Raw genomic sequence first — 263,861 nt, forward strand, 5'->3', positions numbered from 1 at the left:
AGACAGGGAAGGCGATCTGCTCTTCAAGGTCCTCATTAGCCCCTCTGGGACCGTGGAAGGGCTCCTGGTGCCCTCCCCTCCCCGGCTGCATTTGTTAATTGACCCCTCTTCACACACTTAGTGGCAAGAGAGGTCGTTTCAGAGATGTGTTTTGCTTAATGGGAGCAGGGAAAGGTGTGGTGCTTAAAGAAAATCCCTCTCTTGGCCAGATAAACCCCGCATTTGTCAGCAAGACAATTCTCTTTTGTCTGGTTGCTATTGATGCCTGGGTTTGAGGCGGTGGGGAGGGGGGGCTCGTGGGGGGGCTCGGGGGTGCGAGTGTGTGTCTGTGTGGACCACTGTGCGAGCTCAGGTTTAGCCATTGGCGTACAGACAATAGCAGCATTATAATTTTTAATTGCAATTTCATTTGATATTCTCTCCCTTTCCCCCACCCCTCTCTCTGTATAATCTGGATCATTGCTCTCTGTAGCTGATTCCGTGGGAGACCAAGCAGAGTGCGTGGGTGCAGAATATAGAAAGCCAGAGCCATAGAATCTGTTATTTGCGTCATTCTAGGAGACGGGGCTGTTTGCCTGACAAATATACAGAATTAATCCTGGTTTTATCAATACCTGTCTTTTGCTACAGTAGCCAAATACAAGTGTAAAGTGGTAGGGGGACTTGCTGCTGATGTTGTTGTTGGTATGGGGAGGGGGGGCACGCGGGGGGGGTGACAGGGAGAGAGAGAAAGTAAGGATGCTAAAATATATTCAGCAACCCCCATGCTGTTTGCCTTAGAAATATTCAGAAAACAGGCTTATGTTTCCAAATTGCTTTTCGTTAAAACTGGTAACCACGAGAAGGGGGCTGAAGGGGCGGGGGGGGGGGGCGCGGGGGGGCTAATGTTCTTGCAAGGTCTGGCTATGCAGATTGCTCTCCCTGCCTGTGCTTCTGCATGGGATATGTGTGTGGTTTTTAAGAAATATCTCCCTGTCCCCAGCCCATATTCCCCCCTCTCCCCCCACCCCCCCCAGCCACCCCCCCCCCAGCCCCCTCAGGATTTTTGTGCAACTGTACAGGGAACCGCACTACACAAAATATGGGGCTTGCTAATTAACTCTTTTCCTCGAATTGAAGTGCCTTACTGCAAGCACAAAGCTCCAAGCACAGACATCTTTTATGATGAACTAGAGCCTCTGAAGAGGAGAATCTGAACGTGACGTCAATAGCTGATAACTGACGCAGCCTTGCAAAGGAGTCTCAGGCTGGCTCCTTGCAGCCTGCAAGCCCTAATGATTCTATTTTTTTCCCCAGTCCCCCCTCGTAGTGAATTACTAGAACGCAAACACACACACCCCTTTTTTTTCATATATATATATTTATAGATCCTTTATTCTCCAAACAAAGGATTTTTAAAGGGGGAAAAGGCAGTGGGTGGGGAGGGGAGGATTTTTTTTAAAAAAACAACCCTTCTTGGTGCTGTGTGCAGTTCAGTACATGAAACCGTCTCTGTGTCTCGGTAAAGCAAGCATCCCTGCCTGAAATCCACATTTGTGCATGATGACAAACTGGTGCATGGTGGTTGTGTTTTTTCCAAAGCCCACTTTGTAAAGACTCCGGAGGAAGACAGACACAATAATGCTTGCAAGGCAACAGGCAGAGAGGCACAGAGACAGACTCAATACAACTGTGGATTAGGGGTTTGTGCAATAGGACAGCATGGAAAGCGGTCAGTTTGGGTCGTTTGGTGTGGGTTTTGTTTGTTTGTTTTTGTTGTGGTTGGTTGTTGGGTTGTTGTGTTGGTTTGTTTTTTTTTTTTCCCTCTTCTCTGCAATGATGTACCTAAAGCAAATTTAGATGGTGTTGCAGAAAGAAGCTGGGGTATGGGGGTGCGTGGTTGGGGTCTGTTGTGTTGTAGGGGGGCAGACTAAATGCACATTTAATGTTTTGGACGTAGCGTTCCAGCAAAATGCCTTTGTGTGTGGATTTTTTTCCCCAGTACCTGCTAAAAATAGCATCAGGGTTTTGATCGCGTTCCAGAAATAGACAGAGGGTTGCACTTGTATAAAAAGCGAGCGCGGGTGGAAGAAAACCTGGACATCACCGCAGTATTTTTTTTTCCAACTCCTGTCTGGAAATTAATTGTTGGATTCTCCCCCCTCCCCCCCCCCCCCCCCCCCCCCCCATCTTTCCCCCTCCTCCCCCTCCTTCCCCTAACCGAGGAGTTCCCGTTTGGGTAAGTAGTGATCTTTCCTGTGCATGATGCAGAGAGTGGCTGTGAGTCTTGTCTTTATTTTATGCATGCCTGGATTATTTTCTCCTTCCTTTCTACTTCTTCTCTAAAGCGAGAGGGGTATACTCGTCTACATAATGAATTTGGTGCATGCCCGGAGCTCAGACACGGGGAATTCTTGCAGAAAGGGGAATCACCCTGTCGGTAAATCTCTGAATCAATAGCGAGCTGCAACTCTCTCTCTCTCTCTGTCGGCGCTGTTGAGCCCCTCTCCCTGCCCGCCCCCCCCTCTATTTTCGCCCTCCGCGGGGGGAGAGGCAGAGCCGGCGGCGGGGCCGGGGGCGCGGGCCGGGCGCTCCCCGCAGGGCGGCCGCCGGGAGCTGTCCGCGCCCCGGTGCTGAACCCGCCGCCGCTCCGCCGCCGCCGCCGCGGGCGGGGATCGGTCCCTGCCCCGGTGCCCGCCGGGCGGGGGCCGCGCTGCGCCGCCCGCAGCGCCGCTCCCGCGGAGGCTTCCCCGCCGCCGCTCCTCCGCCCGGCGCCGCCTGCCCTTCCCGCCCGTGCGTTTGAAAGAGCCTGTACCTGATGATGGTGCTCCGCAAAATAAGAGGCTATAGGTTGCTTTATTTGGACTCACCCCTTCTCCTCCCACCTCATTTTTCCCCTCTAAGTGCTCACACTTTCTGCAGATCGTGTGTGTGCGAGCGTCTGTTTTTATTATTGCCCGTCCTTCGCGTCCTTAGTCATACCCTCACCAGAGGAGTTGGTGGAATGACTGAATTAGAGGCGAAGTAGCGGGGGATTGTTGTGGTGTGTACGGAGTGGCGATGTAGGGTTACCTCGGTGCTGCAACCACCCGTCACCCCCTCACCGCTTCTGAGAGCCGGGGAAGTTCTCGCTAGGCTACGGGCATGCAGGTTCGCAGGCATTCCGGCTAGCAAAGGCATGTCATCAGATTGCATTAAAAGAGACAAGGAAACACCGTCTGGCACTCACATGCACCACCGCGTTATCCCGGACAATGGTATCCCCTCCGAAACCGCCGTGGAAGGGGGCTTAGCCGCAGACTCAGACCTGCAAAGGATGAAAAACGCACGAGGCAGACAATAGCCAAGAAAGAAGCCCCCGGAGCACATTTAGCCATAGCCTTGCAGTAAAAGCAAGCTTAGAAAATGGTGCACCTACCACACAAAGCCCAGCAACAATTGCGGATCCTGCAGACAATGGCATGATGCAGCCATGAACATCAGTATAGCACAGTACACTGGGCTAGGGTGAGAGCACCTCCTGGCCAAGACCGCATGCAATGGCTCTAATCTGTGCATACAAAAGACATAATTTCTTGCAATTAATCAAACACCAGCGCCTGAATTCACAGCACGGTACTCCACCCACGGCTCCTCTTAATGTCTAAACCGTCCCTTCCCCGAGCTTGCGTGGTCGTATTTACAAGCGGACCAGCTATCTATTTTTTTTTTGGTTGCTTTTTTAAAGCAAGAAAAAAATCCCCTTACAACACGTGTAGCCAATCGTTGCAACTCTTAATATATCTCTGCAAAACAGGCATTAAAAACAAGAAATGCCCTCCTTCCTCGCCCCCTCCCTCGCCTTCCCAGCCCTCCCCTCCTAGATCGTTGCCTCACTTGACACAATGCATAAGATTACCCTTAACTGGATCCTATTAAATAATTCAATGGTGGCGGTGTAATTTTGGTTGGAAACTGCACGGATTTCCAAGTCGTGACTGTAAAAGTGAGTAATGTGCTCTGGCTGCGTCATGGCTCCAGTCACAGATGGTTCCAAACTGAGGAGAAATCGTGACTTCGACTTGAGACGTCCCCTCTCCATGAAAAGACCATCCAATCACAACGGCGTCGGGGGGCAGCCGGACTCCGCGGAGCTCGCTTTCTCCTTGCTCTCCCGTCCGTGTGTGTGTGTGTGTGTGTGTGTGCGTGTGTGTGCCCGTGTGCCCGTGCCTGCGCGCGTGTGTGTATAAAATCCTCAACAAGTTGCAGAAGGGGTAGGGAGAGGAGGGGTTAATCCTGGGGAATCTTCTGCACCTAGTGAGATCGTGACCCTCCCACACAGTACAGTAACTTATATACACACCTGAAGGAAGGGACGCTTTGCTTTTTGGGCTTTCCAAAAAAAAAACCAAAAAAACACCAAACCACCAAAACCCACCAAAAAACACCAAAACTCTGTTGGTGATGGTTGCACTCCGCGCGGGACTGCCCGGAGCGGCCAGGGACGCGCCCCCCAGGTAAGTGCTGGAGGTTTTCAAACTTCTGCTGCCTGCGCTGCCCCGGCCGCCCTGCCCGCCCTGCCTGCGCTCCGCTCCGCTCCGCTCCGTCGCGCTGCTGCCGCTGATGTCGCTGGGGGCTCGGGAGGCGCGGGGCGCCGTGCCGCCCGGCGGGCAGGAGCGTCGGGAGGGAGCCGCGGCCGTGCGGGGTGGGACGCGCGCGGGGGCGTCACGCGTGGGTTTCCCGTGCTGCTCGCGCGGGACCCTTTGCCGCCGCGGGGCAGTGGTGGAACTGCAAGTTCTGGAGTTCGAGTCGGGATGCGAATCCCCTCGGTCCCCCGCGGGTCTCTGCCCCAGCTCATTGGGGATCCCGGTGGGCGGGCGGACCGCGAGGCGGAGGTGTGTTTGCCTTGCTCCCGTTGCCGCCGGGCACTAGCGGGGCCTCTGGTTGCCCGCAGGCTTTCAGGAGAAGACCTCTGGAGTTCGGTGACACGTCCTGGAAACTTTTAGCAAGCGGGTGTCCTCGCTGGTGGCAGTGGCGAGCGGCTCAGCGCCCAGGACGGCGCTTGGCAGCGGAGGGGAGGGGACGTCCCGCGTCCCCCGCCGACCCGGAAGGGTCGCCCCTCGGGTCTGGGTGTCTCCCCGCGCTGAGGAGCGGGGAACAGGGGAGAAGGCAGCGGCGGGTCCCCGTGTCCCCGGCTGCCCGCCGCGAGGTGGCGGGCGGCCTGGGGCGCCCCCGCCGGGGGGACCAGCGGCTCTGCGCCCGGGGTAGCCGCGGCGGGGCTGGTCCTTAGCTTAACGGCGCCCCTTTGTCGGAGGATTCCCGGAGAGGGGCTCGGGGAGCGGCAGAAGTGAGAAGGGATCTGGGCTGGCCCAGCCTCAGTCTTGGACGTGCTCTTGTCGCGGATTTGGTGACTAATTGAACATGGAGAAGGCGTTTTTATCCTCTTTTTTTTTTCTTCCCCCTTCATTCTATCCATCCATCCCTCCCGCTCTTCTCTCCTCTTCTCTCCCCCTTTCGGGAAAAAAGAGGAAAAAAAAAAAAAAAAAAAAAAAAGGAGGAGGAAAAAAAAAAAAAAAAAAAAAAAAGCCGAGCGAGGCAGTGTGAGGCGCCCGCTGATTGGTGGGTGACGATTTTAGCCCGCACCAATGAGAGGCCCGCCTGCTCTCTATTTATTTAGCGCTCAGGGGGGAGAGTTTTCTCTTTACGCAGCGCCCGTGCCCAGCGTCGGAGCCTCCGCGCGGAGCGGGGCCGCGGACACGCCGCGCTCCTCCACGCTCCCGCGGCCCCGCGCCGCCGGCCCCGCCGCCGGGGGGAGGGGGGGTGGCGGGACACCCCCCTTCCCTTCCAGCGCCGCCTCGCCCCGGCGGGGTCCTGGGTTTCGGAACGGGACTTGGCGGGGATGGGGGGTGGGGACCCGGCGTGGCGGGGGACGGCGGAGCCGATTGCCCGTGGGTCCTGTGGATGTTATGGTGGCAGCCGGATGGATGGATGTAGGAAGCCTCGGGAGACTTTGTCCTTCGCGAATCTTTTTGCGGTCTGGGCTTGCTGTACATAACTACCTACCCGGGAAGCCCTTACCCCAAAAAGCATTCGCGGAGGGCGCATTCGCCGAAGGAGCAGCAGCTGCGATCGCCGAGCCTTGGACTTATCTAGACTCTGTGGGCTTCTATTATTAATTCCTGGCTCCTTTCCCTTTCCCCCGTCCAACCCCCCCCCCCCCAACCCCCCTCCCGCTGTGAGTGTATATATGTGTCTCTAGATATATATGTAGTGAGAGAAATAAACACCCTTTCCCCCCTTTCCTACTCCTCTTGGTCCCCTAGACGTCCAAATATTCCCCGTCGCCTAGTAGCCTAACTTTTTAATCGACTTTTGCCTAAAGGAGCAAATCACACGTTTATTCGGATAACTGTATGGTGTTTTTTATTTCATTAATGGAAAAATAAAAATAGAATAAAACTTCCTAAAAGTTCTCCTATCCTCACCTTTCCCCTCGCCCCCCCGACCCCCCCTCTTCCAGGGCATAGCCGTGTTTGAAAATATGGGTGTCCTAGTTGATCGAGATTAATTCATAAAAAAAAAAAAAAATTCGAACCGATTCATTAAATGCTCTGTAATCGTGAGCCTCGGTTTATTTCGAGGTGGGGAGGGTGGGATTTACTGGGATCACCCCATAAATAATAGGGAGGGAGGAGGAGGGGGAGGTGCACGGAGCTGCCGCGGTTTGGGGGAGACCCCAGTTAACAGGAGATGCACCATGGAAGCGCTTGCCAAAGGCGCCTCCCTCCCCCCTGCCCACTTCCAACCTGATTTTAAGCAACTTGCAGTCCGGTGATATCTCCAATCACTCTTTCCGCAAAAAGTAGTGCCCCTAAAAAGGGTAAAAAAGGCAGAATCCGAGGGAGAACCCAGCCGAGGCGATGCTTTTGGACGAGGTGATTGCAAGCGAGCAAAGCAGCATCAGCACCAGCTCTGTGGTTCTGAAACTGCCTTGTGCATGCACACAGCACTGAGAGCATCTCAGGCAGGAGTTAGGGAAGCTGCATTTTCCTTCTCTTTGCAGTAATTACCAGCCCGGATTCCGTGGGCAAGAAATAAATAGCAAAGAGAAATCCTCCCTTCCTGCCGTCCCCCAAAAGAAGGAGCGATTAAGCGCAGATCTGTCCGTGCAGATCAGCCTCGTGAAAGAGACAAGATCTAAGCAGCAAGTTGGTAGCAGAGTGGCCGCTTGACGCAACACAGGGGCCTATGGTTCTCCCGGCTGTAAAATAAAAAGGAGGTGGGGGTGCGATCTAATGTCTCAGCTGTTAGAAAACACAAGGGCTCTCCCATGTGCCCCCTCCCCCCCACCCCCGACAGCGGCACGGAGGGCGATCCGGCTGAGAAAGGGCTGATCATGCATTTCAGGGAAGCCTGCAATGGAGAGATCGGGTGAGGACCACAGTCTATGAGTTACTATTTCTCGAGAGATAAAAGATATTTTGAAGACTTTCTCGCACTTTAGAAAAGAGTAAAAGGCCGGCTAAGGGACAAGCGAGGAAAGAAAGCAAAGCAAAAGCACCTTAGTTCTTCCTTCTCTCCTTTCCTTCTTGCCCAGGACACGTAGCTTGAGCACTAGCTGTCTTGATGAAAACAAAGGTGGAAGGGTCACAATATCTTTTAAGTAGTCTTGCATTTTCATAATTATTTATCCACCTCTATTTAGAGAGAATAAAGAAAAAAATAAAGAGAAAAAAAAGAAGACGTTTGTACTTTCCAGTCGCCAGCAAACATCTTTACGGGGGTTTTATTCATGTGAGCATATTCTAAAGGGAGAGACAAGGTAGAGGGAACTTGGAAAAAAAAAGAAGAAAGATGTGATAAGAGGGATCAGCCAAGCTAAGGCTGAAAAAACATCTTCTCTGTTCCCTGCCTACTGTGGTCCCTCAAGAGGATGGAAACCAGGAGTGATATGGGGGGGGCAGCCCAGGCGCGAGGGGAAATCCGAGCCACGGTGGTGCAGCTCCCCGTCTCTTTACCTCGCCAGCCAACTGTTGCTGCCATGCTCAGGGCTGCGGCTGCTGCGGGCGGAGCGGGAGCCGCTCCCTTCTGCTTGGGGGCTGCCCCCGGCCGGGCTCCGCGGCCGCCGCAGCTGCACAGGGCGCCTCTCGCCGGCCGCCCTGCCCCGCTCCCTGCCCTGCCCCTCCGCCCGCCCTGGCTCCCCGCGGGTTCCTCTCCGCTGCAGGACACTTGGACACGTCGGGCGGCCCGGGCCGCGGCCGCGCCTGCCGCACCCCACCGGGCACCCGCCCCCGGCAGCCGCTCCGGGCTGCCCCGGCGGAGCCCCGGCCCTCTGCTCTGGCCGTCGGGCTCTTGCCCGGCCGTGCCAAGGCGCGTCCCAGGCTGGCCTCGCCTCCCCCGACGTGCTGTGCCGGCTCCGGGCCTGAGGCGGCTGGAGGGGCTCCGCTGTCTCTGGTACTCTGTGTGTGTGTATCCCCACGGGTCATAGGGACGTCTGGGTGGGGCCGTGAGCCAGTCTCCGCTCTCCTCGACGCTTCTGGGCGAACCGCAGCCAGGTGAGTCGAGGAGCAGCGGAGACCCCTGTGAGAGCCACTCCGGCGCCATTAACCCTCCTCTCCCTCTGCTTTCCCCGCAGGTGCGGCCGCGCCGTCGAGGCCGGAGGCTCCACGGGAGCAGCGAGGGCCGCAAGCAGGTGAGAGAAGCGACGGGCTTTCCCCACGGCCCCCGGGATTCCTCAGACGGGCCCTCCCGAAAGCCGAGGAGCCGTCCGGGCTCCCGGCTGCTGCCGTCCCCTCAGAGCCCGGCGCTGGTTCCAGCCAGGCCTGGCCTAACACAGCGCTAGGCCACAGCTGCCCCCGGACCCCCAGCACCGACGGGGCCCCGGGCAGCGCCCGCTGCCCCCAGGCACGGGCAGCAACCTCATCCCACGTGGGAGAAAGCCCAGCATGGTGGGAGGGAGGTCAGGGCATTGAAACAGGGGGGGGGGAACCCACATAAAGTTGATAAAAATTATATATGAACAGGCCATCACATTGATTTCTAGTGAAACCTGTCGTCTTGAGAAGGTGGGGAAGGAAAAAAGTTAGTGAGCATTGCCTAGAATCTCCTTACTTCCCTCATCTTTCCTTCTTCATTCGCTAGTTAACGCCCTTCCACTTCATGGTTAAATGCATTGTCCGACATTTGCAGTTCTCGTAGTTTTTGTCTAGTAGATTTCTTTCTTTTTTCTGCCTTTTTTTTTTTTTTTATCCACCATCCTTGAGACGGCTTGTACAAATTACTGTCTACCGCTATAGTCGTGAGGTATAAAACTGAGAGGCAAATTAATTGATAGCACGTGTTTTAAAAGCAAAAAGACCCTCTCCCAGTGAAACAACCAAACATATCCTTTTTTCAGTCAGGTTTAGCCATTGTCCCCTGCTCTGTTTCCAGATGTGGCAATTTTAGAGAGAGACAAAGTATGTTCCAGTTACAAAATGAAAACTTTACAGATAAGTAACTTCAGGAAAGTCTTTTTATATTTTGAATTTTGAATTATTTTTTCATATTTTAAATTTTAAATTCAATTTAGGAGTAAATTAAATTCATAGGAAGGATTTTAGCAAGAAGTCCGTTTTTGTCTTTTTGTTTTGGGCATCTAATTTCTTGATGGACGTTATCTGCCCACAAATTGCAGTGGATGATTTGCTGTAAAACAGCAAAAAATGTCTTCCTTCAGAAAGCTGCCATTATGGGCAGATGTCTTCACAGGTTAGGAGCTCCTAACCTGCCACCTGACTTACATCAAACACTCCGTTAGCACCCATAAAGCTTAGCAGTGCTTTACTGGTATCAGCCTGTTTGCAACCAAAGTAGACAAACTCTCCTTACTTAAAGATATGAAAGAAAAGCAGCTTCTCGTAGCCAAAGATGGATAAGGCCTGCTAGAGCCTCGAATACATGCAACTCCTAGACCAGCATTTGATCTCTCCCAAAAGCGGACGTATCAAACACTAAACTGGTGCTGCTCTTGAGGTTTCTTAAAAGGTCAAGGCATACATTGCTAGGAGCAGGGGGTCAGTGCATGTTAATTTATGTCTGTTACTGCACCTAATACAATTATATAAAGGCTAAGGGCCTATGAATAGAATTGCTGCTTAAGGCCTCTGAGTATTCCTGTCAGTTAAGGGCTGAGAAATACCTCCAACCATCTGTAAAAAAATGCCTTGTGAGTATAAGCCTCATGAAATAATGATTTAACACTCTTACCCCACCCTCCTTCTCCCCTCCTTCTCCCCCAGTTTTTATTAGTTATTTGAGTCTTTCACAGATCATCTGCACATCAGTTCTCATTCTTTCTCTTTTAGATGTGTTACCACAAATATATTTAGCTATAATATTTGCATTAGCTGTAGTATGCTGCCATCTCATTTCTGGATATAGAGATTGCTCTTATAAAGGACTCATGTAAATTACCTTTTGTTTGTGTTATTGTATTTTCAGACAAGTTGTGTAGTGGTTGTTTTTCCTGTAACTTGCAGTAACTATCAGGCCTTGCTGAAACACTAGATGTTTTTAAATACATGTCTAAAGAGGCTTTCCCTATAAATTAAAATAAATATCTTTCAGCTTTTCTACTACAGAGCAGGTTAATTTGGTTGGTGTCATGTTGTTGCCCCCCCCAACCCCCTTCTCCCTCCAAAAAAAGGACAAAAAAGTTATTATATCTCTTTCTCTTTCTGGAATATTTTATGGGAACTAATTATGGAATACTAAATAGGGTTTGTTGACTCACTGGCAGTGTCCACATCAGCGTGTTTTGTCACAGTGCTCCCCGTGTTGTCATCACCGGTTTAGGCTGACCAGTGGAAGTGCCCTGATAACCACTTCTGCAGGTAGTCGTGCTTGCAGCATGCTTAGCTGACATTGTGTATATCTAACACAGGGAGTGGGAGAGTGAAACCCCAATGAAGCCTAATTAGCAGTAGAAATGGTAGGAAAGGTTGGCAGATTTATGGTACTGCAGACATGATATATAGTCTGGGGGAAAATACAGGATGTAGACTTACCAGAGTTCAGAGAGGAGCACTGCAGCAGCCAAACTTAGTCTGAAATGACACAATCCTGTTTCTGTTTGTAAATATAATCCATTCCCATTTGTAAATGTAGCCAGAAAAAAGCAACATTGTCCATGGACTTCATTTGGAGCAGGGAGAAGCTGCACCTTATTTAAATACATTCAATTTTCCATGTAAGTGACCAAGTACTGTTCAGAACAACACACAACAGCACAGGCTGGCATGCACAGAAAATGCATATGCATGTGAATATTGAATGGGGTTTTTTTAGCACTTTGTTTTAATTTTGGATAGTCAAGCTTCTTAATTTGTAGAAGAAAGTTTGAAAAATAGTCCCTGTAACATTCAAAGTTTCCACGTAAACTAAGAAGCGCTACCTATGTTTTATAGCATATCTGATGCTGTTGTTCAGATGGGTTTGGAAGGATGATAGAAGATGCTTTATGAATCTTTCTGTGTGCACATGGAGAAATGCATCATGATAGCAGCATGACATGAGTCTCGTTTCCAGTACGTCTTTAGTCTCTGCAGAAGCTCTTTAGGGTTAGTAGACACCATCTACTTCACATGGCCACAGTCCAAACTCCAGCACAGCTCAAGTGCTTCCCGTGACCCACGTTCCTGCCCGTGTGCAGGTAGTCACGGGCTGATCTGCAAGTGGAGTGACGAGGACACACATTTGGGCACTGATGGTACCTGTGCTGGTCACCAGGATGCAGCATTAACTTCTGCAGGAGAAAAGAGATGATTTGTTCGAGTCGAGCCAAAGAAGAAATGTGACCCCTTGTGTTTGTCAATGAACTGTGGTGGTTTTAGTGCTAATGTCTAGGCACCACGTTGTTCTCTTCCAGGCAGGCATCCATGGGAGACGTGAGAGGAAAAGGGAGGTGAATTTAATTTTCTGTTTATTTTATTAGAGGATTCCCTCATCCCCAAAGCTCATTCTCTGATTTTGACAAATCTGTGCTCTCCCATTGCAGCAGCTCTGTCTCCCGGGAGGTGGCCAGGCTGTCTTCTGAAGTGACCCCCTTTGCTCACCAGTGGAGGTACTGAAGGGGTTATTGCTACCTTCTCCCCATAGCTGGGAGTGGGCAAGTAGTTTTTTAAAAAGGACTCAGAGAATTGTGAGTTTCTAGGCCAAGAACACAATAAACAATTTACTAAGAATAAATTCAGGGTGTGCCCTGGAAAAGGTGTTTCATCATCCCTTATTTTCAGCAAGCTATAAGTAAACAGCATGAAATAATGCTATGCTAAATAACATGAGATATCATGGGTTTCTGCCCGAGTGGACAAGGTTTGTCTGCCTGGGAAACCTGAGAATTCTCAATTTGTGTGTAAACTCTGAAAAGGGGAGTTGCAAAAAAATTTTCTTCCAAGAATTTGATTGTTTTAAATGATGCCTTTTCAGAATGACTGCATGGTTGAAGGAAAAAAAAATGGAAAGCAGTGGGACACTGCCATGGAGAAATTACATCCTTTTAACAGAACGTGATTCTTCCATTTTTATTCTCTTCAAATTATCTGCCCTCATGTGAATGTATTTACCAGAAAGGTGTGGGAGGCAGAAAACACTGCCAAAACAAGGCCCACCACACCCTTGAGTTTATAGGTTTATTGAAGGAAATAAGGTTATTTTCCATCAGAGGAATTGGGACAAGCACTGGGAAAACGTGCTGTTGTTCAGCTGGTCACAGCACAGTCCCAGCTGTACAGGTGTAAGTCAGCCCATGCAGGTGCCCACCCTCACTGCATACAGGAGGGAAAGGAGGAAGTGGCCTAGAAGAGAGGGCATTTGATCTTGCACTAAGTGGATGGCACATAGTATCCACTCTGGAAAAAAATATCAGCATTTCCTGGGGGAGGAGTAAAGACAAAAAAGGCCAGTTAATTAGGAGAAAGGCCTGGGAGAAGTGGCCAGCAGCCATGACACAATCAGTTGTTTAACCTCAGTATGTAGAATACATAGTCAGGAGAGTTAATTTAACAGAAGTACCGTGAGCTGCAAACACCCAAAGAAATACACAAAAGCCAACACAGAAACTTCTCAATGCCTTTGTCTTTCTCTTTCTGGAAAGTCTGGCTGGGTTACTCAATAAAATTCTGCATGTCTGATGTAGCTGCCCTTGTCCTTAGTGACAAGCTGATGCCAGGTATCTATCACTTTCTGGTTTCCATTTCTTCTCAAAGAGGAAGAAAGAGAGGGACAGATGACATGACTTTTGGGGGGTGCTATTTTCTGACAATCTATTTGGTAACTCTCTTTTCCTTCTATATCAGGACTTACGGAGCCAAAAAAGAAACAAATTAGCAGAATGACAGGTAGGCTTTTAAGAAAGATCTGTCCACTGTTGGTTCCCAGACTCACCCTTGTCAAAGCAACGCTTCTCAGTCACTTTCCTTACCCTCACAAGAACATCTGCTGGGAAAGCATGATATGGCACAGGTAGAAAAATAACTAAATGTAGCTCATGATGGGAACATGGCAAGACAGTTCCCATTTTTCTTTTTTCAATCCTCCCTAGTTATTTTTTTTTTCTTTTTCTTTTTCTAAATTTCCAGTTTTTCCCTTATTTTTATTTCTTTGTTCCTTCTTCTTTGTCCCAGCTCAGGCTCATGCACACTGTCTCTCTGTTTTCCTTCCATTGTGTCTCCCAGATTTTCACCCACGTCCATGAACACTCCTTCCTGGAAAGGGCCCTCAGCTGATTCCCCTGCTACACTGCTCCTCCCACCTTGTTTCCTACAATGAGCCCAAGATGAGGGCTCCTGGTAAACCCAGGAGATGAAAATTGGGAGTCAGGGCAGAAGGCAGAGGAGTGAGCCTGAGTAGCCAGTTTAACAGGCATGATCAGTAGCTGGCTTGGCCTCTGTTTTTGGGCACTTGGACATTTACAATGCTCATCGTGGATGCAGAGTGGGCAGATGTCAAAGCCTGTCAATGTAAGTGTGAGAAACCTTCCCTTCACCTACTGAGTTTGGTGTTATGGCTCCTCACCTTAATTCTCTATAGGTAAATTAGAGAGGTGTGGGCTGCTGTGGACTTTGCAGGCAGTTTAGAAAGGGATTATCCATCTGCAGTGTGTTGCAGATGATGATGGCTGTTACAAGGTATACAGGGGAGCACATGCTCCCTGCTTTGTATCAAGTTGAGACCAGAAGGAATGAGAAGGAAGGCTCCATTACACAAAAATAGGATTTATTGGCACGTATTACACATTTTTATAGAGTTGCGTAATTAAATGTTTGTGTATATGTTCATGTGCATATGTTTTTATCTTGCAGTTGTAGCAAAAGGCCAACCTAAGTGAACCAAATTAAGAAAAACAAGAGCAATAGAATAACCCCAGCTTTACAATCCTGATTTCTCCTCTGAACTGTTCGAGTCCATACACTGGCAGGCCTCCCACACCTTCATCTCTGGGCTTTGTGAAGAGGTTGAAGGACTCGTGTACAGCGTGACTTAAAAAAACCGGGTGCCAAGTCACGCAGCTGAAATATTTGGGAGCTCTGCTCATCAGGCTTGCAGTATAAGGGACATTATGTTGAAGACTGACCCTCAAAATAATCTTGAAGGACCCATGACAATGACTTTATAAAGTCCCATGTTTTTCTTTAAAAAATAATTTAGAAGTATGTTTGTGAAAAGGAAAAGAAAAAACCTCCAGCTCTCTTTTCTGTTTAAATTAAATTAAAACACTTTATAGTTAATGTTAAAAACCAAAAGCAACTGATTTTTATTAGTACATGACAGCAAGGAGGCTACATGGCTAGGACATAAAGATAAACAATTGATCTTTTAGGATGTTGGGGTTTTTTATTGGCCAAACTGAATGAAATGCAACAATAAAGAGTATATAAAATCAGGAAATCAGGATTTCCCCTTGTTCATTTGTTTTTTTAGTTGCTCCATGTACTTTCTGGTTTTCTCTTTAAAAAAAATAGTATCAGAAACCATGACATTTTTCAACATGATAATTTTGAATTTATGCAACAGTTTTAACTTATTATAATAATTATACATGGTGCTTTTTTTACTCCTTTAGTTTTTCTTTTCCAGTGCTTACAAATATATAAGTCTTTGTATGTGCATAAATAGATGTCTATGTTCACATGTGGACATATCCTCAAATACAGGTACATGCAAATCCATAGCAGAAGTAATAAAGACAAAATGTGATCCCTTTCTTGACAGGTATAAGTTTTGCAAAAATTGAATATGGTTTACTGATCCAGAGGTTTTAATGTACACTAAGAAAATGATAGTTCATTTCATAAATATTTACTAACTTTTTAAAGGTCTATTCAGTATTAATTATGCTGAAGTACAGGGCAGACTATTTTATTATATCACAGTTTATGGAGTCAAGGACATTTAAAAAAATAATGATTATTGACCAGTGACTGCTTGTATTTCTGCAACTTCCGTTCAGATGTTTTTTAAGCGCCAATTTTAACTATTTAGTAAAAAAAAATATTTTCTGGCTGTTGGCATTTACCAGCAGTCTGTTGCACTTCAAAGCTTGGTACGTAGTTTGCAAACCCAGCAGCTGTTTCTTGAGAGAAGCAACTACATCCTGATCCAGCAAGGGCTTTCCTCCTCCAAGCAGACTTCTAACAGGACTTAGCCTGACCACAACAGGGCTCCTCACAGCAGTAAATGCTGCAAAGAGATGCAGATGCTTGCAGGGAAAGGCCTTTTGTTTTGCACTACTGCATCTGAGATTTTTTTTTTTCTTTTCCTTTTCAAAATGGGTAAAAATATCTGGCTTGTGTTGAAAATCAAGGTCTTGTTGAATTGTGCTTTACTTTTAATTGTCCAGTTACAGAAGTGGGGTAAAGACTTTACAGCCCCTGCAAAGGAGCCTGGTCTCTGTGAATGTCTATTTTTTGTCAGTTTGACCAATTTCCATAGGATGCAGTTCTGGCATTGTGTGATTTGCTATCTGTTCCCATGCTTTGTAAACCTATTAGCAATAGATATTCTGGCTTTATTAATTCACTGCTCCATGCTACATCTGCTTCAGGGCAGAGGGACTATTCAAAGCCTGAGAGGAATATTTAGGTTTCTAGGTCCTTTGTGATTAGGTTGTCAAAATAAAAGAGTAAGGGTATTTTCTTTTATTCTTTATTTTTTAATTTTAAATTTTTAATTTTTTTTAATACCACTAACAATTATTGCCTGGCAACTGAAGAGAGACCTTCCAAACTTGTATCACACAAACTATTTCTACCTTGCTTGTTTCCTTCTCTGATTATTCATAGTCATACTAAGCCTTTCTCAATGTAATGGGCTTTAAAAATATATGTATAATGCAGCTCCCAAATTGAGAGTGGAGATCCTGCAGTTTAGCATTCAGTAAACAAAATGTTACCACGTACTGTCATGCCAATAGGTTTAAAGATTCCCAAATGAACATGAGTGCAGAAACCCTTGTAACCTGCTATACTATATCTTTTTGCATAATACCTTCATTTACTTTCCCATATGGTTTGTGAGATTATGGAGTCAGTTTTGCTCCTACAGTGAGGCCATTAGTAAAACTCCTTTAGACTTGTATACAAAAAGTATTTGTTCAAGAGTGATAATTTCTTATTCTGAAGTTATTTGACTTCTTTTTTTGAGACATATTCATCCCTTTCATTTATTTTTTCAGTTGATATATATTTCTATCCAGTAGAAACTCATGGTTTAGATATTTTAAATCTGCTCAAATTTAATCAGATATTACATGCAAGAAAAACAATCTTGGAAAAATCAGAAAATTCTGATGAGGTTGAAATGGAACAAAACATTGTTCTGCATAAAGTAATATTGCATTTCATCTTTATTCTTTCTTTTCAGATCAATTTGGGTGTTCTGATGTATGAAAGTCCACAGTCTGTCTGCTCCCTGCCCCCACATTGTCTAACACTCATGTAAGCCACTGGTACTACATAAGCATGTCCCCCTGTACTCCCCATACTCCATAGGTAAAATTTTAGCTAACATTTTCTCAGTTAAATAATGGTCATTCACTCTTACTAATTAAATCAGTCTCTTGGTTCATTCATTTTAGAGGAATTTCTTGTATTGATTTGAACTGGTAGAGTAGAACTCTGTATGTGGAGGACTAGGTATATGTGCATATACGTAGGCATATGTGCATTAAAAATACAGGAAAAATATAGCATATAGTAACTTGAAATAACAAATTGAATCAAATTAATCTGTCCTTAAGTAATTTGTTTTTAAAGCATTTGGTTAGAATCATAGAATCTTAATTTGTTCATGAAACTGCAGTATAATTCTCCTATATAGGGAAACAGCTACGCTGGAGGGGGATTTCACAACCAGTTGCTTTGAAAATGTGTTTGATCATACCTGTCTATAAAGTGCATACCTAGTCCTTACTGAGTTTAACCAAATCTGATCCTAATACCACTGAAATTAAGGGCTGTTTTTTAATTGAGTAGGAATTGTATCTGTCCCTTCAGTAGCCTTGTTTATTTGAGGGTAACAGCTGTCAGAATTTTTGTGTGTGTGTGTGTGCATGTGTAGCTGTGTAAATTTTGTTTGTGTATCATCATGTAGAAAAACCCCATGTTTTGTGTAGTTTTACTGTGGCTTTGTGCATGTGTTAGGTAGGCACATGTCCCTGAGGTAGCACATGGGAGAAGTTGTGTTGCAGTGGTCTCCTCTTTATGTGCAAGTTGTTTTTTTTTTTTTTTAGTTTTGTTTTTTTTTTATGTTCTTTTGGGGGATAGCCATCATCTAACCTTCAGGGAGAAAATGGCAGATTAATTTTTGCTGGTTTTTTCCATTTTAATTTGCCCTTGAAGGTCAAAATTATTTTGGTGATCACTTCATGTCACGATTTTTATTTGGAAGCAGACGGTAATGTCTCTGGCACAGGGACTGAGAAGTTAAGAACACATACCTGAAGTGTCTAACAAATCAGAAGAGATTTTGGGTTTTTTGCCCCACTCCATAGTGGTAAAGCAAATATGGGCCAATACCTGCTAACTTCCTTATCCACATTTTCTTAACTGGTTAAGTCCACTTGCTTAATTATAGAACTAAGAATAGTGTTTTCTTTCATAGCTGACTGTAGTATCTGTGTGTAATGTATTACTGTAAATAATTGTTCTTTGATTTACAATGCGTTTTTGTACTGGCTTGTCTTTCCTGCTGCCTAGTTTAGGAACCTAACCTCAGACAAGCAAGTTTGAAATTTTAGGCAATTGTTTTCTAACTGTATAGATGGTCCCCAGACTATACAACACTTATTTCTTTATCAGCTTTAAAATAGATGAGGTACTGCCTTCTGGTATCCAAAAGGTAACCACAGTTAGGTCTAACAGAGTTTGAGAAAAGGTGTCAAGAAGGAAATAAGTCAACTTGTTGTCTGTCATTTCTAGTGGCCCTGAACAGTATGGAATTTGAGTAACAGAAACTCAGTGGAGTGAATAGAAGATTTGGGATCTAAGGGCATTCTGGACAATGCAAATAGTGCTAATAGAGCACGATGAAATGTGAGCATTTGGTCATCTAAGCATCAGCCTAGAGTGAAACCCATATGTGAAGTCAGTCCCCATGCCCTTAGTCCAGCAGACATGCGAGGCTGTGGCAGCATGTCAGACTGGGTGAGTGGGCAGGAGAGGGGACATGCACCATCCTGCTGGGGCCACCTGTGGCTCTGCCACCAGACAGTGCTCTGCTGGTCTGCCCACCACCCTGCAACAACAGATACCCAGCCTGTTAGAAAATCTGGCTCAAAAGAAGAATGGAATATATTTGGGCCTGATCTTTTGTCCCGAATGGCTTTTAACTTTAGAAGGTTTTAGTCCTTTAAACAGGCAGGTGTGTAACGTGTGATGTCCCTTAGAGCTGTGGTGGCCAATACTGGTCATCTGAGCCACCAGCCAGCCTCAGTGCCTGCTGTGTCAAGGATTGAGCTAATCTGTCTAGTGAGGATGAACAAAAATGAAGCAAACTATATGCTAAAAAGAAAAGTCAAACATCAAAAAGATAGCAAAAGTATTTGGAGGCTCGTTTTGAAATTAAAAGTTCTGGATGCATGGAAATGCAGGCTTGACTTCTTATTTGAAGGAATATTTTAACAGCTTTGTTTTACATTTTCTAAAGTTAGGTAGTGTTAGATTGGAAACCTTGAAGATGTTAAGTAGCTTTAGAAGCACATTTGCCTAGTCTAAGTAAGCTGTAATGAAAGTTTTACTTTGTATTTGTTTACTCAAGGGTCCAACATGGAAGCAAGACAATGTATTGTATGGGGGTGAAAGATAAGTGTGTATGATAGGCATGATACAGTTTCCAAGCCCATGTGTGTCAAGGCTGAATGTAACTGACTTTTTATAGGTTTACCATGGTCTTGTTTCCAGTAAATGAAAGGATTTATCTGAGTGGCCAGAGCAGAAACTTGCATTAAAAATTAGCCTTGAGTATTATTCCTTTGCATTAAAAAAAAAAAAAATATCCAAATTTATAATGAAGCTGAGAACAAACAAACAAAAAATGTAAATCTTTACTCTGTTGTTCTTTCTACAGCTGGTCAGGGGGCTATTGATATATAAAGAGCATAATGACTGCTACAGCTAGTAAAACAAAAACTAATTGCATGTTTAGGTAGCAGTCAAATCCATATTGCTCCGTCCCATGAATCTGCTGCTATGACATGTAAGCAGGACCTAGCCCATTGGTCTCATATGGACAATTCAGATTTAGAAAGGAAGCAGGTTTTGGCTCAGTCATGTGTAAACAAAAGTTCCTCTGCATATTTATAACTAAAAAAGCAGGTTTAGGATGATTTTTTTTGTATGAATATGAACCCAAATAGGAAGGAAAATAATTCCATTGCAGAAGTAATGGAAACTAAATGTTAAACAGGCGTGGATCAGAAAAAAAAAATTGTCAGAGCAGCATACTGCCATTTTATCACTCTCATCTGTTAATATACATGTTATTAAATAAATATGAATATTAAAAATAAATGTTAATCTTCTTTTGGTATTTATTCCATGGTAACAGTTATATTTTTCTCTTTAATTCTGAAATTAAAACTATAAAAACATTTTGCTCTTGAGACCAAAGCTGGATTTTTATTCTCCCCTCCATTTAAACTACTGATTAACAATTTATTTACTTGTCACTTATTGCTGACCATCCCAATTACTGCTTTTTATTTGATATTTTACTTGCTGTTTTTTCTGGACAGTATATGAAATAGATTTTAATTTCTGTAGGATTCTAATCCTCTGTTTGTACATATAGTACTAATATTTTCCTTAGAAATATCTTACCTTTCAAATGAGAATTTCCCCTCTGTAACTCTACCTTCATTACCCAAAACACTAAATATTCTGTACTAAAGTGGTCTTGTTCTGAGCAGTCAGTATTTGGGTTAGTCTTTCTTGCAAGCTTGGGGGTTCAGGTCTGAGGCTATAAACACTTCTGTACGTATGAGTAAGACTAATTTTGTGAGTTGTCTAAGCCAGCAGGGCTCCTCAAATAAGCATGTGCTTGCAGGCTTGGGACCTGCAGATATTTGGATGGAGGAGATGATAGGGAAGGGCTACAGATACCAAGTTTTATTTTTAATTACACATGCTTGCCAGAATCATCCAGAAATATGACAGTATATTTCATGAGATGCACTATTTGGGACAGGTAACACAAATGAAGCTGTTTGCCTGATTTGATGCCATTAGATAAAGTTTGACAAACCTAGTTTAGTTTAGACAAACCTAAATACCTGATATCTTAATCAAATCTAACCATTGTGATTGTTGAAACTTCTGGTCCTGATTTAGTTAAATTTTGGGTAACATTCAAGCATCTAAAAATCTTCCCATCTTATGATACCTGGTTGACAAATTTGCAAAAAAAAAAAAAAAAAATGGAATCGATTTCTAAAATTTGTGGGGATCAAAAGGCTTTTTAAAGATGCTATCAAATTAACAGCCTTTTGGGTTTTGTATATAAGTTGTTACAACTGCTGGGTTTTTTCACTAAGAAATTTGTTTTAGTTAGTTAGGCCTTTTTTCCCCCTTTACCACACCCCTTCCGAACTGCAGCCACAAATAAAAACCACCTAAGAAAAAGCTACTTGCTTGGTTCTTGATACTGCTCGTACTTAATTTAATGTGATCTCAGTTTTAGATGTGAGGGGTATGGTGTAAAAGCAGAAGGACAGGGGTACATTAAAAGAGTATTTCACAACTTGGAGGATATTTATAATGTAATCATAAGCCTCTGCAATGAGAGAAAAGGGATCTGAGGATATAGTCAATGGTAAATAAGGAAGCAAGAAAATCAGTGTTTTAGAAGCCATGTTTGCAAATATGACAAATATATCTACCCAGGAAATGGTAATTAAGTTTAAAAAATCCTGGTTTTGCCGTAGTGAAATTAAGTAAAACTATGGGAGTCAAATTTTGCCCTTAGATATACTCATATATTGCCTGATGACATCGAGAGGGAAGATTTTAACATCTCACGTCTGACTTGGAACCAAACCAAAAAGACTATTTTCAGATGACTCTGGAGTGACTTCCAGATCAGAGGATCCCAAATTGATCTGCCCGTGTATAGAGAGATGATTTCATCAGGCACAGAGAGCAGTCTCTTTGGAGTTAAACACGATAGCTATTGAATAGTACATAGCAATGACAATGGCAATTTTGGCTTTTACAGAGCATGGGGAATTTACTCACATGTAGAACTTCATAGAATGGAAGACTGTCTGCTAAAATGAGTGACAGAAGTACTGGCCATCATTCCCTTTTTCAAACTGCTATGTAATGGCTTTGCTGTTCTGTCCTGTCAATATGACTAACCCAAATGAATTGCTAGGTTCTGTGATGCAAATAGAGCATTGGTAAGCAGGGTGTCCAGGTCCTCCTCCAGGGTCCACCAGCTTTCCACTATAAACCTGGACAGACATCTCTTTTTCAGATGGTGTGTGGCATTTACATGAAACATGTTTCAGCAAAATGGAGGCTTCAAACAAGCAAGCACAGTTTTGGGTACACTGATCCTAGGCAGCTGGTTACCAGTCTGTGGAGATTGGCATACAGACATTTATTCTCCTTCACTTCTTTTATGAGTGTAGCCTGGTGATACCATCTGATAGTATCTTGGTTTCTGATAGTTTCTGAAGAGTCCTGTCTGGAACACTGATTTGGTTTCTCTCCATTTTTTAAAATTCTTGGGAAGAATAAAGAAGGCAGCCTGTTGTGTCAGAAGGCTGTATACAAGGATAAGTGGAAAGGCTCTGGTGGGTCTTCTCAAGCCACACTGTTCAGACACTTAACCATTTATCTGGCAGACACTTAAAATCAACAAGAGTCAACACTTGTTTTTTTTCTCAAAAGTCTTTAGAGGACCCAACTAAGCTGTCTATGATGTTTCTTGGCCCTTTCTTTTAGAAGGCAGTCATCAAATCTTTGATTCTTACTTGTCCTGCAAAATATTTTATTTATAAGACTATTGACATTCTACAGTCTTTTAAAAAAATTCCAAATTGAAAGTTCTTGTCTCTTTGTTGTTAATCAGGATCAGGTTCCTGAAGACCAGCAATGGGCATGTCCCTGTACTTTTCATGAGGGAAAATAGAAAAAAGAATGTTGCCTGAATGTCTTATGTACAGTAGCACCAGACCTGAAAAAGTTGATTTCCTGGCATTGTTTCATGCCTTGCTTTAAATTTTGACAGATGCTTTTCCTGCAGTCGGGCCATTAATAGCTGCCCTCTCCTGTGTGGATTCTCCAGTTCCTAATAAGACATGGAGTCACAGTGCAGCCTTTTTGTCCAACCTGGAACATTTACATGTCTCTGTAAGTCTTGCTGGCCACTTGATTCCACAAAACCTGCAGGAACTCAATTACCATTGAGACCTGTATTTAAGTGCCAGGACTGACTATAAACTACTAGTGCATTCAGGAGTTATTAACTACCCTTATGGTCACTTTCTGTCTGTCTTGTCCCTGCACACATATACACACATGCACACACACAGCATGATCACAAGCCTTGTTGCCATAGGAAACCAAACTAAAAACAAGCAAGGTCAGAAGGCATGAGCTCATTGTTTTTCTTTTCCTGTTCCTTCTTAAAAACTCCTAGCACAGGCTTTTGTTATTCATTAGATTAGACGTGGGTTTGGATGCTAGGTAATGGAAATCGTACTTGCTGCTAGTTTTATACTGCATATACTGCATGATGGTGGTCCATCATGGAGTTTGTCTGGCTGCCATCTTTTTCAGGCCTTACCTCACTCCCTCGTCAATCTCTACAAGATTTGGTAGTCATACTTGCTGCTTTGGCTTGCAGTTTCCTTCCTGGTCCCCTGCTAGTTGTTGAGAATGTTTCCCATTATTACTTTGATCTCACTGAAGAGTTTTTCCCACCTTGAAAAACGTAGCGGCATCACAGAAACAAAAGATATTCCAAAAACCCAAAGCAGGTTCATCAGTGGTTAAATATTACAGAAATTGCTAGTCTGGTTAGAACTAACCCAGCCACTGTCATCTTTGCTTGAGAATAAATATTTATAGTGTGTTATGACTAAACCTTTATAATAGAGATACTTCCCTGGGCAGGAGATCTGATGTCTACCGTGTCTCTCCATAAAGGGTCATGAAAGTCATACTGTTGGTAACTGTTCATGGCTAACTCTTCTTTCTTTGTCCTTGCTGGCAGAGCAGCAAAGTGCTGCTTTTTTGACCAGCATGGTTACTTGCAGAGACTTATTTGTCTTTTCAACATGAATTGTTGCATTCTCTTCCATCTTCTTCTATCAAATACACTTGCAAAGTGCGAGCTATAAGGAACAGGAACCCATCTGGATATATATGTGTAAAACAGCTTAGTTAATAATAAAGCACAGTATGTATTTCTTTATCTCATGTAAAAATTCAAATAAGGTGCCTACAAATGGGCACAGTTATTTGGATGTGTTTTATCATGAATAAATCAGAATAAATCAAGCTTCGTATTTTCTATATAGTGTTTTAGAAATTCAGAGACTGGATACTTACTTGGTTATGGTGGCTTGTCCCCATGGCCAGGAAAGGCTTGTGCCTTGCTTGTGATTTTCTATGCTTTCACATGTACTTGTTCTTACAGAGGTTCTGCTCTTGGCTAAAGTCAGAGAAGTTTCAGCCTTGGAAAATATTTCCTCTTGTCCTGTCTGGATGTTTTTTTGCTCCAGTGGATGGAAATTATATCTGAAATATATATATTGTTTATTAATGATCCCGTTACAGTGAGGATCAGTAAATCCCAGTGGTACATACCTCACCCTGATCCTATCTTCATTTCTACATCTTCTTTCCCTGGCTTAGTCAGTGCTGCAGAAACAGAGTACCCAAAGTCACTCAGCAATGGCCTCTAGCCACCTCAGTTCTGTTAGGCCTTCTAGGGACAAAGGCCCTCCTCAGCATCAAGGGTTTATGGAAGAGAGGGAAGAAGCATGCTTGTAATAGTGGGAAACTGTAAAATTTGGAGCACTTCTGGCTGCCAACAAGGGCACAGAAAACACATTTTCTGGAAGTCTCTTTTAACACCCCATCCCCAGCTTCCCCGGAACTGTATCACTGTCTTTACTAGTTGTATACACAGGGTTTTGGCTGCTCGTGGTGCCAAGCCATGGAACATTTGCAGTTTGGGAGCTGTGCTGATGTTATCAGGTCAGCAGAGAGAGGAACTACTAGAATACAGTTATTTTCAAAAGCCATCTAGGAGATTAAAGTTGCCACAGAGCATACACCTATCGCCCTGCATTCTTTCCTAGGCATATGGCTTTAAAATCCTTAAAAAAAGGAAACTGGCAGCTCACTGAGGGACACCTCAGACCTGGCACCATGCATCTTGGAGGCTCACATCACTGGCTGTGTCCATGCTAGTAAATGATGTGCATCCTGACCATTCTCTGGCACTGAGGTCAACTGGCACAAAACATCCAGTATCCATACTACTAAGCTGTCTTGATCTCCCAAGACAGGACAGCCGTATGCTAAATGTTTCCTGAACACAATCTCTGGCTTCTGGTAGCTTTCAGTCCTCACGCAGAAGCTGCTTGGGAGAGTGCTGTTTGGTCCTGGCCTTAGCCATGCCAGGGTTCTTCGAGAAACTAGAGAAGAGGTGCCAACAGCAGCGTCCCTGGCACCATTTAATGTTTCAGAGAAGGTGTAGCCAGAAGACTTGCAGGTGAATTGTGGGTGCCTTTGCCACAGCAACAAGATGGAAGGGTTGATGGTTTTTTACAAGGGCTGCAGTTCCTTCTCTTAGTCAAACCCTTTGTCTTCTCCCTCAAACCTCAGATTTTATTCTGATGAATGCTGGAATGGCTTACTATTTTCAGCTGTTTAATAGTTTGCTGTTGTGATTGTATTTGCTCGTGTTTGAATTTGTATTTCCCAGAGGATAAGGAAAGGGATTCTATAAATATTATTTGTTTTAATTAACAAATGTCAGCTTCTTTTGTAATATAGTAGGGCAGCAAGGACGTGCACTGGGAGAGTGACCAGTAACGCCAGAAAGGCACTGCTGTTTTTATTCCTGTGTCACATTCACCATAGTCACTCTGCCACTGTTGTCAGAGATGCTAGTGCCACCACAAAGGACATTATCTATTATAAAATCCTTGCTAAAGCCCCAAGGTATTGAAGGCAGACAATTAATTGCTTAATACCTTCTCAGGTATTTTTTATGACTTGTAGTTTGCTGCCACAATCCACTGAGACTCTGCAATTCAGGTCCTACTGAAAGGATGCACTTGGTCAAAAGTTTTTGATTTTAACATTCAGATTATTTTGGTCCCTTACAGGCTCTTCAGAAGATCACTAGAATTCTTTTGTGCCAGTATAATCTTTCAAGGTACATCTTCATTCTGAAACATCTTCTGTAGCCTGATGCAAGCTCTGGTTGAATTTGGCCAGGCATGTTCATCAGGCTTCTGCTCACTGAGTCAGACCATTTGTTGGCTGTGGTCTAGGAGGCACACTGTTGGCCAAGGAGAAGAGGTTTCTTTCTGGTGATTATTTTGTTAACTGAGAAGGCTTTAAATTTCTTGTTAATAGTATTTTACAAATCTACAGGTTAAAATCTGAAATAAAAAACAATATTTTAATTAAATGATGGTATATCCTGGGCAAATCAGTGACAATACAGGGCCGTGAAGATTCATTGTAGTCCATTAAGGTTGCGTCTATGTTCTCAAATGAGTGTATCTATTCCTAGAGCTATCTTGGATAAGTAAACAAAATATCTTGGGTATTTTTGCTATTCTCAGGCTTTCAGATAGACAGATAGTTGAGTGAAATATTCTGTGGGACAAATGCTGTTTGCTTAACTCATGTGAGCTAGTCTGCTAATTTCAATGAGGTAGCCAAGTGAACTGTATTTTGTTGTTTGGAAACTATTCAGAAACCTGTGCTACATTTTTATGGAGGATCCTCCACTAGTCAGGATGTCACTATATGATTAAATCAATGGGAAACCTGTGGGTAGGTTAGAAGGTATGGCACTGAGTTTGGGATGCTTTAAGATTAATGAACACACCCTTGAAGGTGGGCATGCACAAGGCAGATGGATCCCAATTCTGATACTTTTTAAATGGTATTAAGTAATATTCATGGTTATTTCTCATGCTGTATATTTAGGGCTTCTGTGGATACACAGCACTGGAATTATTATGTTCTAAACTAAGAATTTTAGAGTAGTTTTAACAAATGTTCTATTCATCTGTAAAATCTAGAAATGTATTCTGTCAATGGAGGTTAGTACATAAAAACCGATGACTGTTGAAAAAAAAGGGAACTTTTGTGTGAATATAACTATTTGTTTTGATGGTAATTGAGGCAATTCCTTCACTTTCCACAAACATTCATTAGATGATATTCTGTAGAAAAACTGTCGTATGCAATGATGCATTTCTGTATCCATATGAATGCCTGAATTGGAAGTCTGCATGTAGCTCTTAGGGAAGCCTTTGATGGGTTATAAGTTTACCAGCCAAGGGTAAAAAAAGATGTCAGGTGATTAGAGTGACCAACAGCCCCCTAAAAATACCAATGTATGCGTGGTGAATTCCTAAAATACACAAAACAGTCATTTTAGTGAGTAGCTTGTGAGCAATCTCATGGGCAGAACTATGTTGGCAATTACTCACTCAATAATTTGTGAAAAATATATCTGCTCATTGACATTTTGAAAAAAAAGAAGATAAATCTCTTAAAAGCATTGCAGGGAAATATCTTGCCAGCTAACAACCCAAAACACACAACTCCACTTAAAAATATTTACCCACCCTCTGATTGATATTTCTGAACTTCTGATATTTCTTACTGAGAAGTCTGTCTAGATGTACAGAACCCCAAGTTCCCCAAACAGCAGAAATGCAACCCTAGAGTTGTGGCACAATTTGAATAAAACCAATGAGTGGCTATATGAATGGCTTGGTCTGGGTCTGAAATTTGCAACCTGATGGGTTTTTTTTAAACAAAATTTCAAATTTTTATACTTGGATATGTTAAAAAGATTGCAATTTGAACTTTGAACCAAAATTCACTTCTGAAGGCTTTTACGCATGAGCATTAGGGATTAGTACACATTTGGAAATGCAGTTATTGGCAGTCATTAGTTTAAAGTCCTCTGCAGACCACAGGTAGATCCAGAACAGCTTGTGATTTATGAACTGCTGCAGCTACAAGATTTATGAGAGCCCATTCCTGCATCATTCCCTTCTCATTGGCCCTGAGAATCAGTTCTCCCATGCTGCTCCTCTGTGACATGCCTTAGAGGTTCAAAGGAGGTTTGTTTCCTTTGTCTCCTTTTTCCTTTTATGTCTTTGGTGAAACTCCCAAGAAAAAAGGTCATTTTTAAGGGTATGTTTTTGTGATGTAGACATGGGACAGGATTGTCTAAATCTTCTGACAGATTAATTTCATGCAGAATACATGAATAGTGCTTGTAACTTGTGGGCCATATGTGCATGGACTGATTTCATATTGGTAGCTTAGCTGGCATAGCTACTTCAGATGTCTTACTTATGAGGTTATTTGTGCAATTTCACCCTCATTTCAGTAGTGGCTGGCCAACAGATCCCATCGTGTATAGACGGAGAGCTCTTCATGTGTTTGTTTTTCTGGCTTGGCGAGTTGTGGGTGGGGGTAATATAATTTCCTGACACAATTGTTTATTTTTTACAATTTTCTAATTAAGATTGAGTTCCTAAAGCACTATATTAATAAAATAGTTTCATACGTTACTAAAATTTCTTCTGGTTCTCAAGTATACAATGACTACCATAGCATAGTCAAAACAGTATCCTCCATTATAATTTGATGGTTTAAGATTTTCTTTAGTAATAAAACAATTGAAGTAGAGATATTTCATTGAACTTCTTCCTGAAATATACAATGTTTTTGTTTGTATTTCTGGATTTCAGCTTTCCTCTGAATGATTTGCTATCCAAAAGAAAATCAGGGCTTTTCTAATACACAGTAATTAAAAAAAGAGAACTAACAAGTACTAGAAAATTAGTTTTGTTCATTGTAGATTGGTGACCTGTACTGCAATGCAGAAAGCAGATGATGACCTGAAAGTCAGAGAGACTGAAAAGAGTGACAAAACTTACTACAAAATGATTACTGAAATTGTTAAGAAATTTGTGCTTTGAGGCAGTCATATGTCTTTAAGCCTGTCACGATTCAATTCAGCTTCTTCTTTTTTAAAGTGTTCAGTGATGAGACTGAATAAAGCATTCCCAGCAACTCTGGTAACATCGGCACTGCTGGCCTGAAATATTCCACCTTTTGTCGTAGCCCTTCTCCCCACATGGCATGTGTTAGTGTACCTTTGCCCTGTTATCCCCCTCTTCTGCCCCATTCTTCTTTCAGCCAATGAGAATAACAGTAGAGGTTTTTCTGAGAATAGGGGCTGGCCCCCTTTCTCAGATTTCTTTCCTCAAGAAACTAAATTTGCACATTGCCTGATTGGTCTGGGGGAGTTGTTTATGGTAACTACTTGAGTTCAACGGAGTTTTTGTGTTTTCTTTTATTGTTGCTAATTTGAATTTATTTTTAAATGGGGAATTAAATTACCTAGACAGGAAGATATTGATGCAAATTTCCTTACTGCTAAGTTAATAGGATTGAAATTAGAAGCATGTACATATTTTCAAGAAGCATCAAAAATATATAACTACAATTTAGGGACCTTAGAAAGACTTCAGTTTTAACAGAAATGTAATTCCTTGACTTGTTTAGCTCATTTGTTTTTTAAATGCCATGACCAAGACTGAAAAATTCTTTGCATCTTCAGTGATGCCTCAGGATTTTGTTGAACCCTTCCCGAGAACAACTTCCTGCACATCTGTCTCCCTGTTTTCTTTAGGGGATTTCAAAGACTCCCCAAAACAAGCACTATAACAATTATGCTTTACAATCCGTTCCACCATGTATCTTCTTTATAATTTACCTGGAAATTTTGTGAGGGAGTTCCAATAGCAAAACTTAAACTGTAGAAGTGTTGCAACATGTACTACCACACATATGTACATGCAATTTTTTACAGCTCAAGAAGACTAAAGTCTGTCTCTGAGATTAGCCAATCAAATGCATCAGAAATATAACCTTTCTATTATATATTTCTCCTTCTGCATACAGCTATCAGTGCACATTCTACTCAAAAGATCTTGTGGTGCTTTGCAAATGACATATGTACAGGAATTCCTTCTACACTGAAATGCCCAGGCTTAGAGGGTGGGCTGCAGCCAAGAAAATAATTAGCTTATAGCACACTGCAAAACGTGTGTGAACTGCATGTCTGTAAGGATAATTCTGGCCAAGGGCATATCAGACAGTACATCACACCAGTGCATCCTGCTGGAAAAGTCCAATGTTTGAAAGCTCAATTAGAATTCTTAAAACGATCAACAACCTTGTTTGTTGACAGTCAGTATGATCCACTACGGTTTTCTTTTTACTTACACATGTACATGTATTTTAATACCCATACATAAAATAAAATGTTGATTTATCATTTACATCCTTAAAACTTTTCTGTTTTTACAAGTATTTTCCTTTAAGCAGCAGGTTTTAATAACTGATGATAAAGGAAGTTAGAAGAAATCTGGCTCATACATCTGAGAGGACAATATACACCTGCATTGACTAAGATAGGACAGTATACATCTATATTGACTGCTGATACTGACTGACAGCTCTGAGTACCAGCCCATACACAGACTTACTAGTGTAAACTGTGAGCTAGACAGTGAATTGTGTGTGGACATTTATCTTTTACAATACTAAAGCACCTGCTGCCTGTTTCTTGTTACTTATGTAGTGCTGCTAGCTTAGAGATCCCTGAACATTTTACCAAGGTTAATTGAGGAATAATCCCATTTACAAAGGGAAAAAGAAACGGTAATAAAAAGCTCCAACAAAAGCCTAAAACTTTTCCCCCTGTTTAACAAATGAGAAACCACCAATAAGTTGTATGATGTGGCTTTGTCAATAACACATGATGAGCCCCAAGTTAATACTTACTGTCAAAACTGAGTGCTGTAACTACACCCGTCAAGCTCTTTCTCTGACTGGGTTTATCCTTCAGTTTGCTTTTGGAGTAGAGGCAGCCTGTTGTTGTGGGACTGTAAAATCCTACCACAGTGAGAATAACTGGTTTTCCAAGAACGTCCACAACAGCTGTAGTGTTGGCTAGTAATTATAAGAAGGACAGCAATGCTTATAACCTCCTCAGTGGTACCAGTCTGCTATTACAAAATCCTTTTCATAGGAGACCTTCAATAGGTGCTCCACTGTCTTGCAGAGAAAAATATGTTTATGTGGCCTCTATACCAGCATGAGGAGAAGGGGCATTGTTAGTCCCAATCTTTACCATAAGTCTTGCTTTCTAAAGACTTCTTAGCTCCTCTAACTTGTTTTCCTTGCTTTGTCCTCTTCTTTCATTCTCCTTGTCTCTGCACTGACTCCCAGGATGCCTCTAGTCTCAAAATCGTTACACCAACTCTCAGTTAATGCTGCTATTCGGGTACTGTCTTTTTCTGCAGATTCCTCAGGACAGATTTCTTCTGCAAGTCTTTTCAAAGGAGATCTACCAGTGAAACATCCACATTAACAGATTGAAAAGGATGATAAAAATAAAATGACGAGGACTATGTGGAACCAAACAGCAACTACTGGCTGTCTTCTTGTAGAAAACCTTTGCACGGCTCAAGAATCTCTACTCTATTCCTCCCTTTTCTTCATGCCCCCTAAGGTATGTTTGGGATTAGTTCCTGGGAAGCATATTAGCTTCTCAGGAACCAATGTTTTTAAATATTTTTACCTGTATTGAGATATATGCATGTATGGCACTGTCTCAGTAACAAGAGGAAAGATATTAGCACAGTTCCTTTAGGTCAAATTTATGTGTACTAACCACAGGATTCATTATTTCTGCTCTTCCATGCTTAGATTTCCAAGTCAGATATTTCATGGCAAGGCTGTAGATGGAGAGACATACTTTGAAATAAAACTTTAAGAAGTAAAGTGGGGATAAATGATCTCTATAAATGTAATCCAAGTAGTTATTATTTAATAGCTGATATTTTTGCTTCTCCCTTCCCACTTACTGCTGAACACCAGCAGCTTATAGAGAGAAAGAGCCTGACAGGGGAAAATAGCTCATTTTTTTTTTCCTGGAAAATAGGGATTTCTCTCTGGAAAGTGTGTAAATGCTGGTATGTACACACTGAAGTGTGCATGCATTTATTGGAATCAACAGCTTTGAAACATTATATGTACATGGTCTCTCTATGAAGAAAAAGAAGGAAAGAAAGACAGTTCAAGCTCAAATAAGTTTCCAGGCTGATTTGGTCAGACAAACAGCAATGTGAGGATATGTAGCCAGGATGCAAATGCCAACACGATGTATATGCTCTCTGTTTGTAACTGTGTGTGTCCTCTCCATGTGTGTCTGCATGTTGATGAGGTGTTTTGTATTTATTTTTCTGTGTGTCTGTCTGGACATGCATCCAATCCATTTCACCAGTTCATCCAAGGCAGTGTAAATCATATCAATACTCATTTAGCTGTGTTTGTCAATGCACACATTTGAATTCATTTGAGTTGTACATGTCCTAGTCAGGACCTGTGCTTGTCTATAATATGTGTATGAATGCGTTCATGAAGATGTGGTTAACCTGCTTTGGTCTGATCTGGAGAGGTGATTAACTCTCTGCAGAAGAGTGTATACAAGGCAAGTTTACTTTTACTAGTTTGCAGACATTTAGTATATTCTTAGTGTACAGAATTCTGACCATTGAGTGCTTGTGACAACATCAGGGTTAGTAATGATTGCCAACATTAAAGATATTTTTAATCGAATATTGTCCATATTCTTGGACAAAACTAGTTCTATTTTCTGTCATTCACACACACACACAAAGCAAAATTACAACACTGAGAAAGCTGGCCTTTGTTTCTTAGGGAAATGCAGAATATGGCCAAGACTGGTTTAAGAGTTTGATTTTTTTTGTTTGTTTGTTTGTTTTGTTTTGTTTTTTGTTTGCTTTTGCCTTATGCTTAGAAATACAAACCTTTAGATTTCTGATGCCAAGTTTGGAAATTGCATCCCTACTAAATGTTTTACAGGCACTTTGAGTGGTCTGGTGAGCCAAAGTGAGAGATTTTATTCATCAGTTGTTCTGTCTACTTAATTTGTTAAGTGAAATAACCTTCCTGAAGTGGGAGCATTTCACATGGTTTTCCAAAGCACCAAGATTTTTTTTTAATGGCAACAGAAATACAAATATTTCAGTCTCCAGCACCTTGAATAAAAATAAAGACTTGGCTTTTCTTATTGCTTCATTTAATTATTTAGGCCCATGAAAAGTGAGTGCAAAGGAGGTATTGATGATCTATTTTGCACTGTTTTCTTACCTGAGCCTTGAAATGTGATTCCCTAATATGATATAGAGTACCAGCATGGTGAAACAAGTGCTTATACAGAGCTGAGTATACAAGGGGCAAGATAGCAGAAAATTAGGGCATAGGGGCCTATCCCAATTCCCCCAGAGGAAATGGGAACTGGATTAAGCCTAAACCTCTAATTACATAGGGGTAATAGTCTGTCAGAACTCCCACAGCAAAAGGGAGTTGGAGCAAGCCCAAGACTCTAATTGCATTTTTTCCTTGCCATTTTTGTTCATATATTTTGTTTACTCTGGCTCATCATTACATTATTTTGTAATTATTATGATAGGATTAGTGGCCTTTAAATATCTGATTTCTGAATGGTATGGCTTGTTCCTTGTCACTGATGTCTCTGATCTGTGTCAGAAAGGTTTGTATACTCTGATTGGTATAGCAAGAAATAGATACATTTATCTAATTGATTGAAACAGATCAAGACTTATGTATTTCCTTCTAGCACTACGAAGAGCCATACTTCTTTTCTGTGTTCAGAAAACAATACAGCTCAAGGCCACACCAGTGCTTTTTTCTTCCCTTTTTTTATGCTGGGGCTCATACCAATGCCTTTGGATTTCTGTAGTAAGGCCTGGATATATCTAAGGAATTTTATAAGAAAAAAGTATTATTGGCTATGTGATAAATAACTATTACTTGGAGAAAGTTACAGTGCTATATGTCATTTTGGAGCACCCCAATATATTTGTTCAGTTTGTTCAATACCAGATTTCCTCCTGCTCTTCTAAGATTAACTCTGCAGTGGTATAAACATGTCATCTATGGTGCAGATGTTTGGAGATTTGTCCCCTCTTCTTATCCCATGCCCAAACAACCCAGCTCTAGAGTCAGAAGACAGTTCTGGTGCATACCAGGCAACAAGGAGCGTGCCCATACTTCCAGTGGTACCCTGACTGGCAGTATCAGAACTACAGGGCTGTACAGAGGCCCTGATACACAATAGGAATTCTCACTGACGACAGTAGAAATTGTGTGTGTCAGTCTAGGCAGGACTCCAGGTGGATGACGTCAGTGTGGCTTGGAAAACATCAAAGTAGGAAATACATGCTGGAGCAAGGGGCATTTCTGCAGTCATTCCTCACAACGTCATTTTACTTAGTCGCCCATTAATAATGTCCTGAGACAGAAGGGTACATCTGTATTTTGGAGATTTTATTGATTTTTCCTAATTTGTACTTTCTATTTGTGACCCTAATATGTAAGCTCAAAATTAGGGGACGGCTTTAGTAAAGACAGGTGTAGGCTTCTGGAAAAGTTTTCTCACAGGAATGATGGAAACAGACAAGCAAATTAGCTATGGATTTTGATTAATTAATGAAAGGGTTTAGATAGCAAGGTTGTCCAAAATAGGAAGGCTTTACTCATCAACACAGGAGATTCTGTCCACTCTGTCTATCTGGGGAGCTGGGAAGCAGATAATTATCAATACTCATTGGAAGAATATAGTGAATCATTGATAATAGCTCTTTGTTGCTTTCTGAGACAGAAGGACTTTGACCAATTTGGAGGCGTTTTGCTCCCAATTAATATATTTTTGGCTACAGCAGAGGTACAGAAACTTTGAACCAAATAGCAGAAGACGTGTCTGTCAATTAAACTATCCAGGAGATGTATTGGTAAGTGACCTTCGGTTACAGAGATATAAAGACTAGGTAACCTCAGTCACTTCACTGGAATCATTCAAGACTTAAACTGACAGGAAAGAGGAAGGACCGTCTTTCTCTTTGAAACCCTTTTATTGCTTTTAGAATAATGCAGCCTTAATGTATATCTCCCAACTGCAGTAGGAAATATGTTTTTCTTTCAGACAGAGCAGTATTTTGGTGTTTAGCTCACTTGACATAGTCTCTGTCAAAGAAGGCAATTTTTTCTTTTTGAACTTGAACCTGGTTTGCAGTGTTTTCAATATGTGCATTAAAATCCATAGGGCCACATCTCACTGTAGGCTTAGCATTTGTTAATATATGGAAGGGATGTTTGATTAAGAACAAACAGGGTGAAATAGATCATGATAAACAACAACAAAATGATTAAAAATAGATCCAGATGTCTTGATTAAAACAGATTAAATTTTTAAATTTGCAATGAAGATTAGTTAGAACTGTTTCCATGATTTGTAAAAAGTAGTATCAGAAGGCCATTTTAGTGACTTGGAGTTTGCTGCCCTGGGCTATGTGGAGCCTGGGAACTCAGGGAGGCAGAGGAGTAAGCTGGCCAGTCCAGCTTCAGTGTTCAACTGACCAAAGTACACCAGCACTCAGATATCTGAGGCTGTGAGATGCAAGTGAACTTGTGAAAACTGCTTCTTTGGCAGTTCCGTGTGCTAGTAGTAACAAAGGTAAGGAACCTATTTAAAACAAATACTTTAACCAAAATATTTACCTTAGCATTGCTTTTTGGGAAAAGCAATGTGAAAATACCTGTCAGATCTATTTTAAAAGATAGGTTTTGTTTTACCACAAGAGAAAACCACGTGTTTCATCAGTCAGGACTGACAGTGAGGTGAGCAGGTCTTCCTTCTCTGTGTAGCTTTAATGACAAGACATTGTCATGCTTCCCCCCCACCTCCTTAACAACCGATGCCAAGTATGGTACACCTGCAACCAGTGAAGTTGTTGGAGTTTTGGGGGAGTTTATAGGGGTTGGGTCTGGAAGAATTCTGCTAAAAAGGGGAAAAGTGCAGGTTTTGTGATATATCTTTTGTAAATAAATACCTAAATTGCATATAATTCAACAGCTAAGCATTTCCTTAAGCACTAGTATCAAGATGCTGACTAAAAAGTAAATAATACAAAAAATTTCTGCCAGTAAAATCTTTTCTTCCCTAATTAAAAAAAAAATGGAGAAAATATATTATACATGCAAAATGGTTTTTTTGCCTTTTTTGAAAGAAAGGGTATATGAAAAAAAAACCTATTTGAGATAAGTTTAAGAAAAAGATATTTGAATGCAATAATGTAAAAAAAAGTTACAAGATTTTGCATACATCCGTACTTCATTGTAACCAGGGGAAAACTGATTCTTCTGCAGGGTGCAGACAGACAACAATCCACTGGCTTGGACTGGGACTCTGTGTAGGTGGTGTTTTGGCCCTTGGCACAGAGTGACTTCACAGTGTTAGGTGATAACGTTCTAAGCAGTTATTTAAACTTTAGTTTAAATATTTTAAACCCACATTTAAGCTCCCAAAATCTGAAAATGAAGGTCCATCTTACTGCCTCTCATAGTGCTTATTGCAGATTTCTGTGCTTCAGTCCTAGGAGGTCATGATGCTTTCCCAGGCAGACTGAAATCCTACTCTGTAACTCGTACAGGTAGTTTGCCAGCATTTCGCTGACAAAAGTGCATGCAGTGGATCTGAATTCTTACTGGCACACATGAGAGAAATTGCTAAAACCATTACAGCTGCAGATGTTCGTGTCAGAAACTTTGGCTTCAGTAAAATGTGGAGGTCTTTCCTCTCAAAACTCAAAATGTCTGGAAGTTTTCTGCCATGAGTCAGTGGCATGTACCACCTAACTCCAGTTCCACAGAGTAAATTTATATGTAGGGAACTGAATGCATGTGCTAGGAGTGGGAAGTGTTTTGCAGCCGCTTCTCTGTAAGATGTGTGCCATAAACCTGCTGTAAAGAGTTAACACCACTGGAGGCTAATCACAGAACACTTGCTGACCTCAGGGGATTTCATCAGATCATGCCCCAAGCTGCTTTTGTGATCAGACCCTATGAAGACGTTGCACAAGTCATGTCTGTTGAGGGTTCAGTTGGGTTTTGAAAACTGGTTAATGGCTGTTGTCTTTAGTGAAAAAAGTGTAATAAAAATGTTATTTTCTGCTTAATGCAGAATGTTTTAACTTCTCAGAAGATAGCTTTTAGTCTTTGCTTGTCCCCTTGGGTTGGTTGGTCACTTTCGTGGCTGGGTTGTGCAGCTGAGGGTGCAAAAGCACAGCAAAGATGACGATGTACCTGAGACTGCAGTCAGTGGGAGAGCTACACAGAAGAGCCCTGCCACTGGCAACAGACCAAACTGTGACCATTAGATTCCAGTTCAGTTATGGACCTTTAAAAAAATCAAAATCTGGGATTAAGGTGTTTGGTTAACCCTTTGGAAGCGGGTACATATAAAAGGGGGGGAGGGGGCAGTTTTTCCAGGAAAGCACTAAAATATCGTGATCTATTGGGAAAGGGCTAATAAAGGGTAAAATCAGCAACTCTATGGCTCATAATGCCTGTGGAGCAGGTACTTTTTTTAAGTGGACTAACTCTTTTCATATCTTGTAATAGTTACCTTACCTGTATAAAAGAACATTTTCTAGTTTAAATAATTGTCCTTATTAATGATTAATGGGCTCTGAACTTGAACTTGCCTTATTTACAATTAAGGAAATATTCAGAATCACCTGAATAGCCCTAATTTGTAGTTATTGGCAATGCATTTTTTAAATTATTTTTGGAAGTTTAAAACAGGACAACTTACAAATTACATTTTAAATAGTTTGACGTCTCACTTAAATTAAAGTTTGTTACATATCAAGACTGAAATTTTAGATGTTCTGTTTTAATTTAGTGAGATAGTTTTTGGCTCAAAAAAAGGTAATTCTGAATGGTAGAGTTATCAAAGCTTTATTTTTGGCAACAGCTTTTCAAAACGACACGAGGTGTAGTCTGCTGTGCCTTGTGTAGTTTCAAGCCCTTGCTCTGCTTCAAGTGCTCATGATTTTGTTCCATCAGGCCCATAACTATCTTTGTCACCACAAATAGAGCCATCGGTGTCACTCCATTCCAAAAAAATATGTTAACCCTTCCCTGCCCAGCACCTTCTCAAATACTGGCTTCAACTCCAGCAATTCAAAGAACTAGCAGTGGAGAGCTTTGCTGGTTTATTTGGTAACTCTTTAACAGACCATCCTGATTTAACTCCTGGTTTTGGATAATATAAAGGAGTTTTCACCAATTCTCCCTCTCTGCTCCTGGTTCACACTTTCTGTATTTGCTGGGAAAATTTCTTGCCAGCTTGCTTCTTTGTGGGAGGAGAAGTGAAGCCTATGACTTAACAGCAAATAGACTGGAGGCATCAAGGTCACAGGTAAAATAGGTAGAAGTACTAATCTTTCCAGAAATACAGTTATAAAGCATGCACCACAAAGTCCTGATCTTGACCAGCCTGCCGTGCTTTTCCATTGCCCCCACTCTTTGACACCTGTAGGTTTGTGGATTGGAAGCCAGCTCTCATCCCAGAGAGATGTTACTGGCGCCCCGAGTCCTGAGCATGCAGGGCTGTGTGCCGGGGACCGCACCAGCCTGGGGGCTCACAAGTGTCCTGCCCTGTCTCTGCACCACACCCTGCTGGGGTTCACAGGCAGTTGTACATGAGACCAAGCTGCACTGCTAACTGAAGGAATTTATAAATCCTGGAGGCTAGATTAAAACAATTAGTTCCAAAATAGTTCTGTCCTGTAAAGTAGCTTTGATCAATATAGGACTAAACATGTTTTCTGTTCGTTACTAAAAAAAAGTAAGGAATTTCTGCTGGCTATTTAGAGGCTAAATCCTACAACCTCTAGTGATATTCATGCATCTTCATGAAAATAGTATCAAGGAACTCAATAGGAACATTTCTGTGGATCAAAATTATTCCCAGGAGTGCCAGTTAACATAATATGGCCCCAGCAAAATCTCCAATTGATAATGTTGCAATGCTTCCTCTTTTGGTACCTGGCTTTTAGAGCTAAGTTTTGAAAGCAGTAAATCAAAAGTAAAAGTTAAAACTTTTAATTGCATGTTTCCAAGTGCATTATACATCAAACAACACTAAGTATTCCAAATGAATGAAAAAAACAAGTAAAAAAAATCTTTAGCTGTAGTTTTGTTTGATTTTCTTTTCTTGGATGTTTGGGATCTGCTATAATCAGTTCTATGAAAATTAAAATATCCAAGACAAGCAGCTAGAATCTTTAACTAAATAAGCAAAATTTTGCACAGTACTAGAGTTTTTAAAGTAAAGAAATTGGTGAATTTATTTGTAACAATATTTTGCAAGTTTAACTTTGGAACCAGCTTTTTCTTCCAGAAGAGGGAGGACCAGAAGTAGCCAGGACATTCAGAGAAGGTAACTATATCAGCTTTCAAAGATGCTTTGGTTACATACTGTCTACCACAAATATAATTTTCACGGAATCATAAATCCATACTTTCATGTGAAGAGAAATTTCATACAATTTTCTTTACCTCCATAGGTAATTTAGGCAAAATATCTACTGCCTTGAAATGTATTGCCTGAAATTACTTCTTTCAGGGGAAAAAAAGTTTTGAGCTTTATACAGCTTTTATTTGAATATATTACATATTGTGAAATATTGACATGCAGAGACAGGTCCTCCTAATTGTCAAAAATTTGGACTTGAAGGAAATTAAAAATTAGAAAAGATTAAAAGTTAGAGAAAACATTTTAGAGCAGCAGGCTCCAGCCAGATAATTTCAGTGGGCAGCTTTTTAAAAAAGTGAATATTTATACTAAATGGCATACAGTTCAGAACTATTTTTCAGGGAAGATATTTTCTTATATTCTGGGAAGTTAGACTCATAATAGCCAAAGTAGAACGTAACATGCAGCTAAATATAAAACAAAATAAGCTTAGTTATCTAATATAGATATAAATACAAGTATTTGTGAAATATATTTAGAGCAGTGTTTTATACCTTAATATAGAGACAAAAAAGCTGAAGTGGGAATATTGTATACATTAGCTAAAACCCAGCTAAATTTTTTTTTTCCTTTGCTAGACTTATTTCCTAACACTAATAAAAAACATTCAAATTATAAAATATGTCCAAAGAATAAGCATACCTAATTGTTACTGAATTCATATTGTAAAAGTTAGGAGACAACTGGATTTTAAATTCTTCTGGATTGATCCTGCTCTTCTGAAATGAATGGTAAAATTCCATTTGCTTTCAAATGAAGCTGAATTTCATGTCAGCTTTTTAAATAGAATTTATTAACTCTTCAGTATTCTCCTAAATAATAAAACTTCACTGTTTGTTTAAAATCAAAGTAACAAAAATTTTAGATTAAAATCTAGGCAAACAAGGACTAGCAAATACTGGTAAAAAGAGCTTTTGGGAGATAGCTATAGGTAGCCTCTTTGCTGACAATTTAATAAAAAGTATTCAGCCTTATTTATCTACTGTTTTTAAGTGGTTTATAGGACTTAGATGTTTTAGATTCTCCATTAACATATACAGGATGCAAAAGAAATGAAGCCCTGCCCTTGCAGAATAGAGGTAGAAATATGATTTGACAATTAAAACAATTAAATCTAGCTGCTGAATCTGAAATTTAGTTACCTAAGAATTGACATTTTAATGTTAGCTTTAGAAAATAAAGTAGGGATATCTTTGCATCACAAAATAACTTCTTTTAACAAAATATACAAATTTGGTCTTTCAGGCATTAAAAAAATTATTTGTATTTGTGAGTTTAAATTTTTAGTTTAGTAAATACATTTTTCAAATTGTAATCAGAGATAACCTTTGAAGAAAAATAATTGACAGGATTAAAGCATTAAAACTTAAAGTTTGTGCAAAAAGAAAATACTTTGATAAGGGCAAACATTAAGCATAAGTCAGTTTAGGGTTCATCACTATCCCATTAATTCCTTTATATCATAGTAATTCATATATCTTTAAGACAAAATTGTTAGAATTGTTACTTATCCTTACTGAACACATTTCTGGTAAAAAGTTATGTTTTTTCCTCTTTCAAAAATTGTTATTGATTTTTCTGTAGAGAAGCAGAAAAAAAAAAGTAAATTTAATCATAATTCACAAATACTCCTTCTGTTGAAGCAGACTTTTTACTCTCAAATTACTAATAGGAAATTATTTGAACTTTTTTAAAAAAGTTCATTTATGTAAAAGCTATTTGAAAGTTACAGTATTATCTTATGACTGACTGCAGCTAGAATACAGCCTTTTTTCAAATTGAATACTGTACATAATAATTAACAAAACATGTAGATGTAGATATGGTTACAATCATTAGAAATATTAATTTACATTGAATCTTTGTGGGAGTTTGTTCTTTCTTAAGGCTCTCGAGTAGTTGGCAATAAAAACAAATTCAGGTTAAAAGAATCTGTTTCAACTCTTCCTTAAAAACCTGAAAAATGTTTCTAAACCTTTAAAAGTTATTTGATATATTTTTGCCTGTAATGTATAGGTTATTTATAAATATTTTTGGGGATAAAATATTTTTATTTATGGATCATGCATATCTATAGCTCATGATTGAGCAGACAGGGCTACATCACATTTGTTTGTAAGTTTAACTGAGACTTATTTAATAGAAAAAGGAACTAGATAAATATCCTATATGAAGTTTTATCCAAATAGTAGCATTCATAATAATTATTGTATGTTAAAACTCCCCTATTGATTGTTTATTTGGAAGCTCTCTGTTCAGTTTCTACTTAATATTCTTGGAGTTTTTTCCATTTATGGTTTTCAGAATAATAAACACAATATCCCTGTTGTTTTTGAAATTTATAATAAAAAATAAATATTGCTTTTGTTTTGACATCAAGAGAAATTACTGACAGAAGGAAATGTGCAGCAATTTTGCACAAGTAATTTTATGAAGTTTTAAAGTCTTTGCAGGGAAGGAGTTAAAAGAACAAAAGCAAACAAACAACCCCCCATCCCTCCCATATTTGAATAAAAATATTTCTAAATGTCTGCTACAATTTTTTAAGAGAGAAAACAGCTTTTTTGCTTTGGCACTGTACTAAAATTCAAATAATAACATTAAAATTCATGATGAGAGTTCTGCCACAGAACTTAGCTTTCCAAAGGTCTGGACAGCTCCTTAAATTTAATTGAAACTACATTAAAAAATTATGTTTTCATGTACTAAGTAAACCTAAATGTTTACCTTGGAAATTAATAACTGCATATATCTGATCTATGGAGAAAGGAACACCACAAAAGTGATTTTTTCAAAGGAAAAAAAAATTATTTCCATATAAAATTTAAATCAATGAGCATTTGTTTCTGGCCATATTATTGATATAATCAGTACAAAAAGGAAGATTTTACCAGCTAAATGGAAGGTAGGTACAGTATGATCTGTAGTGGGAGCGAGCTCAGAGTTGCCTCAGTGTAGGGGCAGCACAGAAATATCAGGAACAAAGTTCAACTTCTTTGACTACAGTTTCCACAGAGATACCACCTTAAATTTGGATCTGTGACTTGTATGTGCTTCAGTGAAATCATGGGCTTTTAAAACATGTATTAACAAGCTTAAACAAGATTATGTTATTAACTATTTCAATAATTAGGAAGAGTGCTCTCTAAGTAATAATGTAAGCCAAAAATGGAAAATGGAACTGATGTGTTAATAATAATGCTTTGTTCTTTATTTTAAAAAGAACAATTTTAGAGGTGAATAGTAAATTCTCCGGAATAAATTCACAAATGTATATAACTCTATTACTTTTGGAAAATGTTTTGTTCTCCTGTCATTAATTATGACATTAATTATGTAATCTTTTTGCTCTCCAGAAATCATGCCAAAGTTGCTGAAAGGGCTGAAATATTACTAGTTTAAGTCCCCCAAAAAAGTTTTCAAATATTTCTGTATTTCACATTACAATACACCATATGTGAAAGATTATTCAATGTAATTCCTTAATTAAAATTTTTCCAATGATGAAGATTCAGCTATAAATTATTATTCTAGTAAACTCTTATTTTATAATATTAGGTTTTTTTCTGTAGGATACCATAAATATAAGACAAAGTCCTACATTCAAAACTCCAGCTGATAATAGAATAAGATTAGGCAAGGCAGAATTTAGAATGCAGTTTCCTCATTTCCGACTGTAACTATAGGAATATCTATATTAGGGGTTCCAAACTGAATACTTTTCTTCTGCTACAGTTATCTAGATTCCTATTCTATTTACTAAGACTAGTATTTTTGCCACAGTTTTTATAGTTAAGGTATTTCAAATAAGAAGACCCAATTGCTTGGTCTCTGGTCTCTAAAAAACCATCCTGTCAGGATGAGAATTAATTAATGCAGCTTTAATTAACTTTAAGTTTTCTCTTTCCTTTTTTCTCCCTGGTTAATTTGGTAGAGGACAAAAATAGAATTCAGATTAGTGTAATTTTGTCTGCCATGGCAGAGGGGTTGGAACTAGTTGATCTTCAAGGTCCATTCCAATTCAAACTATTCTCTGTTTCTGTAATTTCCTAACTAATATCAAATCCTCTGTTTCTGTAAGACAATTTCTTGGGGTAATAATGACATGCTGCAACTAGCATGAATTTGTTAACCTAAAATATACCATTCATTAAATTTAATTCCCTCAAAAAATCCAGTTAATTTGCCTCAATATTTATCAGAGCTGCAAATTGGGATTTTAGTTATTAAATCTTAGTTTTAATGGTCATTATACCTATCATATAGAATGCTATTTAAACAGGCCTCATGCTTTTAAGATTTAAAGCAACCATTCAAATCATCTTCACCACTGTTCTGCTATAATAATGCAGCAAATCTGTATTTCATGACATAGGGATTTAAGACGAGATGGTACCATGTGCACAAGAGTATCTAATTGGAACGAAAAGGAAAGCAGTCAGAGTATGAGGATATCTGGATTTAAGTGAGTTAGCACCAAACTTTCTTGTTTTTGCTGAACTGAAGATAGGAAATTTCAATTCATATAGAATCATAGGTGTGAAGATGTGAAATGATACAGACTGTGTGATGTACACAAATCCAGCCAGGAGCTTGTCAGTGATCATTGGGCTCATGTGATAGCAGTGACTCGTTGTAGTGCAGCCTAACTCCATCCTGAAATGGAGTCTGGTGTTGAGATGTGGATGAGGTGGAGGTGCAGGCTGAGCTTCGCAGCCTGAGCACAACCCTGCCTGCCCTCAGAGCAGCCCAGCTCTTGGATGGGGACCATTCCAGGTCTGTGGTAGCCAAGTCCTCCAGAAATTTCGGGTCAGGCCTGTTTTGGTAAAAAATATTTGGCTGCATTATAGTGCATAGTGTGGTCAGTTTCAATTAGGTTGTATTTATCAGAATTTTTGTGTACTATGTTCTGTAGTTATGGCTTGGAGGTCCTGGTTATTTTAACTGCTTGCTTAAAAGAAAAGGAAAATTTAGGAATAGAGAGGAATTATTTCTTTACCAAAGAAAAAATATTGTATATAGGACAGACTGTGTATAGATAATGTCACTTAGCTGCTGGTGTATTTATTCCTTATGCATATGAGCTGGGAGGTAGCATGAAGCAAAAAGGTATAAATGACTGCCTTCAAATAGTAAAAATCAAGTGGATGCTGACGAATCACTTACCATTTGTGAGAGTTTCACATGTGTCTCATTTTTCAAATTTAATTAAAAATCAGAATTTTTCCTGTACACATTTTCTGAAATTTCAGTGTTCATTGGTCACACAAAGATGTGCAACAGTAATGAAGTATGGGTCATATTCTTCAACTGCATGGCATACAAGCTCTGAAGGTTCAAAAGGGGGAAAAAAATCTCATCTAGGTTGTGTCAATTAAAAGTGTTCTTTCCACACTTAGTTTATTTGAGAAGTTCGACAGAGTGTAGTTTGACTTAATCTGCCCAACCTTCTCTTTTTTTTGAGTTTGTACCCTGACAGCTCACTGGGTCCCTTTACAAAACATGGTAGGACCAGCTTCAATACCATTTGTGTGAGAGACCGAAAACCTGAGCAGAAATACCTGAACCTTAACCTATGTGAAGTGTCCACTTCCTACTGCTTTAATTCAGGAATATATTCTTGGGCCCACAGCCACTGTTTACAGATAGGTCTGTAATCTATTATCATGTGGATAACTATCAGGCCAAATTTTTCTTCTTCTCTCCCTTTTTTTGATTTCTGATTATTTTAACTATGGTTGGGTAGCCAGAGAAGAGTATTTTGCTATTAGCTATGACCAGAAGTCTTACAGTATTTAGACAAATACTGTAAAACACCATTAAATATTGAGGTGCTGCAAAATCATACAGGACAGTAAGATATGCCCATGGAAAAGACTGACAGGGCTTAATTTTTCATAAAAATCTGTAGAATCATTAATGTAATTTTTATACAGCACTTTTTTTTTTTTTTTTTTTAAGATAGGAAAAGATCAAAGTTACACCTGTGATATTTCTGAAACCAGAACACTGCATTTTCTTTTAATGGAACTCCACTGAATTTTGTTGAATCCCATTTAAATTGTTATATCATGCTTGTAACTGCAACTGTTGAAAAGTCACTTGCTTAGTGCTAATGAGTGTGTTTTGATACTTGAGAACGACTTGGTTCCCAGGAAAGGGAGGGGTGTACTGCATATCCAAGGTTAGTGGGACACAGCCTGGTTTATAACCCATGGATATGCATTCTTGAAGACTAGGCATCGTATGGTTTTGGATGGTCCTCCTGAGGGTAAAAATGGATGTTTTGTTAGTCTCCTGTTAGTAGATGGTTTCTGATCTTCATTATGCTACAACTTTCTAACCAAACTTTTGTTGTCCAGAGGGTGTTATTTTTACACTAGCGTGTTAAGAGGGTGGGAGAAGTAAGGGGTCTTTTATCTTTTGCAAGAAGTTTAAAATTAACCGAGTTGAATGCCATTTGCCTAGGTGCCCTGGAATGTCAAATAAGATGTAGAAATATAATTCTCTATAGAATATATGTATGAACATGTAGAATATGAAGTAAAAGAAATTATTTAAGATTTGCTATGGGGGAAATCACACACTATTTTCTCCCAGAAACAGTTGGGAAAGGACTTGGGAGTGTACAAAGCTGGTCTAAGAACAAGAAAACAAAAGGACTGTTTGGCAATAAGTTGTTTTTATAGCTGAAGCTCTTCAAAATGGCAGAAGGAAATAGGGCAAGCTCATCAGCTGTCTGCATACAACCCAAAAGGTACCAAGGTCATAATATATTTTGGGACAGGTGAAGTACACAGGATTTTTACACATGCTGAGCACTTCCTAAAGCTAAAATGAGTGGTGTGCAGTTCCTTCCCATTCATCCACTAATATCTGATTCAGAAGGACCAGTGCTTTCAGACAGTGAGGATCATGCCCTACTTTTTTTTTGTAGGATACTGACTATATGGCAAAAAGGTAGACACTAAATGATGTGCTGTTAATTGATCAAGTCTGATAAATCTCTTACCAGTCAGCCCATCATCAGGGAAAGTTTAATGTATTTTTTTTTCATTTCATAGGGAGGTAATCTGTGGTGCAATCCCTTTTCCTGTCGGCAGGCAGTATATGCACTTCCTTATTTTGCAATCTACTCTATGCAATGTCATTATATCCTTTAGTACAGTGTTTACTGAACTTTCTGAGTCTGCGATTTCCTTTTGATTCACCTCCCTCCCTGTCATTGTCTTGAATTCTTCCCTTTTTTGATGATAGATTTTTGTAATTGCTGCCTGAAAACTCACCTTTTCAGGGAGACTGGACTTACTAACAGTAAGCCAAGGAAGCTGGTAGATCCGTGGCTACCCTAGATACTTGCAGGAGTTTCTCGGTCACCAGCTGTCAAAACTGAAATAGTCCTGACAAACTTTGGGTTTTTTAACACTGTGAGTATCATTGTCATTTGGCAATCCATGGTTTTAGAAACAATTGCTTAGCAGAGGTGAAATTCCCATTGAGTGATGAATTCCCCAACAGCACAGTTTTAGAAAGCGACAGAAAGCAAGTTTATTTAACCTGGATCCAGAGAAGGTCTGCTGATTATGGCAGAGGACCTGCATAATTCCATAACAGCATAAAGTGTCTCTGATAACCTGAGTTCGAGCTACCTTTCTCTCATGTTTCTCCAGAAACAAAATTATTCTTGGTAAGGGATATAGGCCATAGAAGAGATTTTGATGTCCACATATTTACTTTAAATTTAAGGAAAGAATGAAAGTATCTCTTCCCTATGTTGTGTGTCTATTGTTTTAAATCTCTTGATCAGCCAATCTTTAGTTAGAAGTTGCAAAAGACTATTTGAAATCTGTGAGATTGTCTTACCTTGGTTGTTTAAAATAGGGCCAGATAGCATTTATAATCCATATGTTTTTGTAATAGTCACTGTATCTCTGAGATGACCCTGTTGTGCAAACAGGAAGGTGCTGTTCAATTACAAGCCAAAGGAGGGGTTCCTTTCCTTTCCCCCGAGCTAGCCTGGTTATTCCTGTGCTCATCTTGGTCTCTCCTATGTGAGTGCCCAATTGAGTTAGGATCAGGGAACTGCTTAAAGATCAGGAAAAGGTAAAGACAGCTGAAGTCTGGTATATTTGAGTGAACTAGCGTGAAAGAGAGGTGAAAAGTCAGTGATCCTAGGCTGTGCTCTCCTTACCTGTCACAAGCACTGTTTGACCTGCTCACATCTCTGTTCCTCCATTTAACCTACCTGTCATGACAGTTACTCTCCACTTGCCAGTATCATGAATAATGTGACTATTACATAGCACCAGGTGTTACGCCTGGTGCCTTCCAAGACAAATACGCAAACAAGTATTTGTTAATAGTTGCTCTGCTCCTTGTTTCCAGAAGGGAAAAGGAGAGAGAAGCAGACTGTCCTTGTGATAACCTCTTGTACTGCAGCAGAATCTGTCAGAAGAGGGCTGCAAACCATTAGGAACCCCAAGGAGAGACTGCAGAGCCCTTCAAAACTGCTGGCATGGCTAGGAAAGGCATCTCATGGAGAGTTCCCTTCTTTGCACTTCAGGAATTGGTAATAACATTAAGTATATTTGAAGTAACACCAACCCTCTTTCCATCATCTTTCCCGTGTAACTGTCTTTGACCTCTCTCTACCACTCTCACAGTATTTCAAAGGGTTCATTGAAATACTTGCTGTGAGGCCTTAATATCCTTATTATTGGAAGACAAAAGCAATCACATAGCTAAAATTATCTGGTTATTCTAGTTTTAGAACTAGAATATTTTGTGTTATAGAAACACAAAAACGTACAGCAAATATTTACATAAAAATTCAGGTAAAATACAGGCTAGAATGCTCCAGAAGGAAATAATTTCTATGAGTGCACCAAGAATAGCATTTAAGAAAAATGCTAGGTTATGAAGTACATCCTTTAAAGGAACCATATTGAAATGGGCCATTGTAATTCCTGTAATTATTTATCTGATTCCACCAATATTAATTGATAGATATTTACTGGTTCATGACTGTTCACTTAAGCTTCATCCTATGTTAAAGATTGATACAATTCAGGTTTTTTTGCCCTAAAAGCTAATGCAAGGCAAGCTGGCAGAAGCAAAGTCTTTCTCCCAAGCCACTATTAGTGGGGCAGATGCAGCCATGGGTGAAAGCCTGATGTAAAATCTGTGTAATAGCTAACTTCCACAAAAACATTCTATCAGCAGTGTCGTTGGACATTAGGAAATTAGGGACAAGCAAGTCATAGATGTTGATGTTAGGAAAAGTGAATTTTGGCACTTAGGAGAAATGTGGATGGATACCCTGGGATGCAAATATAGCGTGTTGTGAATATGCGAAAGTCAGTGTTGTGACCATGCTTTCCAGTAAACTAAGTTTTCTGTGACCCAGGTCACAGTGGTTTGTTTTCGTGTAGTACTGAGGCACCTTAAGGTGTGGTTTACCTAAATGAGTGAATAATCCTGCAGAACATGGGGTATATTTGTAGGCTTTAAATGTAGTGTGAATCTCATATTGAACTGGCCTTGGAAAAAACAAGGATGTCTTCTGGGGAAAGGAGAGGAGACGTTGTGGTTGAGAAGGAAGGCAAAGACAAATTATCTAAAAGAGCAGTTACTCCTCTTCTGTGTAGTAATATCCAGGAAAACAGAGAGCAGGAATGTATGCTACATTGTGCTGTGGAAGCTGCTTGTGTCTAGATGTGTAATGTGACAATATAAGTCAAATATACAGTACCACAGATTACTGGGATAGAAAAGTGTGTGAATGTGAAGAAGATGGGTACATGATCACAATGCAATTCCATGTTTTTATTCACATTTCATACAGTGAAATAAACAGTAGCGTAAATAAAACAATGACATAAGTATTCTCACAGGAGTTGCATATGTGAGCTTTTAGTATTTGACTTTTGGCATGTAAACATGACAATTTCTGTAAGCAGCTAGTGACAATTTCTATGTGTGCTTGTGAGACATGAAGTGTCTATGAAAGAAGTTGAAAAGCGATTGTTGCACAGCTCCTATAAACCCCTAAGTCTTTCCATTAAGTCTCAGTGTCTCAGAAGCCCTTATGTCTACAAAGGCAGGAAATGCAGTGCTTTGGTAGCTAAAGGAAGATTCCATTGTATGTATATGTGCTTGCCTCCACGTGTGTGAGCTCACAGCTGTGTTTTGGAGTCTGTACCACAGACAGGGAAGGTAATATAAAAGGGAATATACAGGTTTGGAAAATATAAACTCAAGACGGTTTTTGTGCTGCTGTTGATTGTTTAGTTCCTTGGGCATTGTGGTTTATCCTGAAAAAATTAGGGTTACACAAGTGTTATGTTTTGGAAACTTTAGTTAGACAAGGTCCTGGTGCAAGACAGTAAAGGTTCCATGTGGGCTGGAGTGTTTTTTATAGATTGCACTTGGCACAAGGAGGAGAAAGAGTTACCGCGGTTGGTAGCAAGGAGACACAGTGTTTCCTTCCCTATGCAAACCAAAGTGGACATATGCCCTCTAATTTCCTACGGCCTATGTCAAGAAGAGTATTTATTGCTAATTTTAAAGCGTACAGAAAGGTAAATGCGTACAGAAAGAACTGGTTTTTTTCCCTTGAGTTTGCATAGGAAAATAATTAAAGGCAAACACTGTATGTTATAAGGAATATATTGGTCTGCATATGGCATTCTTTTGTTGCAGATTACACACTCAGTGGCCTGATCCTGCTATCACTGAAGTGAATGGCACATTTCCTATTGATTTCAGGGAAAGAAAGAGCAGACTACAACCCAACATGAGACAAGTGAAAGCTGCTCCTTTAGTAGAAGCATGCTACTCATTGTATTTTGGCTCCCAAATTACTTTTTCTTAGCATCCTGGGAAGTAGATGGGCACAAATTGTTCGTATTAAAAGTGTAATGACAATTGTTTAAAGATGTAAATGTTGTCTTTAACATTGCTGAACCAAAACCATAAAAGATTCTGCCAGTGCATGAAAGTGAAACTAGCTGAGAACAAAAGTGAAACCAACAGGCAACTCTCCCTTCCTAGGCTGAATGAAATGCAGTAATCCTAAAGTGCTGATGCTTAACAGTAAATTTAAATTTTAAAATTTCCTTTACTTTTATTAGTGTGAAAAAGTGTTGCTAGTGATCTAGACAAAGATTTCCCCTAAGACAGGTGTTTTCTCATGATAGTAGTATCTCTTTAAAAACTCAGAACCAATTAAAAATGCCTTTTTTTTTCTTTATGATATTTAGGGGCATCTGTACATGTTACCCTCTTTTTCTGTCTCATGCGTTTTCCTTTTACATGTGTTGCATCACAGACTTTTAAGTCATGTACCCTTAATATTTTGACAGAAGCATGTGCTAGAGCAGGACAGAATTGATCTTGCTTCACAAAAGGATTGGTGACTGTAATCAGCAAATTTCTAGGGAAAGGGAAAAAAAAGTATCTTTAAAAAAGTATAAAAATGATGGTGGAATGTGTTTAATCAATAAAACACAAAAAATGAGAGGCAGTGTAGTAATGGGGAGAGACAGACATTCAGTTCTTCCTGCCTGCTCTAGTAGGATCAGCAGGAGACAAATGTACAGGAAAGTGGGGAAATACCAAACAAAACAGCAGAGGGTAAAAAAAAAGCACTGGATGCCATGGACAAAAAGAGAGAATGGAGGAAACAAGTGGTTCAGACAAGTTAACTTTGTGCAAAATTCTTCCTTGGTTCACATTTGTCAGAGTCTAGGAAATTGTGTGTAAAAATACACGTGCGGCAACAGTCTGCTGTAGATCTAAGCAGTATGAGGAGGGCAAATACGTGGAAGGAAAAGGGTAAGAGATGACAGATTTTTTTTTAAGGCAGTTTAGTCATGAATACTACACCCTACAGTGCTGAGGCTTTCCTCCATGATTTATATTGGTAATGCTTATTAAATGACAAACTGAAGCAACTTTTTTTTTTTCTTTTTTTTTTTTTTTTTAAATTTAGCACACTGAATTTGTACTCATTATCTTAAACATTTTTCCCTCTCACATTTGTTTGGAAAAGTTTAGAGGGAAGAGGGGTGGGGGGAAGGAATCGTGTATGGACAGTGATTTTAGCTGAGATCTAGCTCGCAGGTGGAGAGAGGAGATAGAAGTCTCAAAACTACAGGCCTATGTAAATTCTGCAGCATCAGAAGTAAGTACAAAATAATACAAATCACAGAAAAATGGGTAACACAAAGATCATATTTTTCTGGTAAGGTATTCAACTTTTAAAGCAGAGGAGGGAAAAGCTGCTGTCAGAAGAAATATCTCAGGACTTTTTCCCTCATGTAAATGGCTTAAAAATTTTTCAATGTATGTAAAATATATTTTTAAAAAATATATAAATCATACCACTTGCAGATTAAATGTTGCTAATGAGATGGAGCATGCAGTGATATAGAGGCCTCTAAGAACTGAAAACCAGGCCTGGGGAATCTGGTGCTTCAATTGACAATGTATGGGACTAATTTCTGACATGTGTACCTGACTTATCAAAACCAATTTTGAGGACTCAGTCTAGAATGTAATAAAAGTTTTTAAAATGCTTTTCAGACCAAAAGATATAAAACTTTTTGAGAGCCAGATAATTTTAATGTGCAAAAATGTGCCTGGATATACAATAATTTTAATCTGTTACCTCTTATGTTACAGAGAGCATGGGACAGCCCCTGTTCTGGGACAGAAGGATGGACGTCCGAGGGACATGGGCATCTCTTCTCAGGTAACCCGCTCTTACTGATGGTTTGGGAGAGAAAAAATAACTTTTCTGTTCAGATTAAATAATACCTGACCTTTTGGCCTTTTAGATTTTTGTGTTTATTGACATTTCAGACAAACATATGTACTTTTGTTGTATTTTGAGAGAGGTGAGGAGGCAAAGTGTTGTGAGGGAGGGAAGTTAATGCCAAGTCCTTCTGATGTCTGATCGGTTGCAGGAGAACAGCAGTGCTGACAGTGGTATACTGGATTTTCCCATTAAAAGATGCAAATGATAGGATATTATAGAAAGATCAGTGTATTTGTGAACTGTGCTGTGTGTTTCAGTTTGCTTCATATTAGAATAGCTAATAAATTGGAAGTAGATGCTACAATTTCTGGTTGGTCAAAGACAGGGCTAGAAAAAATAGTTCTTTCTAATTGTATGTGGTTTTATTGTGTTGACAAATATATTTGATGTGGTAGCAATTACAAGTAGTCTGTTTTGATTAGGTTGAAGGGCCGAGACTTGGTTTTAAAACATGCTGGTTAATTAAGCAAGAGTCAGTAAATGGCATAAAGCTTTAGATAGGATGCTTTTTGAGAAGAATGCAGTTGCTTGAGGTTAAATTAGTCAATAAGTAAAATTTTCTCATCAGGAAGGAGTCTGTATTTCTGAAGTATTTTATACTTTGTGTAAGCTTTTTATACACCAATAGACAGAGGAGCTGTGTTAAAGTGTTGGAGTTGCTATTGTGTTACGGTACGTCACTTGTTCTTTCTGGTTTGAATTGTTGATTCAACTCTGATAATTAAGACAAGAGAGAAATGTAAATTCCATTTACCAAATGGGATGTTTGTAGCATTGAAAAAAAAAGTGAGAGATTTAAAATGATTAGAAGCTTCTGAAATCTATAATATTGTTCTGTAGCCTTTGAAAAGGCAGAAATCTAAATAATTATATTTCTACAAGCAAAATAATATACATTATCTAAAATAAAGTATAAAGTGCTGTTAGAAGAGTTTTGAAATAAATAGTATGTGCAGATAGGTAGTTAGGATTTTTAAGAATTTTTCTTCCCCTATTCTCTCTCCTCAAGGAAAATAGAAGGATTTCTTTCAAATATAAAAGGAATAAATAAATACAATTGGAATAAAACGTTATGCTAGATAGTTGATGAAATATGTTTTCTTGTAAGTATTTTGGTTTTAAATGTCAGTGCTGTGAAATAGTTCAGATCTCAAAGTTTGTGGGGAGGAAATGTTTCAGCATCTTTGTTCATACCTGAGGAATCCATTTTAGAAGTCTATTTTCCCTGTTTGCAAAATACATTTTTATTAGACCTATGTATTTGGGTTAAGACTTACTTAAAATTACTTAATTAGGTTATACTGAAATTCTAAGTGATTTAAAAAGGAGGATTATGGTAATATGACAAAACATAACACTATTTTAATTGAAATTCTTAAATAAAGCCCTTTTAACATGCCAATTTAAAAATCTATAAATTTAGGCTGTTAAAATAGTACAAAATATAAAAAGGCTGAACTAATAATGGAATGTTAAATCCTGTACCAGTGAGCAGGGATTTTGTAGGTACGTCTGGAACATGGCAGGAGGTCATTTACACCTTCAGCTTGGTTTTTAGCATTTTTCTTGTGGTATTGTCCTTCTTCTTACTTTGTTATGTATATGTCAACACTTATAAAATGATTGTGGTTGATTTGTAAAGAAAAAATGTAGAGAAAGAGGTAACAGTATAGGTGCGCTAAGCTAGATGGGGACTGATTGTGTTTTCCCATGAAATTCTGAAAGATATACCAAAATAAAAATCGCTACAGTAAAGAATAAATTCTAAACAATTGTATTCATACTGTTTGAAATAGCGTGGCTGTGAATTGTCTTTAAAAACCTCCTATAAGTGTCCAAAAACAGTGCAACATAAAAAGGTTTTCCAATTGTGTTTTCTCTAGATAAATCTATGGGCTTGTAGGCTGATTTCAGGGGCAGGGTATTAAAAAATGAACTTAAGAAAAAGGAGCTATGTGTGTGCTTTTCAAATAGATAAGTTGTTGGGTTTTTTTTATAAAAAGGAAAAGGTATATGTGTTTCTTTCCTCTGTGTTGTTTATAGCTTGAAATAAATAATAAATTTGTAGTGATTTTTTAAAGACGTATTTGTATGAAAAGTCTGGCAGTCGGTTTGTTTTACTAATAATTTAACATTGGAGAAATAGCAGAATGTTTCTGGATATTTGCATTTGTTTCAGAGGTCGGAGACTAAGCCAGATTTCTGTATAGTCTGTCAGGCAGTCACACGTCTGAGCATGTTACATTCTGTAGCACTTCAAATTGGAGCTATTTGACTTTTATTTGCTGCATGAGGCTTTAATTAAAAAAAAAAAAAAAAGGCAAATAAAATAGAAGAATAGGGGATGAGCTCTGCATGTGTGTGGAGGCTGTTTCGGGGTGCGATGACGAGCTGGGGTGGGGGGGCCGGGTGAGACCCAGAGGGTTTTACTCTGAGGTCCTGCTTTTTGCCCGAACTTGTACTATCTGCCCCTGCCCCGCACTCACTTCATAAATTGATTCTGACTCTCCGGGTTATTTTTTAGTTCCCAGCAGGGTAGTTGCATGCACGTTGTTACTTATATTAAGAGAGGAGCAGAAAAAGTGCTGTACGTGTTAGTCACACAAATACTGAACGCCTGTATGAAGAGTGGATAGGAAGTAGGGCAGAACATGAGTGTGTGACTGATTTTCACATCAGTTTCATTACAGGATAGCCTAGTATTTCCTAGAACTTTGTCCCAAAGTTTTCTGGGGGTTGTAAAGCTATTTTTGAGTTAATTTGCTCATTACAATTTGCCTCCTCAAACATAAAGAAAGAATTTTTTTCAAAGCCTCACCATCTAGAATAAGGTATTTCACCTCCTTTTTACTATCTGGCGGGGAGCGTGCAGTTAATGCCGGTAACAAACTGTGGCTGGGACCAGAAAGCACACTGCGGGAGTACAGAAACCCGCCACAGTCAGCGGCCCGGGGCCCGCCGCTGGGCCGAGCCAGGCCGGGCCGCTCGGAGCGAGCTCCGCCGGCGAGCCGGGGCGGGGTGCCTCTTGCTCGGGGGCCGCGGAGGCGCCGGGCCGGGGTCCCGGGCAGGAGCCGGCGGGCAGCGGCGAGGGGGCGGCGGGCGGGCCGGCGGAGGCGCCTCGGCGCCGCACAGGGTTAACGGCGGCGGGGCCGCGGGGGCCGGCGGGAGTTGTAGGCGCCGCGGCATGACGGGAGCCGCCGCGAGCGGCCGGGATTCGCCGGCAGCGGCCGTGACGGCGGTGGCCCCTGTGCTGTGGCGGGGCCGCAGCTGTCCCGTCGGGCGGGAGCTCCGGCCCGGCCGCTCTCGGCCGCCGCCCGGGGCTGGCCCGTGCCCGGCCGGGTGTCTCGGCGAGCGCCGGCGTTACATCCGCGCCCTGAGCGGCGGCCTCGGGGCGCGGCCCGGCCGGGAGCGCGCCTCGGGCGCCGGCGGCTCAGCGGCGGCTTTGGCCCGGAGCCCGTGGTGCTGGGCTGCCCGGCCAGTCCTGGCCGGCCCCGGTATCGGCGGAGCCGGGGGCTCGCTGCCCGTGGCTCCGCGCCCTAGCTGGGCCATGGGGTATCAGCTCCAGGGCTCGCCCGGAGCCGCGTCCGCCCGAGAGGGATTTGCTTTGGTTAAAGCACACGGGCGGCTCGTCCGCTCTGGCTCTGGGGCTCCTGCCGCCCCGCCGCACCTGTGGCTGCTCGGGGCCCCGGAGAGACACCGGCTCACTGCGTGTGCGGACCTTTGCTTCCGCTTTGCGCTGAGCTCCGCAGCGAGCCCGAGGGCAGACAGGTGCCTTCCTGCGGCCTCCTCCGCTCAGCTTGCGCGGATAGCAAAGGCTGCCACGTGGGAACAGGGGATCGAATGCTTTTATCTGCAAGTTGGGGTTTTTGAAATGTGAAGTGAAAGAATGACGGTGCATGAAGATGCTGAAGTGCGTTGAAGTTATGGGACAATCCCAGGAAGCAAACAGAACTTGGTAGTTTACCTGATAGAGGGGTATTTTCTCTCCGGACAAAGGGGGAAGGGAAGAAAAAAGAGGCAATTAACAGTACGTGTTAATTTGATTATGCTAGTAGTGCGAAGTCAGTTCTTGTTAAACTTTCTGATGTTTTAAAGTAACTTGTTAATTAACTAGAGGTAACTTACTCTATGTATCAAAGGAATGACAAATAATAAATCAGGTGGAAATGAATTTAGTAAGTTTTGTTTGTGTTTTTTTGTTTTCCTCCTTACCTTGTGGAAGCAGATCTTGAAAGACAGTAGTGTCATGCACCTGCAGTCAGCTGAACTTGGGGCTGAGCATGCTTAAACTTCTCTTGAGAATGGAAGGATTATTGTTAGGTTCTTTTTCTTGCTCTTGAGATTCAGAAGAAGAGTATTTGCTAACTAATAAATAAAGTGCAAATAAAACTACACTGTTGAGCTCAAACAACATAAAAAATAAATATGCTACAGTAGGCTTGTTTTCTCTTGCTTGGGTTCTGCAACACATACGTGAGGAACTCTACAAACATTTTTGTGTCAGAAAGCAATGATATCACCTGAAATATATTTCCTAAAGTATACATAGATGGTTCTCAGAAGAAAGAAAATAAAGAAATGAAATATATAGGTTTTTTCAAGGAAAGGTATTGTTTTAGTGGAGGAAAAGGTTGTTTTGCTTATAAAAGAAATTATTGAGTAGCCACAGAAGTAGGATAAGTACCTTCAGTGCCAGTTTTACAATCTCTGGTGGTTTGGACTTGCAGAATGGAGCTGGTGGAGGTGGCTTGAGATACAAAATAAAGCAGAAAAGATAAAGGTAAGGGAAATATGATTAATCTATTGTGATGTGTTGTAAACTTGTTAGTGTATGGCCTACTGTGTTCCCATTCTAACCATGGCTTTTCCAGTTTTGCAATAGAAGGTTTTCCTGGATTCTGTTTCCTTATTTCAGTGGCAATGCATTAGCACTGCAGTTGTGTTTAGCACAATAAATAGAATATAATCCCCTTTCCAAAAATGTATAACCCACCTGTAAATACTGTATTGTATGAGCAGTGGAAGCTACATGTAAAGGGGGTCAAATACTTGAGGGTACCCAAAGGAAAGACAAGATTAGTAATAGAGATGATCTAATCTGGCAGCCATTGTACACTTAGCTGTAGGACAGTTTTTGAAGGGCAAAATAAGATCACAGAGAAATTTAAGGTGGGATGAAATGCAGCATTTTTAGCAAAAGAAGACTGTGCCAGACTTGCTTATTACGTTATGTTTCATTGTGAGGAAACTTTGATACTGTATGATGTGAGGAAATCATGTAAAAGAGAGAAAATTTGGATTAATTGCCTTGTAAGGTGACTTTGGAATGAACTGACAGGTAATAGGTGAAAGAGACTATACTGACGGAAAGAAGGATGGAAACTGGAGCTTTTGAGAACTATTGGAATTCCTTCCTTAGTGACACTAGTAAAAAAGTACAATAATGATAAAATCTAACGCCACAAAAACTGGTGGACTGTATTGATAGGGGAATTGGAATATCCATGTGCTGACAAGATGAATCAAAGCTGAGATTAATAGAATTAGATGAGATTTATGCAAATAGAAACTGAGCACAGTTTATTCTACAGGGGTTCATCACTTCAGTGACAGATCAGTAGTTGGTGTAATAGTCAGCAGCAGAATGATAGCATGTGACATGGCTGAGAAAATAATTTAAAAAAAAAAAAGGTAGTTTCCTAGAAAGTGCTAAGGGATGGATCTCCTGTATGTATAGAAAATATTACTATCAAAGTGTATGGCATTAGCAAGACTTTATGTAGAGCCCAACTATCACCCCCATTCAGATAAATGGGTTCAAACAGATGGGTGGAACAGATGCAGAAAAGGACCACGTGGATGTTAAGAGGAATAGAGAGGCTTAACAGAAAGACACAGAAGTGACAATTACCCTATTATGTAAGGAAGAAAAATAATTATATGAGCTCAAGATTAGAATAAAACAAATGTGTGTAAAAAGGATAGTGGGTAGACTTTGCTGGAAATTGCAGGAAGAGCTCTAACTATCAGACTAACAATATTCTGGAGTGGTTTCAAATGAGAAACAAGTTTAAATTTCTTTTAAAAGGAAGTTTGATATATCCAGGAAAGAGCGTCAGTGTTGGGGTCTGCATAGTAGTGAGGAATTTGAATCCTGGATATTCCCTCCCATAATACTGCATTCTTAGTGTATCAATGGATTCTGAGATGGGTATGTTAATTTACAGTGGGTCTGTTTTGAAATTGCTGCTGGCTTTTGTCATATTAATTTATTTTTATGCCTCTTAATAGCAGCGGAGTAGTTTTGTTCTGTTTGCTCTGAACTGTGTGTTTGGTTTGGACACTATGGCTGAATTCATGCAGTGCTACCTGACTTCTTGTGCCTGGATGGGCTACTTGTAGGAGTCTGAATGGAACAATTTTTAGGTAAGTTTTTAGGCATCTAGGCCAAGACAATGTTGCATTCTAAAATGTATGTATAATCAGCTTCCTTGGGATGTTACCTGAAACCTTGTGTCTTTTTTTTTTTTTTTCTCCTGCCTCTGGTATTGTATAGTTTTTACATACAGCACTTAGTGCAGTACTTTAGAATTAACAGAAGAACCTAAAGATTAAAGAAAACTGCTTTTCAGCAAGGCTGCTTGTCCTCTAGGCAGACAGTTTAGATTTTTACTTGGCATTTTGGCTTTTGGGAAATCTCCACAGGGCAATTATTGGGAGTTAAGCAATCATTGCTCAGTCATCCATTTTAATTTTATTTTTCAGTCCACAGCTGTAGCAGGTTATCCAAAGAGAAATACTATGTTTTAAGGAGGTAACTTCCTGTTCAGTGGTCAATAGAAAACTAAGTGATAAAATCAATCCAATCATCAATTTATGCATTAAGTGCTACCACTGTCACTTTCAGTAGTTGCTGAAGTAAAGGAGTGAATTGATTGAAAGGATTAAACTTCATTCATATGCCTAGAGGTGAACAAGTCATGAAAATGGAAGGCTCATTTAGTATGAGACAGTATAAAAGACTAGGAAAAAGTCTAAAAGAAAAGTGTTATTTCTAAATGGTTTCTTGTACTTTTTTTTCTATAAAGTGGGATTTGAGCTGCAGACACTTATCTTGAAGCTTACAGGGCAGAGGTGTGACCATAGAGTGATGGTGTGAATGTGGAATAAAACGTGCTTGGTTGTTACTTAACCCCAATTCCTGAAAGATATTTTCCTCTTCCATCATGAGCCTGATTCTTTAAAGGAAATAATTCCTTCATAGCAGGTTATTTCTCTTGTTCTTTTCTTAACTTTTTTGAATTAGAAGGAAGTCGTGGACTTCCCACTGAAATGGTAGGAACACTGTGTTAGGCCTTCAGCAAAGAAAAATTTTCTGACCTGATTTGCCCCTGTCATCCTACAAGGCTTTCTGCCATTAAAATAGTCACTTCCACTGGTGTCACTTGTTTCTAGTCCCCTTGTGTTGTGTATGCCTCTTGAAAAAGCACTGACTGGGGGAGCAAAGTCATGGAAGTGAGCAGCATTCATGTGATAAGGCTGATAATGACATTTGTGTGACTCAATAACAAAAGCAAAGCAGCCCATATTTTAGTATTAAACAAATACAAGGTCTTACTGCTGTCACTAAGAGCAGGCCAGATTCATTCTTTGGCTGTTTTTATGTAACCATGTCAGGGAAGGTGGGGGAATACATTTATATATGTCTGTATGTATATATACATGCATATATACACACATGTATATATAAATGTATTCCTGCTTTGCTGCAGACGCTGGCTGATGAGTACAAGTAACAGAGAATCAGAAATACTGGGAACCTACACACTGAACAAATCAGAGTATGGCAGGGCTTGGTTTGTTAGCTGTAGACTCAAAGGGAGGATTCACTGCAGCCTGTGGCAGCATTTTTTGGGTTGTTTTTTTTTTTAAATTGCTCATTGTTTGATTTTAATTATTGTTTGTAGGAATACTTTGGAGCCAGGCCATTGCTGCTGTGAATCTTGGGATTTCCACTGAAGTCTCCAGAGGGGGATAGCATTTTGCACTCCTTGAACAGATGGCCTTCTGGGTGGAAACATTATGGTGTCTTTGGTCCTACATTGTTTTTAAACAATGGTGGTTTTGAAGTGCCAATTTCAATGGTTAAAACTGCAATGGTAAAAGCCTTTAGGAAGCCAAATATTATAAAGAAATACGGATAATTTGATGAAAAATAAACAGATGCATAATTGGGATTTAAAGATAGATAGAAATCTGAGATACGTTTCTTGCTTGCAACTTCTGTCCCTGGTAGAGTGCTAGTTGAACTTTCTGCCCTCACACTTCCTCTAGGAATGGTACATTGTGTTTAACAGACTCTCAAAGTGGAATTCGTGTTTGTGAAGTAGTGGGAGTAGCCAAGACAAAGTCTCCTACAAGTATTGGGTTTTGGCAGGGGCACTCGAACTGTCTGGCATGTGGATCTTTAAGGAGACACTTGAGGGCTACAGATTTTTAAAAAAGGATGAGAAGACAGAGATTTATTACCAAATGTATTCCATCATGTGGTCTGAAAGTGAATGTATCATGCGAGATGACACTGAGTGTTGGCAGTGGTGTGAGTGCCATGCATTCCTGAACTTTGTTCATTTTATGTGGACAAGTATCTGTATCACTTATCTACAGTTACAAAACTAGGTAAAAGAGATATCAAGGATTGGACAATGAACACGCAGCATTTCATTTTTACAGATGATATTTTCAGCTCAAAATCAATATATTTCAATGGGTTGTGGGATTGAAAAAGGGTAATCTGTTGCCATGGTCATATATATGCACTTGGATTTGCAGCATGCACAACTATTAGAATTTTTTTTAGTGGTACTTGATTTCCAGTGTTGCTGGTGATTATAAAACCCAACTCCCACTTTATATACATGTCCTACTAAGCCTTTCCTTGGTTTGCATAATAAGAGAATCTGGATCTCCCCACTGCAGCCACTTCTGAGAGCTCTAAACAGGGAATGGCAACAAAAAGGGGAATTTTGAGTTTTAACAGGAGATGTACTTGTCAATCCATAGTAGGCAAAAGTGAAAAATCTCATGTATCAAGTACTAGAAGTTTGTAGTACCACTTGTATTGTTTCCTGTTTGTAAGGGAAACTGAACAGACCTTCTCATGAAGAACAGCATGGCAGGTTGAATTTGTAGACTGTAGACTCAATTAGTTAATGTGCTAGCTGCTGTTTGGCATTAGGTTCTGTTTGTCTTCCATTGCTACATTTGCCTGGAGTGTTTTGTTGTTGAGAAATTTGGTACTTTATTCCCTGAAGCAGGCCACGTTGCTGATGCCCAAGGTTTATTTGAGAAGCAAGGAGTGTATAGCTTTTACACAGTGTGGCAACCTAAAATGCCTGACTAACTCAGTTTTGATGCTAAGACTTGTGTTTTGCAACTGCCTTGTGTTTGCAAGTTTCTGGCCTTCTTATAGAAACTACACCCAAAAGTGTGCAATTGCAGGTGAGTGACACATCAATCAAAATTTGTGCTTAGTTGGTTATTTATTATGGCACTCAGTGTTACCAATTCCATCCCTTTCTCTAAACCTGCTGTTCTCTGGCTCCCTTGTTTCCTGCAAGCCCTGCAGAGCAGGGCCAATCAGCTCAAGGTGCCTTATGTTAGGACCACAGGAGTCCTGTACTGAAGGAGCTGACAGTGAGAGCCAGCTGGCAAAGCCCAAGTCTGAACCATGGATCCCCCAGCACCTGCTTCATGTGTAGCATGCCAGGAGGGAGGAGGGTTACATAAACACCTGCTTCTAGAGTTGCCCAAATGCACCACTTCAACATATGCTGGAGATGTATGCACAGCTCGGGACTGAGAATGTCTGCCCCAACCCCTCCAGTCCCACTGGATTTCCCTCCCATCATTACAGCTGAAAGAAAAAACAGTTTCTGAGAATAAATTCTTTACTGAGGGTGGTGAGGCACTGGAATAGATTGCCCAGAGAAGTTGTGGATGCTCCATCCCTGTGAATGTCCAAGATCATCTTCAGTAGGGCTCTAAGAACCCTGGCCTTGTGAAAGGCATCCTTGTCCATGGCAAGAGAGTTGAAAGCAGATGATCTTTAAGATCCTTTCCAACCCAGGCCATTCTGTGATACGATGATTCTGTGATTCTCTGTGCTGTGCAACAGCTTCAACTAAAATCACCTCACCCCACACACCTGTGCCATGCTGTTAAAGCACTTTTCTGCCCTTTTGGGCAGAGGAGAGAAACCTGAATTCCTGAGTGAGTGCTAATTCCTGAGTATAGACTTGGAGGGGTACCATGACCCCTGCAAGGAGATAGAGTAGGTGCCTAAGGAAAGGCTGAGGATCTGGAGTTCCACAGATATCCAAGGTATCTTGCCTCACCCCATCATTACGATGAACTCAGCAGTTGATAAGGTATATTGAGAGATTTGTTGGTGTGTCTGAATGGTTCTTGTAGAGATCTTAACAGAATGGACAATGAAGATTACTTTCTTAGGTATTCTAATTTTTGCCTTCAGTGTGCACTGGGGCAGGGTGTCTTAATTTGGGGCTGTGGATTTAGGCAAAGACACACTGCAGTGCTCAGCACCGCAGCAGCCAGGCCCTTTATTGAATCTGGCCTCACTGCAATAAGTGTGAGTAATGGTAAGAGAGGCAGGAGAGCAGAATGACTGTACAGGGGGGAGAGCTGCTCTTGAGTTGCTAGAGTGAAAAACATGTTTGTAAAGGGATAAAATTAGTGCTGGGTACAAGAATGCCATTTAATGAAACAAATGACTACAGTGCTCAGTGGCAGGAAAAAACGTGACACATCACAGATAACCAGCAGTCCCCCTTCCCTGTCCAGGATTGCTGCAAAGTGGAGGGCATTTCTGGCAGCACTCAGGCTGGGATGAGAAGTGGATCCCAGTGCTGAGGCTTCACCCTGAGCCACAGGTCCACTGTGGAGACAGTGAGTGACTGTCTTGGGTTCTGACCTGTGGGCTTGTAGTGAGAAGTGTTTTCCTCAGGTATCGAGAGAGCAGGGCAGGAGGGAGACATAGGAATGTAGTCTCACTGAGGTGTGTATTGCTTGTGAAGTATTTGTGGCAGCAATGCTATAGAAAAATTTCATAGTAAAAATTGAATATTTCTTCTTATTGGGCACTCTTTTATCCCCTGTTTATTGTGTTTTATTGCTCCTGTGCTATATTTTTGTTTTCTTTGTTTCCTTTTGATGTCGTCTGTGTAGTTCTACATCCTTATTTTTTGTTCCTTATTGTTGCATTTTTTAGTCATGCATCTCACTACTCCTTTAGCTTTCCTAAGGACTTCTCTCTTGTCTCTGTTGTGATCTGCTGTACAGCTTGGCCACGATCCATATGATGGAGCAATGTAGCCAAGCTGTGGGTTGACCGAGGCTTGCATCACCGCCCTGACCCAGATTGCATCTGCAGTCATCTGGAACTGACTACACGCCTGAACTGATAAAAGAGGCTGTGGAAATATGGATCTCTGGAGCCTTGGCAAGGTATCCTCTTATGTGTATGCATGTTGATGTGTGAATACACTCAAAATGCCTGTCTGCTCCATCAGCTCAGCCGACTGGCTGCTCCTTTGGGATTTGCTGCATTTTACGGCAAATGGGAACAGACCTGCAAAGCTCATGGGAATACTGGGATTAACCCTGGAAAGGGGAATAGGCCTGTTCCTCAGGAATGTGTGATGCCCATAAGCAAGAGATGTAAACCCCCTCATTTGACCTTTGTATAATTCTTTCCCTTCCAGTGAGTCCCTTTCCCTGCCTGTGACTCATCTTCTTCTAAATGTAGACTGTAAGCCTCTCAGAGGACTGCTTTTCTCTTCAAGCAGGGTAGCATAAAAAATAGCAACACTTTTGAATAACCAGTATGACTTTTTTAATACAGAAATCAGGAGGATTGCCTTGCTGTGTCTATGCTTCTCTGTGAAGGGTTTTATCAGTCCCTCTGAGAGAACAGCGGGGCAGGTTCTGTCCTGACCTGCAACAAGGAGATGTCCAGACAAGAGGTCTCAGGAGCAGCACAACTGCAGTGCAGTGGGCAGGAGATGTTATAATAAAAGATGGGTAGACTCTGACAGAGACCAACAAATCTTTCGTAGCACCCACGTACTTCCTTCCCTATTTCTGACCCCTTTGTAATTGGCAGCATCCCCTTGGTAACTGCAGTGCAGCTTACATGAACATCCAGTAGGAAGTTGCTTGCTCTCTTGAGCAGGTTGCCCAATACTCATCTCCTTTCTTCCAGCCTCTACATGCACTGTCCAGCTGCCCAGTCCACTTCTGTTCTCAACACTTGGTGACTCTAGTGACCACTGTTACCTTCCATCCTTTGCTTCAGCTCTTACATTGTCTTTGACTTGTAGTAGATCTCTTTACCACCTTTTCTTTTTCCAGATGCTTGTGCCATATCCACCTGTCGTCTGGAAGACACTAGAGTGAGGATCAGCAGCGTGTCATTTATTCTGCAAAAACTGAACGGATGAGAACTGTCTTGATAGCCAATCGAAGAAAATAGTGTGATAGGGCTACAGCAGGCACATGTTCTATCTAACAACATATGTACTGTGATCCCAAAAAGGAGTGGCGCTCAACCTCCCTCTGATGACCTCAGTTCTTTTCTTTTGCTGTAACAATATAGTTTCTTTCCAACACACAAGTGTTTATGCAGAAATACCAAGATTCTGTATGCAGATTAAAATAGTTTTACAAATTAAGGAAAGGCTGGTATGGAACAAGAGGAAAATTATCCCAGCCTTTTGCACTTTTTTGTAATCAAAGTCCTCTCTTTAGAGGGTGTTATGTCAACTACACACTTGTGTGAATATACTCAAAATATCTGCATAGGTGAGGCCTATGAGGATTTTCCTCATGTAATGACTGCAGGAGCTAGCCCTAGCATATTACACTACTCTAAAAGTGGTCTCCAGTAGGGAATAGATGGGATCTCTTGGGAAAAATGCAGGAAGAAAACTTGGAGAGAGTTGGATCATCTGCAGTGTAACCTCTCATGAGTGACTGACAAAAAGAAAAAAAAACCAACAAAAGAAAAAAAAAAAGAAAAGAAAAAAAGAAAAAGAAAAGGAAAAAATAAAAAAAAGAAAAGTGAACTAAGGTGAATTAGGAAGGATTTTTCCTGTTGTGCAATAGGACAAAATCCCATGACATGTTCCCTCCTATTGGATCTGATACCACTATTTATGATAAAGATTCATTTCTAAAAGTCAACTGTAAAGCTATAGGTCAGACAATAAGACAGTGACTTGACTAATTTTTCATTGCAAAGTGTATGATAGTTTCATGCCTTTAATTAACATCAGTGCAGACAGTGTGTTGTTGAATCTAATTAAATTTGAATTCCACTATGAATTTGTTTTCCACAAATAGATTATGAGCAGAAGCCTTTGATTTCTATTAATTATGTATTTTTGAATGAAAAGCTATTTTGTGTCTATATATATTTAATAACAGGAAATGTAGCAAACATTTATTTTTATTAAACTAATAAAAGAGATTAACCTATCACAGCAAATTTTTGTTTAATTTCTTTGGTCTTGTTCCCCTTAGCATAGATGAAAGGTCGTAAAATGCAACCTCAGGTATCTCAGGATGCAGTCCTTTGCATCAGGTGGTTGATGCCATACAAGTGCATCTTGTTTCTAAATGAGGGCTTTGAAGTGGCAGTAGTGCTTGTAACTGCATTCACATGGCACCGCAGTCAGGTTGTGGCCTCCTCAAGGTGCAACACGCAGGGTACTGCTTACCTGTTACAATTAAGGTGGCACCTTACATGAGCTCTTTCCAAACTCTGAAGCTGGCAAAGGTGAGGAAATGTGGAATGGGATGAGGAAAGAGAAACTGCAGAGCAGTTGAAAATCCATTGAGTTTACAGTGGGTGGTCTGCCAGAGTGGATCTGTGAAGGGAAGCCAGGCCTGAGGCGAGCCAGGATTTGGGATTTTGGGCTCCTGGAGGCTGCCCCTGCCATCGATACGGCGTGTGGCAAGTAACACAAAGGAGAGGATGAGGGGAAGGTGGCTGCAAGCCTGGCAGCTAGTACAGCTGGGAGATCTTCAGCAGTAGTGACTGGATTTGGGTATGCTTTTTGCCTATTTGCCAGTCCAGGAGAGAAAGGAAAGGCAGCATCAAGACTACCCCCTGTGCTGTTTGTTGTTAATTACTCAGATGTGGATCTCCAAAAAACCTGATCTAGAAAAGGTTTCTTACTGCTTGAACTAAGGTCATTGTCAAATAAGTGGTATAAAATGTTTTTGTCCTAGAAAAAAAGTGTTGGCACTGAACATGGCAAGAGGCTCCCTTTAAAAACAGCAGTCCCCTATACCTCAACTGGTCTTCTCTGACATTTTAATTGACCCACACCTTACACCAAATTGCCACTGATTTTCCATGTTCCTCAGCCTCTCCTGCCGTTTCAGCCTTTTGAGGCAATATACCTCAGGGCCTCAGCCTCCCAGAGCCCGCACCGTACGGCCTCCTCTCCGCCCCAGGCTCCCTCCTGGGAGGGAGGCAGGGAAAAACCCCTAAGTGAGGTACGGGTGGCATGGCCCTAACAAATGCCTGGAGATGGGACAGAAGGCAGTGGAGCTTCGTGCCCTTCAGCACGATGGGGCACGGACGGGGTGTGCGTGTCGTTTCAGAGGGCTCTCCTACACTCCTCCCAAGTCCAGGCATCCCTAACCCATCGTGTGCGCGGCTGTGGGGGAAAGGTTGTGTCAAACGGGCGGGTGAAGGGCGACGGGGAAGGGTAAGTCCAGGCATGGCACAACAAGTGGTCAGCTCAGGGGAAATCTCTCAGGAAGCCTCCGTGGACCCTGGATCTTGTCGGGGAAGACAGATCGAGGCCGGTCGGACGGGACAGCGCTGCCAGCCCCGCGGCGCGTAGGGTGCAGTGGCAGCTGGGCTTTCCCCGAGATGGACTTTCCCCGGTGCGGGCTCCCTGTGCCCAGGGCTCCCTGCGGGCCCGTGCCGTGCCATGCCGCGGCGATCGCGGCGCGGCTCCGGGGGCGAGCGCAGTGCGGGGCTGGGGGAGGGGAGCCGAGGGACATATTCGAGTGCGAGGCGGAGCCTGAGCATTTTATGAATGGGCTCATATGACGTCAGCGAGGGCGGGAGCAGGGGGCCCGTTTTCCACCAGTCCTGCGAGGTTCCTGGGCACTGGGACCAATCGAAGCGCGGAGGCCGGGTGACGGCCATGCTCGCTGGCCAATGGCGGCAAGAGAGCGGTGCCGACCACGTGGGGCGCAGGCCGCAAGTAGTACGGGGGCGTGTGGCCGCTCGCTGCCGGCCCCCCCCTTCCCGGCGCGGCGGGGCCGGGCGGCCCCAGGGCGGGCGGGCCCGGCCGCGTTGCCGGGTTACCCCGTGGCTGAGAGGCCCTTCCGCCAATCGCGGCCGGGCGGGGGCGGGCGCCGTGACGGCTGCGGGGCGGCGGTGGCCGGGAGGGCTCAGTCCGGCCGCGGCAGCCTCCGCAGCATGGTGGCTCCCGCCGCGCTCCCGGCCGCCGGCCTCTTCTACTGGGTGGGCGCGCTGGGCGCTCTGTACGCGGCAGCGCTGGCCTCGTACCGCCTGCTGACCGGACTCCGCGTCTGGGTGCTGGGGAGCGGCGCGGCCGCCGTGGGGCCGGCGCTGGGCGCCTGGGCAGGTGAGTGCGCGTCCCGGCCGCCCCCGCCGCGGCTCTTTCCCCGGTGCCCCCCGGGCCGGGGCAGGAATGTCGCGGGGCAGCGGCCTCGGCCCGGCGGGGAGGGGCACGCGGGCGGCGGGGTCCGGCCCTCGGGGGGGCCGGGGCACACTCTGGCGTAGTGCCCGTGGGGCGACGGCCAGGTTCTGGGGCGGGCCGGTCTGGGGCAGCGGCTGAGGGGCCGGCGGGTTCAGGTACTCTGCCGAGTGGGCCCCCGCCGAGCCGGGAGCCGCTCTCAGGCTCCGCACGAAACGCGCAGGGCGGGAGCGCGCCGGTCGGGTCGGTCCTGAGAGAAGCGCCGATCACTGGGACTTGTGGGCGGGCGCCGGGCGGGCACGGCGTGTTTAGCTGGCTGTCTCCGCGCCGCCGGGCGCGCAGCGCGGCTCCGGGGCCGCTCCGCAGTCCCCAGCGCGGCCGGTCGGTGCGCGCCGCCCCCTCCGCGCCGGCCCAGCGCCTCATCGCTGACGTCAGGCCCGCCCCGGCCCCGCCGCCCCCGGAGGAGCGCCGCTCCCGGCGCAGCGGGAGCCGGGATCGCCGCCCGGCGCCGCGAGCGGCCGCGCTGTCCGCGGGCCGGCGGCCGCAGGTGCCCCGGGGAAGAGCTGTGCCGGAGGGCGAGGGAACAGCCCTGCCGGGAGCGGCGGGCGGGCAGCGGAGCGGGTCCAAACTTGTGCCGACGCCGCCTGCTGCTGCGGGTCGGCGCCTCCTGGGTCCTGGGCCGCGCTCGGGACGGGGCTGAAGCACGAATGGCCCTCGCTGTGGAAGGGGTGACGGTAGCGGTGGCCGGGAGGGGGTGGCGGCAGCAGTTCGCTGGCGTCCCCGGAATACAGGAGCGTTGTGGAAGTACAGCAGAGGCTGTTACCAGGGCATTTTCTGTGCTACGCTGCTCTAACTTTTGTCAGTACTTCGATTCCTGGCCGTAGGAGCCACGCTGGGGAAAGACAATTTCTTCCGAGTCTGCCACTGCCGCCTTTCAGTATTGATGAGGCGATAGAAGCGGCTTCTCTGCTGGTGTAACAAGGGAATTTTCAAATCCATTCTTGGAAAAGTCATTGGAAAGGGCAAATCCTATGCTTGATTGGGAGTTTATAAGGAGGGGCACGAAAATAATTGTAGCATGTAAGAGGTGTGAGTTTAAGATGAGATGACAGTTTAAAAGGCTGCAAAAGGTACTTCCATCCCTCAAGGGGACTAGGAGGACATCGACTGCTCAGCTGCTGCAGCTGCTTCCAGGTATCTGATCTCTAAGCAGAGCAGCCCTGCAACAAGCTGGTTGATTGCTGGGCTTATGGCTGTGCTCCCCCATAACCTCTGCTGCAGCCAACACAGAACTTGTCTGTGAACGTATGGCCGGGTAGTTGAGTGGCTGTGTGAGACACCAGTAAACCACCACTGCTGCTGGCAGCATACATAATGCCAGAGCATGGCATGAGTCCTGTGTGCACAGGCTTGAAGTACAGCAGCCATGCCTTGGATAAGTTACAGCTTTACATACAAATGACAAAGGCCCAGGTCTTCCTTTCAGCTGGAGAAATGTTATACCTGTTAAAGATTTGGCTGGCACAGGACACCCAAACCTTCTCTGACTTTCTAATATTCGTTTTGAATATATTACTGCATTATCAGTTGCCTGCTGACTTGTGGTGCATCACAGAGATCTTGGTGGCCACTTGAGTTTGTTTTGCATTGTTTCAAACGTGGAAGTTTGCAGTGCTTGAGCCAGATGCCAGCTTATCAGTTGGAACCACAAACTGTAAATAGCAGATCTTCTCACAGTCACAGCCTCAAACATTCAGAGAACTGCAGTGCAAGTGTTCTCTGTCTCTGTTTTGTACAAGTGCAAGCAGCAGTGGGCCACTGTATGTGGCCAGTGGCTGCTCACAGAAATTGTTCTTTCTCTGCCAAGATTGTGATCTTCAAGGCAGGGAGGAAGAGGAGCACTGGCAGCACAACTAAATTCCATGTTTATTGCTCTGCTTTAAAGTGGCAGCACTGCTCCGGTGTCAAGGAGAATGGAGAAATAGGGTGATGATGCCTGCTGTCTCTGTGGGAAGTGGCCATCATGAGTTAGCTGCTGTGTGTCCTCTGTGTGCAACTGATGCAGGTGAGACGCTGCTTTATTGGGACAGCTGCTGTCGTCTCCACCTGAAATGAGGAAAGGTTGTCTAAGACTGAATAAGTACTGGGGTGGTTTGCCCTGAAGTATGTTGTGGCTGGTTAGGCTCTCTGTTTTCTCTCATGGAAATGAGGATGGAGGCACAGCTGCAGACATCTTGGGTCACCTTGAGAATTAGCCAATTACTAAGTCATTCTCTAGGAAGAAGTGCATTTCCTTTTTTTCCCCCTGATATTTTAAAAAACAGTGGTTTTGATGCTAATTGGCTGCTGTAGTTACTGTGTCAATGTATTCTTTCTAGTGCGCAACTGGAGAGCAGCTTTATAAAAACTCTAAAATACCAGTCATTTTGGGAGGACATCCTACTGCCCTTGAACTCTTCTGCATGTCCAAATTTGGGTTGCAAACTCTTCTGCATGTCCAAAATTGGACTGCTTCTGTCTATGCTTGATCTAATTCACTGATACTTAGAAGCAGGGGATGATAGGAGGAGGCACAACTATGTGAACTGGTAATGTACTCTGGGAAAATTAGGTTTGTACTACTTGAAATAGCATCTCTTTTGACAAAAGGCTAGTTTTTCTACGTTCACAATTTTGTGTAAAAGTCTGTATGCAGCTTTTCTGGTTTTCTCTCCATATACCTTGCATCTGGTTTAGTTTTTGGCTACTGTACAATACAGTACAGTATGGAAGTTGGGTGGATGTGTGAATGTGAGATTTCTGGGTGCAGCTAGAGAGACTATACAGTGAAAGCCCCCGAGTTGAATGTTCTATCTTTAATGTGCCTTGTAAGTTGGTAAAAGAAGATAAGAATATCAGTTCCTGTGTTTGAGAAACAAGGTAGCTAAATAAACCACAGACTCAACAGGAGCAGAGTGCCAAGGAGTCATTCCAAATTCGCCAACGATACAGCAATGATGTGACTGTTCCCCTGACTTCCTCTAAGCAGACAGATCAGTTAGTAGTGCTGATTGTTGTGATCCATAGTGGTATTTCCTTAGGTTGGATGAGAGTTCTATTCTTCTCCCATCAATGGTAGTGGCAGGCAGCCACCTTGCTTCTCTGCCATTGAAAATTGGGTGTATTCTGGAGTACAGAGTGTCTGGAGCAGGGAACTGTCTGCTGCTGTTATAGCTCCCATTTGGAGAGTTGCCGTGTCTCCTATTTTAGGAGACCGCCTCTTTTTCAGGAAAACATGAAATTGTTTTTCTGCTCCTTCTCTTCAGTAACTTGGCAAAATGAATTCAAAATCCTATGATGATTTAGACTTGGAGGGACCTCAGGAGGTTTGTAGTCCCAACCTCCTGTTTGGAGCAGGGTCAGCTGTGTGATCAGACAAATTCAGTATATGCAAATAATCAACTTTGTATATTCAAAACACCCTGTCAGTGCAAGTTGGATTGACTTGGTGCTCTAAAGCATCTGAGGTCTTGGTTGTGTCAGCACATGGTTGTGTGAATACTTAAACTTTTTTGTTTCTTTTTTCCCTGTCTTAACATTGCAAATATTTTGATGATAAATGTCGGTTTCCCCCCCAGTTTTCTGCAGTTCAGTGTGTTGACTGGAAACAAAGTTTATTTTGATTGTGTGATTGGCATATGGCACTTGAAGAAAAGTCCTGCTTTCTTTCAAGCCTCACGGTGGCTTAGAAAAGCATCTACTTTTTCCCCCAGTGCCTTTGATAGAGTGATAGTTGAATAATTGTATGTTTAGTGGGTACAAGATGTCTGATAGTGGTGATGCTTTCTCATGTGGTGAATACAGCTGTACAGTTGTGTTTGGGCCAGCAAATATTTGTGAAGATGAGCTTGTCTTAATTAAGCTTCTTAATTTTGGAGTTTATTCACTATCATGCAAAATTGACTAAATGTGGGCAATTTGCTCTAGGTTTCTTAAAAAAGAATTTGGGAGGTCGTTAATCAGGATGGTGCTCTCCACCGCCTCTGACTTTCTGCAATTTGATTTTAGACAAAATCCCCTTATTCCATCTTAAACCATTCTTTTCCTGTGTAAATATTTAACAAAAACTTACTTGAGTAGCAGCAAAGCTGGGTGACCCTCTCTGTCATCTTGTCGGCTTCTTTTACTTAACAAGGGCTATGCCTAGTCCAGCATCTAAACATAGAAACTTGTGCACCGGGGCCACTGAGGGAGGCATGAAAAATGTATGTAACTGGGTACATGAGCAGTGGAGTAGATACTTGTGTCTGTACAGCCAGATCTTTTAAAAACTAAGAACACAGGAAGAATTCCCAAAATCTAGTACATTGATATAATAACAAGCTCCATAAACCAGACCTTATCAATAATATTATTAAATGAATAAGGTGTGATGCTTTATGTCATGAGAAAGAAGTCTGAGGACTAGCTGGACTTAGTACTTATAAATGGTTTGAGTTGGACTGAAAGGTAGTGCTTTCTGTGGTCCCTAGAAATGGTGTCTTATGAAACACCCTGATTCTTATGAAGTTCTTGAGGTATCCTTAATGAAGTAAGTCAGATGGTAAAAGGTTTTGGTTAAAAGTTAATAACTCCATACAGAGGATGCTCACTTCACTGCTGATCTGTGCTAACTTGTCGATGACTTTGAGCAGCTTTCACAGTCAGTGTCGTTTTTCAAACTCCTTAGCATCTAGTGAAATAGTTGTTACCTTAAAGCTTTGTAGTTTCTGCAAGCAAGTTTCAGTCCTGACTGCACAAACAAGTGCAGTCTTGCTTTGCAGGTGTTTCACAATAAAGTAACCATGTCACAAATCACTGTTGCAATTTTAAACAGCTACCCTGGAGCAATGTGTGATGAGGGTGTAGTTAATAGGGAGATGGAGGGGAAGGGAGTTTCAACCTCTGAATGTTGCTCTCCCTCCAGAGTGTGAGAGGAGAGACTCTGCCTAGCTCCCCATCTTCCCTGGGTATGAATGCTTGGCTGGTGTGTGCAGAGCTTTTGGGGTGAGCTTTTGGTTATTTCTCATTCTTTAGCTGAATCACTTACTCAGGGATTTGTCATCTTCAGCACTTCAGATCCATGGTGAAGGTTTTCTGGCCTTGTTCTCAATGCTGGATGCTACCCTTGTATGAAATAAAGCATGGCACTTGTTAACCTGAAAAGTAATGCTAAGAATATGTGAGAATATTGTAAACTAACTTGTGATTGTGACAGCTCAAGTGAAATGTGCAGACCGAACTCAGAGCATGTTTTGTTTTCTTGTATGGCTATTGCAAACTGCTTCTGAAGGATTACCGCACTGAAGAGTGGCTCAGAGAACAGTCTGGTACAAGTGTCCTAATCCAGTCTGTATTTCCCAGGAGTACTGTGCTCCAGCATGTATGGCTTTTTTTTTTTTTTTCCTATTTGCCATGTAATGTTTCCAAGTATCCATCCTAAATGTTCTCTAGTAAAAATTCAGCTGTCTGCCTTCAGTCATCAGTCCTACTCGTAGCTTGTGATTTAGAAGACTTCTGTCAGTGTATCCCTTCAGCCTGTGCTTAGCATCACTAAGCAAATGATGCTCTTCCAGAGCAGTCCAGGAGAAGTGGGATCTCTGACCCTGTTTCTCCAGACTCGGCTGCTTGTGCTGTGTGGTGTTTGAGGGGGCTGTAACTCCTTCAGAGACCTTGCAGCTCTTGGTGAGTCAGGGAGGTGCTCTAGTATTTTTTACATAGGCTACTGCTATTAACATACCCTAAAATCAGTCCTGCTTCCTGGACAGGATAAAGTAATGAACCATACTCTGCTGTTTTCTACTATTTTTCTTTCTGGTGCTTGCTTACTGCTTTCAGGTGTTTTCATTTGCACATGTTTGCTACTCTACTTAGTAGGATTGCTCAACGCTTACTGCATTAAGTGCTTCTTTTTGCACTTTCTTGCACTCTCTGGTCAGAAGAGTAGAGGGAGAGCAACTGTTCAGAGGCCAGATGTCTGGAGTCCCAGTTCTGCTGTGTCCTTGCTGATGGACTTCAGTCCTTCCCTTCTGGCTCATGCCAGTGCACTACATGTGTATGTGTGGGCATCACCAGCCTCAGCATCAACCAAGCTCATATCTACAGCTCTGCATTTGATTCAGAATATGAACTGACTTTGCCATGTTTACCTGCAGGAGCAGAGAGGTATATATGGAGGAGGGTTAAATTGTGTAGTATGGTTTCTCCGCTTGCAAAAAAACCCCACCAAAACACCAGGTAATGGTGAGTGGAGGATAGATGTTTGCATTAAGGTGAAAAGAATACCCATCTCTGATAAACAGCCAGAGAGGGAAATGCTTGACAATTTATTAGCCTAGAGATGAATAGCTGTGTTATTTTAAGCTAGCTCATTCATTCTCCCGGTCTTCTGTGTGTTTTAAGGTAGGAATACTTGTAATGGAAACTGGTTACTTAAGACTAGACAATTTACACAAGGACGTAATCTAGAGTAATATCTTGCTCCAGTTTCTTTGGTTTGCTCTTTTGGCCAGTGTGCTTCCCTCACTTTGGGAAGATTACACGTGAGGTACGCTGGTGACAGCAAGGAAAGGCATTGCATAGAATTAGAGAGCAAATGTCTTCAGCAAGGAAGTCCCAGCTGGAATTGTGCTGGATGTTAGTGCCAGTTGGGTAAATGCACTCCTGCGTAAGGAACAAGTAAACTGGCAGGAGGCCAGGAGAGGCTGAGAGTGTCCTTTGGGAAAACTGCAGTAGTTCTCCACCTGGGAATTACTTTTTGGTAGGTGGGTGAAACACAGTGCTCTTGGTCTTGTGAATATATTAATTCCTAACCTATAGGGGGAGGACGACTATCTCTGCTATGGAAGGGATAGCAGTAAGAAAGTATCTTTCCTGATTATCCTAACAGAAATGCCAAACGTGATTCTTTAGGCCTGGATATGAACGCAAGTGTGGGATGAACACTAACTAGTAGGTAAGCACCCATGTGTTGGGCTTGCATGGTTTCATTGCTTACCTAAGTTGCTGCTTCTAGCTTCAGGTGACTTTTGGTGCTCACTTACTGATAAGTTTTAGAAAACCTGGGTTCTTAGGGAAAAGCAAAAAATTCTTTCAGATTGAGTACATTAGTATCTGAAAATGCTACAATTAGGGCAATTCAGATTCTTTACCCTGTAGTACACTTAGTTGTACAAAAGAATTCTACCTTAAATCTGCTAATTTTTGACTCCTAATTTAAGTTTAAAATAATATATTGTTTTTCAAATCTCTGCAAGTTTCCAAATTCCTGGAATTAAAGTCTAGAGCATTGCACCATCACCCACTGGGTGAGTCATTAGCAGTGCTGAAATCCTTTTCAACAAAAAAGGCATCTTCAGCTATCATGGGAAGAGAGCTACATGCAAAATTTCCTACTGAGCTTCTAATTCACTCCATTCCCCTCAGCAGCAGATGGTGACACCTAAAATCTTGGGGTTTGGTTGTAGGTTTTGAAAGAAACCTCTTGTTTAGCAGTTCTTAAAACTGGAGTTGAGATGTCCAGAAGCTGAGCCTCAGGGAAAATAGTGTCTGTCCTATTGTTTCTTCTTTTCCCATTTTTGTTACTCTTCCTGCTTCTTTCTTTCCTGAGGGTTGTCCTGTGTTTCTCTCATGATTCAGTTGTAGGAGACAGCTGGGTGGCTCAGGTTCAGGCATGGTGTATGTTCAGAACTTACTGTCTGGTCAGCTCTACAGATTTGGTTTTGGTTGCATGTTTGATTTTTTTTTCCTGTTTTTTACACCTCCCTTCTATTTTGTCCTCTTAAGCAATTGTGAGCCACATGTTCTTGAAGAGTGTATTCCATCAGTCATGTCTCCACTTCTTGAGGAGCTCTGTACTTACTAGACAAAGAAGAGTGGACTTGAGGAGCTCAGCTCTAGGGCTGTTAATCACAACAATTTTTCCAAAGGATTTTTGTGTATGTTAGAAGGTTACCACAGAAGCAGAAAGGGGGAATAGCTGTAGTGAGAGAAGGGGAATGGGAGGTGATAAGCTCAATGGGAGAAAGGTTTTTGTTGCTGATGGGAGGAAACTGTTGTGCAGAGATTAAAGAGTCTGGTCTCCTTAGTCTAGTCCCTGCTTTTAGATGGAGAGGTTTGCAGATGTGTGTGAGGATACATGTAGATACAGAAAGCAGAAGGCAGAGAATTATTTCTGCAGCTGCTGCTACTTGACCATAAGCTACTTGCTTATGTTTGCATGCTGCTCTTTCCTGCACTCCACCACTGGATCTTTGTTCCAGCAGGTAATGCTTTCACATTCCTTGTTTGTGACTGTCGGATCTGTTTCTCCAAAACTCTTCATTGTTTCCATAGGCTTCTGCCCCTTGGCTCCCTTCCCCATGATTCTTATTCTGTCAGCAAAGGTGCTTAATCTATAAACTTGTTATTGTCAATGATTTTGCATAAATATTTTTTCTTGAAAGAGATGTATATGCCCAGTACTCCTGCTGTCTCAGTCTCATCTGCCAAAGAGCTCTCCATCTCCAGAGTGTGGATTCAGTATGGCTTATGAGTAAGATCTCTAACAGGAGGGAGAAGCAGCAAGGATAGGGCAGTAACGGATCACTGCACTGCTGGAAGAAGCTCCTACCCTGTCTGTAGCTGAACAAAGGATTAGAGTAAGGATGTCTTGCAGTTTGTTCCTGCCCTGATTTGTCCTGTGTCTCCAACCCAGTGTTTGTATAGCATGGCAGAAAGAGACGTGTACTCCTGTCAACTTACAGGTGTGCTCAAAGACCTGTCCTGATATAAACTCTGTATCTCAGTCTTCTTGCCCTGGTAGACCCAGATCTGCGGCGAGACTTTGGGGCTCTGCAACTTTGTGTTTGTTCCTAAATTTTGATATAGAATACTCCATTTGGTTGACTGGTTCTTCACCTTGGGTGTTCATTCTAACCTCCAGAGCCTTGTTCATGTTTCTGTGAGCTGGAATCAGTTTGCTGACACTGATGTGGCATCAGTTTATAAACGAGATGCCTTTGGTCACAAGAGTGAATGTGTGTTTTTACATCATGGCTTTCTGACATAAAAGTTTGGTGTGGAGAAAGTAGATGGAGAGCTCTTATCTTGCCTTTTTCCTCCTTATGCTGGTACTGAGGTTGGTCTGTTTGTGTGGTGATCTGGTTAAGGAGTGTGCCTTGCATTAAATTATTCCCTTGGAGCCATTTATGCTCCATAGACTGTTTTGGTCATGTGAATTCCAGTGCTGGTGCAACAGAAGGGAAACTTGGTAGTATTATGGAAATGTGTGTTGAAGATACAGTTGAGCCCAGTGGTCAGCTTGAGTTGCTCTGAGGCCAGGCTACCGCCAGAAGAATTTTAGCTGCTCTGCTCTGGTTGCTGGCTGGGAGCTTTCACTGCTTCTCTCAGTTGATGTGTGGTGGTGGTGTTGGTGAGTCTGCTTGTGTGGCTGACCTCTAACTCAGCAAGGAATACCAGCTGCAGTCAGCTGGGTCAGCTTCCTGAGCTGCCTGAAAAGTAGTTGGCAATCAGGTGCTGAGGAAGCAGGTAGGCATGGATGGTTGGGTGATGTCCTGCAGCTAAGCTAGCTGAAACTGAGCCTAAAACTGCAGGAGGAGCCTGTTGTCAGTTCTGTTGCTGAGTTCCTTGATGGGCTGTTCCAAAGTCTTGTTTTCCTTGGTGGTTTGTGGTAAAGATGGGTGGCATGTACCTCTTGTGTGTTGAGAGGATTGTCAATGAGTTGCAGAGTATGATTTTGGAAGTCCCTGCTAACAGGTTTTAACTAGCTCCTTTTTGAAGACTAGGATAATGGTGTTGTATTGCTTTGATAGCTAGGGTTATTTATTTTAAGGAATAAACCTCTTTGTCATTCTCTCTACAATAGTTTATAGTATTGTTCTTCCTGTGACCTTATCCTTGGGGACAGACTGGTTGTACTTGGCTGTGTTTCAAACTTACTCTGGTAACTAAAATTCTTGATGGTCTACAATGTTTGAAAATGGTGGGGTGGGAATCTGTTAATCTGAAAGTCTTTGTAAGCCCAGAAACTTTAGTAAAATGAAAGAGGTGGATTTTCATTCTGCCGGCTGTGCAGGATTTTGGTAGCATCTCATCCCAGCTGTATTTATCACTTCGTTGCTGTTACTGGTCGTGGTTAAATCAAAGTGTAGAATTTCTGATGTAAAACATTGCCGTGGCAACATATGAAAGTAATGCATTTGTTCAGAAAAATGTGTGATGTTCCAGCATAGACTAGCCTGTTTCACCATTAGTAAGCTTTGGATTGAACTGTGTTTCTTGTGCACTAACCTAGAATTAGTCTCCTCAAACTGACTTTCAGCACATATTCTTTACTAAGTGAGGAGGCAGATTTGAGTAACGATTTTTTTTTTTTTATAAATGCATATTGTTTTTAAGTAGCAGTTACTGTAGAAGTTGGTTTATATTTTCATTTTAAAGCTTTACTTTGGGGGGAATTAGTACTGTGGCAGGCGTGTAAGTAAGGGATGCTGATTAAAACTTAATGGCCAGTGTGGTACTATATGTACGTATTCTTACTAGCTGTGGATCTTCTACAGTCTGACGTTTGAGTTACTTTTTTTTTTCCCAAACTATGTCTGTTGGTTTGCTTGCTTGGGACAAGCTCAAGAGTCCTGTCACCACTTGCTTGAGTGGACTCTAAATGACAAGGGCATTGGGGAGATTGCAGTGAAGACCTTGGAAGGAGGTTGTGGTGGACCTTGACAGCGGCGTGCTGCATTTTTGATTTAACTCTGCGTAGAAGTCTCCACTTTGTCAGAGACAAGGTGAATAGTGCTGTGCTTGTGCCAGTGTTCCCTGCTGGAGCCGGGGCTCAGTGGGAGATGAAATCCATGCGTGGTGTGGGCTGGCGCGGAGGTCCTTCCTTCTGCCGGGCGTGTGCGCCCTGCTGTGTTTGGGACAGGAGCACGCAGGGCTGCTGGCCACGAGCTAAGGGCGAGTTCTCTCCTGTGTGAGGCTGCGGAGACCCGCGGGGCAGGCGGCAGCGAGGGATGCGGGGAATGCTGTCGGCTGGGCGCTGGTGGCTCCGCGCTGGTCCTGTTGGAAGCCAGGCGCGCTCGGGCAGTGCCGGCTGCTGGCCGCGAGCGAGGATCCGGCACCCCGAGATCATGCGTGCCGGTCAGGGGCTGATCGCATCCTGCGCGGTGCCGCGATCGGTGTCCGGGAACAGGACGTGCTCCTGGCACGCCGGGCCGGGCCGGGCCTCACGCGTGGGCGCGGAGCCGCGGCTGCAGGGCGCCGGCGCCCCCGAGCCGTCCGTCCGTCCGCCCCCGCCCGCCCGCCGCGGCGCAGCAGCGCCCCCTGCCGGTCCGCACGGCGCGCCGGAGGTGCGGGCGCTCGGGGCCGCCCCGTGCCCTCCCGGCGGGACCGGCCCCGCTCCCCGCTGCCTCCGGTGGGCGGCGGGGGAAACCCGCACGCTCCCAGGGGAGCCGCTGCCCGCGGGGAAGGGCCGGCCCCGCCAAGGGTTAATGCCGCCTCACCTCAGCCGCCCCGGCCGCGGCGGGAGGGGGCGGAGGAGGAGGAGCGGTGCCGTCACTGCGGCGGCTCCCGCGCCGTTACCTAACCGGTGACATAACGCGCTCCCTCCGCTCCGCTTAAGAAGCGCCTGGGGCCGTCACGGGGGCCGGCTCGCAGACCCTGCGGGGTGGTGGTGCGCCCAGCCACTGTGAACCCTGCCGGGAGCGCATGGCTTCCTCCCCCCGCATTGCCGCTCCTCCCGGGGCGCCCTGGCTCCCCGCCCCGAGGGGCAGCGGGCTGCCCCGTCCGAGAGCCGGGCGGCGGCGGGGAGCGCTCCCTGTGTTCTCCCCACGAGGTTTCCCGGGCGGGCAGGGGGTCGGCCGGGCCGCCGTTCACCGGCGCTCCGTGGGAGCCGCCATCCCGGGGCCGGGGATGCGCGGCCGCCTCGCGTGACAAGGATGCTGCCAGGGACACTGGCGAGTCCACGTGCGGCCGGGGGGGCCGGGGCAGCCTGCGCCAGCCCATGCAGTGCCCGCAGGCGCTTCCTCTGCCTCCCTGCTCTGCCAGGGAGAAGAAAGTGCATCGAATCAATCGTTACTGAAACATTTAAGGAGGCTTGATGGGATCCTCGTTTCCATGGGAAAATCTGGGGAGTTTTCCACCGGGGGAAATACTGCAAGTTTTCATGGGCTTGCAGTGAAATACAGAAGGCGTCGGTGGGCGTTTCTTTATTTAGAAACGGGAAAGCAAAGGCAATGTTGCTCGAGTTCTTCCTTAAATCTTTAAGGCAAACGCCTCTTGCGAAACAGTGCCGATACAAATAAAACAGTCAAGGATTTCTAGAGCGCTTTAACGTAAGAGTCTCCCTAATGCTTTATGGTAATTTATCGAGGGCATTTCTCATGAGACAACTGTTGCCTTCTAAGTTGATTAACTTGGGCGTGTTAATATTCTTCATTTCCCCCCCGCCCATGGATAGAAATACTTAATTAAAGCGAACGTAATTAAGAGCGTGGGATTGAAGCTCTGTGGAGCAATAATTACCAAATAGGCTCATTTTAGCTCAAACTGTGTATATATTTTAGGGTCAAAAAGTAGAGAGTGGTGTTCAGATTTGCCCGGTTTTCCAGCACGGCGCGGTCGCCTTTCAGCGCTGCGCGACCCCCTGTTTTATGAATGGTGGGGCTGTGCTCGATTGAGAGCCGGGCGCGCTCGCCGGCTGCGGGCAGAGGGCGCTGCCGGCAGCGCTCGGCGCGGGCACACCGCGTCCTGCTCGCCCAGGTGCGCCTCGGGATGGGCTCCGCGGCGCCAAAGCGACGTGAGCGGGGCGCTTCAAGTTCAAACAAAACGGCCTTTCTGTGTCGCCCTCCAGTGCAAAGGCTGAATGCAAAACGTGGGCATGAGAAACGGCATGCTGCGGAGTAACTCACGCTTGTTCTAAGCAGGGTGTCTTTGGAAGATAAGTTTATTGGCTTTTCAACAACTTTAAATTATGGGGGTTGTTGTTTGTATGAGCCGTCTATTTGAGTGGGTTGTTTCTCATCATACTTAGGGAACTTTCAAAGGTAGTAGAAATTTAAATTCTTCTAGTGCTACTTCTCTACGTTTTTAAGGCTTACCTTTATAGGATCTTGACAGCTGAACAAAGGCTTGCCAGCTATGACATCTTTTATCTGTGCTTGTCTTTGCATCTTTTTTACAAAACAGTATCTACTAAATATGATCCTGAAGCCATATTTGCCTCTAACAAGCCATGAGAACCTATTTCCAGTATATCTGAGGGAGTTCCACTTTTTAGCAGGAATAAAGGTGTTATTTAGAGTTAGGGATTGTAAAAGATTTAGAGCCATTCCTAGCGTAGCATAAACATGCTTGCAAGCTTCTTGTGGATCTTGGTGTATGTGCAGTTGTGCTTGAACCTGTGAAAGGGGACCACCCTGAGGGGTGTTTTTCTCTCTCCCCAAAAGAGCTACTTTAGCAGTTGGTTTCAGTAAGATTGCACACATTCTTCATTCCAAAGTAGCAAGAGAAAAGGAAGGAAGGGTTGTATTTGATGATAGTTTGTGAATTGGATAGTAACAGGCAGCTTAAATGGTCCAGTCCACCTTTTTTTGTTCTTGGGAACTGATGGTTTTGGTGACTTGAAATTTTGTATGTTTCTGGTGATGAGAACAGAAGCATATGATTCTGCCAGAAGATCCAATATTGCCTCTAAACAATATGATTTTGGTCCTTGCTTAATGTGAACTACTTTGCTGATTAGCTCAGGTGGCTTCTTATTCTAAACCATTTTATTACCCATTTTAAGTGCTGTAGACTTTTACCTGTAGTGGTCATATTAGTTTCAGTCTGCATTTATCCTAGACAAGCTACTTACAGATGTAATAAGGATTGTGAATGTCCTGCAGTCCCACACTTCTGCAGCCTTAAGTGAGGAGCAGTGGGCTGGGTGAAATGGGAGCAGTTCTTTCAGCCTAATGACACTATTGTTTCTTACTTCTGTGTTTAATGTGACACATATTATGTGGCTGCTGTGCTCTTACTTAGTCTCAGTAAAACCATGAGGAACTGGCTATGGGAACTGGTCTGTTCTTCTGCTTTGCCATTGCTCCTGCTGTGCTGAAGCTCATGTATGTTTGTACACTTGTTTTCTGCTGTATATACATTGAAGGGTCTGAACTTGCATTCTACAGTTGGTATCCTCCTGATACCTTCACAAGGCCTTGTAAAATTCCCACTGTGATGATTCCCTTCCTGTTGTTTAGAGGCATCAGATTTGGAGATCTCTGTGCTTCAACTTCCTTACTTTTGAGGAGGTTACACGTTTGTGCATGAGTTTTGTTGCCACTTCAGCTGTTCTGCAGAATCCTTATTTTCATACATCTGTGTCCCTGGAGCTAATGCTACCTTCTCAGTGTACAGCTTGTTCTAGTGTTGCTTCTAGCCAAAATGAATAAAATATCACTGGGTGTCTTCCTGCTCAATTTCTGTTCTACTTCTGAGCAGTCAGGATCTCAGAGAGAGAGCTTCTGAATGAAATCTCTCCAAGTCTCGCCTCTTAGCAGTTGGATTCCTTTTTCCCAGATAGCCTGGAGACCTTTTAAATTCTGCTGGCATTGTCTTCCCCGTGCTTATGTTGGTAGAGGAGGAAGTGAACACATTGTGTGGGTGATGGGGAGGAAGACCTTCACTGCTTCAAACAAGAAGTTTTGTCAAGCTTTCCTACTTCTGTCTTGGGTGGTACATGGCCTGATGCAAACTCATGAAGAGGGAAAATCTTGGAGCTATCCTTACACAAAGCAAATGCTTTTGCTGTGCCCAGAGCCGTCTTTATACCTGCTCTTTCACAACCTGTTAGTGCACTGTGGGAGCTGAGGTGTAAAACTTGGGAACATGATATGCATATAGGAATTTCTCCTGAGCCCTAAATGCTGGCCATGACTGATAAATGGATAGTATGAAATAGGAGGTAAGAGATCTCATATGTCCCCTGCCTGTGTTAATAAGTAAAGGACTCAAACTCTGAAGGGCATCAAGTTGGGCTCATGGATTTATATAACACACACACGTAGTATATTTTGTCCAAGACCATACATTCAAAACATAAAGGCTTTTTTAGAATAGTTGGATGGTGTTCCCCTCCCATGGGCCCCTAGAGGTAAGAAGTAAAACAAAAGTAGTTTCTTGGGTAGTTCTGATTTTAGGATTAACTCTGGGGGTTTTGGGAGGGTACAGATGGAATTAGAATTTCAAAAAGGTCAGTGCAAAACTTACCAATAAGCTTGACTGTGTTACATGGAGGTCCACATGGCTATTGCACAACATAAAGGATCCACAGATCCAAAGGGCTGGAAAATCCCTATTCTATTTTAGAAACAATTTTAAAAAGCCCTAGCATTTCAGGAACTCTTCTTGTTTTTTAGAATTCTTGGCTGTTGAAACAGTTACTTAGCAGAAGTGTGTCTTAACAGTTGTCTGTTAGACGCAGGAACTTCTAAAAAGATCTCCAAGAATGGAAGCAGCTTGAGGAAGGATTAGATGTATTGGCTTTGTGGGCTTTTCAAAGTCTTCACAAAAATTCAGCAAGGAAGCCAAGCTGCTTTGTATTTCAATAGAAAACCGAGAGGTCAGAAAATCTCTGTTCAATGTTGTGTAACTTTCTTGTCATATACACTGCAGGGCAGGTGTGTTTGCCGACAAATGTATAGATACAGATTTTCTCTTCACATGCAGAATCTGTCTCTTTCTTGGAAGATGAAACTTGAAAAGAGTGACTTGTGTGGGTAGTAGGCTGGTGCAGAGAATGGGAAGGTGACAGTGCAGGGATATTAGGTGTCTTGAAACACGTTTTAGTATGGCTTGGGCTCTTAAATTAAAGGTTCTGGGAGAGCCCTTGCAGCTATTGCATCACTTGCTAAAAATAGCATCTATACTGCATAAGGCAGCCTGTCTGCAGTGTGGATAGTCTTGAGAATTTAGTGCTTCTTGTGAATGATGTTCAGTCATTTTTACTTCTCAGCTAAGCATGTTTTTAATCTAAACTGTGATAAAGAATGAAGCAAAAGGTTTTATTTTCTGTCTTTGAGGGTGGGGTGAGTTTGAAAATAGCATTGTCCACAGTTCTGTCTGCAGCATGATTCTAAAAATACATTTTTAAGCTTACTGACATTACAGTTTAAATGCACTAATAGTTATATTCTTACATTGTAATTGTCAGGGGAGGGGAAGAAAATAATTGTTTTTTGCAGCATGAGGTATTCTGCTCTTCCTATCAATCACTTAAAATTTAGCAGTTTTTTTGAATGGCAGTTACACAATGCAAATGAAATATCATGCTAATTTGGGTTCTTACTTTGAAAAACCTCACAAACCCCAAATCCCTTCTCTTGAAAATAAAATATATGTTGTACAGTGCTTTTTTTCCCTTCTCTTATTTTGAAATCTTAGTCAAGAATTGCCAGCAAAGGAGTGTGTTTGTATTCCAGTGGTGTTGCTGAACCAGACAGGTCTGCAGCACAGCATTTTATTTTTAGACTCTAGGTTGCCATTTTTATCCTGTAAAAAATATTCATCAGCGTCTGGGTGACAGGCCATCAATTTTTTTTAAATGTGTCAGACCACATTTTTCCTCCTCTCTCTGTTTCTCCTTTTATGTCCTGCTATATACATTTCTTGTTTGGGGGGGAAAGGGAGAAGGGGGAGTGAGGGTACAGATTTTTAATTCATGCATTAGATTTTTCAATTCACAGATCTTTAGCGTCACACAGTTCATTCATTTTCCGTGCTTGGCTGCTTACGCAGCTTTGCTTGTTGTCTGCAGAGGGTGAACTGCTGTGGTGCAAGCAGCAAAGGCATGGGATGGGCAAAACCAGCCTCCTGCTGGTCTGGTCACCTCAGCTGCCCTCTCTGCTTGCCCCAAAATACCTCCACGTGGCAGTGCTGTGGAGAAATAGTTTCATGTATGGCTTTGGGGTGCTGGTCAGGTATAAAATTACTTCCTGGAGAAGCTATTCAAGGTCTCTTTGTAATAAATGCATATGGGCCAGCTGACTTCTAACAATAGAAGATGGGAGATCTCTTCTGGTGTGGAATACTGAGAATTGTTTAGTGCCTGGCAGGAGGGGCTCAAAGCCACACAGTTTTTGGATGGTGAGGCAGTAACCCACTAAGTGTGAATCTGCAGGACAAATTGCACGGCAGGAGGGCCACATTGCAGTTGCTTTCTAGGGTGCTGGACGTCAGAGCCTCCATAGTGCAGGTGTCCTGCTGATGTGAAGAAAACCTGAGGCTTTCTTAAAGAACTGCTCTTTGTCCTTGGAGAGCCTCTAGGCTGGCAGGGAACTGTTGTCGTCAGAGCCATTGATACAGCTAATGCCCTCTTCCTTTTTCCCCTGAGCCCAAACATGGGAATCTTTCTGTAGCAGTGACAGAAGCTTGTTTTTGAGTGGCTCTTCACTGCTTTTGGTGGTGTTGGAGAAGAGTTGTTGCTTGTGGGAGGGGAAGCCAGGAACAACTTGCTGCTGGAGCTGGGTTAGTGCATAACCTGAGGGGGCCTCACCTATGAGGGTGACGGGTTTCATAGTGGTGTGGCTGCTTACTGAGACTTTGCCTGAATCGTAGGATCTCAAATGCTCTGAGGGAACTGAGAGAAACAAGAGAAAGGGGTGACTATACTCTGTTAGTATCTGAGGGTCTAAGCCAGTTATGTCCTGATTAGTTTTTTTATAATTTTGAAAGCTTTTGAAGTTTTTGGAGCAGTGATAACCAAGATGGCTTGTTGTGGCAGGGCCAAGCTTATGATAACTAATAAAGGTATTCTCAAATGTAAGAGCAATAATATTTTTAAGATGGTTGGTTACTGATACTTTTGGAGTTAGGAATGGAGATTTAGTATGCTTAAACTATGTATCCACACATGCTAAACCTGTTTTAAGGGGGAGAAAATGGATAGGATTTTGATCATATTTATAGAGACACTGTAGGTTGAGACCTTGCTAAGGAAGGTTCTTGGGTACAATTGTGTGCATTTGTGTATGGGAAGATAATATACTGAGCTTATGGTGTGACTTGTAACCTCCTTAAATGTGCGTAAATACAAGTTGCTTATTAAAGATACACTTTATCAGTCATATCAGTGATACACTTTATCAATCATATTTCTGCTGCCTGAGATAATACAGCTCTTTCTCAAGGTTAAAACTTGGGTTTGCTTCTGCACAGCTGAATAAATAGCTGTCCTAATTTATAAAATCTCTCCTTAAATATGGAAAATGTAATTTTTTACCTATCAGAATTCTGAAAGCTTAAGGAAGTGGCTTTGTGGAAAGTAAAGTGGTGGGTGGTATTCCAGAGGAAATTAAGTAGCCCATGTGTTTGATTTCCTTCATCTATTTTGACTATGATGGGTTTGAAACCACAGTGTAAATTGGTTAAAGATTGGAGACTAGACCTAAAATCTCATAAAGGGCAATGATATCTAGGTTAAAGGAGTTTTACAGAAAGAGGAGGTGAGGCAGCAGCTCTCTGCCTTCCTTCTCAGGGCCTGTGCTGCAAGGAGATTTGTTGAGCGAGAGCAAGGCTGGATGAATGTATGACTCCAAGGCGTTCCTTAGCTTTTCAGGAGTTCAGAAGGCTCCATATGGAGGCACCCAGTGGTTCTGGGGAGCTACTTAGGGCTGGATGGGCTTCTCAGCTGAAAGCTGGCAAGCTGTGCTGTGAGAATATATTCATGAGAATCTCCATAGTCTTTCTGTGCTTCCCAGTGTGTCTATTTTTGGTAAATTGTTGATGCAGTGAAATTCTGCTCTGTAACTTACACTTGAAATGAAGATTTTGATTCTGGGAGTAGGGAAGGAACATGTTTTTTCTAATATGTGGAATATGGTTAGTTTGGTATTTAAAATAGACTTAATTTTTAAAATTTAACTTGCTATCTGCAAACTTGTAGTCCAAGGGGATTCTGATAGAGGCTCCCATCAAAGAGCTTCCTAAATATCTAATCTTATAAATTTTGTTATATCCATTAGATTTACCTGTTTAGTAATATATAAAAAAAACTTTAAAATCCACAACATCAACTTAAAGGACAGAGAGAAAGTTAAGCCAAGTGGCCAGTGTCATTGCTTGCCATGATCAAGAGGTAGTGGAGAAAGCAGCAAATCCCAAAGTAGCAGATGAGTTTCAAAAAGGAGATGATACTGTCCCATGTAGGATGTAGTTCAGCTGAGTGGCTTCTTGTTACAGTCTGTGTTACATGCTAAAGCTTTACATGGACTAAAAAAATTTTTCTAAAATACCTTAATAGCTTTGTCTCATGTGGATTTGTCCAAAATCACCAGCTATAGTCCCCAAAATCGCAGAGCTGCAAGCTGGGGACAGGAAGAGCATCCTGGAGAGGTGTCATTGTACTTCTCAAGATCTCCCCTCAGTATCTCTTGCTCACCACTACCAGAGACCAAGTTTTGGGTTAGCTGGATCTCTGTTCTGAGCTGGAAGATCTGTTCTTGGGATAAAATGGTTATACTGTGAGAAAGCTTGTCTACATTGTCTTCGTTTTTTTTCCCTTTGCTTCCAGTACAAATGATTGGATGTGTGCAAAGGCAAAGGAACAGGTAAATGTTTTTTTTTTTTTTTGCTAATGACCTGGTGCGTTCGATGTGCCAAGCTCATACAGAATGATGTGTTATGCCTGAAATATACTCCAAACTTCAAAAATGTCTTCAAGACTGTGTTCTGTATAACTGCAAATAGTTCAGGGCCTAGTCATGAAGCTGTGAAAGGTCAAACAGTATTTCAAAGGTGTAGAGAAAAGGTTGTATTTAGCACTGCACCAATTTCGTGCTCCCGGTCTGATCTTTAAAAAGCCATTACAAGGTGGTGTTGGTTTTTTTTCATTCCCCAAATGGAGACTGGTGTCCTCACTGGGAATAGGGAGGTGCTTGAGTAAGATGATGAGTTATTGCCAGCAGGATAAGGGGTTCAAGAGAGAACCTCTTCCTAGTTCTAATGCTTCATGGAACCAGAGTCTCTGCTCTGTTAGGACCACTGTGTTTTTTACTTGTGTATTGTTTTTTCTCATGAAGAGATGAACAGACACCCTCTGGAAGTCAAATTGTGTGTTGAGATGATGGGGGAGGAAGGATAATTTCTGATGCCCTCTGACAACCTGTGGAAGTCTAGAACCATGCAGTCATAGAATGTATTGAAAACAATAAATAAATTACAGTCAGGCTTATTTTGTTTCCCATTTTCTCTCTGATCTGTTAAATGGATAGTAATAAACAGATTCTTGTTGCAAGTTTGTAGCTCTATTTCCAGCGTTAGCTCTGGCTTGACCTGGCTCTCAGATCTCTTCCAGCAGGTCAGGTTCCTTACCCTTATTCTGCTCATCAGAGTCAGAAATATTTTTTTTTCCCTTCTTTGAGATGTAGTAATTTCCAGTTGGTCACAACCAACCAACTTATATTGTCTTCCCAATGTTAGCCTAAACTTTTCCTTTTCTGGTGGTTACCCTGTGTGAGCTTATGAAGAGCAAACAAAACCCTTTTAAACTTGTCTCCCAGAACAGCTAACTCTAAATCATTGTAGCAGCCTTTTTTTAAAGTTCTTTTTTGCAGCTGTTTCCATTTAAATTGCTTAATGTATTATTGTTTCCTATTAGTATAGGAAGCACCTCAGTGGTTATATAAGTTGTCTTTATAGCTGCATCAGAAGGACAATTTATAGATGATTTTATATGCAGACACTGATAGACTTTATATCAGATAGAAAGACCAGATACCATTTTTCCATTCCTTACAATGGTCACCTCACGTCTAAACAAAGTTAGTCTCAAGTGCATATCTTGACATCTCTTGGTATCTCCATGTCACTGTGTAATATCTGGCAATATTATGTTTTATTCCTGTAGTCTGTAGAAACTGTGTAATTCTTTACAGTGTGACACTGTGATCCTTTTCAGGACTAGGTTGTCGAAGTTCCCAAAGCATTTCCTTTTTTGTGTGGTGGTCACTAGTAACAGTGCTGAACAGGATTTGTGCTGAGATCAGTCTCTCAGCAGTGTAACTAGTCATTTGCTTTTAACCTGATAAAATTTTGGTTTTGGTCTGAACCATTGTAGCTACTTCCCCAGGCAGCTCTGATGATATTCTAAGATTCTTAATGTTTCATCATATAAAATTATTTTCTTTTGCCTCGTAGATCTGGAGCATTATTCTTGTCTAAACTGATCATACCTTTTAGAAGTTTGACACAGTTTGCCTTTTGATTAAAAATCGATCTAGTACTGCATTTTATACCAATATCGACTTTTTCTATGCTCAAAATTATTCTGACATCTTGCATAGCTTTGACTTGAAATGAAAATGCCCACAGTTAGCCAGGATCACTTGTTATCCTCTTCTACTTGCAAGCGTTGGTTCTTTGTTGCCATGTCACTAACTGAAATTCATTTTTCTGCCTGCTGTAAATACTTAGTGAAAAAGGAAAAAAAAAAATCTCAAATTTCTTCTAGTGACCTTTGATGTATAGTCTTCTTTCAGCATTGCAGTCTCTAAACCCAGAGGCCATTTTTCTGGCTGCTTAGTTTCTTCTCAGAAAAGTGACTTATCTATGTGTGTTTCCAGTGGCAAACACACTGAAAGCCTTCAGATGGTGCCAGTCCTGAGCTATCTGATCTTTAAAATGTTCGTGTTGTATTCATGCCCTCCTAGAGGCAGGAAGAACCAGAAATGGTAATTTGAATGACCTCTATGTATGTATTTTTTTGGCCTGGTCGTGCTTGCCGTGACAGTCAGCATCTGTCACGTATTTCACAACGATGAACAAACGAGAGGTTGTTTTTGCTGAATATTAATGCTATGCAGTATCTCTTACTGTAGTGTCTTACAGAGCACAGGGCAGCTGTAGCCTTTGCAAATGCTTAATTCAACTTGAACTGGCTTGAGCAGGTGATCTGAACAACTTACTTGCTACTGCAGAAAGTTTAATTCAGGGCAATCTTGGTTTCACCTGACATTTTCTGGATCAAAAGGCTTGCAAGCAGCTGAGGATGAGGTGGGGGCTTGTGAACAGGATAACAGAATTTCACCTCTCCTCCCAGACTACCATGTCCATAATGTAGTAGCCCTTGACTGACAGGGGAAAGAGACCTCACAGCAAAGGCTGGAGTTTGAGTGCATAAAAGACAACCAGCCTGAACTGGGAGAGCTCTCATAGAGGCAATTGGAACTGGTAATTCATGACTTTCATGAATTCTTCAGTATGCTTTTCTTGTAGGAATTTCTAGATTGCTTCTAGTACTTAAATCTAAAGAATCATCAGAGTGCACTGCCCAAAACCCTTTCTTGCTGTAGTTCTGGGTGAAATGGGAACTTGTCAGTGCTGTGGTATTTATAGAATATTTTTCTACCCACAATCCTAGCTCCTAGACACAAGCTGTTACCAAGTAAGTGTTTGGTTTTGGGAATTGAATCTTTTTCTGTAGCCTGTCTTTTCAAAGCCTTACCATTAGGTGTTAGCTCCTCTGTGCAGAAAAAAACCTTTTATGTGGAAAAAAAAATATACAGAACTTCTAGGATTCCAGCTTGGGTACAGATCTTTCTGATGAGGCTTTCTATTTCAGCAGTTAAATTGAGCATAGATGTGAAGTTTGTCTTATTTTTTGCACAGAGTTTTCTGTTTTTATTTAATAAAAATGCAGGGAGTTGCTGCTGTCTTATTAACTTGCAGCCAGCATGCTTATCTTCTTTGTTCTTTGTTAAATATGAGCTGGCATGTGTTAGACTGCGTTAGCGTTCACTCTTTGGGACTTCAGTGGTTTCTAAATTTGGCATTGCTAAGCCGGTGCCCTGTTTGCTTGAATCAATTGGGGCTGCTATTTTTAGCAACAAAAGGGAATTGAAATAGCAATTTTCTTTCCATGTAATGGATCCCCAAGAGGAATACTGATGTAAGCTCTCTGTCATCCTGTATTCTCCCCCTCCCCAAAAGCACTCAGACGAAAGGCAGCTGTCATGGTTTGCGGCTGTATTAATCTTTAATCAATCGAGTGTTTTCTGCATTCAGGTGTTCAGGGAAAAAAAGGGTCACGACTAAGATCTGCCTGGAATAACTAAGCACTCATGCATGGTCTGTGCAGTCAGAATTTGTGGATAACGCAGGGATAGATGGAGCAGCTAAAAATAGTATATGCTTCCAGTGTTTCTCCAGTCTATTTTTGATGCTTGATTTTGATAAGGTTGATTGGAGTCTTACTAAAAATAGCTGTTCCTAGCAAGCTGAGGACAAAAAGTAGAATATTTTTAACCAGCTCAGACTGAAGTACTTTTGTTGGCTGGAGATAATCTAGAAGCTTGGTATTGGTCAAATGCCAGTGATTTATATAAATCTGTAATAAATGAAGCACTGCTTGATGCCAAGCAGGGATAGTCTTTTCTCCCCTTGCCAGCTTTTGTTTTCCCCAGGAGCTGTCATATTCTTAATATAGCCTCTGTTTCGTAGCAGAAGAATCTCGAGTCTTCAGTTATTTATGGGCTGTACTTTAAACCTATGCTGAGGTTAGTTGTGCTGTGAAGTTTCTCTCAACTGTATTTCTTTAGCAATACACAGAGGGTCCTAGTTTGTTGGTATATGCTGCGGCTGGATGCTGTGCTGTGACAGACCCTCACTTGTATCTGGGTTCAGTCTTGCAGGACAGGGATGGCTCTTCTGTGTGAATAGAGGATGTTGCAGACAGACTAGTTCTGCAGTGACCATTTTGACAACAAATTTGAACACTTCTCAGGAGGTCAGAGATGTAGCTAAGCTACCCTCCTTGAAATCTGTTAGTTAGCTTAGTTTTTTGACAGGAAAGCTATAGGTATTCCCCAATGGCTGGACCCACATCTGTCTAGGGAGAATAAGATTACCTAGGAGGGAGAACTCAGGCCATCAGCAATGACATGCATGAGTGCATCTGCAGTACTCCGAAAGATTGCCTAAAAACTCAGGCTTTTCTCAATGAAAACAGGAAAATGGCTGAACCAAAATGCATTTGTAGTTTGAAGAGACTAGTAGAGAACATGCGTAATAGTTGCTAGCTTCATTGTGCAGGTAGTCAAAGCCCTGCAAGGAGTATGTCTGATGCTGTTTGCTAGAGGCAGTATGGATAGAAGTATTTTGTGCTTTATCTCCATTAGGCATCTCAAAAGTTCATTTTGCTGTGGAAAACGTGTGTTTGTGTCTGAAGGCAGGCTTGATCTCTTTAAGCTTTTTTTTTTTTTTTCACTGTAGTCTAACCTTGAGTTGGGGAGTCACGAATCTATAATCTTGTTTCAGCGTGATTGCTCTGCAGAACTGCAGTAGAATTTTCTATGCTTGCTGTTGCTCTCTCTCCCTGTGTCAACACTGGTCCTTGCTCCCGTCGTGAGACAAGATGACTTCTACATGCCTGCCTCATGCTTTACTGCACCACTCTTTGCTTTTGTTTTAAGATGTCCTGCATGAGTAGCAAGTAAAAATGTTCTCCCTGATCCTTGAATACTCACTCCAGTCAGAAAATAGACTGCCAATGGCTTCTGGATTCTGGTTTCATTTGGCTCTGGAATGGCAGTCCCTTTTTTATGAGCTAGGAATACACCTCTATTATACCTCTTAGGAGGTGGTGGATGTTTTTTGATGACCTCTTATTTGGCAACATAGTGGCTGTTACTTCTTAAAAGCAGAAAAAACGTATGAGTTCCCCATACTGTTGGTACTTTATCTTTCTTATTTAGCCATGGGCTGTGGGATTTCTGAAGGATGCAGGTGATACTGGAAACATTTGTGTATTTACCCCTATGTAAAGCTTTTGGAGAGGTTGTTTTTTTTTTTATCCCCTAAAGTACCACTGGTCATTTTAATCTTCTAGACCAAAGTCACTGTCTGGTTGCATGTGTTCCACAGGCTTGGTCTATGGCTTTTTTAATAATAGGAAAGCTGCTCCCTTTTAGTGCAAGATGACGCAGCTCACTGACTGGTTAGGTTTTCTAACTTTGTTTTTCCAGGGTTGCCCTGAGTTTGGTACTAGCCAGGAAATGTTGCCAGTGCTTATGAACTATGTCAGACCTGTTGTATATGTGACAAAAGCTATGAAGCATTTGGAGATAAGTTGACTAGATGGTATTAAGATGTAGAAAATTAGTGAGTTGTGTCTGTCAATAACTATTCTAGTAGTAGAGGCTGTGGTGGGTGCCTGTGTAGCTGTATCTTAAATTAAAGAGATTACTGCAAGAGATCCAAGATGTGTAGTTAAACTCCAGGTGGGAGTTGAAAAGTCCGTGAGGGGAGGGGTGGGTTTCTTTTTTGTGTCTTGTCTCCCTACAATCACATAGGAAGCAAAATTCTGGCACAGCCATTAGGCCAAAGATGCCTATACTGTCTTGAGGTGAAGATTTTGGTGATTGAAGGAAATGATTACATGATATATTAAGGATAATACTGTAATAAAAAACTAAACTGCTGATTTGTGATCTCGTGCTGATGACTTGTATCTATACAATGGTACTTGAAATATCTACAGCCTACATATGGCATAACCTCCTCCAGGGGTGTGAGCAGATGATAGTGCTCTCATTGTTTGGGGACCTTGATACTACATTGATGGTTTCTTTTTGCACCATATCACTGCATCCGAAGCATGGGCAGGCTCACAGTCATTTATTCTAATGTGGTGTACTGGTGGCTAGCATGAATAGTGACTTTAATTTCATCAGCTTTCCAGATTCTTGTCTACCACTTCAAACAGTGTAGGGTTTGGAATATAAGACTAACAACGCAAAACTGAAATGAAAGCCAAAACTAGAGGATGAGACCGTACGTACATCTGTCACCAGTTATAACCATGACTATGCCAGTCTTACCCAAAATGTCATTTCCTAGAAGAGCAAGAGGTATTTCTTTCAGTGTGCTGGACTCACTAGGGCCAGGCTTTGTGGACTCTGACTCAGAACAGGAATTTTTAGACAGGCTTTTTTGGAACATAAAAAAGATTATGTATATGTCAGCTCTCTAGTTATGTTTATACTGGTTTCAAAAAGGGTTCATGAGGTGGGAATCTGTTCCAGGTAAGGACTAGTTGTTTTGTGAAATACCATGTATCTAAAGATCTGGCCAGTGGGAACTTCCCAGAGTAGAACATCTCCAGCCCAATGCGAATGCATGTATTGATTTATTAAGAGTGAGCTGCTCTCAGAGCATGTCGTGTTACTGATGCCTTCCCTTATTTTTTGTCCCTTGACTTTTAGGGCTGTAGGGGAAAAGGCAAAGATGGGTGTTGACTTCTTTGTCTAAAATTAGCTAGTGCTGCAATACAGGCTTCCATTCAGGCAAACATTTACTTGGTGGGCTCACACACAAGTTGTCTGGGCACTCTTCTAGCTTCTCTCCTGGAGACAGCAGATGGCTGAAGTGGGAAGCTACTACAGTTAGTCTGACTACTGAGTAAATGTGTATAATCACACTTAGGTGCTGGTGCATTTCTTGTATAGACAATAACTTATTTCTATCCTACTTGCTTTGCCTTCTTTAAGCTCTGCCAAGTACAGTAGCTTGTAACTTTTGTTGGAAGGCAGTCTGTAGAAGAAACAGAATTCAAAAGCTTAATCCACACTTGGAGTCAAACTAGCTTGGGCACATCAAGTTGATAGTAGAAATTTAGTTAAACTGATACAGCTTTGGAGTGGTTGAAACTGCAACATTTTTCTCCAGTATGGAAGCTTGAGATGAATGTAATCAATATGAAAATTATAAGTGACTTTCTAAAGTACAAGCTTTAGGTAATCCAAAATGTGAAGGAAGATAAAGTGGCTGAATCTTGACTTCCATGATGTTTGTCCTATCAATTGCCTTTACCCCACCTCTTCTCCCTGCTTTTACAGTGTAAGGTCTAAAGTTTGTTTTCTGCTCTGGCAGATTCCTGCCAGGGCAGCCTTTTTGACCCTCCAAACTGCTCATTAGGATCCAGTAAATGGGCAGTAATAAGAGCTGGCTGAACTGGGTGCCACTGGTCAGTAGCAGGCCAGGTCCTTGTTAGTGCATGTTTCCCATTGCAGTCCATGGGTGCCAGCCTTGACAGTGCAGCTCTAGATGGCAAATCATTTGCTTTGAATGGGAGGGAACTGAGCCAAGCAGCCTCTCTCAGAGGGCCTTAGGAAGAGAAATGTGGCCTGAAAAATATAGGGTTTAGGTCAGATGTTGGAAAGCAGTCCTTGCACTGTGTTTGCTCTTCAAGATGGTGTGGCAGCATGGAGCAGAAGACAGTTATCCTTCTCCACATGGAACCACTAATTAAATGATGGGCCCAGTGTCACCTTGTGAGGAGTTCTCTTATTGCTAAGAAACATTAGCTACATACTTTATCCTGATGCCTATAGCTTTTCCTGCTGCAGAAGCAAAATGGAGATGTATATCAACCAGGAGTCTGTTTCCGTAGGTGATGGCTTGAACGCTTCTTTTCTCCTTATGGGATTTTGTAATTTTTATGGGATTTATTTAAATTTCTCACATTCTGTTCTCAGGGTATTTTAACCTCTGGACTACAGGTTATTTTAATTTGAACTAGGGCCTATAAAAGGAAAAAAACATCCTGTTTCTCACACTTCAGTTAGAAATCCCTGATCTACAGCTTATGTCTCGTCCTCCAGCTGATTCCATCACCATTTACCTAAGCAATGGATTCAATAAATGAGTAAATATCCTTGACTGAAACTACTCGTACTTTACTAAGTCTTTAAAGGGCTACAGGTGCTTTTTGGAGTCCCTGCCTCATGGAGCATGCATTTTTGGCTGCAGCTGCTAGAAGTGGAATAACTTGCAGTGTCAGAAAACAGTATTTTAAAGTGCTGAGCTTGTTTTCTGGGAATAAAGCCATTAAGTCCATAGACTCTGAGATGGACCGAGAAGAAAAAAATCAAAGTGTTACAGGGAATGGCACTTCTTTAGATGCCTCACTAACTATAGTGAAAGAAACAAGCCCTTTCACTGTGTCTCTGAAATCGAATGTTTTCCACCCACATTGGGTCAACTTAGAACTTGTCCAGCTTCTGTTGGGGTCCTTACGGGGAGGGGTCCTGGTACTGTTTTCACTGTACTCCTGTTTGCTTCATTGTTTTGCTGAAGCAACAGTGACTGTGTGAAAATACATAATGTGAATCCCAGGTCAGCAAGGCTGAAACTGAAGCTTGTTAGTCCTTGAGATTAAGGGATGGCGCTGTCCTGCAGGACTGTGGTGTGTCTGGCTGAATGGGTAACAATATTGGTATAAGTTTGGTTGTAGGAAATGGGCTCCTAGGAATGTATTCTTCATTTCTTCCCTAAGGTCTGATTTTTATTTGTCATTTGTCACCTTTCATTACATGGCTTTGTTTCTGTACCAAAACTGTCACTCACACTTCCATTGTGGCAGCTGGATAGAAAGTGGCAAAGCAGTGTGGTGCACACATCTGGTTCTCTCAATATAATTCCCTGGCACTGACAGTGCAGCAGCCAGAGCTCTGTTTAGTAACTGGAGCATCCCATGTGTGCAGTATGCATATCCTTATCATGCTGGAGTGAGGGCATCTTGCAAATAAACCCTATAACTAGGGAGAGGGTAAACATACATGCATCATCTTCGTCTGTGGCCATCTGTGAATTTCATTTAAATCAGGGATATGACTGGATCTTTCCTTCTAGCCTGTTACTGAATTGTTGCTGGACCATTCAAACTGAAATAGGACCTTTGCTAACAGTTTCATCTTTTGTTATTGCATCCACTTATTTATAGGTAGCAGGCACAGAGACACTGTGAAAGGGTTACAGCATTTCCTAGCTGTTCTTACTCAAACAGAAATAGTCTAACTGCAGTTTGCATTCCAACTGTTAGAGGGGATCTGCAAGCTGTAACTAATCAAATCATCTGCAAACACATCTCCCTCCGGTGCTCCAAAGGGAAGTTATTGCTGAATCCCAATGCCAGACAACACCTCTCTCTGCTGAGTTTCATTCAGGTAGAGGTTGACTTGAGAGTTAAACCAACACTCCCAGTTCGCTGTCCTGAAACATCAAACAAGTCCAGTTATTTGGCTGTGGTTACATACAGCAATAAGCAGTAGAAGCACAAACCAAGCTGTTCTGATCTGATAAAAGGACAGACAGAAAAAATCCAGTATGTTCTGCGGCTTCTTGGAGAGTGAGAGCAGAGACAGGTAGATGAGGTTAGACAGAAGAGCTAAAAATGTAAGGATGTCAAGATGTAGGCATTGGGTTTGGTGAGAAGGAAAAGCTGAGAGAGAAAAGAAGTGGTGCTGAATGTACTTGTGCAGTAAGTGGTTGGAAAAGCAGTTTCTGTATGGAGGAATTGCTATTTACTGAGATGATCAGCTACTAGTGTGGCGAGAGCCCTGGAATAATCTGTCAAACTAATGGCATGTTGAGTCACTCACAGCTTCTCAGCTTGTGGAAAAGAATCCTAGAAAGACTTGAAGCTTGACACAGATCCAGTCACCCACAGGTGACTGTAAGTTGTAGAAGCCCAGCTTGCAACTGATGCATGGATCAGTCACTCATACTTTCTGCTTGTGAGTACAGTGGTCATAGGGATCTGAAATTTGCTGGAAGAACACTAACAGAGAGCTCTTGCTCATGTCCTAAAATCTGTTTTCTTGGATGCTTACAGGATTGGAGATACCTTTTATTTTACTGTGTATTAAAACTAAGTTGGCAGCTTGTTTAATTGTCATAAATCAAGCTTTTTTTTAGTTAAATGGCTTGGAAATCTCTCTTAGTCCACAACGCCTCTGAAGAAGTGTATTAAGACAGAGGACTGGCTTGAGAAGAGGTGCTGAACCTGATTCTTAAAACACATTAGGCTCCTAATTCTATCTTTCTCTCCTTTCTTACCAATGGAAGAGTTTCAGTGTGAGCTTTATAAGTAATTTCATGAAAGTGGTGCATCTATTCCAAAGACTGATGTCTAGAATGAGTACTTTGGTAGCCTAGAAATGAACACACCCATTTGTAGTTATTTCTGTGAAGCAACTAATGTAGATTTCTTTTTTTGTTGTTGCAGTGGTCACGGGAGCTACTGATGGGATTGGAAAAGCCTATGCAGAAGAGGTAAGAATTCTTACCAGTTGGAAGTCTGTCTTGATTCTTGGCAATATCTCAAGCTGCCTCTGTCAAGCTGCACGTGATATCTCCTCACCTTAACAGAGCTGTGGAGAAAGAAGTCTCCTACCTTGCCTCCCTCTGGTAGCCAGCCAAAAGTTGTATCTCTTTTTGTTAGTTTCTTGTTAGTTTCTCTTATTTGTGAAATATATTTTCAACTCTTACTTCGTCCTTCAGTTTTTATTTTTAACTTTTTTAGTTTTTAAAAGATTTTCAACTTTCTCAGCCCTTGGTATTTCCTTTTGGTACTTCCAGGCACTGACTAAATGGCATTTACAGCTGCCAGCAGTATGTTCCAATTATTTCCTCTAGTTCATGAAGTCTCTGAAGCTGGGTTTTACCTTTATCTCTTTTACTGTACTTTTGCTCTTGATGGATATGTGGACTCCAAATATATTTCATGTACCGGAATGTATTGCTTAAGACAGAAAGTGCCTGTTAGTATAGGGTAATTTAGCTTATACGCCCAGAGAACATAATGACAAATAGTGCTGACTGCAACAATTTATAGCAAAAATAACTCTAAACTCAGCATTAGTATCAAAACGAGCCTGTCTGTGCTCATTTTTGTGTTCTCTAAAAGACCAGTGTGATTTTGTGTGAGATCAGCTGTGAGAGATTCCCTTTTCCTTGATGGGTGTTTTGTTTTGCGAATCCCACGGGGAAAATGGCATTCCCTTTCACAGGCAGTCCTTGTCCTTTGGATTTCCTGTCATCCTGATGTGCCTTGCCTGCCACCTGTACCCTTAGCCCCTAAATTCCTTTTTACTTTGCAGGGAGTAGTACCTCATAGTATTAGTTCAAGAAAGAGGACTTGGCTGCAAAAGGAGCACCTGATCCTGGCATACTGCTCACAGCTCATGTGTGCCAGGTATCCCAGTTACATGGCACCGAAGAAAATGATGCAACACTTAATTTTAACTGTCAAGAGCAAGCAGAAGGAGGTCACTGCGTCCACAGCAGAGCATTATCAGGAGGAAGTCCTCTAGTGCGGGAAACACCCCCTGAACATTGTGGGAGATTAGTTTCAAGGTCTATAGTTAAGATACTGGGTGATTAAAGCTACAGCTTGCTTTATGTTCTGTAATGTCTCTAAAAACAAGGCTGCATTCGCATCAGTGTCTGCTGCTGGCTGACTCCTGCATTCAAACCCCTGTTGGGAAAGCCATCAGGAGTATGAGATGCTGTTGGAAAACCGTATCTATTACAGCTGCCTTGCAGTGGTTGCGGTAAACACAGAGCGCCCCAAAAGCACCCCAAAGGGTACAGATACTCGTTCTTGGGCTACATAATAAAACACGCTGTTCATGCATTGTATTTATTACTCTTACTTATGCATTTATTTAGAATAAAACGCAAATCCATCCTTTGACAGTTTAGATAGATGAAGAATACTTGATAAAGTCAAGTGTGGATGTAGAGCAAAATGTAGAATAACTGAAGAGATGTCTCAATCTTTAAATTAACTCTAGAGATAACTTCAGAAGACTGCCAGCAGAGGCTTGATTTTGCTCCTAAAAATTCCCTTCTGGCTACTATAAATTCCACTGGCATATGGCTGCTTGGGCCCTGATGGCTGTGATTATAGTCATGCAGACAACTTCGTTTTCCTTGGAGGAATTTGTGAGAATTGTAACTCTGTGTTGAGAATTGCCTCTTTGGAAGTTTGATATAGTCTCACTGGAAAGTGATGGACAGGCTTTATGAGTGCATGGAATCTTGGGTTGTACTCTTCTCTGTAGATTATTTTCCTTTTCCAAGCAAAGAACAGTTTTTTACATTTTCACTCTTGGTGTATTAAGACCTTCAATCTTTGCCCAGCAATGATATCCTTACCATTGCTAGATCACCCCTTTGTGAAAGGTTTCATGTTTTGAAGATATGGTCAGGAGTCAGCCCCTCTATCATTATCTTCTGTTTGCTTTTGAAAATCTTTAGTATGAATTCAATCTTAGCCATATTTGTGTGCTAGTGATAAACTAGAGGTTGTGATCCCGTTGCATACTCTGCAGTACTCTACTATGCACATCTGTTTAGTATAGCATTTTTAGAATCTCTTGCTATGTCTACTCTAACAAGAGCTTTAACCTTGCTTTGGTTGACTGTCGATGTCATTGTTTTCCGTCCTGGAGAGAAAGGATTTAAACAATAGCTGTATTTTGTTACCAGAGTGGAAAATGTGGTAGTACTAACATGGCATTTAAGGAAATCAAACACCTCTATTCATCAGCTCCATTAGAATGGTGACCCTTGCTTGCATCAATCATTAGGTTACAAGAGTATCTTCCCAACATGTGGTACTCTGGGGGAGTTTTTGTGTTAAGTTTTAAGGTCTTGTCATTCAGCCATTTCAGGACCCTAAGGATATTGGCCAAAGGAACAAGTATAATAACAGGTTATCTACAAAGGAAATGGGTCTTCCTTGATTCTTATATAAAAATGTAATTAGTAACTGGGATCTCAGGCATTACTATATCTCTTTGGATGATTGTCGTTCTTTTCAACCAACTAGGTCTCTACCAGTGAAGGCACAGTGCTCATCAAGCGCCTTAATCGAACTTGCTCTCAAGTCCTATATCTTATCCAAGTCTGATTACTTCTCTTAGTGATGTTTGTTCCTAGTTACAGGGTCTTCTGTTGGCTGTTTTATGTGCTCTCTGCTTAGAACTCCACTTGCAAAAGGGTTTCTGATTTCAGATGTACTTGTCAAAATGCAATCCCTTTAGTCTGAACACAGCACAGGTTTCTCTCAAGCTTGCCCTTGTGGTGGAAATTTTCTAAATGTGGTGAGGTTCCACTGACTGGATGTATTGGCATCACTTTACTTCCTTCGCTTTTGAGACCTGTATAGCTGAATGCTTTCCCATTATCCCAGGTACCTACTGAAGCAGTCTGAGAGCCCAAAGGTCATGACTGCTGAAAGAGAGCAAATTGTTCTGTTGGCAGTCTGGAGCTTTGCATCCATGAGGAAGATCTCTGGAGCCTTTTTGCCTCATGGGCCCACAGTTATGTTGGATTCTGAGTAGGATCTGTCAGATTGTCCTAGCAGGTTTGATAATCAAGGCCTTCACTGCCTTGATCCTGTGGAAAGGAGGGCTATTCCCTTCTTCCTAGTGTCTTCCAAGGCTACTGTGTGCTTCATGTAAAGTGGGTTCCAGTGAGCCAGATGCTTATCTGGAGGTGGCTGGATGTGTTCATCCCTTTTACACAGTAGTTCTTGTAACACCACATCATTTCCTCGAGCAGAAGGCTTAAGTTGCCTGTAAGCCTGAACCTGGCAATGCTAGTGATTCCTATGGTGTCTTTGGTTTCACCACACCTCACTCTATGCTCAGGAGATCCAGTATGAGATTGCTTCAGAGATCACATCTGATGAGCTCTGCCATACTTCTGACAGAATCACTATTGCTTTGCATACTCCTGCTAGAAAAGTAGATGCCATGAAGCCACTTCAGGTTGTTGCTTTACAGTGTTGTGGTGTTTTGAGGGTTTTGGGTCTGTGTATTTTGTTGTTTGCTTGGGATTTTTTTTGTTGTGTTTTTTTAAAATTCAATTGAAGACCCATTCTCATCAGCTTCTGAAGGCAATGAAGGAGTTTTATTGGAGCAATGACAACATGCATGTTTTTATATGTAGGTCTTAAGTGTCTGAATGGCAGTGCCACTTTGAACTGTAGATAGATATATTGTTTCGATTTATAGAAGTCACAAACATAATTTTCATTTTAGAGTAATTCGGGTATGTAACTGTCTTCCTGAAGACACCTTTCAATTGAATTGTTAGAGCCCGTTTTTAACCTGCAGTGGTAGGTCTGATTTGATGACCAGGGTGTGCTCTGGCCACAGTTTAAGTTCCACAGATAGCTTGTCTAAGAGTTTCAAAAGTAAATGAATCTTAATACTTATAAGTAGTACAAAGTCAGAGTGGAGCCTTACTATAGGGAGGAAGTACTGAGTTGCAACACAGGTGTTTAGGTGGATATCTTAACTTGGCATGTTCAACTTCATTATGGGAAATTAATGTTTTTGCTCTGACTTGCAGAGGTAGTGTAAAAGTTTTGTAAAATATCTACTATTTGTTTTCTGTTTTGTAAGTGTGCCTATCCACCTATACGACTTGACTGAGAAGCTAATGTCATGTGAAGGGAATTAAGTAAGAAATAGCATGGAAGTATTTGTCCTGGTTTTCCCCTTTGTGTTTCTATTTAAAATTGTATCTTTTTCAGACTTGCTGGTCGTATATTGTTGTGATGTTTGATGAATTTTGCAATTCCTTTGATTAGGATACTAACTTAGAAGTGATTTATGACTATTCTAATGTCTCCTGTTTTATTTTCTTGCAGTTAGCAAGACGTGGAATGAAGGTGGTTCTAATCAGTAGGTCAAAAGAAAAACTGGACCAGGTTTCTACTGAAATAAGTGAGTTAAAACTTCTTCCCTAAATTTCACTGGCATGCTTATAAATAAATGCAGTTGCACATGAATTTCATACATGCCAATATATATGGCTCTGATTCTGAAAACTGTTTGCTCTTGTGCACAGTGCAAATGTTACAGATATAAGTGGTAAAAGCCTTGCAGATCAATTCTACAGCTGTTCATATTTAACTTCTGAGAACAATAGGGCTTAGTTCTGCAATAAGTACTCCTAAAACTGTTAGTCTTCCATAAGAACAGCTTACAAGGCCAGTCTGAAATGCCACCTATTCACATAGTAATGGCTGTCTAAAATCGTAATAAGGCAAGAAACATGCAGTCATTTCTCCACCTGAATATTCCCTCAGTTTGAGCAAGTTTGATTTCATGGGCTCCAGCCGTAAGGGTGGTTTCTTTGCAGCTATAAGCTGTTCAAAGCATTTTCCTTATGCTCCTTGTTGTCTTACCAAATGTACAAATTTATTGTGGGTAGCTTGCCACCTCTTCCCTCTTTTTTCTTTTGTTTGAATAAACTACTCAAGATTAGATTAGAGACCTGCAAGATCTTTTGAGGTGATGGGTGTCCATAGTCATAAGAATATATGGAATGAGTTTAAGTGTTTAAGGACCTGTATTAAGTGTTGTTTCTTCAGAAAGTGTGTAGTAAATGGCTGTAATGGAAAAATAAGGGAGCAACTTTAGTGTTTCAGTCACAAATGGATATTTGTACAGGATCAGTTAGGAAAAAGCTTCCTCAAGTCTCATGCTGACAAATGATTTTCCAATCAGAGCAAAGTATAATCTAACCTAGAAGAATTCCTCTTCTAATCTATATCTCTTTTATTAAGGCATATTTCATGCAAGGTTATTAGTTTGTGCCGAGTATGTCAAGATAAAGTGAGAAATGTAACCATGTTTAAAGGTTTTGATAAGCAGGAATAGGAGTTGTATACTAGAAAGCAAGTTTCTCATCATAATGATGCTGGGCAAAGAAACCTTTAAGATGATGCTCTTGTGTTACCCTCCCTTGCCTTGGCTTTCTAAAATGGTTTGTGTACCTAATGCAGATAATGGTAAGAACTGCTCTCTTTCCAAGGTCATAAATGTATCATTTTGCCTAAAGTTTACTAAAAAATTCAGTGAATTTGTTAGTGGCACTGCTTTATTGTAAAGCATAATTCCCTAAGTCAATCATCAATACACTGTCCTATGCCAACTTGTAAGGGACTGCTGAAAGTAAGGATGACTGAAAAACTCAAGGACTTGAACTTGCTAAACAGTAGCTGTTGTACTAGTGACAGTCAGGGCATACAGTTCTATTGATAGCAACGTCACTGTTTCTAATTTTTAGTGTCCATTGTAAGATGGCATATGAAACTGGTTTCTAGACAGAGAATTATTTTTTTTCTATGTGTATGTTTAAGTTGTAGAGAGCATTTCTTCTTAGTGCAAAGCCGTCAGCAAGTTCTGTCTTCACCGATTTGGAAGTAATTGGCATTGTTCATTAGTATCCTGCATTTAAGGGTGTCAGTGCTTGTCTGGACCTATCTGTGACGCTCTGATCAATCCAGTGACAATGTAAATGCAGCAGAATAGGTGTCACTGCTCGGGTAAGCTGTGTGACTGCTGATGCTTGCTGCCCGTACATAAAGAAGCTACAACAAGGTGGTGTTTTTTGGTGGTTCACTGCAGTAGCTGGATGATAGTTTGCTGCATGTGTGTGGGCATGTGCAGTCACGTTTCTAGCAACGTTACATAAAGTTGTTTTGCTAAGTCAAACTGTAACTGAAAGAAGTTTCTACAAATAATCTTGTTCTGGAATCAAACACCTATGCATGAAGTGACAAGCTTCCTGAAAGTGGTCATAACCCTTTCTGTAACAGCCTGGATATCTCTTTCTCTCTGGGAATTAAGCATGATGCTGACAAGACACATAAATCTACTGCTTTGAGCTTCAGCACTTATATGATAGCTGCTGGGGGAGGTTCTCAGATTGAAAAAAAAAAAAGGTACCTGTACCTATGTGAAGCAGGCTGTAATCCAGAATTTCTGTTAGGCCTCACCCAAACATTTTTCTGCTTCCTTTCCATTCTAAAATGAGATGACTCACACTGGGTTTTCAGAATACTTCTTTTGACACCACTGAGCTACTGAAAAGTCTGCCTTGTTCATTGTGGCATATACTGAAGGATTAGGATAGTCTGCATGATGAAGCAAGCCTGAGTGGCACTTTCAGATCCTGCTAGGTTTTAGCTGGACAGAAATGTCTTGTATTCAGTCTCATGTGGTCTCTGCAGTCTGCTCAGATGTTGTCATATGTAAGGTGGGTGACTTTTTAATGCTAAGGCTGTAATTACTTGAGTGTTTCCTTTGAAGGTTTCTAAGGTAGATTTAAACTTCTTTATGGTGGTTCATTGTTTTTCAAATTGGTATGAGCTTGCTATTCTTCTTTAGGAAAGAATGAGTATTTAACTAATTCCAGTTCTTTGAGTTGTGTGATTCTGTGCATGTTTTCGGTTTCCTCCTCCTTTTCACTAATCAGTCTCATGCTTATCCTTCTCAATGGATAGATGCACTCTGCCACAAATAATGAGAGGGCTTTTTGAGGCTCAGGTATGTTCATTCTATTTCAGAAGGGTTTCCTGCTTATAGGGTAGACTTCTACTAGGAGGGACATTTATTTAAAAAAATGCAAGTTGTATAACCACCATCATAAGGGAAATACTGATATCTCTTTCTGCATGTTAAATATGCCAGCTGACCTGGAGCTGATTTTTTTTTTATGTGCATATGCACATTAAAGTGGCTGAACTGATGTTACAGGAATGCCAGATGCTCTGAATGTGCAGCTCAGTTTGAGAAACAAAAATTAGTGGGTTAATTACAAATCTTTAAAGACTATGGAAGACTTTTTGTTGTGTTTTCAAGCTTGTTTTAAAACTTTTTTTTTTTTTTTTTTGTACAGAGTACTTAGGTGTTATAGGATTTGTCATGAAAGAGAAATTCTGCTTTCTCTTCCCTAAGAAATTGATTATCGGCCACTGACTGAAGAAAATATTTAGACTTTCCTCTTCAGTTGTCATGAACAACCTTTATGAGGAATTATATAAGTTTTATGGAAATATATTTCATCTTTTAATCAACTTGTCATGCACAAGCACAGACTATTAAGGTCACTATAAAAAAATGCTTGTCTAGTTTAGTTCATGCTGCTTCACCATTCCACCACTTTCCTGAAGTGTCTGTTGCATTGCATTGTTAAACACTTCCGAAGGTTCAGGAAGGATCAGAAAGAAAATTTCTGTGTGAATGGAGGCAACTGAGTGCCACGTAATGAGTCTGTTCCTTGATTTGCTGTATTTAATAATGAGCATGGTCCAAGACATCTCAGGTGCTTTGTGCCAGGAGTTGGTTCTCAATCCATGGATTTGCAGGCAGAAAATCATCCATTACTGCACTGGATAGGTTTGTTCTGAGGAGAATTCAGAATTACTTTGCTGTAGAAATTCATTACCTGGAGGCTGCAATATGAAGAATGTAGTACAGACCAGATAAGCAAGGAAAAAACTTCAGTTTATCTGTAGGAAAATTGTCAAAAGAATTTGGTGTTAGTGTCTGTTGTTAGCTGGTAGTTTCACAGGACAGGTCATGGAGTTGAGCATGAGTAAGAGCCAGGAAAAAGCTGTTATTGCTTACTGGTGTTTCTACTTACACGTCTAAGTAGCTACTTACTTGTAGGTGAGTGCATATAAAAGCAACATGGCAGATTTTGAGTTTGTCATCAGTTACTGTATAATGAAAGGAAATTACTATATACTGCTTTAAAGTTGATGGTTTAGTGTTACATACACCTGGATGATAAAATTGGTTTCAATTGTATTGTTTGAATTGAGAGAAATCAATTGTTTTTGCAATGTGTTCTCACAAATTAACATTTAATTGGAATACACTGTAAGCCTTTCATACTGTTTTGGAACTAATGTCCAAAACTTTGGTTCTGATACATGTCTATAAGAAAATACAAGTCTCTTCTGTAAGGAAATACAGATTTCTTGTAATTAAAATCTATGTAGCTATTTCATTCCAGTACATTTCCTCAGCCCAGTGTATCTAAGTTGCTTGATCATGGTAGTTTCATCTTGAACTACTCTCTAACCCTAAGATTTTGCATATTGTAAACTGATAGCTGTCATGCTTATACTTAAGATCTGTTGTGTTCTTACAACTTTGGCATGATTGTTGAGTATAAAAAATGGGATGTGGTGCCAAACCCAGAAGAGTTTCTGCCCCATTTCCTAGGCAGGTGGGTTTTACAGTTTTCTTGGTAACCAAGTTGTGGGCAGCATTCTGATGCTGACCCCTGTGCTTGTGCCCCATCCCTTACCATGGCCCACTGCAACAAAAGGGCCATGCTCCCGTGCCAAATATGACCCCTGCAGATGCTCTCCTGCACCTCTCTTGGAGCACTTGGCTCCTTTATCTCTGCCCTGTCACTCAGATTTCCTCCCTGCTGCAGCCCACTAAATCCTCCTCACATTTTGGAGTTGGCAAGTAGGAATATTTGTGTTTAACAGAGGAGGTTGAAATGTAGACAAGCTCTGAGAGGAAGGGGATGTCTTTTTACTTTTCTTGCACAGAAATGACAAGGTTCACTTTCCAGAGCTTAACTTGAAGAGTTAGTGAATCTGGCAGTTATTCTGACCTTTTGTGGTCTATTTTAAAGTAAATGAATGTGTTTGCAGCCTTCTATCATCTGAGCCAGGTTCAGCTTGACATACTTGAAATCCCCGTACATTTCTTGAACTTGACAAAATGGCTTCAAATATTTTAACTTGTCTTGATGCACTGGAGTCACCTTTCACACAAAGTTGTAGTGTGAGGATCTTTGATTCAAAATGAGCTCTTGGATTTTATTTCTGAAGAAAGTTTCCCTTGGATGAAGTCAAGGAAGTTCTCTTGGTTTTTCGCTTATGTGAGCCACTTAGTAAAGGAGCAGTTGGCAGGCACTGTATAGAGCAGACAGAGGATTCAAACTGAATTAATTTTTATTAATTTGTTAATAAGTTAAATAGATGAACCCTGATGTAAAAGATAGACCAATTGGAAAGGAAGCTTATTTTTAGTTTTTTTCTTCTTTAAGAAGAATTCTGCTTCTGTGGTTTCGGCTGCATTTTTTCCGCCTTAGTCCCTCTTTTTTGTCATCTCTTGAATTTTCTCAGTGACATTTTACCTGGATTCATTTAAAGAACATGAGCAGAATACTTAGAGAGGAACACTTGACGGATGTCCTGCAAGCGACATGATGCAATCCTCTTCACCTCTTAGGAGTTTTTGAGGCAACAATCTGGTAGGACAAGCCACACGTAAAATGTTCTGCAAATGACTAGTGCTATCCTTGCTGAAGGACTTTGTTTCCATGTTATCTGTCAGTGTATGGGTAACAGACCACGTGTCACAGGTGGTTTTAAGGATGAAAACCAGGAAGTTTATTGGTCACTCTTATGGGTTCCACAAAGCAGTAGGTGAGCTGGCAAGCTCTAGGAGATGGTTTTCACACCTGCTAGGGCTGAGTGAGCCTCTCCCAGAAAGAGGGTGCTTGCTGTGAACCTCACTGCCAGTGTGTTTCTATGAAGTATTTATTAATAGTTTGTAAACCCAGAAAGTCCAGGGGAAAGATATGTAGGAAGGCTGTTCAAATGTGAATTAAGTACTTTGGGTTTCCTTGTCTGAATGTAAACACAGCTGAAGTAGCCTCTTCCTCTCCTTGCATACTCTGTATATTATGGCTGTAGGATCAGGACTAACTTTGGAACGAAATAGTTTCTTGAGTCTTAAACTTTTACTTGTTAGGTAGTTGGATCAATGGACAGGTGACTTCCTTGGTACTTTTGAAACCCAGACTAGAACAACCAGGAATTATCTTCCCTTCATACATTTGAGGTCTCTGCTGCCTCTGCCTGGCAGTAGTTGTGTGGGGTCTACATGGCATTCTCTGTAATACTCAAACTTAATGCCTATCTCTGCTAAGCCTTTAGGGATGCCAGAACAAGAGCCCTTGTGCTGGTCTCTGGGCATTAAACACCTTTTGTCAACATGTAAGCCGCAATCTGTTCCTTATCACATTCAGTGTAAAATAAGCTGAACATCACATGAAAAGATGTACTGGGTTGTTTTCACATTGGACTGGGTGAAAGTCTGATTTGCAAATCTGGTTTAAGCCAGTTGGTGGAAGCTCTATATTCAAGAGACTTAAAGTTTGGCCTTTTAGGTGTCTCTGCAGGGAATAGTGTCTCTCAGGCAGAAGAAAGGACTATGTGGTGCAAACAGTGCTGTCTTCCTTCTGCAACTTTCTTCTATGAATGTGTATTTTAGTCTTATGTTACTTTTTTAGCAGGTTAAGTTCCATTACATCAAGTCCATTTTATCTGTCAAAGCTGTAAAAATCCCTGATAGACTTCTCTGCTGAGGAAATGGTGATAATCGCTTCTGTGTTTTTTCAGGAATATGTTGTGGTGAGGAAAAAAGTGGTAGTTTGTAGCTTTTCATAGAGAAAGGAAACTCAGTTGGTTTGTTCTGCACAACAAATTCTTAAAAACAACAACAACAACAACAACAAAAAACAAAACAAAACAAAAAAACCCCCTTGAATATGAGAAACAAATAATTTTCAAAATAGTGTAGCTGCTGGATAAAAGTACGCCTGCTGTAACTCCTTAGGCACGTGCCACACTTCCAGTGCTGAGCTGGGTCCTCTGTTTCTTTGAGCAGTAAATGTGGACTAATTAACAATGTATTTTCCCTTAAAAGTAATGGTTTGGAGAACCCTGAAAACTTGTGCTTTTAAGTCCCTGACTTTGAGATACAGCAAACATTTTACAATGGATGCTGAATTGGAGGTATAAAAGATAATGCTGAATTAGCCTAAATACTTGTTTCCCTTTTTAAATTTGCTTTAATCCAATTTCAGTGACTGACTTAAATGTCATGAAATTGACTTGAGAGTAAGGGCACAATTTTATTTTTTTTTACTCCATGGCTTGACACCTTTCAGTCTCTATAAGTGACACTAAGTTCTTCTTACAATATATTTTTCTAGTCTTTCTGAAATTCCTTCTGTTGAGCCTAAGTCTGAAAAAAAAGGTGTTAGGTCTTTTTTTTAATAATTACTTTTCTAATAAGTATATGGCCAAAGAATTTAGACTTCATTTTGTAAAAAGTGATGCAAAATTCATGTTGACATGTATACACATATCAGGTGTACACACTGTCACAGACAATAATAATGACATTAAGGGAAAGGAAATGTTACAGGAAGTATGGGATATAGTCCATATGCCCTTCCTAAAATGATTAAGTAAATTAAAAATAGCTCTCTTCATGCTTAGTAAAAGCAAATACATCCATGAATATAAAAAAACAGTTCTTGGTGGGGGGGCTGAAAATACTGTTGCGGAAAGAGGAGAGACTGAAGGGGAGTTTGAGATGGTGCCTGCTACACAATAACAACCTTCCCACACTTCACGTTGCGCTTCCCCCTGAAACAGCTCGGGACTGTGCCCTACCGGGCTCCCTGTGCAGCTCCAGCCCGAGTGGATATTTTGGGGTTGTGGCGAGGAGAGCTATTCTGGGAATCACGACTCCCGATGGCACGAGGGCGGCCGCACGTGCGGTGCCTGGGAGCCTCTCGTGCCTGGCGCACTGGGCTGGGGCTGTGCGTGGGGGGCTCCGCTGCCTGCGTTTCCAAACACTGCCGTGGCTCCAGTGTGCAGCCCCCCTGGCTGTCAGCCTCTGCAGCTGCTTGTCACAGGCTGCGTGATTTTGTGTTTTTCCTTAGCTTGCTAATTAGAACAAGCTTGATTTAAAAAAGCTTACAGTGCTGAGCATAATATTTGGGTGAATGGCCTTATTGATTGATCCTGTGTTGCTCAGAATGTGTTTCTGACTTGGTTAGCGTGTCTTAGAAATTGTAATGTGTTTTGATGTAATGGAAGTCAGAGGAGAGCAAGTGGAGGCAACTATTAATAAAGTGTCTTTTCTGTCTGTTTTGTAGTATTGTATATACACATTAAAAATTTACGCACCCCAATGGCTCAATGGTTTTTGGACTTGGGCTTGGAGAGCTGAAGTCATCTGTGAAAGCTGAGAAGTGAGGAACTGACTTTTATGTCTATGCATATTGAAACTTAAAGTTAAAAGTACATTTTAATTAAGGTCTGTCATTTTTTTACCTGCTCTACAGTTCTATGTGATTGGATTTAAAAAAATACTTACACTTTTAAAGGAAGCTGTTTCTATGAGATTACATATGCAACTATTGCAGTATTTAAGGAATTCCCTGGAAGTCCTGCATGTTTTCTTGAATGAAAGCAATTGGAACCTATTCCTAGGTGCTTGACCAAGCGTTCATATGCACATGCTTAAAAAAACTTATGGAAACAAAGCAAGTACTGTTACATTATAGGCAGGCATCTTAAGCTATGCAGGAACAGCATAGCCTTCCTTTGCAACAGGTGCAACAGAGCTTCCTTTTAGTGATTTCTTAGGTTGTCAGTATTCAGCTTCAGCGTTTTACACCTCCCAAAATGTTAAGAAAAAAATAGCTCTCGTTATACCCAGCTGATTTTAATATGATCCTACATGGTGAATATACCATGGTGTAATAGCAGTCTGCTATCACCAGTTTGGAAGTACTTGGTACTTCTGGAAACAAGATTCCATCCATCCATGACACTGTGAGTTACTTCTGTGAACCCTGAAAGTCCTAAATTGGATACATTCCCAAAATGAATGGCTCTCCCTTAAAACCAACCAAATACTTTGTAGAGCTCTCAGGAGCCACTCTATAGTCTTAAATTCTTCATCTCTGTCCTGCATAGATAGAGTACTAAAAAGCAGGAGGATTTAATGTTTTGCTTTCATCTCTCAGCTTCTTAAACTATATTGAAAGGTTACAGACTCTGTTTCTGGTGCTGGATGAGTTTTGCCACTGGAGTGATACTGGAAAGATGGCATCTTTATATGTGGGTGTCATTGATTCTCCTTACTTGAACAAATTTGTCTTCTTCTGTATGATGAAAAATGGAGAGCTGTTTTTCTGCTGCTTAGAATCTGTGACCATCCTGAAGCTAAAGACCAAGTAAGACTTTTTATGTTTCTGCAAGCACTTGCATTATACTGTATCACTGTGATGGTGATATTTATATGTGGCTTTGAATGTGAAGTGGTGAGGTGCTTCAGTTGTAGCAAGAGTTTTTATTTTTAATGTCCTTTCCCTGATCTTGAAAGAACCATTCCCATTACTGCTTACGGTTTGGGCCTTGTGTCCTGAACCTCTTTGTTGCAAAGTTGACTGGATTTGCATCAATGTTCTTGGTGCAAATTCAGACTGCTATAGCAAACTGCTTTGAAACACGTGGTTCACGACTACATTAGGGGTGTAGTTTTCCTGTGTCTCATCAAGTCTTTGTATTACAGAGACCCTGACACTTGAGTAAACCAAGCTGCTTCTCCTGACCATTAATCTGGTGTCTGTTTGCTGTTGCATCGAAGTATGCAAGCTTGCTCCTCTTGGCGAACCTTCTTTCAAGCCCAGTTTATCTGTATCTGAAAATTTCCTTAGCATTTTCTTAGCCTGTCAACCAAGATTTCAGTTTAGAGGGGCTGCAGATTGGAATTATTTGCAAGCTTAAAAAAATTTGAAAATAAATTTAAAAAAAATTAAAAATGCTTTCCTCCTAACCATTTCACAGTTCTTTGTTATTATTTAATGGGTAGCTCACTGTAATTTCTAGCTTTTTGCTTTATCTTTTTTAAATTACAGTATGATCCTTTTTTTCCTGTTTTTCTAGGTAATGTGGTGTTACTTTGCACAGTACTAAGTAGTAGTACTAAAAGTTACTACTTTTTAGTAGACAAAACTACTTTGTCTGATAGTTAAGATTAGCATTTTCCTTGCATTGCAAGGCTGGATATGTTTCCTGTAAGTCAGACATATCTGGCCTTTGGAATTGATTAAGCTTTTGCTTCACCTACTGATGTTGTAACTGACGATCTTAGATGAGAAATCAGGCAAGTGTTGTCCTGTTGGCTATTCCTCAGAATGGTTCTAAGTTTGTTTTTTCATGCTTATTTTGAGTAACACCCTAGCCAAGGTTTCATACACTATTTGGAGTCCTCTTCTGAGGATACTGAAGGTAATGGGTCTTTCACAGGCTTATATATGAAAGTGTTTGTACTTCTGATGGTATGAAGAGTGTAGTTAAGTAGTGTATTTGTATCCAGACTGTCTCATCCTATATTGTGCAGAAATGCACAGTGGGAACGTGCCTCAGAAAGTCAGTAGTTCTTTTACCACTGCAAAAATAGGCACTTTTTTCAGTTATCCTCTGTTCCCCTTTCATTGTATATCTTACTTACTGTTTTGTTTGCATGACCGCTGTATCAGACTGTGCTGTGCCTCTGCCTCTGGTGTCTGTGTGATTGGGTTGCTCTCTGGAGCTTGGCAAGAATACATCCCAGTATCTTCTTTCTTTCTGGGAGATCATCCCAGAACTTCTGCAAAAGTTCACTTCATCTTTTTGTCTCGTACAATGTTTATACCAGCCTGCTCTATCACTGTTGGGAGTGTTGGTTCATTCAGCCTTTCCATATTTGTGAAAATTTGTTCCTGGTCAACAGCTTACTTCTCAAATCATGCTGTAATTACATAAGATCATGTCTGCTTTTATTGCTTTACCAGGATACTGTTGAACACAGCTGATATCTTGCTAAATTATCAGATGTGTTGGCTAAGGTAATAGGGACCCTGTAAATTAACTGGACATGTGAATGTTTAGGTTAAAACTTAATTTTAGGGTCAAGATTGATCTCACCTGGGTTTTTTAGTAAATGAGATGATTGGGACACTTGTGTATCAGAATTGAGGCGGAGATCTGCTGACTTCCTTTTCCCATCCTATGGGTAGGTGATGACTGGCTGCTGCACAACTATTGATAACGTGATGGTATAATATTTAGTCTCCTGCTAAGGAGCATTTGAAATACCAGTTCCCAAGACAAAACTTCACATTCACTTTTCAAAATATCATCAGGAATGTTGGACATGCTGGCAGGTAATAGCTCTTTCAGGTCCTCTAGCTGTGGCTGCAAAAACTGGCTTATACCCTCCTTTCACTCCCCGTGGCTCTCAAGTACCTCCTGGTCCTCAAGCTGAAAGCTCCATTAAGGAGTTTCAGATTTTCTCTTGGGCAGCAGTAGCCCAGACACTCCTAGGTACCCTGGATAAGGACATAACCTATTTGCTTCTTTCTCTATTACTCTACAGCTCAGTGTCTTTTTTGCAGATAAAATAGGAATGTGCTCTACTCACTCTTCTAGCCCATCTGTTTGAGAACATCTTAATCCTTAAGATCAAGGAAATTCCCTTTTCCATTTTTTCATGCAGAGCAGAGCACACCTGCTCGCCCCTGCACCTTGTGCTCTGACTACTCTACCAAGTTTACACAGAAGTGACTTAATGCTCACTGTCATTTGCCATAAACTGGTTTTTCAGGTGTATCTTGTAGTCTTTTCCCTGAGGGAGGGGATCATCCCACCTATTGCAGGTTCTGAGGCAGAGCACCAGGGTATGCAGAAGTTACAGGATACCTGAAAGCTGTTGTGCAATGGGCCGAGAGGGTTTGGTCAGCTGGTGGTATCTGCTGGGGCAAGACAGCCTTGCATGTTTGTGTGAGCAAAGATCTTGTCCTCTGGCTATACCAGTGGGCAGCCTGCTACTTTTCACATATTTTTCTATGTTGTACTGTGCACCCACCCTCTGCCCACAAAGGGTGCGGCAGCTTTTTATAGGTGTATTGCCTAACTAGCTTAAGTGTAATGTCTCTTTGCTAATTTTCTAAAGGCTCAAAGAAGGATCTTATATGAATAGTAGTGTGAACACTTGTTATTTTTGTTTTCTGTTTATAGTACTATGTATAGTAATACGTATATAATTTTATAGTATTATTTCTATTTATAGTATTCAGATATGTCTTTACCTTGTCCTCTTAGTGTCTCTGTATTGATTTGAAGAAGCTTTCAAGATGGATTGGTAACAGTCCTAATGAAGAGTGTTTAGTATAAAAAAGGACAGTACCAATTCAGCAGGTTTGTGATAATGGTGCTTGGGTCCTTTAAACAACCTGCATTTCACAAATGCATCTGAGGGGCAGTGAAGACAGCTGCAGATCCCACCAAACAGTTAAAAATGACACGTGTGTGACTTGGGGTTTGCCCGTCCAGTCCATTTGCATGTATGAGATGAGCCTCTAATGTTGCCCTTAATTCTGTATCCTGTAAAAAACCAAATGTGTGTGCTAAACATTAGAACAGCTGTGTTCAAAAATAGACCATTTCTGTGCCCCCCCCTCCAGTGCTGAACTTGATTTTCTTCTGACGCGATCACAAGACTGCTGCTGCAGTAGGGGCTTAATGCTATTTACGTCGTCATTTGACATAGCAACATCTCTCAGGGGATTTTTAAACAATGCAGCTGTTCAGGGGAGATGAAGAGGTTGAGGATAGGAAAAGGAGCAGAAATAATTTCATCTGCCATTAGGGATATTGGGGGGGGGGGGGAGGGGGAGGGGAGGCAGGCAGCTAACCAGTGAGTTCAGTAGATTCATGATTCTGCATGAATGGATGGCAGGATCATGGGAATCACGGCTTTCCCTTGAATGGGAAGGAGCATCATGGGAATCTGGCTGCTTCTAATCTTTTTTGTGAATGATTCTTTTCCTTTAACATGGCACTGGTTTTTATGAATGGCTCTGGGGGCAAAGTGCTGCAAAATCCTTCTTGAGCTGTATACTGGTCCCTTAAGGAATGCTAGGGTGGGAGTCGGGTGCAGCAGAACAGAGATGCTGTGATATTAAGCTACTATCCTGTTCTTTTGAAGTCTGAGAGGACATTGTGCTGCTTTTAATTCAATATAATTTAGCTCGATGAAAGTGGAGTTGCTTTTTATATGAGGTATTTTTACTACTTGCCTTCTTCTCTTTCAAAATGTAGTTGCCTACATGTATTTTTCCTGTTCTAGTAAGGCTGAAGATGACAGCACATCAGAAGGGCTTTGGAATGATCAAATTTGAAGTTCTGCTCTTCTTGTTCACCCACACATTCCCTTTTTGTTACACGTTCAAAAAACTAAACAGTCAAAAAGTTCTACGAGACCAGAAGAAAGAATGGAAATGGAGGGCAATAAATTGTTTTGCTTGGTCTGAAGCACCTGATTTGCCATTTAGCTTAAGCTGAAAAAAAGTGTTCTGGTAAAGGTGTATGTGAACACTGTTGTGTACACATGCTTCCAGAATTCTCCCTTTTTGCTGTTCTATGCAAAGGTATATGATTTGCTATCTTGCCACCTTTCTTGTCCCTTACAAACAGAATGTGCTGAATCATTTGAGAATTTATGTTCTCACCAAAAGTAGCTTAATGTCATAAATTTCTGTGTAGGTAACATTAAAATTTAAGGATTCCTGTTGCAGAGGTGAAAATCTTCACGTGTAATGCTAGCTACTTAAAATGTTTTGTAAAACCTAATAACTGATACAGTTATTTGATAATCAGAATGGTAAACTATTTCAAACTTCTCAAAACTTTTTATTCTAGAGGAGAAGTACAAAGCGGAAACAAAAGTCATTGCGGCAGACTTTGGAGAGAGAGAAGATATTTACAATGGAATCAAAGCAGGATTGGAAGGCCTGGAGATTGGTGTTTTAGGTTTGTATCTGATCTTTCTAAATCTTTCATTGTGGTGTTCTGTCTTGACATGTCTACTAACTTCTTGCCATATAGAAGTTTATTGAAGCTTATTCACAAAAGCTATTATTTGTCTGTCTAAGGCTATGTTGCTGCATGCTTGAGATGTTTTCTAGCTTGCTGTTGATAAACTACGGTGATGAGACAGTGCTTGGATGTGTGCCTATTTTCTAGGAATTTGATGTTTATTGAATGTGCTCGGTGTGTTATTCTGAGGTTGTTAGAGGCCTTTGACTGCAGCTTGTGACTGCGCACACTTGGGGTTGTTGAGCCTGGAGAAGGTCTCTCTCTGGGGAGACCTTTTTGTGGCCCTTCAGTACTTAAAGGAGGCTTGTGAGAAAGATGGTGACACTTTTTAACAGGGCCTGTGTAATAGGACTGTTGTGTTGCAAGGGAACAATGCCTTTCAGCTAAAAGAGCGTGTAGGTTTAGATCAGGTAAAAAGAAGAAATGGTATTGAAACATTGGAGCAGGTTGCCCAGAGAGGTGGAAGATGCCCCATCTCTGGGAATATTCAAAGCCACATTAAATGGGGCTCTGAGCAACCTGACCTGGCTGAAGATGTCATGGGGACTGGACTAAATGACTCTAAATGACTTTTAAATGTCCCTTGCAACCTGAATTATTCAATGATTCTATGAACTAATGCCATCTTAGAACCTAAGCAAGGTTTAAATACTTAGCTTAGGAGATACTCAGTTTAGGAATAGAGCCCTGTGGGAGAACCGTGAACTTTTAATTACAGAGCTGTTGGAATTCAGTCATTACAATAGAACATCAAGTAACTGTCTCCTGCTTCAAAAGTGTTAAGCCTATTCTTGCCATGTTGGTAAGCTGTGTTTCTTTTGCTGATTGGAGTGCAATATGCCTGAGTAAGGTTTGCTACGTCACGGGAGTGTAGGTGGTGTGGGAGTCCTTGAAAACACGTGGTGATCCTTCCAGTTATTTGTCTGATGTAGAACTGAGGTGGTTTCATATAGGTGTTTTATCACAAGCTAAGAAAAGTTTCAACATAACAGCATTCTACCTGAATCTTTTTTGAACAGTGGGGTAAAGGCAATCGCTTTATTGGTTTTCTGGTTATTTTCCCTTGGAAACACATATGTCTGTGCATATCCTTGTATTTCTATGGTTAGTCAGTATAGGGATGAGAACTTGTGATGGTTGAACACATGAAAAAAAACGTGTGGCTCAGACATCTACTAGTAGATGTCATCTGATAAAGCACTCCTCACTACAAAACTCGTTTTACTAACCTAAAGTCCAGTAATAGGAGCTGCAATTGTGGGGTATTTTAGGCATATTTCAAAACAAATTTGTTATATACATGGTAATATGTAGGAACTTCATTGATAATAGATGAATCTTGTTGTACGATATTGGAAAATAATGCTCAAGAAAGTAGTGTATATAAAAATGCAATTTAAAAAAACATTAAAGGATAAACCCCAGAATGCTCCCTACTACTTTTAACAGACTTGACTGCATACAACTCATGGCATCCAGTATTTAATTGCTATAAAAATTCAAAGCCACTGGAGGAACTTCAACTGCCAAGGATGTGTTTTGTGTAAAGACTAGTTGTGACACAGCTGTGAATGCCTTGTTTCTTGTTTCTGAAGGAATAAGTTCCAAAGAGACTTTGAAGAGTAAAATTAGTGTACATTCTAATCTGTCCTGTCAAAATCCACTGAGGGGAGTGTAAGGCTTGCAAGCTACCTGTCACCTAGCAATTGCTGCAGAATGGTAGATGGTTTAAATGTCTCAAAGCACCAGCAAACATTTTACTGTGCAAGGCACATATCCGCAATGGAAGGGTTTTTATTATTTCTTAGGCTGTGATTAGGTTATGGTGATTTACAAAATCATAAAAATCTGACTTTTTATAGCCTTGCACAAACTGGGCACTAAAGCAGTGTGTGTGTGTGTGTGTCAAATTTTGTGTGAGCTCATTACAGCAAAACAAAGCACTGTTCCTTAAACAGAGCCTGCCTCTTGATTTATTTGCATGAGCACCTTGGCTAAAAACATGGTAAAAATAGCAACTAAATGCTCTAGAGTTGTGTATTCTCTAGCTGAGTTCCTCTGCCTTTTTTTTTTTTTCCTTGCAGCCATTGTCAGTGCAGGTTTACAAAAACCTCCCTTCTAACTAATCACTAGCAGTTTTAGTAGATCTTGTGCTCAGCATCCGATGACGTGATACGTAGGTATTTTCTTTCCCCCAGATATAGCTGTATTCATAGAAACAGTTTGCCAATGTAATTTTTTTTGCACAGATGATGGCTACTCCAGAAGGATAATATTTTAATTTTTTATGGTAATTAATCTCATGCTTTAGTGCCTTATATTTTAAATTCTGTAATATTGGCTGCAATCCAGAATGTTGCTTTTGTTGAGCTGTGTTTTTTCATGTTTGTGTGAAGGAAAACATGGATTTAAATGAGAACAGCCATAAGGGTTGACTTCTCAGGTTCCAGCATATTTTTTGTATTTCAGGTCTCATCTGGAAGAGTAGGTATGAGAAGCACTGGTAGCTCAGCACAGTTGCCAGTGATCAATGCTGATTATTTTTTAACCTTATACATGGAGACATAGGAGTCTCCACACGTACTGCTCAAGAACAAGCTTCTAATTATGGAGTTGCACAGAGTCTAACTAAAGTACTTACAGATTGAAATCCTTGTAAACTTCTTATTTGGAAGCTTCTCACCCACGTAGGAAGGCTAAAAGAGTTTGCATAATGTTTTGCTGTGTGTTCAAAACAGCGTCTGTCAGTGACTTCGAACATGTGCTAGCTACGGCAATATGTTAAAGAAGCAGAGGTGGGAAATCTTCCTTTTGCCATTCTTAAATAGCTCTGATTCTTGAAAGGAGTTTGTGCTGGACAGTATCTTTCCCTGCTGCTATCCATTTTTTTCTAGTTAAAATATGGTGGTATGACCCAAAACATGATTTTTTTAATGGTCTGTCACAAACTTGCAGCAGAGACGATTGCAGAAAGTGGAAAAGGTGTCTATCTGGGACCCAGTTTGCAGTAAGGGGTGTGAATTCTGTGTGACTGTCTCTGTGGCATGAATCATATAAGCATTCTAAATTTGGAGAGAATTACCAAGGTTAGTGCCATGACCCTGCCACAATTCATAGCCAAAATCCTTTCCAGAGAGAGGGAATGAAAAATAGTTTATTTTTGGATGAAAAGGAGAAAAACCGGTTCACTCTGGCAGTAGCAAGACTGGATCTTCTTCCTTTTAAAAACTTTTCACTCTTTCTAAATATAGCAAATGTCTGCTGGGAATTTGCCAACTTCCCGTTCCCCTCAATTCCTCACCTCAGTTTTTAAAGGTTATCTAAAAGTTAAAAATTTGAAACACACAGCATGACTAATGAACTTCCATAAATACACTAAGATCTGGACTAAAAGAGCTTGAGGGAATTCCGAATGAAGTTGGCGCACTTTGCCAGAATCTCTTCCTCCTGCTTCTTGCACATCCTGCATCCCTGTTGATATTTAAATTATCTTTCAGGCTGGGTCTTAAAACGATAGCTTTTGGCACAGATGGAGGGGCTATTTTATTTTATTTTTTGAAAAAGGCATCAGGGCCTTTTGACGACGTTTCTTGTCCCCGTGCAGACTCCTGCCTGGAGGTGCACAGTGCTGCTGAGCATACATAGCACTTTGGGATTCTCTGGGGTGTAAGGCACTATATAAATGTGAAATGTTGCCACAGCAACCACATGTCACGCGATTCACTTGCGTAAGATGAACAACAGATACTTAGGAAGCGGAGATCCCTTTTGGTTGCTGCTTTTTGTCTCCGTATCAATGTGCTCTGTGGAGTTCGAGGCTGCAAAGCAGCACTGTTTTCGAGCAGAATGAGAAGTTTACTCCTGTTGGGGCTGGGATTTAGAGAATGGGTATGGGTTTCACGTCCGAGAATAAAACCGTGCCAGCGAAAAGTACTGAAAAAAAAAATAAAAATCTAGCGTGTTGGAGTACTTCGATGGAGGTGCGGGTGTGGCGGGGAGAAGGGTTTCCCGCGGGGATGTGGGTGCGGGGAGGCCGCGGTTCCCCGCGGGGCGCGGCGGCGCTCGGGGCGGGGGTGCGGGACGCGGCGCCCGGCCGCGCTGGCCTCTGCTGCCACCTCCCGGCCGCGCCGCGCACTGCGCCCGCCGCTCCCTGCGCGGGGAGCGCGCCTTGGCCCCCGTTACACCGATGCGTTGATTTATTTGTCGGAACAAACGGCGTGAAACGGCTTCACCCGCTGCCCCGCCGGGCAGCTGCTCTCTGGCTCGACACCCCGCACACACCCCGGTGGTGGCAGAGGCACCGTCGTGGCCCCCCACCCCCGCGCCGTGGGGCGTGGGTGCGAGGGGCTAAATACGGCAGCTTGTAAACAATGGGAGAATTAACGCTTCCGCATTGACACGGCCCGTCCGTGTGCTCCCCCATTCCACTGCGTGTGCGCGGGGTATTTACAGTTCAGGAAACTTGGCCAAAGCAGTTAGAATGTCTTAAAGGCAACATTTTAAGCATTTCATTGCTTGAAAATTGTCACTAAACAAGGGGCATCCAAGTGATCTAATTCATCCTTTTCTTTCAGTCAACAATGTGGGAATGTCCTATGCCTATCCTGAGTATTTTATTGATATTCCAGAGCTGGAGAAGGTAAGTGCTTTTGTGGTACCTTCTAGTGGTCTACTGTGGTTAGCAAATATTACAGAAGTATTTAGGTTTGATTAAGGAATCCACATAATGAAGTTTTCTCATTAGAGTTAGGTATTCAAACGCTTGGAGATTTCCATAAGCAACGTAACACAATGCTGATGATGACAGTCTCACTTTTTGGTGGTGTTCTTTACTTACTTTTCCCTGCTTCTTCTGTTCCTGTCCCTGGTCTCATGTGGCTGTTGTCTATGGGCTGCTTTAGCCTGTGCTGGGGGGCTTCTTATATGACTGAAGAGGAGGAGGCAATTTCATGGATGAAAGCTGCACAGTCCACAACACTTTCAAAACTTAAATATGACTGTTTTAGGCAGTACATAATGTAGGGACAATCTTGGTTGTACTGGATACATTGAAAACTCTGATTATGAACAGTTCCACTGGCACATGATTTTCTTTCTGAAACCCTTGTAGCTCACTGAGTCCACTATGGTTTTGTGTTTTCTGTTTATGTGTTGTTAAATATATCTGGTGTTTGATTCACCTTCAAATGAGTTTCATAATATTTAGCAAAAGAAAAAAAATTCCCAGTTTTTAACATGCTGAATAAACTTGGTCACTAAAATGGTGAAGAGTAAAATGCAGTAGTTAATTTTAAAACGTGTAAAATGTAACAATTTATTAAAGTTCGTAAGTATTGCAAATAGTGTTAGAAAATAGTTTCACTGTGATACACCTGCGTTGTTCTGTATTAATGCAAGTTCCTAATCAAAGATGAGAACTGGCCAAGAGCAAGTCACAAACTTTGCTTTGAAAGCCTGTCACTGTTCATGATATGTAAGCAGGTAGGCGAGGAGAAAAGGCAAATAATTTATGCCAGCACGTAAACCCAGAGGATGTATAAATACAAACATAAATGTTCAAATAACTTAAAATGAGTAAACCCCAAAACTTTTTGTTCTTGCAGACGATCGACAAAATGGTTAACATTAACATCATGTCTGTTTGTCAGGTGAGTTAGCCACACTTCTTGATAATTCAAAACAAAGTAACAAGATTCAGTTGTCTGAGGGAATTACTTTGAACTGTTAGACTACAGGTTCACTTTTTGTCTTGGAGAAACCCAGGGGTTCTTATTTTTTTGTGAAATGTAATTTGTTGCAAAGATGCCTATTAGCTATTTGAAAGGAGCAAGGTAAGTACATAAAACAGCATGTGATGCTTCTTCACAATTGTTCTTCTATTCCTTCTTGTAAATGCTTCATTCTTCTCCCCCTGCATCTGTGTTTCTCGGGATGGGCAGCCCTTATTCTCTGCATGCATAAGGTTTTTGTACACTGTAGTGGGAAGGCACTTGCATATTTTCTGCAAAATATATGAGCAGGAAGGAAAATCAAACTCAAAGAAGCATGCATTAACTTGACTTCAGAAGTCACCTTCACTTTTTGATATTTAAACTGAAGGTTTTATTGAGAAGAAATCAGCATGACTTCAGGCTAAAATGTATGGCTGTTCTGTTGTCGATGAACATGAGGTCCATCCAAAATGAGGTTTTCATCCTGGTATATCAAAGGTTAAAAAGAGCAGAGGGAATAGCTGCTTATCCATCACAGGGGCACTGTTAGTGGATTACCAGTGTGTGCTGATGAAACTCCTTGTGACTATTCACTGCTAAACCTTCTTATGCATAACAGTGTATCTCTATTAGCTGGGGGTTAACCTTCTGCCTCAAAGCTAAAATATTAGAAGTTTTAAAGATGGCTTGAAAGATTTGACTTTTTTGCAGCTCTTCTGATTAGGTCAAGTACTCAGTTAATCTCATACAGTTCTTTTGGGGGGCCTAAACTCTGGTTTCCATGTGAGGACGCACAGCACCTCTTAAAACAATGCTTTAATAAGATTCTCACACTTTATTAAAACATAGACAAACAGTGAAAATGCAGCCATTGCATGACTGAATGGGAGTTGGTCATGTCAGCTTACTGCTGCAAGCTCTTACTTCTGTGTGTGTTTTATTTGGCATCTCAGAACTACTTGTTGGAAAGTTAGAAATGCTTTAACAGTGCGACTTCAGAAGCCTTTCACCTGGGAAATGACTGTGAGCCTGACAAGTACAGATTTTCTAGTTCACCAAGAATGACAACCCATGGTGTCTTCTTGTCTCCGTGTAAGATTTAATCAGACAAGTCAGATATTAATGAGTTTTCTTTTAAGGAAAGTTTCTCTTAAGGAAGTAATTTAAGTTAACAGAGCTGCATCAGGTGCACATGTGAAAAAGTGTTGTGCACAGACGTCCTCTGCTGAGGTGTGAGATCTGTGCTGTGCCAGCAGAGGGAGTGCACTATACAGTGATAAAAGAATTTGGGGTGTCAGTCTTCTTGGGAGCAATTTGTTAGAGTAGAAAAGCTAAAGATGAACTACTTCAATATGTATTTCTGAAGATGAGAGAGTGGAGTAATAGTTTAACTCAGTTTAACTTAAGTTCCAGAGATACAGCTAGACTGTATTGTTTTCCTAAGTAAACTAATGCTTCAGTTGTAGTGGCAGTGTTCATCAACAATTTAACAAAATTGTCACACAGCTTCTTGTAAAATTTGCATCCTCTCAACCTCTTCACATTTTAAAATGGCTATTTTTGCACATATACAAACTTACTGAAGATCTGCTTGCTGTGTGTTAATAATGGTTTTTGCTTCTGTTTGAAAACTTTTTCCTTGACTGTGAACAGCTCCTGCCACTGCATTTAATCAGAGTTTGAGCATAAGATTTCAAGCTTGAAAATGTTTTCTCCTGCATGAGTGTGTTGTGTAATTAAACACTAGGCATGCCAGATGCTTCGTGTTTTGGGGAAAAGAGCACATTAGAGATGTGTACCATCTGTAAGACACTTTTTCAGGAGAACCCATAGAATTAGAGAATCATGGTATTAAAAAAAAATTAGGAGTAGTCTGTATATCTTTACATGAGGATTTGTAGGATGTAATGCTATGACTATTTAGTTCTGTTTTTGAGATTGAGACCATCTCTTATATATGTGTGTGTATGTGTGGTTTTTAAAAAACAATAATAAGACTTCTTTCTGACTAAAAACATGGAGTTTGTGATGGAAGAGAGCACAAAGTTGTTCGGCAAGAAGCTGAAGGTCTGCTGAAATGTGAAAGTACTGGAAAGACAGCTACTACCCATTCAGGCTCTGCCCATACTATCTCCAGATCCTCATCAGAGGTGCCATGTAACCTGTACTGTTACGTTCTAGAGCATTGGCATCCACTTCTTTGCCATTTGGACCAACCTTTCTCGGAGCCTAAATGGTGATGATATGCCCTGTCCTCTCAGTAACCTGCACCATGTGCCATCAGCAGCACCTTTTGCACAGCACAACTCTTCTAGGGTGTCAAGTAACTCCAGTTCTGGCTGAAACACTCCTTGAACGTGAAGTAGGAAAGTCAGGATAATTAGCACAGATTGATTCTGCAGAAATGTTGGAATGTGTTTTGTTGCTGTAAGCATAGGAAGTTTTGAAGCATAATGCTCATCCCTTGACTTTGTGATCCATCTTTTTCTTCATTAAGTGAGCACATTGGATTTCCTAGGGGACATGCAGTGTGTAAGAAGGGGTACACTGAGACAGAAGACGTCCTCACCTCACAGGACAAATTTTTAGCCTAGTTGGTCCTGCTGCTTGGTATTATTATACAAAGTATCTAATAGTATGAGTTTTTTGGCAGGTGTTTCGAGAACTTGTTTCCTGTCAGACCTTTTAAAACCCATGTCCTTCCCAAATCCTTTTCCATGCTTCTGTGCCTGCCCCCTTCATGTCCTTAGAGCACTGTTGGATTAGATCACCCATGAACCACGCAGTCATGCAATTTTGAGGTTCACTCAGTCTGGCATGAAGTGGTGATTACCATGATGTGCCTTTAAAGCACCCTGTACATCACTGAAGATAAGCCACATAAAATTGTCTAAAACATGTTGGAAATTTCATGTCTTAAAATACTGGTTAAAAAGTTTGACAAAATACGACCCTGTTCCCCAGCCAAAGTAGAAGCTTTTTAAGCAGTCTGGGCAATATCACATTTTTGTGGTGATATGCAGTGCAGGAGTTACTCTGGTCTTTGTATAATATGCAAAAAAATAAGTGTTATGGGTCTTGATGCCATAAATAGAACGAAGATTTTTCATTTGTGGTATTTTCTCAGGAGAGCTTGAGATTAATGTAGTCATATACAAGGATTGAATTGACAAATAAATGAGGAAGAAGATGAGGTAGTATATGTAGTTTCATGGTTCTTGTCATAATCTTATCTCAAGCTTCTGGAGGGATTTAAATAGCAGAACTTTAATGATTGTTGGTAGCAGCTCTGGTAATGTGGGGTTTGTTACATAACTTTTGGATATCTTGTTGCATTTTGAGACACAAATATTAGTAGCACTGAGTGAAATATCAGGTCAAAATCCCTGGTTTTTTTTTCATTTATTAGCAAGTGTTGAGAAATCAAAACTAGAGATGCTCTGTATAGTTCTAATCATAGTGCCTTTGTATTAACTTCATCTTCTTGAGTTGATTAATTTTTTGTATTTTACAGCCTTTAGTTTAACTTCAGAAAACAAGCTTGATTTGGCTTTTGGCTTAATGTCCTGAAAGCCAAGGGTGCTAGAAGTGCTGTCCAGGGAAAATGTGGGTAGGTGGTGAGCACAGAGAACAGCTTCAAATGCTTCAGGAAACCAACCCTTGTTTCTCCTCTGGAAGCTGCAAGAGTTACTTGATTTGGAAGGAACTGCGAGTTTATTTCCTTTGCAGCATCACAATATGCTAATTGCATTGGGAGTGAGGCATAAACTTATGTTCTCTTGAAAAATGAGAAAGACTAAATAGTTGAGGGAGTGCTGGCTTAGTGGTTGGTTAAGCAAGGAGCTGAATTGGTTTGCAGGCTATTATATTGTGGGGGATGCAAATTTTAGGCTTGCAGGCCAGGCTTTGCTTGGAAATTGGCATAAACAGATGAAGCAGGAGAGTAAATTATGTACATGTACATCCCTTGTGTTTGTGGTAGTCTTCACACTGATGACTTTACTCATGTTTTATACTGAGTGTCGATACAAAAGGCTAATAGGCCTTACAACATCAAGGATTTTTCTTGTCATATTTGAGATGCTTTTAATTTTCTCAAGACTTCAAAATACAAAAATACTTCATGTTGAACTGGGAGATCTGGTGTCAGCTGCCCCCATAATGCAGGAATACTGAGAGGTGAATTCCACCAGGTTGTGAATCCCAGACAGGACATGGGAATAACTACTACAAAGTCTGAAACTGTTGAGTTTAGGAAAGAAAGGAAAAAACAGAACCCACAACCAAAATAAAATTAAAAGGAGGAGCAGAAGTTAGTGTATTTGACAAAGAGGGGAAATACTCTTATGCAGACTTGTGTGTAGAAAAAAGAAAAGCCTGGGGAGCAGCAATCCTGAAAAGAAGTAGGAAATGACATCTCTCACCAATGTGCGTTCAGCCTAATACCACATATGTAAAGGTACCTTACCAGAATTCAGGTGGTAGTTGCTTGTCCCCTGCAAGAACCCTATGGGATTTTTTGTAATTGCTGCAGAAACGGTCACAGTAAGTGGAACATAATTCTGAGGACAGTGGCAACACTGACTTGTAAGAAGAGATCACTCTGTGTGTATGTGTGTGTGTACTCGAGTCTAGTCAAGAGATTTTTTTACATTAATATTCAAAGTCGTAATCAAAGAGGGAGTTGATGATTTGACTAAGTATGTATTATAAGTTTAAAACAGAGAGGGATAGTTGCCAGTTCTTGGAAAAGGAGTAAGCATCCTGTGAAGGTGGTCATGAATATCATTCAGATGGTCCAGAGGGAGAAATTCAATGCTGTGGTTTGCCACCTTGCTGACTTTGAACCCTGAGAGTGTGATACACAGAAAGCTGGATCAAGGGAAGTGTAGCTGTGATAAATATTTTTAAGCAATAGTCAGAGAAGCACTGGGGATTTTTGTTCAAAGTACAAGTAACTTGGGGAAATTTAGGAAATCCTAGAGTTCTGTGGCTTTCTGTAGATTTGGGGTTGACACAAACATGTATTTCGCCTCTTGAAAAGAGCAAGTTCAGCCTTATTATTTGAGCAGTCTTTGTCCTGTGTAAAGGGCAAGAGGAGAAATACGGTTATTTTGAGAGCTTTAATTTTTTAACTTGACTCCAAAAGTTTGTGGCTCTAAATAGAGAAAACTTTCTGTTCTAAAAGTGTTGCTCAGAGGAAAGTCACTGAAAATGAAAGGGGCTTGTTACTTTCATAGTTCCCTTTTTGTGTCTGGTGCCCCTGACATGGCCACATGGGTTACTGTGTGAGCTGAGCTGATGTCAGGTCTACTTGCTAGTTTTTACTAATAAAAATAATTCTTGTTTGGCTTGGGGTGCAAGCTGCATTGAGAAGTTACTGTTTCAAGAGAGAACACATTAAAAAACTTTGTAGATGCTGAGAATAAGCCTCACAATCAATTTAACTACCAGTGCATGAGGACAGTTCCCTAGTTTTTCAGTGTACTGTCTGCGGGTGAGGGTGCCAGTTAACTTTGTTAAACAGCTAGTGCATTTGTGAACTTGTGTGAATCCTCTGCCCAGACACTCTTGAGTTGTCTCATGGTAGTAGCAATGATGATTTTGTACATGAGTGGGTGCACCACAGGGAATTCCTGGTCTTTAAAAAGTTATGTTGCTCTGAGTTGTTAAAATTTCACCCCAGGTTTGTGAATGAGGAAAGCTTCTTAGCTGCATAACACCGTAGCAAACTTGTCCAAATTCTCAAGCCTCACCCTTTGTTGCATTTGTACAGCCCTAAGTTAGAGAAAGGGAATCCTTTTAACCCTTTCAAAGTGGAAAGAGTGACTTGCAGTTGTAACATCATACAATGGTTAGTCTCTAAATATGCAACTGTGGTACTAGATTTCTGGTGTTGTATAACAGCTGTGGGGCCCATAAGGTCTGAAGGATGACTTTGAATATTTACCTCACCTTTTCCTGCTGTATTTTAGTAGTCTGAGTACATCACTGAAAAGACATTCAAAATACAATTTTGCATATTATTATTCTTTCCAAAGGCTCTGCTTCTGAGCTATTGCTTGGACCAGATCAAGAAAAGACTACAACACCATGATAACTAAGAATGGGAGGTTTTCTTCTGAGGAAAAATCACTGGAAATCCATAGTTATAACTTCCAACTATATTTGTTAGTCCTCTAATAGCAGCTTTTAATTGTAGTGCCTGCTTTAGAACATAAATTAAGCCATAAGTCTGTGCATTCTTGTGGTTGCAAGTAGGAATGTGTGCTTTGTTAGGGTAAAAGTGGTGTTGCTTTTTTCACAGCTACAAGGTAGAGGATAGAGGAAGTGAGGGAGAGTGGACAATGCAACCAGTGGTTGCCAGGAATGTCATAAATGCCGTTGCAGATAAAAAGATGTCAAGAAATAATAGCTGCCTATAAAAGATTATTGAACTGGTCTATAATCAATCTCTACCTTAAGTTAGTCATTTGCCCTGAACATCCTGGAGCTTGAGATCTGGATGGTTAAGTATAAAAGAAGTTGACTTAAAAAAAAAGCAGCCCTCCAAACCAAAGGAACTGTACCCCAGACTCTATGGTAGCATTATGGGTGTATGTGAAATAATTGGAAAAGACATAAAAAAATAGAGTGCAACAACTGCTCTTCATGGTTGTGTGCTAAACATAACTTCTAGCCATACTTTGTAATATTTCAAAGATTTACAACTTCTGATGTTGAGGAGTTTGTCCCAAACAAATTTGTCAGATGCACATGCCCGCTCTGCTCTAATGGAAATTTTCAGAAAGAAAAAATGCTTTGTTTTGGGTGAGCTGGTAGTTTTTATGTAGCCTACCTACTTGTCTGGAATTACTTGAGTCTTCAGAGTCTTGGGAACATTCATATTTTCAACTGTAGCATTCATGTATCTGTGGACAGTAGTATTCCTTCAGAGCAAAGGTTATGTGAAGAAAGCCTAACCATATTCATTAATCACCAACTAAAGGCACTCTTTTTTGGGTAGCTCCCAACCTCTTCTTTAGGCTTCCTGACACTTCCTTCAACCTGTGTGAAATTGCCTTCAAAAAAACAAACACTACCGTAAAGTTCTCTGACATCCTACATGCAAATTCCTATAGGCTGACTTGCAAGGCTTTGCCATTTATGAAATAGACACCATTAAAGAGCTATCTCTAAACAAGACCTAGCTAAAATTTGGATTTTTTTTAATCTGGGGGTTATTTATTCAATTCTAGATGTTTTGTTTTTGAACTGCCATTTTTCATAAGGCTATGTTTGAGATTACAGCTATTGAGGACGAGTGTTAACCAGTTTGACTGTTTTGGATAAAGATCATACAGGGGTGCAAGCAGGGGTGGACATACTGACACCATTATTAGGGATGCAACTACATTTCTGCTATTAATTGTTTAATTTGAATTAATGCTGAAAATATTTACATGTGTGTACAGTATATAAAATTGCCAGAGCTGAGTATGGCTGCAGAATACCCTGCCAGCATTTTTCCAATCATGCACTTTGAGTGTGCAGTTGGCTGGGTCAGGTGAGTCTGACTCAGAGCACTGCCTTCTGTTATCTTGCTCTTTAAAAATAATGCTATTTTTACATCAAGATACTGAATAGTCATAAATATATTTTTTCCACACATCACAAGGTGAAAAAATACAGATAGAAATTTTTGCTTTATTTCACAGAATTTTGAAATTCCCTCAAAATAAGAATTTTAGTAAAATGGAAATGATGTTGAGTGTGAAATCCAGTTTTACCATCAGTATTTTTCTGTGTAAGGGAAAAAAATTGATTGCCTGTCCAGCTGAACTTCAGAAACAAACCATTTAACACAGTTGGTAGTGAGAGACTTCTCGATTTCTCTCCAAATTGTGTACTGCCGTATTTAAGCTGTCAATGGCTTCGTAGTTTTTTTATTTTATGTAAGTCCACCAATTATTGTAGCATATTTTAGTAGCCAGCAGGTTCATGATAAACTGTTAGAGCTGCTTGGTGGGTTGCAATTTGGATTTAGACCATGAATGCATTTGTGTGGATTTGTGACAGTGTCAAATGTGGGGTCTCCTCTACACTGCAGTGGGAAATTGTGTACTGGTTTTTCAGATCATTTATGGGTTGCCTAAGGGAAGGCAATTCCAGTCCATGTCCGTGTGCCAATCTGTGGAGATGATATGCAGCATTACACTGCCCTGAGAGGCAAGAAACAGTATGCTGCTTTTTGCCAAGGGATCTGTGGAAGAGATTGTAAAACTTGGATCAGATAAAAGCTCTTCCAGTCTTGAACTAGTCTTAAAATCAGCCCAAATCATTCTTTATCCTTGAAGATTAAAATAAATAGTTGTTTCTACATCTCTTTTGAAGCATTAGTGTATGGAAAAGCTCATGTATGCTTAAACTTAATACTAGAGGGTTTTTTGAAACTGCATCAGATCTGTTTAGCTTGTTGATGCTTATCAGCTCTGAATACTTAGTTTGACTTCTGGGGCAGTGCTGACAGCTAAGTGTGTCAACAGCTGACTCCATGAAAGAAGGCCTGTTCAACTCCTGCCTGTACAGTCCCTTATCAAAACTGTCATGCCGTGTGGCTGATGGCAGAATCTATTCTAGGGGAGAAATGCCAATAAAATGCAAAACACAGCCCTTCTCTAGCATTTTCTTTGTGTCAGCTGCAATCAACTGAGATTGTTTGCTTTTGTGTTTTTTTTTTCTCCTTTATTCCTGAAAGGGTATGTTTTGTAATTAAAAAATAAAAAACAAACAAACAATAAAAACCTCAAACCCAGACTGAGTCATAAGTAAGGGCTAATGCAGCGGTGATAATAAAATGAGTAGCCTCCTACAATAAAATTTGTTTCTTTGTAATGAAAGTGCTTACAGGTGTTTTGTGTACCCATATATGCTGACTTCTTTTGTGTGGGTTTTTCCCCATACTATTCAAATATTCAATGTTTTATTTTAAGTTATCAAGGTAATTTGGAAACAGTGGAAATATTACATTTTGGTGTGTGCTGGTTTTAGTATTTTATTACCTACCTCCCATGTTCTCGAAAACTTTGTTGGAATATCTTTTAGATGTCAAAAGTGGTAGCAGTTTATATTTCTTGTGTGATCTGTCTTTATTGTCAGTGACAATTATTCATAGATTAGTGGGGCAGGGCAGAATTTGGCACAAGCAGAATTTTGGTAGTATTTCAGGAAGGCAGATGTTTTGGATTTAAATTGTATTTTAGGATGGTAGTAATTAGTAGTGGGAAAATTAACTATTTTACACTAATTAAAATTTTGTCCAGGTTTGGATCAATGCTTAATCTGTCTCCCATGTCAGAGGTGCTGTCTCTGCAACTGGGAATCTTGTTTTAGGATCACTGCTCTGAAGAATCCTTCAGTCAGCTTGTAGATGGATTGCTCAGAGTCACAATAAAGGCAGGAGTTTCCAGAGCAGTGAGGAGGTTTGCCAGGCGACTTTCCTCTTGGATGGGGGTGTAGTTTTTTCAGTGTGAAAACATCTGTGTAATCAGCAAAAAATATTTTGGAGTTTTGAGTATTTTCTGTAGGTAATAATGTAGGAAAGTTATGTTGACTAGTTCTGTCAGTACTCCTGCTGCTCCATAATTTTTTTTGTCTTAAACTCAGCAAATTCAGTAAGCCTACCAAAAACGTACTGGATAATATTTTGAATTTTGGCATAGGTGGTAAATTTAGTCAGTCTTGAGGAAGACAGGTGTTTTTTGCAGGGAGAGAAAGATGGTACATGTACTGTAGTACTCTGTTTTAATGTTCTTTAGAGGCCATGGATGCTGCAGAGTGGTGAAGACATTTGTTTTATTTACTGTTGTGCTACTAGCTGGATGGGTTCACCAGATTCAATGCACACACTACTTGACAGAGCCAAGTTATCCAGGTAGAATAAAAATAAACTGCCTACGCAAAGTATGGTCTCTGCTTCCCCAAGCCGTGCTCGGGGTGGAGGGGGTGGCAGCTGCTTCTGGGAGGAAGGGAGGCTTCCCTCGGTCTCTGGCTGTCTGGTGTCTGCATTCTCAGCCATCACGAATGTTTTCCTTTTGCAGATGACACGATTGGTGCTGCCCGGCATGCTGGAAAGGTGAGTCACACTAACACTATCCAGACAAAGTCATCATTATTTATAGGGGAGAATCCTTTCTTGAAAAATTCATTACTGTGACTAATCAGCCTAGTCTCCATGTTTTAGTGGCAGAGTAATGCTGGGTGAGTCACGCTGATGGTGCATGAATCATCAGACGGTGGAAGCCTTTTCCACTCGATTCCCTTTTTATTTTTCCTCTCCCTTCTCCACTGTTGTGGTGATTCCTTTTAGAACAGAATTAAAAAGCCCGTCTGACTCATCAGCACTAACTCAACAACCTGCTATTCTGAGGGGGTGGTTACAGTTCCTGGGAATAACCTTCTTAAGGCTATTTCTCTAAGTCATTGTAAGTAAAATGGATGCAAAGAATATGTTCTCATTATACAGTAGGAGGTATATTGAGGAAAGGCTGTGATCATTTGGAAAAGTAGAATTGGAGACCAGCTCTTTAGAATAACACACCACTGTCGACAAGGAAGACATGTCCTGACTTTCCAGCTAGCTCCCAGGTGAAACCAAAAGGTTCATGATTTCCATTTAGTCCCTGCAGGCTGTTTTCCAGCTGATGTTGGCTCTGTTGACAGTTTGCCATCTCTCTTGGGGTGCCAACCCTACTTTGCTGAGGGTTGCCCTGGATCAGGCTTGAGCCGTGTCCACCATACTGGGGAAAACTGTAAATCCATGCAAACAAATACAGCAGGAGGAGCCCGTATTTGGGACAAGCCTCCAAATCTAGCAAAGATGATGAAAAAAAAAGTTTATTTTGTGTCATCCCACTGTCTGAGAATCTTCATTGCAGACCAGAATTCAGTTATTCAGGTGTTGCACAGATGCATAGATGTTCCACTTTTAAAACAAAGCTTCTTCCTGGGTGCAAACTGTCAGAGCTAGTGGTCAGTACGGTATTCAGTGTCTAGCACATCAGGGTTGATGGTGAGCTGAGATTTTTATTTAGCCGATCAGGAAATATGAATAAGTTTATTTCGTGTAAAGAGATTTGAATTACAAATCAAGACCCAAGACTAAGCTCTGGGGCAGGAGTGTAGTGTTTCCCAATGAAGCTGGAGAAGAGGGTGAGGATTATAGTACAGGGGTGACATGTACTCAGGGCTTGTAAGTCAGAAGCTACTCCTTGTACTTGTACTGTTATTGATAGAGAAAGGGACTTGTTTTTTGTGAAACCACTGAAGGTGCCAGTGTGACCAAAACCTCTGTACTTTTGAGGGGATTTAATGTTGTTTCATTATTAGGGTTTGGAACTTAAAAACTCTTAACAGTTTCTTGCCTCAGTTTCTTCTTTGTTTAAAGAAATATTGTAGCTATCTATATAGCAGAATTCTCTCTTCAGCTTCTCAGGACAGAATGATGTATACTTTACTTACACAATATGCTGTATAGGTTTTTCTGTTACACATACACCCAGGTAAGATGATTTGAATGAAAGGCTGCAAACCAGGATCCTGCTGAATTCTGGTTCTGACTGCCCTTGAGCACACATCGTCTTTACTCTTACTTTTCTAATTGCATGAGTACCTCAGGGATTCCAGGGATAAATGTTCAGGAAGCCTGGAAAGAAAAGGTTAATAGTGGTTAAAAAAAATTAAGTACGCATCTTGGACTTTCTCCTGAATATAAGGAATCACTTTAAAATACTGCTTTATTTGGATAACAGCCTTGGCTTCTGTCTCAGGGAAAAATATTTGAAAAAGCTTCCATTTTCTGTTTGATTTCTGTGAAGCTGGTTGGGTTTGCACAGGAGCAATGCCTGCAGCTGCCATAGCTCACAAGCCGTGAATACCACTAGGAGTCTGTAACCACAGAAGGACATGGATGTCCAGCAAATCCAAGGGCATGAATGAATTGGAGCTAGACTCAGCTGCTCTTTAGGTCAGCCATATATTTCTCACAAGGGACAACAGGCTAGAAAAAGGGCTTCGGGCTCCAGGCTCTAAGAATAAGGCTAGACTAAGAATCTCATTGTCATTCCTCACTTGTTCAAGTAGGAGAGCATGTTGAGTAGATAGATGTGACAGTGTGTTAGAGCATCTTGCAGCTTGCTCTAGTATGTACTTTTGTGTATTTGAATGTTGGTTTTATGACAGTATATTGCAAGATAAATGCAAAAATAGAGCATATTTTGCATGCTTGGCACCCAGGTCTGATATGAGAAAACAAAGCTACATCTTGGTGTGCCTTTTACTTTTTATTTATGATAAACACAGCAACATTAGATGAAGGCTGCTTCTGGTAATGACATTTAGATTCTCTGCCGTGACTTCTCTCCTGAGCTCTGAACACTTAAAATGACAATTTATTATCTGAAGCTTCCTATTACACTTAAATGAGCAGTTCCTGCATAAATATGCAGGCTACTGTCTGAGATGGGAAACTCATGGAACTGAAAATCAAGGCTTGATGTCTTTGGGAACAAAAAAAAAAAAAAGCCACCACCACCAAAAATCAGTTGGCTGTTGCTAGACAAATACCAAACTATGGTATTTATTGCCAGGAAAGTAGCAAGTGCATAATTACATTACAGAAGAAGCTTGCTCTTTCCACTTGGCATGCAGCTGGAGCAGGCGCTGGTTGCCACAGCAACAGAGAGATGGCTAAATATAGCCTCCCTGGTGCTGGACCACTTAAGGTAGAATGACCGGGAGGTGTGAGGGTGTGGGCTTGGCTCTCTTCATCGTAACCAACTTTTTTGTTTGGTTTTGTTTGGGGTTTTTTCCCCATTAATGGCACAGTTGAATTAAATGGAGCCAAAATTTCTTTTTACCACGCTGATGCTTGAGTAATTCTTCAGATTCGTCCCTAAAAACATTTATTATGCAATTCCTCTAAGAAGCAGAATTGTAATTGGAGTAATTGAAAGTGTTCCCCCTACTCACATGCTTCTTAATGTAATTTCATCTGGAGGTTTTAAGTTATGAGCTTTCAATGCTTGGACTGTTTTCTTAAAAATGTAAAAATACAAACCACAAAACCCCCAGTGGCACTGACAGCTTCAAAGAGACCAATACACAGAGCTTCTGCAAGGGGCTGCTATTAATGTTTTGTATTTCCAAGAGGGTTTTCTTCACTGGGTCAAACCATTAATTCACTCCATCTAGGTGGTGGTCACGACTCCTGCTAGAAAGTTGCAGCGTAGCCAGACACTGCAAGACCTGTGCTGGCTGCCTGAATGTCAGCCTCTCTTCTAAAGCTTCAGTTTGTTTTAAAAGCATGAGGCTCTTGTTTATCCATATCAATGCTTATCCTTCTTTTAATCTTGTTAAGCTTTTGTCCTCAGTTAAGTTTTGTGGCAAGTACTGCCTAGTCTGAATATGAGAAGAGCACTTTCTTTTATTGGATCTAAATTTCAGTCTTTCATTTAAATAAATGTCATCTTCCTTCTGTGTTCTGAGATGATAAATCAAGATCTTGATCTTTTTCATTTGTTAGCTTGTGTACTCTTATCATGGCTACTCTTAACAGTCTCCTAAATAACTGATGTATCAAGGTGGATTTTTTTTCTTCTCTCCCCCTTCCTTAAATCATCAGTTTCTTAATATTTCTGTTTTGTATTTAGAAGGATAAAGATGGTTTGTAGACTGTAATACAAGATTTTGTGGTGGTGGAGGATCTGTCCCTGCCATTCCCAGCATCCTGTTGTTTGGCTGGTTTTGGTGACTGCTGCACAAAAGGGAACTCCTTGTTCAGGTTTTTCATGGAGGGGACAGTTGATTTAGAGTCTTTCAAGGTTTGTGATTAATTCACATTTTTTTTCTTTAGTATGCATTGCTGGTTATTGATGCACTCTTAATATTGATCTTCCATCTGCCATTCTGTAGTCTGTTCACACAGCAGCCTGAGCTTTTTAAAAAGTTCCTTACAGTATTCTCCAATCTGATATTCTCTTAAAAAATGCATAAATACTCATTTCACTGCTAATCTCCATTTGAGCTCATGAATAAATATCGCAGTCACCACCTGTCTTGATATGAAAAACTTCTAGCATCCACTGTTAACCTTTTGCTGTATGGAAAATTCCTGATTAATTTGTGATCTTATGCTTTTCATGCTAGGTATTTTGATCCATTTTACTATTTTATTTTACTAACCAAGCCTTGCAGAGAAGTCCTGAAAAACACAATGAACTTTGGCAAAGGTGCCTGAAATCCTGAATGACTGAAATTATTCTTTTCTGCCACATTTGCCATTTCATTTCTCGTGACTAATTAGTCACAGTTTAACTCACACTTGTATCAAGGCACAAGCCATGCTGCTTTGAATCTATTGTCATGATTTCCAAAGCATTTATATTGTTTTAATTTTTAATGGTGACTTAAATTACTGTTTGTTTTTGAGATGGTTACTTAAATGATTGTGGCAGCAGTGGTGTAGGGTGTACCTGGTTGAACAAATGCAGTGGAAACTTGTGTGAATCTGCAGGAGTTGAGTTGAGTGATGTCTACCTGCATGAGTGTTCTCACTGCACTGAGCATGGCATACTTATGCTATGTTCAAGTAAACTGGCTTGAATTTCCAACAGGGTAGGGATTTGTCTGTCACTACATTGGACTATCTTACAGCACCTTGTAACAGAGTAGTTGCCCTAATTTTTATGCAGCTTTTAAAATTAATTTTTTTTTTTACCTAGCACTAAATATGTCTGGTTTTGTAGGTAGAAGTAGTCTCAGAAATAGATATGGTTTGAATCAGTCTGTATTGGGAGGTCAGGAGCCTTCCTGTCCTACCTGCATGTGCTTTAGGATCAGCTTGACAGAGCAGGTGGTTGCTAATTTTGGGTATCTTTACCAAAATACTGTTGATGAATACCTTTAGTGTTACTGTACTACAGCTGTAAAACAACTTTCATTTTCTCTGTTCATCCACTGAATATCTTCCATATTTATTAAAACACTTCCGTATTTGAGCAGTAGATTCAGATGCTTGCTATCTTGAAGATCCATTATGAAGTAACATTTAGAAGATGAAAGGAATTATCAAAGTGTAAATCATACAATGAAACTGTGTTGCTGTTTCAAGATTTAGAAACTCTTCTTGAACTTATGCCAGCTTGACTCAATGGTTTTGCATTGTTTAGCTCATTGTATGTTCGTAAATGTATATTTAAATACAACTTTGGTGCTCTTGCTCTATTGACTTTGGAGTTGTTCCTGACTTATACCAGCTGCTTGGATACTTCTAACTATGCATAGAGTGAATTTCAATTCAGGATTTGGTTGGGGTTTTTAAACAGATCTTAATCTCAGCTGCATTCTAAAGGGTTTTTTTAGGCTTGCTGTAATTTTTGGAAACATGAAAGATGTTTCCTTTATTTCATGTTAATATATCTTTGCTTTTTTTCAGATCAAAAGGGATAATCCTGAATATTGCATCAGCTTCAGGGATGTGTCCAACTCCACTCCTGACTCTTTACTCTGCAACCAAGGTAAGTGTTCCTTTCCACACTGAAATCAAGTGTCAAATATAAGGCAACACTTACAGGAATAAATGTTTTGGTGTCCATCTAGTGGTGCTTTCATGAACTAAAAGTACAGAGTCTGCCTCGAGTTTTTCCAATAGTGGAAGCTGGGAGGTTCAGAGAAAACTGAGTGCAAGGGTTTACCGACATGGAAATGACAATTTTATGTATTTCCTCATGTTTTCCATTTTTACATGGAAAAGGATAGTAGCGTACCAAGCAAGCTTAGTGTAATGTTGAGAAAGGGCATTGGCTAAGTTTAACACACTTGCTTATTTTGGTTTTAAAACTTCTTTCCCCTAAATTCTGTGATGAATCTATGATCTATATTTCATCTTGAGTTCATCTGCTCTAGTTTCTCTTTGTGTCACTAGGACAGTTTCATCTTTTTGCAGCTGATCTTATGTTTTTTTTCCCCAACGATACTTTGAGGGGATTCTAAAATGTTGCCCTAAAATATCTCCAGTGAACGCCATAAAGACAGAATGTGGATACCCAGCATGGAACTGAGATATATGTGATAAAACAGAATGCAAGAGACATTTACACTGGTATTAAAGCAGTATGGCACTACAGCTTTTTCAGGCATACCTGGTAATTACCTTGAATGTTTCAAGCATTCTCAGAGTCTAAGCAGAACATTGACAGGATGAAGAAACCTTCAGTAGTGTCATTCATGTCAGAACAGACTCACATTTCCTCTAGACTCTCAGTGACATCTTCATATTCCCAGAAGGGAGTTGATAGCACACTATTTTATTCATACTAATGGAGGAGATATTAAAGTTTAGAAGCCTGAAGTAGCTTTAGCTGATAAAATTTCCCCTTGAAATAGCTGTTTCCTGAGAGGACAGTTCTTTGTTTTAGTACAAATGGTCACTTTTGTTGTGGCACTGCTTTCAGCTTTATGGAATCAATTGAGCTTCTGATTTTAGTAGAGTATACCTTACACAGCTTTGGTTTGTCTTTTTCACAATGGGAATCTGAAATATTTCTTCCACTCCCCTTAAAAAACTAAGTTACAGGTCAAATAATCTGCCAATTCTCAGCACTGCCCATCTTCTCCTACAGCAAGATTAGTAAGCATGAAAGTGACTCCCCTAATGTAGCTATAGAAAGACTGTATCTGCAGTTTCTAGGATTTTTTTTCTCCCCTCATCCATTTAAAGGGGATTTAAAGCATAATATCCTTCAGGTGTAAGTCAATGACTTCAACTAATTATCAGGAACAAATGCAGTCCAACTATTTAACCTTCCTGTGGAGAATTCCCTGGTTTACACTGAAATGAGACTCTTTTAAAGGAATCATAGTGCTGTATTTTGACAGGTTTACCTACCTGTGTTAATGCTAATGAGAAGTGAAATATGATTATATCATTTCCCACCTCACCCCTATGCCTTTACTGCTTGGATTTGTTATTAGATATTTAGATATACAAGGAGAAGAAATTTTCTAACATGAAAGCTTATCTACTTATTTGGGAAATGTTTACTTAGCATTCTTAAGACTTTGAGGTTCAAGGTTGTTGGGGGACTTGAGCTTGTGCTCAAATAGAGGTAGAAAACCCAGCTTATCTTGATGCCAATTTTTCAAGAAGAAAAACTCCAAAGCTTATTTTTATACTGGAAGTTGCTTTCTCTTCTCATAGAAAATGAACATTTTCTTTATAGCAAGTGCTTTGCAACCAGTTGAGAAGACAGTCTTTTATACTTCATCTCTATATCTGGAGCATCAGGGCTTTTGTTGTGGAGGACTAGTTAGAAATTTGAATGATCAAAGTCCTTTCATTAACATGATATAGCTATTTTTAATGGATTATCAGTATACTCTGTGCACCTGCCTGCTGTGTTCAGAAACTGCACCAAACTATTTGGCATGTTCATGCAGGTACCTCACTGTTGAAAGAGGATGGTCAGAGGATTCACCTGAATAGTTGCTGCTAGGCCAGACTTTGTCATGTTTATGCTCACTACTGAATTTTGTTATGAACTTACACTCAGGGGAGAGGGAGAAAGAGCAGGTGAACAGCAGATAAGCTTTTTATGGTTTAAGGAGCCTCCTGCTAGCTTATACATGCAACTTGAAGAAGAGTAAAAGGACCTACCTGCCACATATAAAAATCCAGTTTTATTTCAATCTTCTAAGTATGCTCAGAAGAGTATCTTTAGAAATAGTCCTGTAGTGTGGGAGTGTTTCTGTTGCTTCTTGTATAGGCTGGGGTAGAATTTAGTGGGATGGCCTTGGTGGGAAAAACAACTGACCAGTGCCAACTTTTAGGTTCTGGTTTAGGGCTTGCGTTAAATGACTGGGGATGTGGTACCAAAGGAAGACTGTAAAGGATGTGCAGTATTAGAGCTTTGCTGCTTGGTTTGAATCTGGTGTGATTCAGCTGCTTCTGAAATATTTGAAGCAATTTACTTAGTATTTATTTTAGCATCAAGCATGGATGGAATGGTTTAGTTCATTGAAGTGAAGGTATTCTATTTATCCTACTTGGCTGTATCACTTCACTGAAACAAGAAACCACAGCAGAACTTGATATTTTGTATCACTGGACAGCAGGATAAGGTGGAAATGTGGTATAGAAGAATTTGGGAAGTGGGAATCTGTGCTAATGTGAACTGCTGAGTAGCCTTTGATTCTTAGGACAATATTTCCTGGGAGGGTTGAGGAGTTGGCTGTATCAGCTTTGAGAGCATCTGGAAGGCAGGTGCTAATATCCAACTTTTAAGCCCTTTAACTTCTTTCTTTGAACTTTCAGTCTTGTAATTTCTAAAACTTCCAGAAGTTTGGAAGAGAATCTGTGGAGGTGGACTTGAGGATTAGGAAGAACTGTCACCATAGGGTGGCATTTTTTAGAGGTGTAAAGGCAGAAGACTAAGTGTTTAAACACTGTGTTCTAAAAGCCACGCACAGGAGGAACCCAATTAAATCACTCTTAAAAATATCTAAGAAGATGATATAAGTAGTGAACAATGTGACCATGAAGTCGTCTTTTCCTCTTTTAACTAGGCTTTATTTGACAAATGTAGTTCATTTTTCTTCTAAATGAAAAATGGGTTTATTTGTTTAGATTGAGCCTTGCTGTAAAAATTCTTCATAAGCATAGAGCTTCTATTTGAATGGCATTGCTCTTGTATGCAAAGTTTCATTGAAAACCTAGGGTTTTCACTTTGAAAACAGGAACTCCAAATAGTAGTTAAAATTGTCTTACACAAAACTGTTAAACTAGAGTTTCCATTGTAACGTGTAGCATGCTGCATGTTTCCCTTCTCTCTCCAGGCTTTTGTGGATTACTTCTCCCGAGGCCTCCATGCAGAATACAAGAGCAAGGGCATCATTGTGCAGGTGAGTAGTTTGTTTCATGTAAGTGTGGTTACCACAGCAACATTGGTGTCTTGGCAACTAAAAGGAATCAGCATATTCTCTTATTCATGACTGTGTGACACAGATTAAGGATAAAGATTTCCTTTGATCCCATTAGCAGCTTTCTTAAATTACTCTGAAACCATGGGTCTTGAAGCAACAAAAGACATGGTTTGGGTTTGTGTGGTTTTTTTTGTTTTTTTTTTTTTTTTTAGCTGATGGTGCTAATTGAACCTTTTTGGATCAAGTATTCCATAAAACTGCACAGTGCTGTAGAATCTTTATGAAGCTTCACCTACTGGAATACACTTGTGGAATGCTTTTGTACAGGCATTCCATGAGTAACAGCTCGAATGACTAGAATAGTAGAATCCCTGCAGTGTCAGTGAATCAACTGCTAATCTAAGCATAGTTGAAGAATGAGCAAAAGCATCAAAGATGCTTCATGTGTAACTGACTGATTTAATTTTCTGTATTGCTGAGGAGTCTTGCTTCATACCCCTCCTTATCTCCTCCCCATTTGTTTACCTTCCTTGATTTTAATTATTTTTGATGTGGCACAAAAGCAAGCCAAGCCAGCTTTATAGGATTTTTCTTTAATATCACTTCTCACATACTCTTAGTATTTGCTTCCAAAGCTGAATCTCCAGCTTTGGTCACAAAAAGTGAACCTTCCATTGCTGATTAAACCTCTCCAGAGCAAGAATCGGTTTAATAAAAGTGGTATGAGATCTTACCTGTACTGTAAAGACAATGGTACCTCTTTTTGGACTTCAGTTAGGGATCTTACAAACAGGGTTAGCTATGTCCTTGCCTCTCATTCCTCTATTCTGTGTGGTGGTTCTCAAAGCCATTTGAACTTCAGAGGCTTTATGAAAGGTAAGTTGCCTGCTTTAAATGTTTAATCGTCCTACAAAAGAGCATAACTATTATTACTGGCTAATACCATAGGGAAGTTGTTACTAGATTAAGACTGTGTTACCCTTTTGATGTGCTAGATTATTTTTTCCTTTTAAATATATTTAGCAAAACAAGAACTTCTCACCAGAAAGTGTCCTGTCACATTTCCTGAGAATGGATTGCATTAAGAAAAAAGACAGATTTTGGGTGACCTATTCCCATGCAATCACCAACCCTTTAATGGGAACATCCTGTAAACCTAGATTTAAACTTTATATTAAACATCTGAAGGGATGCTGTATATTTTGGGATCTTTTGGCAGTGGAGAGGAAGGGGAAGGTGGATCCTGAAAGCATTGCAGCTTGCTTGACTTTAGTTTTACACTGGTAACATTACAACTTGGAGTACTGCTCTGAAAACTTGACTTCTCCCCTGGGTGCTTGATTCTATGCCCTAGCACTCTGGGATGTACAGCTAAACCAGTGTGCAGCAATGAAGGGTGCATAAAAAGGTAGAATTTCAAACAGGTACAGGTTCAGCATACATGGTCATTTTGTGTGCTCTCAGTGAAGTGGATTCAGCTGGAGTAACTTTCAATGTTTCATGTCTCTCTGTTACTTTCTCTTCTCACAGGGCTTTAGCTCCAAGCTGTCCTGCAATGGGGCAGTGTTTACCATGTGGCAAGTTCTTACAGCTTTCTCTTCACTTCTACCCTTCTTGATTACTTCTACTTCCTCAGTGTCTTTCAAATTGTATTACTAGGAGATTTAGCTCCACTATCAGACAGCTGTTCTTCAATAATTTTCATCTGCATTCAGTGTGGACCTCTCTGTCTGTGATCAGTCTCAAAATGAGTCTCAAAGAACTGGTAGAGTATTGCCCTTTCCACATCAATATCAAGTCTTCTGGGTAGACTTCCTGCTGAAGTCTGTCTACAAACTGAGCCACAGGCCCCTTCAACCCACAGCTTCACTGACAGTAAAGATGGTGTGAATTTTTTTGGGCCCATTTTGTGGTACCACATCTAACCTCTGTTTTCTGGTGTTTTCATAGGCAAAGCTGCTCATAAGTTACTTCAGTGTGAGGGTCCTTAGGGACAGATGCTTGCAGGAGAAAGAAGTGTTACATCTTTGAGATGTGTTGTTTCTGTGTGCAGCTTTCTCCTCCTCCCCAGATTTTGTCTAAATAGTACTCCTAGGAGTTTGAGAGGAGAATGAAGGAGGAGCAAGAACTGTTTATTTATGACTATGGAGTACCCGTTGAGACTGAAAAGATAAATAGGCCAGTAACTCATGGGTGCACGCTAAAGGCATTAAGCACAGTATGAGTGTACATAGTATAGGAATATCTAGCTTTTGGGTATAGAAAAGCTAGGAAAAGGGTTTTTGGTGTCTTACATTTTTAGGATTATAAACAAATGAAGAATTCAGTCTAACTTTCTGTATCTACAGTTATATTTGCCTGTACAATGCTTCACAGGTAGTAGTAAACTGTCTTTTTGTCACTGGTGTTGGCTTGGGCTGCTGAATTCCTGACAGCACTGCTTTTTATTCTTTAAATGTAGTGAATAGTGAATTGCCATTGAGTTATGTGGGTCTGATTATCAATAGCTGTCACAGCTTCAATTTGTTATGCTAATTTTGTTGCAGTCCATGTCCTTGTCCTCTTGTTTCAGCCTAAGTCACTTTAAGCCACTAATGAATATTACACGTACCTTCCTGTGAGGACTAGCTGACCTATCTCCTCCAATCCCTAAGGAAGATTGCATCCCTCTTAGATTTTTTTTTTAAGTACATCTCTGTGACCTTCAGAAGCATTACACTTTTAATTCCAGACTTGCCCTTCCAGCTAGATCATCATCATTGAAACCAGTTAACTTTTGCCATGCAATACCTGCAGAGTACCACTGTGTGAAAAGCAGAAACACAGTGCTGGTGGGATTTTACCAGTTTCTTCATATCAGCCTCAAGCATGTCTCTTGCTCAAATAGATTACCATCTGTGGAAACTCAGTTTTGATTGTGTTTTTGTTGCAGTGCAGCTACCTTTGGATTAAAAATGCACTCTTCTGGCTGACAGGTCTGCTTAATTTTTGAGAAGCGACACAGTAATAGCAGAGGTTAAAACGTTGTGTGTATTTACATGGGAAAAGAGGCAAAAGAGGAAGAAGATGACTGACTTTTGTAAAGATGTCTCCTTGAAAGATTTCTGCAGACTCTTAGCAATTTTTTTCTCTTTTAATAAATCTAGAAATATTTCTTGGTTCTTTGACCCTTTCTTTTACTCTCTTTTTAAACTTCAGTTAGTTTTTGGCATTGTCCCTCTATACTTTGTTGCTGTGCATAGCAAAAGTATAGCAGTAGAAACTCTCAGTATCTGTTTTCTTTTATTGTATTCACTACATAAAATACCAGACCACAAATCAATGAAAATGTTAATTTAAAAGGATTACCAGAAGGTTTTCTACCCTAACTTCCTGCTCTCCCAGCAGTTGGACTGCCTAACAGTTAGTGGTTGGATTGCTGCTGGCACTAGGTCTAGGGCTAATTGTGGCTTTATCCAGCCAAATCTTGGAAATCTTCAAGAGCAAAGGTGCTGTGAGCTCTCTGGACAGTCTGTTTGAATTTTATATTGCACTCCTAGTAAAAAGGCTTTCTTCCTAATGTCCACAGCCAAAATTGACAGTTGTCCCTCTTGTCATACGATCAGGCGTTACCAAGGAGAGTTTGGCTCTTATCTTCATAGCTACCATTGAAATAATTTGGGTAAGATGTCACCACCAGCTTCCTTTTCACAACACTGAACAGGCCCAGCTCTATCTCCAGGTATTCTTCACTAAAGTGTGCTGTCACCGAACTGGTATCTAATGGTATTACCTTCCTTCCTCCAAAGCTTTTCAGCTTTGTTGTTTAGCTTTCTGTACAGGTCACTTTAGGTTGATGTAACTCTTCCATTTCCCTTTTATGTTCCCCACTCTCCTTTTTCCCACATTGGAAAGGGAAGGAAACTTATTTGGCAACATTGGAGACTTCAGGTCTTTTTACTTTTTTGACAGTAAGGTAAAAAGGTGATCAAACTGTGTAAACAAGCTGTTCTGACTTTGGAGGACTTACGACTTGACTATTCAGGACTTGAGATCTGACTTCTTACATCTAAATAATATTCAAGAACCCAATTTTGAGTGTGAGCCAAGTTTAAGAAGCATCAGAGCTATAAGAAGTAGCAAGTGTTTTAAGTGAGCAAGACATTGTACTGACATAAGCTACTTTTAAGGCGTGTTTTGAAACTGTAGTGCAGGCTAAGCTCTCCCTGAATAAGGAGAGTTACTTGCCTGGATAGTGTGAGTTATATCTGTCTGAATGTAAAATGCTGAAAGACTTTAAGCAGTGAATTTTTAAAAAAATTTGTTATGCCTGTTTTAGATATAGTTCATGAATCTCTGAATTCCTTGTGGGAAGGAAGAGGGGGAGAAAACTAAATAGATTCAGCAAGTCTCTTGATATCTATTAAAATAAGGTCCAGTTAATACAAAGATGGTAAATCTAATTTATCTGAAATTATGTACCTGTTGTTTTGTTTTCTGGAGTGCATCTGGAAGAAGAAAAATGTTGGAGTGTAATCCCGTGTTTCTATGTGCCTTAAAGTCTGTGTATCAATCCAGTAGTGCTACCATATGCTTGTTTTTTGAAGTATCCTCATGCACAGTTGTTTGCTCCTTCATGCTATCCAGTGGTGTAACTGGGTAATGTAGTTCACTTTTGAAGTCTGTTTTGAGCAGAGAAGGAGAATAAATCATATCTATTGCACCTTTCTTGGTGAAGATGTTGCAGATATAATTTGGTGGTGAATAAGCTTAAAATTTTAACTTTTTGAAACATCGAACTAGAGATTCAGCTTAGAAATGTAATCTGAAAAATAGATGCGGTTTACATTCTGGAGCTGAAATGAGGTACCTATGCTGCTATGGTGGCAGAATGAGTAGTTTTCTTATCCAAGTATTTGTAGCTTTTGATGATTTTAAAGGCAATGGTAGCTGCTTTCACTTCTGAAGTTTAGGTCCATGTTTTTCCTTCCCATTTGGATGTGGAGTCATGTAGTATATTATTGAAAGTTCTATTCCTCGACATAAGGGTGCAGTTTTCATGTTCTCAGGTGAAGGAATGAGCAGACATATCAATGTTTCTTGTTTGTGGTGGTAAAAATTCAGTTGAAATGTGCACAACTATGGCATGGATACACACTCAGTGAGAATTGAAGGGCTCCTTTCTCTGCTGTGCTGCTGAGAGCAGCAGCACATGTTTCTGAGGTCAGGCACGTGTGGTCATTCTTTAAGAGACTAACATGAGGAGGCAGGTTTACAAACTGTAACTTGCCCAAATGCATACTGGTTTTTGAGATGGTATTCTCATTTGGAGATGAATTAGTGTAGCAGAAGTGGAACACACTTCTTAGGTGCTTGCTGTAAAGGTACGGCAGTGGGAGCACTCGCTAGATGGGCAGTAGTGGATGGATGTACTGAATCACTGCTAGAGCCACTGGCAGTGTCTTAGGAGGTGCTTGTTAAAGTGGTGATCAAGTTCCACCCTCTCTAGGTGTGTTGAGATATGGTATGTTTAAGGGCTGTAGACCAGGGCTTTTTTGATTACTTTTTTAGAGGCAAAAATTGAGGACAAGTTGAAAGCATTGCTAAAACCATGACCGTGAGGAAAGAGCATTGCTTCCTACTGTACAAGTATATGTGCATTTCCTTTTCCTTCTCCAGCACCATGAGATTGGGATAGGTGGAACGAGATTTTGGATCCTTCAGGTCTAACTTGCCCTACAATGGACATGCCTTTGTGCTATCAGCATCCCTCTATCAATATATACCTTTGCTGCTTCCTCTTGCTTCTCCACTACAGACAGTTCTGAGACCCAGCATCACTCTTCTGTTTTGCTTCCAAACATTGCTATAACAGCTCATTAACCGTGCCCTGTTTCTTGATCCTGCCTTCTGTCCTTCCATGCTGGTACTGATAATCTCCTCCATCCTCTGAGCCCTGCTGTGGAGCTACAAACTCCATGTTTTGAGTCTCTGGATGTTCTTTTCTCCTTCCTCCTCCTACCTTTATACAGATGCCAAACTGAGGAGCTTTATAATAAAATTCCTGCCCTGGGTTCTGTACCTCCTTCCCAAGCAAACATTGGGGGTTTACTACAGAGAAGCAACAGTACAGCATTTTCTATTAAAAAACTGGAATGAAGTTTTGTACTTACAGGGTAAATTGTAAGAATGGCTTTTCAACCCTACGATTGCAAGAGTGGTTTTTCTAGAGATCCAGCTGGTGATGTTGACTGTCAGGAGACAACTGACTTATGCCCAAATATGACCCATGGGTTATCTGATGAAAAAATTTTTGACCTTCTATTGGGATCCCAATGTGATCTTAGAGCTGAAAATAAGGCTGGCTTAAGCTAGAATTCAGTGTACAGATTATCTGATTTCCAGTTAATTTAGATCCTCGATGGATCTGTAAGTTAATCTTGAAAGCATTCCCTGTTTAACATGAATTTTCCCGTGTGCAGAGTGTTCTACCATATTACGTGGCAACGAAAATGTCCAAAATCCGCAAGGCAACTCTCGATAAGCCCAGTCCTGAAACGTATGTCCGAGCTGCCTTGGGCACGGTGGGCCTGCAGTCCCGGACCAATGGGTACCTACCTCATGCGCTCATGGTAAGTCACCTTGGAAAATGTAAGGATCTGAAATGTCCTTTGTGTTTATTTTGGGGAAAAAAAAGAGTAATTAATACAGGTTTTAAAATTATGAGACCTCATCCACTCCTCTTTTTTTAATTTGGTTTGCTTTTTTGGTTTTTTTTTTTTTTTTTAGGGATGGGTCATCTCTCTTCTGCCTACATCTACTGCCATTAACTTAATAATGAAAACAAACAAACAAATACGGGCTCGTTATTTTAGAAAAATGAAGGAGAAGTAAGTGGGAAGAAACTTGATCTTGGGAACCTGGGACTCCTGCAGGTTCCATACCATGCTGCAACATCAAGTAGACCTAATGTTTTAAACATCTCCAATCATAGGTGTGCTTTCTAACAAGAGAACAGTCTTGTTTTGAGGATACAGATGAAACAAGACGGTTGACTTCTAATATTGATTGAAAACTAGGCTTTATTTGTTTATAGATATTATGAGGGGAGAAGTGCTTTGAACTAAAATTGCATTGTGCTTTACGAAATACTTTCATGGACTTGATCAGACATCATGCTGTTGAGGAACATCTTGGTTATATAGTGTCCATCATATCTATTATTGTGCTCATGGGTGAAGGGCAGGAAAAAAGCAGTTCTTGTATATTCCCAGACAGGTGGGCAGGAGAGGAAAGGGACCATAATTATTTTAAAAGGTAACCTAGCACTATTTGCAGAGTATTGACCTCTTGAATCTCAGGTTTGGGATACTTGCAAGGATTCTGCACTCTTAGCTCAAGAGTGCTCCCCTACTTAAATGGTCTAGTGTGATTTTTTTTTTTGGTTATGAACTTGAGGGAAATGGGCCAAAAACCAAAATAAGTGTAATAGCTCATCTATAAATATATACATAAGTAAACATCGCTGAAAGCATTTAAAACGTTGGGTCTTGAATATGGATTCTAACTTTTCAGTAATATGTAATCTTCATGATTTGTAATAACATTTTTAAAAGTTCAGTGCCTGCTCTTTGTAATAGGTGGTGATAACACAATGTAGATAAATGTCACAAGTTACATGTTATGTGCTGGTTGCTATGTAACAGATTATAGGTACTTTAAATGCAGAGCTTGAAATGAGTTACTCTCCTTGTTAGCAATGGCAGTTAAATTCTCTCTGAAGTTATGTATCAGTCTGTCTTTCTGCTGAGATCCTTTGAAATGTGAATCCTAAATATTTAGATGGCTTTAAAAATGAAAACCTAGAAATGTCTTAACGAGTAGAACAGTTTTAATTTAATTGCATTAAAATTAACTGATTTCTTAAGTGGTTCTGTTTCCAAGTGGAATGCTCTGTTGAGGCTCAAGTCACCTAACACCTGGACACAGGGGTCAGAGTACATGAGAAATCTGCACTGCTGTTGTCTGTATTTACCTACTCTTTATTAAAGATTTTGGTCTCTAGCATTCCCTTTCATAAACATAAAATGTATAAAAACTCGCAAGGCAAATGAAATTGCAAGCAGCTATCACTGTTTTCTGTGGTGACTTTCTATGGTTGAAGAGGGGAGGGGGTTTTTTCTGTCCTTCAAAGAACAATTTCAAGCTCTGATTTTAAAGTAAGATGTGTTGCACTGAGACATGATTTGGGGCTAACATTTCTGTACATTGAAAAAACCTGAATACCGATGCAATGGTGCTGATCAAATCTGAGATGCAGATCCTATCCCATAGTTTTCTTAATTTTTTGGAACAGGGATGGTGAAGTTGGTGGTATTAGTTCTCTAAGAGCACGTGGTTTGGTTTGCTCTGGATCTGATGTAAAAGCATTGGACTAAAAAATCTGTATGTTTTTGACTTTGTAAAACAAATAAAATGGAAATTACTCTTGAGTCTTCAATGTATTATGTTTTTCTCGTAAAAATGTTTGCGGGTGCATTCAAGTGTCTGACTGTCCTTTATTGCGAGCAATAACAATGAAAATTACGATACTTATTCATGCCAAACCCAATGCTTATATTAATCTGTTTTCCTGGCTATCATCTACCCCCTGTCTGGGGTGCTTCAGGCACAACATCTCCGGCCAGTTGAGGTAGGTGACTCTCCTGCTCTGCTCTGCACTGGTGTGGCCTCACCTTGAATATTTTGTGTGCAGTTTTGAGTGCCACAATATAAGAAAGATATAAAGCTGTTGAAGAGTGTCCAGAGGATGACTATGAAGATGGTGAAGGGCCTAGAGGAGAAGCCTTATGAAGAACAGTTGAAGTGACTTGGTTTGTTCAGCCTGGAGGAGGCTGACGGGAGACCTCATTGTGCTTTACAGCTTCCTCACAAGTGGAAGCAGAGTGGCAGACACTGATCTCTGTGGTGACCAGTGACAGAAGCCAAGGGAACGGCACGCAGCTGAGTCAGGGGAGGTTTGGCTTGAGAGTGGGGAAAACTTCTTTACCTGAAGCATGTTTGGGCACTGGAACAGGTTCCCCAAGGAGGTAAACATGGCCCCAAGCCTGACAGAGTTCAGGAAGTGTTTGGCCAACACTCTCAAAAAGCACATGGTATGATTTTGGGGCTGTCCTGTGCAAGGCCAAGAGTTGAACTTGAGATGATTTTTCTGAATCCCTTCCAACTCAGGATATTATGTGATTTTACAGTGCTGATACTTTAAAATCATCAGAACACAAAATTTATTAGATCTGTTAATAAATAATTATTTGCAAATAACAATTTTTTAACTATTGAAGGTGTTCAGAAAGGTATGACAGAGGGAATCGTATGCACACCCACCTGGCACAGAGGGAGGGGTGCCCAGGTAAGGAGGTTCTCAGAGCCCCTGATCCTCCCTTAATGTGGTGGCAGGCTGCAGGTTGAGCTCCCACTCTCATGCCCTCTGAGGTCTTCTGTTTTCCAAGCTGCAGCAGGGAATCACTCACCTAATTGTTTACCTAAATTTTACTTATACTTTAACCTAAATTACCGCGACTTGGATTTTGAATTTGTTCACCTCGGTGATGGAGCTAATGTCTATTCAATAGCTGTCCACGTCCTTGGGACTACCCTGGGCACCTGTCAGCAAATAGGATGGAGTTTCTGGTGGCCTCACTGCCGTCCTTTGCTGGTTCCAAGCATGTTTTTGTTCCGGGGCCCGTGTGAGAGGCGGGGTGGCTTTGCCCCGCTCCGTGCGGGGCCGGGGCAGGCGGGCTGGCGGCGCGGCTGCCCGGGCTCGGGGCGCCTTTAATGGAAGCTCTGCCCCTGCGGGCGGGGCCCGGGCCGGCCATGGCGGAGCGGCGGCGGCGGGCCCGTGTGCAGGGCGGCTGGGCCGGGGCCCCGGCGGGGCGGCCCGCAGGTAAGGAGCGCCCGCGGCCGCCCGTCCCTTCCCTCCCGATGGCCGGGCCCTCTCCGCTGCCGTCCTGGGCGCACGGGGCCGGCAGCGGGCCCAGGCTCCTGCTGCGCTTTCCGGGCGGCCCGAGGCCTGGCCCCGTTCCCCTCGCTGCCTGCACTGCGGGTGTTCGAACGCAGTTTTTAAGTAAAATTTGCGCGTGGGACCCAGGCGCGGCGATTCTGGATGCGGACCGCAGGGTCTGGATGTGTTCGAACGCGCGCATTGGGGTGAGCGCGTCGCTGGCGTCTCCGGGCAGCTCGAGTGACACGAGAAGTGTTTGGTGGAGCTGGCTGCTGTACGAGCCGCCACTGCTTAGCCATAAAACGCCTGATGTGCCTGCGTTTAGCTTTTCACGGTGAAAACATTGCAAGATAAAGAGAAATAGCAGAAAGGATTAGAGTTCACATCGCGGGTTTTTTAGCAAACGTTGAAACCAAGGGGTGCCGAGGCAGAGGAGCGCTTTGGAGGTTTCCAGTGTTGCAGGAGGGACTCGTTTGGTTTTGTGAACGTGCTCAAAACACCTGATTATAGTTTCTGTAAAGCTCCCGTATCTCTTCAGACTGAGCATCCTAGGCAAGCTGGTATTTTTAATCATGAGAAAGAATAGCCAGCTGTTTTGACTCGTACACGTGACCTGTCACAGGTGCATTTCATTGCTCCTATTCCTAAGGGGATTAAAAAAAGATATTTTCCTTATTGTTTGATTAACTCAGAGTGAAGACTTTGTCTGTGTTTTAGGCCCATTTTAAAGCCTGTTTCCATGTGTAAATAAAACATCTGAAGTGATGTGCCAAAGTTTCTCTTCCACTTTCTTGCTGGTTTAAAAATCTAGTTTTAATAATAGGGGCTTTTTTGCTGTGGGTTTTTTTTTTAATTATTATTATTTGGGTACTTTTGGTTTTGTTTTTCTGGGTTTTGTTTTTGTTTTACTTTTTCCCTAAGAAAAGGAATACAGAGGGAAGCTGCTTAGCTGCATGGAGCATTTTCTGCTGGTGTGTGATAGGTGTTTGCTGTAGAATTGAAAAGTTATAAATGTCATCCTTTCTGATAAAAATATGTGTTCAGTTTTGTTTGTCCATGAATAACAAATGTATATATGCAAAAAATTAAGTTCCTGTGTAATTTTAACGCTTAGGTTTGCAATTTCCTGAAGTTTCTGCTAAGCATAGGAGCATACTTGAAGGAATGATTCCATAACTTTTTCCTAACTGTATTTTTTAGTATAGTGATATTCAGTTCATGTGGCCTTTTTTCTTTCTCTCTTTGTTTTAGCACCTAAGGCACCTGTGGCCAGCAGCCTTACCCTTGCAGGTGCCAGACCAGCATGGAGACAGAAAGATCAGCCTTGCACTCAAAAGCAATTTGTTTTTGAAAAGCCATCAGAGGTAAAGATTAGTGAGTAACTAGCAGAATCTCATCTGTTAGTAAACCTCAAATAATAGGTAGAAATTATTTGAGAATATAGTCAATAGTTTAAAATCTGAGCTGAACTTCGAACTTTTACTTAGCGGAGTTGGTAATTATTTTGCGTATATGGCAAACAGAAAGTTACAGTCTCTCTGTTTAGCCTGTTCATAACTCCTCTTTTTTTAGAGACCCAAAAGAATATGTTCTACTGAATATTCAGTGTGCAATGTCCTAAGTATGGTTTGAGCTCTTCTTGTGTTCTTCAGGTGGAGTATCTGTGTTAACTTCTTACAGGGGAAGAGCGTGGGAATTATATTATAGACTTTATGTCCCATCAGCTGATGAAAGATATTGTGCTCTATGCAGAGTGAGGGCACTTCCTTGTTTGGAGAAAAATAATCATGAGCACTTCTTTCTAAGCTAGACTTATTTGAAAGGCTGTTATCTTGGCTTGGAAGCATTGAAGATGGCCTGGAAAGAGTCTCTTTCCCCTGTGGCAGAGTCCTGCTATCTATACAGTACTACATTTTTATCCTCTTGTTGGCTCAGTGCAGTAACTCCTTGCAAATCAGAACTCCTCTGAGCTCAGACAAGAGAAGCATAAATCCCTGAGACGACCAGAATGATAGCCAAGGCTGGATTAGACTACTCTGTCTTTTAAAAGAATACAGCTGTCTCAGCTGTGCAGACAGCTTTACTGTGTAAGCTTCTGCTGTGTCTGATTTTTTGTGTTTTGCTCATTTGACTGAGGCCTGCAGTTTGGTCATGCTTCTTAGGGTTGCTCTGAATTTTTCTTTACATAAGGATATTTTCATAAATACAAAGATAAGAATTATTTTGATTGCAGTTGATAAATAGCAAATACTGTAATCATCCAAATAATTTAGAAATCAGTGTCCTTTAGGGGGCAGTTGATGGCTAAAAACCAGCCTGCAGTGGAAGCTGCATTTGAGAGTTTCTGGACTCTGTGAGGAGGGAGTGGCTGAGCTGTTATTACTTCCCTCTTGCTCTGAGGTGTGTTTTTCTCGCTGTCTTATCAGTGTGTGGCTACAGAGAGTCACTAGAGATGACTGTGAGTTCTGTTTGACTGGAGAGTGCCAGATACTTGAATAATTACTGTGTACTGTCTTGTTCCCATTCAGGTGGAGCGCAGAGTTCCTGAGGCAGGTGTGATAGAGTGAGTACCCTGCTGACTTCTCTGTGCGCTTTTTCTGTCATCGTGGCTGGGAAGAGTAGAAACTGTAGACTTTAAACTCTTTTATCATGAGCTAAATGTATTATCAGGAGAGGCCAAGCCTGTTAACTGGTTTTTATGCCTTTGGTATAGCTGGGAAGCCAGTAATCATGATCAGTTGGACATTCTGGTTCAGCACAATTGCCAGTATGTCTCCTTTGGCTAGCAGTGTACATTTTTCTGGGACAGTCCCGGTGTAAACTATGCTGGAAATTACTTACTCGGGAATATACCAGAAATATAGCTGGTATGGCAGCATCTTTCAGGGCTCAGAGAAGTAGCTGATAGTTTTGTAGTGAAGCTGGGTATTTGTATGTCACTTACCCTTTGTGTTGAAATGGGGATCTTCTCAGGATAACTTTGACACAAAGCGTGACAAAGTGTAGTGTTATATGGTGGAGCTAGAGATCCTGAAAATCCAGCTTGCTTCAGTTTGGCTATCTTGGTAGAATTTTCTTTCTCAGTGTACCTGTAAATGCAAACATAATGATTTGAGTGCAGTAATGTGTGGTTGACTCCTTTAGGTCCCCTGTGACATCCCTCTTTTATTTTTTTCCAAGAGTTCTTAAACTGTACCAAGCCTTTGGTGGAAGGAGGGACAGGAAGTACATGCAAACTCATTTGCTTCTGCAGCACACCTTGCTGCCTTACTCTGACCTTTATGTCCAGGACATTCTTTCTTCCCTCTTCTATTTTCCTTTTTGAAGAAAACTTCCCCTAGTCCAGGCCTATAGCAATTCTAGTCAGCTGCTCAGTCTAAGATAATTTCTTGTTTGTCTTTCTGATGGCTCTTTCCTTTCTACGTCCTCAGCAAGGCTGGTGTGTATGAGCTCAGCAAGGGACCAACTGGTATTTCTAGGTAAGTGGATGAAGCGTTACTTGCTTTTGCAGAGTGAGGTTGCGATACTCAGCTTTTTGAAGTCCAGTCTCTGCAGAGGGTTTTGACTTCAGCAGCTGCACACTGCACTTGCTGTGCATCATCTCTTTAGAGTACTTCTGGAAGTACTTTGGAGTGACAGGTAGCAGGGACTAAGGTGGTTCTGAGCAGCACTGAAGAGAAGAAAAATAAGCCTGGTGTGAACTGCATCTGGTGCTCTTTCTAGAATAAGGACAAGGGGCTGTGTCACTTGGGTCATGATTCACAGTAAGTTGCTGCTGCAAATTTGGATCAGTATTCCTGTGTTAGCTCGTGTGTGATGTCTGTGTCGTACAGTTAAGAGTGGCCCAAAACTTGTAACTGTAAATTGGAGTTGTTTTAAATAAATCTAATAAAAGCATTTAACTTCAGGAAATTGTGGTAGTCTCTAGATTGTCCCTTCTGCTTATATGCCCTGCCTTAATTATTTGAGCTTCAAGTCAAGGTCACTTCAAAACAAAACCTACTTGATCTGTGATTACTACTGACTAAAAAAAATTTTGCCTTGCTGATATCAGTATTATTCCTCTTCTTTTGAATTTGATAGATTTTTATTAATAGTGGGAAAAAATGCCAAGGACATAGCATTATTTAATTTCTTCTGATTATTGTGTTATTTTATTTTTGTGCCTTCATCTTAGTTTCTTCTAAGGATGCAAATATATTTTTAAAGCATTTTGAAAAGTAAAAGCTTTGACCAGCTGGGAAGAGACAAGATACACAGTCAGCTGGATTATCCTGCATTTTCTAGAGTTTGTTTTTATAATACACTGATGGAACATACATATTTCTGTGAAGTTAATAATCAGATTTGCATCTTTTTTTAACACCTCTATAATATACTCTCACAGTGAGATCTTTAGGGCATGGAATACTTGTGAGAGTAAACTGCTGTTAGCAGCATTCCTACTCTGCAGCCCACTACAGTGGTTGTAATTCTTGGGTGACTGTTAGTCCAATCAAAATTTTAGATGTACATATGGAAATGAAAAAATAGGAGACATTAAATACTGTCCTTATGCCAAATACTTTATGCTTTGAAAAAGAGAACAGGAATGGCAGTATGGATAAAGGGCCATCAAATTCTAAGTGATGTGGAGATGATGAATAAAGGGCAATTATTTACTTAACAATTGTATTACCATAATCAGGTGTATCTGGTTTATCAGATGTGGAGTTAATAACAAGCAGAAGGGTGCCATTTTTTCACAGCATGTGGCTGATTGTGGAATTCTAGGTATGTTGTTGGTTGTTGTATGTTTTTATAAGTTTTAAAAAGAAATTGCATATGTTTTGTGAGGGTAAGCCCTTCTGTTCTTTCCTTCACACCTGCTTTTGGCTGTGGTCAGAAACAGGATACTGGGGTTTGACTTTTGATATGATGCATTACAGCCATTTTTAACTCCTCTGGGAATCCTGGAAATGAAAATATTTTCCTTCCATTTTCTTTTTCATCCTTAGGATTAATTTGATTCCTGGCTTTATTGACTCAGAACAAGCAGACTGGATGTTTGAACAACTTCTCCAAGACATACCCTGGGGTCAGCGGACTCACATCAGACAGGGTAGGGAGTGTGTAGACCCCCTTTTCAGGCCATTCACGGGTCAATTCCACAAGAGAATCTGTGTTTAGAATTGTTGTTTAGACTCTAATCATTGTTTAGAATTGGTTTTCATTTTCAGTGTTACCACTTCTTCAAGTTTCCATGCGAGTTCTCTGTACATATCTGAAGATGATTGCAGCTTGAAGATGATTAAAGCTTTTCAGTCTTTAAAACCGTGTTACTATTGGCAACTAAATGAGTTCTTTCCAAATTAAAATTGCCTGTCTTAAAAGTCTTGGAGTTTTACTGTATCTTCTGTCATCTCAAGGTTTGTTTTTTTTTTTTTTTCACTCATTTCTTAAGATTGTCTGGTCACCATCACACAATCTCCCAGCAATGCTGCAAAAGCTGTTCTTGGAGGTTTCTTTCATGAAGTATATGTTTTGCTTCTTTTACTGAACGTCAGCAGCATGCTGAAATTGCTGAAATTACATGCAGCTTCCAGCAGAGCATGTTCCTTTTCCTTTGGCTTTAGTTACTAGTTCCAGTATGCAGTAGGAGGAGAGGCTGCTATTCTGGATTTGTTCACTAAGGGGCACCTGTTCTAGCTAAATTTCACTTTCAGTCAGGAACTGAGGTAAAATAATGTATCAGAGTAGTTACTTGGACGGTGTTCCTTGGCTGGCAGTAAAGGGACAGTATAATGGAGAAGGCAACTATTTCTCATGCTTGACAGGTAGCAAGGATAGTCTTTTCAGAAGCTGGAAGTATTTTTAACCTGATATTTATGTTCTACCACGGAGCACACACTTAATTGACAGAATATGTGTCCAGCCTTGCTATATTTTGTTACTGTAATGTCCCAAGGATGCTGCAGTCCTTTCTACTTGACCCTTTCCAGTGGATCCATCTGCATCCTGCAGCTTATGCCAGTATACTGGCCACCAGAACCAGGTGAACGTAAAACAAGATAAAATTTCAGTTTCATTTGCTATCTTTAGCTCATCCAGTCCCTGCTCTGTTTGGGATACAGGTGTAAGAAAATGGATATGTTTTCAAAATTCTGGCAAGGTAATTCCTCCTGCAGGTGCACACCTGATTTTGGATAATTTCATTCCTTCATTTGAGTTCATTATGTAAAGCTGAGGTTTTTAAGGGCCTGCTTTTTATCTTTAGGTGAATGGACAGTCTCTTTTTGATCAAGTTTCTTGGCAGAATTGTATCATATTTCCCTTTTCCAATCCTTTGATAAGGCAACTGCGAAAATCTTCCTTTTTTTTCAGAAGGATCTTTTGAGGAACCACGGCTTACGTCCTGGTATGGGGAACTTCCTTACACATACTCCAGGATAACAATGCAGCCAAATCCAAATGTATGTATATGTTTGCATGGGTTTTATTATTGTCTACAGAGAAATCCTTTGCAGAGATGAGGAGACAAAAATTCCCTTTATCCTCTATTATAATTATATAGAGAATCTGTTAGCATTTCATTTGTGATCAGCAGCAGATCCTACTGGAATGTGGTCAGTTTTATATAATACACTTTATGAGTGGGTTGACTGAGAACACTGTGATGTAGTTGCCAAAAGGAAGTTACTAGAGTTTAAAGTTTTGCCTTGGGTCACTGCAGCTTTGGACAAAACTTTGATATGCTCTGTGTGACTTACTCCAAGCATCTTTGTGTGGGAGATTGTACTGCACGCAGTCAAACTGATTTTTTTTAATAAAGATGCAGTAATACCAATTACTGAAATAGTTACTTTCAGAAGCACTTAGATTCAATACTGCTGAAATGAAAGTTTAGGCATATTTTGATTCCTCTGTGGATGCTACAAAATTCACACATGCAGCTCATTTGCTCAGCAACTCCAGATTGTAGCATATCATTTCCCACACTGTTTTGGAAGAGTTAAAAACCTTCTGAGTGATTCAGTGATGTTTTGTTCATGTTTTCTGTCCTTCTCTCTCTCTCAGTCTGTTGTTCCATCAGTCTGTCTCTTGGTATTGCTTTGTTTAAAATTTCCACGGCAGTAATTAGGCGTCACTGTTGAAAGCTGGATAGCATGAGAGAAAAATGTCCCAAGTCCCAGAACTGCTGCCAAAGTGGGATGTTTGGGAAGAGTTGGAAAGGTGTTATTTAACATGACGGGTTGCTAAGATTTCATAGTCTCAAAAACATTGTAGTTAAAAATTCTATGACCTATGGAACTTGTGGTGGGAAAACAGGCATTTCTTTGGTACTCATTTGTGAAATACTATTTTAAATGGGTTTTTCTGGAAGCTGAATGCCTTTAGGGATTGGAAGTGGCCTCACAAAATCATTCTGTTGTATGCTAATGATTTAAATCCAGTTCAGAACTGCCTGTTGTGAAACCCATTGCTGCTCAGAGATTGGAGAGAGCCCATATACTCTGAATTCAAGGTTTCATTTCAGTTTGCATCAAGTTCTGGGTTAGCATTCATTGGGCCCCTGGCTTGTTTCTCTCATACAAAAGGTACAAGGCCTTAAATGAGTCACTCAGGCTGGTTCTGTCTTTTATTCCTGAATATTTCTGCTTTTTACCGAAAGAAAGAGACTCAAGCAGAAAGTGAGATGCACTGGAGGAGTTGCATAGCTGGAAACCATGGCTGGAAGCTGCCTGTAGGCAGATCTGTGGGTACATTGTACATGGGCATGCTGATATTTCACACAGCTTTGCAGGTGGGATTACCTGCAGCTTAGAAGAGGTAGGGGGTGGTGTAAAGAGCACAGTCCCTACCTGTAGAATAGGGTTTCTATCACAAAAATACCCTGAGTAAAATGTAATTTAGTGTACAGCTTAGCCAAAACTCCCTTAAACACTTGATCTGTAGGAGTAATTAGCTTTGTGTCCCTCCCTTTTTTGTTTGGTAACAATTGATGTGGTTGCTGCACTTCTACATATAATCCAGTGTTTGGGCCTAAATGAATTTTGCTATTAAAAAATGTTACTCTGTAAGCAGTGATAAAGTTGTTTCAACAAAATTACTTCCACTGCTGCAGGTTTGTAGTGGGCTTTCAACTACATTGTGCAATTCATCATATGGTAACATTTTATTAATACCTGCTTCTGTGATGGGAGTTGAAGAAATCTAGTCCTGGTTGGTCACTGAAAAGCACTCTCAATAATTCTTGTTTGGACTCTTCTACACATTCAGGCAGCCCAGTTGCAAGCAAACTACTTTGGGTTTTTTGGGGTTTTTTTTGGATAGTATTACTGCTTTACTGACATATTCCATAGCTGCAAACTGTGTTTATCTAGAATTAATTACTTACAAGATGCTTAATCGTTGGCATGACTTAGCTAGAAATACCCCATTAGAGAAAGATGATATGTTGAGGCTCTTGCAGTGTAACCAGTAAGTTAAATACCTGTTAAACTTGGGAAGCTTGGAAAGAAGGTAGTGCAGCCTTATTAGAGGTGGATACTAGAAAATATTTCCAGCTATCTGCGGCTTCTTCTGCCAGTGGTGCACTGGGAGATTTGGAATCAGTTTCTTATCCTCTCTTGATCTATGTTTCTGCTTATATAATGGGCAAAAATTCTGGCCTACATTGCTTTGGTGCTTTTTTTTCCCCCTTTCATATATTTCTGTAGTTCTTAAAAGCACTCTGACAGAATAAAGTCATGATGTAAGTTTGTAACATTAAATAACTGTGCTAGTTGTAATGGAATGTGCAGGGCTTCCCTGGGCTGTGGGCTCAGCAAGACGTTAATAAAAGGAAGGATGAAATCCAGGGCCAGTGACATGGGTTTTGTGACCCACTGAGGAGTTGCAATGTCGAAGTCAAAATCCCAAGAGGTGATGAGTTGAGCTCAACAAGCTGTGCTAGCAGAGTGGAGCAGAGGGCTGTGTTATGCCAACCATTTCCTCTTGTTCTCTGTCAACAGCTGCAGGCAATTGAGAGCAGTGTCATTTAGTCACTGATTGCCTCCATTAGTGTGAAAGGCAGCCTGGCTTCAGAGTTTTAAGAGATGATTTAGTATTTAGTGATGGGTAACATGCATATTTTTCAAAAAGCCCAGCCCATTCCTCTGCTCTGCTAAAAATATCATCAGGATTGCTGTGAGTCATTTGTTTTATTTTAGGTTTATTGTGATTAAAGTGCAGTGTATTTTGTTTCTTAGTAGCTTTTGCCTTTTGTCTTGCATTACCTGCCCCTGTGTTCATGGCATTTACAGTCTCCTCTGTGCTGATTGCAGTGGCATCCTCTGCTGACCGTGCTGAGGGAGCGCATTGAAGAGTTCACAGGACACACCTTCAACTCTCTTCTCTGCAACCTCTACCGAAATGAGAAGGACAGTGTGGACTGGCACAGTGATGACGAGCCATCACTGGGGAAAAATCCCGTCATTGCCTCGCTCAGCTTTGGTGCTACTCGGACCTTTGAGATGAGGAAAAAACCTTCCCCTGTGAGTGCTCATGTCACACTGAGAGAGTCTTACAGCTACTAATATGTTTATTGTTTTCCCCATTTAAGAGAACCTAATTACTATAGCATTTCAAAGTTAATGGAAGCACAACTTGGAGAGTTGTGCAAAATAAGTGTAGGGATCAAGAAATCTCGCATGGACCGTGACATCCTGAGGATGGGGATTTGGAACACCCCAGTAATGTGCAGCAGTGTAGTGTAGTGCTGCAGTGAAATTGGAACCTGGGCAGTCTTCTGCCCAAATAAGGACCCTTCCTGGTCCTTCAAATTACATCAGTGATGCTGGAAGTGGACTTACACTGTGCAAATAAATCAGAGTTGCTACCATTTTCTTAAGCTCAGGCCAGTGTTATGTAATGCAGAGTGTACATGGGGTGAAGAGTATTTCTGACTGCTCTTGTAACTAAAAATCCTCTTAACAGTGTTTGCATTTTGATATGTGTATATTCTGACTGAGGGGCAGTGAACAAAGGGAAGAAGCTCATTTCTTTTCCATAAAATGCCCTGGAAGCTGTCACATCATACTCACAGGCTAAACAGAGGTCCTCTACTTTGATAAGGAGATGTGTGGAATATCCTTTAGGGAGTTAATTGGTGATTCAGTAGTGGGTACTCTTTTTAAATAAACTGGTGTGCTTGGGAATGCTTCATTTATAAGCCAGCTTAAAATTTGCAGTTTGTATTTATCCAAGTATGGGATTCACAAGGGTTGAGAATACAGGCCTTATTTTAGGGTGCCCTGTTTCAGATGAATTTTCTGCTTGTTCAGTCTTTGACAACTTTGGAAAGTAGTTTGCTATGTGTTTGTCTTGCTATTTATTCTGAGTAGATAGTACAGAAAGCAGAGGTGATAATTACCAGCCTGCAGGAAAATTCTGTGCTGACACACTGAAGCCTGCCCATCAGTAGTCACCTTGGGTCACCTAGTCTGGACAAAGGTCAGAAATTGAACCAGAAAACAAAGAGTTGGTAGTTTTCACCGGTTCTCCAATTTGTAAATTCTTTGTTGCCTGAAGTGAATTTAATCTTGGTCCCTGAGCATGAGATCACATAAACCAGTCTATTATGTCAGTAGGCATAGCATGAGTAAGTATCCCTGATGCTGTGTTGTTAATAAAATATCAGCTGGAAAGTTTATTCCTCTACAAAAGTGTAAATGGTGCTTGGGTGTTTCCATCAATGAATCAGAATAAAATACACTTAAACGTCAGTATAAACTTTGCAAGTTCTGCCTTAAAAATCAATCCTAGTTCTTGAGTAAGATGCCTTTTTTATAGATTTTCTGAAAAGTCATCGACTATTAACAAAGGGGAAATTCAGTCTGTGCCATTTGTACTTGGCTGCCTTGTTTGATCTGTACTGCATGATTCCTTCCCTTTTCTTCCAGAGGTGGATGGCTTTTTATAGATGTATCCCTCAAGCTCTCCTCATTTTTTAAGCACCTTTGACATGATGTTTCTGACTAGCTGAGTCTTGCTAGCTGTGAAGTGTGTTCCTTTTGCTAGTGTGACATACCTTTTTTCTGAGGTAGAATCCCCGTGTGCAGATCTTTGAAATAGTTGCTATTAAGTGTCTCCCGTGCCTAAGGGAACTCATACTTAATAATTACATGGCATGCATTATGTATTCTTTGCACATTCCCAAAGCCTGCAGTTTCCTGAGAGCATCCTATGACAATAGATGCTTTGCCAAGTGGGAGTTACAAGAGGCTCTGATGGAAATTACAACCTTTCAGGCTGTACCACCAAAGAAGTAATTTTCATGCTCTATTATACTGTAGCATTCTTTCTTTCGTTAAGAGAAAGTTAAAACTGATTGTAGATCTTTGAAGTTTGATCATTCCTTTGTTAAAAAGCAAGTTACAGGAAGAGGAATGTAATCTAGGGAAAAGGAACTCAGATTAAGAGTCATCGTGGGCATTCAGACTCTCCCTGGTTTCAGTATCAGCCAGTATCAATACACTGGGTTTTCCAGAGTTAGTCTTCATTGAGGAGGGAAATAGAAAGTAAATTCTTTTCCTCCCAAAATTAATCCTCTTTGAGGGCCAACCTTGTGCTGTTTCAGATTCTAGGGTTTCAAAGGCCTTCATTTCCCTCTGTTCTTGTAAATGCTTTTAAGTATTATGAGATGAAAGATTGGATGAACATACAGGATGAGAAATACTATGGTAGAACATCATTGTGGATAAATGGTACTAGGAAAAAATGTGGTTGCCTGTGTGGGACCATGTGCTGAATACAAAAACAAGTATGTACTACAAGTGAGCTCACAGCTTGAAGTACAGTTGAAGAGTACTAGATGAGAGCCTTCAGACTTCTGTTCGTGTTGATATCTCTACAAATATTTTCTAGGTTAAATCTTGAAATGTGAATGAATCTGATGGTGAATAAAATCCTGTTTCTCTCACTGAAAAAATGACCAGTAGTGTTGATGGGTTGCGTTTTTGTGCATGTTTTGACAATTGTCTGTTTATGTAAGTCACTCTGACACAATCACACAATCTGAAATCTTTTTTCACTTGGCAAAAATGAAAAAAAGTTACTTAGGTTTAAGTGTGGTTTAATTTTTTATTATACTGAAAATTGTTCTAGGGTGAAGGTAATGAAAGATTCATTCTTCTGTTTTTCTTTTTGGTGAGCACTGTACTGGATAGGTCTTCATCATATAACAGAGGGTAAAGGAGTGTAGACACATGCATAGACTATTTGTGTCTTCTTAAACAAGCATCCTTTGTGGATAAGTAGAAATAATTCTTACCAGGATTTCAGCCCCGTGCATGTAAAAAATGCTGCAAATACATTTCAGGTGTAAGTTCTTCACTGGAATAAGGAGACTTCATGGGAATTAACATGACTCCAGGAACTGTTTTATTTTGCCTGCTGGAATTTTTCTTTTTAAGTGTTCTTTTTTCTAAATACAGCCTTTTCTGTTTATTTGGACCATGAGAGCAGCTGGTATTTTTCCTTTGCTATAAATGGGTTCTAGGGTTTTTTGGATGCTTGCTTCATAGTTAAAAGTCTATAGCGATGTGGTTTCTTCTGTTTTCTTCTTCCAGTTCCAGTAAATTAGTTTAACCTTGCTCCTGCTTCCGTGTTCCCCCTGCCCCCATCATTGTAGCTCCTGCCTACACTGAAATCAGGAGACAAACACTTTGCTTTAGAGCTGTGATTCATACACAGTTCATGCAGCTACTGGTTGAGTCAATGAGTCCTCTTGTGTTTGCCTACAGCCTGAGTGTCACCACCGTGACCTCCTCCCATTCCCACACAGCCTCGAGCCCCCAGGCCCACCTGGACATGACTCCATCCTCCCCATCAAGAGGAACTGATTTCACTCTGTGGGATGGGTGCTTCTCATACAGCCTCACTACCGTTTTTTACTTCTGCTTGTTCGCTGTTCAGCTCTGAGACAGTGCCGGTTATCTCACTGTGTCCTCGTGGAAGCTGAGTGGGGAATGTTAGTGAAGAGAGAAAGGACGATACCTGGTGTCCCACTAAGCTCCCACGTTGCAGTGGGAGGTGCCCCATGGCAGTGGGGTGGGTGCCATAGGTACCAACTGGGTGGCTGTCCTATAAATGGCCCTGTGAGCTGTGGAAGGAGTTGGGAAGCCAGCTGTCAGCTTGCTCTTCTTCCATCTATAACCAAGGAAACCGATGGCTGCTGGGAAAGGAGGGAGCTTCACACCTCTTAGATAATAGCAGGATGTTCGTGGTGTTCAACGAAGCAGCCTTCAGATGGGTCTGTCCTTCAAATGAATCCCTGAAGCACAGTCCTTTTTTCCTAGCAGAAGGTAAAGATCTAGCACTACTAGGAACAGCAGAAAAATAACCCTTTGTGTATTAACAGACCTAATTGAAGATGAATGTGGGAATATGTGGAGCATGGTAGAAGCAGAGATTCAGATCATGATGAAGTGGGTTGAACTTTTAGACTGTCATGAAAGAGGCTCAGACAGCAGTGGCTGCAGAGGAGGAGGAGGTTGTGTTGTGCACCAGTATTGGCAGGGCTTGAGAGGCTGTAGACAAGCAGAGAGGAAGAAGAGAGTGCTCAGCTCCAGAAGGACTGAGGGAGTTTAAAGGTGGGCCTGTGTAGGCTGGCCAGGGCATTATGTGAAGAAAGGGCATAGAACTGATACCCATCATTACTGATTCTGTAGAGAAAAGAACTGCAGTGAGGATTTTGTCAGAGACAGTGAAAATAAACATGTTAAATGCCAAAGTATTGATAAGTGAGACGACTTCATTGTGGAGGAGGGTATTTACACAGCTGGTGCTAGAGATGTAAGCTGGAAAAGAGGGATACAATCAAGATGAAATCTGAAAAATACAAGATTTGAACTTTGTAAGGATAATTCTCTTGGTAATAGGTAAATAGGTGAAGCAGAAGACTAGAAGCCAGTATTCTCCATGAAAGATGCTGACTTCTGCAATTGAAAATGACTTTGCATCATTTACCTGTATAACTTCATTATTTATACCTTCTTCTACATGATGTTTCCATTTACTTTTCCTTAGAAGATTCCTCTACACTGTCCAGAAACCGTTTCCTACCACTATGGCAATAAACTTTCCTGAGACTTAAGAGACAAACTTGGGTGATTTATATAGATTTATACTAGGTCTTTTCTCTTTTTGATTTTGATAGCATTTCAAGAAAGCAACCTTCATGGAGTCCAGGAATTCTTTCGTATTCACAACTTCCCATCAACTCACAATGAGATTTCCTTTCTTATTAACTGTAGTTACTGCAGTTAAGGATTTAAAAAAAGATTTAGCCAGTGTACTTGGATAGTGTCAAGTTTGGATTGCATTAAATGTGTAACTCAAGATTATGAAAATTCTAATATATTAAAAAGAACAGTTGCTTTACTATACCTGTATTTGTAAACAGGTGGTTTTGTGGTACATATATAGAGTTACAAAGTGAACGTAAAAAATGTCACCTGATGCACTTGCCGTGTTTGCTACCAGAAAGTCTTTTTCACCTTAGATGTCAAAAATAAATTCCCTTCATAAACTTTTTGACCTCTGAAAGTCAAGTGAGTTTTCTATATGTCTGATGTCAGCTCTAGGAAGAAAAGTTATAAAATGTGCTTTGGTTGACAGTAATGACATGTAAGAAAGTAAAAACTTTTTGTTTAACTTCACTGGCATTGCAAAGCAAATTGACATAAAAATCTCTTTTTCTATGTGAAATGGAGTCCAGAGATTTCCCACTTAAACCAGAAAGTACTTGCTGTTTTTACATGCTGGCTTTTCTAAGCTAAAAGGGTGTTTTCTCCTAAATTATTTATCTTAGCAGAATTCCTTTTTAATTAAGATGAGCAAGAGATAAAAATAAGCTCACTGTTGTCCATCACAAAGTGAAATGATGTAATCCTCTGAAATAGAAAGGACGTGTGCAGTGATATTTTTCTGCTTTTCCTCAGCAGTCACATTTATAATACCCATCTTTGAACTTTTTTCCTTGTTTCCACTGAAGATAAGAAAACATTTCTTGATACTGACTTGGTACCAACCAAGCTCTTCTGCATTTTAGAAAGTGCAGTCCTCTTTCTATCTGCATTTTATTTATAAACACACACATACACCCAGTTGGTTTTCTGGAAACCAAACTGTTTTAGTTTAGGATGTAATTTTCCCAGTATCTGTTGCTCTACCTCATTATTTGAGTTTTTTAGCAAGCCATGAACTTTTAAAAGGACAAACCTCCTTCAAGCTGGACTACAACACACTTGACTTAGCAGTGTACGAATCTGGTTTAAAGTTGGAAAGAATAGTGCAAAGCAATAGATGGTTGGTGTTCCCACTCACACGGCATGTGTGAGAGCACTGCTGGGGTGTGTCACTATGTCTAGTTGTTATATTTGAGTTTTAAAATTGTTGCACATAATCTAAAGGTTTAACAAAAGTTTGCAAATTTGTTGTCTTTTAGTCTAGCATTCTGTTTTGCTTAATAGTGATTAAGGCAACTTGTTTTACAGGCTATTATAGGAAAAGGAGATTTTTTTTTTTTTTAATAAGAAAAGCTCTTCTCCCAGCAGGTAGTGCCATAGCAGCATGTAGTGTTTTAATGATAAATTCAGAATAGCAGGAAGATGTTACTTTTGATGAAGTTAGTTAACTCTTGGAATCTAGGGTGGCTATTGCAGAAAGTCTCCACACTGAACTGTTTAAGTTGTTTCCATAAGGTTTGCAACCTCACTCCAGAATTTTGTACTAAATGCAGGAACTGATTGTTGAACTTTACCTGTGGCATCCAGCTTGTGAGATACAATGGTTCTTTTCATTGTTCAGATGCTTGGCTCCTGGACTTAATATGAAATACAGATACAGGGAGGTTTACTTAGACTTCTTGGTCTTGGAAGAGTCTCCTCCTCCTCCTCCCTCACAGGCTTTTTAAGCTCTGATGTAAAGGACTGGTTTTCTACCAAATGCACATGCCTTCTTCTTCAGTGTCTAATATTTCTTTTTAGGAAGAGGCTGGAGACTATACTTATGTAGAAAGACTTAGAATCCCACTTGATCATGGAACTCTGTTGGTGATGGAAGGAGCCACCCAGGAGGATTGGCAGGTAAGAACTCTTTGACACTGTTTATCTGCTTTACTTGCAATGCAGTTTTCCAGATACACTGAGGCACTCCCTTGAAGATAATGAGACATTCTGCTTCCAGTGGCACAATTATTTTCCAAGGCATTAGTATTGCTTTCTGCCTCAGACTTGGAAAGCACTCACAGAAACAATGGGTTTGCTTGCATGTGCCAAGTGATGCAGTAGGAATCAGTTCAGGTGTTCCAACATTAAAGTTCAGCAACGAAGGTTGCAGCCTGTGTGCAAAGAGCAAAATTCTGTATAGAAACCTGGAATATCAAAGTTGTAACTTAATTTAAGAATTCTACAGTAATGTACAAAGGCTTTTTGTTTTCAGTGGCCCTGACCAGTCAGAACCTGATTTTTTCCTTACCTAAGCGTTTAGAAATATGAATAAAAAGCCATCACAGGAAATAAAGGTTTTAGTCTTTGTTTGATTGCCTGTATTTTAAATGCACAAGCTCATGCTGTTTTGTTTGGTTTTTTTTCCCCTAATGCCACTTACAGCATCGAGTGCCTAAGGAGTATCATTCTAGAGATGAACGGATAAACTTGACATTTAGGATCATTTATCCAGAACCTGATGGAGTTTGGAAGTGAAGAACCACTTTGGACATTGTTGGATATACACCCACAGCAGATCTAGAGCCTTAGATTGCTACAGATTTAAAGGAAGCCTTACAGGAACAGAGTTCCTTCAAGTCATGGGGAAAAGAGTTGATATTATGAAGATCTTTGGCAGTCTGAAGCTGCCTGTGTTATGTGGACAAAAATGATATATTATTAGATGATAATAAATCACAGGCTTTAAGTTTGTGAGCACTGATTATTCTTAAAAGAGCACAAAGCACATGAAAGATTTGAGAGGTCCCAACTGGAGCAGACATATTCAGTGAGCAGATAGTTTGCACCTTGTCTTATCTCTCCTTTACTCCCAAGTTGTGGTCTCTGTTGGAAGGAATGACAAGATGGGATTCTTTGATGTAAAGCCACCTCTCTGTGTCTGTACAGAAATGAGAAAGCTGCACTTGCTGATGATCTCTGGGTATTACTCATTTCACCAAAGGGTGGTGCACTGCCTTTTATCTGAAGGTTGCAGAGTCTTTTCCAGTTAAGCAATCAGTTTCATAACTTAAATAGCTACTTGAATTATACTGGTGTCTAGTGGAACAGAAGGTCAAGGCTCTCGTCTGCCATGCACTCTGTGGTCAGACTTTATCCTAACTGTTTATCCATGTAGACAGGACAAGGCAGAGGCAAGCAACAGAGACATCTGACAACCCTGCTTCTGGGTCAGTGCACACTGCATTGAAGAATATCATTCAGGGTTATCTCTTGAGCCTCTGCTGTCACAGATCAGCAGTCAGCACCTCAGACCAGATTCCAGGCTGACTTGCTGGAATCCTTCAAGTTTGCCTGCTGCCACTCACCTGGTGCTGGGCTGATGACTGCAATCTGGATGTTAAGTCCGGAGTGCTGCCTGTGTGATTTAAGTTCTTACTGCAGGTAAATATCATCACTGTATTGGATCAAATCATAGGTTTGGTCCATCTTCACTGTCTGCCTGCAGTAGGATCTAAGAACAGGTAAATAAATACCCTATGCCTTGTAACACGTTAGCTTTGTTAAGCAAGCTAATGTTCCCTCTTCACTGTAAGAATAAACTGCTGTTGAGAAAATATCTTCTTTTAGCCAGCATTTGTTGTGGTTTAAGTTCTTATTTGGTGAGAACAATCAAGTTATTAATACTAAGTTATGCCTATGTTTTAATGGTATTGATGACATAAAGGTTGAGCCATTTCACTCTCTGTGGTCTGAAATTGGGCAGAATCATTTCCCAGAAACAGCTTCTCTACCTAAACCACCATACATTTTTCTTCTAAAAGGAATGAATGTTACTAGGAAACTTAACTTTGTTATCTAATGACGTCTTCACTTTCATGCCAATTTGTACAGAAATGTTTTTGGAGTATTTTTAATGTTATTTCCTTGCACTTGAATCTTCTGTCTAGGCTCTGTGATATATTTCATGGGTATCAGAGGTGAAGGAGGCAGACGTTTTCATATTGACTTTCATCTATCATTGGAGCTTCGTGCCCATCTCTGTATATGTGTCCAGGTTTGGCAGTCCTGACAGAGAGTGGTTTTTCTTAACCAAGGGACAGTGCGAATTTCTCAAGGTATTCCAAGAAGGCAACACTTTTGCCTGTATCAGTTCATTGAAGCTCCATTTGTTTTCACTGTGTTAAGAGCAGCCAGGCTGCAAGAAAGAGTAGGAGATGGGGATGAGTTGGAAACTTAAACCCCCAAACCTCAGCCTGTGGAAATTGCAACTCATTTGAATTCAGTGAATCTATGGCACATAACTAATGGCAGGACTCTGGAGGCTGATACTGTTGTGGAAGAGTGGTTTTTCACTTCCTTTTCTTGGTTTCAGTTTGTAATGTTAGTAAATTTTGGTTTAGTTTCTCTACTTCCTTTGATTTGGGAAAAGACCAGGTTTTCCTCCCCAGAAATGAAATTATTTATATGGGAAATGTTCTGTCCTCCAGTGCTCCTTTTGTTGCTGGAGACTACTACATCCTGCTTTCTCTCACCTGTCAGCTTCCCTGAATCCAACTCCGACAGTGAAAAGAAGGCATATGGCATCATTCCCCAGCCTCTCCTCTGTGTACTGCCTGCAAGGGGAACAGCTGGCCTAGAGGTCAAGTTTCTTTGTCAGCTGGGAGCTTGTGGATCCTTCCTTCCTTCCCCCACCTCCTCACCAAAAAAGTCAGCTAGCCAGGTAGCAGCAAATTGCAACCTCCTGCCTGCCAAGACAGTACAAAATGGCTTTGAGCAGAGGAGATTCCAGCCCAGAGCTCCTCAGGAGACCTTTCTGCAGGGACGTCTTTCCTGTTGGTCGAAGTCTGTTCCTGAATGCTACAGGCACTCCTGCTGAATTCTCAAAATGGGTGTGCACAGAAGTGAGACTTGAGAGTTCTTAAGCTGGTGGTATTCCCATGGCACCTAAAGATTTTTTGCTAGAGACCAGGGCAACTTGCACATTTCTTGTACTGCTGTTCTACTGTTTCTGCTGTTGCAGTCAGGTGCAAAGGGCAGCATGTTTAGAATGGTAAATATGGAGTTAGATGGAACCTTTCCCCTAGTTACATGGCTTTGGAAACAGTATTTCTAAAAATGTCATCCAAAAGAATTACTTTCCGGTTATAAAGCTTTTCTTCCTTCTCAGGACTGTTGTGGTATTCTCAGTGAAAAGCTTTTTGAAAAAATTATTTAAACTCAGTGTACACTAAGGTGTAAATAAAGTAAAATATACTGTTTATATGTTCACAGAGGATTCGAGGGCAGGGGACTGACCTGAGAGTTTTGTTTTTGTGGTTGGCACCAGATTCTGTCCATCTGAGGGGCTGCAGCAGCTGCTGAGAGCTGCTTTGCTGGCAGAACACCTCTGTGTCATTACTTTTATGTGGAAGATACAAACTGTGGGTTTACTTTTTTCCTTTTCTTTGAAATACTGAATGGTTTGGGTTGGAAGGGTCCTTGAAGAATTCAGCAGAGTATGTATCTCTTCCAAAAAATGCTCAAAATTTGTATTCTTCAAAAGTGTTCGTCTCTGGTTTTCAAACAGGTAGAATCTACTTGTAACCCCAGGTAAGATTCCCTTCTCCAAAACAGCCATCACCTTCCCCAAAATGTTACAGCCCTCAGATTTGATGATAAGGAGCTGATAGATGTCAGCTGTCTTGGGTAAGGATGGACAGTAGCCTGCCTTCTTCAGGGAACATGTAGGATGGAGCTGTTCTGAAAAAACACCACAACTGGGTCCATAGGTAGCCATTCATTTTTTTAACAGCTATATAAGCAATAACATTATTAATTAACCACACTGGTGCCAGGCATCACTTGTCCCCATGCTACTTGTAATCATTTTGTCACAGAATACTTGAATATTCAAGCACAAACTTGGTGAAGTTGGAGTGCATCTGATTGAATGCTGCATTTTTGGGCCACAGTGGGTTGATCTGAGCACACACCATTTGAAATCAATAGCAAAGTTCTGCCACTTCTCTGCTCTGAGTGTTTTGTTTTTGTTTGTTTGTTTATTTGCTTTTTGTTGGGGTTTTTTTGTGAGAAAGACCTCTTTAGGATATTCAGTTTTGATTGGCTTTAAAGCCATGGATAATTTTACTTTATCTGTATCAGATGAATTCTACTGGTTTCTTTTCTGTTTGTCATGATTTATAGGGTTAGTGTAGCTATATGTAGTAATTTATAGCTACAAACAGTAATTTATAGTTACAGTAGTAATGGAGAAGGAAACAGGGTGCCAGGAAATGGTTGAGAAGTCAGAATTTTCATACTGTAGCGTTGGCAAAATAGAGAGGACTGTTCCTCTGGGGTTAGGGATAGAAGATGTGGTTTTGGTGGGTGCTGTGAATCCATAACACCTCCTCCTCAAGTGCTGCTACTATTGCTTTAGCTCAAAAGCATTTAACACTCACTTTGCCTATTCTGGTCATAAACCTTTTTGGAGTGGATAGGAAATCTGCCTCACTATGGTTTGTTTTCAAAGTGCTTCTTTTCCATCCTTGAGGTTTCCATAGCAACCTGGATAATTTGTTTAAATGGGAGTATCCTGGCCTGTCCTGTCTGCAGCTAAGTTCTGCTGAGATCTTGCAGGTATCATCTTCTCTTGGCACGCTTGGGAGTGACTGGTGATAGTTCACTATGACAGTACTAGCCCTTCCCAAAGAGTCACCCCCTCATCAAGGTGAGATGTGTGACAGATGTGTGCTTTCTTCCCTGTTGTCCTGTTTGATTTACCTCCTCCTTCTGTGTAGTGTCCAGTACAGCTCTGGGGAGTTATTGCCAGCTCCCTTGAAGCTGGCAGGTCCTTCAAGCCTCCAAGGTGGCTCACATTGGAAAAGCACCTCTTGAGGGAGCTGGGAGGCCTTGTTATAAGTAAAGAAAGTGGGGACTGTATTGAAGAATTTTAATCAGAATAAGAGGTCTGTTCCATGGCCCCTATTATTTGATTCAGGTTTCCCAGAAGAAACAAAAACTGTTCTCTTCAAACAGGAGATTTTGCTGGCTGAGCAAGACTTAGAGCAAAGTCTTCATGGAATCATACTGACAGACACTCCTCTCTGGATCGGAATGGTGCTTCCATCTAAACTTGTGTGTTCAGCTACTTTGGTGGTCACAGAGGGTGTTAACTTGTTCTGTTGCTCTGCTCTCATTGTAGAGGCATCACACAGATCCATGCTGAAGAGTGGATTGGCATTACAGCTGATCTCTGACATGCCAGTGCCAGCCCTCTGCCCCTGGGTATGTTTCCAGCAACACCTTGTGCCAAGGCAAGCTGCCATGCAGCTGGAAGAACACATGGACTAGAAAGAGCCTCAGTGTTGGATGGGATGGGATTTGTAGCTGTGACTTACCAGAGACTTATCATTGGGTGCTCATCACCATTGGGGAGAGCTGTGGGAAGGCTTCTCACCCTGGAGAGCTTCTGATGCAGAGAGCAAAAGATAAAGCAGGAATGAGCATAGTGTGGGTTGCCAGAGGTGTACTGGCCTAGATATACAACCCACACTCCCTGGCTGGTTTGTCAGAGTGCAGGATCTACATGGTCCCCAGTTTCCCCACCTCCTGCTTTTTGGAGGCAGATCTGTGCCAAGGAGGAGACAGTCTGTCCAACTGACATGGCATGCCTTTAGCTTAAGGTGCCTGCAGGAGCTTGGAGAGGAGAGGCTACAAGGTGCAGGCCCCCTGAGTTTTTGGGAGAAGCAAGGGAAAGTGTTAGAAGAGGGATTAAAAATCGCCTAGTGGTTGTTTCTGTTGGGAAGCAGTGGCGGGGGGGAAATGGGGGGGAAGTGGTGGTCACATCAGTGAGACAGTGCCTGACAAACTGTACATAATGCAGAGTCTGCCAATACCTGCACTTTCAGAGCACTGCTGGAGCTCTGACAGTTTATGTCAGAGAAGAGATTGTTACCCTGGAAAAAGATAACAAGCCAGCCTGAAGAAATCCTCCCAGGCCTCAGGGCAAGGAGAGAACTGAGTGAGGCAGGGCAGGGTAGACACAGGACACAGCATCTTGGTCCTGCAGCAGCCACAGGTAGCAAAAATGTCCTGAGCATTGGCTGCTTCTCTGCAATGTCCCTGTATTTTGCACTGATCATTTTTTCCTGGTGACCTAGCCAGTTATCTCCTGGCTTTGCTTCCCTTGCAGAGTCTAAAGTGGCTCTGGTGACCTTAGAAAAGATCATTCCTCAGCTTTGGGCACTCTGGGCTTTCATCTGACAGGAATGGGGTTATGCTTTTTTTCTTTTGCTTCTCCATGTTGGCACCACTCTGGCTACTCTTTGCAAGGCAGGGCTTCAGTTGCTGAACTGTCACTCAGCAATTTACTTCTTTGGTTGTTACAATTTTTGTCCAAAGTCCCCAGAAACGTTTAGAGATTGAACAAAAATGTCTCAAGGATTAGGTTACTTGAAGCCTGATAGTTCAATTGTCAAGAAACTTCTGTTTTAATCTCTAGACAACAGTTGATTTCTTTCTAGATTGCTTAGAAATAGACTTATAAAGAGAAGAAAAAATGAAATTTATTCTGCTGCAATAAGTGGATGCTCTACAGTGCTTTTAGCTGCAGAAGAAAAATGGAAGAAAAAAAATCTATCCGAAGTGTCAAGATCTGATCTGTGGCACCAACTTAAAATTTTTAACCTTGACTCATATAGAAAAGATTTTCCTTTTTTCTGACCTCCAAAGCAGCCAGACTCATTGTGGCCATGCTCTCTGCTGGTCAGGCCTTCCTTGTTATATTTGAGATGTGTGGCTAGTTTTGTCCAAATCAGATAGGATAGAAGGTCTCAGAAATAATTCAGTTCAGCTCTTGCAAAGCTCAGCAGTTGGATACAGAAGAGGAAACCAAGAGAAGTGCTCTGTGCTCTGACAGCTCTGGGTTACTCTGGGCCTCCCTGGCAAGGAACAGGAGAATCCTCCTCTCCTTGCTGCCTTGCCAGTAGCATTTCTGCTCTCCAGCTGACTTACGTCCCAGGAGGCAGCACAGAATGCACGGCTATCAGCACCTTCCCAGCCACCAGCTCAGTATGGAGCATGTGGAGGGTTGGAAATTGCCAGGATTCATCCTCAAAGCTCTTCCCTGCGAGCAGAAAGTCTTTTTTCTTCCTGGATATTTGTAATAATTTTGTGGGGCAAAACGTTTCTTCCAGTTTTTGAACCTGAGACAGAATGTCCTGAAATAGAAATCCTAATTTCTGTGCTGCTTACTTGATAGGGTCACAGTAACAGCTGGACATGGTAATACCTTGACAGTTAAAGCCCTGGGAGTTTAGAGGTTTTACTTCATGTGGCAGCAACTTGTGCCAGGATGAATATTCAAAGCAGTCAGTATCTTAGTTAGTTTAAAGTATAGTTTCCTTCTTTAAAGAGCTGAATTTTCTGCAATCACTGGTCTTCAGTCATTGGAACCACACTTTTTTCTTGTATCCTCATATCACTGTGACCTGGTGCATCAATAACAGTGCTGAGAAAAGCTGCCAACCCTTCTGATGCCTGTGAGGCCAAACAAGGGAAATTTCATGTAGCAGTTTTTTGTCAGGAAACGCTTTGCAGCTCTCTTTCAAAACAAAGAGTTTTATTACTACATTTATTATTAGTGGTGTGATGACAGCCAAATGCTGTTAACTTGTGAAGTGTAACTGAAACACTGACTTTTCACTTCAGCTGTCACTTTACAATTCAAACAATTCTATGTAGAGAATAAAATAATACATTTCTGAGAAGCATCCAGATATTCAAATATTTAAGTCCGTACTTTCTCTTAATGGCACGGGGCAGAAGGTTTATGGGACTTTTTGCAACTTGTGAAAAGGCAGGCAGGACTGAAACAGATATCTGAGGGGAAAGGAGCTTTGAAAACGTATTTTGTAGTAACTATGTGGGATCATGAGCTTCCCACAAGTACTGACCAGTGTTTGTCATGTGTGCCAGCTGTGCTGTGGGTGAGTCCTCGCAGTGCTGGCTGCTCTGCCGGAGGGAAATGGTCCCTTTGGGCATGGTGAGCCCCACAGCATCCCTGTGCTAGTAAACCTTGCTGAGCTCTTGGGCCTGGCCTCTCCTGGGTCCTGTAAAACTGCTGTGTCTGGGACTGAGGAAGAAGGAACAGGAGGAAAGAGAATCTGGGCTTCAGGGATGGGCTGAGTAGGATCGTACCATGAAGCTCTCTGTAAAAAAGAACAAGTTGGGAATCAATAACCTGGCTGAATTTCCCACTTATTACTTTAGGGGAGACTTGGAAAGAAATTTTTTCAGCAAAAATGGCCAAGTTTATATATCAAAATGAGACATACACAAATATGACAAAACTTTTCTCTTAAAATGCTATTTTATCTAAAAATTACCTTAAATCTTTAGTAAGTGCCAAGGAGGCACTATTTCTATGGTAGATTACCTGGTGAGATGTAAAAATCCTTCTGTGCTTCCATGATCTATACACTGGGCATATCCAGTTTAAAACATCCCTCAGAGAACTTGCCCATCCTAGGAACTCCCTGTTATGTTGGGAAGAACTTTCTCATGGAAGTGGCTTTAGTAGAAATAAGTTTTCAGAAGCTGTCTGCAAAGATCCCAGCAGCAGCCTGAGCCTCCTGGTACCTTGCTGCATGTAGCTGCCCTCCAGTATATGGGAAATGCTGTTAGGGAGTTCTCCTTGTTCTTTATTACCTGAGGCTTCTCTCTCATCTCATGCTGTGAGGAACAGAAATCATAATGCTCAGGGTGTGAAGGAGACCCCTAGTCTGTGGGAAGCTGGAAGCAGAGTGCGCTGCAGAACAAGCCAAATCTTCTCCTGCCTCTGGAGATTTCCAATCCTGCAGCTAAGGCTCTGCCAATACCTGCCTGCTGCAAAGGGGAGATGTGCTTATTCCTCACCTGTGCTGTTGGCTGCAGGGCTCTCCACGGCTTTTCCCAAATGATGCCAGGCAGGAGGCCCCTTGGCGTGGCCCAGGGGAATGGGAAGGACTTAGAAAAAATACTTCAAGGGACATGTCAAGCCTTTAAAATGCTGGTTGCATGTTGGCCTGCTGGCTGCCTGACTGTGGACGTGAGGGGGTGTGAACCATATTGTAGGATTACCCTCAGGCAGTCAGCTCCTGGGCTGGCTTGGCCTTAATTTAATTATTTCAAAGGGAGAAAATGTTAAAAGGCTACTGAAGTCAAAACAGTGGAAAGGAAAGTAAAGGGTATCCAACCAAATGCATAAGGAAAGGAACAGGAGAGCCCTGAATACATAGCACTTGGAAGTTTTTAGCCAATTAATTCCCTCCTGTAAATGCATTCACATGTGCTGGAGAGAGGCCTGGCTGCCCAAGTAACCTGCATTCTGTGTGCTGCAGTTTTGTTATGATAGCTAGAAAGAAACAACAGTTTGTTTTTCTCCAGGCAGGAGCCTAACAGTGGGTTTCAGCTGGATCTTGTCGGGTAAGTTGGGTTCCCCCATCAGAAAGGTACACTTTCAAATTTAAATCAGGTGTGCATGCAGAGAAAGAGACACAAAGCCTTCTGCTTTTGGAGGTAGTTTGTGTTTGCTGCCTGTTTATTGGTGTGTCATCTCCAGTTTGTAAGCAGTATCTGTGAGGTTGCAGTTGGCTGAATGTTTTTATTGCTGTTTTAAAAACGGTTGTTCCAAGATACAAATTCTAGTGGAGTGAAACAGCAACTCCTTCCTCTTCCCTGATAAAAATGAGTACCCAGACCAGGATGCTGAGTGCAGATGTACACAGTGAAGCACTGTGTGGTGGCTGAAAATGTGCCCTACCAGGACAGCAAGAGGCAGATTTTACTCTTGAGTATGTTTTGGGAGGATATTTGAAACTTACATGCTGGGTATGGCTTAAGGCATCTTGCTGGGAAGTAGCTTATCCTGCTGGCTCTCAAGGGACCCCATCAACTCTGACAGACTGCAAAGTAACTGCTCTGCTTTGGGACGTGAACTGTGGTGTCCACTGTGACTTCACAGCTACATACCCTGGCCCTTCAAAAGTTTCTTTTCCTACAGGAAGAGGTGGGTATCTCTCTATGTCCTCTTCTTAATCTTTCATTCCCCTCCTATGGCATGACATCTGATAGCCAGCAAAAGGCTGTGTGTGTGTTTCCAATAATGACATTTTTAAAGGAATGCCCAGATGACAAGGTAATTTCCATGCTGTTTCAGCAGAGATAATTGTGTCTCCTCCTGTAAAACTGGTGATTTAACTATGCAAGGCTGCAAATATGAATATAAAATGTTCCTAGCTCAGGTAAAGGTTCCACACTGCCCCTGTGCAGTGTGCTGGCATACAATGTGGCTTCATGAAAGGAAATGAAATCTCAAAATCAAGGAATGAAATGAACAGAATGCAAAGGAGATGAATTATGATGAAATGGAATGCAAATTAAAAAAATACAGAAAACTCTGAAACTACATGAAAATATTTAAATGCAATAATGGAGTATTTAAATGGGATGACATGAGGTACAGTGAAAAGCTTCAAAACTTGCCAAATGACACATACTGAAAGATCAAAATCAAGGAACAAAGTGAACCACAGAGACAGAAAAAGAATTATGATGAAATTTGCTCAGGTGCACAGCCCATGGGTGGTAGCAAGGAGCAAGGTGTAGAGGGCACAGTGTTGGGCTATGGCTGTGGTCAACTTGGCATGTCTTTTGCAGTTGCAGTGTCGCTGGAGCCCTGGGCTTTGTGATTTTCTCAACCCTAACCCTGAGCAGAGCAGTAAAATCAACACTTTCCGAGGCTGAGGTGCTCAGCCCGTGGGTGCTGCCAAGGAAAAGACTGTGGAGGGAGCGATGGTGGTGCAGTGCATTGGGTTTTTTTTTTTGCAGTGAAATGGGTTGGAACATGCCAAAATGATACTCGTTGAACTTCTGCAATTCCGTTTCTTCCATGAAGAGAAGAATTTTCATTTCATGAATGGAAATTAAATCTCCAAACCAGAGCAGGAAGGTAATGAAACACACAGGAGAGGAGGTATGACGAAATTATAAACAATTGAAAGAAAACCCAAAAATTTTTAAATGAAGTGAAAACTTTTAAGAATGGGATGGCATGAGTTGCACAAAAAAGTTCCAAAACTTTTCTAAATGGTACTTGTTGAATTCTCCACATCAGGGAGCAAAGTGAGCCAAACACACAGGAGAGGAATTATGATAAAATGAATGCAGTCAAAAAAAGAGAGAAATGTCTGAAATTAAATGAAAACAATTAAATTGAATGGGTTGACATGAAGTACAGTGAAATGGACTGAAACTTGCCAAAATGCTACTCATTGAAATCACAAGATTTCATTTTTTCATTTCCTTTCATTAAATAATGTTGGGAACAAGTGAAATTAAGGCCATGATTTAAGCTACTTGAGTAATTTTTTTTTTTTTTTTTATGTTAGCGCCTTGGAGCTCTAACTCTGGAGATTATGTCACAGGATATATTTTCTAAATTTTCTCAAATAATATCTTCAAGGCCTCTCAGTTATTGCCATGGTGATCTTGCTCCAACTTAGCATTGAAATCTCCCCAAGCATTTTATAATCATATTTGTGAGGGTATTAAATATACCTGAGTTTGCCTTAATACTGAACTCTCTGTAGGAAACCAGACAGGCAGTTTGTATGGAGACGTGTATTGCAGTTCAGATACCAAGTCAGCCAGCCTTTTTTTGACAGAACCGTGGATAGTTTTGGGCTAGAGCAGATTAAAATTACCTTGCTTTGAATAAATGTGCAGTGTTTTTCTGCACTGCCAGAACAAGGCTCCTATGTCATCTTGTTCCTGCATAAGAGACAAGCTCAACCCTAGAAATCCTCCAAGCTGGTCATCGGGTTCGTCTTCTTAGAGGGCTGTACTGAGGAAACAGAGTTCAGCCTTTGCTGTGCTGTAGAATCAAGTTGTCAGGAATTTAAGTGGTTGTAAATAGAGCTTTTGGAAGAAAGTTTTTGCACTGCAATGGGGATGTATGGCCTAAATTTAACCACTAAAATAAACAGTAAAAAGCACAGCCTTCTGCAAGCTGGAATGATTCAGTTTAACCAAACATGAAGATGTTCCCTTATTAAGCTAATAGTATTGCCCAACAAAAAGGCTTCATACTGGCTTTGGCCCTAAAGATGCTTAGGGGAGCCAAGAAGCCTAGAGGTTGCAGCCAGGTGTTTCATAAAGCCAAGGGTCTTAATGTTGCTTTTACACTGGCAGGGAGGAAAACCACCAGCCTTCTGAAAGCACATTAGCAAGTGCCTCTGATCCCCTCTCTCCTAAAACTGTGTTCTTGTTCTATTTTATCCCCTTTAAGACAGGGCTGTAATTAAAATGTCTTGTTTCCAGTGCAGGTCCTGAAACATTGCCACTGCTAAGGCAGTTTGAAAGGCGGAAGGACCAGTCCTAAGACTTACCCAAAGACAAGGTTGAAAGTTTCTGAAACAAGGCCATTTCTGTGCTGGACCATGGCACAGGATGTGTACTGTGTATGTAAGCTTCCGGATTTTTTTTTTTTTCCCAGAGCATTTGTCCTCCTCTGCACAAATAACGTGTTTCATGGCAGAACACAATGAACTCGCACTGGCTGCAGGTGCCCCAGCTTGGGCACAGACGCAGGGCTGCTGGGCTAAGTGTAGATTCCACCGTGGGCTCACTGACAGCCTGTGCTGGGAGTGCGCTGGGTGCCTCCACACTGCGGTGCTGTGCTGCATGTGCACGCTGAGCACGGGGGTACTCAGTGACTTGTCCTTGTCCCCTTAGCATCACAGAGCAGAATTCTTGACACTGCTGCTAAGCCTCCGCTTCCTTCCCGGCTCCTAACCAAGCTTCAAAAATATCCTCGAGTGGGTGAAGCTGTACTAGAGAGTGTCTTTATGGGAATCATCTAGCGTTAGCCCTGAAGAGGGGACAGACGAACCATTTCAGGCTCTTCCTGCCTCATGCTTTTCAACTCCTCCTCCCTTTAGCTCCTTTCCTATTCCTATCATATGTTTTTCTTATGATGTTGGGTTTTTCCATCACTGAGAGTGCTTGGCAGGCACAGCTTTCAAGCGTGGTTCCAGCCGTCACTAATTTGCAAGCTTTTGTTTCAATTCAGTAATACTTGTATGCTGTTTTCTGGCTGAGGATCTGATTCTGCATCATATCAAAGAAGCACCACAGAGCCCACAGGGGAATGGAAAATTTTAGGATTCCTTCTAAAAGGAAAAAAATGGAGTCACACTGAAGGAGGTATTTAGCTGTGTTAGAGGTGATAGACTTGGGAACAAGATCCCAGGGTCCTGCTTGGCCCTCCGTTGCTGATGGTTCTTGCCTGGGTCCATCCCGTGTGATCTCTGCAGTTTAGATCGGGGTCAATGTAACATTTGGGTATTCAGATTTGGGCTTGCCTCGGAGCTTCCTTTAACCATGGATTTGTTACTTTGATGGGCAGCGGTCAGCTGAAAGCCGGTGTGAGGGGTCTGTCGGTACTCTTTCACAGCCATAGAAATCAGGGTATTGATTAAAAAAAAAAGCAGCGCGGTGTGGGCGGAAAGCTGAAGTACCGCCGTGGCAGTCCGGGACCCGTCTGAAGCTCCGGCGGGTGCCGCGGGGCGGGAGAGGGATGCCCTGGAGGTTAAGGGGAGAGGGAGGGGGCGATGGCTCCCCGGCCCGGGCTCTCCAGCCCCCCCGCTCCGAGGGGCCCGGCGGGCGGGGGCGGCGGTGCGGGGACACGTCATGCGGGAAGGAGAGCCCGGCCGGCCGCGAGTGGGCTCCGCTGCGGCCCGAGTGCGCTGCCGTCTGAGCATGCTCCCGCGGGGCTCCGCCGGCCTATATAGCGGGGCCGGGGCGCCGGCGGCAGGGACTCTGCTGAGGCAGCGGGGGAGCGGCGCTGCGCACCGCGCTCCGGTCCTCGCCCTCCTGCGCCTCTCCGCGCCGCTCCGCTCCGCACGGCACCGCAGCGCGCCGCTCCACACCGCTCCCCGCGCCGCGCTCCGCTCCGCACCGCGCGTCTCTCCGGCCGGCGGCGGTCCGCACCGCTCCGCACGGAACCGCACCGCCCCGCGGGGCCCGTCCCTGCCCCGCCGCCGCTGCCCGCCGGAGCCCCGGCGCCCGGCACGGCCGAGGCAGCGCGCCCCGCTCCGCCGGCCCCGGCCCCCGCGGAGGGCTCTCCCGCGGGCGGCAGGATGGCCGCGAAGCCGGCCGAGCTCATGGGCATCTGCTCCAGCTACCAGGCGGTGATGCCGCACTTCGTCTGCGTGGCCCAGGAGTTCCCGCCGCCCGCCCGCCCCGCCAATACCCCCAAGGGCAAGCTGCGGCGGCCGCGGCAGTCGCGCTTCAAGACGCAGCCGGTGACTTTCGACGAGATCCAGGAGGTGGAGGAGGAGGGGGTGTCCCCCATGGAGGAGGAGAAGGCCAAGAAGTCCTTCCTGCAGTCGCTGGAGTGCCTGCGGCGGAGCACCCAGAACCTCTGCCTCCAGCGGGACCGCCTGGGCAGCTGCCGCCTCCGCAACAGCCTCGACTCCAGCGACTCGGACTCGGCCCTCTGAGGGCGGCCCGGCTCGGCGGGACCCGGCCCGGCAGCGGCGGCACGGACTGAGCCGCAGGGAGCCGCCGGCACAGGAGCGCCCGGACGGGCAGCCGGCTCGGGATGTTTTCTAAGAAAGCGCTTGTACCTTCGTTTCTATTTGATTGTATGAAACTCACCATTTAAAAGAAAAAAAAGACCAAAAAAAAAATCTTTTCTATTCGTTAGAAGAAATGAGCTGTTTTAGATGCATTGAGCTGCTGGACTTTATATTTATTTTTGCATTTAAACTGTTGACTGCATTAATTTAATATGTTTCTACCTGAATGTCTGTTATTATTTCCATGAAAGAGTAATAAATCGGATATATTTGCACAGTACTTACTGGGCTGTCCTTATTTCAGGGATCTAACTGTCCTTGTTCAGCTTTGAGGGGTAAAGGGATTTAAAGCTGTCGGTGGCCAGTGCAGATCCAGCAGTGCTTTTCTTGGGGGTGCTGCTCAGAGAGGCTTTGCAGGCTGCACTGTCAAGGATGAACTCACGAGACAAAAGTCGAGTTAGACTGATTTAAAACTACTTTATTTACTTCTTTGAAATCTTTGTATTAACCTGAATTGAGGTTTAAAGAGCACTTGTATCTGCTGCCCAAGAACCTTAATGCAACTGGGCAAGCCTCTTGCATTCACAAAAATGCATATATAGTTTCTCTTTTTGTCCGAGTTGGTTTTGTCCTTTTCACCTTCTGCCTCATAGATCATTTAGTGCTGCAGACAGTTTTGGCAATTGGTTAGAATGCAGTTTTATTTACTAGAGCAATTGGTACCATGTGGATATGCTTTTCTTGGAGTTTAAAATAAGGGGATTTGGATGATGGTAAATTTGTAGGAGTGAAGCTTCTGTTGGGTTGCTGCATGATGTGTGTATGTGCAGGTGCATGTAAGGTTTTCTCTGTCTGTGGGATATATGCTGAAGAGCATCTGAAGCTGTCTGCAGAATGGAAGCCAAATTTCTGGCAGAATGTTCTGCCTGCCTTTTCTCCATTTTCCTGAAACATTCCTGTGCTAGCACTAGAAACAATTCTGTGGTAGCACTTTCCTTCAAGGCAAGCCTCTGGCAATTAAAACTTCCCAATCAGAAGGTACTAGCTGATACTGAGCTGTAGCTAATATTTCTCTGGTGTGATTTTCAGGGGACTTAGGGTGTTTCTAATGTCGTGGTTTGAGGTGCAGTCATACTGATCAGTATGGAGAGGTAAGGGCTGGGGCAGAGGAAGAAGACAGTCATGGTGCTGGTGAACAGGGTGTCTTGATAGGATTGAGAACCACTGACTTTTACCCTCTGGGCACTGAAGTACAGCAGATGACCTGTGAGACTGGCTCCTAACTACAGAAAAACTGAAGCTTGTCTTTTTCTAGCTTAAAGCTGAGGAAAATCTAGGGGGCATGGGATGTGGCTTGTTTTTGGACAGGTCCTTCACAACTCCCTCGCAGTACCAGCACCTCCAGCTGACCTCCACCACCAGAGGAAGGTTGTGCAAGCAATTCAGCAGGTAAGGAAACAGGTTGGACTCTGACTCAACCTCATAAAAATCAGTTAAATGACCCCATGTGTCTCCCTGCATGCAGTCTGTGAAACAGCTTTTCTCCCTTTGCAGTAAGACTCCCATGGCTTCTTTCTCTGCATGGTACATATATATGTAACATCTATGCACCAAGCAAAGCAACCCGACCTTCAGAACAACTTTCAGTCAGGCAGTCAAACTGGAATCAGTAAGACATAATCAGTTACCAGCAGCTGGGCTAATTTTCCTCAGCAAATTCGTAACAGTGTTTCCATTCTGGGAGTTCTGGGTTTGGGAAAGGGCTTGCAACATCTGCAGGCATCATGTGGGAACTCTCTAGCCATGTGCCTATACATTGCATAATGTAACACAGCTAAGAAGTTCCACAAGATTTTCAGAGATTGTATCGCGTCCTTCCCACACTGCAAATTTTAGGCTACTCTCCAGTTTCCCTTTGCTTTCAGGTCTGGTACAAATCCCTGTGATACATAAAGTGTGGAGTAGCCTCAAGAGGCTGTGAGCACATGATCCTTGTCCCTGCTCCTAATTTTTGTTTAGCAGCTGGGGTTGCTGGCAGACTCTTTTACCACTGCTGTTGCCATCCCTCCTTCAGTGTGCAGCTGTGCTGCCACCATACAGGAGGCACAGGAGGCTGTGCTGCACCAGCCAGCAGCAGAGCATTGGCTACTCCCTTCCTGGAAGGGTGAGAATAGCTGCCTTCTCTTTTCTGTTTCAAGAGACAAATGTAGATGTTAACACATCTACAAAGAGTATTTGAAAATCCGTGCTAGTGTGTTTGAGGAAAATGTCATATTCCAGTGGTTTGGCTGAATAAATGAGTTTCACTTCACTGTTCTTTGTTGACATTTTTCTGTTCCATTTCAGAGTGAATAACAGTGGAGATGCCAATGCTAAAGATAGGCTAGTGTTTATCTTCCAAACAGTTGCAATCAAGGCGAAAGGGTGAAAAGCCAGGGTGATTTAGCTATGTCCTGGAGAGGGCTTCCTGAATGCAGCTGGAAAAATAAACCTCCCTCCCAGTCTTCCTGTGCTGCTAATTTTGAAGGTTTCTTGTGCAGCACTTTTTATCATCATGACTATCGTGTCTATCCCTCCTGTAAGGATTGCAGGAAGAACTATTACATTCACTTTAGTGAAGGTAATGACTGTATCAAAGGGGTTTGAGTCTGTCATCCGTTCCTTAGGCTTGGGATGTGGGTTGTACATTTCCTTTCAGCAATTCACAGCTTAAAAGCATCCAAGAGATGGCACTTACAGTGATGCTTGGCATGGCAGTAGTAGGCATGAGCATTCCGTGTCTGCACAGGAAGGAGCTGGAAGTCAAATGCTCATGGTGCAGCAGGACATGTCTCAGAGCAGATGTGAGAACACCCCAGGAGTGTCTTCAGCACTATTTTTCCAAATTAGAGGAAATTGCACAGGAGAATTTGTCTTTAATGGGATTGCCTGTTATTCTCATATCACTTTATGTGTAAATCATTCTGTCCTTGTGGCAAGAAGTTCATCCGGTCAGTAAAAACTTGAACTTGAAAGCAATAGTTTCATTCTCTTTCTGTTTTGTGTCCAGTCCCCTCCATGCCTGTCAGCATTTCTCCCCTGTGCTTGTTTTAAAATGCTGTGTTACTGTGAAGCACATGAGGCTGGTGTGGTGGATCTGCACCTCCATGCCTTATTTTGGCCTGATCAGTGTAGAGGGGATCTGTGCTGAGTGCAGTGTCATTGCTCTACCAGAATCAGGAACAAAAATCCTCTCTGTTCATCTTATGAGAAAGACTTTTCTGTTCTTTTTGCAAACATTTTAGCTAAGTTTTCTCAGTAGTTGATGGAGGATTTCTGGGTGCAATTTAGTGTCCATCTCAAGAGGCTGAGGACAATCTCCTCTCCTAGCTGTGTATGTACCAGTTCTGTTCTTGCATAAATCTCTCACCCCTGGGTTTCCAATAATTCACTGGCAACACTTCAGAGTGGAGCTATTATCAGGAACAAATATGAGAAGGTACTTGCAATTCCTGTGGGTTTTTGTCCTGGGATCCTGAAAGATGCATTTGGTTTAGGATGTGGTTAATGATGAGCCTTACCAATGCTGGGGATCTGACCCTGCAGGAGCACAGTGGACAGACTGGGACACTGCTGTCAGTAAGAAGCATCACACTGTTGTTTTCTAACCACTAAAGCGACAGCAGAGCCATGGGACAAAACACAAACCGAGGCATCTATTTAATTGTCAGGCTGACAGCAAACAAATTGCAGTGTAAGAGAGGCTGATGAGTGAGCCCTAGCAAATCTGGTTGCTGTGGTTTCTCAAATGTCAGCGGTGCCAGCAGTTTGCTGGCTGCCCTCCATGAGGTTTGGCTCCCTGGCAGTGTGTGTGGACCTCAGCCTTCAAGGCCCCTGGTCTTAGGCTTTTGAGCCACCACCAGAGAGACCAGCATGGTTTTCCAGGCTGCATCAAGCCTTTTTTGAGCCTCAGCTCCCATGGCATGGCTCAGCCTGGGCAGTCTTTTGTAGATTGGACTTGCATTTCTTTGGGAAAAAAAAACCTTGGGGAGGTGCAGATAAACCTGAAATCCCTGAGCAGAGCTCAGATTTTTTTGTGCAGTGATGGTGCCCTGGATTTACAGTTTGACTTTTCACAACCATCTTAAATAGAGTGTGCAAGCTGCGAGCAGTGTTTCAGCAAGGCTGGCTCCTAACTTTAGGGTATTTTTTTAAGCTGGAAAGATACAAGATTACAGGCTGAGCAGAAAATAATCAGGTGTGCAGTAACAAGGCAGCAAGAGGATCTCACTTCTCCTGAAATAGGAGGCCAGTGTACAGGACAGGAAGGTCACCAGGTCAACCTTGAGGGCTTTATCAAATAGTATGTGGTCTTCTTGAGCAGCCTGAAGTCAGGTAACTGACTTTGGAAGAATTAATTAATTGTGGGAAAGAATTAATTCTCAAGCAGCATCTTGCCATATGTATGTGTGTATGTTTCTCTGTGTCTGGTCTGTGTGGTCTGGAGTGAGTGCTGCTAGTAGCAGAGTAGTCCAATCTTTGACTGTATGACAAAGCACTTCCGATTTTTAATTGGCAGTGCAATTACTTAACTGGTACCAGGGAGAAGGAAATACTTCCTGCAAGACCAAGAGCTGTGAAATCAGTGTCATGTAACAGTTTCTTGTGCCAAAGTATTAGCTTTAAGGCTATTAAATGTGCACACTCGGTAATTATGCATTTGTGACTCCTGTGTTAGTAAAAGTCATGGTATGTTACAAATAGCTTAGGGACAGATCCTGATTTTGGCTGCTCTGGTGTCAGATTGGCTTTGGTTCAGCTGTACTCAGGAGTCAGTCTGGATTTGCTCCTTGTTGCATTCATACTATTTGCTGATGTTGCTGAGCATGTTTCTGAACTGTCTCGAAATGTCGAAGACACTTCTCCCCTGTTCTGTCATGGGGAGTCCTCTGAGGTTTCCCACAACCTTGCCCAGCTTTAACCATCCTTGTGTTTTGGAAGCAGTGTGAATGATACATGTGCACTTGGCTGGGACATCTCTCCCCTTCACCCACATGGAGTGGGAGCCAACAGCAGCAATGGTGAAAAGCTGGGGACACTGGAGTAAGAGAGGAGAGGGGTTTTCCTTTGTCTCCTCTGTCTGTCAATACTAATATGACACTGCAGAAGACTTATTTTGAAACCAAGCTGAGGTTTACCTGGATCTGATTTAAAATAAAACAAGATCTACCTCAGTAATTTATTACTCTGTCCTAAACAGAGATTCTTTGTTTGGAAATGCTTGCATTGAAGAGGTTGAAGTTATTTATTAGGAGCTGATGAAAGGGAAGTTTTCTTCCTTAGTGTGATTTAAAAAACTGTTGCTGTAGAAGTGGTTTTTTTTTTTTTTTTTTTTTTCCTTCTTTGTGAAGAAAATGACCTTTCTTGGGCAAGAGGGAAGGGGACTGGCGAGACGGGAGAAAGGCAGCATAGCTTGCTTGTGAAACAGCTCTTGGCTAATACAAAACCATGTGAAGGATGTTTATGCGCTTGTTACTTTTAATCTTGGATTCTTGCAAGTGAGAGTTTTCCCTTGGAGAAATATTTGGAGGTCCTGACCGTGATGGTTAAAGATACATTTCAGGCTCTTTTCACAACAACCTCTAATGTCTGAGGGAGTCTGCAGTCTGATGACTCGAATGTTTTAAGGGAAATTCAGCATGACAACATGGCTTCTTCACTGTTCTGTATGTAGAAGCAAACAGAAGGAAAGCAGCATTGGACATGTAGGTTATCATTCGTGCTTACTGTTAAATATTTGCTGTTAAGAGAAGCTGGATGCATTTCAGCTGTAAGTGACTGGAGTTTACTGGCTGGGAAAGTATGCTGTGAGGTTCCCTGTGCTTTAGGGGCAGATTGGATGGTTGGATTTTGAAGGGACAGAAAGAGGCAGTAGCACAGAAAACTGGAAGGACACAGCTCTGTCATTTGAGGAGAGAAGAAAAAAATACTCAGACTCAGAGCAAAATTGGATGTGGCCTGTCTGTCTAAGGCAATGAAGAAGAGCCTGTTTTTAATCAAGTTCTCTAAGTAGTACCCCAATGTTTATGCACCCTTGGGATCCAATGAAATGAACAGAAGAATGAAGTTTTGCCTGTTTTTACAAGTTCTGAAGCATATTGACATTTTCCTGTGACATTTTTGTTTCCTTTTCCTGAAATAAATGTGAGAGTTATCTACCAACTCCTCCCTTTCCCAGAAAATCAAACCAAAAAAACAAATCCATTAGTTTTACGAGTTTAGTTATGAATTTTATAACTGTGTCTATGTGTGTATTTACTCCCGGGTATCATGTCCCTGTGTATTTTTACCATACAGATGAAGCAAGCAAGTAGGCAAAACAGGGAAGGTGGCAGGATTGCAGAGATTTCTGCTTAGCTTTAGATGCCAAGGTGCTGCAGGTCTCAGAGCAAGGGTGCTGACAGCTGGGCCTCCTGGGGCTTCTTGTTCAGGGACAGAATATGGTCTCGTGCTTTCAGGGACAGATGAAGGGAGATGGGTCAGGGAAGAGAGTGCTGTTCCTGATCTTGCTAGTGATGCACTGCCTGACCCTGACAAAACTGCTTCTCTTTGGAGCTCAGTTTCCCTGTAGGAGAGCTGGAAATTTATGAGGCTTGGTTCATTAATCCATGCAGATGGAGATCTTTTGGTTTTCAGCCATGGCAGATATGTTTGGTTGGCAAATGGGAAGGACGTGGATTTATTCAGAGGATAAATGCCCAGCAATGTGATGTCAGGGTTTATAAAACCTCAGCTGTTTGGGGAGATCACCTGTGCCAAGGAAGCAGGCTTTGCTTTGCTTTGCTGGAGAGCCTGGCACAGAGTCCAAGCCCCTCTGGGCCACAGTCATAGAGTCATGGAATGGCTTGGTTTGGAAGAGACCTTAAAGATCACTCAGTTCCAGCTGCTCTGCCTTGGGCAGGGACATCTTCCACTAGACCCATTCAACCTGGTCTTCAACATTTTCAGGGATGGGGCATCCACAACTCCTCTGGGCAACCAGTTCCAGGCTCCTACCACCCTCCCAATAAATAATTTCATTCTAATATCTAACCTAAACCTGAGATTTTTCAGTTTAAAACAATTTCCCGTGTCACCTATCAGAGGCTGTGTGCAGCCCCTGGCTGGCCAAAGGCACTTACTTATTGGGGACACAAGCATACTTTTGGCTGCTCTGCAGGTATTTATAGGAACTGGGGAGAAAACAGTGTTCTGCCACTGCTGGTGAAGTGGATTTCAGGCTGAGGAAGCTGATGAATGGTATTTACACATTGCTGGGGTTGCATATGGCCTTCTTGGGTGTCCCTTGCTCAGGAACCTGAGACTGCTGCCTTTCTTCCTTCTGCCATGTAGGGATCCCACGGTTTTGTCAGCATAAATGTGAGTCTGGATCAAGGAGGAAAGAGGGCTTCCTGTAAACATCTGAGGGAAGAGAGCAGCATCATGCCTGAGCTGAAATGTGTTTGCTTCAGGGGCTCAATGGAAAGGAACTGACCAGCTGGGCATCAAAATGCATAGTGGCTGACCAGGTCAACCAGTGAAGGAAAACCTGAGTAAACAGTTCCAGCAAATAACACAGAGTCCTTACAGGCAGAGCTGTCCTGTCTCCACAGTATCTGTATATGGCCAGCTTCCAAAACTGAGCACCCAGAGGAGATGCTGCAATGAACGAGCTATTCTGACCAAAAGACAGTGTGCAAAGGTAGCCAAAAAAGCAGTAACAAGAGGTTTCACTTAACTTGACACAGACTCAGTAAATATTACAAAAGGGCATGATCGTGGTGCTGGTTTTGTACTATTTTAAGCAGTGCTCCCCAGAGCAACAAGTCTGAGCACCCACAAGCTGCAGTGAGCTCTTCATTTTGCTCAGTGAATATACAGATGCAATGAAGAGGCACTTTGCAATAGACATAATCAAGCATTCCAGTTTTTTAGCTCTGTAGGGTGAAACTTCCTCCCCCCATCCTCCACATTAAACTCTTAGCTTCAAGGATGAAAATTAAAAGAACCCAAAAGAGTAAAAAAAGCTTGAGGATATCTAGGCTCCGGATATTAGGAGTCCATGATAAATGGATAAACTACCAGAAAGACTTTTCAAAAAGAATAAAAATAGCTAGCATAGTTAAATAGTAGATGAAAGGATATCATTAGAAGTAAAAAGATAACCTACAGAAAATATAAATTGTGTCCAAAGGGGGAAAACAGAAAGGATCATAAATATTGGGATGTTAAATGTGAAATCATAAAGCGATGTGCTTAAAAAAAAAGATTTTGAATAATTGCTTGTAAAAGACTAGAATTTTCTGCTCTAATCTTTTGCAACATATTGAAAGAGATATGTTCTATGCTCATGAGAAAGTCTTTGGACCCCTGGCTGAATGAAGACTAAAGTGAACACTCAAGGACAATAAGACAATATCATAAAATCTAACTCTGTTCCCTGGAACACTGTAAATTAGGCATATTTGACTATATATTCAATACAAAGTAGTCTAAAAGAGCAATTATTGATGGCAAAAAAAAAAAATTGCTGGAGTCATTGCGGGTAGCCTGAAGTCAACTTGCTGCTCAGCAACTATTAAGTGATAAGGATGTTGACAATTGCTAGGGAAGTGTGCTGGTTTTGGCTGGGGTGGAGGTAACTTTCTTCACAGTGACCAGAATGGTGTTTTGGATTTGTGCTGAGCACAGGGTTGATAATGCAGAGATGTTTTTGTTACTGCTGAGCAGGGCTCACACAGAGCCAAGGCCTTTTCTGCTTTACTGCCATGGTGCTGAGGGAGCTGGGGGTGCATGGGAGGAGACACAGCAAGGACAGGTGATCCCAGCTGACCAATTCCAGACCATATGGCTAAGTCTGTAAAGGGGGGAAGAAGGAGGAAGAGGGGGATGTTTGGAGCAATAGTGTTTGTCTTCCCAAATAACCATTGCAAGTGATAAGGCCCCACTCTCTTGGACATGGCTGGACACCTGGGAAACAGTGAATTAAGTCCTTGTTTTGCTTTGCTTGTGAGTGTGGCTTTTGCCCTCTCTATTAAACTGTCTTTATCTCCACTTATGAGTTTTCCAGCTTTTACCCTTTCAATTCCTCCCCCAAATCTGCTGGTGGGGAGTGAGTGAGTATCTGTGTGGGTCTTGGTAGCTTTTTGGGGTTAAACCGCAACAGGAAGAAGTCAAGAGCAAAGCAAAAATCCCAATCAGCCAACAATCTAAAATGACGTTGGTGTGGTATCATGAATATTCTGTTTAGGCCTAGTAATTAAAGGAGAAAAAATTTTTTAAAAAATCTATATTTCCTGCTGTTGAACAGAAATCTGACAGTAGAACCCTTTAGTTTAGAAAAAAAAATACAAATGTGAAAAAGGGAGGGAGATCCAGGAATAATTTTTGATGATCAGTGAGGATCTTCTTAATTATTTCTGACGATACAAAAGCTGGAGCAGTGTATAAGTTATGGGATAGTAGGTTTAGGACAATCAAAAGGAAATATTTCTTTTGCACAATGAGTAACAAAATCCCAAAATTCACTGTCAAAGATGCCAGAAGGACCAGCCCACTCAAAATGCAGTTAGGCAGATTCCTAGGAGACAGGTTAATGCAGAGCTGGTAGTGATCATGTGGGGATAGGGGACAGAGGCTCTCTAAACCACTGGTGTCCAAAAGCCAGGTGGGTACTCCTGAGTGATGTACTAGTGCTTCCCTGCAGCCTCTGCATGTGACCACAATTACAACTGGGATGAGAGACTTTTATCCAAATGGCAGCAGCCTCTGGACACCCCTGAGCTGCTGCCCAGCTGTGCTGGCTGCCTGCCCTTCTCCAGGGGAAGTCTATCTGCCTGGCCCATCCTGTGTGGTGCCTTCAGCTGTCTGTCTGGGCAGAGCAAGGGCAGGTCAGGGTGCAGATACCCTGCCAGTGCTCCCCCAGTGGCAGTGGAAAACTCTTGGCTGAGGAACTTTTTGTGGCTGTGGTGAAGGAACAGCTCCTTGTCCACATGGCTCCAGGAATCCAGCAGGAAGCTAGTGCTGGCATGGTCCCTCCAAGAGCATTGTAAGTACCTGCCATGGAAGGAAGTGGTCAAGGCTGTGGTGTTGGCTGCACAAATGCTGTGTTTCACCCAAAACTGAGGGAAAGTTTTGTTAGGAGCCAAGACCCCTCAAGGCTGGTTTCACTGAGTCCTCAGCTGGCAGGGCACAATCCTGGCTGGGCTGAAGTGAGAGGCTCCCTGTCCCTGTGCTGCCTTTCTCTGCTCCCCTGGTGATGCCATGCCCCGTGCATGCATTTCTGTGTGTTTGTGCTGATGGGTTTGTCTGTTTTCAAGCGACTGGAAATTCAGATTTGTGAGAGGAAAGCCAAGATTTATGTTCATGTTCTGCCATGTATGTGTCCCTATGGACATGAGCTTTATCTCCTTATCCTGTGTTTAATTCCTGTGTAGGCATTTGGAGACTGGTCTTCAAGTGCGCATCAGCACCACCTCCAGAACATATCTAAATAAAGCAGAATTTGAGTGCTAGCATATGGTTCTTTTCCAAATGCCGTGTTGGTCCTGCTAGACAAAATGGCTATTTTCATAAGCTGCAGGGTTAACATTTCAGGGGCATGATTTAAAAAATAAAATAAATGTCCAAATAAAATAATTGGGCCAAATTTTGCAATGGCTAAGTAACTCCACTCAATAAATCGAATGATACTGTGTGAGGAATAAATCATCCCAGAATTTGGCTCAGGGTTCACTGCCCAATAATAACAGGTAGACTGGGATTGTACGTGAAAAGCCAGAACTATGCTTTTTCCCTGCTGTTACCAAATGTGCAGTGCCTATTTTTATCAAGTACATTCTTAGCTCATGTACTATGGTCTGAAAGCCCTTATCACTGTGTGATGCCCCTGCTTCCTGCACAAACAAACTCGTACACGTGTGAAGGTCTTGGCTGATGTCTGTAGCTTGGCTTGACGTATTTCCTGCTTCTTATCTGCTAGGCTTGACCAGGCTAGTGAAAATCTGGAGGAGGTCCTTGTGTGGTTGAACCTATTGAGCCCTTCTGCTCAGAGTTTTCCAAATCTCCTCCTTGCTCATCTTTCCCAGGAGACCTGTGCCTTCCTTGCATTTTAGAACAGATTTACAATTCTCAGAGGGTCAGGACCATCTGAGTGGGAGGCAGACTGAAGAGGAAGGCTGCTGCTGTTTGCAGCAGTCTCTGGTGCACCATGGGCAGGAACAGAACTCTAAGTGGAAACCCCTGGATCTGGGAGGTCTTGTTGGCTTCCTGCAGGAACTGTTTGCTCTTCTCTGACAGGGCCTTCAGGCTTTTCTTTATTTTTTTTTGTTACTGTTCAGGTTTTAAACACACCAGGTGCTGTTAAAGAAGGAAGTGTCAGAGCTCCCTTGACCATCCACAGGCTCTTTAGAGTCCTCTGGATCCTGCCCATCCTTAAGGCTTATAGCATCATAGAATAACAGAATATGCTGATTTTGAAGGGACACACCAAGGTCATCGAATCCTACTCAGGCTTCTGTGATCTGAAGCCTTCAATACGCTGCCTTATCCTCTGTGACCCTCTTAAGACAATGCTGGACCCAAGGTCTGTAAGGAAAACCCACCAGGCCAGACTGCAGCAAGCTGGCTCTTCTGGGCTTCATTGGGCTCGCTGCAGACTGGGATCTGTGAGCCAAGCTTCCCTGGGCTGTTCCAGTTCATTCCCTGCACATTGGCAGGGCTGTGTGGAAAGGAGGACAAGACTCAGGATCTTTGGGCACTATTTTCTTGCACCTTCTGCAGTTCTGTCCCTGTGAAACACCAGTTTGGGGTTGTTAAAGGAGTATGTGCTGTCCAGCCCACAGAAAGCTACCTTTTTCAGCTGTGTGTTCCTCAAAATACAAATACAGTTGACACAATTCTTAGCACAGCTTTTCCCGAGTACATTTTGTTTTGTAAAGCTCTGGCTTGTTAATGTTCCTAGCTGAATATAACCTGCCCTGAGGATGCAGTGCTGACATTGGAGAGCTGAGCTCCTCTTCCCACAGCCGTATGCCCCATCTATCACACAATGTTCTGCACTTTTTTGCCATCCCAAAATGAACAAACCATGGAAAGCTGTAACTCTGCTTAGTGTTTGCACTGCCTGCCTGCTTCTTCCCATCTACCCTGTGCTCCCAGCTCTGATTTACAGCCCAGACACTGTTTGTCTCTGTACCCCAGCAGATTCACTTTTTCCATTTTGCTGTCTCTCTCTCGGCCTGATGCCTGCTCAAGTGGGACAGCACATCAGGCTCAGCCTCCTTCTTAGCAGCTTGTGAGTACATCATGGTTCTCCAAGTAGGGGTTATTTTTATCACCTCCCTCTGCTATTTGATGGCACTGATCTGAAAGCAGCTCTCAGTGTCCTGGCCAACAGCTTCCATCTAATGAGATGGGAGCATCACATAGGCAGATTGGGTCAGGGGTGTCTGTGCCCAGGAGAGGGATGAGGCTTCTCCCCTCATCCCCAGCCTCATTTCACAGTTCCCATGATGCAGCCTCAGCCAGAATCGGGCCTTCCACGTGCTTCACCTTGTGTGTGCCTGAAAAAACCTCTGTGTGACACATGATGCATTATGGAGATCTCTCATCCTATCTCTGACTGCCACAGCACACACAATTTAAATAAAAATATTAAGTAAATACTTCCTATCAAAACGTTGTGGAGTTTATCTCTTTTCCTTTGGCCAAGAAATTGCTTGTATATTTTTTTTCTGCTCTCTTGATTTTTCTTTACCAGCTTAAATGCCTGCTTTTGATTAAATCTAATTGTGCCTGTACTGCAGCAGTGTCTCCTGGGAGGCATGTCTCTGTGGCCTGACGCTGCCCTTCTCTTGGCTGCAAAGGATGAGGGCATCCCATTCCTCACCCTGAGCCAGTGCAAGCCCCCTGTGGCAGTGCTGCCAAGAAGGTTGCTGGCACAGGGGGAAATGGGTGGGCCATTTGAGGGGGGAACACCTGGGAAAAAGGGCAGCTGGAGATGCCCAAGTGACAGATTAAGTCAAATTTTCTAAATGTTCTGCTTTTGTTTCTTTCTCCTGAGAGAAAGCAATTTTCAGGGAGGAATTGCTCTTGCTTCTACCTATTGGAGCCACTGCTGATTTCAGGTCTGGCAAAGAGAGCCTGGTGTGAAGGCAGAGGGCTGGAAGGAAACGCTGCTGCCGCACATCAGCAGAGACAGCGGACTGAGGTAACCTTTGCAATTACTCCTGTAAAACTGTTCGAGTGCCTCTGTCAGAACCTTTAGACTTAAAAAACATTGTTGAGACTTTTTATTTAATGCTGCTATACTAAGAGTGCTTTAGGGCTCCCTTGCTGTGGCAAAAGGCAGGAGGACCTGATGTGTAGTGGGAGGCTGTGTACCAACATGGGAGAAGCCCCCAGCACAGGCACAGACACTCTTCTGTCCTGGGGGTGCATGCTGCTCACTCATGAGCCATGGGCTCCAGGTCTGATTAAAATCTTCTCATGCAGATGTCTACAGTCAGCATGCCTCTGTCCTGCTTGCCTTTGTGGATGCTTTAACCTGGTGAAAGCTCAGGAAGAGCTCTGACCCCTTTGTGTTGCTTTTGTAATACAGTGCCAGCCCCAGCTGCTGTTACTGCTCCTTGGAGATCCTCCAGCCACCTGCAAACACACCTAAACACCCACGCAAGCCCACACCTTGTAAAACATGGGTTACAACGTACCACAAGGCCCTCTTGTTTTATCCACCACTTACAGATACTGGAACACAAGCCCAGCACATCCCATGCACTCTTGCTTGAGTGCACAAACACAAACCTACAGCTTTGTTTACCCTGGTGCTACATGTGTATGCTGAATGCAAAATGTGTCCTCATGGCATAGGGTTTGTCTTCCAAAGAATATGACAGCCTTTTGTGTGCAGCAGAAGATGTGCTGCACAAGCAGCTCCACGAGAGAAGCAGCCTCCAGCCCAGTTTTGCTGCAGGGTGGCTGTGCTGCTGGAGCAGATTCATCTGGCCCCTGCCAAAGCCAGAGCTGCTAGCTGAAGACAAAGACTCCCTGCAGTCTGGGGCTGCTGTGGCCAGACTGAGCTGCAGAGAAAACTGTTGTGTCAATACTCACCCAACCCACACGCACAGCTCCGTGTGCCATCCAGAAATGTGTGCACTTAGTGCATGCCCTGTTCCCTGTGCACACATTTCCATCTGCTTCCATATGTAAATCCATAAGATCAGAGGTGCCCTGTGCAGCACACAGAGAGCCATGTGCAAACCCCGATGTGAGTCACACACTTGAGTGCCAGCACTATGCATGGCACCAAAAACCTATCCATGTGAAGGAACTTAACGTCTTAGGGATGGCCAGTGGATGGACCTCAAACTGAAATGCCACTGGGATTTCAGAGGTGGGATAGCCTCTGGTTTTCTGGCACCTGAATACTGTCTATGTATCCTCTTTTTAGGAACAAGGACATTAGGAAGAAGTTTTTCACAGAAGGGGTGACTGGGCATTGGAATGGGATGCCCAGGGCTGTGGTGGGGTCATTGTACCTGGAGGTGTTTGAGGAAAGATTGGATGTGTCACTTAGTGCCATGATTTAGCTGACAAGGTGGTGTTAGGTCATAGGTTGCATTTGATGATCTCAAAGGCCTTTTCCAACCTAACTGATTCTGTGATTCTGTAATTAGCACTGGATAACAGCTGGCTATTGGTGAAAGGATAACCAGAGGGGAAAGAGGTTGCCATTGATGGTGGTGGCATTAGAAGGTACTTCTGACAGGTCAGTATCAGCCCTTGGCTTGTTGAGAAGGGACTTATCCCTTGATCCTTGAAACTGAAAACCATAAAAAGAGCACAAATACCCCTCAAATTACTGCTAGCTCTTAGACCATGCTCATTGTGTTTTAGCAGCAATCTTACAAGGACTTAATCTAAGGCTTTGGTTTCATATCTCTCTGGGCTGGGGGAGAAATTTCTGGGGTCTTCTCTTGCCCTAGGAGTTAGAAGTGACCATTAATAAACTGAGGGATTCAAGTGGGTTCTGCTAAGGCACAGAGTGGGCTGGACTCCTGCTGGGTCAGCTCTACCATGGAATATATCTGTCAGCCCATCGAGGCTGAGGCAGGAGGTTAGGGTTCCTCTTGTCTTGCACAGCCACTGTCACAGTATGCCTCTGAGCCAAGGTTTCACCCCAGATTTTTCATACTTTTTGTACCTGCTGGAGCAGAGAAACAACCTGCAAGACAAGGACAAGACTGAGTGTGCAGGGGGCTGTTAATAGGAGCAAATTTCCTTGGAGGAAAACTGAAGGCATGAGTAGTTGCATTTAAGGCTTCTGAGATGGAAAATAAAGAGCAGAAACCTCAAATATATTGTCCTTATCATAATCACTTATGTACCACTTATACTCCACTCCTCTCCCACAAAATTACATCAGAGCAGCATTACCTTGTGGAAATTTGGGATTCTGACCATTGGTGCTCAAATATTTAAGTTTGTAATGGTCAGGTGAGATAAGTGCTATTTGTTCCAAAAAATTTCAGCATTTTGGGAAAGATTCTTGCTGGAGGCAATATGAAGGTGTCAGAACTGTCTGTTCCATTCTGTCTTCAGGAAGGCTAAATGTGGCAGGAAAAATTGTATAAGACTTGAAGAAAAGGGGTGAATGCTACAAAGGCTTGGACACTGTGGTCATCTTTTGACACTGGATGCACAGCAATGCTGAATCTGTGAGAAGTGGAAACAGGTACTGCTCTGTATCCTTGGAAAACCACCATGAAAGAAAATGATATCTGACAGCATCAGGCTGTGGAAGAACTAGGAAGGGCAGGTTGGGCTCTGGGGGGCTTGCTGTGCAGATGGGCAGCATGCACATCAAAAAGTGTGTGATCTGCCTCTGTGATCTGTTTTGCCCTTGGTCACACCACTGAGCCGGCTTTGAGCCCACTCCATGCTCTCCACACTTTCTGTGGGGCTATATCTGAGCTGAGGTCGGGTCTCTTTTGCTGTTAGCTGGGACAAGAAGACAGCAAATAAAATCCAAGAGATAAATGGTGCCTGTTAATCCTTTCTGTGTGTTCCAGTGAGCTGGATTTGTTGTTTAACAACCAGCAGCTCTCCCTCTGTGCAATGTTCCCTGGAGACAAAATGCTCAGTTCCTTACATATCAGTTTCCAGCAAACAGGGATCCAAAAAGGCTTTTAGAAGAGGGATTTCTGCTCAGTCGTGGGTTATTGATCAGTGGAAAGAACAAAATGCTCCTCATGCTGTGGGAACAACATATCTTTGTATCTTTAGCAATAAAATCAAAATACTGGCTTTTGAAATACAGCCAAGACATTGCACGGCAGTCCTAAGGCTGCTGCTTCTCACTGGGGTCTTGCTTATGACTTTTGCTTCTAACAAGGGGTCAGCAGAGAGGATTTTGTGATGAAGTGAGAAATGTGGTTAGCATTTTACTTGTGATTCTTCCAAAGTCTCTGCATGAGTGGGAGGCACAGCTCCCTCTTCTCATCTGCCTGCTTCTTTCCCCAAGAGCCTGACCATAGCAATGTATGCACTTTATGCACATCAGCATCCTGTCTGCAGGGCATGAGCCAGGGAGATCAGGTTGGGGCTGGATGTAATTCTACCACAAGTCTAATCCAGCATTTATCTCCTGGGTAGGAAACAACTCCCAGGAGCTACTGATATTTTGAAAGGAAGCGATGTGGACTGAAGCATGTTGCACTCTGCGTGGGGGACTGGCTTGTGGCAGAAGAGTTTTTCTCTGGGCTGGTGTGACAGGACATCTGAGCCCAGACAGGATGGATCTATCCATGAACCAGCCCAACCTTCAGGTTAGAAAACCATCTGTCTGTATTGACGAGCCTTGGCTGTAAACCCTCGAAGGGTAATTGTACTGTACATTAGGGATGTATTCTGTATTATCCAGACAAGCTCCCCTACACATGACCATGTGGTACCTGAGGATGCAGCAGCTGTGTGTGCAGCTGTGCAGTGGTAGAAGCTTTTACTGTGGCCTTGGGGCCACCACAGACTTCATGGGGCTACAGTTGTCAGAGAAAAAGTGCCTCTTCCCTGGACTGGCTGGCAGGGCTGTGCTGGAGTCATGCTTCATGTGTGAGATGTTCCAGTGTGCTCAGCTCTGGGCAGGTTTATTATTTAGGGCATAGCCTCAGAAAACAGGATCCTAGAACCAGGTGACTCCAGGACCTGTTATTTATTAATTTAATTAATTATTTTTAATAGATCTATATTAATATTGTTTATGTATTTATTCTCTACTATATTTCTTATTGTTTGTATTTATGTTTTATTAATGCATTTTAATAATTTTTGTTTTATTAATGCATTTCCCATTCAGTCACCAGCTTAGCGCAGGCTTTTGCGTTAGTCATGTCAATACCAGATATTGAATCTGTTGTCCTGCCAGATCTCAGAGGGCAAAGCTAAGGCTGAATATCCACCCCTAAGTCAGCTCTTGCTAGTCCTGAAGGACTAAATCCAGACAGGACCCACTGTGTCTTTAGGATTTTTTACCTAACATTTAAGTGTCATAATCATTCCACTTTAAATGTGTAGGTGTTCAGCTAATCATGAAAATCAGGTTTCTGTTTTGTTCCCAACACACTTTCTGAAGTCTCAGACTGGCCTGACCCCATAACTGTACTCAGAGTAGGTCTCCCAGAACAGACCTCCAATAAATGTCAACAAACATTGGCATTTTTGTGCTACTTCCTGCAGTCCAGCACATAGAGCACTAACCTTTGCGTGGATAGAAATGAAGATTTGTGTCCCATCCTTACTCTGCCTGATTTGGCTCTGGGATTAAACCTGATTCCACCACATCCTGAAGGGAAGTGTAGGCAGAGGTGACAGTGGAGCCCCTGTCCGCAGCTCTGTGTCTGGTTTTGTCACTCTAGGCAGGGTCTCAAGCTCCATGGTTCTGAGGAGAGGGACATGCTGCTCCTAGCCTAGAGGCTGCTGCCAAAGCCCTTCTCCTTGGCCCCTCCTGCTATCTAGCTGACTTCCAGCTTCCTCTGCTGCTTTCCTGTCTTGTACAGTTAGCCCTGGGAACCTAATTCTTGACTGAACCTGTCCGTGGGTGAGAAGACATCAAGGAGCTTGGCATTGCCAGGTAACTTGTGAGCTAATTGTTGGCTGCTTGGGTGCCCTGAATGCTACAACCATGTCGGAAGCTGCTGGTGGTGAGGCAGCATAGTGCACAACTAGTTAAGCCTTTCATGGCTGCTCAAAGAATCACAGAGAACGAAGATGATTTCAAAACCAGCTCCAGATTCTGGAGCTCACAGGCATCTCAGGAAATGCTTACAAAAACAGGGCTGGTCTCAGGCAATGGAGGTCTATGAGGTCCACACTTTATGGCAATGTGGTATTGAGGAAGGGTACAGGGCTTTGAATTGCTCTTTGATATTTATAATCCTGTTGGGTTTTAAAAGCAGTTCTTCTGGTATGTTTAATACCATGGGCACAAGGAGGACTCTAGAGGCCTAAGGCAAGAGAGAGGATTACTCTTTACATACAGGCTCAGCAGAGCGATGTTCTGATGTAACAGGATCAGACACCTGGTTGGCTTCTGCACAGAGGACTCAGGCAATCAGCCCCATTTGCCCCTGCCTGCTCAGCCATGGCTTCAGGCTGGGAAAAATAGGACTTCTGTGCAGAAAAAGTTTTGAGACTAAACAAAGTGTTCATTTTGGTTTCTTCTCCTTGTTTTCAACAACAGTTCAAGAGACTCAAACACTTTTATGCATAGGAGGACCAGAAATGTGGTGTTTTTTCTGAGCAGAAACTGAGAATCTTATTCAAAGACAAAGACTAGGATTTAAAGATAGTAATGAATATGCTTTGAGCTATCATGATAAAAGCCCAAGGCACATGAATCTAAATGAAGTGCCAGACTGGAGTGTGGGTGTTTGGGTGCAGTGGAGTGAAATGAAAGTGTTTGTTCTTCTGCAGCCCAGATGTTAGCCACAAGCCAGAAGTCTTGCACTTGAAGTTTGCACCCCTGTTGCAAGGTCTACCCCTTCCACATTACAGCACTGTGCCTTCTTTCCCACTCTGCAGCTTCTCCCAAGATGCCTGCAAGGAGGCCACACAAGTCCTGTGCAGGAGGGTGCTGCAGCAGTCCTGAGCTGGTGGTGCTCCTCCTCGTTGTGGATTTGTCCCGTCTGATGTCCTGGATGAGAAGGTATTTTCAGGGCTGTTTCATGCCAGGAGCTACCTCTGCCCACGGGACAGCCACACTTGCTGGCCCTCTGCCCTTGGGAGACACTGTTTTGGAGCCACCTAAGAGCTGCACCCAACAGTTTTGCTCTTCTAGCAGAACTGTGGGGTGTGTTGCAGGGATGTATTTGCCCCTACACTGACTTACTGCCAGCAAGTCCACATATAGATCTTGCTATATATAAACTAGCAGGGTCAGAGCTCTATTTTTAGCCTAGCTCAAAATATATCCCTTGCAGTGCATTTCTTGCCACAAATTTCTAGTCCTGTCTTCTTGCCACAAAAAGCCCTGTGAGGTCAATGAGGTCTGTCAGCCATGAGATCAAGGCTGGGGGACAGGGTAGAAAGCTTTGCTATGGGACATTCCCCAGTACTGTGCCCTACCATGAGCAATAAGTGAGGTGGGCACTTGTACTAAAACATCCCTTTAGCATTTCAGGTGAGAAAGTTTCCAGGACAGTTTTTAGCATTCAGAGTCAACCACTCCATAAAATGAAAGCTGTGGGCATGGGGGGAGTACTGAGAAGAACTGGGCACTGCATGACACTTGTCCCACCACTGTAAGTCCCTTCTGCTGTACCAGGTACATACAATTCTGTCTTCTCTAGGGCTGAGCTTTGCTGTCTCTTGCAGCTGATAGGATCAAGGAGTACAGGGCAAGAGCATCCCATTTATCTTGTGCCAGTACAGGATGCGATTAGTGCTGCAGTGTGATGGCTTCTGCCACGCTTCAAGCATTTCCTGGAGCCATCATGGCAGTGACAAATGAAGTGCTGCTTCTGGCCTCCAGACCAGGGCAGTTTTGGGGGATTCTGTACTGGCTTTTCATCTTCCTAAAGCCAGACACTTTTGGAGGTGTTTGCAGTACAGCTGATGTGTCACTGCTGCTATTTGACCTGGCTACACGGGGGCAGGAGGTGGCTGACCTAAGGCTGGACAGGCAATACTTTTATAAAGGGAAACCTGCAGCCTGCTTGGCGGCAGGTATGGGAAAGGGGTGGAGGTGACATGTGAGAGGGAAAAGGGAGCGGTAACTACTCCTCTTGCAGTGACAGGTCTTACCCCTGGCTGCACATTCTGCCTGCTGCTACGGCCCCTTTCCTGCGGCTCCTGGGCACCTTTCTGAGGAGTGCACACTCAGCCTGCTCTGGGAAGGTGCAGCAGAGTGTCCTGTGGTCATCTCTCCTGCTCCTGTTGTGTGCTCGGGTGCCCTGTGATGAAGACATCCCTAAGGGACAGTTTGCTTTGAAGGGCTCTGGGCTCTAAAGGCTCTCCCACGCTCCCTGGCTTTGCCATGCCATTGCGAGTCCCAGTGCAGCTGCTGAGCTGGGGCAGCTGTCTGAGTGTACGTGCTGCAGCCCAGGAGGAGCAGATCATCTTACTGTCTTTCATCACAGGCTAAGCTTAATTTCATTTGCCTTGCAATAGTCCTGGCTCATCCTGTGTGCGTGGCTGGTTACTCATGGTAACTCATGTCACTGTAACTCAGCTCTGAGTTCCAGCTCTGGCAATTTGACTGTAAATCTTATGCTAGTTCAGGGGTTTTTTTTCTGACTATCTTGGCTCCTGTAAACCTCTGGTTTGGCAAATACCTCTCCTGTTGCTTCTATAACACTTTCTACACTTCCTGTTATGGAAAGAAAGAGCATTAAAACAGGATTCCAGTATTCTTGGTAGGCTGGGAAAAGAGAAGGGAAATGCATCAACTGTTAAAAAATAATCATGACTTTCTAGCAGTTTCATATCAGAGGGAGACAAAGAGGTTTTGAAACACCCTGTTCTGTTTACTGCTTTAATGAACCATGGCTCTTCGTAAATTTATTCCTGTTGACTGAAAGGTAAGAGAAATCTAATGGCATTTTGTCTTTCTTAATGTTTATACAGAGGTTAATGTGGATTTCTAAGCAGGAAGACTGGAAGAAGCAGTCAGTGGAGTAGACTGTTATGAACTTCAGTGCAAAGATCCACAAGCTGCAAATCTATACCAAAAGGAAGACTGCACAGAATCATGTCAGCAAACATGTGGACGAGGAAGGTAAGGATTATGAAGATGGCCCCCAGGAGGCTGGGAAGAAGTAACAAGCAGTTTCTTGAGACTGAAATGAGCATCTGATCTGCTGGCCATGGGGGACCTCAAGGTGCTGAGGAGGTGGGCAGGCAGACCAGTCAGCTAATCAGATGGAGATATGATCCCCATCTTCCTCTATTTAGTCATGTCTGGGATTTGGTGGGGGTGTCCCCTCTGAGAAGGATTATTTTGGAGAGCTGAGCTGCAACAGCCAACTCTGGAAACAGCAAAAGCTCCTGAATTTGTAGCAGATATTGGGCCAATAGACTCACTCTGCTCTCAGTGTAATGCATGGCAAAGCTCCCATCATTGTTGTCACCTACTGTCTTACAGCAGTGGGATGGGCTTTGGGAAATCCTGACCTACCAGCTTGTCTTCTAAGACCAAAACATCTTCTTTTTTTTTCACTGCCCACCTGTCTTCTCACAGCATCAGCTCATCTCTTCCTCCCAGTTCCACCATTTAATTGTATATGGCTATTTAGTGACTAAAAATGTAATGGCAAATTGGGACTTTCCTTCTGATAACCCTTAAAATGTCTCCCTTCAAACTTCTGCATTTCTCTCACTTCCAGATATCTGTGAAGGGAATATTTGCATATCCACAAGACTAAGAGCAGGATCAGGCAGGCAAAAAAGCTGGCCAGTGCCTAGTTCCTGATACATCACCATTTTGTGGTAAAGGGAGAATCCATGCTGTCTGGTGGACACAGTGGCCAAAGCTCACCTTCCCTGGGTCCATAACATGGGGAGGGGAATGGATGAAGAAGCAGAGCAGACTAGAGTTTGAATTTTGGTCACGGTCTGTTTACTGCTCCCATCAACAGTGCCCCAAGTGCTAATTATAATTTCCTAATTCTTTATATTTGGCCAGGGCAAATGACAAAGTGGGGTGAAAGTCAAAAATAAGCAGCCCTCAGAATAGCCCTCTCCACATCTTTCTGCAAATGGCATCTCTGAAGATTGCTTGCTAGCCTTCAGACAAGCTTTCAGAGGCTGTTTTAATCCATTTTTAGTTGCAAATAGCACTTACCAGAATAAGTGTGGGCTGGTTCCCAGCTCCTTCAGATCTTTGAGGCCTGGAGGGGCAAGTCTCTGAAAAATAACTGAGTGTGCTTCTAGTGCATATTCCCCTGCCCAGGGGACTTTGGGGACATAATAAGGAAACATCCATCTAATGGAGCAGAGCCCAGGAACCAGTGCTTTACTAAACCAGTGATTCCTCTGTCATCAACACTTGTTCCCAGGAATCAGAGCTCTTGTTCCTGTCATCAGTGGGGTTGCATCAGATTCAATTTTGCAATCATTAGGAGGCAGAGAAGCAAGGTTGGCAAAAAGGTTAGAGAGTCACTCATTTCTGAGTCACTGCTTAGAACATGACCCTAGCTAATTGTGTTCAAAAATCGTTGCTGACAGTCATCTCACGGACACTCCGTAGTCTCCAGTGAGTTCACCATTTTTGCCAAGTTCATAAACTGTTCGAAGTTATATTTTAGAAAATGCCATATTGAACATTAATTGGCATTCCCAGAGAAGGAAACCTGGAGCAGGCTGAAGATTAAATTATTAATTATTTAAAAGATTATATGCCCCCTTTCCCTGGAGAAATTTTAATATCAGGCAGTACCTGGGCAGCTTGCCCTACTGCTCTGTCCTGGACTCTAGGCCTGTCATCTTTCATCAATTCTAAATCAATTTTAACGTATCTTAGGAATAATATGTACGGTGACTTACTGCCTGACTTCCCTGAGAATGAGGTGGCAGGCAAAGGAGAAAACCCCAACAGAGGGCTGGAGGGTAACATGAGGGACCTCGGGGTCTGATAGAGGTTACCATAGTAGAAACTTAGGAAAATATTGCTACATTTATGGTGCATTGCTGTCCTCCAGCATTTGTCATAGTGACTTTGAAGACCACTTGATCTGGCCTTGATCTATTTATATCTCTTATATTCAAAACCAGGCATCTGAAATGCAGATCAGAAGGGGTTCATGAGCAGTACTATGCAGAAAGACTGTTGAGCGTGTGATACCTGAGACAGTTTTGGATGCATGATCCTGGCCCTGCATCAGCAAAATAATGATAAATTCTTTGCTATAATGGGGGGAATTGTTGCATTTAATCAAGAATACAATGGTACCAGTCCATTTTTCTCTCTCTCCTGGCCTGAGACCCAGTTATATGTTTTACAATGTGCAAATACGTGTTCATATGTTTTGACAGTCACAATAAACATTTCAGGATGATATGGGAATTTTCACAATGTTGCTAAGTTCTTGTTTCCTTATTATTTAAAAGGCTAAAACCTGGTAGCAACAGAACAGCTATTTCAATGTGTCATTCCAAACAAGCCTTCAAGGAATATTAGCCAATCTTTTTCTCCCTATTTTATTTCAGTGTTTGTGAGAGGAAAGAAGACTTGGCCGGAGGTGAACAGGCAGATCATATTTCTAATTATGTCAAGTTTGAAGGCTGACTAGACAATCCTTGTGGCTACTGTTGACCTCCATCCATGCACTGTCAGGGTCTTGTGACCTGTCATTTGTTGCCTGGAAAATGCCAATAAATCTGACTTACCAGTTGTGTGTCATCCTCTCAACACCAGTAGGGCAGTTAGAATTTTCCAATTAAATACTACTCCTTTAACTTGATTGTATAAGGGTTGCAGCGGAAACCAAATGGCAGCCCTTACCTACCAGCTCATGTCAATTGTTTCACTCTGTTTCCACAGATGCATTTGGCTGTTAAGCAGGGCAGTCTTTAAACAGTGGAAAGAGTAAGGGATGACTCACTCGGCTGCAGCAAGCTGGGGATGCTTCTGCTCGCTGCCTCCAGGCTAATTAATTTATCATGAAAGTGGAGGAGTTTTGCTGAATGTCACCATGCTTGTTTTCCCTGCCTGGGCTTCTCCCATTATTTCTAGGTGGATCTTTAATGAAAAATTGGGTCTGCCATCTGTAAGTGCACCCATCTCTCTGATGATGCTGCAGGCCTAAATGGGAAGCCCCAGCAGCATTTCTGCTTGCGTGACTCCAGGCCCTGCACCGTGACAGCGTGCCCAGGACACGTCAGAGACCACTCTTCTCAGAGTGGGGATAGCACCTGAAGTCCCATGGAGAAGGCAGCTGCTCCTGGCTCACTGCCCCACATTCTTGGCTGCTTCCTGCCTCGGTGGCTTACTTCTTGTGCCAGCTGGAGCCTTGGGGAAGCTGCTGCTGATTGAATCGTTCGATAAATTCCCCAGTGCAAATACAGATGAAAGCGTCCCCCTCTCAGGGAGGGCTGGTGCCAGGAGTGTCAGACAGGAGTCTAAATAGTTGCATGGAAAGCTGAAAAGGACATTTTATGATCTTACCAACAGGTTTGAGTCACAGATGTCTTTCCACTCATGCACTCCTGAATTCAGAGCCTGAAGTGCCAATAGCTTTGTCACAAGTATTCCTACTCATGACAAAGATGGATTTACTCTGATGCAGATTATTCATGGAAGTCAGCTTTGATATGTGTGTTATATAGTAAAGCTTGGGCATCCTTGTAACTACCAGAAGTTCTGCAATGCTTTCAACTGGGGAATAACCCCACCTTTTTCAACTCAGCTCAGCTGAATTCTCTCCCCTGCATTTTCAGGGGTAGGTGCTGCTCCTCACCTAGTGAGGGGGCATTCAAGATATTGAATTAAAGTAGAGGGTTTAGCATGTAGAATTAAAAGAAAGCTTACCTCTCTGAACATCTAAAAGTGGTACCTGATGAAATAAAACTGAATAGTTGTGGTGGGACTCTTTACAGGCGAAATGAGAAGGGATGAGCTTTGGCAGTTCATATTTGTCTACTGCAAAAGGTCACAGGCTCCATTTTGTGTTGAGGAAATGCTGAGGGCAGACTGTGAGAAGGACGGAGGAAGCAAGCAGGGGCTTCAGAAATAAAAGGAGAGGAAGTCAGAAATGACACTTGAAGGTAGGAGACTGGTGGAGAATGTCAACTCCTTACACTCACAGCATTGCAGAAACAAAGAGGAGATCTTACCTGAGCAATGAAGGGAGCAAGGTCTGTGTATCTGGGCGTTGTATTAGTTTAGGTTTTTTTTGGAAAATGCACTTAATGTTTGGTTTTGTCTCTGGATATTTAGATAAATATAGGGGTAGAACATATCTTAAAAGGCTTGCATTGCAGTCTGGTAAGGAAAGATTCCTCCTCATTTCCCATAGTTCCCTGGAAGTCAGCTCCCAGTGCAAAGGCAGTACACAGTGTACACGTATTCTAGGGATGGCAATACAGAAATGAGTAAGCAAAGAGCTGTCTCTTGCTTTGAGTTCAGAGCACTTGGACATGCTGTCCTGGTGGCAGGCACACACCAGAGCCAGGGAGCAAAGTTTGCTCTTTTCCCGACAGGCCAGAGCTGTCTTTAGCATCTGAGTTCCCACCCTGTCCTCTACTGCCTTCTCATAAAGGGCACTTGGACAGAACACTGTTTTGGATGGGCTTCCAGAGACCTTTTAAGGCTGTGGGGTTTTTCCTTTATAGCTGCAATTTACTGGTGAAACTTGTCCAAATTATGTAGGCTTTTTACAGTGAAATGGGTTCAAGAACCTCTATTTTTAGTCCAGCTCTAAACAAGTGCAAGAATTACTGCCTGCTAGTCTTGTCTTCCTCTGTGACCCTGTCCCTCACCAGGGTTGTCAGCTTTCTGTGCCAGGTAGTTGTAAGGTGGCAGGAACAGTCAGAGAAACTGGACTATTCAGTCTGAAAGAAATCCTAAGCTGCTTTTCCAGGACCACAGGAAGCCAATCAAACCTCTAGAATTGCCACAAGAAGCTGATGTGACATTAACTAGAAAGTCCAGGTTGCTTTCCACACAGGATACCTGAAAAGTGTTCTGGCTTTTGGAGGACTCCTGATCAGGAGAGAGCATGAGGTGAATGTAAGCATGCAGCACTGGAGTATTGAGTGTGTATGTGCACTGTTGACATAGGGATGTGTCTGTGCACGGTATGTTACAGATATTTTAAACACACATTCCATGACGGGGAGAGCTGTACTTGAAAAACCATTTGCAATCATAACAAGAACTCGCAGGATGACCGGCGGAAATGTTAACTGCGGCAGAGCTCCTCACTCCAATATCCATTTACATAAAGCATGTATGTGCTGTCCCTTTGTTTTATATACAAATTGACATGGAGTCCATCCCAGGAAGCTTATGATCCAGGCTTAGCACTAAGAGGTGCTGACTGTGGCGTGGATGGGAATGACTGGAAAACACACAGGACCCCACCCTCAGAAGAGATAGTGATTGCCATGAACCCTCTGTGCCCTAACCCTATCCATATTGTTTGTCATTTGACCCCAGCTCCAGCAGGTATCAGACAATCTTGCAGCACACCTACAGCCAGCTGCCCCAGGAGGAGCCCTGGGGAGCAGGAAGGATGGGCAACATGGTTCTGAGGCTGCCTCTGCAGCACACACATGTGTGTCCTGTCCCAACATCACCCTAACCTCTTGCCTTCCCCTCAGGGCTCAGCTGCAGCTAATCCACCAGTGCAGCTTCCTTATACACACCTCCTTGGGGAGAAGATTTTTTTTAGGCTCTGTAAAAGCCATGAAAGTAGGTCTAGCCTCCTGGTCCCCTTCTTGGTATAGGAGTGGTCCTTGGAAGTGCAGAAAATGCGCGTCCGCCTTGCAAAGCCACTTCCCTACCTACTGGATTTCCCACCGCTGGCTTTATGGCTGAAGCTGCCCAGGCTGCTGCTGCTCTATCAGGTAGATCCCTATGGCTGAGTATGGTATGGTGGAGTGAGAGATGGGAAGCCCCAGGCATGGGGGGGGGCTTGACTTTGGATGTCTTGGCTGTGTCCCAGGGCTCCTGTGTGTCACTTGATGAAACTTGAACCCTCATGGTCAAACAGTTTTGCAGACCAAGCAGAGAAGCTCTCAGGGCAAGTCCAGCAGGGCTTGTGTGGAGCTGGTTTCACGGGGCTTTCTCACACAGAGTAAGGTGCACATGGAGGGAGGTGACATGCTTCATGAAAGGTTGTGGCCCTCAGCTCTTCTCCTTTGCATCTAAATAGTGAAAAACCATGGGGACTTGAGTAGGTAAAACCTGTAACTGGCAGATCATCTTTGCTTTCTGTTGCTGAAAGACCATTGAGAGCTCAGCATAGGCCCTGTCCTCCCTCCTGGGGACACCTGTGAAAGTCTTGCCTTGTCTGTCTCAGCTCTTTTCTTGTGCCTCCCTCCACACCTCCCCAGCTCAAGAGTGGTTCTGAGGATGTGAAAGGAGAGGACAGCCTTTATTGCAGCTCCCAGAGCATAGCCATGCCCTGTGATTCCCCAGAGGGATGCACTTAAGGCTGGAAAAGCAACAGCAGTAGGCATTGGCAGGGTGCAGCTCTTGGGCCCACAGCCCAAGAGCTTGCTATGGCACAGTCCTCTGGGTTGTAAATCCCAGGAGTGAGTTCCATGTGGATAATTGCCTCTCTGCTTCCTGCAGAGCAGCACCAAGGCATCTGTTGCTGCTTTTCTGCTCAAAATACATTCATATGCAGACTGAAATGAGAACCAGCTGGTGGTTGTTGGGATTTATTTTAGAAAAAAAAAAATCTTCTGTAAAGCATTATTCTGTTTTGAGTTCCTGTTTCCTTTCCCATCTGCCCAAGGAGCTGGATTTGTAGGTCTCCCACTGTCTGCATGTCCTCACTCACGGCATGGCTCCTCTGTGCTGGGTCCCAGTGTGGCTCCAGTGGGAAAGCCAGGGTTACATTTCTCCCCAGATGTGCACAGGGGGAGAGCTTGTGCAAACTCTGTTTGTTAGTTGGGTATGTTTCCATCTGCTTATGGTTTCCCTCCTCCTGAGTTTCCTGGATTTGAGCAAACCCAGAAATCTCAAAGCAAAACACCACTGAAACACCATCTGGTTTCACATCAAAACAGCACTTCCCAGGCAATCCTCTGCCAGAGCTTGAGTCTCCCTTGCAGCCTGCAACTGCGCATTGTCACTGGCACCAGCACAAAGTGGCTGGTTTGGTGGTATTCTGCACCCACAAATCCTCTGCAAATGTACAAAAACACAAGGCACAAGGCCAACTTTCAAAAACTAGGCAGAGCTAGCTCAACAACACTGAGCAAGATCTAGACTGTAATTTTTACACCTTCCTTTGTTTTCTGTGTTTGATTTTATGAGAGTACAAAACTCTGTCTTATTTGTTTAAAATGAGAGGCCAGGGGTTGCTCTCAGTTGCACCAAAATTAATCTACATTTACACTCAAGTTTTGCAGAAAAGGAATACTTCTGTGACCTCCTTTTTGTTTTCTACAGATGTCCTTCCTCTTTTCTTCAGTTGTTGGCAGCTACGTGAAGGGTTTCCTCACTGGATTTTCAGTATTTATCAAAGAAATTGTGGCTTTCAAGAAGATTTCTTTTTCTTTTGAAACATTTAATAGTAATTAAAATCTCTTTCATAACACAGAACAATTTGTTCAGATGTATTTCAGTGTTTTCAGAGGTCTTTTCTGTTCTTCCTAGGCACTTTTCATATTTTTAAGACCGGAGGGAACTTTACGATTATCTGTTCTGACAATAAATCTCACCCAATAATTTCTGCTCCAACATTTCTTGAGATGCATTGTATATTTGAGAAAAGGCTGTTTTTTCTTCAATTCAAGGCCTCAAACTGTGGAAGCTTATCCTGTTCCTACGTAAATGGTTCTAATATTTAATGGCTTTTGTTAAACTCCCTATAGTTCCTCTGAATTTGCTTGGCTTCTAACCACCACATCAAATTATATTCCTGAGTTTTTTTCTCTACCTGATTCAAAAGTCTTATTTCTTATACTTTCTTCTGGTGCTGCTAATAACAAATCGTCTTTTCACCTTCTGTTGGGTAAACTTGGATTGACCTTCTTAAGATTCTTGCTAGAAGTATGTTTTCCAGATACTCTATCTTTCTTGAACCTCTTCCCTGAACTCTTGACCATTTCTGTGTTGTTTTTAAACTATGGACACTGACCTAAAACTAGACCTTCTCTTTCGATACAGAGGAGTTGTTTCCACTGCTGTTTCAATGGCAGTGTATACTAAGATAATGCCACATCTCTGCCGTTGCAGGATATTTTTGTGCTTTTTGGTCCAAGAATCACATTTGTTCTAGCAACAGGATCATGTTTGACTACGTACCATGACCCTTGGATAGAGTCAGATTTTAACCCTTATGGAGATGCTGTTTTGTGAGGGACTGTCTTCCACTCTATCCATGTAACCCTCACCCTCCTTTACTACCATATGAGCGATCCAAATTTGGATGCATTAACTACTACAATGTACAACTTAATTTATCATGTTGGACAGGCTTTGAGGTGGGCCTGTGTGTCTGAGCATGCTCTTTCCAAGCTCACCATTTTTGTGTCATAGTTAATGCTACCTGCTTTCCATGAGCAAAACTAATGTTGCGGATTGATGCTTTCATATGATAATGTCAAGCTAGGCTTGACATTAAAATGACTCCTGACATATATGTACTGATAGAGTTATCTGCATAAAATAAACTAGTGATGTCACCAAATATGGAACTGTGTTTTAATAAGACGTGGTCCCATAAAAAAAATAAGCACCTTTCCTAGAGAGAAGGTGGAATTTTTGTCTCTGCAAATACTAAAACTGAACCAGACAAGTCCCTGAGCAACCTCATCACCTAATGACACCTGTTTGTACAGAATCTTGGATGAGGTGACTTCCAGAAGTCCCTCCCAACTCCGATTTTTCTGTAATTATATAATTGTGTGACTAATTAGGTTACTACTTTTAGTAACTGTCACTGTTCTCTACGGTCACCTTTCTGTATTGCACCTTGTTCCAAAGACAGGTTAACAGGAATAGGCCCTTCAGATTTAAATATCTTTTGTATCAAATCTACTTAAAGAACTGTGTTTATGGATGAAATAGAGAGCATTTCATTATCAGGTGTTCCTGCTCATGTCAAATACAGAGCAGAGGTGCTTTCCAAAGGTGTGTTTCTCTGCAGGTTGACAATGCTATGGTGGGTGTCCGCTGTAAGTGTGGCTTGGGGGCTGACACTGGGGTGCCTGCAGAGATTTGTCAAGGGCCTCTCTCTGGCATTCTTACCTAACAGAGGCAACCAGAGCCTGTGGCTGGGCTCCTGTTGTCCCTGGAGCAGGGCTACCAGGCTGGCAGTCTCCAGGAGAGGTCACTCCTGCCTGCCAGAATGAGTCTGGACAGGGAGCTGCCTCTTCCCAGGGCGCATCCGTACGCTCGCCTCTGCAATATGCAAAGCATGGTGCGCAGGAAAGACATCTCTTGAAGGTGGAGAAAGGTGCTTCTCCTTTTCTCCTCAGTCTAGCTTTCCCATTCTGGATGCCTCCAGCAATATCAGGAATGTCAGGCATATGACTGGCCTGTGATTTCAATAAAACCAATTTGATCAAGTTCATTTTAATAACAGAATATTTCCAAATTGTTTTGTCTCCCTAATCTCAGTTCTCTTCCTAAATACTGTGAATGGCTATTCTTGAGCTCCTGTTTTATTCAATTCTTAATGGTAGCTTTTGATCAAACACCATTGTTCTAATTGTGGCTGGAGGAGATCTCTGAAGATCACCTGGTCCTTCCATCCACTCAAAGAAAGACCAGCAAAGTCACTTGGGGCCACATCTGGCTGATTATTGAATATCTTAATTAAAAGTGAATTTCCAGCTTCTCCAGCAGCTTCTTGCACTGCTTGACCAGCTTCATCAGGGTTTGTTTTATATCTTAGTACCCAAGGAAAATTCCCTTGCTCTGTCCTTGTTGACTATGTAATCCTATTGTTGTGGTCTTTATAGAGATCTTCTGATGTATTCCTGTATCAACTTTTCCTTCCATTTCCCATATTAGTCTTGCTGCCCTTCCTGAAGTGTCTGAACCAACAGGGGCCAGGTGTGTACTTACTGTACTCGGGGAAGTCTGGGGCACTACAGCTCTGCAAGTATGTTTCATATTGAGAAATATGCTCTGGTGCTAGAGAAGCATGCTAGGGCAGGAGGCAGCTGGAACCCCTGGCACCTCCAGAAGGGCCTCTAGGGTGACATTGGGGGACCATATCCCCAGGGCTGTGTTTGTGCAGCCATTTGCCTACCTCCATGATACAGCTGCTGCTTGGTTGCTGCTGCCTGAGCCAGGCATTGTGCTCTGGCTGCCGTCCCCGTTTGTTTTCTTCCTTGTGGGTTCAGTTGTTTTGCTTCTGGAAGGCTGAGTGGGTGGTATGTAGTTTCTGTACACTCTGTTCTTTTACTGGGTTTGGTTTAGTCTGTGTTTTTAAATGCAGGTAGAGCTTGTCAGAAGGAACATTACTGTCATTGGATGGCATCATCCATCTAAATACCTGGTTTAGATTTAATACCAGAAAATCTGATGAGATACAAGCTGAGATCTTCTTTTCTTCATCCGGTTAGAGGAAGTCACGACGTTTTTTCAGGGAAATCTTTATTCAAAGATCTGAAAATGTATAAACAAGTAGATACTTCCTCTGCTTTCCTTTGTCAGGCTGTCAGAATTTTCCCAGGCCACACTGGTTTGCGTTTTTCACTTGTTATTCCTTCTTTCGGATGACAACAGAGAAATGAGTTGACAGGCAGTGGTATCTGAGGCAGAGACTTGCTCTGGGGAGACAAGCACTCAGCTTTAAAGAAAACTTTGCGGTACTTTCGGCAAGGCTGGATCAGTGACCCTGCCACAGAGCAATGATGACTTTTGTCTAAAGGTATTCATACTGATAAAATATACAAAACGCCTGAAAGAGCTGTTCCCTGGAACCGTCCTTTGTGGATGGGAAGGTGTGCATGGCTTTTTTCCAAGGGATAAGAAAAAAGGCTAGGCTCAAACCTGAACACATAAGCATGGGCTGACTAACTTATAAAGCCTTCTAGGAGATTGAACAGTATATTGCTTTCCAGACTCCTGAGTGTAGGTATTTACCTTTATTCTGCTCTCACACTTTTATTTCAGCAACATAAAATGTTGAACCAGTAAAAGGGCTGTCTCAATCCATACGCTTCTCATTGGTTTGTTTTGTTAGGACCCAGTCAGGAGTCTGAAGGCTGAATGCAGGGAAATGACTGGGACAGCTGAGGCCTCTCTGGATCTTCAGCTGTCAGGATCAGACCTTAGCAAGTCACAACACCTCTGAATCTTGTTAGATGGGAGCAGGAAAGTATGCCTCAAACTTGCATAATTATATTGTGCTGGTTTGAGCTTAAAACAGGAAAAGATGAGGAGCAGTGGCTGGTAGAGGTTGTGCTAGTGTGTAACATGTCCATGTTGACTGGAGACAGCAGTCAGTGGGGAAAGGAGATTTGCTAGGCTCATGAGAGAGGAGCAGGGAGAGAAGAGCCTTAGCCGTGAGATGGAGAGGGCTTGATGCAGGTGTAATTGGTTCTGTGCTTTAGAAGCCCACGTGATGGGTTGGAAATTATGGGCTGTGAAAAGAGGGAAGGGTGAGGACCAGAACATGCAGGCAGAGAAAATGAGATCAGAAAGAAGGAAGGGAAAAGCTGGAGTGGTACAGACCCCTTGAAAAGGGAATGGTCAGGCAGATGAAAAATTTTCTGTGTTGCTTGCTGAAATTTGTGACGACGTCCAAGTTCTTAATAATAATTGTGCAGCCAGACACAAAGGACATGCAAGGAAGCTCAGGTCTCAGGACTTTGACTTGTCCACCTGCCTTGTCTCTTCTACTTGTTCTTCCTTCATCTGTCAGCTTCACACTATGGCTGAATAAAGCTGGAGATCCCCAACCCTCTGCACATGAGTCTTCTGTAGAGAACAGGGCCTGCTGCCTCCCCTCCTTGTTCCCAGGGAAGGACTCATCATTGCTGTGAGGCACACTGGAGCATGTCAGGAACCTTTTGAGCCAGGCAACAGCCAACCAGTTATGTCCACAAGAAACTAGTGACCAAGAAAGGGTGGGGGAGTTATGGGAATGAACATGAGAAATGTGGGGAGGGATGCACGAGGCGGCTTTGGTTGCTTGAGGTAGTCAGGGAAGTACTCACCAAGGTGCTGTGTATACTGTCTTGCCAAAATTCACAACAGATGCCAGTGTTGCCTGGAGACTATAGGCATGGCCATTCCTCTGTTAACCTTCAGCACCTTTCAGTGACAATGTATAGGAAAGAATATAAGCCAAAGGTACAGATGTTCTGCTGTGGTGGATGTGAAGCCACAGAAAAATGATCTGTAGCCTCATACAAAGGTTACTTGGCAGCTGTCTGACAGAATTTTGTCCCTGTTAGAGGTGGGTGTTCTGTTGAAAAGTCAGAGCAGAGTAATGCACCTCCCCAGAGAGCTGCCTTGCCTGCTCTGGAGGTCCTGGGTGTGCTCTGCTGAGCCCATGCTGCATGGTCTGGGGAGTCAAATGTGCCATGCCTAATGCCCTCCGGAGCCTGTACTGAGAGCACAGAGTTGGACCACAGATGTAGCAAGAGCTGTCTGGCAGATGGTCCACTGCAGGGACACCTCTGCTCCCTTGGGCCCACCACTGAATAGTGGTGCCTTCCTGTAATGCCCAGGTCAATCTTTCATGGGCTTTATTATCTGCACACACGAAGAGACACCTTCCTGATGTAGTCTCACAGCTGGCTGTGGTTCATGGCATGCATCAGCCTGTTATTGTTATGATACTGATCATGTATTTCCTTCTCTCACCCACTGCCTTTCCAAGGGGAAGCTGTGATAATGACAGGTCTGCTTGTTCTTTGTCACAGAAATTGGGTATAATTGCCCCATTTTGGCAGCTTTAAGATGTACAGCAAGGGAACAGGCAGGGTTCTTTCTTAAGACATCAGTCATCTGAAGCATTTGGTAGATGGCACATCAGAGCTGGGAAATGGCTCAACCATCTTTGTTAAAAGCAATCACCCGGCTCTGGGAATAAAATTAGAGGAAGAGAGCTGAGGGAGGTGCAGGAGGGGAAAGGACACTTGAGCAACAAAAACAGAGATGCTGCATTCTGTGTCGCTGTCACAGCACAAGAGTTTCTTCTTGCTAGAACTGTATCTGAATCATCCCTTCAGTCAAGGAGCTATTCATCAGCCAGCCTACCCAAAGCAAAAGAGGGTGAGGCGTCCCAGAGGGCAGAGGAGGTTAGTGGGTGCACCTGGGCTCAGCACAGCCATGCTCCTTCGTGAGTGACTGCAATAGTGTAATTTCTGTGAGGGTGTTGGGGTGAGCTCTCTTCTAAACCTCTGGGATCCCTTAGAGAAGTGTGTGGAAATGTGTGTTGTGATGTCTGCCTTAGATCTTATCTCTTGTTTTCAACTTAGTGTTGAGGTCTCAGCAGAAGAACCCCAGCTTCCCACCACTGTCTGAGCCAAGATGGGCTGTTATTAGTGGAAAATCTCTATAGGGGAAGTGAGGATTGCCAGGGGATTACATGGTCTGATTAAACTGGCTTCCTGTTCTCAATTCACATGGTGTATTGGAACCAGGACAGCCTCCAGGTTAGCCCTCTGCCCAGGGAGCCTCTAGCTGGTGACATGCTGCTGAGTGCCTGGATGGGCTGCAGCTTTGCTCTCCTGTCACAACACTGGAAACATCCTAACTGGGAGCCATTCCTCCTCCTGTCTGGGCTCACAGAAACCTAGATGGGTTGCTCTTGCCTGCCAGTGAGCCTTTGCAGATTTTGTGTGACAAACTGCTTCACGGCAAAACAATCTGCTTCTCAGTAGGCGTAGCAGGGACTGGCTATGTTTGTTTTTCCTGCTGCCAAGGCCTTGCTTATCTAACCTCCATTTTAGTTCTGTTCTGAGTGGAAATATTCTTATTTATGCAGCTGGGGCAGAGGTCCTTTTTGTTTTAACTCTTCTAAGTTTGAACTTGTGGAAGAGAAAATCTCTCATGGTGGCTCTATCTTCTTCTGGATGAAATGTGGTGCCTGATACATTGGTTGTACAGATCAGCACAGGTCAGTAAATCTGTCCCCTAGTCAGTAATGAGCCACAGTAGTTTCTTCAGTGCATTTACACATCTACTTAATTGCACCTAGTAGAAGCTGATTTGAGCCTTCATGGTTTGAGTCACCCCATGTCAGTAACATCCAGAGGCTCCAAACCTGATACAAGTTACATATGGGAAACAATCCCTGCTCCAAAGAGAGCTCAGAGGTGTGACACCATAGCTGAGGGACTCCTTTAACAGAAGTCTGATGTCATCTGAGTGTGAGTTTGGAAGCCATCCCCTGGGATGTTCTGTGCTTGGGCGCATCTATTTAGGCTACTCTGCAGCTGGGCTGGGGGCTGTTAATGAGGAGGCCAGTCACTGAGCACACACTGGGCTTGTAGCCACCCATACCATATGAGAAGATGTAGCCATATATCTCAGGGACCCTATCACTTTGTCCTGATGTTTTTGTCTTTAGTCTGGGTACCAGCATCCCTGATGGCTAACAGTGACTTGGCAAGGACTGTTGTGGCAGTGGGGACCTGATGATCTTCACACACTGATGGACCTCTTTGATTGAAGGAACCAAAGTGACTGGGTTTTCTGTTATAGAGAAAGAACTGTATCCTTTCTAATAGAGAATTCAGTAATTTGCAGAGTGTCTGATGCCTCCTACATGGCCTACTGAAGTGTGAGGACTCCATGGCCCCAGCATTGCAGCTGTACCCAGTACTGTGCATTCCTAGATGATACTGTGAAATCATGCAGAAATGTTATTTCTTATATATTGCTTCCTTTTATAGTCTCTCTATGCACTAGCTCATATTTTTGTTTAAATACTCCAAGCTCTAGGTTTGCTTAGTTCAGCACAGTCTGTTCAACACAAAGGAAAGTCAGTCAGTGGTGATTAACTGGAACATGCTTTCCTTTCTTAGCTGGGTTTTATGGACTGTGCAAGTGCCTGTTTCCAAAAAAAGTTTGTCTCTGTGACTCCACTCTGAAAAGCCCCTACCTGTTCTAGGTTATAATTCCACACTAATTAATGAAGGGTTGCAGAGCTGGTCAGTGCTGTCTATTTAGTGCGGGCCAGTGTGTTTCTAAGTACTGTGACAAATTGGTTAAGGGAGCACATGTACACGATTTGCTACAGCTGATGAATGACAGTAACAGAATTACCCTGTCCATTTGCATGCTCAAAGGATCTTGATATGGTCCTAATGACAGCTCTTCTGTTGCTTGTGTGAGAAGAAATTGTAATTTTGGGAGCAAGCAGAACTAAGTAGAGCTTGTTTCCACAAGCTGAGTAGGAACTGAGCAGGAACTGTGTTTCAACAAAGCTGATGCAGTTAGTAAATGTGTGTTTGTGTGCTGAAGCAGAAATGTTTCATGGGAACATATGTGATCTGACAAATTTTAGTTGTTAGTCTCACATAGGATAACTTGCCTGTTGTATGACATGTTTGATCTGGGAACTGCACAGAAACAAACCTGTTGAGGTTTGTCAGGAATTGTTGCCCTGTAGCCAGTCCAGCATCCTCTGGCTGGTTGAAGTAGGACTTGTTTTGCCCCTTAAAACCTGTAAATTTGATTTTTGTGTGAGGCTGATGTGACTCTTCAGTTTTGTTGCTCTCTCTCACATACCTCTGCTGTCCTTATTCACTGCTGAGCAGCCATGATGTTGAAAAAAGACCCAACTGCGGTCATTTTACTCAGTAGCTACTGAAATTCTGGTCTGCATCTAATATTTTAGTATCTAGTATCAGAATTTCTGAAATAAAATCTTAGAGGATTTCAGCTTCATAGAAAACTTGCAAACAGTTTTAATGCCCATTTGAAATTATATTTCAAGCTATTGAAAATGTTTACAGAAAGGAAATCCTATTAGTCAGCTAGCATGAGACCTGACTTCCACCTTATTTTTGCTGAAATTTTGAGCAGATGTAGTTGGAGATGCTGTGACAACCACTATACTCTTAGACAGCCATTGCTTTTATAGCTGTTTAAAATATAATTTACACTGAGGTTTACTTGCACACAGACTCCAGAGGCTCATCCAGTGGACACTAAGGGCAGAAGAAATTTGGCCATTTCTAAAATTCTTTGCAAGAAAGAAAATTGTTTTACAGGTTCTGATAAGATATTGTTCTGTTCTGTCTCTACAGAATGAGTTTGAAGGTCAATACCACCAACAAAAAAGTGTTAGTATTTTCTACATTCAGGAGATGTTCCTTTCTTGGGAATTTGGTCACAGGTATATTTAGGGCTTGAACAAAACCCCACCCCAGAGAATCAAAACCTCTAGGGAAGTTTAATTGTTGGCTGAAGAGATCCTATGACCCAATTCTATGTAGTTGTATGAAATCTGAAATATTATGCCTCTAAAGCCTTGGCATACCTAGTGTTTCATTTCCAAGTGGCTTCGCAGAATACTGACATTGTACTACCTGTGAGATGCTTGAATGTCTCTATGTGCAATTTTGCTGCCCATAAGTAAACAGAGAATGAGATCTTAATGTAGTGAATTCCAAGAACTGTAGTCCTGTAAGAAAAATGAAAAAAACTCACCCACAGCCTGATGGCTGTGTATTTTCCTTTTAGATCAAATCTCAGGTCAGGCTTGGAGTAAGGTGCTAAGAATTAAAGTCCTTACCTAGGGCCAAGACAGCTGGTTTTGAGTCAGCTGCTCTGTCAGCAGTTTTATGTGAAAATTTGGACAGTTACATTTCACCTATTCTTGGCTCCTCATTTTCAAAGTGGGGGCAGAGTATCTTTCTGTCTCGCAGGCGTGGGACTACAGTACAGCTTGTGAGGCTTGGTCATTACTGGTTTGGAAGTAGGACAAATCCACCTGTTCTCCCGATTTTACAGATGGCAAAGGCAACATGGGGAGCTGGCTTTGTCAGAGGCTGTGCTAGAAATGATGGGCTAATCAGCATAGCCTGTTCTGATGCCAGATCCCCGCTTTGGCCATCCGGTTACTGTCTCTGCTATGCTTGGCTTTGCATCTGGGGTGCAGAGGAGTTTCACTTGGGGGAGTAACTGGAGGTAAAAAACCCTAGTTTCTCTCCTTTACCAGATGCATTTTTTCCTGGAACAGTTTCAGTTTACTGCAGTCATTAGACTCTCTAATGCCTTTTAAAAAGGTTTGTTTTTGCTTTCACATGCTGACAACATGCTGATGCTTGTCACTTGACTTGGCTGCATAGCACTTCCCATGACCCCAGCAAGATATTTTGGAAAGGGTATTAAAACAAGCATAAATTGGCCCTGAAGAAGAGCATGTTCAGTAAGTGTGTGTTGCAAGCACTTACGTCAAGGAAGCAAGAAATCTGTGCAGAACTTTTCTGTGCCTGAAAACCTTGTCATGAAGTAATTTTCTGAGGTGCTGACTGCTGACACAAAAAGACCTTGACGCTGTTTATGCACATTTTGGTTGTCCTTCCCTCTAGTATTTACAGCAGCCTCATGGATCCCAAATAGCCTTGTTGATCCCACATACCAGTGGAACATAGGAGGCGTTGCTCACATGTTTCTTGGAGCATGGCACATCTGCCTGGTACCATCCAATTCTGGGTTGTGCCACAGGGTTGATTTGCCTATTTAAATGTTACTGACAAAACTGCATGTGGTCAAAAAAAAGTGGCCATTTTCATCACTGACCAAAGGAAAGAATATTTAATGCAAAGATATGAAAAAATTAAATCCAGAAATATGTACATATTACAATTTTTTGCTCCACCCTACCAGATTTTGTTTTAATTTAGCCAAAGGCTGCAGTACCCAATTGCTCAAAATGATTGATGAGTTTATGTAAAAACAAGCAGACTGTTTTGTCTATCTGTGGCTGAATGTAGACTGATCCATTTTTTTGATGTTTCTGTAACAGGATGTTTCGTGTTTTGCAGACTGGGTTCCTATGCAGAACTGGTTAGCAGTTACTGTTGGGTTTCCCAGTCCACCCATTAGGGCAGAAGATCTTTTGGTGTGAGAGACCCACATCCAAGCCTCCTTTGGCAAAGGCTGATGACCAGGCGCTTCAGTAACCAGGAGGCCTGTATTAGGGTTTTTTGTAGAAATGGGGGATGGCTACAGAAGATAATCCTGAAATACTCAGGGAGTATATCTGATCGCTTGTGGATTGGGACCCTCTAAGAGGAAGGGTAATTAGGGCAGATAGAAGTTCATGAACCTGAGATTCTCTCCTACATGATGAACAACAAGTGCCAGGGCTACTCTGCCTTCTGTCTCTGATGAAGCTGCTCGTCTTCATTTCAAATAACTCCCAAGGTCAAAGTGGGCTCCATGGCCATGTGCTTAGTTCAGCCGAGGTACTGTGTCTCTTCTGTAGCCCAGGAACAGTTTCTGTTCTTTTGGGAATCCAGCCATTCTGTCTGATTCCTTTGGCTTTTGTAGAAAATGTCTCCCAAGGGAAATTACTTGATTTCCACCTAATAAAACATTTCACTTAGTCTGAAGCCAAATGTTTCCAATTTGCCAGATATTCCAAAAGAAGTAATTCTCAGGGGGACCCACAACAACACTTCCTTTTTTTTTTTTTTTTTTTTTTTTTTTTTTTTTTTTTTTTTCCTGTTTCATGACAGAACAGAATTAATTAACTAGTGCTTCACCTCCTCTCATGCTAAAGGCGAGGTGGCAAAAGTGGCAGAGCTGTCTGCCCTTGTCTTGCAAAATGTGCTCAGGCTGACAGAAACACTGGGGGCAATGATAAAGGGGGCACCCTCTGACCCCAAGGTAGAGCTCATATTTTAGTGAGTCACACCTGTCTGTTTGCTTCCCAGTGAAAAAGCAGCCCTGCAATGAGATGTGAGTGGTTCAGGGTTGTCCTCTGACAAACAGATGAGTTTCATGCCACCATCCGTCCTTTGGGCACGTTTATCTCTACCCCTGACAGCTGAACTGCTCCTTTCACATGCCCTGGGGCCACTGAAGTGTTCCTTCTTTCGAGTTGTCTGTCTTGTTATACAGTATGAAGGACCCAAGTTCCTGCTGTCATAACAGTGACCTTCCTCTAGGCACCACAGAAAGTGTCCAAGGAAGGACTGTGGGCTCAGTTACATTCCTCCCCTGAAGCTGCTGCCTCTGGCTCTCTTGTTTCCCAGCAACTCTGCTGGCAGGCAGGATGCCTGTCTGTGTTATGGGGATACCTTCACCTCAGCCTCCAATGTCAAATCTGTGATTTCACTTGCCAGTCTTTTCTCTCTTGATCTCTCATTTGGGTTGTGATAACACCCCTATGCTCCTCAAGAGGGCTAAATGAGGGAGAGGAGGGACAAACTGTCTTCCAGCAAAGCAGGGAACATAAAGCTGGAGCTGCAATTGCAGTTAGAGAGCACATAAAAGCCATAATTTCTTCGCCAGTGCACAGCCTAGAGACAAAGCCTCTGCAAAGCCCTGCTGGCAACCACCCCAGACAGAGACATCTGCGTGGCACATCCCCACAGGGGTGCAGAGCAGAGGTGATGATATGTCTCTACTCTGCAATTAAGGCTCTCATTTTGTCACTTTTATTCCCTTCTTGTGGAAGTCAGTAAAACGCGCTGCTTTTTCCCACCTCCCACCCTCAGTGCAGTGCTTTATGGTGCTTGGGTGTTTCCTCCCCACTCTGCAGAGCAGCTGCCACCACATCCCCTGTCCCCAGTGTCCTGGCAGGGCTGGGTGACCTGCCCCCCTGCCTGCCTTCAGCTGAGCGATGGCCTTCAGCTTTCCTGACCACTGCTGCAAGGCACTGACCAGCACAGGACCCTGCTTCTGGGAAACCACTGCAAGCAGCCTTGCTCCGAGGCACACTGCAAAGGCTTCAGTTATGTTTGTTTGCTTCTTGGGCTGGAAGGGCTGTCCAGGCCTTTCCCCATTTTTTGTTATTTTTCTAGAATTTTTTTTATGAACCCTCTCTTTCTATGTCTGATTTAAAGCACTCTACTGCAGGCTCCATGCTACAACCACTAGCCTATCCTGCTCTCCTGTTCCACCTGATGCTGCGTTGCCAGGGCACACTGAAGGGCTAAGCTCTGAGTAGATGGGCTGCACTGCTCAGCTGTTCAGATACAGAACTGCTGCTTCTGAGATGTTATTGATCTGTTGTGATTCTGTGATTTCACAGAGACTAAAATCTGGACAGACCCTGGGAAGAAGTCAGGTCTGCTGCACTTCACTGTCCCATTACACCAACATGTGTTGCAGGTTTTCTCTCTTCTCATCTGCAAGATGATGTTGTACATCCTTTATCCTTCCTCTATGTACCCTCACATACAAAGATCATCTCCAAGCAGAGCTGTACTTCTCAGCATCCTAAATGAGGAATCACCAGACAGAATGAGTCACTGGTGCAATTTTCCGTAGTTTAATCTAAACTTTTAGGGCCTGATTTCATTATTATTGCCTACCTTAAGTGGTTTCTTCCTTCATGCTGAAATCAGCAGGATTTCTGGTCCACTTGGGTGGAAGGTTTTAAAAAACACACAGGTTATTTCAGGTCAAGGTTCAATTACAGGAGTGAAGTACAGGAAGAAGTGCTGGACAAGTAAACAGTGCTGGTGATGAAAGCTGGCTTCAGGTAACTTTTCCTCTGTTGCATGTTCTTTTCTGTTACTTAAGCACTTGAGTAATTTAGTAACTTCTGTGACCTCCAGTCTGATGGGCATGCAGTGGGATGGAGAGGTGGCATTCAGTGGGCAGCTAAGAAATGCCTTGTCTCTTGTGGAAATGTGAAGATTTTTGGAGAGCAGGGAGATAGATACAATGTTGTTCTTCACATTTCCTTTTCCAAGAAATCCTCACTCAGGAGATGGAATAACTTCAAACCATCAGAGCTGAGTACTGCAGAAAAAGCATTTAGGTCTTTGAAGGTACCCAAGGACCTGATACCCTTTCCTCACACATCATAAAATGGACTTCTGTGACTTCTCAGGAAGTGTACATGGATGCCATTACACCATGTAGAAAGAAAATTAGAAAATCAAAAACTCAGCTAGAACTCCATCTGACAACTGCTGTGAAAGATAATAATCAAAAGTGTTTTTATAAGTACATTAACCATAAAAGGAGGGACAAAGAAAAACTATATTCTTCATTGGATGGAAGACAGGAGGAAAACAGCGTCACCAAGGATGAGGAAAAAGCTGAGGTACTTAATGCCTTCTGTGCCTCAGTCTTTAAGGGTAACTTTAAGGGCAACTGGCTCCCTGAGCTGATAGACAGTGACAGGGAAACTAGACCTCCTGCAATGCTCACCAGTCTGTGGGACTGACTGTGCTTCATCCAAGGGTACTGAGGGAGCAGCAGAAGGGCTTGCTAAACCACTCTGCATCATTTATGATCATTTATCATCACTGGGAGGAGCCCAGATTACTGGAGGTTGGCCAGTGTGATGCCCATTAACAAGGTCGGCCAGAAGGAGGATCCAGGGAGCTACAGACCTGTCAGCCTCACCTTGGTGCATGAGAAGGTTATGGAACAGGTGATCACACAGCATACATGGGAAAACCAAGGGATCAGGCCCATCCAGCATGGATTTGAGAAAGGCAGTCTTGCCTGATCAACCTCATTGACTTTTATGACCGGGTGACCTGCCCAGTGAATGAGGAAAAGGCTTTGGGTGCGACTAGCAACCAGACAAGAGGACGTAGTCTCAAGCTGCTCCAGAGAAGGTTCAAATTGAAGACCAGGAGGAATTTCTTCAGAGAAAGGGTTGTTAAACGCTGGAATGGACTGCACAAGGAGGTGGTGCAATCAGTGTCCCTGGAGGTGTTCAAGAAAAGACTGGATGTGGCACTTAGTGCTGTCACCGAGTTGAGAAGGTGGTGATCAGTAAAAGGTTGGACTCAATCATCTCAGAGGTCTTCTTCAACCTCATTTATTCTGTTTTCCCAGCATTCCTTTTCCCTCCTGTCCCTTCTGCTGAAAGAAACTCGTTCTGCAGGATTTCTTAGTATTGTGGCCAGTCTAACTTGAAAAATACTCTAGTACTGAATCTTTCAGACCTACTGTATTACATTACCTTTTCCCGACTCAGATCTTTTTTTTTTTTTTTTTTTTCCGGTTAGAGTCCTTTTCACATGCATGAAAAACATCATCTGCTGATTTTTGCCATATTTGCAGACTTAGGAGCATATCTGTTTTGTCTCTCAGCCAAATGGCAGATACAGCTCAATTCTGAGAGTCTGGCTAGAGTTTGTTTCTCCTCCCTGAATTCACACTTTGATAATGTCTTACTAGCAGTGTGCTACACAAAACTAAGTGAAAGTATCCCAGAGAACATCACCCACAGACCTTATCCAGAAGGATTGTCTCTTCTGTCCTTCAGGGCAGGATATATTTTCTCAGATTCTGTCAAAAAACTTTTGCGGAATAGCTTCATCCCCCACTACCGCAGACTTGACTTTTTCAGGTTTAGCTGAAGAAGGCTTTGACCCTGCCAGATCTAGGGCAAGAGACCCCTGGGGATACCAAATCAGGTCTCGGACCCCGACTGCACTTGCGCCAGAGTATTGGTGACTCAGGTTGGTTACTGTGTTCCCCAGTGAGCTCTGCCCTACTTTCTTTCTTTCCTTTATCCCTTTTTCTCTGTTCCTTTTCTTATGGCAGAAGAAATTCAGCCCCTGTTTCTTCACTGAGTAACTTTTTTTTTAAAAAAATAAATTCAGTTCAGTCTTCCCACGCTGCAGAAATTTTTTTCATGCTGGCAGTGATATCACTCTGTATGTAGATCCTTCTATTTCTGTAACCCTTGAAAGTGTGGGTGAAAATGGTAGAGTATATTCAAATATTTTGAGAAAGCATATAATAATAAGCTAATAAATGATTAGCAGAAAATTCAATGTTCTAAGTCTCAAAATGATTACATAATGGAGTAGGTCAAAAATATGCCTGCCCCACCTTTTTTTTTTTTTTCCGTCTGCTTTTCTGATGTTCTATTTCTGTAGCTTTTAATCCTTATAATAGCTAATCCTTTGAGAGTAAGGATGAATCCCTTGAGACTACTGGACTTGGAAGGCCTGTAGCTTTTCCTTTTCTTGAGGCAAATACTAACTTTACCAAACTGCATAATCTCTGAGAATATTCTCTCTGGCAGCCCATATAGCCCATAGGATCTCTCAGGCTGTTGTTTGGAGTAGAAATCTTTGAGTGCAAAGGCCATGATTCAGATGGAATGAACCCTGCTTTTGAAGCTGAAGTGTATGGGTAATGAATAAGAATTGCCTTTGCACACTATCCCAGGAAAGTGCATACACTCATTGGTATTTTCTGTGAGGGAGTAGCATCTCTCCTAGTTTTGGTCATGACAGATGTTAATCTATACCACCTTACATGGTTGTTGAGGATAGAGGAAGGGGACTCTCTGTGTTAGTAAAAGAAGGGTGTGGCTTCTGGCCACAAAAGTATGGTGGGAAGAGGGGAGAGGGTAAGCTGTCCATTTTTTATTGTCTTGGGATCTGTGGTGAGCACTTTTGCATGTGAATCTCCCTCTCTTTTGCATACTTTTGTAATAAACATTGTTGCCTTTACTGCTTTTTTTCCTTATATCATTGCTGTTTCCAGTAAATTGTTCTTATCTCATCTCATGATCTTCATCTCTTGTGTGCCAATTCTCAACTCCATCCCACCAGGGCAGGAACAGGAGAAGGGGGAGCAAGAGAGTGGCATGTGATTTGAGAGAGTCTCAGGGGCACTGGACTGGGGAGTAGCATTCCTAAGCCATGACAAACACATAGGTGAAATACAAACCAAAGAAGAACTGAAGCGGAGTAGAAGTTGAGCAGAAGGCAGGCTGGTTTATGAAGAATAGAAAATGAAAATTTTTCCCACCTGGTTTAGCGAAAGTAAGAAGGGTGATGAGGAGGTTGATCAGAGCCAGCTGAGGTCTTCCCAGATTTGCAGGTGATGCCTGGGGGTCTGGCAGGTCCCCTGGGGACAGCAGCTGTTATGACTTCCTCTTTGGCTCCCTATAGACCCAGAGCTGGAAAAGTCTCATGGGCTGCTGAGGCTCCATCTGCTCCCTGTTTGTACTGTGATATGCTCCATGGGGCCATACGTACAATGGACCTGTCGAAACACGGAGTCTCTGCAGAGAAAACGGAATCCCTTGTGATTCAGTGCGTTGTGCTTTAAGGAACAGGCATAAAGCTGCTCCCTCTTGCCAGAACCTCCAGTGGCTCAGACCTCCTCTGAAAATACAAAATGCTCAGGTGTTTGTTACAATTGTAGGTTTGAAAAAATATCTGTTCTTCTCAGTGTCTGTTGTCTCAGGGATCTGACACAGAGGTGTGAGTCTGTGCATGGTGTATCAGCTTCTACAATATTTACAAAGATCTAGAAAGCTAAAAGTTGTCTTTCCAGAGAGACTACCCCAGACTAGGCAGCTCTCAACAATGGGGCTGAACTTGCCAAGTTCAAACTCTTATACAGGGCTTTGTTATTGCCCCAACACAGTTGTATCTGGAAGAGGGCTTTGGGCAAGTTCTGCTTGCTCATTCTTATTGAGATCAAAATTTTCATGGGCCTATCCAAATTGTGGCATGAAATTCCAGCTCAGAGCCTGGCTCTCACCTCAGCCTCCCCAGGGAAATGGGAGTGAAATTTCCAACAACTGTGGCTGCCCTGACCTGCCTGGATATTTATTGAGCTCTCTCACACAAAGCTAGTTTTTTTGCACAAAAAAACCCCAACCAAAACCACTCTCAATCTCTCCACACTGCACATTTTTCCCTCTCAAAGCAGTGAGACGTGATCAAAGCATAACCCCATTTGACAAAGCATTTGTGAACTTGAGCAGACCTGGCCTTCACTCCAGCTTGCAATGAAACCCTGAACGAGGAGCTTGTTGCCTGGTTCCAGCCTGGGTTTCACTCCCCAGCTGGGCTCAGAGCAGCCTCAGCCAGTTGGGTTTAATTGCTGCGGACGCCTACACTGTGCAGTGGGGTGCAAAGTGGAAAACAGGCTTTCAACCCCTTGTGTTCTCAACAGACAGGCACGAAAGGGGTCCAGTGGCTTCAAAGGGCAGAGGGTTTGGACAGGAGTCCCAGGGAATTTGCAGGGGGAATTCTGGTGGAGCTAAGTTTGCACAAGGGCCAAGAGCATTCCTGGTGCAACACTGTTGACGTCAGCGCCTCATGCGTTCAGCCTCAGATCCTCATTTGTATTTTCTCCTGAGCTCACAGGGCCTGGCATCTACTTTGTGCTTTTGTTACAGCAGCTGTTACTGGTCTGGCTGCCTCAGTAATTTCCCTAGGCCCTGGAAAACCCACACACGAGCCCATCTCTAGAGCTCTGTGATTGCTCTCTTAGGCACAGGCTTCCCAGATTGACTCCCTCTCCACAGACTAATTCATCTGACTAATTATCCCCTTCTTGGTGCTAGTTTGTTTTGAATGCAGAAATTTGGCCACTGCAATTTGTTCTATTCTTTAAAATTCCAGAGTCATTGAACAACGATGAATAGAAAAAAGCCTTAATTCAAATTCAGCAGTGAACAGAGGCAGCCTCTCTGACCTGGCATGTGAGGCTGTCTTTTTCAGAAAAAGTGAGGCTGTGACCCCAGAAATTCAGCTGCTTCAGAGAAGTCAGGCAGGAGACTCTCCCTTGTCCAGTACTGCAGCAAACCCTGCTTGCAGGCACTTTCTTGAGCAAAAGACAGGTGAATTATTGGAAGATTTTTTCAGTGGGGAAAAAATGAAGCAAAACCACTGACCCCTAGAAAGGAAAAATGGATTTCCCTCAGTGGAAGTGGATTAGAACAAAAAATATATATCAGCATATCAGTGCAGCAGTGCAGCCCTCGAGAGCAGGATTTTCCACAGTGGCTTAGACAAAAGGTTTGTCATTGAGCCCAGCTTATATTGCTTCAAAGGACAGCAAAAACACCATTAAAATGGACATTAGGCAGCACCATGTTAGCAACCATGTTTGAGTATGGAGAGTACTTCTGCCGTTTCCATAAATCTCTGCTGGATACTTTTGCATTCCTGTGAGTACTATTTCTCATGCAAAATCTCAAGACAAGGGCTGAGTCTTTTCCTGTGGAGCTATGTTTTAATGTGAGGTTATTAGGGATGCCTAAATTATCTTTTGCATGGGTATGCTTATGTCTGCCCTATTCTACTCTTGCTCGTATGCTTTCTTTTGCTTGTAAAATAACCTTTTTCCTAGATCCCTCTTTATGCTTTTATATGGATTTTGAAATCTTTCTAGTTGCTCCTTCACAAATTTCAATTTTATTTTGGCTATTTCTTCTGGAAAAGAATAATGAACACATTTATTTCAGTGTAAGTGGTTAGTTTTCCTCTTAAAACACCCGCAAAGGCAGTTTTCCCAGTCCTCTTAATAAGTTAGGACCTTCTGAAACTCTTACTGTTACCTTCTCTTAGTGCCAGAGGTAAACAATGTGCTTCCTTGTTCAGGTACCTCTATGCCAAAAATGACTGCTTATGCCAGATTTCTACCTGCTGCATTTTTACTTAAACAGTTATTTTGAAATTATCTGGATGAGCATTCTTATCATCTACTTTTAGGGAAACCTGTTTATTCCTCTGAGAGTAACTCACAGGCATTCCTGCTTTCTAGAAGGAATATGACTACAATGATGTTTTGGTTTCATGGAAAGTAAGTAAAAGCTAAAATTCCCTGAAGGAGCACAACAGATTGACTCAAAGTCCACGGAAACCTTGTTATCTTAAGGCAGCCCTGGAATGAAGGACAATCTTTTTGCTTCTGTCACCCTCTTGACTCTTTCTTGAGGTCATAGCAATCAAGTAATCAAGCTGGTGTCGTTTAGTGGCATGTCTCAATCATGTTCCCTGGGGCAGTTCTGTTCCAGACAGAAAGCACCACAGCTTGTGTCTCATTGATCACGTCATGAGGAAAGTGAAGTTTGAGGGAGAGATGGAGTTCATTGCCTTCTGATCTGTAGACGGAAGTTTGCATCCCTTTCCACTTAGCTTAAACATGCTAGTTTAAAGAGATAGTTTTATTATTAAAGTAAAGTTTTAGCTCTGGAGGTTGCCTTAGTAGGTCGCTCTTAGTTTTCTTCTCCAAAACTCTGTGAGATGCAAAGTGACTTGTGCTCAAAATATTTGCTGTGGTTAACTGTAAAGAGGACCTGTGAATCCAGAATCAGACAATGTGAGTAAAAAGAGCAGTGAGACATGGTCATGGAGAAATGAAGAGAGTTCCTATGTATGGAAGACTTCTGTAAAAGGCCACACAATATTCCCTGCTTATCTCCATTTGTCTCCCTGGAAAGTTTTAGATTGTGGTGGAATACAGCTTTTTCACATTCTTTCTGTCTATCGTGTTTTCTTCTTCCTCTGCCCCTTTCCCCCCATCTCTAATATTTTTGTTTGAGTTAAAGCTGGACACAACGGGAGAGATATTTGGGTTCCCCACTTCTCTTCTTCCATGATATCATATTTATGTGTGTAAATGTTTTGTTTGATTGATGCACATTCACCAGAGAAATGCTGAGCTCATCTCCAGGCAGTCTCGTTTTCCTCTTCCATCTTGAGACATTCCAGATCTAAACAGCATAAGCTTGCATAGCTAAATATTTAGGAGAAAGCAACAAATCTGTGTCACCAAAAAGCTCTAAATATCCCTCAGAAAAAAATGATATAATTTAGTATTGCAGAAGAAGAAATATCACACCATTTCTATCAAAAGTCTTGGATCAGATTAGGAAAGGTTTATACTTCAACTATGAATCATTGTAATCAGCATAGCATGTGACTTTAGTCTGGTATCAGAGGTAAAACACCACTATACTCAACTCACTTCTAAACCCAGAAATACCGGTGTGCTGGTGACTTCTTAATTCTGTAGAATCCTAGACCCCTCCTAACACAGATCAGCCTCTTTCATTGAAGATCAACATCTTTATGCTGTTTCCACTCATTCCTCTTTTAATCTTTCAGTACTTCCTATGAACATGGAGAGGAATTATGGACAAGCATGCTTTGTTTGGAGCACAGGCACTGTACTGCTCATTTGTGCTGAGACAAACATCACCTACTGCTATGAGTGCTGAACCTGATACCAGCGACTTTGTCTGCAAAGGTTTGTCAAATTTCTAAACTTCTCATTTAAGCGAGAAGATTGCCAAAGGTTACCAAAACCTACATGAGTGATGAACTTCAGCAGAAAAGTCAAGAATACAGATGAGACTGTCTGACTTGCTTATACTGTTGCAGCTAATTTTAACAGAGGCTGTGAACCAGAGCACAAAGTCTTAAAAAACTACTGGGGGTTTGCAGTATCTTCTTTGGACTTTAGTGCTTGTATGAATCAAGCCTTCAGACTGGACATGTCCTTGAAAGCAGCCCTCTACTGCCACATGGCCTGGATGTGAAGGCAGCAGAGGAAAAGGAAGGCAAACGGGATTCTAGAGAAAGAGGCCCAATTTATCCTCAGTGATGCTGGAGTAACTCCAAATGGAGGATCCTTCATGTCCAAATGCATGAGAGAGATGACTGGCTGCCTGTCTGTGCTTGCTCTGTCTGGCAGTGACTGGAGCATCCTCCAGTTGCCTCCTGCTCATAGTAAAGGTTTTTAGAGCTTCTCTCATTGGGTAACAACAACACTGTATTTAGTCAGTTTCCTATCAGCTGGCACAAGGCTTTGAAGTGGTTTGGGAGAGGGAATGCAAACACTGCACACCTGCCCAAGATACGCTAAATCACACCAGCATTGCCACTGGGTTTGATTCTGGGCTACAACCAAGTGTTGAAACAGGGCTGCAGGTTACATAGAGCTGCAGTATCTTTGCACCACCCCCGGCACAGCAATGAACTCTGACTCTTCCTTTTATGAGAAACATCTGAAGCCTGGTCACATGCAAATAAATATTCCCAGTGGATAAGAGGGAGGAAAAACAGAGAGAAGGAAGAGCTAAGGCAAAGTCTGGAATGATTGCAAATGGGAGAAGAAGTGAACAAGCACTATTAACCAGTACTAAGTTGCTGGTTCAAAAATCCAAAAATCTGGATTTTTCTATCAGTCTTGTGGTTGCTTTTGCTTGTGGAGGCTTTTGCTTTTGCCTCAGCTTTATAGAGATCAGTGTTTATTTATTAATATTTAAATAATTTTTGAATATTTTCTAACTCAATATTTTGATGGAATATAGATGCTGGTTTAATTTCTAATTTTATTTATTGGAATAGGGATACACAGACGTCAAGAAATTACACATTTTTTATCTATTCATGTACGTATTTTTCTTTTAGCTGAGCACCTGATGGAGGAAAAAAAATCTGTGAAACATGTAAATAAAAGTTCTTTTCTTCCTCTCTTCTTGCAAATTGTTCAGTAAATAATTATGATTCGTTTTAGACTGGAGGACAGACCTTGACCACTTAATCAGTGGATCAGCTGTGCCTTTTCCCCAGCATCATTTGTGAGCATCTGGCATATTCTCTACGTGGGACAGGCATGTGGCTTGCACCTGGGTTTGGAAGTGAGACAGCAATAATCTTGCTCTTTCCTCAGTGGTTTAGGGCACAAGAGAGTGCCTGGTGAAACAACACGGCTAAGGTGACTCCTGCTTGGGCACCCAAGGTCTTCTATGCCTTCCATTCCTGGAGATCCATAGGTGATAGACAACGCTGCCTCTGGGGGTACAAAGTGACCGCTGCCATTTAGCCAAGTCCCTGTGTCAAAGGTCAGTAATGCAGATGAAATGTGGAGTGGTTTGAAACTAGCTGCTCTTATTGAAGTAGATTCATATTAGCTTAAACAGATGGTGGTGCTTTCTAAAAGAAGAATCCTTCCGTTTGCAGACAAAGAAGTTCGAAGTATGCTAATGAGGGGAGATGGTTTGGAAATTTGTGATATCTTTCTGAACACAACTACACTCTGATTTCTCTCGTTTTGTATATTTGAATTTTGTGAAGTTTAAGGAGTTTCATGGAGATAGAATGAATGAAATCCCATCAGACTGAAGCAGCTGGCTACAGGCAGAACATATTTCAATATGTTCTGCCTGTAGAACATGTATGCTGTAGAACATGTATGCATTCAATATGTATGCTGCCTTTGCTTGCCAAAATATTTTTTTTCTAATTGGAAAAAGGCAAACTCCCCTGTAGGACAAACAGCCTGCTTGAGTCATGACCTCTGGGCCAACAACAGACTTAGTGGTTTTTTTTGTTAGGTATTCATCATTCCTAAATAACTGACTGGAAATGCAACTAATTTCATTCATAAATGTTTCTGTAATTTTGGTCACTTCTGAATGAAAGCAGCTTCACTCAAACTGAAAAACAGGAAAGCAGAGAGAAGAAAGATGGCAATGATGCACATGTTTCAAATTGAAAGTTAATGTGTGTATTTCTTCATAATTACCCTATTCAGCTGCAGTGGAGCCAAAACTGCAGAGGGGAAGGGGTGAAGGCACATGAACTAAATGCGATCAGTAAAATAACTTCAGGGTAGACTCAAATTTGGGTTCGGTTAAAACAAAATCTCTTTAGGGTAAGGATACTCAAGGAGTGTACAGTCAGACGACAGGACAGACTGAAAGGCTGAGAATCTGGGAAAATTATGTGAAGACTCTTCTTTGTAACTCTTTGACAGTACTGCAGGTGAGATCATGTTCCCTCTCTCCCACCAGTTCATGATTTACAAAAGGTGAAGGCTGCTACTACAGTCTGGGTTATATGACTCAAATTCAAGCCAAGCAGCTCACATCTTTAATACTGGTGAACTCTCTTTCCTTCGGTCTGTCAGTGAGGGTGGTGATGGTCCTGGACATGTTCCAGTAGTCTGGAAAGGAGATTTAGGTGGAACTGGCCCCTGCTCAGTTTTCACTGCACAACTCTCATGGCACAAAAGCGGTTCCCTTTCTGAAGTTTTAGCAGATGCATTGAAGGCTTAAATAGAAAGTGAAAAAATTTCTTTTATCTCTTGCAGTTGCCACTAGTTTTAAGCTGTGCAATGGTGGCAAGTCGCATGGGGAAATCTTCCTTTGTTGGCTGAACATGACATGCCCTTTCTGGCTGCACTCAGGGTATGAGCACCCTGACTGACTTCACTGCCACTGAATTTCCCTACTATTTTAAGAAACAGCTTACTAAACCAGAGGAAATTCTTTTGGTCCCACAGTGTATCACATTCGGAAAGTGACCTCAACATGTCAGCAGCAGAGACTGGCTTTCAGTGGGCTTGAGACACACACCTGCAAAGGGTGCTGGGCCTCAGCTTGACAGAGCTTTACTAACCTTAGAAAGAGGGATTTCAAGTATTCACTCAGGCTCTGGGGTGAGGATTTGCTGTCTTGGTTTAGGAGATGACCACTGCAGAAACCCTCTTTGCAATTCTGAAGTTAGAGGCTTAAAACTAGTAATTCTTCAAGGCACCAACATCTGATTGTTATTGACATCTCAACAAGTGAGTAGATGAACACTTGTCATTTGTAGACCTAGAAGTATTTTCTTACGTGTTTCTAGAACCTTTTATGAAGTTCCCTAGAATGAATCATTGTTTAAAAACAGCTTAGTAAACATCAGAGATTTAAAATTATTTGAATATAGCACAGTTCAAACAAACTAAGACTCTTTTCAAAGGAAAAGTTTGCCAGAAACAGCAAAACAACTTGTTCTTTTCCTTAGTGTATTAAAACACCTGTCAGCCTCCAAAGAATTAGATTTTCAGAAGTTTCTACCAATAGCTGTGAATTCTGAATGTTCCCTTCCACCCCAGTAGGCATACATCTGATGATTGATAACCTGTACACATTCTGCTCTTTAAACACTACAAGGAAGCCATGTGACTCAAACTAAAGGCACAAGGACATGGCCTCTGATTGGGAAAACCTTCCAAGGGGGGGTGTGATTCTCACACATGCTTTTCTGGAACCTCTTTGATGCAATCTGATGAAAGTACCTGACAAAGTAAATAAACACCAAAGAGAGCATTTCCTCAGCCTTTTTCCAGATTTATAACTGCAGCTGTAGCCAGGATCATAAAGCAAAATCTGACTGACTGTCAGTCCAGTTCTTCTTCCAGTAAAGTCTACAGGTAAGAGCAAACTATTACTATCTTACTCCAATTGTGTTTTGCTTCAGCTGTAAGGTATGAAGAATTATTTTTGTTTGCTTTAGACAATGGGTGCAGTTAATTTCTGGGGCATTCTACCTCTGGATAAATGAATCTGTTACCATGAGGCACTGAACTCTGAGAAGACATCTATCATCTTCGGTTGGTACTTATCCACAAGAGGAATCTTTGGTTAGTCCTTCTTTTGACCTGTGACAAGTCACTGAATTGCCCTGTGCCTCTCTTTGTAAAGTGGAAAAAAGTTGTATGACTCAGGTGTAATGTTGCAGTCATAAACACACAAGGCATTTGCCTATTCTCTTAGCAGACAATGAGATTGGGGTGACCATGAACTATGTCAGCTGGTGGATGGGGTCCGCCGCTTGGGACTCAGAGAGCCACAGCCACCCCAAAGGATGTTTCGCTAAAAACAGCTCCTTGGGGGGTCAGAGCGCTCCTCAGCTAAACAGAGGGGCTTCTCAGCATCGGGTAGAGCAGTGATTTTTCAGCTCAGTGATTTCAGCTTTCAGTGATTTCAGCTCAGTGCTTTTAGCTCATGCCCTTGTGAGTTAGCCCCTCTTTTAGCCAGCCGTGGTGAGAGAGAGAGAGGTCTCGTATGGAATTTCCGCAGGTGGTACTTTATTGAGAGGGTACCAGCGAAAGGGATCCAGGGACGAAGAACCTCTGACGACCAGAGGAAACCCAGGGGTTTTTATGGGACACCAGGGTGGGAGGAAAAGGGTACAGAACCAATCAATTGCAACAGATCTACATAAAATCCCGAAGGGGCTTGTGGGTCTCCAGACAGGTCGCCGTAGCTAGGATGGTTGCCTTTTTGTCCTAGGGGCTCAGGGTGAAGTTGCAAAATTCTTCCTTGACTCCTCAGCTTGGCTCCCTCCAAGGCAGAGCATCCGGGGCTCCGCTCACCTCCACAATGAACTGTATTTTTAAGAGTATTTATTTCCATCTGCTAGCCTTTTTGGAACTGGACCAGTGCAGTGGGATGCATGTTGGTCAACTCCCCATTGTTTGGCTGGTAGGAAGAATACACTATTAATAGGATGGAAAAGGTGCATGTTGAACCAAACCCAACTCAGGACCAGCAGATCTAAGTAGCTTTGTGGCAGTCTTCTGGATAGGTCTGCACCCCTGTAATGCACACCAGTGAGAAGGAACAGTGGAGTCTGGCAGAGATAATGAGGTCAGACTCAACATCACATGCACGTGGTTGTGCTTTGAGGACTGGGTTGGTTCACAATCAGTGTCAGAGGGAATGGGCCTCTGAGAGATTGGAGCTGGCTTTGTGTTGTACCACACAACCCAAGGATTGTTCAGTCGCTGCTTACATGTCTTCATGCACCCTTGATGAAGTCCAGCCTTAAGGGAACTGGCTGAGAAATATTGGGATATATTTCTCAGCTATCACAGGAAAGGGATGAGATTCCAAAGTGCAAGATAAGCGCCTATGTAGTGATAGATTTGGAGAAAGGAGAAAAGGAAGTGAAACAAACTAGGCGGTAGTCACCACAGCTGCAATTTCTGGAAAAAGTGGGGAAAATGAGCTATGCATAAGCCTACAGAGGATAATGAAGTCATAAATTGCAGATCTGTCAATAAGAAATCCTATCAGAGCCACCTACCCCCTATTTTTTGACAGAGGACCCAGCTTGGGAAGAAAAATGAGATATTCTATATTCTGACTTGGCCAAGGTTTTTCATGTTCCTTCACATGATACTCATAAGGAAGCTATAGACTCAGATCCCATGTGAAACTCCAGGAATTTCAGTCACTGTCCCATGGAAAAGCTTATTCACTGAACAGTCCTTGGAACTTTGCATGAAATGGGAGGGAACTATGAGAGGACTCTTGTCATTAATGGCTTCATTGCTGCAACAGAGATAGTGCTTATCAAATGTGATGGCAGTGTCACGCTGATGGCCATACAAGCACATGGGAGAACAGGGTCAGGATTCAAAGGGGTCTTCAGGTGCTAGAGGACCAAATGAAACAATATTAAATACGGAGAAGTACAAAATAGGAGTTAATAACCCACAAATACAAGGTAGGTGACAGGACAGCAAGAAGGTTTCAGTGATTTCAAGTGATCACAAAACAAATGTTTCAAATGCTCTGCTACTGTTAAGCAATCATTCATATCCTGAGACAAACAGACATGAATATAGTCTCTGAGACAGCCTCCTTTTTCTGCTTCACACTGGTGGGCTTTTGGATTGAGTGTTACGCCTAACTGTGGATTGCAGGTTTCACAAAAGCCATAGATTAGTTTCAGAGAGTTGAGACAAGAAGAAGAAACAATCAGATGTCTAGGGAAGATATTCTCTACATTTTTTCAATTTGTTGACAAGGCTGTACACTAACCTCTCAGCTTGTTGTAAAAGAGAGAAGAAAAACAATTTTCTCAGTCAGTTCTAGATAGGATAAGAACTCTCCCTTACAACTCACATTGTAGCAGGAGAGATAAGGGTTGGCCTTTAGGAAGCCCCTCTCACTCCAAAAGTAGAAGAGAACTGACTAAGTTGCTTAGGAGAGTTTGTGAGTCTCTTAAGTGAGATTTCAAAAATTTTGCATCTTCCAGAAATTATCATGGTAGTGCTGCCACAGGTAGAGATGTAAATTACAAGAGAACAACAGGGACCCCAGACAGGGTAGCTGTGCAAGCCAGACAAGCCTTTCTTTTCCAGTCTCAAGCTATTGGTAATCTTACTGTGGAACAGACCAGACAGAGTCCTTGCAAGTCTGTGCCAAGGGTAGGAGAAATCACTCAGTAAGAAAAGAGGTGTTTGTCAGCCTGTTTAAAAACAAAGTTAACAACACCACCTGCATACTTTTGTTGACTGTTTCTGTTTTACTTTAGTCTGCAAATACTAATGACAGGTTGTCCAACTATTGGAACAAGAGGATCCTTGTCCCCAGCTTCAGTTTAGATGTCTGAGGGCTGCTGGTTTTAAAGGGATTTCAACTTTTGGTTCTGGATCCCTGTGAGAAATTAGAAGGATTTCCAGTCTTGGGAGACTTGACTTCCATCTCAACCACTTCCACATTTTTTTTCCCAATCAAATTTTTTCATCCATGCACTACTTTGAAGGAAAGATAGACGCTTGGCTGCATTGGCAAATATCTACTTACAACTATCAAAACCTTGTCCTAATCTGACTTGTGGTTATCTCTTCTTTCCCTACAGAAGTCAATCCAATGTGGTTATTCAAATTTAAATATTAGCACAACATGCCAGCCTTACTTAAAAATTTATTTCAGACAGCTCAAAAAACTCCAGCTCATTCACTCCCTTGCACAGCTTGGAGAGTGGTGGCTTCTCTAGCCTGCTCTCAGGAAGTTTGCATTAAAATCCTATTTAAAACCAGAACTTTATTTTTGGTCCACAGCAAGTTTTGATAATGGTAGCATAGCTGGATGAGATGCCAAAGAGTTGTGCAGATGAGGCAGTTGCCATTACACTGGGCCAATGTTGATCCACAGGGTCTCAGGCTGTTTCCTGAGGTACTGGTCATTACACAAGTACAGTGATGCTCCTGGAATTAATTGCTGACTTTTTAAGGGCAACATCACTGAAGCTCTTGCACAAAATTGGGAGAATGAGGAAAGGAGAATAGAAAGGTCTCTATCTCTCATGAACTGGCTGCAAAGAAAAGCTTAAAAAGAATAAAAAGTATTTAGTAAGAGTTGCTAAGAAAGCATGACAACATATGAGGGGACCACCCCTTATTTGGGATTATATTTGGCTCAGGAAAGTGGAAGCTGAGCACAGCTGAGCCAGATGGATACATCGATGCTCTTTTTGTAGCTTTCTGAACAAGGCAAGCAGCTATGAGTTTTGTGTCTCAGCCTCAGACACAAGGCTACCAGTAAGTGTTATCACTGTTTGTTATTCTCAGGCTTGGCAGAGAAGAAAAGAAGGCCAGGGTGAGAATGATGGTGTGCTGTCAGTGCAGTGAGGCTAAGAGCAGAAAAGCTGTGGGGCTCCAGCAGGACTGAGTTGTACTGGCAGAGCCCTGTGAAAACCAAGGACATCTGTAGCAGTGTCTGGGCTCAAAAAACTGCACTGACACCATTGCCACTCCCTAGAAAAGCCTCTGTGTGAGTGAACAGGTCCTTTTGGAGGATATGAGAAGTATCCTGCTTGGCTCTTAGTTGTGCTACGGGAAACAAGATCCCAGTTTCAGCTCTGGTAGTTAGCTCAGGCAAAAACAGTATTAGCTCCTCACTATTATAAATTAAAATACAGAAGAATTCTCACCCATGGTTTTACATAGGAATTGAATTCCTACTGTTTATTGTACGAGACCAAACATGGAGGCTTCTGTCTATCTTTAACATCAGATAAGGGCAGTTAGCCTGCTCTTCCTTGATTCTGGCTTTTCTCTTTTAAGGCAAATGCAACAGATCCTGAATATGCCTTACGTAAAACTAGAGAGATCCAAAAAAAAAAAAAAAAAAAAAAAAAATCACAGCAACTGAAGGGCACAGTCCAACCACGCCCTGGGAGAGAAATGGGTTGATACCTGGTTTTGTTGTGTTGTTACTTAAGGAATTTTATCTCTTGCATTTACCTTAGTGATCAGTTTATCTGAGTTTGGGGGCCACAAAAGGGGCTGAGGTGTTTTTGGCTTTTTTGGCTTGGTGTCTGTGGGTTCTGAAATGACCCACATTGCCTTCTGGCAGCACAGAGGGAGAAAACATTTGCAAAGAACTCCCAGACTAGAGTCAGCCCAAGAAGCAGCAATGGCCAAAAAAGAAAAAAAACCAGACAAAAATGCATGCCTGACTAATACAAACAACATGTCAAGAGGGAAGGAACTTCTAGTGCCCATTTTCTAGCTAGAGCCAGTAGCTCTCCTTTACCTCTACTCCCTTGAACATGGCTTTTCCTTGCAGTCTTCTTCCACTATCAGTGACTATGAAGAAACTGCAGAGGTCACTGTCAGATGCCACACCATATTCTGCATTATGAAGCTTCTCAGGGTTTCTTTCTCTAGGGCAATGCAAAAATCTCAGTGTTTAAAAAAGGAAGATTTCAATGAGCCCTGGAAGGAACTTAAATGTATGTGTGAACCTGCAAGTGCTGAGTTGACTTTGCTTGTCTGGGCCTTGAGTGCCTGGAAAGCCTTAGTGGAGAACATGAAGCACTGCAAGAGCTTTCTCTGCATACAGGATGACAAGTGTCAGTACCATATAGAAAGCTAAATTTATTTGCCCTAATAGATATATTTGGTTTGATTTCTTGCCTGTGGCATCAGTGTTACTTCACCCTGAAGAAGAAAAGGCCCTGTCACTCCCTAGTAGTGTGCTCATTAGTTTAGCAGAAGTGCAGTCTGCTCCTGCCCTGAAATTTGCCACCATTTCATCTGTAACATAAACACTTATTCAGTCACAACTTTGAGAAATCTTATTATGGCAACTAAATCTACAGAAATTTAGATATCTTCAAGAAGAGAATGGTTTATAGGAATCTGGATCCATTTCTTATCTTGAATCCCTTTAACAAATGAATTTAGACACTTAGATTCCTTTTAGCTCTTTGTTTGTTTTAGTCACAGGTTTATCCAGTACTTGAAACACCCCCATTCCAACCACCACTTCCTGCTCCAGGGAATACCATTAAGTATTTGCAAGGGAGCACTAAGCAGACATGGCTCTTATCAAAGTAATTTGCACAGAAAATGTGCAAACCACAATTCTTTGTTTGTGTAGCTGTTACACTGACTTTGAGGGTGGAAAACACTCAGGACTTCCAATAGCTCCCTGTGCCTCCAGTGGGACAGATCCTGTGGGTCTGCTCAGAGTTTCATCAGAAATGCAATGTGCTGTTTAATTGTGTAAAAAACTGACTAGGAAAAAAAAAGAAGAATCAGTCCCATAAAGTCTAGGAGCTGAGCAGCCAAACTTTTCTTTTCTTCTGCAGTTTCCTTTGTCCAGCTCCATTTTACAAAGTATATTTTGAAGACTGTCCTACTGCCCTCTGTGGGCTTTACTGTGAAGTACCTTAAATAACCCTGTGGGCATGTGTTGGGATATGACTCCCCCAGAAACTTTTGCTTCTCTTCTCTCATGCCCATGTGCTGCAGCTGTTTATTAAGTGATACCTTAATTTAGCAAAGCCAATTGTATACTCTCCACCCCTTCATGTGCCTGCCAATGCAATAAGAAGCCTAAGAGAAGGCATCTGTAATGGCTGTTTGGTCTTGCTGGTTCTGAAAGCCAGTGAAATAAAATAAACTCATCTCCAAATAAACATACAGAAATAGAAGAACTAGTAATAAGTTTGGAAGGAAGATCCTGGTATGTATGAGATCCTGCCTTAGTTTTGGTTGAGGTGCTTTGTTTTAGTAAGCATTTTGTGGTTTTCAGCAGCTGGACTGAGGGATTTTGCAGGAGATTGAGTGGATAATGAATATTATTAATAAGCTTTACAACTAGGAAGTCTTTGAAGCAGAAATGGTGTTTTCCATGTCTTTACAATGGTCAGTTTTTAAAGAATGTAAAAATAAAAGCTGCTTTGGCTTCAGCTGTTCATTTCCTCTTGGCAATCTGGGGAATTAGATGCAGAACAGAGAGTGCTTGGGAATGCTCTTCTGCACCATCAACGGCCAGAGCAGTAGCTCAGATGCAGAGAAACTAGCAGAATTAAGAGAGTTTTAACTTGTTCCCACTTGTTTGGTAACATGGCAGAATATAATATTTATTTATTTAAACTATCTACCAAACTAGGGAGATGCGTGAAGTTTTTTGTCTCCATGGTCAATTTGGACTTTAATTTGTCAGCTGCAATTATGGCAATGGATTTTTACTACAGCCACCTCTTAGGAAATAGACCTCAGTCTGCTCAGCTTGTCTGGTTCCAAGGCAGTATGTAAATGGGCAGCAGGTGGTTGTGGTTTTGGTCACGATGCTCCTGGGTTTTACTTAAGTGCTGCCAGCAGCCACTGCACATCCTGGGGAAGTAACCTTCCTCTGATCTACAGCATTGTAAGAGCCAACCCAGCATCCTTTCCCATGCTGGAGGCTCTTGAAAACCATCGAGTTTTACTTGACTGCAGCAGAAAATTAATTTCCTTTGTACCGAACCAAGGAGAGCCATGTACCAAACTTCTGGAAAACAGGAGACTGGCCCTCCTGTTAAATCTCTTGCTAAATCTCATTCGCGGCTGCCAGGGTCCCCCATATGTTTCTTTCCCATCCGTAGGCTTCCACGGAAACCCACTGTGCCAGGCAGAGGAAGGTAGCTGGGGCTGGAGCACCCTCTGCAGGGACCTTCCTCCCATCACCGCGCTCCCCACGCCTGCCTGGAAGGGATACCTCCAGCCCACCGCGGCTCCTCCGCACTGCCAAGGTGGATGGAGACAAAAGGTCAGAGAGGTCCTGCTGGGCTCAGGGAGTGTCAGCAGTGGGAGCTGCCAAATGCCCTCTCCTCTGGGAGGGGATGCGAAGGGCATTATTCAGAAGGGAGAGGGAAGCGGCATGACAGTAGAGATACTAACCCAAATGCTGCTTGGTACGTGTAATCTTTGCAGCATGAAGGCATTTATAGTTTTAAGGCTTAATTGTCATTATTATTGTTGTAGTTGTTGTTATTGTTAAATCCTATGTAATGACAAAATAATTTATTCTGTCATTGAACTGACTTGCGAGGCCTCTATTACTTTCATAAAATTTTCCCCACCAAAACCATCATGATGGTTGTCATATTTCCCAGCTGAAGGCCTGATACTCAATGAATCCCTTCCTTTCAGCTGGCAGATGTGCTGGAAACAAACAGAAAGTCTAGGGCTGTCATTTCAGTGCTGTCTGTGACCATGCCATTGAGGAAGAAATTTGACAAAACTTTATTTTAAATATCATTGCTTATGGGCAATGGAAGTCTCCAGAGCAGTCCCCTGCTCTGATGTCCAGCAATGTTTCGGGCAAGCATTATTATCTTAGATTTAGCTGATCATCAAGCAGTCGCACCAATGCCTTGTAGTCCTATATTAAGCTAAAAATAATGAAATAGTGAAGCTTAGTATCAATTTTTAGAGGTGATATGTTCAGGATCACATGCCATGGCTTTTTAGAAATGGAGTTGCTATATGCACTTTCCTGGGAAGGAATGATATGCAATTGAGGCACTCGGCTGTCATCAGCTGAGATGAAACTGAGGTATGAAATTTTCTGAAAATAAGGAAGGAACTCCATGACAGCACTTGTTTTGCATTCCTGAGATTGCTGCATGAAAAGGAAAGGTAGAGAGGTTTTTTTGTTTGTTTGTTTGGGGTTTTTTTGTTTTGTTTTGTTTTTTTGACAAAGGAATATTAAAAGGATTAATCTGTCTTGGATACATAAAATTAGGTGGCATCTATACTTTTGTCACTTAAATAGGTACACAAGACACATCAGAAGATAGTCTTTCTTTTTGGTTTTGCAATTTTCAGTGAATTGGTCTGTGCACACTTTAACATCACTTCTTGCACTTTGGGAACACAGCCACTCTTAATTCTCTTTTCCATTTGAATTGGAAAAGCAGCTCAAAGAACTGGCAGGTGAAACAAGTATCTCAGCAGTATAACAGCACATGTTATGTTCCTCCTCAACTCCATGCTTGTCTATAACTTCCATGGTTGCAATGGAAGCCCTCATGTTTATTTTAAAAATCAAGTTTCCACTTTACAAGGCATAAGGGGGTGAAAACAACTGAACCATGAAAAAGAGTTCAAGATTTATTATATTTTTTATATCACAAATCTAAGTTACATTCCTTTTAATGTTTGCATTTTGAAACAGTGCCTTTTCCTGATGCCAGCATATATGACAGGTTACTTTTGAGAATACTCTGCTGCTGCCTGCCTAAGTTATGGCCCTCAGGTATAACAGGCTTTAGCCAAGCTCTCAGACTTCTTTGAAAAGCTTTTTAAAAAGACTATTCCATGCTGCCTTTAATCTATTTATATTTACTACTAAACTTCTATCATCAATGACTATTCATTGCTGCCCTGGTCTTTGTGTACTCCAGCGTACAATCTATGTGAAAGTCCTTATGCAATTAAGTAGGTACTTGTAGAATATAGAGTGCCATTCTCATGAAAAAAAGCCAGGAAAGTAAAAGCACATTATAGGCATGTGGAAATACAAACTCTAGCTCAGCAGACCACTAAAAATTCCAAACTACTCCTACAGTCATAATTTATTAAGAAAGCATGATTTTTTTAAAGCTGTCTTTTTTTTTTTTTTTTTTTTTTTTTAAATTGCCCCTGCCCCCAAAACAGGGTTCACAAAGTATTTAATGAAATTTAACGAGGATAAATATTTTTGATTCCATTTCACAATCTGAGAAATGGAATCAGAGAGCCTGTGAACGATTTATTAAAATCCAGAATGAAGTTAGTAACAGTTGGATATAAAACCTAGTGCTGCAATGAAGTAGACCTTTCGGTTTAAGAGAAAAATGACAATGTGCTTCACCACTTGTACGTTGACCTCAGGCGATGCAGAATATGGACACACTGTGTGGGTTTCTCATTAATTACTGGTTTATGTTTGTACTTGCTGCCTTAGGGCTCAGTCCTTACCCTGCCAGCCTGGGGTGTGGGCTGAAATTTCCGCATCGATGTGGCACGGTGCTGCTCCCTCTGTCCTGCAGCGTGGCTTGAGGCCACCTTCATGGCTACTGCGGCAGGATAGCTCTGTGACCTCGAGTTCCGCAATTACGGATCCCTGCAGGGAATTCCAGCTGCTGTGGTGTGGAGGAAAAGGAAGAAATCTTGCATTCACTCTCTACTGTCCTTTAGCCCAGTTAGAGATGTGGCAGAGGACGGAGTGGGCACTTGGAAGGATTAGAACCACGCAGCTCACTGATGGTGGGGTGTAAGCAAAGGAATGAACTGGTGTAACGCCTGGTCGCTCGGGACGGCCAGACTGGAGGCACAAGTCCTTCGCTGGTGTCCAGGAGCGGCGGGCAGCGCCCCGTCCCCGTGCGTGTCCCCGAACGCCGCCCGAGGGACATGGGGACAGCGGGGACAGCCGCTGCCAGGGGCCGCCGCCGCACCCCCGGGGCTCCCGCCAGGCCGGGCCCGCCCCCGGCAAAAGCGCTGCCGGTGACCCGGCCCGGGAGCGGGGCCGGCCGCTCCACCGGCGGCATTCGGCAGCACCGCTGCCGCGCTCTCCGCCTCGGGGCCGCCGCCGGGGCGCTGCGGGCGCAGCCGTGCGGGCCGTGCCTGGCAGCGCCGGGCGGGGCGGGGCGGGGCCGCGGCGCCGAGCGCCGTGAGGGGGAGGCGCGGCCGTGGCTCGGCACGGCCCGGCACGGGGTGATGCGCCACGGCACGGTCGGTGCTGCCTCCTCCCGGGCCGGGGCGTGCCGGGGGACGGACGGCGGGAGGCAGGGAGGGAGGAAAAGAGGCAGGTGGGAGGGACCGCACGGCGCCGCTCGGAGCCCGGCCCGGCCCCGGGAGCGCGACAAGCGCCTGGCACGGGATAAAGTTATCCCGGAATAAGGCTGCACGCATGTGCGTCACCCCGGATGTGAACATGCCGGCCCGGCTCCCCGCTAGCTCGCTCCGCCTGGCTCCAGCGGATGGGCTGAGCCGAGCCGTGCCGAGCCGTGCCGAGCCGAGCCGAGCCGTGCCGAGCCGTGCCCCAGGCCCTGCAGCCCGGTAGGGGCCGGGGGAGGCCGGGCCGCCCGGGCGCCCTCGAGGGCCGGGGTGCCAGAGCCCCTCCCGGCGGGGCAGGGGCAGGTGCGCAGCCCGGGGCGAGCGGCGGGCGGGACCCCGGGAGCGATGGATTTTCGTGGGAAGAAGTACGAGCGCGGCAGTAACTGGTCGGACCCCGAGGTGGTGGAGCTGCTGCAGCTCTGGGCCGACGAGTCGGTGCAGATAGAGCTGGAGAGCTGCTTGCGCAACCAGCACGTCTTCAACCGCATCGCCGAGGTGCTGCGGGAGAAGGGCATCCACCGGACGGGCGACCAGTGCCGGGAGAAGATCAAGAAGATGAAGCTGGAGTACCGGCGGATCAAGGACAACAGCAAGGCCCCGCGGGGCGGGAGGACGTGGAAGTTCTACGAGGTGATGGACAGGGTGCTGACCAGCCGGCCGGCCCTGGCCTATGGCTCCCTGAGCGGCAGCATGATGGCTCAGCAGGTGCTGCAGGGCAGCATGGTGGAGAGCTACCACCACCAGTTCCCCTCCTCGGCCCTGCCCTTTGGACACTCCCAGCACCCTGAGCTGATGGAAATCAAATGTGAGGAGGTGAACTCTGATGACCACAGCTTGACCCCAGAGCCCCCACAAGCCATGTCTTACCAGCAGGGCTCCCCTGAAGAACAGGAGATGGAGAGAGCCTTCTTGGAGAGGGCCCAGAATGACTCTCCCATCTCCAGGGTGGAGATTCCCATTGAAACCAGTGTTTCACCTTCAGGTAGGGATAGCCTTTTACATTCCAGCATAAGGTTTCTGCCCGTTTTCCCAGAAAGAGATTATTTCTGGTGCAGAGGGAGACACCTTGTTTTCTCATTGACATTTGGATCCTTGTTTTTCCACATCCCAAAAAGATTTAAAGTAGAAGGCCAATATCTGAATTTGTGGTGTTTTGGCCATTCCCAAAATGCAGGTACCTCACTGCAGGTAAATATAGTCTAGAGTTACTTAGCTAGGTGAAATACTGTGTATGAAATCCAAAGGACTTAACAAGATTAGTTAGATTGCTGCATATAATGCTGACAGTAGTTGCCTTATTGATAAAAAACCATTTGAATGTTTTTTGATATCACTTGAACATAACCAGAGCTGTCTGCTGTCCTTGTGCTGAATTGTATCAGTACACCCTCTTCTGCCATTGTTGCACTATAAACTTGCTGGTGAAACTGTCCTTGCATTGTTTTAAAATATATTCCAGACCTAATATTTTAGCCCACTCAACAGTGAAGAATATTTGGGAATAATCATTGCCTGACTTTTTGAGCTATTCAGTAGGACTTGGAAAGAAGATGTTTTTGAAAGTGTCTGAGAGAAAGTGCATTTGTTTACAAGAGATGAGATTCGTCCACTGAAAATGCAGCTGGCATTGCTTAACTGCCAGAAAGGGTACAGTCTGGGAATCCTGGGAATTTCAAACTGGTCTAGGACAGGCTGATGGAAGACTATGAATTTTTGGAGAAGAAGAGATGACAACAAATGTGAGGTTAATGTCTGAGGTCAGGAAGAAATGGTATGTCCTCTAGGCTGCGGTGCTTGCATGGTTAGCCTAGTGAAGGGAACTGATGGTCATTCAGGTTTATGTGGCGGCCATGTAAGGGGCTGGGGCTGGCAGCATCATGGTGTGCCCAATGTCTGATGGTAAAAACAAACGTAAAAAAAATGTTTGCAAACCTCAGGCTGTACCTGACAGGTTTTACTTTGGTATTTCTATAAACTCTACAGTAGATAAAAAGGTGTTCTTAGGACAGGCAGGAGAAGGAAGCAAAGCATGCCCAAAGCTTTCTTCTTTGCTTTTGTGAATTCGCAGGTTTCAGTGAGCCAAACATGGCAAACTCATCACGGATCCAGAATGTTGTTCCCCGGCCTGGCTTCTCTGCCTTGCATCGGCTGAGGAAAAAGCGGAAAGGCCAGCGCATGAGGGACCCACTGGATGATCTCCTGCTGAAGACCCTGACGTCTCAGCGGGCCATGGAAGAGCGCTTTCTGCAGATGGAAGAGCGCCGATTTCAGCGAGATTTGGATGTGGAGGAGCGTCGGATGCAACTGGAGCAGCGCCGGTTTGAACTGGAGCGGGAACATGAGTTTCGCATGTTCAATGTCTTTGCTCAAATGCTCAGCATCCTAAAGCAGAGCCATAGTGGCTCCTCCTCCCCTGTTGCCATGCCTCAGGGTTTGGACTTCAGCCAGGCACTGTCTGAAATTGAGCGAATGGGAAGAGGGAGCAACCTGCCAGAGATGAGGGCTCGGCCACTTGCCAAAAGGAAGGGTGACATGCACGGCTTCTGCAACCCCAGCGGCTTCCAGAGAAGCCCCTATCTCTCTGCTCGAGGCAACTTTGCCAACATTTTTCAGGGCTCCACTGAGGAAGGGTACAAAGCTTATCACGCTGACAAGTATGATGAAGACAAGAACCCCAATGTGAGTAAGAACCTCAAAGTGTTTTCCTGGCTTCCTTATTAGGAAAAAATAGTTTCTTAGAGGCTTGCTGACAGATGTGCTAATTGCATGGGGTTTTCTTTGATATCCCTAATACAAGGTGAGTAAAACTGTTTGTTTGAGGAAAAGAAATAAAAAGTAGCTTTGTGGATCATCTAGATACTGAAGATGAATGCTGTGCACAGCTCAGGTTTGCACACTCTGATTTCTTTATCAGGGTAGTAATAGCAGTAGCAGACCTTGAAAGATGTAAGAAATCTGCAGGAACAGAGCTCATGTTCCTCCTTCCACCTCATCACCTCTGTTGCCCACTGAGGACTGTCTCTGATTATCTGATTATATCTGATTATTGCAGGTGATGGGTGCAGGAAATAGAACTACTAAGTAGTAGCCTTTTTTTTATAATTACTGTTAATAGCACTCAGCACTTTTTCTGCCTGTTTACACTCAGCTGCTCAGTTTTAAGTAGCTCGTCGTAGCCCTCTTGTGGCACAAAGGCTGTGTTAATAGCCTTTATTATCAGGAAGTTATTACTGAGTAGCAAGGATAGTAAATATAAATAAAAATCTATATGTGGATTACTTTTAATTAGATCCTTTATTCACATACTGAGCTACTTGAAATTTTAAAAATATTTTATTATTAACCCTGACTTTAGTTGCCCTGTGTTGTAGGGGTGAAAACTAGATTGTTAAACTAAAAACACACAGGGAAGTTTTTGTTACAAGGTGTATTATGAGGTACAGGCCTGTGCTTCTGCAAAATGTTGTCTATGTAGGAGGTAGTTTTTTAAACAAACACCTAAAATTAGATTTGTACATCAGTCACTTCAGATATGTACGGTTGTTTAGATTTTCTTTCACATTTTAAAAAATTATTTACCTAGACTCTTCCAATAATGAGAATGTACTTGTAGATTTGAATTCTTCAGGATCTAATGCCATACTATATATGGCCAAATCATAAACCTGGAACTGTAGGATCATCTCTCTAGAGGGGAAAATTCAGTATTTAAACTACTTATCATGACTACATGTTTATATCATTTTTGAGCAAGTAGAGTAGAATAGTAATTAATGGTAAACAAATGCTTTTAAGATGAAGAAATATATCCAAAACCTTGTTTAAAACTGCTTTTGAAGGATAAACCTTTTTTTTTTCCAGAGTTGTTTTAGGGTTACATATAATAGTGAGTGAATTCAAGACTAAGTTATACATGTTCTGTAAAGAAGTAGAAACTACTAGTACATGTTCATTTACACACAGTTAATTGACTAAGAAGCCAAGTGCTTGGGAAATATATGGAAACGTGCACACACAGATGCATGTCTTGAGTTGTATATGATGGAGTTTGTCTGAACTGTGTTTCGACTTTTCCTTGGTAAGCTTTTTGAAGACAATTCAGTGAAGTGATAGCTAAGGTGATGTACTCACATGTTTTATGTGTCTATAAACAATACTGTTTCATTTTCTAGGGTATAATAAATTTTGGCACCAGTGAGAACAAGCTCTGCTTTGACCTGATGTCCAAGCGGGTAAGTTGTATTCCAAAATAAAACACTGAATTTGCTATGCAGCTTCTCTTCAAAGCTTGCACTTTCCTAGAGTAACTGCTGTTACTCAGGTTTCTCTGGTAAAGTTTTTCATTGTGAATTTTAAGTTTGTTGGAAATCACTTTTGAATTCACGTTTGAATCACAGCTACTTGTCCATTTATTTATTTTATTTTTCCAGGAGCATAAAAACATGGGTGTTTTTCTCTTCCTTTTCATGATGGGTTTCCCTCTGGGGACGTACTTATTTCAGAAAACTAGAAGAGATGACAACAGAAAAAAAATCTTATTTCAGAAAAATAAGAAGAATTTTATTTTCCCCTGCTTACAGGGGGAATTATTTAATACAGATGTTTTTAAGTTAGTTTTGAACTCTATTTAATTTTGAGTATCTTTATCTCTGTCCATTATAAAGTCACACAACTTGGACACCTGGTTCTGAACTCACCTGAAATGTGCAAATGTGGCAGCAGTGAAATCTCTCAAAATCAGACTGGGTCAGCTGCTACCTGCTGGCTTTGCACCGGGCAGAGGAGTGGAACACATAACAGAACTGAAAAAGTAGAAAAAGTCGAAAGGAAACAACAGAACTGTGCTGTAGAGGAGTGCTTCTAGATTTCCATTAAAATCACTGCCCAGGTGGCAGGCAGCCTTTGAGGTGGGCAGGTCTAGCACTTTTTCATACCTGTGGTTGTGTATGGGGAGGGAAGGTAACTCAGGGTGGGACAATCAGTCTCTGCAGTTTGAAGTTCATGGTTGCTCCCATTCCACCACTTCCCACCCTCGAAATGTTCCCTATTTTATTTCTGCCTGCTGCTCCACTGACTAGGGGGATGCTACCCCACCACTCTGCCTTCCAGCTAAAAGAACAGGTAAGGCAGAGCTGCTGCCTGCATGGAAAGGTGTCTTCCAGGCTGTGTAGGTGGTGCCTTCCTTCACTGTCCTTTCCCCTTTAAGCTAACACCACGTCTGCAGTAAGTAGTGCAGAGGGAGACGTTAGTCAGCTGCATCTTAATTAGCCCTTCTGTGAAAGTGAGTTGAGACTCTGTCAGGTGTACTGTTCATGCTTGTGGCAACAAGCAGAACAAAGATGTGGTTGCCAGCTTCTCAGTCTTTGTAGCCTTGAGTAACAGTATGGATTCACTAAGGGCAGCACCAGCTGGGATTGTAGGCAAGTATTTTTTTGCTATTTGGGATTAAAGATACTTACTGCTGCCACTGAATAATGTATCCAGATGCTGTTTTCAACTTCTGACCCTTAAATTAGAGAATACTTAACACATTACTTTTAGGATTTCCCGTCCTATTAATACATAGTCGGTTTTGGCCAAGTCTGCTGATATGTTTGGTGTTTCATTCTCTAGATAAGTTTAGGAGAGAGATGTAAGGAGGCACAGTTCTTGAAGCAGCATAGACTCCGAGAACATCTACAGCTGAATAAGGGAACTTTTATCCTATAATACCAGCTTGTAATTCTGCATAGGATAAGGACACTGTCTTTAATCTCCAGAGCTTTGGCACCAGTTATTAAAGCACCTATAGAAAATGTTAAGGTTTTGTTATCATGTGCAAAACTTCTGCATTGCGTGTGGAATTTCCTTCCTCCTTTGCACTATCACCTACTTGTGTCACCCCCACCTTTACTTTTTTTAGAATTAACTCATAGATTTGGTTGCCATTAAATATTTGGAAGGGATATTGTACATAATGCTTGTTTATTACCTTTTTTGTTTATCTAAAATGTTCTCTCTGCCTGTGTCAACACTGTGTTTTCCCTTGAAACTTCACAGAACTGGATTATATGAAACCCTGATACTTATGACCTTGAAAATATTTAGGTAAAAGCAGTGTGCACACTTTATCTAATTATAAATATTAAAAAGTACCTCCACAGTTCAGGTCAATCTGTCTTTGAGATCAGAAGGAACTTTTCATCAGGAACGAAGTGCCTGCCCTGAGGAATAAGTATTAGGAAGATAATTTCAATCCTGTCTTTTGAAAGCTCCTGTTACACTTCAACACTTACCAAACTGATCAGAAATATAAATATGAAGAAGCTGCAGTAACTTTGAACTGAGACATAAATGAAAGCTGTAATTCATTAAAAAATATTGAAAGTTTATTATATCTGACTCTGATTCAAATTCCTTTCTAACTCTTTCTGACAGTTTAGACCTGAGTTTTCACAACTGGGACTTATTTTTCCAGCTAAAAACTGTTGTCTTCAGAGCTTGGCCAGAACACTCTTGGGTTTGCTTCATTTGCTGAGAAAGTCTTTTGCAGGCACCTTGGTTATGGGCATCATATGTTGCCTGTTCTACATCCTTTTTATAGATTTCTGTGCAGTGAAGTTTTGCCTGAAATAACTTAGCAGAAACCTGTAGTTCATACAGCCTGAAGGTATCACAGATCACTTTGCTGGTCCTTGCTTCACCAAGCTGCATTATTTTTGATGGTCAGTAGCCCTCCCAATCCAGTTTTAGAACTGTTGAAGTTGCACAAGTGTCTGTGCAGGTGTGTGCCTGTACATGGATCCTGCCTATCTCTGTATTTCCCTTATCAGTAACTGGACTTTTAATGGTTCTTCTCATTTCTCCCAGCTGACACAGGCTGATATGAATCTGATAGACCCTTCACTGCTTCAGTATCCTGACTGGAAAGGACATCTTTTGTAAGTCTTTTCTGTAACACTTCTCTATTTGATTAATTGTTTAATAAAGAAAAGGATGAATACAAACCTCTTCTTGTACATTCTGTAGTTAAAACTTTCCTAGGTCACTTAATCATCTTTTTCTTTGCAAGACTTTATATTAGCTGTCCTACAAGCTCATCCAGTTAAACATCCTTTTATGTGAGAGAAGATGCAAATTTTCTGAAGCAGAGTTTTAAAAGCACTTGTATACATTAACAAATTGGGAAACTCCAAACAATTCTTTGAAATACAGTGAACACTTGGGGTTGTTAATCCTTCTCTTCTGTGCCAGATTAAAGCTTATCAGAAATGCATGCACCATTATCGGCATTATCTGTGGCACCTCTGCTGGGTGTAAAAATCATGTCTGTTCCATGGGCCAGAGCTATCCTGTTTTCTAGCTATTTTCACCGGACTTTACTGTCCCTGACTTGACTTTCCTAAGATGTAAACCTGGTTTGAAAGCCCAGCCTCTTGGAGAATATTTGAATCAGTATTTGCATGTGTGTATTTTTCAGTTTACGGGAAGAAGTGGCGCGATTTTTGACCTATTACTGCAAGGCCCCTGCACCTCTTAAAGCAGAGAATGTAGGTAACCCAGTGTTCGTTGGTGTTCTAATGTATTGCCATTTGTTGAGAAACAGTTTCAAATTATGGTTTTTTAAACAAATGATTTGGTAAGAGTGCAAGCTGTTAGCATGTAAAAGAGATTGATTCTTCATTTCAGTAGCTTTTCTGCCAAAACCCTTCAGGTCTACCGTATATTTGCTTTGTGTTTCACTTCTGTGTGCTGTCTCCTCCTGCTGGTGCTCTCAATGGGGCTTTTTATTTTGATCTCCCTATTTAGTTCAGGGACCTACTATGCCTGTATCTCTCAACCTTGACAAAGAGTGCTCACCCTTTCAGTTGAGTTTCATGTCATCACATTTCTCTGTTGTATCTCAAGACAAAGATTTGTAATTGAGCCAAGAGTTCATTTTAGACTTTAAAATTTGTGGCAGTGTTGCTAGAAAGGCATCAAGACTTGAGTCTCTGCAGGACTTGCTGACTTGTGAGAGATACAGCCCTGGATGAAGTGGCCTCTGGAGGTGAGGGATTCCTGTCTCTGCTCAGTGCTGAAGGCAGCAGGAACTGGTGCAGCCCTTGCTTTTCTGGCTGCAGTAATTCAACAGAACCTCATACTTCAAGTGAACTGTTACCACTGATCAGTTTGTTGATCACTGCCTCTTCAAGGCACCAGGTTCTTCCTGATGCTTGGAATGGCTCTCATGCTACCTGTGAGCATTTGTCCTGTAGAAGCAGAATCAAACCTGCTTCTGTATGAGACGGTAGTTTCCACTTTCGCACAAATTTGGCAGGAGATCAGAACTGCTGTTACCGTGAAAAAGTGGTAACACATGTTAACTGTTGAAAAGAGTTTTGCTTTACTATCATCTCAGAACTGCTCCCCAACTATTTCCCTACTTTAAGTCTATTGATTTTCTGAATTGCATATTAGGATCAAAAATGGCACTAGTACAAAGTGTTTCTGAAAGAACAGGATTAAAGTCATTCTGGTAGAAGCTGGATTTCAGCAGGAAAATTCTGAGAATTAGGGATAAAATTTATTTCAATGATATTGTCAGGAATTATTATTTTATAGTGTTGGCTTTCTATGTATGGATGTATCAGTAGCTTCTCTCTTTCTTCTGTAGGTGATTGTTTTAAATGGTTGTGGCTCTTTATTTTCTGCATTAGCTACAGTCCTTTGTGATCCAGGGGGTAAGTGGATGGTTGGAACATAGTTTTGTTTTGTTTTTCTCTACTGGGACATACTGTTACTTTGTTTAAATTCTGTTAGACAGAAGTGAAGTAGTGGAATTGGCGGTGACCTGCTGGAAAGTTCTTGTTTCCTGTGAAGTTGTGTTGTGAAATTCTTCATTTCCATGATCTGTAGATGTCATGCACTCACATTTGGTGCCTGCCCTGTCAGCCTTCACTGTTTTTGTGGTGCCCTGTTTTAGTTTGCCAAACTAGACATGGGCTATACTCATGATTACTTGGGCTCTTGCAAAAGATTAAAGAATTAATGTAAAAATAAAGTGAAGAAAGAGGCTGTAGAATTACAGGGGACACAGCTGTAAAAACGCTTTCATGTTTAGCTAAAGCACATTAGGGGAGAAGACTGTGACCTGTTGATAACCAACTTTGTTTTCTTGGTTCCAGAAGCTGTTCTGATTGCTACTCCCTTTTATGGTGGTATTACCCAGAGTATTTTCCTCTATGGTAATGTCAAGCTGGTGTATGTCTATTTAGACAGTAAGGTAAGATCTAAGAGAAGGGAACAACAACCTCTGTAGTTAAACTGGAATGCTGAGCTTTGGGAAGCTCTGCAGGCAGTTCTCAGAACAAGGGGACACTACAGCCTTCACTACACATGTGAACATTTACACAGTTTATTGCTGGGCAAATGGGCACATAGTTTACAAGAAAGTCACTTGAGACCATGAATCTGGATTCCAGTTTTGTCTTTTTCTTGTATCTTACTCCCAGTAAAAGTCCTTGAAAGGAAAAAAATACCATTTTGAACCTTGGAGAGAGAAGTTATGTTGTGTCCTACTGAAGGTGGTCCCAGGGTGGAAGAGCAGATAGAGATCTTACATTGCTTTAGTTATTCAAGGATAGGAAGAAAATTCTGGTTTTGGCCAGCCTCTGATGGCCTTTTCTTTGATTTTATTTATTGATTTATTTTTTGTCTGTGTACTGTAAAAGGATAAGAAGATGGTGGCTAGGTCATTATTGTTGGGGGTTCATTTTGTTTCAGGGAACAATTCTCAGTGGATTGGCTCAAGGCAGTCTCTATTGAAACAACTTTGCCTTTTTAATCTTTTTTATGTCTTTCAGATTACTGGAACAAGCACTCGGCCTTTTCAACTTACAGTGGAAAAACTGGAAAAAGCCTTGCAGGATGCCCGGGCAGAGGTGAGTTTAGCTGAGCTTCACATTACCACCTAAGTTTACGATATATTGGAGATGTCCCATCCCAGAAGTGACCTAAAGACCAAAGCATATTCAAAACCTAGTACATGGCTTTCTTGCTGTCCTTGTAGACCATCTGAGATGACAGCTTGCAAACTCAGGGGCAGCTCTAGGGGGAATCCCTCAGTGTTGTGTCTGTCCAGTTTTGGTCACAGCAGAAAGGATAAACCAAACTATCCACAAAACACTGGAACCCATTCATATCACCAAAAAAAATTTACTTGGGTGTGTACTTGGGATTACCCAGGATTTCTCCCTCAGAAAGGCCAGCTGAGTTATCTGAAAACTGGCTGCTCTGGACTGCAGGGCAGATGAATATGCTAAGAATTCTGAGAGTTTTTGCAGGAGGGAACTCTAGAGGATAAAATGCAAGTGAATATCACTTTTCTGAAGAGTTAGTCTGTAAGTTCGGCATTGTCCTAAATCCTAGATATATTTAGCTGCATCTTTGAATTGTTACCATCTCTGACATCTCCAGCCAAGTGTGCTCTGAATGAGTACACTTTGCATCCATCTAACTTAAATTCTCATCTTTCTTTCCACATTCATGGACAGTCTTCAGTAATTTTTTACTTCCCAATTACTAATACAGTTTAAAAAAAGTACTTCTATAATGAGAGCATGTGAGACCATCTTTCTCATTAGTTTGGTTGACCAGATGGAAGCCAATTACTTGGTGGTAGCAATTCCCTCTTTTCAAAATCATAGATTAATTCTGTAACATTTTGCTCATTTCACTTTGCAAATGATTTAATTGTAAAAAAACCCCAGACTTAATCTGTAGCTGAAAGTTTTCTCATGCAAATCTAACCTTTGAGGTGAAAAGTCATGGTGAAGCTTCAGGGGAACCCTATGTCACAGTCAAGTGAGGGACTGCTCAAGTAGAGGAACTGAAAATTTATGATAGGCACTCTCTTAATACTATGGTATTTGTATTCTGCAGGGTGTCACTGTAAGGGCCTTAATTCTTCTGAATCCCCAAAATCCCCTTGGGGACATCTACTCCTTGTCAGAACTACGGGATTACCTGGAATTTGCTAAAAGGTATGTCAATTTGGAAGGCTGAGATATCCTGAGTCAGATACAGCTTTCAGAATCTGGTGGACTACTTGCTGTCCCTGAATTTATCTGTGAATACCTTTTAAGTCAGGCAAATAGTCTGTTCTTCACATACATTGGTGGAATTAAGAGGGGAGAGGGAAGTGCTGGGATCATGGACCATGCAGTCATCTGGGTGGCAAAGCAACTTGCATCAAGGAGTGCAAGTTTTATTTTTCAGTAATCCAAGGAAACACTGTGGCACTGTCCTTCCCAGGTAGGAAGCAGAGTTCTTTTCCTCTCAGTTTCTCTGTATCTGTGAAGACAAAGAAGTAAATGAATATGGGTTCCCAATTTCATCATGGATCATAATACTCTTTGAGATTCAGATTCTTTGGGATGCTGAGTGGATGGGTAGTACATACAGGAATTAATTTTCACATTGGCAATGATAGGATCTTTGTCTTGTTACATGGTTACAGTCTGACAGTTAAGCAGGAATACCTCAAATCATTTCAATATACACAAAATAAATCTAAGTTGAGAAAAATTGCTTTAATTCTGCAAAATCTGGCGTTCTCTCTTCTTTATATAAAGCAAGTATATACAGGCCTGAATTTATCTCTGTTAAACCCAAAGCAGCCTTCTTTTTAACCTCCATTTTGTTCTTTTGCAGACATGAATTGCATGTGATAGTAGATGAGATCTACATGCTGTCAGTTTTTGATGAATCAGCCACATTTCACAGTGTCCTAGGCATGGACAGGTAAAAGCAGCTCCTACTTCCCTGGCCATCTTCCAGTGACAGTTCAACATGAGGCCTTGCTGAGAACTTGTGACTGGAAGTTAAGTCATGAGCTAGGAAATTCTGAATCCATCTTACATTGATTTATTTCCTTTTTTTTTTTTTTTTTTGTAATTTCTGAATGAAAATGCATTTTTCAAATACAATCTAGCAAGTAAAAAATGGTAGCTAGCTTTTTATTGTGGTATACTTCTCAATGTGTGCATCAGTAGTTGATTATGACAGTCCCCAAAACTGAAAACAGATTTTTCATTTGTTGAAGGTGATGCTTTTCTTCCTGCCTAAGTATCTTTTTCCCATGTTTCTGTTGATGCTTTTAAAGACTTTCTGTTCTTGTTTACTTCCTAATTTTCCGTAAAGTAGTCCCAGATCACAGTAGTATTACAGACTGGATAATGGCTCTTTTTAGGTAGTGTTTTAATGAGACAAAAAACTTTGAAAATCTTTTTAAAAATATGGTGTGGTGTTGAGGTTTTTTTTTTTTTTTAATTTCTAGTCTTCACCACTGGTGCTAGATTTTTTTTTGTGCTCAGTTGCAAGTAAATAAAATATACTTGGTTAAGTGTTAGTTCAGTGTTGCTGGTGTAGATGTAAAAGAACATTGCTTTTGATTCTTGACAAATACACTGACAGAAGCCTGATTTCTAGCATTAAATGTACAAGCTTCATATATTCAGGAAATCTGCACATAAAATGTAGCACTTATAAGCATCTGTGTCTTTGAAATATTTAAAAATTCTGTCTAAAACTACTTCTAAGGAGTTCCCAGCCTCTAAAGTTATGTTGCATTTGAATTTTCCCTGCTTGACTGCTGTTCAGTGGTGCACTGTCTATTGTTGTGTAATGCTGCCTCTCTGTTTCTGCAATGCTGCACTGGTGATCCAAAAGCTTCAGCACCTATGACACTAACTGCCCATCTGCATCCTTCTACATACAGATTGCCTGATCCACAGCGGACTCACGTGATGTGGGGCATAACCAAGGTGAGTGCTGGTTGTTAGCATGCTGTGCCTTTGTGGCTGGTAGGTTTTGGTCTGGGCTCCTCAGGTTCCTCATGCTGGAAAGATCAAGTTAGTAGTAATAGGATGCCAGTTGTTCAGTGTAATAAAGTAGTCTCTCTATGTCTTCTGCAGGATTTTGCTGTTTCTGGGATTCGTTTTGGTACTTTATATACAGAGAACCAAGATGTTGCTAATGCAGTGGCTTCTTTGTGTTATTTCCACGGGGTTTGTGGACCTGTTCAGCACAAGGTTGCACAGCTGCTTAGAGACAGGGGTGAGTCAGTACCTCCATGTACAATCCTCTGCCATTCTGTGCGTCTTGGTACCTGGAAGATCTCCCCTCCCCTTACGTTCCTTAGTGGTCTCTTCTTTGTACACCTTAAATGACAGTCTTCTATTACCCTGAAGTTGTCCATGCAACACAAGGCTGACAGCTCTGCAGAAAAGGACCATTTCTGCAGAGCTCCTTATCAGCAGAGTTAGAGGAGCATCTTGGAAGAAGCATGGTAGCTATTTGTACAGAAATTGGCAGTGTTATCTAAAACCAGATGAGCAGAAAGAAAGGATGCATGCTTGTGGGACAAGGAAATGGCCTTCTAACTCTGCCCAGGGTGGAATGCTAACAGTCCACAATGACTAAGAACTATAAATGCAGGGAAACTTCCTCAAAAGGGTCAAGGAGATACTCTTCTACACAGATATGAAACTGTAAAATACTTCTTGGCTCTATTTTTGTTATTTGAGGAAACAGAAAACAAAAGAAGGAGGTGAGGTGTGAGGCAGAAAAAGGGGCAAAAGGGCGTTTTGGAAGCTTGAACAGATCTGAATACTTTCTCAGTTCATGATTCTTTTCTTTATCTTCTTCTTCTGGTCAGACTGGATCAACCAAGTGTACCTGAGGGCCAACCATGCCCGCCTAAAAGCTGCTCATACGTATGTGACAGATGAGCTGAAGACACTTGGGGTTCCTTTTCTCAACCGCAACGCAGGCTTCTTTGTCTGGATTGATTTCCGAAAGGTTGGTAGTCTTAGGAAGTGAGGCTTCTCCCGGGGTGAGGGCAGGGACGTAGTGCAACTGCGTCTAGAGGAGAGGTTAATATTCTGACAAGCATTTTGTTTTAACAAATCTGTCATCTGATGAGGAGAGAGAAGGACTGCCAGATGTTTCAGTCTATTCTTTCCCTGTCGTCAATCTGTGAGCTTCCCTCCTTGCAGGAATCTTACTACTCTCAAGCCACTTCCCTCCCCATTTCTTCCATTGTATCACAACTGCTGTGCTTCAGAGGTAAAAGGTGTCTCCCTTGGCCTTTGCAGACCTCATGGGAATCACAAATTCATGAGGATCTCAGTGATGTAGTCTATATGGTACTAACCTCTGGCCCTTCTGATGATTCTCCTAGTACCTTAAGACAGGCACATTTGAGGAGGAGTTGCTGCTCTGGAAGCGTTTTCTGGATAATAAGGTCCTCCTGTCCTGTGGAAAAGCCTTTGAGTGCAGTGAACCTGGATGGTTCCGCATCATCTTTGCTGACAAAACCCACCGGCTGCAGTTAGGTGAGTAATGTTCTTTTTCCTCCCACCACAATTTCTGCAGCACTGTTCCCTTCTCTTTTTAATCCTAAACTTAGCCTATTATAATCCTCTTGTCTTCTCTGTTTTTTCTTCCTTTCTCCATTATCCTTTTCTGGATCTGATGGATTTAGAGATACTTGTGGCTTAAACTGATCCACTAGTGTTTCTTCTCCTTATACCATTGCAGGTATGCAACGGATACGCAAGGTTTTGGAAGAGCGTGAGCAGGAGATACTGGCTGAGGAGAAGGAGCAGCCTTGTCAATCAGATCAGGATGGCAAAGCAGATAGCACAGATGAAGTCATTTTTGTATCCCGCCATCAGGACCCTACCTGTGCCAGTAGCTCCAGCCTTGGGGACCTCATTGGCCTCCTGCAGCAGCAGATGCGTTCATCTGACTGGCTACAGAAAAATACAGCCGAGCAGTTTGCCCAGGAAAAGCCAGAGATCTATGATGTGTTCAGCAAACTGGTGGGGAAGCAATAGGGGTCAGTGTGCCTTCCTGAGCTGTGGGGCATTCCTGAGCAGTGACTGACCCTGGGCCCCTAACAACTCAGCAGTGACTTTAAGTAAATAATATATTTTCTGTATAGCAAGAAAATTACTTTGTAGGCCCCTCCTCTCCCCCCTGTTTGAGATCTCTAATTTGTACTATATAGGTGTGTTTCCTTGGATTGGGGTGAGGGTAGGGAATGGGGGGGGTTGTCTTGTTTGTGTGCTGCTCTCTGTTCTGCAGCATCATTGTATTTTATATTTAATTTCTAATGAATATGCTCTTAACTCTCTTATAAAGTCCTGTGGTGTAATTTTTTATTCTTCTTCACACTTTCAAAAAAGAGACTTTGGATTTTAAGTTGTGTGAAATTTACCCTTTCTTAAATGATGATCAGATGTAACTATTTTAGGGCCAGATGTCTCAAAGAGGTGTTTTTGGGAGATAGAATCTAGTGTCAGCACTGACTTAGCCCTAGCTAAGGGTAAAAAGCATGTGCATAGATTTGTCTTCATGACTGAGGCTCTTAGGACCATGGTCATCTAGAGTAAGTTCTATAAATCTTTTTGTTGTGAGTTGGTTTCCAGTCTGACCTCAGATCAGACAGTATCCACTGCCCTCGGTTGGTGAAATGCTTGGTTTTATTTCTATTCTTCTTTTTTGTATTCATATAAATAAACTGCATTCATTGGCCTCTTGGCAGAATGTCCAGAAAAGACCTACAAATGGAGAGGCAATAGAAAGTCAGTGTTCTTTTTGCATTTTTTCTATTCCTGGAAGTCAGTCCCTTGTGGGACAACAACATATATTGGCAAAAAAATGGCAGAGAATGCTTCTGCCACCTGCAGGTACAGCTGATTCTGTTACCTACCGCAGGCATCCAAGGACACACCTTCAACCATTATCATGATAATTAATGCAGTTTTTTCTGTGTTTCTCAATTTGCAGGGTAGGTTTTTTTACTAAATGGTATTCTTCTGTCTCCTTTTTCTCTTTCCCAATTTAAGAAACTGTTTTCTGTATGCTGGTAGTAGAGTATTTCAACTGGAAAACTTCTTTCACAGGTACAAAGCTCTTAAACTTCTGGTACTAAAAAAAAATTAGGTACCCTAAAGGAATTTGACCTGGTTTTTCTGCATACATATTAATCAGGAGTCGAACTAAATTGCCCATGAAAACTGAATAGAAGTTCACTTTCCCCTTCTCATAGATTTTGACAGATGAGCATAAGTGACAAAAGCACATCTGCATCATAAACCAAACTACCAAAGAATGGGCAACAAATAATTAATGCAACCAATATTTGCTGTGTGGTGGTGGCGGAGAACTGCTTAGACAGTGAGAAGGAAAGTCTGAGCAATGGCTGAAGAGACGATGGTGCTGCTTGTGACTGCTTTGAACAGTAACCTGTTCCTCCTTCAGTGATGAGGCAAGGTTGGTGAGATGAATGGTGAGGTGAATCGGTTATATACATAACGGATATATATATATATATATATATATATGGGATGGTTATAAACACAGTATTTGTTATTTAGTTTGGCATTTGTTCATGGGCAATATTTTAAAGTCCACAAAGAAAGTTATAGCAGAAGACAGGTCTCTTTAATGGAATGGGAGGTGAGATGTACAGCCAAATTACCAATGGACTTCCTGATTTTCCCCTTCTTGTTTCTGTACTCCAAGGAGGACCTGAGCAACAAAATTCTAGGGAGCAAACTCTTTGAAATCAAGAACCAGGTAAGACATTAGTTAAAGTGATATTTTAGGGGTTCCTATAACAAATTCAATCAATTACTCCTAATTTTCTTTTGTTATTCTAGTCATTCTTACAGTTGGAGTATATGAATATACAATAGTAACAATTAATATAGTATTTTTCACCCATATATATTTTCTGCTCAGAAAGCAGGTTTATTGTACTGTCCCTGTGTGGTTTCAGCTAGTAAAGCACACCTCTGCAGGAAAAAGGGTGTAATGTGTTTTCAGAATCCTCACAGCTAATATAGTATGGCCCACAGTTAGATCTGAGCTTGTTGCAACTCAATAGAACACACACACACTTTGTTGCATGGAGTATTTTCTATGTTTTTTCAAGTTTCACACTTGCCTGAGGACCTCACCACTGAGGAATGTTAGCTTGGTCACAGAAAATAAAAATTTAGCTGGAAATGAGGCAAGAGAGAAATGTGATCGTGAGTCTGCTATTGGAAAAAACAATGGAGTTTTTTTGACCGTACAAATCCCATACATTTTGTAAATGGCCTTAACTGGTTTACAAGAAGTGGTAAACATGTAGAAAGTCCTGTGCATACGTATATAGAAGCTAAATCAATTTCTATTTGCTCTAAGAATACCCCTGAGAGGAAAAACGATAGGTTCTGCCTGTACAAATTGTTTGTTTTTTCTGCTACTTTCATGTTAGATGTTTTCTCTGCTTGATGTATCTTATAGTCCTCATTAATGACCTTTTTCTATGTGGCAAATCTGCAGACAAAAATATAGAGAAAAGATTGAGGACTTTCCCAAGCTGTCACTGCCCTCATATTTCTTTTGACCTGTTTTGTCAAATGATAGGCAAACAGAGCAGCACCTCAAATGAAGCCAGTCAGATCTATATTTTTAAAACTCCTGCATTTCATCTAAAATAAGAAATGCCAACAAAATGAGTATAACACTGTGTCTTCATTGCTTGTACTCATTGTAATAATATAAGATGATAAAATCCACTCTGCCTGCAATTTTTGTGTTCCAATTATCATTCATTTGAGCACAGAAAGGATCCTAAATGGTTTCATGGTCCTTGCCATGTTCCAGTCACTCTCTCTCTTCCCCTCCCTGTCTGTCCCCCTCCTCTGCCCGCTTCCCCATTCTGTCTCTCCTCTCCAGAGAAATATTCAGCACTTTTAAGGTAGAGGTGGGAATTTGCTATGCAGCACTGCTCTCAGTCATAGAAACTTCCATAACGTACGTTTCAGGCATACACTTGACATGTTCATGTTTGTTGGAAGGAAAAATCTGTAAATCTCCTAATTATTAATCAGTGTTACATTGCAGTTAAGCAGACAACGTAAGTGAGGCCCATTCAAGATAAATATTTATGAAGAATCATGCATACTTAAAGAATCTGTGAAGATGAGTTTTCTCTTACAGAAGTTTAATAGATCCTCAGAAAAATATCTGTAAAGGAAAGTATTCATTGATAACTTAAGAATTTTCCACCTTAACTGAAGAAGGGCAGTTGCTCAAATGTACTGTGTGATAGACTTTATTTTTAAAAAAAATAAATGTTAATCCTTTAATTGTTGTCTTTCTCCCTTGGAATATCCAATAGGTCGCACAGTTGGGCAGACTGCTGTGTGTTTCCCCCATTCCCAGAATGACCCAATTTCTTGAAACCTGGCTTGGGGTCAAATTATCATTTATATTGACAATTTCTCTGCAGTCCTCCTCCAGTTCCTTGGTTACACAATCCCTCTGTTGCTCTTATCCTGCCGGCAGAGTGGTGGTTTCATTTAATCAGAGATAGTAGCACACAGAGGGTCTAGGATAAAAAACCTCTCATGGAGGAAGCTATGTGAATCACACCCCTGAAAATTTCTGCATCTGAAGTATCAGGCATACAAAAC

The 263,861-nt window shown here is 42.2% G+C and overlaps 4 protein-coding genes and 1 long non-coding RNA gene across 7 annotated transcripts; all 5 read left to right on the forward strand.

Annotated features, from left to right (window-relative positions):
• The first annotated feature begins 8,550 nt into the window (after window positions 1-8,550).
• On the forward strand, window positions 8,551-65,146 carry LOC136362489 (uncharacterized). The gene is made up of 5 exons (XR_010743807.1): window positions 8,551-8,650; window positions 31,091-31,299; window positions 51,901-51,970; window positions 63,398-63,562; window positions 64,469-65,146. It is a non-coding gene; the product is annotated as an uncharacterized lncRNA (long non-coding RNA).
• Window positions 65,147-67,295: 2,149 nt separating this feature from the next.
• Window positions 67,296-149,336, forward strand: HSD17B12 (hydroxysteroid 17-beta dehydrogenase 12). The gene is made up of 11 exons (XM_066321054.1): window positions 67,296-67,728; window positions 97,862-97,908; window positions 102,302-102,377; window positions 116,021-116,131; window positions 120,772-120,836; window positions 121,801-121,845; window positions 131,988-132,022; window positions 137,381-137,462; window positions 140,779-140,844; window positions 147,327-147,476; window positions 147,634-149,336. Exons 1-11 carry the CDS (start codon window positions 67,296-67,298, stop codon window positions 147,736-147,738), a joined length of 1,215 nt encoding a protein of 404 aa, XP_066177151.1. The 3' UTR covers window positions 147,739-149,336.
• Window positions 149,337-150,704: 1,368 nt separating this feature from the next.
• Window positions 150,705-168,652, forward strand: ALKBH3 (alkB homolog 3, alpha-ketoglutarate dependent dioxygenase). The gene is made up of 9 exons (XM_066321055.1): window positions 150,705-150,787; window positions 152,096-152,208; window positions 153,373-153,407; window positions 154,276-154,323; window positions 155,842-155,945; window positions 157,208-157,296; window positions 160,150-160,359; window positions 166,855-166,953; window positions 167,479-168,652. Exons 1-9 carry the CDS (start codon window positions 150,718-150,720, stop codon window positions 167,569-167,571), a joined length of 861 nt encoding a protein of 286 aa, XP_066177152.1. The 5' UTR covers window positions 150,705-150,717; the 3' UTR covers window positions 167,572-168,652.
• Window positions 168,653-180,811: 12,159 nt separating this feature from the next.
• On the forward strand, window positions 180,812-181,917 carry C6H11orf96 (chromosome 6 C11orf96 homolog). Its single transcript, XM_066322258.1, is given in 2 exon segments — window positions 180,812-180,946; window positions 180,949-181,917. Coding segments are annotated over 2 exon segments (741 nt in total). The 5' UTR covers window positions 180,812-180,816; the 3' UTR covers window positions 181,560-181,917.
• Window positions 181,918-232,352: 50,435 nt separating this feature from the next.
• Window positions 232,353-260,727, forward strand: ACCS (1-aminocyclopropane-1-carboxylate synthase homolog (inactive)). 3 transcript variants are annotated; one of them, XM_066321058.1, is made up of 15 exons: window positions 232,353-232,549; window positions 247,433-248,043; window positions 249,537-249,596; window positions 252,214-252,284; window positions 252,824-252,893; window positions 254,000-254,066; window positions 254,511-254,608; window positions 255,189-255,266; window positions 256,267-256,367; window positions 257,038-257,127; window positions 258,104-258,149; window positions 258,300-258,441; window positions 259,043-259,185; window positions 259,568-259,721; window positions 259,927-260,722. In XM_066321058.1, the coding sequence occupies exons 2-15, from the start codon at window positions 247,450-247,452 to the stop codon at window positions 260,223-260,225; spliced, it is 2,013 nt and encodes a 670-aa protein (XP_066177155.1). In that variant the 5' UTR covers window positions 232,353-232,549; window positions 247,433-247,449; the 3' UTR covers window positions 260,226-260,722. The 3 variants fall into 3 exon arrangements, with proteins under 3 accessions (XP_066177155.1, XP_066177154.1, XP_066177153.1); XM_066321057.1 differs by lacking the exon at window positions 232,353-232,549 and adding an exon at window positions 234,756-234,906; XM_066321056.1 differs by lacking the exon at window positions 232,353-232,549 and adding an exon at window positions 245,486-246,346 and having other exon boundaries at window positions 259,927-260,727.
• Window positions 260,728-263,861: the final 3,134 nt, after the last annotated feature.

Source organism: Sylvia atricapilla, chromosome 6 (genome assembly GCF_009819655.1).
Source record: "Sylvia atricapilla isolate bSylAtr1 chromosome 6, bSylAtr1.pri, whole genome shotgun sequence".
Lineage (NCBI taxonomy): Eukaryota > Metazoa > Chordata > Aves > Passeriformes > Sylviidae > Sylvia > Sylvia atricapilla.

What these genes read in the sequence shown, in the direction of transcription:
- HSD17B12 (XM_066321054.1), top strand. Translation starts at nt 67,296, where the DNA reads ATGGCGGCAAGAGAGCGGTGCCGACCACGTGGGGCGCAGGCCGCAAGT. An exon ending in CCAGGTTTCTACTGAAATAA is followed by an intron (nt 102,378 to 116,020) that starts GTGAGTTAAAAC and finishes TTTTTATTCTAG; the next exon opens with AGGAGAAGTACAAAGCGGAA. An exon ending in ATATTCCAGAGCTGGAGAAG is followed by an intron (nt 120,837 to 121,800) that starts GTAAGTGCTTTT and finishes TTGTTCTTGCAG; the next exon opens with ACGATCGACAAAATGGTTAA.
- ALKBH3 (XM_066321055.1), top strand. Translation starts at nt 150,718, where the DNA reads ATGGCGGAGCGGCGGCGGCGGGCCCGTGTGCAGGGCGGCTGGGCCGGG. An exon ending in CCCGGCGGGGCGGCCCGCAG is followed by an intron (nt 150,788 to 152,095) that starts GTAAGGAGCGCC and finishes TCTTTGTTTTAG; the next exon opens with CACCTAAGGCACCTGTGGCC. An exon ending in TTTTTGAAAAGCCATCAGAG is followed by an intron (nt 152,209 to 153,372) that starts GTAAAGATTAGT and finishes GTTCCCATTCAG; the next exon opens with GTGGAGCGCAGAGTTCCTGA.
- ACCS (XM_066321056.1), top strand. Translation starts at nt 245,710, where the DNA reads ATGGATTTTCGTGGGAAGAAGTACGAGCGCGGCAGTAACTGGTCGGAC. An exon ending in ATGTCTATTTAGACAGTAAG is followed by an intron (nt 254,609 to 255,188) that starts GTAAGATCTAAG and finishes TATGTCTTTCAG; the next exon opens with ATTACTGGAACAAGCACTCG. An exon ending in AACCCACCGGCTGCAGTTAG is followed by an intron (nt 259,722 to 259,926) that starts GTGAGTAATGTT and finishes ATACCATTGCAG; the next exon opens with GTATGCAACGGATACGCAAG.